At 43.7% G+C, this 288,358-nt stretch overlaps 2 protein-coding genes across 9 annotated transcripts; both read right to left on the reverse strand.

Annotated features, from left to right (window-relative positions):
- Positions 1-730: 730 nt before the first annotated feature.
- On the reverse strand, positions 731-145,988 carry MTCL1 (microtubule crosslinking factor 1). 8 transcript variants are annotated; one of them, XM_087438892.1, is made up of 16 exons: positions 144,793-145,987; positions 134,698-134,922; positions 133,186-133,344; positions 62,937-62,996; positions 61,722-61,799; positions 57,475-58,776; positions 56,189-56,344; positions 44,461-44,691; positions 43,006-43,203; positions 27,589-27,756; positions 24,025-24,279; positions 18,724-19,020; positions 16,720-16,751; positions 11,584-13,123; positions 10,048-10,081; positions 733-6,099 (listed from the first exon to the last, which is right to left on the reverse strand). In XM_087438892.1, the coding sequence occupies exons 1-16, from the start codon at positions 145,861-145,863 to the stop codon at positions 5,900-5,902; spliced, it is 6,006 nt and encodes a 2,001-aa protein (XP_087295018.1). In that variant the 5' UTR covers positions 145,864-145,987; the 3' UTR covers positions 733-5,899. The 8 variants fall into 8 exon arrangements, with proteins under 8 accessions (XP_087295021.1, XP_087295022.1, XP_087295018.1 ...); XM_087438897.1 differs by lacking the exon at positions 10,048-10,081 and adding an exon at positions 47,397-47,519; XM_087438894.1 differs by lacking the exon at positions 733-6,099 and adding an exon at positions 6,106-9,300.
- Positions 145,989-192,882: 46,894 nt separating this feature from the next.
- On the reverse strand, positions 192,883-218,798 carry RAB12 (RAB12, member RAS oncogene family). Its single transcript, XM_087438898.1, has 7 exons — positions 218,585-218,798; positions 218,304-218,543; positions 205,553-205,613; positions 198,322-198,460; positions 196,175-196,264; positions 195,104-195,208; positions 192,883-194,084 (listed from the first exon to the last, which is right to left on the reverse strand). Exons 1-7 carry the CDS (start codon positions 218,796-218,798, stop codon positions 193,971-193,973), a joined length of 963 nt encoding a protein of 320 aa, XP_087295024.1. The 3' UTR covers positions 192,883-193,970.
- Between the last annotated feature and the right edge of the window lie 69,560 nt (positions 218,799-288,358).

Below are 288,358 nucleotides of genomic sequence, written 5' to 3' on the forward strand. Positions count from 1 at the left end.
TCCGCTGTGGCAGCCTGGGGTTCAGCGGTTCGGATCCCGGGTGTGCACCGACGCACCGCTTGTCAAGCCGTGCTGTGGCGGCGTCCCACATAAAGTGGAGGAAGATGGGCACGGATATTAGCCCAGGGCCAGTCTTCCTCAGCAAAAAGAGGAGGATTGGCAGCTGTTAGGTCAGGGCTGATCTTCCTCACACACACACACACACACACACACACACACAAAATAAGAACCTTGCTCTGTGATTCTGCACCCTGAAGCAAGGCGGGTAAGAGGGGAGATGGTTCTCCCTGGCCCAAGGCCATGGACAAGCCTGCTGGCCCAGACTGAGAGACAGCAGAAGAATAAAGAAGGGCTTCCTTCAGCTTTTATCTGAACAAGTGGGACAGACTCGAGAGTTTGGCAGCAAGGTCTGCAGAATCCTCAGCAGCAGATTCTAAAGCCCAGTTCTTGACGAGCAGCACGTGGCAAGCCTGGTGGTGGCAATGCTAATAATAACAGCAGCAGACAAACTGTCCAAGCCACCAGCAAGGCTTCTCTCCATCAGCACAAGAGTCTTCCGTTGGGAAGCCTTCCAGTCTTGCCCCTGCATATCCTTACAGCACAGTAGTCTTCTAAAGAGTAACTCCCTTGCTTAATATCTTTCCATGGAATTTTTTCCCATCTAGCATAAAATTCAAACTCTTTCCAGGGGGCCTCTCCCAAGCTCCCAGTTCTCTCCCCCTACCCTACTCCCCCATGCTCAGGCCACAATGGCCCTCTTCCGCTTCCTGGAACACACCAGGCTCATGCCCACCTCCTCCTCCCAACTTTGCACCAGCTATTCCCTCTGCCCAGCTGACAGCTGCTTCTTGTCCAGGCCTCAGTGCAAATGGCCTCTTCTCAGGGAAGCCTTTAAGTTACTCTCCATCCACTTACACCTGTTTACTACATGTTTCTCATCACTACATTATAAGCTCTGTGAAAGCAGGGAGCTCATCTTTTCTGTTCATCTCTGGTGTTCACAACTCTTAGCATTTTGTACACAGTAGGTACACAGTAAACCTTAATCCTTGCAAACCTGGGAAATAGGTATTATTGTTGCTATTTTTCAAATAAGTCTTAAAGCGATGACCCAAGGTTGTATTACTTTAAGTGTTCAAACCAGGATTCAAATCCAGATTTTTCCACTCTCAGTGCCACACTGATTCTAGTCACCCACAGTGTATTAAAGACCCAATGTCATCAAATTCATTCTAACAGCTAACTTGCTTTTGACTCAGCCTGATTTCTTGCTGTACTGGTTTCCAATGCACTTTGCATTCAAAGAACGATGCTGAAAGCACTAAATGCAAATCAAAGAAAAACACGGCAAGTATGATATGTACCGGTGGCCTCGTGAAACTGCTGTGTGTAAGAGTTAAACACGCCAGAGTGCCTCAGTTACGTAAACTGACTGATGAGTGTCCTAATTGTGCGTTGTGAATTGCCTCCCTTTGGAGAATGCTCAAGGTTGTTTAAGGTAACCAACACATTTTCTTCTGTTTTAAAAATAGACACATTGCCATCAACTGATGAATGGATAAACAAGACGTAGTACCTCCACACAATGGAATATTATTCACCCATAAAAGGAATGCAGTGCTGACACACACTACAACATGGATGAACCTCGAAAACACCGTGCCAAGTGAAAGAAGCCCGTCACAAAAGGCCACATATTGTGTGATTCCATTTATATGAAATATCCTGGATAGGCGAATCCACAGAGACAGAAAACAGATTTGTGGTGCCAGGGGCGGGGAGAGTGGCTGCCTGACGTGTACTTCCTTTTAGGGTGATGAAAATGTTCTGGGACTAGACTGTGGTGATGACTGCACAACACTGGGAATGTACTAAAAGCCACTGAATTGCACACTTTAAAATGGTTAAAATGGTAAGTTTTATGTTACGTGGATTTTGCCACATTTTTTTAAAAAAAATCAATGAAGTAGGAAATAGAAAATAATAGTTGTACTCTGTTACTTTTTGAACAAAATAAATATACATAACTCTGGCAAGCTTGATAAGCAAAGAGTGAGACACAAACGTACTAAATAAGAACTATGATATGCAGAGATAATACCGAAAACCTTAACGGGACACGCTACCCTCTCATCTGGAGAAGAAAGGAGGGTACAATATGCAGCCACCGCCCGAGGGCGGCTGGTGCTGGCTGTGACCAGGGGGCAGGGTGGCCCAGGGGGCAGGGCGGCCCTCGGGCAGGGCTGTTGGCTCTGTTTGAGGAATCTGCTTCTGCCTCTTTCTTTAGGACATGAAAGCAAATGGCACATTAGCGACGACAGCTCCTGGAGACAGAAACAGACACTTCCCGGGGCCGTCCTCTCAGGCAGCTGCCGCCTCTTGGAGCCCGGCGTGACTCACATAGCTGCCTCGGCATCCTTTGGACAGGAATGTAGAAATGATTTCATCCTACTGTCTTGCCTTTGCAAAAGCTGGAGTGGTTCCACAGTAAATGGACTCAAGAACACAAATGCCCAACCATTAGAAAATGGGATGGTCAGAGAAGTTCCAAACTGGCTTTCACGGCCCTGACGCCCATGACGTGGCCTTGCTCACTGCGGGCTCTGCTGGCGGCCCAGCTGCCGTGTCACCGCCCTGGTGAGATGTATTTATTACCACCTCCTCACACCCTGCTCCTCCTGTACCCCTACCCAACCACCTCTCCCTCCTTCACATTTAAATCCTGCTCTTCCTTCGAGGGCCAACTCAAGTCCCACTTTACTTAGAATTTAAACCACATCATATTTGCATTCCATTGTCTTTGTGCCTGGAAAATTTATCTCCCCTGTCCAGATGGCAAGTTCTCTGCTGACAGAAACCTCTCCTTGTAATTCTAGGGTGCCCCCAGTCGCACACAGCCTTCACTGCCTTCCAGGCCCCTTTCCCTCTATTCCAACTGCTGGCTGGTTTTCCTCTGCTGGTCAGTCTGTCAGTGATTGGTTCTGAGCGAGAGGTGAATTAAAGCAGACCCATGAGATTCACCGTCCTGGGGCTTTTGCTGCAGCTACTGGTAAGACACCTTTTTCCTCTAGGAGTTGCTAAACTAATAGACGCTGCTGGGGACCACTATTGCCAACTCTTGGGATGCTTGTCTGAGAATAAAGCCAGAGGAGAGCAGAGCAGGGTCCTGACAGCCTTGTTGGAGGCTCTGGATTGTAACCACGCTAGATGCCAGCGCTTTTCCAGGGATGAGGGCCAACTACTTCCCTTCTTGCTGCTAGCTGGCTGCTTCTAACTGAAAGAATGCTAATGCCCCTCCCAGCATTTACTGTGGGCACAGGGTAGGCACAAAAGAAGTATCTGCTGACTTGCTGATAGTTTATTTACAGCTATGTCTAGGGTGGTTAAGCAGAATATTTTTTGAATTAAAAAATTGTTATTGGGGGGCCAGCTCGGTGGCATAACGGTTAAGTGCATGTGCTCCGCTTTGGCGGCCCAGGGTTCGCAGGTTCAGATCCCGGGCGCGCACCAACGCATCGCGCGTCCAGCCATGTTTTGGCGGCGTCCCATACAAAGTAGAGGAAGATGGGCACGGATGTTAGCCCAGGGCCAGTCTTCCTCAGCAAAAAGAGGAGGATTGGCAACAGATGTTAACTCAGGGCTAATCTTCCTCACACACACACAAAATTGTTATTGAGGTAAAATATGCATAACGTTCACCATTTTAATCATTTTTAAATGTATGTAGAGTTCTGTGGCATTACATACATTCATATTGTTGTGCCACCATCATCACTATCTGTTTCCAGAACTTTTCCATCAACCCAAACAGAAACTCTGTCCCCATTAAACACTAACTCCCAATTTTTTCCTCTCCCCAACCCCTGGTAACCACTTTCTGTCTCTATGAATTTGACTACTCTAGGTACCTCGTATAAGTGGAATCATACAATATTTGTTATTTTTGTGACTGGCTCATTTCACTTAGCATAATGTCCTCAAGAATAATCCATGTTGTACAATGTGTCAGAATTCTCTTCCCTTGTTAAAGCTGAATAGTATTCCACTGTATGTACATAGCACATTTTGTTTATCCCTTCACTAGGGTTGTTGCCACATTTTGGCTGTGGTGAATAATGCTGCTGTGAAAATGGGTGTACAAATATCTGTTCAAGTCCCAGCTTTCAATTCCTCCAGACCTATACCCAGAAGTAGAATTGCTGGATCATATGATAATTCTGTTTAACTTTTTAAGGAACTGTCACAGTTTCCATAGCGGCTGCACCGTTCTACATTCCCACCAACAGTGCTCCATATCCTCGCCAACAGTTGTTGTTTTCCACTTTTTGGAAAGTATTTAGTTTACAGGTGCGACGGTGGCAATGCTGGGAAGAGAACTTACGTCATTACCTGTCTCGATAAGAAGGAAGCTGTAAGTTGGGGCAACACAGAGCTAGAAGCTCCGCCTGCGCCGCTCTTCTCGTGCTCTCGTGGCAGCTCCGCTTCCCCTTGAACTCCTCCTCTACCAAGTGCCCACAGGCGGGGCCACACCTCACCATCAGGGATGGAGATGCCTGTTCTGGAGGTACTGGCCACTCTCGCTTTCCCAAGAAGGGGAAGGGGGAGAGCCAGGCACATTTTGACCTGTGGATAACCAGTTTCCTCACAGCCCCATGTCCACCCGTGTTGGCTTTTCCAACAAGAATGGAGTCGCCTCTTTTATCTATCCCAGGACGCTCTTACAAGCACAGCAGCCCTGCAACGCCATCCCGCACGCGCAGTGCGTTCCCAGTTGGGTAAGTCAGCAGCTGTTGCCTCTTTACATGATCCCCTCTTTCCCTGGTTCCCCTGGCTATGGAAAACTTTCCACTTGACTCCTTAGGAAAAGATGGAGGGCATGTGAAACATGAGATCCAGGACAGGCTGCCATCTTGTAAAGGCTTTATTTCTACTTCATCATCGTCTCATACAGACTCCGAGGCACCATCCCTTGTTTCCATTTGGTATCTTCATGACTTTTTGTAGTGTTTTTCCTTAAACAAGAAAATTTTGAGTAAACACTGTATATTGCCAGTTAATCTTTTAACAATAATTTAAAAATGCAGTTGCTGTTGTATCATCAATGCAAGAGGACAATAAAAGTACAGTACGAGGGAATTCACAACGTATTACAGTGTGACAGACGACTCACACGTAGGCGATGGTGAGACCACAGCAGCAGGATGTACATGCACCAAGTGCTTCGAACCTGAAGACGTGCGGGTCAAGTAGAGCATGTGGATTATACAGCGCATTTGGTCAGCCCAGCTGAGGACTTGGTACCTTTTCAAAAATGCTGACACGAGTCCCCTCCAGGATATAGGATATCTGTCTTGTCTACTGGCTTCATGGCTTTTTCACTACAAAAAGTTCACTGAATCAGACAGTCTGAAGCACTTCAAAAATTCTTAAAAAAATAAGTACACTGACAAAATAAAATTAACTTAAAACAGTCAAACTCAACGTGGAAATAAACCAAACCCATATGTAACAGTGCAAATTTGACAGAGGCAGTCAGTATTGAGAGTGCGAGTGTTCATAATCTCTTAAAACGTACACCTTTAAAACTTTTATTTTTTAAATTTATTCATCTCTTATTTACCTTTTTTTGTTTAATATACTGTGTAAAAAAGATGGAGACAAAAATAGTTTTCTGAGCTATGAAAAAAATTAAGTTATTACAGGCACATTTACTGTTTCATTCTAGAAACATCTCAGGGTCACAGGTTGAACATTCAGCAGCTGTTTTTTTTTAAAAAAAAAACATTCTTTGACCTTGGGAAAACTAGATCTCTCCTTTTGGGTGGAGTTTGGTTGATGACAATGGTGTGGTTATGCAAATTACAGTGAATTATTCCACGATAATCCATGCAAACTTGCATCACGTCACAGGTGGAGCTTCTCCCCGGGTGCCTCCTCGTCGCCGAGCTCCTCCACGGAGGTCAGGTCTCCCGGTGACTGAGCCGGGCAGGCCATGGGGGAATGTGGGGCCCAGCGGGATGGAGGGCGCCGGTTTGCTGGTCTCTCGGGCCTGGAGAAGCAGGGTTCTAGGGATGGAGCTAGTGCGGAACAAGGTAGTTCCTTCAGAGCCGAGAAAGAGAAAGACAGGGTTACTCAGATGGACAGTTCCTCCAGGGGGTGATCTCCCCCACACACACTTCTCAACAGACTCAAGTTAAATATAATAGACCAGGGGCAACTTCTGAACGTTAATTTATATTTTGGTCATGGAGAATAACTTAAAATGATGTAAAGGGTTCACCCTGAATAATCAGTGACGATGGTAATGGGAAGATATCAAATTATAATGAAAAGATGGCAATGCCATGAGATGGTGTGTTGACAGACACCCTCAGACTTGGGCTGGAGCACAGGCCACGTGTCATACTCCCAGCGTACCCCACCACCTTGGCCCTCTTGAAAGATCTATTTAGCTACAATGACCGGTCCTAGGAGGCCAGCCTCCCTGTGCCTTGGTGTGGTGGGGGCCCATGAAGAGACCCATGATTTCATCCAGCTGTATTAGCAACGCGACTCACCTTAAAACAAACTCTGCTACTGTTTATTTTAAATTGACTGGCAGTGGTTAAACAAACTCCCACAACAAGGAACAAAGGCTGCAGGCAGGAATTTTAATTTAGGTCTCCTCTTGTTTAATGACTCTTCCTTGCAGCAGCATTTTAAAAAGTGGAGTGCAAGTGCACTTGTGCTTTTGTGGCGCAGGCATCCCACACCTTCTAAGAGCAGACCATGCAAGACACACTCAACCGTGGTGCAAGTCACCTCTAACACTTACTCAAGGGCCACTGCTACTGTTTTGGTTTTACAGAAGGCTGAGCTACTTGTCCTGAGTCTGCACAGAAGGAAACAAGGACGCCCAAAGTTGGAATTTGCTGGCACACACAAACGTGACAGGCTGTGGCATGGGGAAACAGTGAGTTCTACAGGGTGGAGCCCGTCTGCCCAAATGATAGCCAACAATGAAAGGGTGAGATGGTAAACCACACAATGAGGAATGACACGGAACAAAGCCCTCTGAGTGTCAGGAAGCAAGTTGGAGGATTTAAAGAGACGTGACAAGCAGCTGCAAGACCAGAAGGAGGAATGTGTCGTCAGCGTAGCAGAGAGACAAAGGCGGGAAGAGACAGTGACTGTGTTGATGGGCAACATGACGAGGGAGGGAGAAGATGGCAGGCGGAACACGCTGGAGCGCGCACAGACGCAGCGCTTCGGGAAGAATGACGGAGTGGGGTGGTTTCCCCGCCTCCCTGGGGGTCAGCAGAAAAGGAGCATTAGCCCTGGAGACTACTTCTTAAGGTTCCCTGCCTCCTTTGTGGCTGGCACTTTATGGCAAGGGGGAGCCTTGATCAGCAAAGCACTTACACTAATGGGAACCATGACAAGCAGCAACAGCTCACCTGTGAAAACATGTCAGCACTGAAATAGCTGAAATGCAAACTAACTAACCTGGGGTGAGCTGTCCTCACCTCATCTCAGCCCAGCTCGAGGGGACCCACGGGCTGGGAAATCTGCTCCTGTTTTGTGTCTTTTTGTGTTTCTGCTCCTGGTAGTATAAGAGTTGTGTGTGTGCATGTGTGTGCTGCACATGTGTGTATTGTTTGTGCTGTGTATGAGTGTGTTGTATGTGCGGTGGATGTCATGTGTTGGTAAGGTTGCTGCTCTAGGTTTTCTCGACGCCACCGCAGCCTGGTTCCACCTGGATGACGCTGAACCAGAATGGGTTTTTCATTAGACAGTTTTGTGCCACCTCTTCACTGGCATCTATTCGTGAACTCCAACAGGAAGAAATGTCGTACGACCACCAGTTCAAGGGAATGAACTTTTTCTTTAGTAATACACCAGCACATATAAGCAAACAACGCTGTCCTTTCCCGAGATAGTGGGTGATGTGGGCCTCTTATCCTGGGAGCAAGCACCACTGGAGCCTTTGAGAGCCCACTGTACTTTGCATTTAGCCCTTGGAGTTAAGGCCAGTGGATGAGTGGGTGGGTGACTGTATCCTTGATCAAAAACAAAGTGGGTATTTTCTCCTGCGCCTCCATTCAGGCTCTGAAGGCAATTCTGCGAGAATATTTTTTGGAGCAGGGATAGCTTTGTTGTTTATTCAATTAACAAATGTTTATTGAGCACTTACTATGTCACACCCCTGGTGATGGCCTGGGAGGACAAGACACATTTGGGTTTACTCCTTCTGGTGTGGTTATTGAGAAAAGGAGAGAAGCCTGTCCGTTATGGTCACACCTCACTGCAGCAGACGGCAGCGCACACGTGCCCTCAGCACACCCGTGAGCAGGTGCAGGCCAACTGGGAAACGCTGGGCTCAGAGACCCCCAGGCTAGGCCTCCGTGCAGGAGACACTCCCCTCTCCAGCCAACATCCCTCTAATCCTCTGAAAGCATCCTGGCTGCACACTGCCCAGGAGAGCGGAATCTCAGCAGTGTCTCTACAACATAAGAGCCCTTTGCACTGAGCGGTCCACACTCAGGTGAGACAAAAGGGAAGGTCCAGCCTGCCAACCTGTCCCTGCAGGTGGACCCCGGCCAGCATGGGTGTCTGCCTCTACGGAGCACATCTACCTGGATGATTTGGCCTTATTCCTGAGTGTCAGGTGCCAACCCTGATGACACAAACGATCTCTCCAGACAGCTTGGAAAGAAGGAAGAAAGCACTTACGGCGTGAGGCAGGCAGGGCTAGAGTCCCCAGGGGGCAGTTAGTAAGACAGTTTGGTTCTGGACAGAACAGACAGAGAAAGAGAAGAAAAACAAGGAGGTTGGAAAGTACTTTTAAAAAGAAGAACAGTAAAGGTTTAACCTCAACCAGCCCAGCAGCAGCTCAGGGAGAGCCATCAGGAGAAACTCGAGGTCCCGCAGAAACAGGCGCGTGCACGCCGGGCACACTGGCCTGTCCTCCGTGTAGGTCCGGAGCCAGCAGGGACCCTCACCACGGACCGGCAGGAGACCTCTCCCTTCCGCCCGCTATTTTTCCCAGAGCTGCCCTTTGGCATTTAACATTTCAAACACCCTCTGGCACACAGAGAGACAGGAGTCACAAGACTGTTGTATTTGAAACAGAGCCCACTAAACAGCCTGTTTGTTTTAGTCACAATGATCTAGCAACCGCTGCTCATACTAAAAATTTCCTCTCGCATTTTCCACTTAGACACAGGAGGGAAGAAGAGCATTACATTTCCAGATTATTCTTTCTCTTCACACCAGAACTCCTTCTCACAGCTTCTTTGCATCGCCGAATTGGTGCTATGGCTTCAGGAGAAAAAGAGGAATGAGTAGCTTGTGGGGTGGGAGTGAGGGTAGAAAGGGAGACCTCCTGTTGTGCACGTTCCTAGCGCAGGAATGCCCACGTCACCCGTGTCTAGATGCCCAAGTGAACTTCAGGGAGCGAGTCCACCACAGGGAGCACAGAGCAGGGTGGGAAATCAGAATCAGTTCTGGTGATCTGGATGAAAACCCAGAACTACATCATCTATGCAGTGACAGGAAGGGGTCTCCAATGGGCCTAACACAGTAAGTCAATTCAGACAAGGAATATTCCACTGGAATCCAGAACAAGCAAAATTCCAACAAAAAGGAACAAAGGGCCCACGACATTTAAATATAGCCAGTGAGTGCTCCATGCAGGTTCTGAATCCCTGAAACTACGCTGTGCTCCCTACAAACTGGTCAATCATCTCTTTGGTAGCAGACACACCAAGTGAGAAGAAAATCTAAATAGACTCTTTGCAGAGGATAGGAGTGGGGGGTGGGCATAGCTTTGTACTGATAAAAGCATTGTCATGCCTTACAACTGTGATTCAGTCATTAAACCATTTTCTTTACATTTTTTGGTTCCTAAAAATTAATTTCTATTTAGTGTCTAATATAAATGGACATCACAGACACAGCCAGTTAATGCTTTGGGACAAAGCCCTAATTTCAACTGATTCCTCCAGAGCCCTAAGAAGGCAAAGCATTCACAGAAATAAGACCCTCTGCAGCCAGTGAGTCACTTACCTGAGGGCCCTGGAGGGGTGGGGGTAACAGAAGCCTGCAGAAAACAACATTTGTCACCTGATAACCCTGAACCAGCAGCATGTGTCCTCTCAGAGCATGTCAACAACTTTATCACAGACTCGTAGCTTCGGAACGTGTAGGCCACATACCATCTATATTAGGTGGAACCTTGCCATTTCTGTAGGTCACTGGCCATTTCACATGGTTGAACCTATTGCAGATTTAAACTCTATGTTTTGAGTTAAACACTGGGAACTCGAACATCATTTTGCTCCAGTGGGAAATGGGGGGCAGAAGGAGGATCAGCTCATACAGGAAATACACCTTCCTCCCTCCTCATCCGAGAAGAGAAGCGAGGGCTCCCGGGGCCATGGCAAGAAAGCAGCCAGGCAGCCCAGGGAACGTATTTCTCTCCTCCTCCCCCAACCCTTGCCACCTGCTGGAGCTGCCCAGCCTGGAGAATGCTTATGGGTGTCTGGATCCCACTGCTGCGGAGCTGGTCCATCTGGGCTACCAGTAGGTCAGGCCTCACCCTCAAGTCTATACACGGGATCACTCACTGAGCAGTGTCTTGATGGAGCACTGGGAAACGTGTCCTTCCCACCCCGTGAACTGTGAGGCCACGGTCACCACCGTTTTCACCTTTAGCATTATCATCAGGCTTTGTTTATTTTGCACATTCTTGAAGTGGAAACAGGAATTGTCTTTTAAAGTGGTGTGACACAAATATACTACATGTAGATATGCATCAGAACAGAATTCAAGGTTGCCTGATTTGTGAGTGGTAAAGGGGATATAATAATCATATAATAATAATACGTGATAATAAGTGTGGTCATGTGTAATGTGATAACATGTGATGTATAAGGGGGATAATGATAACCGTCACATCATTTGCAGGCAGGATTTTGCTCTCATCCATTTGTCTCAGCTGGTTTCACTGCTAGGGAGACTCATGGACACGGAGCAGGTATGTGATTTTGAGAGGTAAGACTACTATTCCATACTGAAGCCAATACTGGAATCCAGGTGTTGTAATTCCTGATGAGATGTTCTAGTGTCCACGCTGTCAAAATCCTCTCCAGCACACCTCTTGTGTGTCATCATGTATAAAGATGTGGAGCATGCAGAAAGCCCTGACATGACTCTCCATACTTCACATACATACACACACACACACACACACATTCATAGAACACAAATTCATACAGAAAGAGGGCAAATTACAACCCCAAGTGAAAAGCCCAGCTAAAAAGATAAGCATCGATCACTTAGACCAGAGAAGAGAACCTCAATCAAATTTAAAATTGTTGTGAACAGTAAAATGAAATTTTCTTTAAGCAGCAGCTCAGGGTTTGTGTTTCTGCCTATTCCATTCTCCCATAAACCCTGTATCTCCCCAGCTCACAAGAACCTATACGGACCAGGATTCTTGAACTCAAATGACCTGATACAATCCCAGGTTCAAACGTGTTCTCTCAACATTTAAATGGAAGAACTGGGAGGGTGAGGGTGTGGATACTCAGCCTGCATTACCTCAATGGACCCTGGTTCGGCTTTGACTGCTTCTCCCACATGGCTGTCACTGTTGAGACTTGAGGGGCCGTGGGGGGACTGCCTCCTCTCCTCCTTTAAGGCATGCTCCAACAGCTTCTTGTTGAGGATCCGAGCTACATTCTCAGTGAGTGTGTAGCCAGGGGGAGCAGATAAGTCCTGCCTCACAGGTGTGCCCTCTCCCCCTTCCTCCCTACATGTCTCCGAGCCAACCCCGATGGGGCTGGGTGACTGTCCCCGGGAACTGGGGCTGGTTTCCTGGCCTAGGCCCAGCTCTGGCCGGGGTTCTGCAGAGCAAGACCGACTCCCAGCCCGCATCCCCTTCTGGAAGGGGTCCTGCACCACGGGGCTGTGGTCGATGATGTTGAAGAGGCTGGAGAGGCCGTCGTTGATGGCGGTGTGCACGGGGCTTTCCCTTGTGGTGGTGGAGCGGGCCCAGGCCGACTCGCTGCACCCCTTCTGGGCCAGCCCTGGGGAGGTCCTATTATTTGGCTGGTCAGCTTTGGGGAAGGGCTTCCTCTGCAGCTTGGGAGACCCGTACTTGGGGGAGCAGCACGTGCGTTCAAACTTGGCCTGTACCTTCTCGATGGCAGGCGCCACCTGCCTGCTCCTAAGGCCGCGGGAAGGAGATGATGCGGGCGTGGCACCACCCCCTGCCTTTGGTGTGAGACACTTGTGGGGGCTGCTGGTGATGGCGCTGCCACGCAGGGCTTCGGTCTGCAGGCTCACGCTGATGGTCTGGACGGTCTGTGTCCCCGTCGTCCGGGACCCATTGGTCTGACAGGCCATATCCTTGACTGGAGGCTCGGTGGGACCAGAGCACATGGCATTCCTGACAGAGAAGGCCACCTCCTTCATGTCATCACTCATGTTCTTGGACATCTCCAGGCTGTGCAGTGGGGAGGCAAAACCCAAGGGGGTGCAGAGGGTGCCATCGAGGGGGCGGAGCCCTCCCTCCACGTAGTCTCGGGGGTGTCTGGAGGGGGCCCCAGGCCACCTGCCAAGCATGTGTTCTGAGGAGCCCCCCTTTGTGTCTCCCATGCCCCCTCTGGCTCTGCTTGTGGAAAATGGGCACTCGGGCTCCGGCCGGCCCCTGCCCTCACCGCCCGCCACGACGATGCTATCCATCCTGCGGACGGCAGGCGGGCTGTGCAGCACCCGCACCCCGGGCGGCTCGGCCCGGACGTGGCTCCGCAGGGGCTGCTTCAGGCAGTGCTCTGGGCTGGTCATGGTGTCCGTGGTCATGGTGACGCTCGTGGTGAGGTACCAGGAGGAGTCAGGGAAAGGCTCGGTGCCGGCCTCGTGCCCCACCTGCCCCCCCTCGGTCCTGTCTGCCCAGGGGTCTGGGGGCCTCTCGTCCCAGCTCTTGCTGTTGAACTCCTCGATGTACTTCAGGTCGTCAGGAGACAGGGGCGGAGTGACATCCTCCCTGCTGCTCCCGGCGGGCAGGCCTTTCTCGGGCAGGAAGGGAGAGACGTCCATCAGGCGCTGGAACTCAGACATGGAGGACACGGACACCGCCCTGGGAAGAGTGGAGAGAGGACGGCATCAGCGGCCCATGTGCCAGCCAGGGAGCCCGCTGACCCGTGCCCCCACCCCGGCGCAGCTCACGAGTCCTGCCTGCACCAGCAGCGCCTGCTGCGCGACGGGCTCCACCTGAATGACCAGCACGCTCGCTGTCCAGCTGCCTGATGTTGTCCAGCTCTGACCCTGTGGATGTTTAACGGATCTTTACGATGGCTCTGGAAGTGTTCCAGGAGCCTTGTACTGGTCAGAACTCAATACAGCCAACCCTTAGATACTGTGGGAACAAGCGGAAGGTGGGCAGGGCAGTCAGAGCCAAGCTCCAAACCCACTTTGAAATGGTTCATTTTAGCCTGTGGACACTCCGCAGGAAGAGGGGAAACTACAGGAACCCTGGCTGTGGCCTGGGCTCTCCATCTATTGACAAGTGCCTTCAATTCCAAACCTACTGGGAGACTCCTGGGTTCCAGGCATCATGGCAGGTGCTCAGGCTACAGACATGACCGCACCACAGTCCCAACCCAAAACCAGCCACTGGTACTGGAGGAGTGAAATACCCCAACAATATAACTACCATCTGAAGTCCTTCTTACTCTCAGCCTCATCCTCCACTGGCCTGAAGTACTAACAACGTCCAAAGGCCAAACAAAAGACGTAGAAGAGAGAGAGGAGGGGAAGATGTAATCAGGTTGGCAAACAATTCCCAAACACCATTTCAAACAGAAACTCCACCCGGCCCTGCCAAACCCACCACCAGGGCTCAGTGCCCTCAGTTCCCTCTCTGCTTCCTCCTTGATAGCCGAGCTACTTTTTGTTCTTGCTCCTTCTATACTCCTGGCCAAGATGCACAAACACAACGGGAGAGTGAAGACAGGAGAGCTAAAGCAACAGCCAGTTTGGGGTGAGCTACTGCCTGATGGACGTGGATTTGGATGTAGATGGCTCAGTGTATTGGCACTTAACTCAATATATTTCGATTTGACATGAATTTACTGACTGCCTCCTGTAGGCCCAGGTGGCACGGTATGAGGGGCTGGGGACTCCAACATGCTGAGACAGGAAGTTGCTGCAGGGCTTGGGCAGCTTGTCAACCCAGCCAGGGCAAAGAAGTGGTGGCCAGGAAGGAGGCTTGGGGCTGGCCATGCGTGCCGACTCAGGTCCTGGACCCTCTGGTCTGGAATCTCTCCTGATGTGGTGGTGGAGGTGAAGTGTGTGCAGACTCACTGTCTCTATAAGTAGACCACTTTATCATAGGACATATTAATAACCATGCACCCCCAAACTCTAAATACCTAGGGTTCTAGACCAGCCCAGGCCCTGCTGAAGGGGTCCCAGACTGAGTGCATGGCCACTCCTCTGCAGGACCCATTAACAATGGCGAGGCCAGAACTGGGTCCTGCTCTGAGCAAGTCTGTGGACCACAAGGACTGGTCCACAGAATGGGCAAAGTTCTAGGTGGCTTGGCTGACAATGCCCTTACCCTAGGGGCATGTGCTGGTGGTCATTACCATGGGGTAAAACAGCAGGCTACAAATGACACCACTGGGCATTTCATCTTGTTATTTCTCACTAGAGGCACAAGTCAGTGGTATTTTTGTTATAAATAACCTATAAACTGTCCAATGGCCCTCTGAATAACAGAAAGCTGGCTATGGAAATAAAAGGAAATAGAAAGGATAAGGATGGTCCATTTGTCACTAGGTCCTAAACTTTCCAGCAAGCACGATTTTCCTCTTGTTGCCTCTGATCAAGGAGCTGCTGAATTAACAATGAGCTTCAGAACACTGTTCACCGGGAGCTGGAAGTGCTCTACAGGTAGCCAAACCCTAATCCCTTCCCGTTTCTTGGATGTAGCTCATCTAACCCTGCTTCTGCCCACAGAAACTGCTCTCAGAGTCAAAGCAGCAGCAGCACCTCTGTGGGGACTTTTTGCCTCTAGGTCTTGGATGGATATCGTGGAACAGAGATGATGTGGACAGAGAAAGGAGAGGCGTTAACCTTAACAGTGGCCAAAGCAAAACAAAACCATACCTACAAAAACCAGACACATGTGCAACAAGGAGAAAGTACGAAGGGAACACAGGAAAGCACTAGAAGGGAAGGGGGTGGAGGGGAGGACAGCACCTTCTTACTTTGCACATTTTGATACTGTTTCAATTTTACAAGCATGGATTACTTTTGAAATTAACAGAAGCAATTAAGATAAAAAATAATAACTAGCTACAGTGCAGGGAGGAGCTCTGCTAAGAAAGGCAGAAAGCGGGAGGGTGTAATGATAGTAAACTTCGTTCACTGCTATTCTGCGCCGGACATCGCTTCATCTTATGTGTATTAACACATTTAAGCTGCAAACAAATCTAATACCTCCTGTTTCCAGATGAGGAAAGGGAGGCACAAAGCAGTCAGATAACTCACCCAAGGTTGCATGGCTAGTGAGAGGTGGATGTGGATCTGAACCCAGGATGTTTGGCTCTGGGGCCGAGCTCTCAAGTGCTGCCCTGTGCTGTCCAAGAGCAACCGGACGAGACAGAGCTCGAACGACAGAAATGTGCCACAGGCACTTCCCGGCGTTGGATGAATCCCACAAAGGGCGGAACGGGAAGGAGACATACTTCATGGACTCCAAGTTCACAGGAAAGTTAGGGATGAAGACCAAATTGCCCTGAGAAGCTGCTGCATGCAGGGCAATGGTGTGTACCATCTACAAAGAAAAGTACGTGTGTGCGTGTGGGGAGGGCGAGGGATGGGTAAAGGAAACCGCCGCACTTTCTGCTCAGCTGAAGCTGTGTGTTTTTTTTTTTTTTTGATGAGGGAGATCAGCCCTGAGCTAACATCTGATGCCAATCCTCCTCTTTTTGCTGAGGAAGATTGGCCCTGGGCTAACATCCATGCCCATCTTCCTCTACTTTATATGGGACGCCAGCACAGCATGGCCTGACAAGCACTGTGTAGGTCTGCACCCGGGATCCGAACCTGCGAACTCTGGGCCGCCAAAGTGGAGCACACGAACTTAACCACTACGCCACTGGGCCAGCCCTCAGCTGTGTGTTCTTAATGTTTCCATTTAAACAAATTTGCTTATACATGCCTTTTCAGACATGTCTCATCATACATATGACCTAAAATACATGATTACTAACATCAACAACATCAACTACTTTATATTTACTTCAAGGATTACTGATGGGAAATATTTTATAAACCCTCCTAGTAGAGCTTTTCAATGTACAGTATATAAAATGTCTCATAGCACAGCAAGAGGGACTTTTTCCAGACTTTAAATTAGAAGACAGAGGTTTCCATAGACTTTTCAAAACCCATTTAACACAATCATTCCTTTATATACACAACACACAACTATATCTGCAAAGTTCTTACCATAACACTAATACACGTGGCTTGTCTCTTAGTTGTTACTACTAATAAAAAATACAATATTTATAAAATTAATAATAATAAAGCAACCACTTATTCAGAAGTCTTATCTTAAGTCATTCTGAAGATAGCGTTACAACAGACTACAGAGACAAGATGGAATCTCAGGACCAAGGGGTTTTTACTTCAGTAGTCTACTACTGTTTTCATCAATCTTACCTTTGAAGATTTCCCTTGGGATTTTCTTCTTCCTATAAAGAAGAGATAAGTTTGTCTGAATCAGTTAATTTTGGTTGCCTAGGAGCCTTCAGAGGGCTGAGTGACTTGTTTTGCTCTTCTGCTCTAGGAAAACACCACTTCAAATATACACTGAGGCCAAGTTCTGGCGGGGAGTGCTGCTGCCCTCAGCCCTTTGAAGTAACAATAAACCTGAATCCACAGCGTGATGAGGGGTTGGAGCTTCTGCAGTCCAGGGAGGAGCCCACGTGAAGGAGAGACACCAGCTGTAAACTTTGTCATGGAGGAAGTGCTTCCTCAAAAGACTTCGATAACTACATGCATTTCAAAGCCAGCTTTTGAAATGACCTGAATACGGCTGAATGTGTGCGTGTGTGTGTGCGTGTGTGTGTGTGTGTGTGTGAGAGGGAGAGTGAGAGTGAGAGAGAGAGAGAGAGAGAGAGAGAGAGAGAGAGAAGAGGATGAGAGAGAGAGGGGAGGTGGGGAGAAGGGAAGACGAGGGTAAGGGTTAGGAGACTGAAGTCCGTTGGTCCGAGCCTCACTTGGAAGTTGGTGTGACAGCCTTAGGCTGGAGCGCTTTCTTGGTTTTAAACATTGCCATTTAGAATCAGAGGTAAAATTACAGTGACTTCCCTTTAGAAAGAAGAATGATAGCTGTGCTGGCAGAGAACCACATGAACACAGGCTGTCTCTGGAGAGAACACCCTCATGCTGACATGGTCCTGAAGAAGGAGCAAGGATCCTAGCAAGCCTTCGACAGTAATGGAATTTCATTCCCCAGCACAGTAAACAGCTGGGTGTGCTTCCCTTTAGCAAGCATGGCCCTGGTCTCTGTCGTGCAGATCAGCATGGGGTCCAGGGCTCCCAGCATGCAGAGCCAGAACCAGACAGTCTCCCAACCCTGGTCTGCTTTCTCTCTGCTGTGAAATTGGACCATGAGAAATGCCAATAGATCAAACAGGGAGGCATACTGGCACTGTCATGTCATCCGGGTACCTACTGCTGAGAAGAAGGCACTCGACTTCACAGACATGTGACCGAAGCGTAACTTCCCCACATTTCAACACTATTTGACATGAACTCTTCTGAGTCTATTTAGTGTTAGGGATGGGTTAAATGACAGGTATAACCTTCACTCATTTCACCCACCTCCACCCTCTTGAAAGTGGCTAAGAAAGATCTTACAAGTTCTCATCATAAGATAAAAAAATTGTCACCATGTTTGGTGACGGATGTTAACTAGATGTACCGTGGTGATCACTTCACAATATATACGTATGTTGAATCATTATGTTGTACATCTGAAACTAATATAATGTTATATGTCAATTATATGTCAGTAAAAAAAAATAAATGATAGGTATAATTGTTAAAATGACTCACAAGTAATGATCCCTAAAATCAATTTTTAAAACCTGGCCTTAACAAGGAGAGAAAACCTCCTGCCTCGAGGTGGAAATTTTCAGTGTACATGCAGCTCACCTATTTGCTGACCTAATTTACATAAGGTTTCTCAGTGTAGGATTTTTTTCCCTTTGCACAGAATAAGATATTTATAGTATGTCATTGATTAGTAACATTTGCTATTTCTAACTGTGAGGTACTTTCTTTAAAACAGAATCTTTTTGGTTATTAATAAGTTTTCTAGAATCAGAAGACTGTGCTATGATTTTAAGGAAAGTTGAAGATCCACACTTCCCAGAGTGATCTACTTCCTCCCGAGTTTTGTTGGGCATACTCACTTGTGAGACGGCTCCTTTTACACAGGACATGAGCCCAGTATTTCCAAACCCAAGACAAGGTGGTAAAGTGAACAGGACCACAGCACACGCTAGGAACCTGGGGTTAGGACCACCATGCACAGCCCTTGGATTATGAAGGTTTCACTTTTACTCAACCCACAGGCTGCGCTATGTGAAGCCCTGGAGCCTGCTAGCCACATGGCCAGTTTCCCAGCAACCCCTGGACCCAAAACCCCAGGCCGACCTCGGGCAGGCAGTTCCTGAACTCCCTCTGGGGCCCATGGGCTGGAGGCTCCTCGGGCTCGTCGTCCAGGGACAGGGCGTCTAAGTAGAGGTTCTCCCGGGCCGAGCACCTGTCCGACTCCTTCAGCTTGGATAGTGGCCGGTCTTCGAATGGGGTGGAGTCGGTGTCCGCACAGGGCCACATCCCCAGGGTACGGGGCACGTGGGGGCTCCCGGGGTGGGCACAGGGGCGGATGTTGCCTTCTTTCTGATCACAGAGGAAAATGCCACCTCTCCGGGGACTGTTTTCTTTCTGCAACTTGAGGGTTTTAAAAATGAAAACAATTAGCCTCACTTTTCTGTATGTTGTTCTCCCTGAGACCATGGTTTCTCCACAATTTAGAATTACATATGGGTCCATCTGAAAGACTGTAAGAAGTAAATGTTCTTAGAAAAGCCTAACCCAATTTCAAAATGTAACACAACATTACAAATGCTTTTAAAAAGAAAAATCACAATTTTATCTGGACTGGAAAATCTGCATAAACCACACCCAAGCCAACTCCTTCTGACGAGAATATATATGTTATTGCATATAACTTTGAGTACCATGCTCAAAGTACATTTATTCTTTAAAAATCTCACATTGTTAAATGACATATTTAGAGCTCTCTTTTGTAATTACCTTCAGAACTTAAGGCACACTCAATGGAAAACCATCCATGACAGCAAACTTCTGAGGGTGACTTTGATTTTCCTAACTAGCACAGTTTCCTAACAGTAACAGAGTATTATTTATAAATTATTTGGAACGGGTCCTACACATAATCCGAGTGATCAAACTGGGTTATAACCAGTGGGTGTCAAAAACAACTTATACTTTGCTTGAGAGGATTAAAACTCAGCCATAAAGGTAATTAAAGACCTGGCATGACTGGAAAAAAACAAACAAACATAAGCCACATCCTTCAGAGTCCCTTCTTTCCCCTGTCGTGGTAAACTCAAGACGCAGTAGTGGGGGAAACACAGGACCACGTGGAGTGAGGAAGACCTGAGTCACAGCCACTGTTTCATGGCTTGCTGGTTTGCTCACAGGTGTAAGGTTCCCAACTCTTCTCAGCTCAGTTTGCTCACCTGTAAAATGGGGATAGCACACTCCCTCCCTCCCAGGTTGAGGGGAGGACCAGGGCTGCAGGCAAGGTCAGCCCAGCAGGGGCCGGCCCACTGTAGAGGTCACTGTTTTTCCCTCAGGCTTGAGCCCACAGGTAAGTGCCTTGCCTACTTACAGCACTAGAGCTAGACCAAGCAGAGGCCCTTCGGGAAGGGAGCCAACGTGAACCCACAGGAACAGGCCGGAAATGGCGTGCAGGGCAGACGTTCTTGCTCCTCAGAGCAGCCCTAATACACTGCTTTCCCTCAAAACATGCACAGAAAGCACAGTTGAGAGCTGAGGATATTTCCACCTATGAACCTTCAACGGGGTCCTTATTGGATGACATGCTCACACACTCTACTCCGTTGGCTGATCTTCTGAATAAATAAATTATCTGAATGACTAAAATGACATCGGATTTGACCTGAAGGGAAGGCAGAAGAAAGATTTTCAGTCCTCAAGTGCTGAGACAGTGCCAGCAAGTTCCGAAACTCTCTTGGAAGCATATTAATTTATTCTTTAACAAAGCATCTTTCACAAATGATACCCTTGTGTCCTAATTTAAGCCTTCATCTACAAGTTGGATATGTGTGGCCTGTGTATCATCAAGAACAAAGCCACGTGAAATAATGGAGACAAAGGACTTTTACTCATTTTTACTAACTTCTGAGGTGGTGGAACAAAAGTCTCAGACTATGATCTTCATTTTGTAAGAGAGATGGAGATTCAAGTAGCCAGATCTTAAATGTTCCAGTCTGAGGCAGGATCACACACGACTTAGGGAAGAAGCTCAGCCTCCTCTGCTCTCCACGCCCCCTCCCCAATGACACGGTTCTTCCCAGTGCTCTAAACGATGCTCAATGCTTTCTTTAAAAAAATAAAAAGGAAAGCTTTTTATTAGGTTCATCTAATGCATGTCAGTGCAATTTAGTTTCAACACATGATCATCTTCAAGCTATTTTGGGTGAGGAATTAAAATGCAAGAACCACATCTGAAGCTGTAAATGCGCACTGAGGGTGTGCATGAAGAGGGGGAAGGAGTGACTAAGAGGGAGCTGTGAACAAGCACCTTCTAACTCAGTAAAGAGGGATTTCAAAAATAAACCCAGGCAGCCAGAAGCAACGTGAGCTAAAGCTGGTAAGTGTTAGGTTTCCTAAAACTGAGCTGGAATGGTTTTAGCTGGAGGTGTCTGCTGCTAAGATGCCTCTGCAGTGTCGTAACAGAATAATGGGGCCTTAAAAGGATAGGGTTTCCTAGGACAGTCATTTCAAACCCAGCACCAGCACCCACTGTACTTAGAATCTTGCAGTAGAACAACTTTTAATGCAAATAGAAAATTTAAAAGATTTGCATTTCAAATAATACAGGAAACAATAAACCCTCAAGAGTGTCACTTTACCTGGATTGGTGAAAAGAAAAAAGGTCACTTCGCGAACAGGTTTTAAAAGAATGGCTTTTCATGTTGTAAAGGCAACTGATTTAAGGAAGTCACTGGAAGGAGAATGGCATGACAGGCAAGCTCTCCTGCAGGGCCGCAAGTCCGACATCTTCTGCATGTTAACTGGAAGCTGAAGAGTTCTAAGGAGAAATGGACTGTGACTCCATAAATGTTTACCACCCCATCAAGTCTGGATTGAGACAAGAGATGCTGATAAGATAGATGATATGTGTTATCTGACCTTGACCACACTCTCAGTCATTCATCAGTTAAAATGCCTCATGTGGCATAAAAATTATGTAGGAATTTAACGACACCGACAAGTATGAAGCACGTCTTCTGAAAGTGGAAAATGGATTTAGTGTTACGTCTTTCACCATCTGTATGAGGTTATCATAGTCAAGGTTATACGGCTCAACAAACAGTCAAATATCTAGAGCATACATTGTGAAGAAGGTTCACTTGTGTTGTTTCTTGTTTGTTTATGGAATGTGTGGCTGGAAGTTCAGCAAACAAGCAACCTGATAACTGAGAAACAAATACTATCTACACACACACACACTTCAGCCAATTTCCTCTTTTACAGAGAATGCCTATAACTGCTTTACCTAATTTTCAGAATTGGGCACCAAAATTTATAAAATCTTCTTTTAAAATGTCCAATATTTGAGGGAGAAGGCCAGGTTTATTTTTGAAAGCCACAATTGCATAGCTGAAGCATCATTCACTGGCAACGAATCCTCTTCTAAAAACAGCAGTGAAATCATTGTACAAAGCCTGTGAGATCTACCACACAGATTTCAGGAACAGATGAATACCTGGAACCCATGTGTCTCGAATCCATTATGCTCAGAGATGTTACCCCTGAGGCTTAAGTTCTAGGGCTGTCAGCTGGTGAACGGTTACAGGACTGACTATTTGGAAATGGGGTTCAGCTCCTGCCCACTCTTATCTTTCCAAAATATAGCCTTAAAATGAGGTGACTGTTCATCCCTAGGTCATTAACTCTTTGAAAGTTGAGTATCATCAGATGTCTTGCTATTTTTCCTTTACTAGAAATTCTTCATTCCCAAAAGCAAAATAAAACCCTAAAAGACTTGCTTAACTCATGTCCAAGGTGTGACCTCCAAAATGAAGCCATGACAAGACCAATAAGCCCACAGCTGACAGAGGGGACCCTAGCAGGGCCACAGCAGGGTTATGATGGCCTTGCTGGGGTATGGGAGGGACAGACAAAGTGAATGATCCTGGAGGGAATGCCAAGAGGGAACCTCCCTGGTGACCAGGGGTCTGGAGTTACTGTGGTTAACTCAACTCGGACATGATAAACCTGTGAGCATTCTGTAGGAATACACATTACTTCTGTCCCAACAAGTGCCACCTAAGAGCTGATCCATTTGACAGTGCACGGAGCCACAGGGGACTTAACACAGAAGATTCTTTTCAAGGGCTGCATTTCTAGACCGAAAACGAAGTAGCCAACTTTCCTTTGATAGAATTTGGGGAATTGTGAAATGAGCCACATCAAATACCAACACGGCGACTCAGTGTGTGACTAATCAAATCTAGGAAGAAACTTCAGCTCCTTTCCATCCGTAGTGCGCACTCTTCTCCTCAACAGCTTCTCAGCCAAAGGCTCCCTTCTAAGCTTACTTCCCAACAGCATGCAGGAACTAACCTATGCACCGCACCTCCGTAACACAAGTACCACGGCTGGGGATAACAGAGCACATTTTTCAAAAGGCTCCCACATAAATGTAGGCAGTACGGGTATTTATAATAGAGCAATGAGGTTATGTTTTCCTGAACTCAGTTTCTTATTGATTAACACATTTCCTTGAGGCCTCATGAATTTTTAAGTGTGACAGGCTGAAAGAAATAAAATGTATGCTATATAAAAATCCGGCCAGGGAGGAATTCCAAACCTTCATCAATTTAATGTGAAAATTTAATTTTCCCTCTGGCACGACCCCAACAGTGCAGACTGTCCTAAGTCTGACGTAACGTAGAGAATGATTATCTGGGCAGTAGAAAAACAACTCCCCCTCACCCCGTGAATTCATCTGAGTTCTTGAATTGTTTGTTTAGCTGAAGACACTGAGCTCCCAGCTACCTCCCCTGGTAGGGTCTTATCTAATTACAGCTCAGCAATATCCACAGCAGGTGCAAACAGCCTGACTTCCAACTTAATTCAGCACTTTTTTTACTCCTGGACAACAATTCCATTCAAGCTGAAGCAGTCACTGTGACAACATCTTTAGTGCCAAACTTAAAAGTTAGTTTGATTTTTGGCAGAAATCACTTTATAAGACATGAAATAACTTAATCTTTCAAGTTTAGTCTTTAAATTCCTTTAAAAAGTTACCCCCCACCCCCACCCCTGACCATACACACACCACATGCAGACACACACAGTGAAGTCACCTACAAACTTTGCAATGGAAAGATTTGTGTAATAGGAGGGCTGAGCCTAGGTCTCCAATACTAGAAATCCCAGTATTTCCTCCTCTTCCTCTGAAGCCCTTAAGACATCCTGATGCAGCAAGGACCTCCCGTGCAGCCTGTTTCCTGTAAGTCAGGTCACTGTCCTGTCCCCGGGGCGGGGGCTCCTCACCTGCTCTCTTCTCTCTGACTCCAGGTCACTGTCCTGCCCCCGGGCCTGGGCTCCTCACCTGCTCTCTTCTCTCTGACTCCAGGTCACTGTCCTGCCCCTGGGGCGGGGGCTCCTCACCTGCTCTAGTCTCCACAAGAGCTCCTTCTTCTGCCGCTCCCACTCCTGCCGCTCTCTGTCCAGGCAGTCGAGAAGTTCTACCTTCTCCCGATTCCAGTTCTTCTCGCTGTGGTGGATCTGCCAGCGCAGGTCCATGACCAGGCTGTGGCTGTCAGCAAGCAGCTTCTGGTGTGTCTCCCTCTCCTTCTTGAATGCCCCTTTGCTGTCAGCGGAGATGCCTGGTTCTCCCAGGTTTTTCTCAGTCTTCTCTTCCAGCTGTCAAGAAAAAAGACTTAGAACTCAGTCCCTGACAAGTCTTCATTAGTAGGTGAAGAAAATCTCAGCACACTTACACATTATCCCTGGAAACATGTATAAACCAAGGTTTGACCAATCCCATGGAAAAAACAATTTTCATTATTAAAGTCCTAATGATGCACATTTGACACAGAGAGTCACACAGAAAGTTAAGCTGCCCATAGCCTGCTTCTCAGCTCCACTTCATTACTCTGAGTTACTGCCACCTCTTGCCATCCTTCTGTGGAGTTCCTTCAGGGCTGGCACATCTGTCCCTATATCCTGAGTATGGAACCTAGTGACAGGGCAGTGATGGAACCTAGATGTCTAGTGATGGGGTAGTGATGGAACCTAGATGTCTACAATCAATGTTTGTCAAACACTCAGGAGGTTAAATACCAAAAACAAACAAACAAGCAAAAAACCCCCATCTAGACATATATTCAAACTGCTGAAAACATAAGAGAAAATCTCTGAGGCAGACAGAGTAAAAAGATACATTATGCACAGAGGCACACAGATGACAGTGACAGCAGACTTCTCCTCAGAAACCAGGCGAATCTGCAGACAATGGAGTGACATCTTTAAACGGCTGAAGGGAAAAAATGTCAACCTCAATAGAATGCTATACTCAGCAACAATAACTTTCAAAAATGAAAGAAAATTTTCAACAAATGAAAATTGAATAAAACCATTGCCAGCAGACCTACATTTCAAGAAATAACACAGGAAGTTCTTAGGCCGAAGGAATATTATACCAACAGACACTCTGATCTACACCAAAAATGAAAACACTGGAAATGGCATAAATAGATATAGATATAACTAAACTCACTTTTCTCTATTCCTGATTGCTTTAAAATATCACTGAGCATCTAAAGCAAAAAATAGTTGCAATGATGGTGTGTTTACAGAACATGTAGAAGTAAACTGTGATAACAATAGCATAGAGGACAGAATCAGGAGTATACTGTAGATGGAGAACGTGATAAATTTTAATGAAAGGTTAGTGAACACAAAGATGTATCTTTTTCCTATTCTAGTTCAGCAGGTCCCTGAATTCTACCCATGGACCTATGTTCATCTGTTGAATTCTAATGGTTTCTAATCCGTTCTCTACCTGGAATCCAAAAGAACCTTTTTAAAATGCAAATCAAAATGCTTTACTTCCATGATAAAATCAGGATTAACATTTCAATTCTTTAACATTCTTCTTTTTCCTCATCCCTGACTAGGTGCAGCTCCTCAGATGTGCCCTGCTCCTTTCTTCTTGACATTCCTTGCTGTCTGAAACACCCTTCTCTCCTTCTCCATGTTCCCACTCCTAGTCATGCTCTGAGATTCATTCTAAGTAGCACTTTCACAAACAACCTTCCCTGAGCCCTGAAGCCAAGGTGTGTGTTCTGCACACCCCCATTCCCGACGGCACTGTGTACAGGCCTGGCAGGGCACTTAACACACAATTAGAAATTATAACCCTTGTCTGGGTCTCCCACCACACTGAGGGCCCCTTCAAGAAATATCTTATTTGTTGCTGGATCCTTGGCATTTAGAGCAAGGTCTGACTTAGAAGGCAATTAAAGGAATCATAGATTTTGAACTGATACAACATGGCCTCCACTGAGAGAAAATACTTAACTTTTGATAGAATTCAACTGTTTTGCATTTAAGTAGAAGAGGGTAAAGATGGGACTATTATAAATGAACTAGCATCAACCCATATTCCTTGCTTCCTGGGCTGCAAATGTTTAAGAAACTTTCTAAACAATTAGGGCAAAAGATGAATCTTTGCCTACTACCACTCGGCTTCTAGGCCTGAAGTCCTAGCTTTATTTCTCAGCGCTTAGTGACTCTCCCTGAGGCTTTATTTGTAGCAAATGTGTGGGTGGATACCAGGTTCCTCTAAAACAAAGACAAAACGTTTTGAAACTGGCTCGCATCAAAGATTATGCCTCCTTTCTTTGGCTATACTTACATCTTTGAAAATATTTAGCTTTCTCCTCCATAAACATATTTTTAAGTAGGTTTAAAGGCAGATCATCAGAGTGTCCTTACTCATTTCTCCTCCTCAGCTGACTCTTCAGGTTGCGCACAAAGATAAACAGAGCATCTGGTAGGAATCTCCTACCAGGCAGTAGGCAGGATTCATAACTGGGTTAGTGGCTCCGTCATTTGACAGGCCTGGCTTGGACTTTGGTTTTGCTATGCTTTGCTTCTTCCTCTGCAGAGAAGGCTGTCTCTCAGCTCTATCCAGAGCTGTGAGCCTGACACCACTGTTCCCTTGGGCCAGGCTGCAATGCAAGTGAACTTGTGGCCACCAGGGGAGCTGTTTTCTTTTGACATGACAGGCCCTTTCATCTTTTATCAAGGCCATTTGGAAGATGTCTCCTTTCTGGGCAGTTTTTTTGGTTCATGACTGAGCCGATTCATACAAAATTTTAATTGCTTTATGGTTAGCCTCAAAATAGGGCCTAAAAAATAGATTATCAAAGATGCACAGACCTCTCCTCCCTCATCAGGATCAAGGGGCTGGAAGAAACCTAGAGAAACGACCTAAGCAAGCAGACATGGTGTAGGAAGTGACATTGCTTTTAAGGCTTTCCAGGGAGTAAACACTCAGAAAAGAACGCTTCTGGTTGTCTGAACTTAACAACCATGGTCACAGTCTACAACCTCTGAGGAGGGTCTGCTCTGTTGGGAGGGGGGAGGCAAGAGCCCACTGTCCTCTCCACTGGAGCACTAACGACTGTGACCTGAGATCAGCCCCTCCTTCTGGGCCTCGCTTTCCTTCGGTGTAAAAAGGACACCAAAACCGATCGGACTTCTTGGGCATGTAGTGAAAGGTCTACAATTTCTTTCCAGTATTTTGAGAAATCTAAAGGAAAGCATGCGTTTACCTCTTTCAGAGATAACTAAACCAGTTTGCTTTTTCTCTGCTCCTGTTTGCATTGTGTCAGCACACTCTGATCACCACTTCCTGCAGCCGTGCTTCGACGGGGCTAAACACAACCTTGTTCCACGCAGAATGGGAAATACACGCTACTTGAAAATGCTGCTTGGCAGGGACCGTGCTTCACACTTGGGAGAGGGAATATGAGGGAAAAGAAAGTGTCTGGGGAAGGTTGGGAACTTTAGGAAGACACAGCAGGCAGCCACTCCTGCTCTCTCCTCGGAGCCCTTGCTCTTGGATGAGGGCCACTGTGGATCTGAGTAAGTGTGCCTCCTCCCCACCTGTCCTGGACCACAGAGACCCCGCAGGCAGCACGGAGGGACTGGGCGGGCAGGTACCTGCTCTAGGCGGCACTTGAGCATGGCCCACTCCACGTCCCAGGCAGCCTTGTCGCTGGCGTATTGCTGCTGCAGCCGCAGCCGGGCATGCTCGTCCTCCTGCAGCTCCAAGCGCAAGTCCTCCAGCAAGGTCTTGAGCGCGCCAAAGAGCTGCTGGTTTTCCACCACCTGTGGGAACACGGGAGTCGGCTCTGCCCCCTCATGTAAGGGTACTCTTTAGGTCAGAAGAGGAAGGAGGCTGGCAATCAAGCCGGTACTTGGCTGTTTCCAAGGTGCCATTGCAACGGGCGCCAAGCAGTGGGCAGCTAGCTACACAGTTGGTGTGAGAGAGCCAGAAGATCCCCATGCCCGCCACCAGGCTCCTGGAGCTGAGACTGCAAAGGGCCCGTTGGATTAGGAGGGAGGCCAGAACTCAGGCTGGCGCTATGGGAACCTGGAGCAGAGGTGCTCCGGCTGGAGAAGCAGAAGGGAGCAAGGTGCAGGAGGCCACAGGGAGCCCCAGAGGCCAGGGCTGCCAGGACACACTGTAGGACTTCAGACGTCTGGAGCTCTGGTTGGGGGTGCAGAAATGACAAGATATAGACACTCACCTTTGTATGCTGTCATTTCAGTGCCAGCTGTTGAGCCAGAAGGGAATTAATAAAAGCCTCATGTCTCTTATAAACATAGGGTGGTCATGCGCTGACCCGTAGTTACTAACGGGTCATATACATGACAAGCATGGCCCTGGTGGGGAGGAAGGGGATTTCTGAGGCTTCATAACTTAAAGCCAAAGGTCAAGTGCTTAACCCGTTCATAGAAGGCTTCCTCACGGTCCCCTGAGACAGAGTCACTGCCCCTGCCTTTCCACTGCACCACTCACACGAACCACCACCGCAGCATCTTATTTATCTTGTGTCCCCCCCACTGTAAGTGCCCAGAGAGACAAAGCCCGACCCACCCCGCCGTCCCAGTGCTTCACACAATGCGCAGCTCATGGGAAGCATGCCAACAGGTCTCATAAATGAAGAATGGATTTTATTACTAATCTGCTTATACCTAACTTAAAAGATTTCATATTTTCTAAAACCTGTCCAGCCCTTTGAAGGCACATTCAAAACCATGACTGCCATCTCAGTACGTTTCAGCATGGGCATTCTATCAGAAAGGTCTGTCCAAATGAAGTAAACACACTGAATCAACTATAGTACCTGGATCATAAAAGCCACATGAGCCCATCTCCTCCAATCAGACAGAAAACACTAAAAGTGCATCGCGAGCGCTCAGACTGGTCTCGGGGCAATCTTGTTTGGTACATTTATGAAGCAAGACGAATAAAAGCTCTCTCAGTCCTGCTGGATGCAGACGGTCAGATAGAATCCCCCTACTTGGTAAGGGTCTCACGCCAGGGGCAGCAAGGAGTACGCTCTCTGGCCTCTGAGCGTGGGCTCTGCACTCACATCAGCCTTCTCTCTTCCACCTGCGGAGAGCCAGTCATGCTTTTCAAACTGTCCAGTCGATCCACTAAACACACACTCATACATATACAAAACTGCTTAGCCACACTCGGGAAGAACTTAAGATATTCTGGATACATGTTTTGATTTAAATGAAGTTAAATTAGAAAAGAAAAAAGAAACTCTTTAACATAAGAAGATTTATTACTGAAAATGCCATAGTTTTTCCACATAATTTATCTGAAGAGTTGCAATATTAGATACAGTAGACTTTCCATCGAGTAGAAAGGCCAATTTATTAGCATTTATTGCTCCTTGATTTTTCTCACCTCCAACACCAATTTTTTACTTTAATAACTCTGAGACAAAAGGCATTAAGAGTACAATTCAGTTAACATTTGCAAAACTCAGCAGATAGAGAACTTTCTGGAAATCCTACACATTCTTTCCAACCATCTGAATGTAAAAAAATTACCACTATCGTCAAAGAGATGCTCATAAAACGTGTGAAACTGTAATAAATGCAGAACAGTTTCCTTAAACTCTACACCAAAAGTATGTATTTTAAAAAACTGTAAGTGCAGGTGAGTGAGAAGGGGTGTTGCAACAATCTTTTCAGAAATACACATTCTCCTAAGTATAGAATTTGCTGAAAAATTATGTATATTTTATGGTAGATTTATCTGGTATTTTCATCTTTGGATTTTAAATTTTAAAAATCACTACTTTTTGAGTTATAGTCTTTAAAGCATAAAATAACAGTAATGATTTTGATCCAGTCTTTGGAGTAGCCATCTAATTTTCACTGAGGAGAAAGCAGAAAACCATATAATCAATTCTTGTATGTAATCAATAGCTCTCTACGAGCCCCGAGTTGCATATGTGAGCAGCGTGTGGGGTTCTTAGCCCTACACCAAACAGCTCTGATAACATTAGGACCAGAACTTTGTGCTCCTCGAGAGCAGGGGTTCACATGACAGCCCTTGTGCAGACTGAAAATCTGGTTCCTCTAGAAGTAATTACTTCGGGGCATTAGCAGATATCATATTAAATAAACTTAAGCCTTAATGTTTTCACGCACATTTGGGTCACAGTAATCCAAAAAATGTCCTATTATACCTGTATAATATCAATCATCACGGAATGAGCTCAAAAATCGTTTTGGGGTGAAGGTGGCCAAAGGGAGCCAGAAAGCCTCAAGAATCAATGCTCCTGGGACTTGCTACCACAATCGCCCGGGAGCAGCAGGCAGCATGGCACACAGCCAGACTAGGTCTCCACCACTGGAGCACACCAGCAAGAATCCACTTCAGAGTAAAAACTCCTGAAGACCCAGACTGAGCCCTAGATGGGCATGATTCTTTTAAACAACTTTTTCACATATAAAAGAACATAATAGTAATTGTCTCCAATGGGCCAGGGGGTATGCTAAATAATTCACCTACATGACCTTACTTGCATTTCGCATTAATCCTGGGTGTGTGCTGTCACGTTCCTAGTGTTACAGAGGAGGAATTACAGCTTGGAGCAGCTGAGGTCTCGCTGCTAGGAAGTGCAGAGCCTGGATCACAACCCAGGTCTGTCCAAAGCCGGACAAACCAAGCCAGGATATTTGAATTCGCACATCATACCCTGCCCAGGCCTTTATTTAAACTTTGCCTTAGAGAAGCCATCTAATCTCCGTGAAACAATTCCATCCCTCATACCAAGGGAAATAACAAGTCAGCCATCCAGCAAGAATGCCTGGAAGTCACTTCTCTCACTTTTTCTCCTAGGGGTGCCTCCTGCACTATGTTTTGGGTAAAAAGATGACCCAAATCAAGAATGGAATCAAGACTCTGGTCCATTTAGAGGTCTTTAGGTGAAAGTCTTCTTGGATACAGAGCTTTCTGAACCTTTTTGTGTCGGTGGCCTAGCTATGTAACCTGTTAGCTTATACATAATTTGTTAAGTATAGGTCAATTTTAGTTAAAAACAACTTTTCAGGGGCTGGCCCGGTGGTGCAGCGGTTAAGTTTGCATGTTTCGCTTTGGCGGCCTAGGGTTCGCCAGTTCGGATCCTGGGCACGGACCTACTCACCGTTCAACAAGCCATGCGGAGGTGGCGTCCCATATAGAAAAGCTACAACTCTAAAACTATGATACACAACTAGGTACTGGGGCTTTGGGGAGACAAAAGAGGAAGACTGACAACAGATGTTAGCGCAGGGCCAATCTTCCTCAAAAAAACAAAAACCTTTTCAATCTCTTCAGGATCGGCTGGTTGGTTTTCTCCCAAAGAAGCAGGATAAAATGGCTCTTCTATTTCCTTCTCCTCAGTCTAAGGGTATTTCATCCCTTCCAAACTCATCTCTCTTGGGTAAGGCTTAAAATAATCCCAAAAGTTGAATCAGGAACTTGATGGTGCTATAAAGTATTAAACTTTATAACAGGTTCAAGGTTGGGCTTCAGCCAACAGGACTGCTATCCAAATATATACTAAATATTATTACTAGAAAGTGAAAAGTGAGCTTTTGGAAAAGGTAACACATCCAGACATTTGTGATGCAATGCCAGCTATTTTACAAAATCATTCTTATCTAAGATGACTTCTAAGACGTGCATCAAAACTTTGTGAAAGAGCTCAACTATCATCAACGACTTTGCTTACATCAGAGCCATTGACTTTGGAGGTGGGTTTAATCTCAATTTGGAACAGAGACTTTGACCTGCTGCTATGGGCTGACCCACAAAAAGCCAGTCACCAACTAGAGGTGATGCCTCCACCTCCTATTCATTTAGGCTATTAGACATAGGCAGTGAGTTCCAGAATGCTGCGGTAGGTAGCTGCCCTCATCCCCAACACACACATGCACAGTTCCTATTTGATACTGAAGGAAGTAAATTATATTAAAAATTTAAAAGTTACTACCTTAGAGACAGGCACCTCCACGCCCTAAGGATTCCTGGTATAGAAGGGAACGTTTATCGATCCTGACTGACTCTATTCATGAAAGACCCACCCTAAACTGTTCGGGGAAGAATTGAGAACAAGAGAGTGCTCCAGAGGGATAAGTTTGGGAGGGTCGGGGTGGAGGGGGTCCAGATGGGGACGCGTGTGTGTAACCTGATAATCGCTTCGCGCCATAGCAATTCGCGCCATAAAATGTAACTGTTTAAATGTTTTAAATTAGCCAATCATGTAAGACCGCGCCAACCTTTTCCCGCTTTATGCTTCCGAATCCTATAAAAGAGCTTGCCCTTTAAGGTTCGGGGTCGACTCCTCTGTCTCCTGCGAGAGACACGTGTCGGCCCGGAGCTCCGCTTAATAAAACTCTTACCTCTTGCGTTTGCATCAAGCTCGGTCTTCTGGGTCTGTGGGTCCGCGCCTTCCCGAGGGTGGAGTTGGGGTTCCCTTTTTGGGATCCTACATTTGGGGGCTCGTCCGGGATCTGCGCGGTCACCCCAGACTCCGAAGACCCCTTGGAGGTAAGCCTGAGTGACTGGGTGTGTGAGTGTGTGCGGCGCCGCGAAGCATTGTTTTGATTCGGTATCTGGGCAGCTGCCGCTTCGGCCGTAAAGACCGAGCGGCTGCAGTGGCAGACGTGCTGGGAGCTGCAGGCTGCAACCCTGGGGGACGCCCCAAGGGACAAGGGGAGTCAGAAATGTTTTGGTGTGTCTTTGGTGTTTGTTGTTCTGTTTTTGTTCATCACGTGGACCTCATTTGACGAGATGAGATCCTACAGCTGGAAGACCTGCCTTCTCCCTGGACTACTGCAGATGGTGAGATACGGGAACGCCTGACAAAAGCCGGCAAAAAGGTAAGATTTCTTACCACGTCAGCCTCCCGGAATCTCTATCTGCGGAGTCCGGCGGAAGGAAATGGTGAGAATTTTTTCTCTTTCTAAATTTAGATTGGCAGGAGAAAATATTTGGGAAACTAGTTTCTTGGGCTTTTAGTGACTCTTGGTTTAAATTTGGTAGAGTACTCTTGGTTTTTGATCTTGATCCCTTTTCCTCCCAAAGGTAGTCTCTGTTTTCTCTTTTTGTCTGTGTCTTTTGTCATAAGAAGGAAATACCATAGGGTAGGACGCAGGCATAGGCCCTATTAGCCTGCTGTCCGGGGCGGCCCCACAGACTGGTGAGTTTGCAAGTCTCACCAGACCGGCGTCTACAAACTTTGCTGTGGGTTATTAAGTGAAGGTCATTGCCGAGGGCATCTTGGAAGCCAAAAAGGCCGCAAATTTAAGTGGGCGCGGGTCGAGCAGTTAAGAGCCATTAGGGCGCTCGCCACTTTCAGAAGACCCCCGTGACAGGATAAGTTGGGTCACGGAACGGGGTAGATGACACAGGTCCCCCGCCAACTGCAAGAAAATGTCCGTGCAACGACGAGGTACTCTGTAAAAGCACACAGTCCCCAACCCTGCAGCACCTCCCCCCCAGGTATTATTCTGGCTCCAAGAGACCTAAGGCATGGCGTGGTTAAAGCTGTCATTGTGCACATAAGAAAAAAAAAAAAAAAAAAAAAAACCAGATGAGGTTTTTCCTTCTGTCTTGTTCTGTGTCCTGAGAAAACTTGGCTTTGTGACCAGTGAGAATATTCTCCTTGGTCTCCACCATACGGAAGGTGCATTTACCGGGGTGCACCTTGATGGCCAGTCGAGTACACTGGGGTTCCGAACTGTCTCTGTCCGGCTGTGCCAAGCTCTCAGGGGAGTCTAAATATCTTTGAGAGTGAATTCTGTGGATCATGGGGGCTACATCATCTGCGCCCTCACCAGGGACGCCTCTTGCGTCCATGGGAAAGATTTATTCTAAGCGTGAAAAGTTACCTCCGGGTCTTTCCTTAAAAAGGCTTATTGGTTCAAGTCACTATTAGAATAAATATACAAGTGAAGATCCTACTCGTCAATGGCCAGACGACGGATCCTTTAAATTGAAAAAACTTCTAAATTGGGGAAAAAAAAATGTTTTGAAAGCTCTCACATAATTGCTTAATTGGTACCTAAGAATTAAGGCTAGAAAAAGGAAGGAAAAAATTTGACTAGTCTTGAGACCTTGACTCAGGTTGCAGTTGAGTTAAAAACATGTAAAAATCTAAGTGTTGATAAGATTATAAAGGTTGGAATGTTTGAGCTGATTTTGTATAGAGAGGTTGCATCAGCCTTGCCTGAGTATGTTTTAAAATATCTGACTGGGAATGCTCCCCTGGTCCAAGATTATAAGACCAAGACCTATTGATAAAAATCTTAGTGATAACTATGTTTAAAGGTATAAGAAGTGATGAAAACTGCATGAAATTTTGTAGGAAAAAAACTGATGTTATTTCTATTACAGAACTGGTTAACAAAAATAGTAATTTAAATGATGGCTAATTTTATCTGAAGTCTTATGAAGTCTTGTAGGCAATCTAAATAACTATTGGGAATAAGTAACTAAATAGTTGTGAAAAAGATGAACGTTGGATGAACTTTATACAATAATTATGTGTTATGGTGGTTACAGCTTCCAAACTCTTTCTGGTAACTTAAAACTTTAGAGTTTTGCTAAATTTTATGATGGAAATTCTCTGAGTATCATCATTTCCAAATAAAATAAGATATTAGACATTGATTGCTAAATGTACATTTGTCTACTTTTGGCTTTTCATTACAGGAAAACTAAAAGGTGTTTTAGGTCTATTGGTAAACATGTGTTTTATTAAAAGATTGTACTATAAAGTAACATATTTCTGGAGGTTATGAAGTGTTCATAGATTTTCCAATCCACAAAATGCTAATGTAAAAAAGTTTATAACTGCTTACTTAGTTTTTACTTAAAAGTCAAAGTCTATAAGGGTTAAAATTTCTAATTAATATATGTGATTGAAGCTACTAAAAAATTAAGAAAAATATGTCTGTGTACAAGGAAAGTAAGATGTATAAAGAAAGAACAAAAAATGGAAATGTTTTGTTTGGTCGATTAAGAAAGATAAATTTGTCCTCAAGTACTAAAAGGGAAAAGAAAGACATGGGACAGATTCTAAATGTAAAAAGAAAGTTATAAGTTTGTGAAAGAGGAATTCTGGAAAAAGAGTTTTTACATGGTCAAGTTGGCTAAGATTAAAATAAATTTAATTAAGTAAATGAGTTTTAATATCAAAAATAAGCTGGTACAAAATTATAATTTGGTCTTATTTCTCTTAAAAGGATAATTTTCTTAAACTTGATAAAGAGGGTACAAAAGATTTTTCTTTACCTTTGAGTAAGTCTACCTAAAAGACAAAAAATCTATGTTTTGTTAAAATAATTTCCTGTGTTCAAAAGACTGAGGTCTCTCTATTAAGGCTTTTTAGACTGTTAATGCTATGTTTGCTTTGACTGTTTATATTTTTGACAAGCTCCCCCAAAATTCATATCGTAAAGTCTTTTTACTTTTTCTTTGAGAATTTTCAAAGGGCCCTGGAACTTCTCAAAGAAATTTGCTCTCTTCCTATAAGGGAAAAATACTAAACTTATTAGGCTGATTCAGTATGTTAAATTACATGGAAAGGATTGTCAGACAAGTGATGATAAGTCTGCTTAGGTGCTATTATGTGGGTAAATGTTATTGATATAGGTGTTTTAAAATTGTACAACATTACTGAAATGCTGATCTGTCCTGATTATCAGTCATAATTCTGGTTATTATTATTTTAAAATGTTGTATGTCACAAAATTAACCAAATTTCTCTGTCAATTGCCATTTTGAGGTCTTGTTCTTTACAGACTTATTTCTTTGCTCTAATGCTTTTGCAAAATGTTTCAACTTCAGAAAAATTCATAGAAAGGACTCTGACATTTACACTGAAGTACAGGCTTCTGATAAACTTTCTGATCATAAAACTGAACTTGATAAGAAATTACAGAAATCTGTTGGAGAGACTGATAACTTCGTGAAGCTGCTAACAAAAAGATTGGGATCAAGAATGGATTATACAGGACTGAATGAACTGATTATAATTTTTATGATTTTTCATTTGAAGTATTGCTGAATTTTTAATGTTTTGTTTTTTCAGATTTAAGGAAAACTTTTTCTCTTTTCTCCTGAGCTAGCTATGACTTATAGCAATTTGGTAAATAATACTTTTGTAAGTAAAATTAAAATGTTTATCTTTTTCTCTCTATCTGATCCCTCGAATTTGGAAACTCTTAGTGAGTATTATTGTTTTCATGGCAATATAGTTATTTGCATAAGTTCAATAAGAATCTGTTCTCCTTGTAACAGGACACAATTGGAAACACTGGTTATATTACCAAGGTTATGACTGGAACATCATATTTGCGATATAACCATACAGCTTTTGAGGAATAAAGATTGGACTTTATGGAATAAAGCCACATGGAAATATTGGCCTGGTACCTTGTGTTCCAAGCAGCACTTACCAGGATAAGTAAAGAATGTCACTTATCTGGCAGGTACAAGGAACCTTGAAATATTTTGGGGAAACCTCAGAATAGAGGAATTCACCCAAATTTATAGGTATTGCAGGCAAAGTCTGATGACAAAATCCTTGGCTTGGCTTTCCTGGCCTCGAGAGGCCTTTGAAGTTCAATGTGAGATTCCTTATAAAAAGTTCCAGCAAAGCAGATTTAAAAGAGCCTATGTGATCAATTGCTATTCTTGCTGTACTTATGTTAATAATTGGGCCAACTCTATCTTAATAAAAATGAGGGTAATTTTAGAGAGAAAAAAATTATATTTCAGTAAAAACTATAAAACTATAGTATACATTTGCAGATATTAGATAATTGTCTTTTGAAGTTTTTATTTTTTATATCTGTTGACTAGACTGGATCCTGATTTCTTCCAGTCTCCTGAAATATCTGGCTACAGATCTCCAAACTAACGTTTTTGATTTTTTCCATCATTTTCATTTGGAATCACTGAGAACTGAACCTGCCCTTTTTCCTGAAGCCTTACAAACTGAAGCTGATGGACTTGATACCATAATATAGGCGTAACCTTGAGAGCCCACCTGCATCACCACCTTCCAAAAGGAACTCAATTGAACTGATCTATCATCAGGACTATGAAATGTGATCAGTGAGATGAAACAATCTACCAACTCAGCTTCTGGACTATGAAACTTCTTTAAGTTTCAAAAGGACTGTGAAACTTTTAGTTTCAAAGGCGGGACTGTGGGAGATCAAGATTTGGCCACCCTGAAATATATCTCTTTACCTTGATTGTTTTCTCTGAAGGACATTTGACCTTCCGCAGTACCTACCGGGCAAAGATGGCACAGACTGTTTAACTTAGTACGGGGAGCTTACTACGCCTTAAATGGCTCCAACCCTGAAATGACTGAAGCATGCTGGCTATGCCTAACGGTCAGCCCCCCCTTATTATAAAGAAATTGCCACCATGGGGGTCTATAATAACACCACGGACCACACGACTTGTCTTTGGGGCAAAGAAGGGCGTATAACCCTAACGGATGTGTCGGGGACCGGTTCAGGACTATGCTTAAGAAAAATTCCCCCGGGCTACCAGGCTCTATGTAATAAGACTGAAGTCAGCCTTCCGACCACTCCTGGTTATTTTTTGATACCAGGGCCCAATAGGTGATGGGTTTGCTCCACAGGCCTGACCCCCTGCATCTCAACTGGCGTATTCAATTCGTCACAAGATTTTTGCGTGCTTGTGCAGTTGGTGCCTAGAATTTATTATCTTACTGCCAATAGTTTCGAGGATGAATTTGACCAGAGATCCAGATTATGGAAAAAAAAACCAGTATCCCTCACCCTGGCTGTACTCCTGGGACTGGGAGCTGCCACGGGCGTAGGGACTGGCACTACGGCCTTAGTCACAGGAGAAAGGGGATTAACTGCCTTGAGCAATGCTATAGATGAAGACCTCAGGACTTTAGAACAGTCCATCTCTAAATTAGAGGAGTCCCTCACCTCCCTGTCTGAAGTAGTGCTCCAGAATAAAAAAAGATTAGACATGAGGCAGCAAGGCAGGGAGGCGCAACAAGGCTGGTTTGAATCCTGGTTCACTAAGTCCCCCTGGATGACGACCTTACTATCCTCCCTAGCAGGACCCTTGCTGATTCTTTGTCTACTTTTAGTTTTCGGACCGTGTGTTTTCAATAGAATTACTGCTTTCATAAGAAAAAGGGTCAATGCAGTGCATGCTATGATGCTCCAACGCCATTACCAAGCTCTCCCACGCAATGAGCCACTAATAGTAGACACCGAAAACTAAGTTCTAAGATTAGAACTAGGGACAAAAGAAGAAGTGGGGAATGAAGGAAGTAAATTATATTAAAAATTTAAAAGTTACTACCTTAGAGACAGGCACCTCCACGCCCTAAGGATTCCTGGTATAGAAGGGAACGTTTATCGATCCTGACTGACTCTATTCATGAAAGACCCACCCTAAACTGTTCGGGGAAGAATTGAGAACAAGAGAGTGCTCCAGAGGGATAAGTTTGGGAGGGTCGGGGTGGAGGGGGTCCAGATGGGGACGCGTGTGTGTAACCTGATAATCGCTTCGCGCCATAGCAATTCGCGCCATAAAATGTAACTGTTTAAATGTTTTAAATTAGCCAATCATGTAAGACCGCGCCAACCTTTTCCCGCTTTATGCTTCCGAATCCTATAAAAGAGCTTGCCCTTTAAGGTTCGGGGTCGACTCCTCTGTCTCCTGCGAGAGACACGTGTCGGCCCGGAGCTCCGCTTAATAAAACTCTTACCTCTTGCGTTTGCATCAAGCTCGGTCTTCTGGGTCTGTGGGTCCGCGCCTTCCCGAGGGTGGAGTTGGGGTTCCCTTTTTGGGATCCTACAATACTTTTAAAGAGGGGGAGCTCCCGCAGTGTTCAGTAACAGTAACTCCTCTACCAGCAGGAGTCCCAAAACAAGTCCTTTACTGAGTGATCAGCCAGAAAGGATACATCTGCACCTCCAGCAACATTTTAGTAAATAAACTATTTGTTGTTCTTACCTTAATTGTTACATTCAGATTAACTTTAAGATTCTTTTCTAAAACCATTATCCCCCCACAGATAAAAGAGAATGGGTCATGGAAGGCTGGCCGTGAAAATATAATCTATGATGGACGTTTACAGAGATGAGTGATTCATTTATGTACAGAAATCATTTGTCCTCTGGCTGAGAATGTGCCAGGTGACCCGGGCCACGAGGGCTCTGTGCCTGCAGGTCACCATAATTTTCAAAGACAGCTTCCCAAGGATAAATGTGGGTGTATGAAAGAACTAATGGGCATATATTTGGTATGTTATAAATCCAGAGTTATCAGTCAAAGGCTTCAAAGAAACCAGGACAGGTGTGCAGCCAGATGGAAAGAAACCACTTACTAGCGAGGTTTAGAGCTTGTCGCACACTTTGACAGTTATGTTGCCAACGGCCGACCGTGGTTAACCTGCAAAGGTGAGACTGGAGCGCAGCACGTCCTTTCCTTAGTACTTGTGACTTTTCACCTCCTGCATTGCTATTTCACAGTAACAGAAACAAGCAAAAATATGCAGCAAAAATAACGTTTCCTAATCATAAGCTCTGGTCTGGTTCTTTACACAGAGCTGGACGTCTCCTAGGGGAGGTGATAAAGTTGTGCAGTCTGAAGAATAAACCGTGGCACAACACACAAAATCGAAACGTAAAAGCTATCTAGGCTCAAGAGGAAAGCTTTCTTATTTAGAAAAAAAATAAGTCAGGGCAGATCACAGTTCTGACACACAGGCCTCATCTGGCAGAGGTGCTCTTTCAGGAAGTTTCTGCATCTTGGGCAAAATAGAAAGGTGGGCAGCCAGAAAGTGGGCTTCTGGGCACCCAGGTGAGTCTACGTCCAGGAGGCCAGGGAGCCAAAGGCACCTTGTCTTCAAGAGAAAGGCTGACTGTTACTTAGAGCAGCCCCTGAAGGCCCCAAGCTTCAGATGAGTCCTAGATCAGTGACAAAGGGCCAGAGAAGCAGATTCTGCTCGGTCCTAAGGCTGGATCCTGAGTAGGACTCTCCAGTGACCAGTAGCAGTTGAAGACTTGATGACTAATATAAAACATAATTTCATTAGATCTTGCTCTGAATTTTAAATTATGTTCTTTATATTCACACTTAGATGCTTTAATAAAGAGTATTATGTCACATCCCTGAATGAAAAAAAAACTTTTCAGGGCCGGCCCCATGGCCTAGTGGTTAAGTTCGGTGCTGTCTACTTCGGTCTAGGTTTGGTTCCCAGGCGTGGACCTACACCACTCATTAGCGGCCATGCTGTGGTGGCGACCCACATATAATATAAAGTAGAGGAAGAATGGCAACAGATGTTAGCTCAGGGTGAATCTTCCTCAGCAAAAAATAAATAAATAAATAAATAACTTCTCTTTTAATAAATTAATCCAATTCTGGTAAGATTAGCTGTTGGAACCACAGGATCATAATTCTGGCACTATTAATCACTTTGTGTTAAAAAACTTGATTTTAGGAATCACTAAGTATAAAATGCATACACAGCCTTAGGAGTCTGTTCAAAAGCTTAACGAAGTAGCAAGCGCCATGGAGCTCAATGAGAACTATACAACATGTTCTTGCATATTTCCAGCCTCTGCTCTTCCAGAAGGCCGGGCAAACTGAAAGTGCTTACTATTCTCAAGGACAATCAGGTTGCTGCCTCTAGATCGCGTGACTAAAGATTAGTCAGCAGGGAACATTCGCAGAGCCAAACGTTTTCCAACCTGATGATTTTTTATGAGCTATTTCCAAGGTTGACTCGACACCTGTGTGTTTCTTTTTTTTAACCTCTTTGGACATGATAAATGTTGCCATTTACTGTGTTCAACTGTGAGAATGTTCAATATGACACAAAGCAAGGACCAAGGCCTGGGAAATTTTGTTACTCATAAATTCATCCTTGGGAAAGAAGTTAGCCACATTTCCCATTGTGCTTATCACCTTGGGAGGTTCTCAGAGTTTCTGAAAAGAGGGTGGCTCTGGACGGCAGCTCTGAGCAAGAACACGTGTTCCTGCTCTTGCATCCAGGCTGCCTAGCTGATACTTATGCCACTAAAGGGCAAGCAAACCTTCCAACCGAGAATGCTCACTCCCAGGGAGCCAGCTGCCGCTTACAGTAGAACTCATTAATCTTCTGTCACTGGATGGATGGCATTATGCACTTAACTACTATGGACAGATGGGTCCATCATAGGCAGACCTGATTCTGCCCGTCTGGGCCCTACCCTATTAGCCCATCCACATGCCTCTACTGCACACTGTACAAAGTACAAACTCACGAGTCTGTCTCCATTTTCAAGAGGAATAGATACAAAATTAGCGTTGGAAGGAGGAGGAGGCAAAGAGAGATGACATTAAAATACACTGAATGTGAGGTTCCAGCTGAGTGACTTTACATTATTTTCCACTTCAAGGGTAAAATTTTCCATGACTATTATTTAGAAAACCAGATGTGTTGTATTTTTTTTGCTTCTCCAAAGCATTTGGATGCACTCGTGGGAAACACCCAGCACGTGATCTGCGATGCAGCAGGTTGATGGCCAAGCAGCAGTCAAGGAATGCTATTCGAGTGAATCACAGAAACTTTATAGGACAGATTGACAACACAGCTTTTAAAAATTATAAAACTGGTAGATTTTAAAGGATTATTTGCAAAGCAGCATTTTATTTTCTAACTAGATCATCGCTGGGAAACTCATTCCATGAGCTAAATCTCCCCATGGACACTGACATAATGATGAACTTCCTAATCACTGTGATTAAAAGTTCCTTTGAAAGTATAACCTCTTTCTTGAGTCATATTATTCAGGAAAAATGAAAGATGGATGGGTGTGCACAGAAAACAGCTCTTCAGTTGTGAAAACCTGATGTGTATGTGCAGAGAAAGCAGTAAGGGGAAACCTACATTTCCCCAGGCCCGTGCTCAGACGTGACCACGTTTCCTCCTTCAGATCTGAGCCAAAGTTCTGATGACAGTCTCTCCCACCTGACCCTCCGAGGCTCTGGGCTGAGGGAGGAGCCGCAGCTGTGGAGGCCAGTGCAGAGGGAGTGCTCAAAAATGCTTGCGGCTGAGCGGCTGCAGCCGCGCCCAGGCGACTGCTGCACCAGGGTCCACCCGGCCCTGCCCTCACCCCAGAGCCAGGGGTCCGGGCTTGGGGCCTCAGGCTCTGCCCTGCAGAACCCGAAAAGAAGCAATATGGTGTCAGTAGGGACTCAGACCAGGAAGCAGAGGAGCAGGAAAGCTTTAACATCGGGTGCCTCCCAGGGGCTCAACACTCCAGACCCACCACAGCTGCTGTTTTGTAGGAAAGTGCAAAAACTCTGGGTGGCACCAACAGTGTCTTTTGTCTATTAAGCAGGGTCTATCTGCTTAATAATTAATAAATGTGGCATTCGGCAACACTAATAATAGTATACACTGAAATCCCACCTCTCTTTATACATGCTTTAATTTTTTTTTAAGTGTCATCAAATATTTTTATTTGGGGCATTATGTTTTAAGTGGCCCAAAGAGAAGCTGAAACACTTTACATGTATGGGGATTTTTAAAAATACTTGTTCTTTCCTCCTTACGCATTATGGTGCCACATCAGCGATGTTGCTGATGCTCATTTGACTAAACATCAATAAAAGCCCGGACTGGCCGTGATGAGAGCACTGCACTCCGCACTCTCCTCCTTGGGAGGATGGGCAGAGCCAAAGGCCACAGACCACTCTGTAGAACACTTTTTCCTTCTGCTTCTGAGGTACATTTTTTGGCCTTGAGGGGAAACAATTCATCTAATCTTACTATGATCCTTATTTATATGTGTAAACTAATGAACTAATGGGCTGCCATTACAATGAAAGCCTTAATGATGTGATTTCTAGCAAAGATACAGCATCAGGCCACCACAGACAGCAAGAGAAGTTGTCTGCTCCCTGGAACACCGCATGTGAAATAAGATGACACAGACTTAGATTAGGAGCCTCCTCCTCCAGGTGTGGGTAGAACAAGGGGCTGGGACCTCAGCACCCACCTGCCTGTGGAACTGTCCTCCATTTGCAGGCTGCAGCCGTGATCCGTGATCACCGATCTGCACAGGGGAGTGTGAAGAATGCTCCCCCATAGCAAAGCTGCAGCCTGGCCCGTCGTCATCTTGGTCTGGGCCGCCTCCTGTTGGATCCTCCAGGACTCCAAGCTCACCAAGCCTGGGGAGGGTCTCTGGATGCTCGCTCTGAAAATAGCAGGAGACGATGATCACAGCTCCACCTGAATCATCTGCTGTGTAGCCTGATTTTTATTGTTGGAAGAGGATTATCCACTTTGTGGGTTATCAACTCGTCACTTCTCAGCCCTCTTCCCTAATACGCTCATATGGGCCATTTCACCCAGTGGCCACTTTGTCCATTTAAATAGCACAGAGTGGGTGCCCAACTTATCAGAAAGATTAGAAATTTTACTATTTATAAATTATTTTGATAATGAAAAATTTTACTATTTATAAATTATTATTGCTTAGTTATGGTTTTATAATTTAGAGGAGGAGGAACTCCAAAGTATTAATCAATAGGAAACTTTACAACTATTTCTAGGTTTTACTTAACGATAGTTTTCTACGTTACGGATATTTGGAAGTAAGTTGAATTAATTTTTGAAGGCTTTCTTCACCCTGAGGAAAGAGAATCACCGTATCTTCCCATTTATAGGATGACTTAAAATTACACACACTGTTCACTAGAGTGAAAAGCACACAAAAGGTCTTTGGGGGCTAAAAGGAAACCAACATTCACAATGCCTTGAAGCAGCTGACAAAGTGGCCAATGGTGTGAACATCCAGAACACATCGAACACGGGTGGTTTCAGCCCTGCACTCACCAGAAAGCATGGCCAGGAAAGAGCCTGCAGAGCTAGAGATCACTCTGACTTATTCAATAAAAATGAATCAGAAAGCAAATAACTCTATTCTGCTTCTGTTATGAATCTGGGAATTGAGGCAGAAGAAGGAGAACATACACCAATTTCAGAGGTGGCAAAAAAGTGACCCATCTGGAGCTGAGAAGAGACCTTATAAAACTGCATGGGGCAGAATGGGCTCTAGCATTTAGGAACAAAAACTGAAATGGAGAGAAAACAGAAAGATTTAGAACTGGGTTTTACAAACTGGCAAGGTAGAATGAGACAGCCAAGGATCTCAGGCTGATAACTTTAACGAATTTGTAAATCAGCAATGAAAGGGATGGCAGCAAAACTTTGCTGAAGAATGGACTTACAGACCAGTCTATTCTCAAAACAAGGTCAAAGGACAGCAGCGAATTCTTGGTCTAATATACCATTGGAAAACCCACTGCATTTCCACTGCCTGGACTGGACTTGACAAAATATCCTGAAATAACAGAACATGACTGTGTGTGTAGCGGGGAGGGGGACAGCAGGGTCTGGGGGTCAAGAACAAAATCGACACAAATAAAATGAACTCTCCAGGGAGAGGTACCTTGGTGAAGTCCTCCCCTTCTTCCTCCGCCTGTTTTCCTTGCCGCCAGTGTTTCAGCAGCCACCTGAGTCTGATGTAGAAAAGGAAAATGTTCTGCTTCAAGGACCGGAGCTCCTGCTGCATCAGATTCCTCTCATCACTCCAGGTCCGCTCATGGAGGGTGTTTTGCAAAGCTAGGCTGTGCATTTCCAGTTCTTTCCACCTCAAAGCATAGAGGTGCTCCTCCTCCATCTTGGACAGAAGAACAGAGAGAGTGTGACAAGCAGCGATTCCAAATCGCCATCAAACCAAACCAAGAGTCTTTGTAACCTGCCATTCAGTCTATACCATTTTGCACATGGGACTTGAAACACAGAAGCCCCCCCAAAATTAGTAAATTCCTTGAGATGTCTACTATTGATAAAACCTCATGAGTTTTCTGATTCAGAAGCAAGTGCTATTTCAAGGTAACACATTATAATCATTTTTCATTGTCAAGTTTCTTGTGGTGTTTTTAGATATCTCCAAAGTCCTTCAGGAAAATCGTTGCTTGGATGCATGGCTTACAGCTGACTTAAATGCAGACTCCACCTGCCCTCTGCGTGTGAGCTTGCACACAAAGGCACACTGCCTTTGGTAAGAGGAAGTAAGTGGAAACCCTTCCCCCTGGCTTTCTGAGCGCTCTGGTGCTCACAGGCCCCATGGAAAGAGACCACCACGCTGACAGAGAGGCCCACAGAGAGCAGCACAGTGAGTGCCGGGGCCAGCAGGAACTCTGCTCAAACGTGCAGTGTTCTACTGATGCACAGCGGGGAGTGAACAGGAAGGTGAGTTGATCACCCACTTCCACGCTTAGGACTTCACATTCCCCCTAGATACAGGCAACTCTTAGGGAATAAAAGTATTGCTGAAAAAGAAGTGTTCTCCACCTCTCTGTTAAGGTCCTGCTTTTCCAACATAGGTATAGGCACTCTTCCAAGCAATAAACAATTATTATGTGTCAATAATGACTAAGCAAAAGGTTGTGAACAAAATCTTACTTTACAGGTAAGGGCAAAAGGATAATATCTATAGTAGCTAAAGTGATCTACGGGATGACAGCTTTCTGTTCTACAGACCAAGAAAAGGGTTAGAATCCAGCCTTATCGTTGTCAGCTGCCCTCTCCTAAGTTAACACTCCCTCTTGTGCCAAAAACCAAGGCAGTGGGTTTTGTTTTGTTTTTTCTAAAGCTCTAGGTTAATGTTCAGAAACCATGCGGATATGACTATGGCAGTCTGAGGCTGACACCAATATGACCCACGTGCCAAAGGCTAGTGAAGAGCGAGAGGCAGCTCTGGAAAGGTCCTTGGGTCTGCACGGCCACTGTTGTAATGCCAGATCTTTTTTGCATTTCAAACTGAAATAACATAAAATAGCACCATTCAATTCACCATCTCAGCAGCCCTCAGAGTCCCACCACTGGCTCTCTCCCTGTGGACACAAGCATAGGACAGAGTGTGAAAAGGGGGCAGCCTCGCGTACTGGAAATCCAGTGTTTGCAAATGACGTGCAGTGTCATCTTAGGCCACCGTCTGACTCTGGTAAGGCTTCAGCCTCCTCAGCTGCAAAATGACGCTAACACGAGATGCTGTGCGGAGCGCCTGGCTCATGGCAGAACTCCAGAGGCACCAGAGTATTAGCAGTGGGGTGCGGCGCTGGGGAAGGGCGATGTTCCTTCCAGACTCGCTCTGACTTCTCCACTGCCCTTGCTGCCTCCTTCTGTTCCAGGACTCCAAGCACTTCCCAAGGCTCAGTGGGTCCTCTGGCTTCGGGGTGCATTAGGGGACACCATCCCTTCCCCTTTGAACAAGCTTGCATGACATCTCACCACCTGTGGGAGACTCTTCCTCGGCACACTCCTGTATCTTGAATCCAAGCACTAGACACACCTGGCACCCTGCCATTTTTCTATCAGCATCTCCAGGGACAAACTCACTTTTCAAATGATTTTTGGTACAGTGAAAAAAAAAGGAAAGAAAATTAAACTACTTAGGAATCTACCTTTCGAGTAATATGAAATTATTTTCCTTTCCCTTATCAGTTGTTGACCTATTCAGATGAGCACAACCACGGACTATGTGGGGCTTATGTGTAACACACATTCCTTGCCAAAATAAGTTCTCGGATACATCAGGTACCTTATTTTGCACAGGATATGCATTTTAAAACACCACGGTGCCCTATTCAAGATCAACTGGTTTTTGTTTTTCATTTTTAAAGATACGGGCATCTTCCAAAAACAAATACAAGGGGAGAAAAGCAGCAATAGCAATTCTGAGCCTGGACATCTGTTTACGACTTAATTAGATCTGAGCTGGGAGGGACTGGACAGTCCTCAGGGAGGGCTGCAGGCCTGTGTCTGTGACTCCTTTCCACCAGGAACCCTGGGAAGGATGTAATGGACAAAAGATAATCAGCCAGTAACAGGTTCCTCTAAAATAGCTAGAAGAGTTAATAAAGCCACAGCTCAATTCATGGTAGTTTTTTGAAGACAACTGTTCAGGGTGAGTTCTTGATGTTTCTATCAGAAAATTTACCTAACTCTGACAAACTTACAAATCTGCAGGACAACAAGAGTTAGGACACACTTTTGTGTCCAGTTGCATTGAAGGCCTTTATTTTATCTTACTTTGCTGGTTATGGCTGCAGAAATTTAGATTAGGTATTAGAAAGAACTTCCTGAGGCCTCCCTGTAAATATGGAAAAGCATGTGAGAGAGCAGAAAGGTAGACAGTTATCTTCATTAGACGTCTGAGGGGCAGCTCGACTGGATGACCGCTCCACACACCCTCCAGCCCTGTGAGTCCACGAGCCTGTGAGCAACAGGCGGCATCTTTTACAATACATCTTGTCATCTCTCTTGGGGAGCTCTACTGTCAGAGAAGTGGTTGTGCTGAAATCCATGTTACATATTTACCTTGTGGATCCTGTTAGTAAATTTCTCTGTCTCCTCTTGATGCAGGCTGGTCGCCTGTGCAAGATGACCCTGTAGCTCCTCTATTGATACACTCTGTTCAGGTAAAACAGGGGGGCCCCTGAGCTGATTGGTGGGATAAAGGAAGGGGTTTAGTGGAAGCAAGAACTCTGCCTGAGGTGAAGACGCAGGACAGACATCTGCACAAACCAGGGACACACACGGAGCAACACGGCCCATGCGGGCGCTATAGCAGTGGAGTGACTCCACAGCGACCCCCTGAACCCTCGCGCTGTGCTGGGAGGGACAGCTCACCTGCCCGTTCTATCTTACCTGGGGCACAGGCGGTAAGTGGGGCCTATCACCTGACTCCCACCAGAGGAACCACAAACTAGGCTGAAGGAGGGAGCCTGGGTACACGAGAGCATCTTGGCCACCACAGCAGCTTCTAGACAGTTTTGTAAAGTGCTGGGTCAGAGCTGGCAATTATGACTGAGTCAAGCACGACTGCCTCACACACCGTCAGCCTCTGAGATTCACTGTCCGGTCCATATGTGTCCTTCTAAGTTGCACGGTTAACTTGCTCACGTGCTTTCTTATTAGAGCTTTTCCTGCTCAATCGCACGCCCTTCTTCTCTCCTGCCCTCCTACCCCAGACGTGCAGTGTGACTGGGGTGAGGCTCCTTCAATTACCAGAAACATCAGCTCAGGCCTCTCAACTGCACACACAGCCTGGGAAGAACTGCACAAAGATCTGCTTACTACATTTTAGGTTAAAAATACGTAAAGGAATATTTGTGTATTGTTTTTATTGGTCAAGTCTATCTTTTATGCCTTTTTGGTCCAAACAGCAATGATAGAGAAGTCAGAGTTACTACTTGTGAAATAAAATGTGTTTTTTTAGAGATGGAAACACCAAAAATCTCAGGCATCGTTAAAACGGAAGCATGACATTTTACCCACTTGTTTATGCTACTTGAAGAGAAGGGATTTATAAAGGTGGGAATTAGAGTAGATTGTTGCGATAAAAATAGGTGTCCTTTTACTGGTTCATTCTGATTACCTTTAACCAATCTGTTACTTCTCACTGAAGATAGTGTTTACTCTTCCCCATCTGATGCTACCTGGGTTGTCATGAAGGAAAATCCCGCCAAAGAACAGAAATGCAGAAAATAAAAGAGCAGATCACTTCCCTCAGCACAGGGATGACCAAGAGACAGTTTACAGAAAGAAGGATGGAGACAAAAACTTAGAGACACTGCAGATTTGCCAGCTTTAGGATAAAATTTTTGAAAGCTATAAATTTAAGCTCATCCTACTTTCAAGAAACTCAAGAACTACTGAGAATATTAATGCTCCTTTGATTTGCTGGTTATTAAAGATTATTATCATAGCATTTTATACCTACCAGGCAGGATTTCGGGTTCTCTTTGAAGAGGCATTTCTCTACACATTGAATTTACTCTAATGGCTAATTCCTCATTTCTAAAAGTACTATTTTATTGTTTTTTAACAAGTATGGTCTTTTATTGTAATGACTTAATCTTTTCTCCTGTTTGCTTGCCTTTTCATAGTCTTGAACACACTTATTTTGTAGTCTCTATCTGATCATTCTAGAACCTGAAGGTCTTAGAGTTGGATCCTGCTGTTGGCCATCAGCTGACTCTTGTTCCAGGTGTGTGTTTGTGGCTTGTGTTTGCAGTTTTGCATTCTGAGTTCATCTTCAATGGGGAGTTAGCTATGATCTCGTATGTGACCTGGCTTTGTGTTTTCAGAAGCCAGCAACAGAACATAAACTTTCCTTTCCTTGGGCATTCCTAAGCCACTGGGTGACATCAGTTCAAAGTCAGGTCCTGGTGAGGCCGACCGTCCTTACAGTTACTCAGGGGAGACTTCATGATGGTGGACAAGCTCCCCTGTTGCCTCCCTCTCCTCAGAGACAGATTCTCTCCAGTTCTGCCTTTCACACCATGCAGCCCTTTGGGGGTCTTGATTCATTTCTTTCCCTGCCCCTATTGGGCCTAAGGCCCTGTCTCATGTCCCCAGGGAGCTATTAAAACCTAAGGCTCTGGGTTACCAATTCCGGCAACTATCCCCCTAACCCATCTACCTAGAGGCCACAGATAGTGCTCTGGTTTTCAATTCTGAAATCCATTCCAACTCTTGAAGATTTTCCTAACTTTCTTGGGAATTCAGCTATATATTTAAAGGACACTTTGTATTTTATGCAGCATTTTATTCCACAAGTATTATTGGGCACCTATAGTGCTAGGCACTACACTGGGGATACAGCAGCAAAGGAAGCTGCCCCAGAGGCCCTGGGGCGCCACTTCTGGCAGTTTTGATGTTGTACACAGGAGTGCTGTCACCGTGACCCAGGCTGCTCTACTGTGAGCATCAGTTCTCAGTTACACATGACTCTGTACCTCTGAACTGTAAAAACCCTCCACATTTTAACACATCTGGTACTAGCCCAAAGCTCTACATTATTAGATGTTAAATCGGGCATCCTAATCAAGCTCATCTTTTAGGAAAAGCGAAGATCTATTAATTTAGTTTCTATATATTACACCAAATAATTTAGTTTGGTTTTACTCTTAATAAATAATGTATATAAGCCATTTTTATTTTATTGAATATATGAGCCTCATACTTCAGCATCATTTGATTAAAAATGTGTTCCTCTGTTTGAGCCACATCTTTGAAGGGTCACAGAAAAGGCCGCCTGCAGTCCTATGAGGCTGCTCCTCTGGGGCATTTGATTGACTGTAGCGGCTTCGTGTCATCTGTGGAGACTGGTCAACAAGAGAAACTTTTAGATCCTCCTCATCTATTAGATGTTTTACTTTCTTTTATTGTCCATTCTTGCTAATGGAATATTAAAACTCCTACGAGTAACTAACTGTTCCTAGTGGGGATGCCGTTACTCCAATGTTACAAAAAACAAAATACACACACACTATGACAGAAGTTTCAGCCCAGAATTATTCTACTGCCACACATCCACATACGACCACATACCTTTGGAGAAAATTTTCACATAACACACAGATTTCCTCTAGAAAAAAATAACTTCCCTTCATCACCAAATTCCCAAAGGTTTGATTCTAAAAACCACCCTTTGCCCATCTACCTAAGATTCTGATTATACATCAAATTCATCTTGACCTCTCTATGAAGACAGTTTATTTAAACAAATACCATCCTCACCTGATTCCGAGGCTATGGAGATGCATAAATCCTGACATCACAACCACCCTCCCTGTCTTAGTGTTCTGGACCCCCCACCAGGCTTCCCCCCATGGATGCATCCCACACTGATTCACATTGCTAATCTCATGGATGACTTCAGAGAAAGTGGCTTATAAATTACTTTCTACACTTAAGAAGATAACTTCACTATCTCAAGAAAGAAGAAAAGGGATGCTTTTCATCATAGCCACTCTGGTCCCTAGCAATGCTACTTACATGTTAGGACTCTATTCTACCTCCATCACCATGACTTCATTTTCTGGTGAGTTCCATTTTGTTCTGGCCAGCTTTTCTATTGCTTCTTCCAAAGGTGGAATATGAGGTCAACACATGTGTACACATACTTGGCATGAAACCCTGTGTCATTTCATTGTGGCTGGTATTTCACAGCTGAGGCATAAGTGATCGCAAATGCTTCATGGGCTTCACTGATTAAAGGATAAAAGGAGGAGCTGGGGAAGAGAGCTCTTTGAGATTTCTGACCCAGAAACTCAATCCTCCGGGCACAGGCTTGGTTTCATTTATATTTGAAATCTGACCAGTGCCCGTGCTTGGCTACTTCTCATTCAGAACTATTTTTAAGGCGCCCTGCACATTCCAAACCACATATTCCATACACCACTCTGTCTTAACAAATGGGAATCTCTCAGATTTGTCAGGAGCCACAGGGAGCAAAGTCAGGGAAGAATCCGGCGCATGGTATGAGAATCTTGCTAACATCTATTAAGATGAATAGGCAACAGGAATATCTATCCTTCTGAAGTCTGGTTGTTCTTTTCTGAACAGTTCACTTTTGTGTGGTTGCATTAATGGGTTAGTGGGTGTTAGTGGGTTCAGACTTCAGCTGTCTCTGCCTGTGACTGTTTTAAGAGTGTGGGTGTGGATATACCATTCCCTTCCTAAGCTTAGTGTATGCACCTCCCAGTGGCAGGCCCCTACTATTCAGATTTGTTATCTCCTGAAGTGCACAGTGTAAGAATGTCATTTCCCTTTTTCTCCTTCTTGTTAGTACTTCTGCTACTGGTACTATGAGAGGTAGTTTAACCTGGCCAAAATATCCAAATCTTCCAAAATAAGAACTTATCTTCTTTCTCCTTTCCCCAAATATGAAAATCTATAAGGCGAAAATCACAGAAGGCATTTAACAAATGGAACTTGAGAAACTGATCCCTTTTTACAACTTCAGCTTAAATTCAGAAGTCATTGCTCCTTTTAAGCTGCCAGTACTAGGTGTCCTATCAGCTCTGACCCAAGGAACGAAGGGCAAAGAGCTACAGGAAATGCACACGCAAAGAGCAGGAGCTGGCTGAGCGCACACTCAGTGGTCACTTCAGGGCAAGGTGAGAGGGAGTCGAGAGAACTGCTGGGGGTACATCGGCTTCAGTGTCGGCCTCGCTCCAGGCGACAGTGTCCGGGCTCGCCTCTCCCTCAATGACCGCGGCGCTCTGCAGCGTCTGTGCCTCGCGGGGGCCTCAGCAGGGCGGCTTCTCAGGGTGGCTGCCTGCTGACTACAGGATTGTTCCCATTATAGCCTCAGAGGAAAGCAGCTGCTGGCAATGAATTCGCTGGTGTTTTCACTAAAAGGCTTTCAAGAGTTCTGCTCCCTAGAACTGTCCATTGTACAATTCTTTAACCGAATGTAATATTCAAAGACCACACTAAGCCGTCTGTCAGGGTGACATCCACCCCAGGGACAGAGCAGCGTCCCCAGACCCAGATTCCGCAAGGATCTACTTGAATAAAAGGAAGGCCTATGGAGCCATCAAAGTGGTCCTAGGATGTGTTTCATAACGTGTTTGCACACATATTTGAGTTTTCTCTTCTGTGTGAAATGCCTTAGTGAATCGAAAAGTCAGAGCAAGGATGTTTCTCTCCTGATTCATACTATTTCCCCTTCTAGGAAATGATGCTTCCCAGACCCTGCTTCTCACTGTGAGCTTTTTATACTCACTAAACTATACAAAATTAAAGGAAACCAGACAGATGTTTAAAAGAAGAAACACCCGTGGCAAGACAGCTGGCTGCACAATTAGTCTCCTGAGTGATCTGTGCTTAGAAACATCTAGAGGAGACAGAGCTCTTGTTGGGGTGTCCAGGCCCAGTGGGGGGTCAGTGCTGATCATTCCCTGCTGCTACAAGGCAGCGCTCCTCGTGGGAAGTCAGGGAGAGAACTGAACCAGGCCTGGGGAGACCATTCTAGACCCAGTCCTACCACCAGCCACTCAGGGCCTCACTGGTAAGCCGCTTGCTCTCGGGCCTCACTTTGCTCCTTCGCAGAAGGAGGGAATCAGTCCAAAGATCCGACATTCCCTTCTCAGCGATACTGTTCAGTAATCCTCAATCACCATACGGCACCAACCACCTCTGCTAATCTACCTCTGATATAAAGAGGTTTATTTCCCCACAACGTTCAGCTTGATTCAACAAAGTCTTTTTCTCTCTTTAAAATCACTGCCGGTTTCTGAAGCAGTGCAACGCACACACGTACGCAGCAAGTGAGGGGAAGGCTCTTCCCGGCCCCAGCGTTAAACAACACCATCAGAGTTTAACTAAACAAGGTCGTGTGTGACATGCTTTGAATGATGGAGCGCATGGGAAGAGAGCTGCAGTTCTCTTCAGATGGTCTATCAAAGAGAATAGGGCCGCGACATTCAGCCACAGTTGTGCTTCTGGCACAGGACCAGGAAGCGGCCGGTGGAAATGAGACAGCCACAGTGGGGAGAGAAAACTGGTAGCAGGCCCAGCTTCTCACCATCGGTTTCGGTGCCAGCAGTCGGTTTGAAGGACGGGACACAGACTGGCCTGTCTGGGACTTACACGTGCTATCATCTGATCTACCCTGGGTAGCTTTTGTTTCTTTTTACCATATATTTATAGTAATAAAATCATGCAGCAAAAATAAAAAGAAAATTGGTACCATGACCACGGGAGCTGTGACATCCCTTTCTACCTAGCAGTGTCCAAGGCAGGACGTATTTCTCTCTATTATCAATCATACTCGGCATTTACAAAGCATTTAGCACTTTTTAGGGTACTTTCTCAGTCAAGAGCTCTTTGGTTCTGAAGACCATCCACGTATAACCATATGAGGCAGCAGGGCAGTATTTTTACTCCCATTTTACAGATGAAAAAACAGAGGCCCAGAGACTTGCCTGAGAAACAGAGCTAGTAATGGGCACAGCTGGGCTAGAGCCCAGGTGCCTGATGCCCCCGCCAGGGTTGATTCCAGCCCGGCACGATGTCCCGGCTAGAAAGAGCTGGTGGTGCAGCGGTAACCAAAGGCTGGGAAACGTGTCTTCCTGAGCCTTCCATCCTGGTTTCCATCCTTGAGATGGATCCTTCAGTTCATCTGACATGTCCATAACTGTGAGCTTCTACTGTCCAAGCAAACAGCATTCTCAGATGAGGCCCTGTGTGAGTCCCGGGCTCATCAGAGGGGCTTTCTGAGAAAGGTCCAGAGTTGTAAGACACACCAATCACAGTCCAAGGGGAAAATGGGAGTGCCCCAAACATGTAGAGTTTTGCTCACCTCTGGTATAAAACCTTAGAATGTCGTTTTTTGTTTTTGTAGTTTTTTTTTTTTTTTTGATGAGGAAGATTGGCCCTGAGCTAACATCTGTGCCAGTCTTCCTCTATCTTCTATGTGGGATGCTGCCACAGCTTGGCTTGATGAGTGGTGTGTAAGTCCGCGCCCGGCATCTGAAGCCGTGAACCCCAGGCTGCCAAAATGAAGTGCACGAACTTAACTACTACGCCACCAGGCCGGCCCTAGGAACGTCTTAACTGCAACTATGGAATGAGAAACACACTAAAGTTGGTATGCTGTAATACATGTCTAACTCCATGTCCAAAGATAGCGCTCAGAAAACATTTAAAAAAAAAAATTACAGGGCCGGCCCCGTGGCTTAGTAGTTAAGTGCACGCGCTCCGCTGCTGGCGGCCCGGGTTCGGATCCCGGGTGCGCACCAACACACTGCTTCTCCAGCCATGCTGAGGCCACGTCCCACATACAGCAACTAGAAGGATGTGCAGCTATGACACACAACTATCAACTGGGGCTTAGGGGGAAAAGTAAATAAATAAATAAAATTATTTAAAAAAAAAATTACAAATGCTTATTCTGGGCAATGTAAGCTTCTAACTGGGAGGGCCCCAGGCACCCTGCTGCTCCATGGACCACCATAGCAGCCCCAGACAGACACTGGGCTCTGCTTGCTTTCTGGAGCTTGGTGCTGGCGTGCATGGCCGTCAGCATGCACAATGTCTTCTGTCACATCTTGTGTGGTCCAGTTACTTCCCTCTGGGGCTCGGACCTGGATGCCACCTTCTCGGGCGAGCCTGGCCTCTGCCCAGGTAATCGGAGGACAGTGGGACTGCACAGGATGTTTCTGAAAACCGTTCTTGTCTTTATTTAAGCTTTTGGAGGTTGTTTTCATGTTACTTCTTGCCTAACCGAGGGTGGAGATGTGACATGCCCTATACAGGACAAGGGAAAAGTCCCAGACTGGAGATCTTTGACCTCACATCTGGGTAAGCCAGCAGCCGCGTGCGCCCACCTCTGACAGCAGGACCGGCGGCCTACCCAAGGCAATGGCTGCAAGCTGAGCCAGAGGCGCAAGCGCCACTCTGCCCCTGTGACTCTGGGCGCTTCATTTCCGTCAGACGCTTGACTATTTTGCCGAGCGTGCTTCTGTTTGCTTCCAGGTGTGAGAGTCCCCCCTCTTCCTCGTCGCTGCCCTTTGGGAACCACTAGGATGCCTGGAGCTGAGCAGTAACATCCCCATTGGGCCGGATAAATTAAGAATCTTCATCCAGACCTTTCCTAACGGAGAGTACGTTGATTCAGCCTTGTAATAACCTGCCGTGACCAACAGTATCAGAGCCAGACTCACTCCTCAGGAATGCCTCTTTCTGCCCTGGGTGGAATTACTGGCATGGGAGAGCTTTTACCGACAGGACTGCTGACAACTGTTTCATACAACGGCGTATCTGCGGTGGCTGGGACCTCTGTTGACATGGGGTTACTATGGTGACAGAGACCACTGAAGAGCCCCCAGGTCAGGAGTGCACTCCCTGATTCTGCCCACCAGCTGGAGTACTGCCACCAGAACCTGTGGGACAGGCCACGTGAGACACAGGGAAGGACAGTTTCCTCCAAACCAGCAAAAACAGCGCTTGGTTTCCATCCCTGCTGCTGTCACTGCTTGACAAGAAGCCACGTAATGCTCACAAATCAGTCTCGTGTGCCTCGCTCCATTTCCATGCATTCACGCCCCTAGCGAAACAGGTCTGTGGATGGAACAAAGGCTGTCTGATAAGGAGTGTTGGCCGCTCGCCTGCATTCACTGTGTGGACCCTCCAGTTCCAGCTGCATGCCATGGACTTTGATTCCAGTTAAGTCCCACCCGGTTCCACATCCGCCCGCTGTATTCCCTGTGGGCCTTGCACCCAGGTAGGAAACGTCACACAGCCAGCCACACAACACAAGGAGGGGCGGGAGGGAGAGAGGGGGTTTGGCCAGTTGGACCAGTCAGTTTGCTGACCTCTAGATTGACGCAGCTCTGGCCTCCCGGCCGGCAGCTCCCCACGTCCCCATCGGCTCGGCGGTGCAGCTCCCATGCGGCTCGGAGGCGCAGGTGCTCCGGCTCGTCCCCTCGCTCCTGCCCCAGCTGCCACTCCATCTGATCTCTCAGTTTGGACTGTTAGGTGCATGGGAGGGATTTGGTTTTGTTTGTTTTTTAATTTTAAATAAAAAACAAAGGACAAGAGGGTAGGGGTTGGCATGGGGGTGGAGAGAAGGGATAAAGAAAACAAAAATGGGTAAGGTAGACGACTGAAAAACTACCAGACGAAGAAAAGCATGACTAGAAAAACCAACTTAAACACAGTGGCGTAAGAGAGTGAAAAGAACAGAACCAAAATGAGGATGAGCAAAATGATGGGCTGAAAGATCTGAAAAGCAAAAAGAGAAAAAGAGGAAAGAATGCAAAACACTGGTTATGAGGCGCATGCAATGAGGATGCATGAATCAAAGAGGCAACCGCAAGCACACTACCCATGAAGGATACGGAAACAAGGCTCTTCCTTCCTTACTTGTGGTCGAGCAGCAAAAGGCATGATCCAGGATGGCCGCTGGGTCATGCACCCCAGGGCGATGCATAGGAAAGCAGTCCTCAGAAGGCTACTCCATTCTGCCCTCACCTCGGCTCAAGGAGGGCAGCGGGCAAGCTGGCAGCGAGATTTTGCATCAAAATCATCCTTCTCTCAGAACCACGCTCCTCTCCCCCATCCTGGCTCATCTTCCAGTGGGAGCGGGTGGGCCTGGCTGCCTAGGACCTTTCAGGATTGTACTGTGTCCCTCTGGCAATAAACCCAAGCAGGTGTGCACACGCTCCTGAGCAAGTCTGCTAATCATCCTGACTGTGAAATGAGTTTGTACTTTGTTTTAAACTCCTCTTTGCTTCTTCATCGGGAAAGCTGGTCGTTTGAGACACAAAAAAGGAGAAAGGACGGACTGCGTCGATCCCTACAGCTTCCATTGGGATTAGCCTTGTGTCATGAGGGAGGGCTCTAAGCCAGGAGCAGCGGCGCAGTTAAAAATAAGAGGAAAAAGGAAAAAGAAGCAAGGAAACAAAAGAGAACTAAAAAAACAACAAAAAAGGAACCCAACCAATAGAAAGGATTTGGTTGACACTTGAGGCTTTAGTACAATGCAGGCTTGAAATCATAACCAAGCAGCCGTGAGCAGAGCGAGCTGGAGGGCAGCAATGCCAGCGAGAAGGAAGAGTAGCACGACGGAGCAGGGAGGCAGAGCCCGGGGCCCCCTTACCTGCAAGTCCGGGACCAGCTCCTTCCCCAGGTTCCCGACGGGGGAGTCCCGGGACACGGAGGTCACGGTGGAGAGGAAGCTGGAAGACTCCGTGAGGTGGGGCAAGGGGGACAGGCCTTCCAGGCGCTCCCTCAGGCCGTCCCCGAGGCGGTGCAGCTGCTCCAGGAAGGCCTGGAGCTCCTTCCTGAAAGCTTTCATCCTCGTGTTGATGGTGCCCAGCAGCTGGGGCTCGTTCTGGCCCCCCTGCCCCGTGTCCCCGTGCCCCTGGCCGCCCTGCAGCCCCGCGCCGGCCGCGAAGCCCTCGGTGTCGCTGATGAGGCGCTCCACGGTGCGCTCCAGCCGCTCGGCCTCGCGCCGCATGCTCACCAGGCACTCCGAGTCCTCCCGGGCCCGCAGCAGCGCCGCGGCGCACGGCTCGCTCGCCTCCGACGGCTTCCCGCTGCAGAAGCCCGACGACTTCTCGAACATCTCCTCCGAGTCGCTCTCGCCGCCGATGGGGCCTTCCCGCCTGGGCTGGGGCGGGCGGCCCTCCTCCCCGTCGCTCTCCTTCTTGCCCGCGTCGCTGTCGGCGTCGCTGTCCCGGGGGCTCGGGGCGCGCAGGCCCAGGTGGGCGGCCAGGTCGTAGCGCTGGACGTTGGACAGCAGCACCCGGTTCTCATACTGCAGCTTCAGCACCTTTCCGCTCAGCTCGTTGATCTGCAGCCGGGCGGACTTCAGCTCCTCCTGCAGGGGGGCCCCGCCCCCCGCGCCCTTCTCCACCAGCCAGCCGGGCTCCGGCCGCGGCTCAAACTTGAGCTTGCTCAGCTCGTGGGTCAACTGCCGGTTGTGGTCCTCGATCTCGGATATGGACCTCCGGAGCAGCTCCGCTTCCTCCTCCACGAACTGCAGGTGTCGGCGGAGCTCGGCGGAGGACTCCAGGGAGTCGCCGAAGGGTGAGGTAGGAATGCTGGGGATGTGGTCCCGGCCGGGCCCCTCTCGCTCACACTGGCCCCGCAGGTCCTCCATCTCGGCTTTGAGGCCTCGGTTCTCCACCTCCAGCTCCACAATCTTCCGGCCCAAGATGTTGGCTTCTTCCTCCACCAACTTCAGCCGCAGCTTCAGCTCAGCCTCCCTGGTGCTGGGCGGCCCGCCGGCTTCCCCCGTGGGGAGGGGGCTGTCCACGTCGCCATAGAGGGCCTTGTACTTCTGCAACTCCTGTTCCAGCTCGTCCTTCTCCCTCCCCAGCTTGGCCATCTTTTTGCACATCAGGGAGCCTTCCTCTTTCGCAAACTGAAGCTGGCACTTCAAATCGGCACTGTCATCCTGCCAGGAAAGAACAGCCCGAGAAAGGGTTATTTGAAAATACCAAATGTTCCTGTTTTCGATGATTTCCCTAGCACCTCGCCCCCAACACACACACAAACACAAAACATCAATCTCTGTCAGTGCCTCGAGATACACGTGGAAGGGGCCAAGACCAAGGCGAGGGGACCCTGGGGCCTCCGCAGAGGGACGTGGCAGAGGCCTACAGTCTGTTGCTTTGCCACAGAAACAAAAGAAACCAAAAAACTAATTTAGAAAATACATGCACATGAAAACCGTCATACAGGTGATGAGTGAAGAGAAATAAATGAAATGAGCCCAGCACACGTCAGTAATGCAGCGATCCCTCCTCACTCTGTAGATCCAGTCTAACCAATCACTAGCACCCATGAGAGACACCAGAGCCCCTCACTCAGCCTGCTGCCAGCAGACAGGCTTCAGCAGCCACTTCCAGCTGTTGGCACTCACTTCCTGCCCAGTGCAGACCTCCCTCATCCAAAGTGGTCAGCAACCCACAGGTATGACCAGGATGCGGAGGCCCGGTAACCCCAAATTAGATCCCAACTTGCCACTGATTTGCTGAGAACCAGAGACACAGCCTCTCCTCTCCGAGTCTCCCCATCCACAACATATCACAAGGACGACATGAGGACAAAAACATGAGATGATGGGCATGAAGGTGCTTTGGAAGTTGAGGTGCAGAGTAAGTACCAAGTTCTGAAGGTTAGTATGAATTGGTTACTGCAAACCTAAACACCTGGTTACTCACAACCTCTCACTATGCAAGTGCAACTTCAGAGCCTTTGGTTATGATCCGCTCCCTTTAGTTGCTGTAACACAGCAGGAAATTAAACTCAGAAACCCAAGGCAAGGAGCTAAGTGCTTCAAAACCTGCGAAGTGGTTCTCGCTGGGATACCAGAGCATTCTAGAGGGTCACGAAAGCGGACTCTCTGTGCTAAAAGCCAACACTGTTTGGCTGAGGTCAAGAAGGCACTTGCTGGGCCAACTGGAAAGTCAACTCCGCCTTTCCAGCACAAGTCTCAATGCTTTGAAGCTACATGAACTCTGATTTGGGCTTGCACAAATGTTTCACTATTCACATTCAGTGAATGGGAAAAATGACCAGTTTCATGAATCATTCCTCTTGACTGGCTATCACAAGTTGCAAAAGCCTGTCATGGGGACAAAGACTTAGGCAAAGGCTTCCCCATCACACAAAGAAACTCAACAACATGCTTGATAGCAGTCATACCCCAACAGCCCAAGGGAGGGAGAGTCATCCAACCAATCTTTGGAACAAGTCAACCCTCTGGGAGAGAATAAATTCTTTCAGATCACCGTCTGTGCGCAAATGGTCTAGTAGAGTTGATGCAGTGTTCGCACTCAGAGAACATGCCTCACTCTCTGCCATGCTCTTGCTGCACTCACCACTGGGCAAAAAGATGTAGAGAGAACTCCCTTGGTGCCCCTCAACTTTCCTCCTTCTATCCCCGCTAGACCCCTCCTCCCTGTACCACAAATCCATGGAAGAAAAAAAAAGTGATGTGACAGGGAAGACTCAAGGAAAAACCTAAGGCCAACTGTGAGTCAGTGCCACGTGGAAAGCAGGCCCTGGCGCTATCTGTGTGCCCTCTGAGAGACAACACTCCCACTGCCATGCTCTTAGCAGAGGATAAACCAGTCCTGCTGGGCTTGGAGTCAAACATGCTGCCCTGAGTCCCAGTTCTCCTCTTCTGTCCATGGCACCATAGCTGATCACAGAGCCCTGGTGACCCTGTCTCCTTATGTCTAAAGCAGGATTCTCACTCAATCACAAGGTCATTGTGAAGGTCAGATGAAATAATGTACAGCAAAGTGGTTTGTACATGGTAAATCTCCAGATTCTGGCACCCTAAAATTAACTTTTTGCTTTCTGAGGGTCTTTGCGCAGAAAGGAGCAGGATCTCTGAGAGGCACACAGAACCTGGGCCTTCCTCAAGGGTTCTGAAACTCTTGGTTGTAAGTACTCAGGGTAGAAAATCTCAAAGAGCCCTCAAATCACCTTGATTTCTGGAAACCTTGAACCTCACACCGTCCCCCCCATCTGCCATTCCCCACAAGTCTAACTATAAACCAGAACCATTCTCCTCCATCTCCTTAAACCTCCTTAAACACACATCAGTTAACTTAGAAGCAAGATTCTATGACATACCCTAACGAGTGTCTCATATGTAGATTACCTGAGGACTGATAAAATATCCAAAAGTCTTCTTGTTCCTTAAAAAGAGAAACTATCCACACACCAGGAATTCTAACATATGATTAAAGCATGCCGTCATATCTACTCAACACCCATGCACTACGAGGCCTGCCACCAACACTAAAGCAGTTTTTGAAAGAAAGACAATCTCTGAAGCCAAGGGAGGGAGTGTGCGCATTTAACAGAGTGCCCAGACCCATCGCCTCACTCTGGTCAAGGCGGCTGCAGCAGGCCGGTGTGTGGGAGAGGGGCGGCCCAGGGGAGCAGGGGTGAGCCGTCCTGGAGCGGGATGTCCACTCACTCTCATAAGAGGGAGAATCTCAGCCTCCACTAAAGCAGTGGGAGGCTGGGTACTTGTAACGCAGACTTTCTAAAACTCTGCCAAACTCCAGGGGAGGAGTCTAGGCAAAGCCTAAAGTGAAGGATATCAAGCTCTGGTTTCAAGAGATCATCAGACAGAGAGCTCAGGAATGCAGTATGAAAGCAGAAGTTGAGCCCAACTTTCCACCCACCACTCCTGCTGCAGGCAGACTAGGCAAGCACAGCATGGAGTGGAGGGCACACACAGGACCCCCGCCCCCCCCTCCCCACCAGCCGGAAAGGCCTTGTCAAGCAACAGAAATATATCGCGATGGGTATATATTCTTTGGCTTGCAAGTTGGTTGTCTAGCCAGCACCCCAAGCGCTGACTTCTCGAATTCCTACCTTGCGCCGGGGCGCCAGTTTCCTTTGAGTTTTGGTCGCAGACCTGCAGTTCCCAAGGTGCTCCGTTCCACCACTCTGCTGAACAGAAACTCCTTTCTCAATGACACTGCAGGCTGAGGGGAACCTAGCACATACTCTGGAGGGGCAGCCGCGGCTGTTCTCAGCCTGATTTACCCACAGGTGAATGCAATGTTATGCTGCTCATTCCATAACGGGGCAGCGGTCACCCTTTTAAGGAAAAGATCTTCCCTGGTCAAGAGCCAGGAAGCTGAGACATACTCGAAGCCCAGGAGGGTCAAAGCACCCAGCAGTGGGATGACAGCTTTTAATTTCTCTGTGATTAGTAGATTCCAAAATGAGATTTGGGGAGTAGAGATTTGGGTTAGAAGAGAAAAGTTCATCTTTGGCATTCCCCCTGTTCACATGCCCTAGCCGCCCTGAAGGATACTCTGGGGACCAGTGAGTTTGTAGAATGGAGGAACCAAAGGGAATCAAGTGTAGAATACACAGGGGCAGGCCAGCACTGAGGTCTTAGAGCTCTTAGTTACCCAGACTCATTGCGTCTCTCGAATTACTACTTGCTCCAAGCTCAGGGAGCTGATATCCCAATAATGCCTTTGTTCTCTCCAACACCTAATACCAGCAGCAATTAAAAAAAAAAAAGAAGAAAGGAATCCAGTAAAGCAAGTGCTCAGAAAATCTAAGAAAGTTCTGGAGAACACATACCATGTACATAGAAAGGGCTACACTTTTATCATCTTTTGGCGAGAACACTTCACTTTCAATTAGGCCAATTTAAGATACTGTTCAGCTCGCGTGTTTAAAAAAACTTAAGTCAAAATAATGCCTTACGAATGACCCAACACCACAGTAGCTGTACTATTCTACGTGGATGACTTTGAAGGCCAAAACACATGACCAGTTGTGAGCACCGCCATGGCCTTGAACTATGCCCGAGGACACGTTACACACAGCCCATGTGTTCTTCTCTTTCTTGAAGAAATCACAGCTCCTCAGTGTGAGAAACAAAACGGAGGAGCTGATGGTTTGCAAAGACAATTTTCACCCCATAAAGGTTTTGAACGAGTCCAAATTTTAGGGCAAGTAATGTTTCTTTGAATATTTTAAAGGCAACACTAACACTTTTTGAGAAAATTCAAAATGAAGTGATTGCCTCTTGAGGAGATGTAACATTAGAATGAAACCTCTGCTTACCTGGTTCAAGGTTTTCTTTTCTTTGTACGTTTCCCGACTGCCTCTTCTTTTCAGGGAACTCTGAAATAGATCCAAGTGACATTCTGTTATGGAAGGGTCACATGCAGGAGCTAGCACCAGGTAGACACCATCCCCACTTGTAGGGGACACACACAATGGACAGAGGCTCCTTTTTTCACTGGAATCCAGAAACCACTTAGAGTCAGTGTTTAAATGCAGTTGAGGGCCGGCCCCGTGGCTTGGTGGTTAAGTGAGCGCGCTCCACTGCTGGCGACCCGGGTTCGGATCCTGGGCGCGCACCGACGCGCTGCTTGTCCGGCCATGCTGAGGCCGCGTCCCGCATACAGCAACTAGAAGGATGTGCAGCTGTGACACACAACTGTCTACTGGGGCTTTGGGGGGAAAAAATAAATAAATAAAATCTTTAAATGCAGTTGAATAAGCTTGCTGACGTCTTTGAATCCTAAGATGCTTTAAATCCTAATTACTGTATTTGCGGTATTCCTCAATTATTCAGTTTAATGAAAAATGAGGGTGGTTTGGATCGTTTGTAACAGTAGAAGAAAGACAAGAAGAAGAGGAGAAAGGACGTTTTGGAAATAGATACGTAATATTTCTGGAGCTGCCTTACCTTCCTAATTATGCTTTGTTTGGGCTAATGCTAAAATTAATTGATGTTTCCTGAGTGCCTATGGGTAAACGCCCAGACAAAAAAGGGGTAGGAAGGAAGAGAAGGGCGGCCCTTGTTTATGGAAAACCCAATCTAGGCTGCAACATTCTCTATGAACAACCCACACCAATTCCTGATTAAACCTACATCTCCAAGGTCTTAGAATTCATAACTGATTCCTATGTGCACTGGCCTTGCCTGCGTCCCTCAGGCGGGCTGGGTCCTGCCTGTGTTACTACATTGCAGTGCACCTTTGCCTACTACAGGCAAGAAATGTGTCTGAAATAAATAGATAAGGGACCCAAGATAGTTCTTGCTAAAGTAAAGTGTGAAGACAGAAAGGAGTGAGAAGCATCCTAGGGGAAGATAAATGAATCTGAAGCCTGAAAGGATTAATATAATCCTGAGACAAGTTGGAAGAAAGCAGTTTGGAAAGTTAAGACTTGCTGGCTATCATTCAGACCTTGGAAGCCTGAGAATGGGAAGAGATTCTCCCTGATGGCTGCCCCCTCCCCTTGGTAGTTTCGTCCTGAGGCATGCAACAGGAGCTCATCTTGAGATGGGTTCAGAGCCCTGACCCTCTGCTTCATTCCTTGGCTGCTACCAACTTCCCACCTCCCCCCACCCCCAACAAAACAGCTTGGGAAGGAGACTCTTTTACAAGTGACTTATAGCACAGTCAGACCTTATGTTAATATCCTCAGTACTGTTTACATTTTAAGTGTTTCACTCTCAGAAGGCTAGGCCAGGCCATTTATTGGAGGAATTTCAAGGTTAAGAAATAATTAAAATTCTAGCTGCCCCTTAGCCTCTAGGAGGCTGGAGGCCTGGGGAAAAAATGGTAATTGAGAGATGGGATGAGAAGGGTTATAGAACCAGCACAGACTGTGGGCCTCCCTGGTCAATCAATGCACTCGGTGAGGGGTGGGGGGTGGGGGGCGGTGCTGGCAGTGCGCTCTCTCTCTACCCCCGCCGCAGAAGTGGCTTTATCTCCTAGAGCCTTTCCTGTAAAAGCAGGGTCAAACTTCAAAGAGAACCTGTCTCCTCCAACAGGTTGGGTCAAGCCTGTCTTAAGAAGGGTTTGAGTGTTTCCACCCATAATAAGTAGGTTTTCCAGGATTCTTCACACTGCAGTTAAGGAGTCTCTTTGATTTGAATGAGCTAAGTGAGATGAACACTTCTGACGACCCCCTAGAGAGAAGAGTTAGAATAAAGCAGCGAGGAGAGAGACTGTTCCCAAGTCTTCGACCTGAGGAATTTCATTCTGGGACTGTGGCAGCCATCTAGGCCCGTGGGGAATCTGCAAGCCACCCAGCATTGCGGCACACTCTCCTAGTGACCGGAAAGCAGATTCTACACGCGCTGAAAGAAAACTAAACATCTAGATGAAAGCTAGAAGTAGAGACAAGGTTTCTTAAAATCTATGCCGAATCACGGGTTGCTGCATTGTGGTACTGGAGGAAGGAGCACATTCTGAGTCCTCCTGCTGGGCAGGAAAGGGTAGAGAGCCAATGCATGGATTCCTCCCACCCGCCAGTGGGTCTTTGCCCCTTGCTGAGCCCTGAATACAACTGCCTCTGAGTCCTGTGATCTTTCTAGTGACTCATGAATAGGTGGGGGGGTCACGGGACGACCCCTCTGCCGCAGATCCCAGTCACAATGGCAACTACAATAAAAAACATTGCAAGGATTAAAGTTAACCAGAAATTTGCAGAACCTATATGAGAGAAACCATAAAACTTTGGTGACGGACATAAAAAAATGCTTGATGCTGCCTGATGGGAAGACCCATTTCTCCCAAATCACTTTATAAGTATGATGTCATTTTAAGCAAATTCCTCCCTCTCTCCTCCCTATATATATAATGTAATATGCACATATATATACAAAAAGTATGTGTGTGTGGATACATATACACAGACTTGGTGTGTATATGTGAGACTGGTGAGTGGATGGAAGGACTTGACAAAATGATTCAAAAATTCATCTAGAACAGGGGTTGGCAAACTACGGCCCTCAGGAGCATTTTAAAACAGTGGGGGAAAAGAATGGGCTATTTGGTATATGTTGGGGAACAACTGGCTAACACAGGAAAAAAAATTGTGAGGTCCATATCATGTATCCATACCACATATAAAAAAAAATTCCAGATGAATTAAAAATCTAGATGCAAAAAATCATAAAGGAACTAGAAAGAAAGAGATAAATTTCTAGTTATTCTTAGAGCATGGCCTTTATAAACACGGAAACAAAAGCAGAAACATCCAAGGAAAAGACTGATCAAGTGGACTGGTAAAATTTTTAACTTTTCTATATATCAAAAGAAACCATTTACAGTTTAAAAACTAAATGACAAAATGGAAAAAAATTTTTCTAACATGATAGACAAAACAGTAATATTTTGCAAGTAATGGGAAAACTATCTTAATAAGAAAATAAACAAATGGCCAATAAGCACATGATTACTAGTAATTAAAACAACAAGTTACCATTTTTTCACTTAGAGATTTACAGACCACAAGAGGTGTGACACCCGGGGTGAGTGAGTGTCCAGAGGTGGGCACTTCCACGCAGATCCATGAGAGTGGGGAGTGCTGTGGCATTTCACAGGGCGACTCAGCCTGACAAATGCTCTATCGTGACCCGTAATTCCACCTCTGGGAACATACCCTTAGGAAAAATGCAAAGACATGTGTGAAGATTTATGGGTAAGAATGCTCATCACAGTGCCTTTTATAATAGTAAATGAATACTGTGGAGGTTATTAAAATGATGTTTTTAAAGAATACTTAAAGATTCAGGAAATACATTAAAAGAAAAATGCAGGTTACAACAGCATGTATTTTGTGATTTCAATTGATATCTAATAAATTATAACTATACATATGTATTACATGTATATGTTAGAAAAACAGATTGGAGAATTATATCGAAATAATAAATGATCATCTTTAGGTGACAGAATTATGGATAATTTTAATTTTCTTTATTGTGGCTTTTCATGCACTCCAAATTATCTACAGTGAATACTATTTCCTTTACAGTTAAAAAAAAAAAATGGGGGGCTGGCCCGGTGACATAGTGGTTAAGTTTGTGTGCTCGGCTTCGGTGGCCTGGGGTTTGAAGGTTTGAATCCTGGGCCTGGACTGATGCACAGCTCATCAAGCCATGCTTTGACGGCATCCCACATACAAAATAGAGGAAGATGGGCACGGATGTTAGCTCAGAGCCAATCTTCCTCAGCAAAAAGAGGAGGATTGGCAACAGACATTAGCTCAGGGCAATCTTCCTCACCAAGAAAAAAAAAATGGGAAATGAAAATCTGTACTTGAAAGAGGTGAGAGGAAAGAGGCTATCACTGATCTCCCATGCAGGACTGCAGCAGTGCCTCATCAGAAGTTATTCACCAATTTCTTAGGTCTCCTTCCATAAGCTGATATTGTTTCTATTAGCCTAGTCCTTGAGGTATAACCTATACATATATGGTTGGTTAAAAAGACCAGGAAGCCCCTGAGGGTCGGAGGAACTGGCCTGGTACCCCACTGCACTGCAGATCACAGACACTTGGCTCCCTCACACCAAGTGCCAAGCAGTCACGAGGCCCCCAGCCTCACCTGCTGGGAGTATCATCCAGGGCAGCGCTGAGTGCTTTGGCTGCCAAGGGGGTCTGCGTGTAGGGCGATTTGTATGAGCTTTATTCATGGCCAGTTCATTCCACTGGATGACTCAGAGATCCAGTGGAGAATATCTGCCAAGAGACAATTAAGGGAAAGGGGGAAATGTAGACTGTCAAGTAAACGGAACCCAGGAGGGGGGACTTGCCTGCTGACTCATTCTGCTCTTTTAAGTCTGGCCAACTGCCAGCAAATCAACTCTAAACTTCCTACTGAAAAGGAAAAAAATTGAGTTTGTGAATCCAAATTGACTCCATCTAAGGCTGACGCATTTGCTGAGTACTGAATATGATAGAACAAAATATGAAGTTAGGCAATTATTTGGACTTTCATGTCAATTCTTAATGTTTCCTATTTTAAGTTAGCCAGTTTCTTCCAAGCAATTTCACAGAAACTAACAAGCTCTCAATGGCTGAAGTGTTTCAGAGACAGACTGGGCTTAAAATTTAGGTTGCTAATAAAAGGAGACAAATAAAAATTAGGATGCTATAAATTATGAGTCAGCATGGGAAAGAGGGCATAGCTGTAGGCAGATGATTTTCAGAATTCTTACAGATTCTTATTATTTAGAAAGTTGCTTGGGTTTTTGAGGCTGATTTACAGCCCACACAGTTATAAAATCAGAATAAGAAAACGAAGGTGCATAGGCCTTCTTTTGCCTCTTAGGAGGATGTCATCAAGATTCTTTACCTATACTGAAGTTATCACGTCAGTGTTATGGGATGTAGAGGAGAAGAACTGTTAGCTTCTCCTTCAGCTAGAAGCACCAGTCCTGGCTGGGAGACACTGCCCTTTCCTCCTCTCCACTCGACTGTCAGCCCAGCCCCAGGGAGACTGGTTCCCTTCAGGCCACGGATCGCTGCACTCTGCTGACGTCAGTTGCCCCACAGTCCACTGCAGGACCCAATACACATACAGCCCCTTGGATTCAGGAGAAACCGTCATGGCCACGATGGGAAGGAAACCCCTTCTCCTCGGCCCTGCCTGGGAGGATAACGATGACATTAACAACGGCCCTTTCCCGGGCACTTACTCAGGCACAGTGCTAACCTCCTTCTTTACAAATCTCGTCTAATCTAACTCTCACGAGAGCCCTGAGAGGCATATATTATTATCACTGATTAACAGACAAGAGGACCCAGTCAGCAGTTAGGTCATGTTTCAAGGTCCTCCAAACTTGGAGATGGGGCACCAACCTGACCCTGACTCCAAGTCCTCGCTCACAGCCACAGACCCCCGCCCCTCAGAGCTGCCTTCCAGGCCTCTGACAGCCCAATCTCCCAATTTGGGCTGTTTATCTTTTTGTTTTCTTGAGGTTTCTGAGCCCCAAATTGCTCAATTTTCTCATCCAAAGAGTCTCTCCTTTCTTCAGCAAAAGAGCACAAAGAACTATTATAGGAATGGTTGCAAATTGCTCTGCTCACAAGGTACCCCAAGGTCGTGAAATATTTGTTGGCACTCGACTTCTGAAAGGATCTGAGGCTGCAGACAGCAAAAGTCCTTATTTGGAAAAGACAGAAAACTGGTATCAGAGGATAAAATACCACAAAGTAAATGAGAAGAGGAGGAAAATTATACGGAGACATTTCAGCTGAAGAAAGGTACAGCCATCACAATCAGAGCTGGTTCCAGACCCCAGCAGCCAAGGCTAAGAGAGGGACAGCCAGGAGGGCAACAGCTCGGCCACAGGCCGCACTGTCCAGGCCCCAAGGGCCCTGGAGTGGACAGAGACCACCAGCACACCCAACCTATCAAACACCACTTTCTCCTGGGAAAAGAACATGATGATAAAAATGACAGGTCGCGGCACATACAAATTTGGGGAACATGACACATATGGCTTTGCACAAGGGCTGGTTGATTTATTCAAACCTTAGAAACGTATCTTGAGGCCTAGTAATCAAAAAATTGCTGGCTACAACACGGCAGCCTCAAACATTACAAAATAAGCTAAACTGAAGGTGATAAAGTAAAACTGAAAATTATTATTAATATGCAAAAAGAAAAATGGAAAATCATGACCACTACAAGAACAAAATGATGACTACACCAAAAACAAAGTGTCCTTCTCAAAATTGTAGGAACCCCCAGCTCTCAATGTGTGCATACATGTAGGCACTCAGCAACACCACCAAGCATTATATAAATACTGAATTAGAATCCACACTTCATACGCCTCTACCGACTCAGTAGGTGACCAAGAAGTGGCCCTTGGGCATTCACGTTGAAAATCTATAGAAATGGATGCCATTTTCCTGTTAGAACTATAGATAAGGCTTGTGTCTTTTTAAAAATAATCTGTTCCTGGATCCCCCTGGCCTACTGGAAAGAAATATAACAATCCATCAAGAGAGGCAAATTACTTCCTAGTCTAATGAAATAATACAAGAGTAAGAAGTACTTTGGAAAAAAAAAAAAAAGCCAAAAATTACAAATAAATGATAAATTAAAACGTTGCCCCCTTTTTAGAGAAAACTCATCACTCATTTTTTTTCAAGTGCATGTAACATGAGAAAATATTTAGTGCTTTCCTCTGTTTAGCTTGCAAACAAAAGAGCATACGGAAAAGTTCTGAATTACTTGTGATACTATTTCATAGTAATCTGCCATCACATCCTTTGGACTTTCTCACTAGTCCTAAATAACAGAGTACACTGTTATACTATTAAAATTTATGCACACATTTGTCAAAACTCAGTGAATATAAACTTAAGATTTATGCATTTCAGTATATGTAAATTAACTCAAAAAAATGTAAGCAAAAATTAAGCTCTAGTTAACAATGTGTATTTAGGAAAAAGTGAATTGGTGTCTACAATTTATTTTCAAATGCATCAAAAAATAAGATGGGTTAAGAGATCAATAGATGGATAGATGTGTGATAAATCAAGTATACTAAAATGTTAATGTAGAAGGTAGGTGGTGAGGATTCAGGTGTTCACTATAAAATTCTTTAAGCTTTACTATTGAAAATTTTCATAATGTTGGGAAGAAAAACATTATGCAGATAAGTCTCCAATTTCACTGAAAGCAGTTAATATAGTAATATTGTATAGCTATTAAAATTATGATTACTAAAAATTTTTAATGACGGTAAATTTTTCATAAAATGCCAATTTTTGAAATGCAGAATAAAAAACATAAATTTAATATAATCACACTAAGATTAAATATTTTCGTCTTTGAAATGTTTGGAAACAAATACACTAAAATGCTAACAGGTTTTACCAATAATGGGCAATAGAACTATGGGTGACTTCACGTTTTTCTTTATAGATTTTGTTTTTTTATTTCTCTAAGAGTCAAAACTAATATACAAGTATTTTTTAAATTTCAAAAGATGTTATATTTTGAGGGCAATAGAATTAACTCATAATGCAAACACACCCACTAAACCTAATACTGTGGTGCCTTTGTCTGGCCTTCCCTCGAAGCAATTGACAAGACTGATGGGCATGGGCCCCTCAAGTAAGACAGACATGAACAGGAAATTAAGCTGGAGGATTAGCCCCAGGCAGGATTAGCTCTGTACTGCTGGGGATCATCAAATACATCTTCGCACAGGGGACAAAGAAGGGCTTAATGGACATGTGGGGACAGAAAATGGATCTGAGATTCTAATCGTCTTCCCAGGCTGATGGCTTCCTCTTAGAGAGGCTCCCCCTCGAGATGGAGGCCGACTTGCTGACCCGTGTCTGCCGAGAAGCCCTGTATCTGGAGCCACCACTCAGGTCCATTAATCATCCACCAAAAGGTCTGAAATCTCAGAACTGTCCCTGGCTAGCATTCTGCATAAAGCCATTCCTGTCCCTTGAGTACATCTTCAGCAATTCTCATCTCCAGGCCATGGCAATTCAGATTCCCACCTCTAACACCAAGGCACACCTTAAGTGATGGAAGGAGAGAGTGAGGATGCTCACCCCATGGTTTCATGATTCTCCATTAGCCTCCACTATTGCTCAGGAACTGCAGATGACTCAATTAGACAAGCCCAGTAACTGAGCTGCAGGGCGAAGAGCAAGATGTGACTTGCCCTTGCATCATGAGAAACCCCTGGAAGCCCAAGAGCTGGAAGGGGCCAGCCAGTGAGCAATGGGAAATAAACATGCTTCCAGTAGAATATACCCTGGTAGGAAAAAACATCATGGCAGGAACAATACCAGCCATGGGCTAAGGACGGGCACAGAGCAGAGAGAAGGGAGGGGCTTCCCTGCTCCGACCAGGCAGGGCTGCAGCTGGGAGCGGGCGTTCTGTGGAAGAATGAAAACAGCCCTGGGTTCAGGTGATTAAATGCAAAGGAAGCCAGTTTTATCCTCTGTGGTGGTAAACCTTCTTTTCTTTTGTGAACACACGGGCTAAGAAGCTTGATGCCCCAAACCATCCATATTTGTGCTAGCATATTATATTGATGAGACAGAACATCCCAGATACTGTTTAAAAAGCATAATCAGCTGCCAGACCGGGTATTCCCACTGCAGGCCCTCAACAGCTAAAGCAGAGCTGTCACCATGCGAGCTGCTATCGCCTGCAAGTCTCCACTCAGCCCACCAGGCCACGGGCTCTGATGTGGACAGCAGCCGTGCCACAGAGCCCATGGGGTTTCCCCAAGCAGCCCTGTGGCATACTCCCCAACGAAGCTGTTCTGCTCCCCCAAAGAGCTCCGACAACTTATGCCTTGCTGAGGATGGAGCATCGTGGCTGGAGCTCGCAGGACAGAACTAGGCTGAGAATGATGGAGGTGGTCCCATCAGGCCTCACTCCTCAGCGTGGCCCTGCAGAGATGCAAGACTGCAGTGCTCAGCCAGCACACCTTTCCTGTGTGCGTAACAGCCTTCATGCTCTTATAACCACATCAGTCTATTTCTTTGTCTTCTAAACGACACCAAATCTATTACCAGTTTCTCACAGGAAATGCTGGTCTGAAAAAATCTAAATGTTGTCAGATCTTTATGTGCAAGCTGTAAAAATTTAGAAGACCTCATCTAGGTATGGAAGGGCAAGAGTGTTCTTTATTCAGATGCGCAGCAGCGTTTTATTAGGATGGCTCTTTCCAGGGCTGTGTGTAAATCCATTTGTATAATCAAGCCAGATTCTAATGGTTTCCGAGTTGACAGAGGAAAGGGGCTTAATTAGGAAGTACTGTCTGCCTGAAAGCTTCCTCCTGCTTCCTTCCCGACGCAGCTTCCGTGGCCTCTCCCGCTGAGACAGATGGCTCATCTCTGCATGTAGGCCTACTCCTGACCCATAGTCTGTCCAAGGATGAAACCAGATGTCCCAACCTTTAGATTATCTGATTCTACTGTTCCACAAAAGCACTCTCACCCAAGGCAGCCTGGGCTGGGGCAGTGACACATCCCGGGGAGGCTCTGTGGGAGGAGGAAAGGGTAGTGCACATGCATAGGGCGCCTCAGCACTCGCACTTTCTAGGAGGGGCAGTAGGAATCGTCGTCCCTCACTGCCCAGGAGAAAACTGAGGCCTGCAAAGATTACTGGATGCGCTCACGGCCGTGCAGGGAGAGTCGCCTCATTTGGAGTGTTCTGCTCAACCACACCTCAGCTGCCCCTGAAGCACAGCCATGAGGCCCCCGAGAGCACAGCGACTTGGGGTTGAGGAGTCTTTATTTTGTGCATCAGCCGTCTGTTTCATCAGAGCGCTGTACGTGTCCTTGTGTGGCTGGTTCCATCCTTCTCGTGCCTCCACCCCTTTCGCAGGTTTCCAGAAGGAAAGTCGGCAGCCAGGGGCTGGCCCCCTCCACTCCCACCTCTTCGGCCTCAACCTTACTCAGGTGCATAAGCTTGGCCACTGCAAACATTCACGTGTGGATGCAAAAGTGCTTTGGAAAATTAACTGGTGTTCAAAGAAAGAGTCCTTTGGAGATTTAAGTAGCAACCAGCCCGCCAAGAGGAAAAGGCCAGTAGAAAGGTTTTTTCCATCCCACTCGATGTCCACCGACGTTTTCTGCTTGCCACATAGCTCACGCTTCATGCCAGCACTACTGCGTTCTGGTCACACACCTCTGTACTCCACCACTTTGCTTTGACTCTTCTTTTAGGCATTTTATTTTTTCTCTTTTTCTTGTCTGGAGAAATAGCACCCGAGATCTCTCAAAGTTGAATTTGTAATTTCAACTGATTTTTAAAAGCTTTCACAGTATGGCTCTGGGGAAACTCTTAAAATTCAAATTATAACTTTTCTTTTGCATTAGACAATAAACTTTATTCTAAAACTGGCCCAACATCTTCATGAATTTTTCAGTTTTCCAGCAAGCATGTGAAAGCATGTAAGCCACATGTGTTTTCAAAAGGGAAAGGCGAATTAGGAACATGGGAATTCATGTCCAAATCCAGGCACATCACTCACAGCCTGTGACCTTGGACTAGTTCCTTGAGCTCCTCGTGCCTCCATTTCCTTATTTAAAAGGGGTAATAATATTAATACCATTTTATATAAAGGGTTCTTGTAAGGACTAAATGAAGTAATATGCTCAATAAGTGACAGCCATAAAATGAAAAGGTTAGCCTGCTAACCAATTATGACTCTTTTCTTGGTTAATATTTTCACACACTAATCATTTTTTTTTCAAAGTAGAGAGTAAGAGCCATTATTAATCACACCAGCTTTCTTCTCTCTCTAGGAAAAAAACCACTGTTTACAGAAATGTCTTTTTTACTCTGCATGGAAAATGTGTTTGGAGTATAAACTTCATCTTCTGTGTGGTTTCTGTATATTCTTTTCTGCATATGCAATGGAATTTGCATAATTTAGAACTCTACATTCATGTCACAGATCACATAAAATCTACTGTGAAAATATCTTATTACTGTCTGTTAATAATTCACAGAAGAAATTTTAACTTAAAACAATTTCTCTCTCACATTAAGTGGGCATTATTTATATCATTTCAGGGAGATAAGTAGGTCAGATTTTCCACAACACAATTAAGTATGCCAAGAGCCAATGGCAAAAATGGCCTCACACACAACGTTGTGGATGAATCAAATGACTAGGAGAAAACCGATGACAAGGCATGCTCCCCACCCCACCCCGGCTTAGATGCTATCAGGGCCCAACTCGCAAAGGTGAGGCACTCCTCTTTGTGACTGACAAGGTTTGTCTTCAACATAGTAACATAAAGTGAATAAGAATAATATTAACAAAAAGTTGTAGGAGGTCTGGCTGAACCAAAGGATAAGTAAGAGGATGAAGCCGAGGAAAAGGAAACAAAGAGAAGAGAGATTATGAAACCTCTTCCATAACACAACTCCTGCCTGGTTTTAGATGGAAACTGAGACGCACCCAGCGTGTGAAACGAAATGGGCTGGCAAGACCTCCTATTTGGTCATGGTGTCAGCCAGATGTGCAAATACATGCAATCTCATCTGGATATAAACCAACATCCAGCTGGAAAAAATGAGAGAAGAGTTAGATTATGCACTTTCCAGGCCTTTCCGACAAGTTGGACCTGCCTGTCCTGGGCTGGCCCCACGTGGGAGCCCCCCAGCCGACCTCCTGTCTGTGCTGGAAGGACCCTCTATGGTGTGGTTCTCTTCTTGGACATTGCTTTCCTCTCCCTTTATTTCTAAGCCCTCTGATAATTTCTGGGTTTCAGTTCTCTGTTTTCTTCCACACGACTGAAAACGGACATAAGATCTTGTCACAAGGTCTCCTTCACTCTGGGCAGATATTGCACGTTTTGTTATAAATTAGGACATTTTGAATGGGCTTAATTGTGAATTAATGTTCTAGGGTGGAGAAGTTCTTTGTGTAGTTAGCAGGTTATTTCAGGCTATAAAATGTATAAAAGACTTTCTAGCTACCAAAAATAACTAAGAATGAAATTGATAAAGAGAGGAAAGTATCACAGAAACTGAAACGTACAGCAGCACAAAAGCAGCCGTTGTGATGACAGGTGGGCACAGACACATCCTTCCAAGCCCTGAGAATGGGCGGGATGCAGGGGAAGGGCCGCTTTCCGGGCACATCCCACCTGACCTCCTGTGCCATCCGGTCTTCTCATGTGTATCTCCTACTTCTCACCTGTCTCTTGTACAGCCTCAGATCTCACTGTCTGTTACCACACAGAGAGTCCCCACTTGTTAGTCTTCTTGCCACACTCTGTACCCCATGTGCTGATATCTTCTCATTCCTCGGTTTCAGCTGCCATCAATATTGCTCCTCTCTCCACCCCTGGGAGGGGTTCCTGGGAGTGCCCTCATCTGTCCTCAAGAATAGAAGCCATGCAGTTTTCATCAACTCTTCTGTCCTCACTCCACATCTGTAACACGCCATCCACTGAACATAATCTTTTGTATTCATCCTCCTCCTCTCCTGCAGCCAAGGGAAGACTTATCGCCTGGGCCATACTGTTGGAAGCCTCCCTGGTGGTGATGCCCCCATCTTCAATCAGTGCTAAACTATTTAGTAACGTTTTCTTTGGGGGAGGATCCACGGTGGCATCTCTATCTTGTTTACATATTACTGGTGCATTTGCCAGGTGGCTGCCTCTGGCTGACGGACAATGTGTTTTGTGTTTGCAGTGTCCATAGGCACGTGGTCAGCTTTAACTATGGAGACAGACAATATAGTGCCAGGAGCTGGTTTTCATAATAGCAAGTGTATGCCATTCATTGATGTACCCTTGCACCTTCTCTTTGAGAAGCTCAACCTACAGAATGTTACCATTTTAAAACACTAATTAGCAGAGACTCAAACAGATAACTAAACAATAATGTTCACTGCATCATTGTTCACAATAGCCAAAAGGTGGAAACAATCTAAGTGCCCATCAACAGATGAATGGATAAACAAAATATGGTATAAATGCACAGTGGAATATTATTCTGCCATAAAAAGGAAGGAAATTCTGATACATGGATGAACCTTGAAAACATGCTAGGTGAAATAAGCCAGACAAATATTACATGATTCCACTTACATGAAATACCTACATTAGGCAAATTCAGAGACAGAAAGTAAAATAGAGGTTACCAGGGGCTGGGGGGCAGTGGCCAAGGGGAATGAGGAGTTACCATTTAATGGATGCAGAGTTTCTGTTTGGGATGATGGAAAAGTTCTGGAAATAGATAGTGGTGATGGTTGCACAACATTGTGAATTATCTAATGTCACTCAATTATACACTTAAAAAGGATTAAAATGGTAAGTTTTATGTTATGTATATTTCACTACATAAAAAAAACTATATCCAAGATAGTCTATTTTAAGAGCCATAACAAAGCACCCCAAACAAAACCTTATGGATTGCTATAGCTTATTTTTACGGTGTCACTGTAAGACCCATGATTTATTTCTCTTTCCATGTGTACAATACTATACATTCTCTCTCTCCTTTTATGGCCAGGAAGCTAAGATTAGCTGGTACTGTTTTTAATCTGTAAAATACACATTCAGATGGATTCAAACTGTTTATAAATGTTTTGAAGGCAGCTTTTAAACAGTGACCAAAGCTTTAGCAAGTTTTTTCTCCAAAGGCCTTACATTTTTTTAACAATGGCATACATTTTTAAATTTTATTTTATTATACCTCTAAAGGAGTTTCTCCTCTTTTGATGTTTCAAGTCAGTACATTTTAACCAACTATTACATGCATGGTGTCTTCATAAGAAGTAAATAATTTCTCTCAGCAATCATAACTGATTTGTGGAAAAAAATTTCTAAAATTTACCAGAAAATACTAGAGGGAGAAATTTTGATTTTTTCATAAGGTATAAAATCTTAAAACTTGTTGGAAGCAATGCAGGAGTGCATTCTACGAGATTTTATATTTGCTTTTTGTACATACACACACAAATACATTGCTTCTTATGGAAATGTGGGAAGAAAAAAGAACAGGAGTAAAGGCAGTTGGAGAGAATGGAGGTAAGACCAGGGAAGTGGAGAAGGCGAGGCCCCAGTCATTACGTTCTCTTCCTAGACAGAGCCCTCGCTGACCGTGCAGTCGTTACGTTCTCTTCCTAGACAGAGCCCTCGCTGACCGTGCAGTCCTTACGTTCTCTTCCTAGACAGAGCCCTCGCTGACCATCCACCCTAGCCTCTGAGTCAACGGAGAAGTCAAGATCATAACGCTTGCTTTCTGATGGGTTAGGAGGACACCCTGATGAGAAGACAACCCACTCGCCAAAAGACAGCCATTAAGAACATCAGCTATGGGCCGCCCCGTGGCTTAGCGGTTAAGTGCGTGTGCTCTGCTACTGGCGGCCTGGGTTCGGATGCCGGATGCGCACCAACGCACCGCTTCTCCGGCCATGCTGAGGCCGCGTCCCACATACAGCAACTAGAAGGATGTGCAGCTATGACATACAACTATCTACTAGGGCTTTGGGGGAAAAATAAATAAATAAAATTATAAAAAAAAAAAAAAGAACATCAGCTAAGTCAGCAAACACACTGCTTGCATTTCGTATCCAATGACTCATTCCATCATAGTCAAACACTATATACTCAAGATCTCTCCTCCTCACAACACCTTTATGAGAAGGGTATTATTATTCTCATTTCATATGTGAGGGAACAGGCTCAGAGAAAGTAACTTGCCCTCCATCACAGGCAGAATTTGAACTCAGGCTCTCCCCTCATAGCTTGAGTCGCTCCCCAGAGCTGTGCTTTCTCTCTGATGAGGGAGCCTGGGAGAAAACAGGTCAGAGGCACTGCTGGGCCATTCACCTCCGTGCTGACTGCTCTCGGATTCCAAGTGGACCTGTGAGGTTGGCCCATGTCCCAGAAGAGTATGTGACAAGGAATAGTGCAGGGCCCTTGATATTTTGGGTGCTCCAAAGCAGGCAAAGCACTCATCCGACTAGAGTCATTTCACATTTATGCATCTTTTAAAATGGGAGAACGACTCCAGTCTACAACGTACTAAGGTGCAGCAGACCCAATCCTCCAGGACTGAGGCCCTACAAGCATAAGCCCTTTGGGGGCTCCTGGAGAAATGTGGAATCCCAAACCATGCCACCATCCTCTCAGTCAGGACACCCACAGCTCACCGATGTGTCTCCCACTCTACCCTCTTCAAGCATGGAGACCCTGGAGGCCCAGGTCTAGTGTTTCCTGGGTTACTGGTGGGCACAGAGAACCTATTATAATAATAGTTTGTCATTTATGGACATTACACTTTTCTCTAGAAACTTATGCCAATTACACGCTTCTATAAAAATCCTGGGCTTGAGAGGACAACCTCCTTTTAATAAGGTCTCATTATGGCATTCTGCTTTTTAAATATCTTTTTTTCCCAGGATTTGTTTTCATATGGTTTGTGACAAATGAGAACCTCAACTCCCTGGTTAGAAGGGTCTCAGAATGTCCTTGCAGGGAAGCAGTCTCACAATGAATTAAGAACAGAGAAAGAACAGGAGAAAGAAACCTTTCTCCTGGGTAGCCCTGGCTGTATGGAAGAAATCGTAAGCAACTCCTTAACCTCAAGGAGACAGCGTTCCAGCAGTCTTTGAAAACAACAGGATTCTTTCAGAGTCCCTCCTGAATTCGGCTCCTCTGTGCAGCTAGAGACTAGTGAAGGTCTAAGGATGGAAAAAAGCACTGAGCTCCAGGAAGAATCTTAAAAGCACATCACAATTTTCCTCTGCTTTGAGAAGCAGCAGCACTCACATTTAGACCTAAAGCCACACAGATGCACTCTATAGCAAGGCACGCTCAGCAGCCTGTAAAACGGCATCAGTTGAGTTTAAAAGCACTCGGCATAATTTGTGTGTTATCTGCTACTTAAGTCTTTCCACTCAAAGGCAGTTTTCCTCCAAAAGTGATCCCGAATGCAGAATTAAACAACAATAACAATTCCCTTGCCCTCAACACACCTCTCATCACTTTTTGTCCTGTTATTCTCTGTTCCTCTGTTACTACTGTCCTGGACTGATATTCTGGAGGAGGTATTTCAACTATATTTTACTGTCTGCAATAAGGGGAGGAAAAAAGGGGGAAACTTTGAGAGAAATTCCCAATGTTGGCGTATTCAGCCCTTTTCATCTCTATTTTAAAAACACTGCATCTGGTTTCCCTAGGTATCAACACAATTTGCAATAATAGTTTTATTTCCTTGCACCACTTATTATTGTCTGTCTACTGTCTGATCCAAACACCTGATAACCAAGAATTCCTAATTCACTGACGTCCCCTGACCCTTGAGAGATGAGAGAGTGCCTGAATATGTAATAAGTGTTAACAATTTTCAGGAAAACTTCAACAGCACAAAATAACACAATCATAGCTTGTGCAAGACTAGGCTTTTCTAGATTTATCAAGTTGTATGAGCTTAACTAGTATCCTAAGGCAGAAGTGCCAAGCTCATCATAGATAAGATTAATCAACCTGAAAAACTCATCCATTGTTTTTAATTACCCCAAATCCTACAGATTAAGGAAAACCCAGGTGATAGGCCTTGCTGTAATCTATAGAAGAAAACATCCCATGAAATTATCTCCACCTAGGAAATGTGAATGAGCCACAGTTAGATAATTGGAAAAATCTCAGTGTTGTCTGGCATAATTCCTGAGGGAAGGATTAGCAGAGTGGGTGCTACCCTATGAGTCATTAGTGAAAACATTTCTTTTTATCTTTCTTGAATAAAAAGCTGACAAACCAGTCTTTAAAACCTTATTTAGCCAAATCCAGTTATAAAACCAGTTAAAGGAAGAGTATCTCTATCAAAAGAACATGCACATTTTTTAACATCAACAATAAAAGAAGACAATAGTATTTAATACAGTAAAAACATATTGCTTTTAAAGAACTATAAAACTTTATCAGACCACCTTTATTAGAAGACAATATTCCTCAAAAACCATATCAGAAGTGCAAATGACCTCCTTTTTCTATACGTGTATCTCCAAATAGACCTTTGCGTCTGTCATTTGTGTTTCTGCACCACAACGTGGGTCCAAATGTGGGTCCGAATGCAGCTGTGTGACTCCCTCCTGTCACCCGGCCCCGCTGTGGACTCCAAGAGCTCTCGCATCACTTCTGACTGAGCTTCGATGGGCGGTAATACTTGCACTTCACCTGTCCACAGGTCTCCCTGCTCCCTGGCCTTCTCTAGTTTGTTACTGACCTGCAGTTCATGTGACTCGCCTATTACAAAGTCTGCTGGGGGTTTTCTTGGCTGCCAGGACACACATCTTTAGTTCCTACAGTGACTCTTTGCCGATCGGGCATCCTCAAGGAAAGAGGGGTTCCACATAAAATTACAGGGAAATAAAATAGGAGCTAAAACTTAAAACAATAAATAAACGGAGTTAACCATTATAGACGACTATGAAGTGGTAGACTCCTGGAAGTTTGGAACCTAATAGGAGAGCGTCATGGTGACCCATGGGACTCACCAGAGAGAAAGCCAGTATTTCTGATTCCCAGTTACTCTTTTAGAAAATATATTGTGCTTTTTCCTGCCTTCTTAAATGGAATTTACAGAATACAGGCCAACCCTGTCCTCGTGTCTGGGGCTCCTATTACCAACCTCCGGGGGACTCTGCCATGGGCTCTCTGGCTGACCACGCTCCAGGGCTAACACTGTCCCCTCACTCATCATTAGGGCGTCAGTGGAGCCTCTCCTTCGCCCTGCTCCAGCTGACCCTGCTGGTGGTGTCAAATCAATTGGGGCCAGGGTAAAGGATGACCGCAGCCATTAGAAAGAAATATAAATCCAGCTAATTTCATGGGGTAGGGCCCTAAGAGGAAACCTCACCCATTAAATACATCACTTGGGATTCACGACAGCTCCTTTAGGGATTCAGGGCCTTTCTTTAAGCACTCTGGGATTTGTGACCATGTTCCAGTTGCTTAAAGCTGACAATACGTGAATTCCAGACAAAGATACACTTTCTCATCTTTCACACTTTATCTTCTCTTTCTCCCTCCCTTGTAAAAGTCTCCAAATTTTTCTTTTCTCCAAAAAGTTTGCCTCTATTCTTCAGTATTCATGAAACTCTAAGTGAGAACCTGAATCTCTTGCCTTTGATATGTACAATTCTTTCTCACAGCTAGCTAAGGCTGAAATTTCACGCTGTTCTATAATGGAAATGTGACCAGGGCCAGAAGTCACCAACCAGGGCAGTAAGTCACTGCCTTACGATCTCCAGAAAGGCCTGGGACCCTGCAAGGGACCACAGCACTCACAAGCTGAAGCACAAGCACTCTGCTCCTGGGACAGAACCTTCTGCCCTCACTCCGTGCCTCCTAATTCTAATTCTGAATACAAGCCTAACAAAACAGATGAAACTAATCATATCTGTGCAAGGTTTTATAACGTGCTGTAGAACCTCCATATCAAGCCCTGCTCCACACACAACTGCCTGTGACGAAACTTTCCGTGGACTTTACAGGTCTGTATTATATCACAGAGGTGAGAGTTTGTCTTTCAAAGGTGGCTTAGACATAAAAAATAGTCATGACCCATCACAAAATAGGTCAGGTTATCCTGGGGGCCCCCGAGACATGTCCTTGAATTCTAAGAAGCTGCATTGGCTTCAGGAGGATTTTCTGGGACAGAGCTGGTCCCTGGGAAGCGAGGAGAAGGGTGTAAGATGCCCTCGAAGTCCCTGGTAGAAATGAAGCCTTGCTCGGGGATCTTTCATCAAGAGGAACAATCGCACATGCTACAAGTGTCAGGGCTGGAGATTTCCTCGCTATGGTCCCGCCACCACTAATTAAACTTGAGCTTGATGAGGGGAGATAATCAAGGACTAAACACTAGTTTTTTACGCTGATATAGTAGTTTTTACCTCAAATAAATCCTGGTTTACAAAACAACAACAACAAAAACCAAAAAAGCACTTATAACCTTGGCATCAAAAAACCTGCGTCCCGGACCTTGCCCTGTCACTTGTTGAGTGAGCCACTCCCTCCCATGGGTGGACCAGTTATCTCCTAACTCACAGAGTGGAGGTGAGAGAGACAGAGGTACAGAAGCACTGGCATTACTCAAACGTGCTCTATCATTACGTAGCCGTCTCAACATACAAGTTACCTAGAGACTTGAAAGTAATCTTTTCAGTGATTTTAAGTTAACTGTGTTCCCTCCACCACCACCCCAAACAGGAGCAAACATGAACTGTTAAGCAGCCAGGTTGCTCACAGCTAGGGGGCTCTTTGATACTACCACGTAGAAAAGATCCAAGAGCCCGGGCAGCACTGGGGAGACTTTTTCAGGTGAGCTCCACCTGCAAGCTATTTTCTTCCCACTAAAAAGCCTGAAGAACTAAACCCCCTTTCCACCAATACTCCTACATTTCACATTCAGAGAGATACAGGCAGAGAAATGGAGAACACGCAAGGCACAGAGAATTGGAAAAAAATTTTTTTTCCATTTTGCAGAACTGCAGCTTCTGTACCATAGCTATTGGGAGCCAGGGTGGCTACACTATGGGACTACAGACCAATTAAAAAATATGTAACCATACTTGATAGAAACGTGACAAAATGATCTGGTTCACTTTTCCCTCTGACATCACATGATCAAGCACTGGATGGATTTCCTTTGGTTGTTTCACGTAAGCCTATCTCATTACTCTAATATGTTATAAAGCTGAGGGCCAGGACTGAATCATCTCCCCTTCCATACGCCCAACAGCACCTGGTAGAATGTTATGCACATAGGGGATATTTCATAGATGACTGCTTAAAAATAAGGGTGAGAGGAAGGAAGGGGGGAGAAAATTTTTCAAGCAGTTGCTTATCACATAGTCTGTAGGAAAAATAATAGGATTTTCAAATAGCTTGAAATAAGAATATATATTTTAAATTTTAAATATATAACCAAATTATATGCTGTGAAATGGTCCTTTATTAAATAGACACAAATTTAAACACTTCTCAAATTTTCACCTGTAACATTGTGATATTTATTTTTTTAATCATGAGGAGAAAGTCTGCGTGGGTCTCTCACAGTCCTACACATCTTGCTCAGTGTGCCAAGGCTGCAAGGCTCCAACCAATCCTTACCTGGACCATTTCTCAGGACTGTGTTTGCAGCGAGCAACCTTGAAGGATGAGGGAACATCTCTCTCTGCACCAAAGAGCAAGCTTGCCTACCATCTGCTATAGGATGGTGGGTTCCCCCAGCTCAGTGTTCCGCAGCTGCAACACAAGTCCACAATGTGTGCAACGTCTATCTGGGCCATTGGGTCCTGCTCCTCGGACCTGGGAACAAGGGGAACTGACTGTGTTGATGCTGCCTGCTGTACCCTGAGTAATAAAGTCCTTTGTCTCTGACCCAGGAGTCTCACATCTTTGGTAACAGGCCAGCTTATTAGCCTGCAAGCAGGGTAAAATCAATCCTGGACCTGTCCATATCTATTCAAATAATGACTGAGTGTCTCCAACTGACTTTATAGTTGAGTCAAAGGAAAACACTGGATTCAAAGGTCATGCCTATAACAATAGAATTTAGCATTTGATACTTTAAGAAGTGATTTTAACTTTTTGTGAAAACCATCTTGCCCACCTTGGGCTCTTCTACGTCTACTTCTGAGTGTGCACGAAGCCTCCCGTCTGTGATGTGCATCAAGCCAGCCAGGCAACCCCACTGCCTGACCAGGATCTGGCGTGTTTGCTTCTCCTCTCATCCTTTTACGAGGGCTCCCATGACTCTGCTGAAGGCAACTGGTTTTATAGCCTAGGGATCAACAGTAAAAATTCAAGTGCAACCAGCCTCTGCCCTTGGCCCGCTCCACCCTTTCCCCCTGCAGGAGTAAGTCAGAATGGCCACGCTGGGTGTACAGATGTTTCACTGTTTGCCCTCCGTCTTCTCTGAGGCTTCTCACATCCCAGTCGTCCACAGCCCAAGGCTTATGCCTCACTATGGCGTACCGTGCACTACATGAAGCCCGGGGCCTCCTCAACTCATCCCTCTCAGAGGGCAGGGGCTATGTAGTTTCTGGGAGAGCCTATGTATCCAGCAAGAGGGCACCTGCACCCCAATATCAACTCCACAATACTTGATGAGTGAGCGAATCAATTTATCATCATTGCTAGATCTCATTTGCAACAATATTTTTCAAGATCATTCTACTGGGTTTAAAAAGTGGGAAAGTAGCAAGCAGGATCTTTAAACAGTTCCCCCAGGAACCTTAGAACTGCTCTGTGTGTCTGGCATAAAAAGTACAACGCACCTAAGACTGGAAAGTTTTCACCGTTTGTTTAATTTAGTATTCCATGGGGTTTTCTCTGAGACAGAGCCAGGCCAGGCCTTTCTTAAACTTTCCTCCAAATCAAACCTGGAAAAACAAGTAACAGTTGCTAAAGAGAGTCAAAAAATTTCAAATTATTTTTCTAATTAAAAGTTATCAACTATCAGTTCTCTTTCAGTTATTATGCAACTAGTATGTGGAAGCTTAAATATTAAAAAAGAAAAATTTAACAAAGTTTACAAAACTACTATTCAGTACTTCTAATATGCATATAATTTTCATAAACATGATATTTATACATCTTACTCAAAATAACACCATTTAGGTGTTCTCACTTAAAATATTACATGATGTTTAATTCTATCTCATTCTGCAAGTCAACCCTGACCTCATCATCCTCTCCCCAAATCAGCTCTCTCCATTTCTGTCATTAAGATGTCCCAGATTCAGGGGGCCGGCCCGGTGATGCAAGCAGTTAAGCGCGTGCACTCCGCTGCGGCGGCCTGGGGTTCGCCAGTTCGGATCCTGGGTGCGCACCGACGCACCGCTTGGCAAGCCATGCTGTGGCGGCGTCCCATATGAAGTGGAGGAAGAGGGGCATGGCTGTTAGCCCAGGGCCAGTCTTCCTCAGCAAAAAGAGGAGGATTGGCAGATGTTAGCACAGGGCCGATCTTCCTCACCAAAAAAAAAAAAAAAACAAGATGTCCCAGATTCAAAGCCCTGAAGTTCCCTCCATCTCTCCCCTTCCCTTCTTTTTGGTCTCAGAGATTTATCAACAAAACTCCTTCCAAGACACCTCCACATTTATTGTCCCTCCTCATTTCCAGCATCACTACCCTAATCTAGTTCTTGAATACCTCATGTCCAGGTTAACAAAACAACTTTCCAAAGACAATCACACTGATTCCATCTGTCCCAACTCAAGCATTTCTGATCTAATCCAGTCTTCAACATGATCATGAAAAAACTTTTTTTATTGTGATGTCCCCTCTTCCAAAAAGCCAGCAGCTCTCTTGGAGCCAGCAGCCAATCTCACTTGCACTGAGCCTCCCCATATCTCACCCCAACACCTACCCCAGCCTGCACTGGATCTGTGGGGTTCAGAACAATGAGAAAGTTCGCCCCATGTTTCCTTGACCATTGAAGGGCATGCAGCAAAAATCCCCAAGAACAAAAAGCGATCATTTTTAGTGTTCTTATATGGGAAATGCATGTCAAAAACAGCATCCCAGTGAGAAATCGTAGCACAAAATTTAAGTTATCTTGTTCCAAAACACCAACCCATCTGGAAAGACTAAGACGGCCAACTTCTGAGCACAGGCCAGGACAGTAGTAGCAGCATTACTCACAGCCCCAGAAGCACAGATAAAATATCATGTTACACTCCGGGGTGGTCACTGAAAGAGATGTGTTTAATGTCTCTGCATACAAAACTTAGAGAACCAAGTGCCTGGTGGGATACCCTTCTGAAGCCTTCTTTTGACAGAACACACACAAGCTATGTCCAAACAAGTTCAAAATTCCTTATAAATAGTCAAGTCAAAGTGCAGAGTGAGCAGCAGCTTGACATTTACAAATCTCTTTTTTGTATAAACATTTTCTTCTCAACGGAATCCAGGCACACACAATCCACGTACTGAGAGATATGCACATGGAGCATGAAAACATGCAGTCATACGTCCACAACCACTTGTCCTGCTTTGCGTCTGGTGCCCGGAGCATCTGCCCCTCCAATCCTCAGAGCACTAGGTGGTGGCTGTGGAGGCCCACAGGACAGACCTGGCCAAGGTGCATGCTGTGCAGTGATGTGGCATACCTGCCCCCACAGCTGCTCACTACACTCCCAGTAACCTTCTCCCAATGCATGTCTAATCTATCCACATATAAATAGAAGGTAGCTCTGCAGGCCTCAACCCCAGCAACGCCAAAGGTGACTATCTTGTGACTCCCTGAAATAAATTAAGTCTTCCTGGCAAGTCACTTCACTATAATGAAAATAAAGCACTCTAATCAGCCAAGAACTCCCTCACGTCAGATGGAAAATCGGATTATACCTGCAATGCATTCAAAAAGCATGCTAATAATCTTGTTACAACTCCTCCCCCACCCAGGAAAGGTGTTTTCAAGCCTTTTGCAGAGCAGTGTTCTCTGGATTTATGCATTTGGGGTCCAAGTTTGTAACCCCAAGGAAGAGGTGGTGGCATTCTATAGTTTCCCTCTGCTCTCCATCTGATTAAAAGATAGAAACTTCCCTCCTTCACCTATGCAGCCAGCCAGGTGAGAAGCACAGGCTGCGCTCGCACTGGGTGCCCCGACCTCCAGGGGATGGCAGGGACACGAAGAGCAGCGGGTGTGGCCGCGCCCTGGAGGAGGGCACACCCTGGGTCTGGGCCCTCTCCAGGCTGGTCCGGACTTGGCAGTCACACACATGGCCAACCAGCTGACAACAACTTTAATATTCCCTACGGACTAACAAACAATTTCAAAATATGTTTTTATGTTAGTCTGTACCTCCTCTTAAAGCAAAGCTTTATCTCATTTAACAAAAGAACAAGCTTCTAAGGTAGGTACTAATATCCCCATTTTACAGTTGCAGACACTGCAGTTCAAGTAATTAAGCAACGTGACCAAGTCACATGGTTACGAAGTTTGACAGAAGAGGATCTGATGTCTGAATGATGCTCGACTCAGGCTGTACAGAACTATACACAGAGTTCTGGTGTCCCTACAAGTGGAAGATACAATTCTCACAGGTGTTGAACAGGTGGCTAAATCTCTGACTGGCTCACAGCCCTATCACCACCGCCTCTGCCTTAGGTCAGGCTTAGATGACTGCAAGAGCCTCCTGACTGGCCTCCTCTCTCTTCTCGTTTCAGTCCACTGCCAGTTATCTTCCAAAGACACAGTTCTGACTGTGTCACTCTCCATTTAAAGTCCTCCTGCGGTGCCCCACTGCCTGCAGAATAACACCCAACACTCCGAGCCCGGACAGTAGGTTCACGTGGTCTGTCCTTGGCCAGCCTGACCCGTCCAGTCTCACTTCTACTGCCCCACACTCTGAGCCCCTTGTGGCAGTCACACTGCGTGGCTGTGGTCCCGGGAGGTCTGGCTCTTCACCTCTTGCTCCAGCGCTTCCTAATCTGATATGATTTAATTACTGCTAAGGCTGAGGCTTGGCCAGCTGCACTCGGGTGTGCTGTGGCACATCTGTGATTTTCTAATTGCTCTTCGATGCCTTTATGAGATGAGTCTGAAGACACCGCACAGGGAAGAACGTTCCAGAAACTGAAAATGCTGCTGGTTGATCAAAAGCTCCACCTTTTACTGCTGCTAAACAAATAAGGTAAGTGACCAAATATCTCATAAGGTCATCTGAGGCAAGTTCAGGGTCTCCATTTATAACAGAACTAAAAGTAGCGATGAGGCATGACATTGTAAGGGTGGCATCATGTCCTAGTGGTGCTAACAGAGGACACTTCCTGGTGTGTGGGAAAGTGCTTTGAAAGGACTGAACCTCTTAGGTGATTGTGACAACCTGAGAAGGAGCCATGATCACCTATGACTTTTGGCTGTAGATGCAAGGATGTCCTGTCAGTCCCAGGGTACAAACCACATGGCTTCCCTCATCAAAGCCTGGCACTCCGTCCAGTGATTACACCCCAAAAGACAGAAGGGCCTGACCCTGAACTAATGTCAGAAAAAAATTCTGAAGAATCTATATTAATACATCAATAAATTTCCCTAGCTCTAACAGAAATACGTATCTGTTATATATACTATCTGTATATTAAATATATATATAAGGTATATATCTCATATCTTAGCATCTGAAAATGTCAATCAGTGCTGTTTTTCTGTAGTTCTGAATTTTCATTCATCCTCAGTTATAAGTTTCCACCAACTATTTTCATTTTCTTTCTCTTGGTTATAAATGTTTGGTTTCATCAAGTTTATTAAGATTCTTTAATATTTTCTCCAAATGGGGGTTTACCTCACTCATTATATGTATTGTACCAAAGTCACAAAATATTTCACTAATTGTCAATAAAAAGTAACCAGAAACCACGGGGAATTTTAAGGGACTTGAGTAGAAATGTGTATAGTTCCAAAAAATTATTTTTTATCAATTCAGTGTGTTCCATCCAACAGCTGATCTACTGGTGATGCCATGAAGGTTCTGCATTCTCAGCCAGGACGAAAAGGGGCCAAGACCTGGCTGCTGGTGGGTGCACGTGCCAAGGGCCCTCATCTTGCACATGATTGGTCTCAGCTGCTCAGCTTTAGTTTGCATGCAGCTAGTCATTCACTCATTCATGCGTTCAGCAAATACTCATTAGAGTTTTACTATGTGTTAAATGATACTCCACCGTGATGGAGATAGAAATGAATAAGAAAGTGCCTGCCTTCAAGGAGCTTAGGGTCTAGCAGAGGTGTTGAGACCGATACCCAAATAAGAACAAAACAGGGCAGAATGTGGTGAGTGCTTGAGCTCCCAACGGAGAGCACCTTCCCAGCTGAGTTCTTCAGTGGGTCTGGGAGCCTCAGCAGGAGGGACTAGAGGGGAGATGACTGCAGAGATTGCCGACCATGTGAGCTGCAGCCCTGAAGCACCAGTGTGCAGGGTGTGTGTGGCACGTGGCCGAGGGCAGTCACAAGGGCTCTGGGAAACAGGGTGGAAGACAAGGGTGGAAAGAGCTTAGGCCAATGGAGCCTAATGCCAGGCTAAGAAGTTTACTGCATTTACCAGAAAGCGAGTCCCAGTGATTTCTGGGCCTGGGAGTAACTACCGTGGGGCCTCTTTAAGAAGACTCACCTGGCACCTTTGGACAGAACTGACTGGAGGGGCGGGACCCAGGCAGGGGTCACCTACGGGAACACTGCAACAGTTCCCATGTGAGGCCCAGTGGAGACAGAGAGACCGGAACAAAAGGGGCAGAACCAGGAGACACTGCAGTGGAGGACGCTGACGGGATGTGTGGGGCCCAGGGAGAGGGCAGCCAAGGGCAGTTCCGAGGTTTTACTTTGGGAATTAAAGACCAGAGGTACCAGCGCCATGATATGGAAGCGAGGAAGAGGAGCGGGTGCGTGCATGCGTGCGTAAGTGATGTGCAACCAGCTCTCCTCACAACCCGCAGGAGGTCTCTCTCTCGGGGGCACTTCATCGTGGGCCACATGAGGGAGCAGCAGCGAGGAGCGGAGCCCCAGGGCAGTGCTGCTCAAGCTATCTCTCCAGGAATAGTTTAAGAAAAATGCAAGAGGGGCGGCCCAGCGGCACGGTGGTTAAGAGCACTTCGGCAGCCCGGGGTTCACAGGTTCGGATCCCGGGTGCAGGCCTACACACTGCTCATCAAGCCATGCTGTGGCAGCATCCCATATAAAATAGAAGAAGATGGGCACAGATGTTAGCCCAGGGCCAATCTTCCTCAGCACAAAGGGGAGGATTGGCAACAGATGATAGCTCAGGGCTAATCTTCCTCACAAAAAAAAAAAAAGAAGAAGAAAAGAAAAATGCAACAAAATGAATTACTAAAAAAAAGAAATAGAAAATATAAGCCCACTGATCCTGTGCTTGGATGTCACGGCAGTGTCAAATTCCAGCTTTCTCTCATTTTCTGTGGCTGTCCCAGCGTTGGGGTTGGATTGTGTCCCCCAAAGAGATATGCTTAAGTCCCAACCCCTAGTGCTCGTGCGTGTGCCCTTATTTGGAAATACGGTCTCTACAAGTGTAATGGAGTTAAGACGTGGTCACCGGGAGTAGGGTGGGCCCTAATCCAACATGACTGGTATCCTCAGAAGGGGAGAAGAGACATGGAGACAGACACACAGAGGGAAGACGACCTTGTGACAATGGAGGCAGAGACTGTAGCAGGCAGCTGCAAGCCCAGGGACGCCCAGGAACCCCAGAAGTGAAGAGAGAGGCATGGAACAGACCTTGCCCAGAGCCTGCAGAGAGAGCATGGCCCTGCCGACACCCTGATTTCAGACTTCTAAACTCCAGGACTGTGAGAGAATAGAGTTCTGTTTTTTAAGCCACCCAGTTTGTGGCACTTTGTGACGGCAGCCCAAGGATCCCTGGTCCCCATGTGGATGGGCAGTGCCCAGCAACCTGCTGGGGAGGTCCGGGGCTCTGCACCTAGTCACTCCAAAAAGCTGACCATCCTCTCGGATTTCCCAGGGAAGAGCCAGGCCATTACGGGGACGCTCAGGAAGAAAGACTGCTGTGATTATAAACAGGCCCCATGCAACAAGGCCCAGTGTGAGTAGAGAGATGGAAACCGGCAAGTCCAGATTCTCAAGCTAAATCTTAAACTGGCACCCATGGCCATTCAGCTTTAGTCTCCTTTTTCTGAGAACAGAAAAATCCCCCGTTTTGCATTTACAGTGAACCCTGCATATTAAGTCTATAGGACAGAGTTTTCCCATGGGAAGCCCAGAGTAGTCATCTTAATTTAAAAAAAAAAAAAAATGGGCCAGCCCATGGCTTAGCGGTTAAGTGCACGTGCTCTGCTACTGGCGGCCCAGGTTCGGATTCCGGGCCCGCACCGACGCACTGCTTGTCCGGCCATGCTGAGGCCGTGTCTCACATACAGCAACTAGAAGGATGTGCAACTATGACGTACAACTATCTACTGGGGCTTTGGGGAGAAAAAGAGAAAAAAAAAAGTCCCATTGTAGGTACACCCAATCCCGGGGTATTTATTCATTACTCTTAGATATAATGAGATAATTTTCTGTTTAATCATCCCACATCAATAACCCACACCCATCACTCCAGGGGCTCTGGGCTCGGCCACAGTGAAGACTCAACTCTCCGGGCAGTGAGCGAGCACAGGGGAGCCTGCCAGCAGGGTCTGCAGACCCCTAAACACAGCTGAGAGAAAATCTTCCCCACGAGAAACAAAACTACCAATTTATCCCCAACTTTATTTTTACTCTAAAGAGAACAAGGAACTGGGCAGGAGAGCACCCACTTGAACATCTCCAGGGTTTTCTGGATTGAAATTGCATAGGACTCTCCCCTCCCCGGATAACAGCTCTGATAACAGCAGTGACAGCCCTTGGTATATATTGTAGGTAACCTAGATATGAACCTTGAGTCCCCACAACAATATGGCCAGGTAGGCATGAGTGACCCCAATTAGAGAAGAAAATGCAGGCCTCCTAGAAAACATCATCTCCAATGAGGTCATGGGGCAAACAGGTCAAGAAAACACCTGCCAGGTGGGAAAATCAGTGCTGTCCCCACTTCAGTTACACACAGCATGCTGCTTCATGACACCTACCTCAAATTACTTCTGATAAACCTGCCAACCACCTCTCTTTACTTCTTCAGAACAAACACATGGAGAAGCATATAATACAAGATAGGGTTGCCAGATCCGACCCTGAGAGGGCTGCCAGTTTGCTGCAAACAGAGAGCTAAAGAACAGTTTTGACTAACAGAATGGTAACCTAGCATCCCTCGGCAACCTGTAAACATATAAAATGACCCCCATCCATGGCAGTGGTTCTCAGAGAAGAGCAGAGGGCTAAGTGTCTGCTGGGGTGTTTTTTCACAAACATTCACACACGTACACATCCATTCAGGATTCACTTGTCAGAAGGGAGAGTGGCGGGTGGGGGCGGGGGGGGCAGAGTTTGCAAAAGTTCCCTGATAACTGTGAATCACGTCCCACTCCAAGTAGAGAGTGACTACGCTATGAAACGACACAATGAAAGGTGCCAGAACAACAGGTCACCCACATGGGGGGAAATGGAAAAGGCTCTCCATTCATACCCTACCATAAAGATAAATCCCATTTGGCTCAAGAACTTGTGAAAGTTGGCAATCCTATAAAATTATAGGAGAATATGCTCATGACTTTGGCATATGTACCATAAAGGAAAAGACTGATAAATTTAACCACTTTAAAATTTATATTTCTGTTCATCAAAAAGCATTACCCGGGGCCGGCCCAGTAGCGTAGTGGTTAAGTTCACGTACTCCGCTTCAGCGGCCTGGGGTTCACTGGTTCGGATCCTGGGCGCGGACCTACTCACTGCTCATCAAGCCATGCTGAGGCAGCGTCCCACATAGAACAACTAGAAGGATGTACAACTATGACATACAACTATCTACCAGGGCTTTGGGGAGAAAAAAGGAAAAAAAGGAAGAAGATTGGCAACAGATGTTAGCTCAGGGCCACTCTTCCTCAAAAAAAAAAGTATTACCCAAAAAAATGAAAAAGATATGCCACAAAACAAGACATTCTGCAGCATGTGCAAACTAAAACCATCAGGATATATCATTTCATTCAGCAGACTGGCAAATTTTAAAAATTTGACCACATAAGAGTTAGCACAGACACAGAACAAACGGAATTTTCATAAACTGCTGTGTACATATAAGCAGTTACAACCACTCTGACAAGTGATTTGGCATTACCTAGTTAACACTGAACATATGCAAAGGACTTGAACAGACATTTGTCCAAAGATATACAAATGGCCAATAGGCACATGAAGAGATGCCCAACATCACCAGTCATTAGGGAAATACAAGTCAAAACCACAATGAAATACCTCTTCACACCCATTAGGATGGCTACCATCAAAAAAAAGAAAGGATGTGTAGAAATTATGCACCTTATGCAATGTAGACAGGAATGTAAAATGGTGCAGCGCTGTGGAAAAGAACAGTGGTTTCTCAAAACATTAAAAATAGAATTACCATATGACCCAGCAATTCTACTTCTGGGTATATATTCAAAAGAATTAAAAGTGGGACTTGAACCAATATTTGTACTCTCGTGTTCACAGCCACATTATTCACAATAGCCAAGAGGTGGAAACAACGCAAGTGTCTGATGGACGAATGGATAAACAAAATGTGGTCTATACATACGATGGAACATTATTCAGCCTTAACAAGGAGGGAAATTCTGAAACATGCTACAACACGGATGAACCTTGAAGACATTATGCTAAGTGAAACAAGCCAGACACAAAGGGACAAACATTTTATGATTCCACTCAAATGAGGTAATTAGAGTAATCAAATTCATGGAGACAGAAAGCAGAATGGTGTTGCTGGGGGCTAGGAGGAGGGATGAGTGGGGAAGTATTGTTTAATGGGTACAGAGTTTCAGTTTGGGAAGATGAAAAATGTTCTGTAGATGGATAGTAGTGATGGTTGCACAACAATGTGAATGAGCTTAATGCCACTGAACTGTACACCTAAAAATGGTTAAAATGGTCAGTTTTATATTATGTATATTTTACCATAATTTTAAAAAATTAAAATTTAGAAAATAAAATTGAACATGTGCACCACCCTATGGCCCAGCACACCTACTCCTAGGAATATACATTAGAGAAATTACGGCACATGGCACCAGGAGGTGGCAAGGTATGTGCACAGAAACGTGGTTTGTAGCAACAATAACCAAATAGACAAGAGGAGAGATCCAGACAATGCAATAATAAATAGGAGTAACAATGAATGAACTACAGCTACATGCACCAGCATAGATGAGTATAAAAACACTCTGTCAAGGGTATGTCACAGAAAATACCTACAGTATGACTCCATGTCATTCCTTATTCAAAAATAAGCAAAACTAAACAATATACTTCTTCAGGATACATACATAGTTGGCAAACTATAAAGAAAAGTGAGAAAAAAATTAACATAATTCAAGACAATGTTGACTTGAGTCTGGGAGATAGACATACATGGATTTGCAAACTAACTGGTAACGTTCTATTGCCCAAGATGGGTATTCTTTTTACTAGTCTTCTTTAACTCTTATATATAGTTCTATATATATATGGTTCTATATATATAGTTCTATATATATATAGTACTACATATATAGTTCTATATACATATAGTACTACATATATAGTTCTATATACATAGTTCTATATATATAGTTATATATACACATATATTTAAAATATACTATTTTTATATATAATGTAGTTCATAATTTTTTTTAATCACTCAAAAAATTAAGGACAGGAACTTGGTTTGTACCTGAGAATCTCTAAATCTCAAAACTTCTCAAATATTAGGAGGCAGGAGGGGAATTTGTCCTCTCCTCCTACATTTGCAGCCCAGGCCACTCCCCAGCTGTCATCTCCTTGTGGATCATGGGACTAGTGGAGACCACAGGAGACCACTGGTAGACAACCTCAGCGGGGTTGGCTGCCCTGTTCTGGGCCACCAACTCCCAGATGTTCCCTGCATGGGCCTCTAGTTATCATCAGAACAAGGGAACCCATGGGGCTGGGTGGGGGGATGGGGGACTCTTTCACAGAATTTCAGTGCATTCCAGATCCTTGCAACAAATAGAAGGAACAGAAAACAAGACAGGAGTGCCCTAGACTTTAACAAGGGAGGCTGTTGCAGCTCCTGTGAACCTGACCGCTATCACACCATGGTTAGATGGGACGGACATATACATGTCAAAGTTCATACACTCTAAAGAAAGTATCCAAACTTGTGAAAGGAAAAAATAAAACAGACAGAAGGAATGTGTCCAAGACAAAAAGAAAAAGAAATATGGGATTCAGTCCTAAGAAGCAGCAGGAGCAGGGTGAGAAATGGAAACCAGGTGAAGTTTCTATCTTAGAATTTCCACACAAATCTTCTCATGTGTTTGAACTGGGTAGTTTACAATAAAAACCATGTTCCAAGAGGATTAAAAAAATACGATGTCCTTTAGAGAAGGAAATTAGGAGCTACAAAAATTTTAAAAGTTTGAGAATACAATGATACTTAAATCTTCTTTCAAAAAGGATCTTCTGGAAAATGCATTATCACTCATGTCACTGGAGGAAAATGTGAGCTGGCAGAATGGTATAACAGAAAAAGAATACTAGACAGGAAACTGGAGATCTGATAGGTAACCACATGCACCCAGCACATGGTAGAAAGAGTACGGGTCGGCTAGGGCATCCAACAACTCTGGGTGTGATTTCTCACGTAGCTGCCGCTTACCAGCTACGTGACAAAGGGCAGGTATGTTAGCCACTCTGAGCCTCAGTTTTCTTATCATTAAAGTAGGAATATAAAAATGCCTACTTCAAAGGGTTGTCATAAAGATTAAACAGCATTTGGAAGAATTTAATACCCAGTGGTGCATAATAAATGTTATGCTGCAGGCCTCAGTTTCCCAACTATGCAAATGAAAGAAGGAATAAATGAGCTCTAATTTCACTTGCTCTAAAATTTTGTTTCCCTACTGTGGTAGGTAGAATAATTCCCCTCTTCCTCCCAAATGTCCACGTCCTTAATCCACAGAGTCTGTGACTGTATTATGCCATATGGTGAAGGGTAATTAAGGTTGCTAATCAGCTGACCTTAAAATAGGGAGATTATTCTGAATTATCCAGGTGTGCCCAGTGTAATCACAGGGTCCTTAAAAATGGAAGAGGGAGGCAGGAGAGAGAATCAGAGAGAATATGTCAGCCCACCATTGCTGGATTTGAAGATGGAGGAAGAGGACTTGAGCCAAGAAATGCAAATGCATCTAGAAGCTGGAAAGGGCAAGGAAATGAATTCTCCTCCAGAGCCTCCAGAAAGGAATGCAGCTCTGCTGATACTTTCATTTTAAGCAGGGAGGCCCAGTTCAGACTTCTGAACTACAGTACTGTGAGACAATAAACTTGCATTGTTTTAAGCCACTAAGTTTGTGGTAATCTGGTACAGCAGCAATAAGAAACTAATACACCTGTCTGTGGTACTAAGACCTATTATGCTTAGGACCGGCCCTATACTGCACCAGGGAGGACAGAACGATGCAAAAAAAGGAAAAGAAAAATTACTCTAAAACACTAACACATTAGTAACGTAATATGTGATGATACTTATCAATTCATTTATGTAGGTCTATATCTGCATGTGGATATATAACTTTAAAAAACTGTTTAAAGGGCCACCCCAGTGGTGTAGCAGTTAAGTTCGAGCACTCTGCTTCAGCGGCCCGGGGTTCACCAGTTCAGATCCTGGGCTCAGACCTACGCACCACTCATCAAGCCATGCTGAGGTGGTGTCCCACACAGAGCAACTAGAAGGATATACAACTATGACATACAACTATCTACTGGGGCTTTGGGGAGAAAAAAGGAAAAAAAGGAGGAAGATTGGCAACAGATGTTAGCTCAAGGCCAATCTTCCTCAAAAAAAAAAAAACTGTTTAAGAGTCACTAAACTGCTAGAACAATGTTCTGTAAAAGAACAGGAAGACATCAACGAATCCATGTTACAGTATCTTCTCCAGCTTCTCCATCCTGGACTTGTCCAGCTCTGGGATCCCAAAGCAGTCTAAAGCAACTCATTCAAATATCCCAACTGCTTTTAAGTTAATAAAATGATATAGTTTTAATTGTGATAACAATTAAAATAACACTAATAATTCCTATTACCAATCCCAAGGGAAATGCCTGAGCTATGTAGGTGAATGATTAGTGTACACATCTAGAAAATCCATAGCATTATTGTTGTTATCCTTGCTCCCTGTAAATCAAGGTTTTGTGGGCTTTGTTAAGGGAAACTGCATAAATTATAGACTCCTTCAGTTTATTACATGGTCTACATTTTCCATTTGAAAAATAAGGAATTTAGAAGTACTAAATATCATGTGTATAGATATTTAGGATTTGCTTTAAAATACTCAACATAAAGGAAGGGAGGGAGAACAAGAGAAGGAATAGATAAAACAAGACTGGCAACATGCAGATACTGGTTGAAGCCGGGTGATGAGTATTTGGAGGGTCATTATACTATTCTCTCTAATGCTGTATATGTTTGAAATTCCTCATAATTAAAAAAAAATTTAAATCGAGTATGCTTCCTACCTGCCAATATACTCCCACCAAACTGGGGCTGGTGTCCTGTTGAGGTGACATTTTGCCTCTGAAAACGATCAGGTTTGGTCCAGTGGCAGAGCAGTGTCCTGCACTGCATTAGAGATCCTGAGAAAACACAGGCTCAGCCCTATGCAGGGTGAGCCGGACTGGGGAAATGAAAGCAGCTCAGAGTATGGTCAAGGAAAGCCGGCGCCTCCTTGAAGACACGGCCTAACCGCTTTTCAACAGCTTCCCCTCAGACCTAAGTCTCCGCCTGAAAGACTGTGGCCAAGTCACAGGAACACAGGCCTGGGCTCCCAGCTGCCTCAAGCCAGCTTGTTTCAAGAGCCATTTAACTCTCCATTAACTTGATTTGATGCGTTGCTGGATGGCCACCAAGTGCACTGAGAAATAAACTCTCGAACATCAAGCACATCACAATTTACCACATCCATTAACTGACATATGAGCCTGTACTGCTTGGGACAAAAGTAAATCACTTCTGTTTTCTTATTTCTCTCACATCCGTCCTCCCTGGTTTGTGTGCATTTAGTTGGCTCTTCTCATCTTTTGTAGTTTCCTATTGAGCTGTTATTCCATTTATTTTTCCCATCTCATAATCTTTTACTGAGTTGTGCAGTTTGCTATCGCCATCCATACAATTTTTTCAGAATTGATCAAGGTTTCAAGGCAAAATCCCACAACCCTCAAACTCTCCACTCACCCAACTTCAAAACGTTTGCCACGACCAAGTATCTTCACGCAGGAGGCCGTGTGATGAGAAGAGCATTCAATTGGGACTCAAGGAAACCTTGGTCGTGTCATTTAACCTGGGCCCTGGCACTGTTCCGGGCAAGAGGAAACGGTCTGGGGTTGTTTAGTGGAGAGAACACCGCATCGTGGGGAGAAGACCTGAGATACAAAACATCTGGTTGGATGTTTAATTTTCACTCCTTTCACCAAATATAAGAGCAACCACTGTCCCAGATACCACCTCAGGCACTACAGATACGACAGTCACCCCAGTCCCTGCCCCAAGGAAGCCTCTAGCCCAGCAGCTACACAGCTTTCTCAGTGAATTATCTAAGATGCCATTCCTTCACGTCCTCAGGGTACCTGTCCGACAGGGGTGATAAAACAACGAATCAGCCTGCCTCACAGAGCTATAAAGTGCAAATAAAACCAAAGCATGAAGCACTATCCTGGAAGTGGCCGTTATCTTGTTTCTCGAGGATTTTTCATGCTTGAACAGGTTCTTGCATCCCTGAATGCATATGAATAACAGAGCTATAAGATTGGATTTTGGTTAGTAGAAGAACAACCTGGATAAAGGTAAGTGAGTAAACAGAGCAGCATACAAGTATTTCTTCACTAACCAATTAATAAGACACATCTGCCCCCAAACTCACTCAGCAGAACAGGCTCTAGGAGAATTAACATGTTTTCCAAGGAAAGAGCAGTTGTTTTAATAACCTTGAGAAAAGAAATGTTACTCTCATCTGCTCTTTACAATCTCCTTAACATAGATATTTGTGGCCCCCCTTTGTGCAGCACTTAAACTCGCACACAGACCTCCCTCCAACCAGAGACTTGTGATCAGACGGTGCTCTTTCACCAAGTCGCTGTTCTTCCTGAACCTGTCAGCGACCTCTCTGAATAAGACAGATGCTGATGTTGATCTCTGGAAAATGTACCCTTAATAACATGGGAAAACCATCCAGGGTAGGGGAGGATCTCTTATAAATGCCACAGACATGCACAGGGGTTTCTAGGGGAAAGCACACTCATGTTTGTAGCAGAATACCTTTCTGTCATCGCCTCTCCCCCACCATGCACACACGTGCGCACACACACACACACGCACACCCCAATCATGCTGGAGCACGTGCTTCCTGGTGGAACAGTCCCCGCCTGCCCCTTATCGTTGCCCCCTGTTTAGGTCCCCACATTTCATGTGTTTTGAATGAACATATGATATGCTCCGAAACCCACCAGATCCAGACTCCTGTGATGTCTTCTGCGAGTTAAGTGGACTCACACTCCAATACCGTATCTGCTGCTCGAGGTTCTAACTGGTGGTTTCTCACTCTGCTGAGACTAGCTGCTGATGTATTATAGCTGCTACAGAATCATTCCGAGTGGAATTGGCCAAGGAGTCTGTGAGCCTCCCTTCCGACTCTCAAAGCAGTGTACTCTACCTTCCACACAGGCCAGGTCGGTCTAACCTGACCTTAAGAGGCAGTTCTTGGGCAAAACTGTGTACTATGTGGAGGGTCGGGAGGGCAATCTCAAAAGAAAGGGCTCTATTTCCTCTTCTGCAAGAAAAAGAAACGCCATGCCTTCATTCCCAACAGATCATATGAGGTTGACTGACCTGGAAAATCTCTCCCAAAGTAGTTTTCTAATTATTTATGTTTATTAGCCAACATGTCTCAAAATAATAAAGACCAACACCTTAAAAACTGTTCTATAAACCCACAGGGTTTCACGTTAAGAGACCTATAAAAATATTTTTGCAAGAGAAGACAAAAATCACCTACCTACTCACTCATTCAGTGTTTCCTACTATATGTAACACTAAGGATAAAACTATATCTGTAGCACCTATACGTGCAAAGATTCATTAGAATATAGTAACCTAACTAGAATGACAAAATCACCTTACAGCCAGTGGTTAACACATAAAACTATCTTTTAAAAACTGCACTAGTAAGCTCAGAGCAGTGGTGGAAAATGGGCTCCTCAGCATTTCAGTCAGATGGCAGCCACTCCACTGCACGGCTACAGAAGAGGAAGGAAAAGTCCTCTAGTATGGAAACGTGAGACCAGACAAAACACTTCTGGAGGTAAATGTTGTTAGCCATGAAGTTATTGGCTAAAATGTTATTTCTTGAATAGTATCGAAGAGAAAATAAGAAAAATGAAAAATATGTTTATTCTTTTAGACCAACGCATTCTAGTAAGATTTACATGATGGCCACCTCAGAGAGCCTGTATTTACTGGACATAGATTTAACTTCTAAAAGCTCTGAGATCTTTTGCTATTGGTCTCTGCATCATCACACATGCCTGACAGACACTGCCAGGCAACTGGACCTTCAATAAACCTGCACCAGGCAGGCTGGGCTGATGTACTCAAAGTGATCCTAAACATAAGAAATGAAGAACACACTGCAAGCCCCAAGAGGGATAAATAAAAAGAAATCCACCTCGAGAGGCATCATAGTAAAACTGCAATGGTAACAAGGAAAACTTAAAAGGAATAGAGAGAAAAGTCAGATTACGGACAAAGAATGAGAATTAGGCTCACAGCCGCCGCAATGACAACAGGTACCAAAAAATATTAGAATTGTACCTTTAGAAGTGCTGAGGCAAAATAATTATTAACCTAAAAACTCTACCAAATTAAATTTCCATTTGAGAGTAAGGGCAAAACAAGGATACTTTTTAAATATACAAAGGCCTCTCTTAAAAGATCACCTCCTACTTACACTTACTGAAATAACACTAAAAGATGCATTCTAGCAAGAAGGAAACAGAATCTGGAAAGAAAAGTGGTAACCGAAGTTGGTAAATTTAGATCTAAACAGTGACTCAATGTAAGTAGTTACAATTTAAAGAGAAACAAATGGAAGCTTAAGATGGGGTGGAGTGTTTGACATTTACCTAATGTCAGCAAGTCAGCGCCAGAAGGAGCTTATCTCATTTAGGAGAATGGAAAATATAAATTAAGTGTGTTTGTTAAAATTTGCAAAAGCAATCAGTAAAAGAAGAGAGAGATAACTTCTAAACCCATAGACGGAATTTTTAAAAAAGCCCAATATTTTGACAGAAGGCAGGAAGGTGAAACAAAAAGAAGAAAAAAACATGATAGCAAGAAATGGAAAATAAAATAGTAGAACAAGTCCCACTATAAGTGCAATCACAATAACTGTAAATGGAATAAACTCACTGATAAAGATAGGCTCAGATTATCACACACACACACTCACTCAGCCATAAGCTGCTTAAAACATGACACAGAAAAGTTGAAAACAAAGGAGTAGAAAAATTAAACCAGCAAAAAAATACCTCAAAGAAAACCGATGTAGCAATATTGATGCAATATAATACTAATAGCAATATCAGACAAACTGCAATATAAGGCAAAGGACTAAGAGGGATAAAGAATATATTTAATAACAGAAAAAGAGCCATCTACCATGTATAACAATCATGAATTTTTATGCACCTAATAATAAAGCAGCAAACACTTTCCTAAACCAAATTCGCTTTCTTTATTTTGCTCAAACGACCCAAAAAAGCAACAGACAAGAAAGCCAGCCCACTGGTCAGAGGGGTCACTGGCTGGATGGGCCGTGGTCTTGATTTAGCAGCAGTTTCTGTCCTGCAGCTGGTTAGGGAGCCCTGTGAGGTCCCATTCCTTGAGCAGTTCTGAACGTAGTCAAGGGCTGTTTTCCTCCTGTGTGTGTCATAGGACTCAAATCCAATGCTCAATGTTTAGCTTGAATCATTTAGTATCTGAATCCCTTGAGTTGTCCTCTCAGCTCTGAAGAAATTGAGAGAGATACCCCAGAAGCCCAGCTGCCCTTCAGTTAGTCATCTGCTTGGTGTCTTCAATCGTTTCTGCTCACTTCGCCTGCTGTCAATTAGGTTCTCAAGATACTCCAAGAACACCCACGCTGACAGCCAGCCCAGGCCACCACAGCCATGATGTCTCCCTCAAGCTGCTGGGCACCGTCCTTTGTTTACATTCCACACGTCATTTACACCAGCCCCAGTCATGAAATATAGGCGAGAGGTGACATGACCATAGGACACTACTTATCGCTTTCTCAAAACTTATCCTTAAAACTCTTTAAACTTTAAACTTCCCTGTCTCTGTTTAAATTCTTTATGACTAAATGTTGAAACAGACCCGAGTGTAAGAACTAAACAAAACTCCTATATTATAGTGAATGTCAACCACTCTACTAAGTTGAGTTCCATTTGTTTGCTAGTTTTAAGATGAAAGTAAAGGACAGCCCTGGGAACCTTGACGTGAATGTCCTGCCTTCCAGGACTTTACTACCTCATAGAAGAGAACATGAAGAGTTACAACACAGGCAATGTCCAGAAAAGGCTACAGGAATACTCTGAAAAGGTGCTACAGAAAGTCCTCCTTAGTCTACACAGCAACAGACAGCTCCAGGAAAGTTTTAAAATCCCCTCACGCTTCCTTAGGTGCCTAACTCAGGTGGGAAGTAATCTGGGCAAAGGATATAATAGAGCTTACCCCAGGGAATCTTTAGAATGTGTACATGCCATATTTCACTGATTTTAAGATACACGTGGAGTTGCATGCTATGATCTACGGCATGTCATAATTGGCAGCATGTTTTTATTTTCTCTTAAAATAAAGAGATGACAGTCACTTTTCATTGATGACAGTCGGTGGAATATGCTTCACCCATGGAAACAGCTATACCCAGATTGAGTATGTGACACAGGATTAAAAAACGAAGGAAAGGATGCAATTCTTTATCTTCTTTTTTTCTTTATTTTGCATACATGCAGCCTTAATATATAATAGTAGGTACACTTGTACATTTCACACATAAGTCCCCAAATTTCCCCCACATCTCTTAGAAAAGTTTGGAAAGGCATTTTGATTAAAAAAAATAAAGTATGTGCTCTGTCTCTTACAGTCTATGTTACCCACTGATGTGAGGTCCTGTCTGCCAGATACAAGTTGTGTGATCTGGCAAGTCACTTAACATCACAGAGGCTCCATGTGCTCACTGAAAATGGGTCTGCCCCACCCAGCTCAGCTGGTTGCTTGAAGGATGAAACACGTGAGGTTCTTAGAGCACTGAGCACCCTGCTGGCCCCCAGGAACCCTCAGGCACCGCTGTGAGAGGGCCTCTCACTCAGGCTGTTCCCAGGGCTCCACCCTCTGCTTCTCTCCCAAACCCATCACCACCACTCCCAAGCCCACCCCCACCAGAGGGATCCTCAGAAACAGAGGAAGTGAGACCACCCAGGCTAGCAAACCACCCTTCCCCTCCCCACCCTTGTCCTGACAGTGTGTCCTGCTATCACAAGAGCAACTGAACAAAACAAAATCCTGGCACTCGAGTGGGTGGATTCAAAGCCCGTGAGAGGCTGGCAGGCCACTCGGAGGCCAGCAGGAGGGACTGACCAAATGGCCACCATTGCATTCTAATGCAGTTCCTGTCCCACTGGTGACCTGGAGTACCAGAGCTACACACAACCAGCACAACCCACAACGGCTAGAAGGGTACGCTCTTTAGGTGAGTAAAAGGGGAAAAGGAGAGAAGAGAAAAAAAACTAAAATGGCAGAGAGGAGTGGAGTGAATTTGATTAGTGGCAGGTTCAAATGAACCTTACACAGGTGAAGGCCGTCATGCACATGTTAGAAAATGGCCTCTGATGTGTTTTAGGAAATCTATAATTAACAGACAGGAAACCACAGTCATTGCCCTTTACAACTTCTATGGTCAAAAATACACAACTCAAAACTGTGATTTGACAAACTCACTAGAGCAATTACACATTGTAGCTCAATCGTCTAGGGCCTCTGTTGTGATGGAAAGAGGTCATCCCAAGGCCTCATCTTCCCCAAATGCCTGATCTGGAGACTCCTATTTTACCCTTTTAATCTAACCAACCTGCAGCACCACCCCTGGGTAAGAAATATTTAATTATAATTACAGAGATGTTTCAGACACACCATCTCACGACAGTGACCACTGCTGACCTAAAATCACTGGAAGGTTTTAAAAAACACGGATGCCTGGGTCCCATCCCAAGAAGTTCTGACGTAACTGGCCTGGTGTGGCATGGACATCATGATTCTTAAAAGCCCCCCAGGGACGTTAATGTGCAACCAGGGTGGAGCATCACTGGGCTCTAAGGGTTCAGGCCTTGACATGCATTTATACAATCCCTTTCGCCACCTAGTAAAAGCAGTGGTGTAAGACGCGCCTTGTCAAAACCTGCTCTGAGCACTGCTGTTCTCTAATCGTCCTGCAAAGAAAGACCCAAACGTCTACACAATCATTTCAAAGGATACCGCTGAAGATGTTCTGCAAGAGGTTGAGAGCAAAGGCAACCATGTAGTACCCACCTTCCACCCACTTCTTTGTCGAGTTAGAAAACGCAGGCGAGCCCACCTTTCAGAAAATAAAACAATTAACCAAGCTCTAGACTTCACTGGGATGACTCAGAAGTAGGATTTGAATCCAGATATAGTAACATGGGAGACAAGAGAGCTTTCCTAAGGTACTAGAACAAACCTGTGCAGCTGCCTCACAATCATGTCAAACAAATCCTCCCTCAAGAAGAAAAGAACCTGACACTGTTGCCCAAGCCAAATGCATGTGGACACCACCATGTACTCATCTAGGCCAACCAGGATTCTCTCCTCCGAAGCTCCAGAGGGGTTGGAGGAAAGAGATGTCCTGCTAGACTTCGCATTGGCTTGTCTCTCTAAGCCAGTGGTGCTCAACTGGGGGCGATCTGAGCCCCTCCTAAGGGCACCTGGCACTGCCCATAGACATTGTCACAAATCAGGGGGTAGGGTGGAGTACTTGCATTTAGTGAGTAGAGGCCAGATATACTGTTATGCATCCTGCAAAACACAGGACAGCCCCCTACTACAAAGAATTATCAAGCCCAATATGTCCATAGTGCCGAGACTAAGAAACCCCACTCTTAGCAGATTACTTAAAAGGGAATCCTCAAGCAATTCCAACAGGTGATGTTTCCATGAAGGTTATAGGACATCTGGGCCACATCACTTAGGGTGACTCCATGAGGAACCTTGTTTAAAAATAAATCCAAACTCAAACCAAAAATCCTACACAAGAGAACCCCTGGAAACAAATGAAAAACTTCCAGTGTTACTTCAAAATTGAAAAGTAAAAGAGCGGCCTGGCCAAGCCCTACATAGAATCAGTTAGCCAGAGGAAAAATCACCTTCAGTTACCATGAGAACGCCGCTGCAACTCTCTTCTAGTAGAAATGTTTAAAGCTCTTGATCATTAAAAGAGTTTTGAACACATGTTATTAGACCAAAACAGACAGGCACTTGTTACATAAAATTATATCATCTTTAAACTGTACTGTTTCCTATGATTAACAAATTTAATAAATGGAGAATTTTTCAGAAATGATTTTGTTTCACTTCTTTATGGAAAAAATTGTTGCTAATCCCTGTGAATAAACACAGATGGTCAAACATTTCACAAGCCTCTTCGCATCCGCACTCTCAGTGCGGCTGTTTGACAGTCCCACAAGGAATGCTCGGTGCCCTGACGTCCCCCCACTGGCTCCCCCAGACTGCCCTTTGCAGCTTCCAGTCCTGCTCAGACTCCAGCAAGACCTCCAGCCAGAAGACACGAAGCCACGTGAAACGGGAAACAGCTGACAAGGGTCTACTCCAACTGTTCAGAATTAATAATAAACACAAATACATGTTTGATAAATATTGTTTTGCCTGGGCAACCAGCTCATGTCAGCATCTGAAGATGAATAGCATCTATATTCCAATGCCAACTGTCTGATGAATGTGCCCGACATTTTCTACATTCCCTTCTTCCAGTAAAACTGCTATGGGTCACAAGAAAGAGCGTCTGCGATGTCGGGGAACAAATGAGCACCCAACCATCTCACACACACATTCTTTCAGTAAAAGTTAACGACCTGCACAAATAAATCACACGGGAAAGCACCCTGGGACCACTCAGGGTCTCCTCTCCTTTCTCTGAGGCTCATCCTTAGGTCAGAAATTCAAACGCTGCTTGTTTCTATATGGTTGTGTAACTACATCTATAATTTGGTGTCTTTTCAATGCTGAATAATTTTTGATTACTAGGGAAAAAAATGAAAACAGCTTATTTGGCTCATAATCATAATACCACTCAATGTATGATGGCTCTCACTTGAGTCAGAGAAATAGCAAGTACACTCAGGAAGAGATAATACCATGTAGTGTTTTCTAAGCGTTGCTATTTCTCTGACTCCTGATTCTGCATTGCAGGATAAAACTTACATAAATTATAGTACATCAATAACACCACTTATAACATATACATTTGACAGACCCCCAGTATCAAATGTAAATTTTGACAAGATAAGTATTTTTTATTTATTTCCATAACACAAACTTAATGTAGTTAACTGTCTAGTGAAGTCTAAATTATTCAGAAATATGTGCTGTCTACATTTTAATTATTTTTTAAGGAAAGCGACGTGAACATAATGTCCATCTCACTAAAATTCACAAGTTCCATTCTAATGCTTAAAGAGTAGTGGACGACATGTTGAAGCACTGTCCTCCACATTATAAGATCCCCATCTGCCAAGAAAGGATGTATTGGGGGGGAGGGGAGAAATGACTGGATCTTAAATCTCTAGGGAAAGAGACTGCATGTGGCCTGCAAACCAACAGGCTGCTCACTGCATCACTGCTTCTGATGTGGCTGTCTAAAAGGGTCCATCCTCTGCCTAAAAGCCCACCTGAGCAGCCACAGTGCCTGTGGGTGAGATGCCATGGGAAACAGGCAAAAAGGAGGAGGCTGCCCAGCTCACAGGAGACAACTTGGTATGGCACGACACCAGCAATGGACACAGCCTGGCTGAATCTTCAGGAAGTCAATGGACAAAAGCAGCTTTGCTCATCACTAACCTAACAGGGTGATTTATGACCCACGGTCATTGTCAAAAAACTTGACCTAGAGTGGAATTACTGGTTTATATTAACTGTCCTAAGGTAATCATTTACAGAATCAGAAATTCCTCACCAAGAGATCTTTAAATAATGTTATGGCTCTTTCTCAGGGAAAAATAAAGATGGTAAGACCTTCACTCACTCAACAAATATTTGCTGAGTGCTTCATAAAGGCAGGGATGTGTAAACGCACATATATATCCAAAGGGCAGAAACATGAGTGTTCTGAAATGCCACTGAGGGATCAAGCAAGACTCCCAAACTGCTGGGGAGAGTAAACACCATCCCAGGAAAGCACTCTAAGCCTTACACAGCTAAGCAATCCAGGCTGTACTAGCAGAGATCAATGGAACAGAACAGAAAACCCAGAAACAGACACACACAAACATGTCCAACTGATTTTTGACAAAAGTGTTAAAGTAATTCAATGGAGGAAAGACATCCTTTTCAACAAATGGTGCTGGAACAACTGGCATCCACAAACAAAAAAAATGAACTTTAACCTAAGTCTCATACCTTACAGAAAATGAATTCAAAATGGACCATGGATTTGTAAAATGTAAAACTATAAAACTTTTCAAAAAAAATAGAGAGAAAATATTCAGAATTTAGGGCTAGGCAAAGAGCTCTTAGAATTGATACCATAAAAGGAAATATTTATAAACCTAACATCAAAATTAAAAACATTTGCCCTGAGAAAGACCCTGTTGAAAGGATGAAAGACAAGCTACAGAGTGGAAGAAAATATTTGTAAACCATATATCTGGCAAAAGACTAGTATCTAGAATGTAGAAAGAACTCTCAAAACTCAACAGGGAAAAAAAAAAAAAGTAAAAGAAACAAGCAATCTAATTAGAAAACGGGCAAAAGACATAAAGAGACATTTCACCAAAGAGGATATACAGATGGCAAAGGGCACATGAAAAGATGTCCAATATCATTAGCCATTAGGGAAATGCAAATTAAAACCACAATAAGATATCACCTATCAGAATGGCTAAAATAAAAAACAATGACAATACCAAATGCTGGTGAGGGTGCAGAATAAAAAGGAGTTAACATGGCCAGTTGGAATGGCAGCTTCAATGAGGCTTTTCAAGTTCACAGTCATCATTGTTCATTCAATACATACATACTTGAGAGTCTACCATGAGTAAAGATATCTTATTATATCCCTCTCCGCACTCCCTGCACACACACACACACACACACACACACACACAGTAGGGCAGCTATAAACAGGAGCACTCAGATATTACTTGTGGCAATGTTAAACTATACAGCCACTCTGGAAAACAGTTTGGCACTTTCTTAAGAAAACTAAATATGCAACTACTATATGATCCAGGAACTGAGCTCCTGGGCAGTTATCCCAGAGAAATGAAGACTTAGGTTCCCACAAAACCTGCACACGAACGTTCACAGAAACTTTCTTAGTAACAGCCCCAAACTGGAAACAATTCAGATGTCCTTCAACCAGGGAACAGTTAAACACATTACGGTGCATCCTTATCATGTCACACTACTCAGCAATAAAAAGGCATTAACTATGGATGTGTACAACAATCTGGATGAATCTCCGGAGAATGCTGCTAAGTGAGAAAAACCAATCCCAACAGGTTGCACACTGCATGATTCCATTTATATAACATTCTTGAAGAAATGACAAAATTATCAAAATGGAGAACACAGCAGTGGTTGCCAGGGGTGAGGGATGGGATGGGTTTGGCCATAAAAGGTCACTGTGAGGGATCCTGTGGTGATGGAACTGCTCTACAGCCTGAGGAACTGCTCTACAGCCTGACTGAACAATGTCAATATCCCGGCTGTGATATGATCATACTAGAGTGTTACAAGATGTAACCACTGGGGGAAAACTAGGGTACATGGGATCTCTGCTATTTCTTACAACTGCACGCAAATCTACAAGTATGTATCTCCAAACAAAGAGTTTAACTAAAAATAAAAATAGTACATATGGTATATTTCCAATTTCATGTGAAAAGCAGATATATCTCTGGGATGTCAGCATGATGGGAACTTTCTCCCTCTACAATTTTCTTTACCTTTCAAATTTTCTACAATGACCACGTAATGGCTTAATCACATGAAAACGTTTGTTCAGAGTTCAGAAAAGAGTGCTGTGGAAGGCTTCAATGAGGAGGCAGCATTTCCAGGAGCATCTTAAAGAATGGGCAGGATTTCAGTAGGAAGAGGTGGCAGTCTAGGTATGATCCTGGGGAAAGAATGGCAGGACCAATGAGCTGGATAGGAGGGAGAAGGAGCATGGAGGCTTCCCTGGGGAGCACGGTAGGAAGGCAGGCTGGGAGGACCCACGCTCACTCTCCTCAAAGGTAAATCCTGCCCTCCTTCTTCCTATGATTTTCTCAGTAGAGATGAAAGAAGGAGCTTAATATATACTTCTAAAAGTAGAAATTAATTTTCTAGAGAAGCATTAATGGGTCAGAGAAAGATACAGGTGCCCTTCCTGGCCAACCCGTCGAACAAGGAACCCAGAGCTGCTCCTCCTCCAGCAGCTCCTCCTCAGGGATGCTCCCTTCAGGCTGGCTCCACAGGCCACCACTCCAGTCCTGACCTGCTAACCAGCCTCCTCCTTCTGGGTTTACAAAGAAAGGAGGAGGTGGGACTGGAGCTAAGGTCTGGAGGAAAGGAAGGAGGAAGAGGGTTGCTGGGAGTTAGGGTCCTGGGGCAGGGTCCCAGCTCTGTTGCCAATGGGCCACCCGACTTAAGGCCATTCACCACCCAGGCAGATCCCTTTCCTCATGTAGGTAAGGAGAAGGTCGGCTAACTCCCCTCAAGGATTCTTCTGGCTCTCACGCTCAGTGACCCTGAGGTCCTCGGGCCTGGTCTGGCCACTGTCCTACACATTGATGGGAAGGGAGCTGTCACACACTATTCCTCCTGCCCACAACCTCCCTCTGTCCTCACCACCACTTAACTTTTTCCCAACATAAAAGCCACACAAAGTGGAGGAAAAATACTCCTTTGACAACAGCACTTAATGAAATAGCATAACCTAAGAAACGAAAGCATTTCAGAAACGTGAACCTGGGCAAGCCCTTACCCCCTCTCGCCTGGCCACAGCTCACCCGGGAGAAGCACAGAAGCAGCCTGCGCCTCCCCGAGGCCTGCCGAGGCTGAAGGAGCCAGCGCCCAGGGGGCACAGTACTCGGACTCCCTGTAAAGCGGGCGGCAGGACTCTTATCAGCCTCGTGGAAGATCTTCACATGGTTTTGTCTTGGTTTTGACAAGAAATGTCAAAGGGGCACAGGTTCCGAGTGACCAGAACAGACTGTGACAGGCTCTCACTCATCCTTTCCAGCAACAGCGTGAATCAGTCATTAGTGCAATTTATGGTTTTTTAACTGAACACACACCCCCTTTCTTCCCAGCCACCAAAACTGTTCCATCTACAGCTTACACATTCAAAAATATTTATGGCAAATCTTCCTGCAGTTGCTGCCTGTTCCAAATCCTCCCGGCCTCTGAACTCTGGATTTCCCAGCCTGGTGTTTGTCTCCTTGGTTGACACAGCTCTAGTCCAATCCCATCCCTGCCCTCCTGATCTGGGCAGAACACACAAAAGGCCATTTTCCTCCAGATCCCTGTGCAGACACTGCACGCACACACACGTGCACATGCAGGCAAACACACAAACCAGACTCTTCTCATGTCTCCGTGTTTAGGGAAAAAAGACTTAAACCAGACACTCCTGATTCTTCCTGCTCCCACTCTGATGCCATTTTATCTCATTATTAACTTAGCAGGCCCACAACTGGGGTATTATTCAGGGTACTGGATTTCCTCCCCTTCCTGTTCTCTGGCTATAGGCACCACGCCCTCCTCAAACTCATGACTAGCAAATGAAACCAGGTGCTGGTTATTCCCTCCGAGGTGTCCTAGAGAGCCCACCAAGCTAATACATACAATGGCTGCCTTTATCCACGTGGCCTGCGGGTCCAACAGTCCACTGTTAATTGGGCCAGGGGTAAGGCCCTATCTAACTCCACGGCAACCACCAACAACCTGGTCTGTGTCCGATGAGATGCCCTGGCATGAACACTCTGCCCAAAGACGCTTTACACCGGCTCACCCACGCAAATCCCTTTCTTAAGGAGGACCATAAACTCTGGAAACAGATACAGGAGGAAGACCATAAAGTCTGGAAACATAGATAATACTATTTTAATAAAATAGTATAATAGTATAGTAGCTAATAGCAATAAACCATTTATTATGTTTGAACACCTATATTTCTAGAATTTATGGCTGTCTGAGAGTTTGAAAGTAATGACATACAGAGAAAAGTCATCACCCACTGGTTGAGAAAATAGTAGAAAGACTCTCTTAGTCCATTTGGGCTGCTATAAAAAAAATATCACAGACTGGGTGGCCTAAAGAACAAGCACTAGTTTCTCACAGTTCTGGAGGCTGGGAAATCTAAGATCAAGGTGCTGGCAGATTCGGTGTCTGGTGAGGATCCACTTCATGGTCCATAGGTGGCCATGTTTTCACTGTGTCCTCACAAGGCAGAAGGGGGCAAGGGAGCTCTCTGGGGCCTCTTTTATAAGGGCACTAATCCCATACTTGAGGGCTCCACCCTCATGACCTAATCACCCCAAAGGCTCCACCTCCAAATACCATCTCACTGGGGATTAGGATTTAATGTATGAATTTTGGCGAGACACAAACATTCAGTCTATAGCAGCTGCCCAGAAACAAGACAGTGAGTAGAAACCTTGAATGGTAGAGAAGCCATGAGTAAAAAATGGCCCAGAGGTAAATGGGAGCTGCTGAGTGGCAGGGTAGAAGGAAAGGAAGAGAGAGAGAGGAAGGGACAAAAGTGCTGAGTCAGGAACTGGAAGACAACTGGGCTTACTGGTGACACTCCAGAGCTGCTACTGGGGAGCTTCTGCTGAGCCCTGAAGGGTCACCCAGTTTTGGCAACATAGTACACACTCACAGTCATGAGCCCTCCCCCAACAGACAGTTAGAAATGCTAGAGAAAACATAACAAACAAAAATTTATACACAGCTAAACTCATACACACAAAAAAGGAAAACATCCTGGAGTCAGAAATGAGTAAGGACTGAAAACCAGCAGTTAGCAGGAGGGTTTGCGTTAAGGGTTAGGGGATAGGAGGAAATGGTAGAAGTTACCAGACCCAAAAATACACCCTTATGGCCAGGGGTATGAGAAAAGGCTTCAATTAGTGTAGCCAGGAAACCCACTGAAGAGATGCACCCCAGTGAAAGTAAACTAAAAATAACTCAAGGAAGGGAAAAGTTGGCTTCTGCTCAGGACACTGGGTAGTGGGGAAAAAAATCTCCTCTGGCATATAAAAATATCCTAGGCCTATGCCACATGCAAGTTTGATGTCCAACTGACACAACCCATTTGGTACACAACTCCACAAGCCAAAAATTAAGAACTGTATTTGGACTAATGATACTTCTGAGGCCTCTGGAAAAGACTAATGCAAAATGTCACCAGGGGGACATTTCAACAAACTTCATGGAATTCCCACTAAGAAGAGCTCAGCATCTCCTGAGCGGAGCTTTTGCATGTGCCTTGTGCCCCAATTTCTGTTGCTGCTGCCTAGGGGATGCCTCTTGATTGCCTGACTCTGAAGGCCAAGAGAGCTTGCATTCCTGGTCCCATATGACTGTAATAGTTGGTGTCACCCAGAAGGGAATTCATACCCCTGCTGCCACCCTGATTTTTCGGACTGCTGCCAGGGGACACTACCAGATCACTTGGCTCTGGTGGCCAGTGGGGCTTACGCTCACAGTCCCACAGAACTATATATGTTTGTATACTTTTAAAAGCTGCTGCCTGAGGGTCTGGCTTCCAATTAGCCTGAATCTAGATGCTGACAGAGATCCTCCCCTTTGGGATACTGACAGTTCTTCACACATCTTCTACTGGCAGCTATTAAAAATATAATAGGCTGCTTGGACAAGCATAAAGGCTTGAGAGACAACCAAGAGCTGATGCGGGGTTGAATCACAAGGCTCATCTCCTACAAGAGGCCACTCTTTCAAGACTGGGAGAGGTGGTTGTTTCATCTACTATATAGAAACCAACACAGACAGTCAAGCGAAATGAAGAAACACAGGAATATGTTCCAAATGAAAGAACAAGTTAAAACCTCAGGTGAAGAAAAAAAAGAAAAACCTTAATGAAATGAAGATAAGGAATTTACCTGATAAAGAGTTCAAAGTAGTGGTCATAAAGATGCACACCGAACTGGGACAAAGAATGGATGAACACAGAAAGAACTTCAACAAAGAGACAGAAAATATAAGAAAGTACCAAATAGAAGTCACAGAGCTGAAGAATACAACAAATGAAAGAAAAATACACTAGAGGAGTTCAACAGCAGACTAGATAAGCAGAAGAAAGAATCAGTCAACTCAGAGACAAGGCAGTGAAACTCAACCAATCAGAGTAGCAAAAAGAAAAAAGAATGGAAAAAAGTGAAGATAGCTTAAGGGACTTATGGGACAACATCAAATGGACTAACATTCATATCACAGGAGTCCCAGAAGGAGAAGAGAAAGAGAAAGGGGCAGAAATTTTATTAGAAGAAATAATGGCTGAAAACTTCCCTAACCTGGAGAAAGAAACAAACATCCAGATCCAGGAAGCCGAAAGAGTTCCAAACAAGAGGAACCCAAAGAGACTTACACCAAGACACATTATAATTAAAATGTCAAAAGTTAAAGACAAGGAGAGAATATTAAAAGCACCAAGAGAAAAACAACTTGTTATGTACAAGGGAACCCCCGTTAAACTAGCTGCAGATTTTTCAGCAGAAATTTTGCAGACCAGAAGGGAGTGGAACAATATATTCAAAGTGCTGAAAGAAAAAAGTGCCAACCAAGAATACTCTACCTGGCAGTGTTATCACTCAGCAGTGAATGAGAGATAAAGAGTTTTCCAGACAAGCAAAGGCTAAATGAGTTCATCACCATTAAACCAGCCTTACAAGAAATGTTAAAGGGACTTCTTTAAACTGAAAACAAGGGCACCAATTAGTAACAAGAACACATATTAAAGAATAAACCTCACTGGAAAGGTAAATATATAGTAAAGGTAGTGGATTAATCACTTATAAAGCTAGTATGTAGGATAAAAGACAAAAGCAGTAAAAATAACCATGATTATAATAATTAGTCAAGGAATACACAAGATAAAAAGATGTAAAATGTGACATCAAAAACATAAAATGTGGGGGGCCAGCCCCGTGGCGTAGCAGTTAAGTGCGCGTGCTCCGCTGCTGGCGGCCCAGGTTTGGATCCCGGGTGCACACAGATGCACCGCTTGTCAGGCCATGCTGTGGCGGCATCCCATATACAATGGAGAAAGATAGGCACAGATGTTAGCTCAGGGCCAGTCTTTCTCACAAAATATATATATATATATATAAAATGTGGGTGAGGGAGTACTAATGTTGAGCTTTACCATGGGATCAAACAAGTTGTTATCAACTTAAAACAGACTGTTATGGATGTAAGTTAATATATGTAAGCCTCTTGGTCACAACAAAGCAAAAACCTATAGTAAATACACAAAAGATAAAGAGAAAGAAATATAAGCATACCACTAAAGAAAGTCATCAAACCACAAAGGAAGAGAGTAAGAGAAGAAGAAAGGAACCAACAAGGACTATAAAAACATCCAGAAAATAATTTAAAAAATGGCAATAAGCACATACCTATCAATAATTATTTTAAATGTAAATGGACTAAATTCTCTAATCAAAAGACACAGAGTGGCTGGATGGATAAAAAAGAAGACCCATCTATATAATGCCTACAAGAGACTCACTCACTTTAGATGTAAGGATACATACAGACTGAAAATGAAGGGATGGAAAAAGATCTTCCATGCAAATGAAAACCAAACGAAAGCTAGAGTAGCTACACTTATATCAGATAAAACAGACTTTAAAGCAAAGACGGTAACAAGAGACTAAGAAGGGTGTCACATAATGACAGAGGGGTCGATCCAACACGAAGATATAACATTTGTAAATATTTATGCACCCAACATAGGAGCACCTAAACATATAAGGCAAATATTAACACACCTGAAGGAAGAAACAGCAATACAATAATAAGAGGGGACTTTAATACCCTACTCACATCAACAGATAAATTGTCCAGACAGAAAATCAATAAGGAAACATCGGCCACAAACAACACATTAGACCAAATGGACTTAACAGATATATACAGAACATACCATTCAAAAGCAACAGAATACGCATGCTTCTCAAGTGCACATTGAACCTATTCCAAGACAAAATTCATATGTTAGCCCACAAAATAAGTTTTAATATATTTAAGAGGACTGAAATAATATCAAGCAACTTTTCTGACCACAATGGTATGAAACTAGATATTAATTACATGAAGAAAACTGAAAAATTCACAAGTACATGGAGATTAAACAACACGTTATTGAACAACCAATGGGTCAAAACAAAAGAATCAAGAGAGAAATCAAAAAATATCTTGAGACAAATGAAAATGGAAATGGAACATACCAAAATTTATGGGATTCAGCAAAAGCAGTTCTAAGAGGGTAATTCATAGCAACAAATGTCTACCTCAAGAAACAAGAAAAGGCTCAAATAGCCTCAAGGAACTAGGAAAAAAAGAACAAACGAAGTCCAAAGTTAGGAGAAGGACAGAAATAGCAAAGATTAGAGCGGAAATAATGAAATACAGACTGAAAAGACAATAAAAAAGATCAACGAAACTAAAACCCAGTTCTTTGAAAAGATAAATAAGCAAACCTTTAGCTAGACTCACCGAGAAAAAATGAGAGAGGACTCAAAGTCAGAACTGAAAAAGGAGATGTTACGACTGATACCACAGAAATGCAAAGGATCCTAAGAGACTACTATGAACAATTATAAACTAACAAATTGGAATAACCTAGAAGAAATGGATAAATTCCTAGAAACATACAACCTGCCAAGGCTAAATCAAGATGAAATAAAAATCTGAACAGATCAATTACTAGAAAGGAGATTGAATCAGTAATCAAAAACCTCCAAACAAACAAAAGTGCAGGACCAGACAGCTTCACTGGTGAACTCTACCAAACAGTGAAAGAAGAATTAATACCAATACTTTCCAAACTCTTCCACAAAAGAGAAAAGAGGGGAAGAAAACTTCCAAATCATTTTAAGAGGCCAGCATTACCCAGATACCAAAACCAGACAAGGATGCCACAAGAAAAGAAAATTAGAGGCTAATATCTTTGATGAACGTAGATGCAAAAATCCTCAACAAAATATTAGCAAATCGAATTTAACAGTACATTAAAAGGATCATACACCACAATCAAGTGGGATTTATTCCAGGGATGCAAGGATGGTTCAACATCCACAAATCAGTCAATGCACTACACCACTTTAACAGAATGAAGGATAAAAATCATATAATCATCTCAATAGATATAGAAAAAGCATTCGACAAAATGCAACATCCATTTATGATAAAAACTCTCAACAAAGCAGGTATAGGGGGAACGTACATCAACATAATGAAGGCCGTATGTGACAAGCCGACAGCTAACATCGTACTCAACAGTGAAAAGCTGAAAGCTTTTCCTCTAAGATCAGCAACAAGACAAGGATGCCCACTCTCACCACTTTTATTCAACATAGTATTGGAAGTCCTAGCCAGCGCAATTAGGCTCCCAAAAAATAAAAGGCACCCAAATCGAAGAAAAAGAAGTAAAACTGTCACTACTTGCAGATGATATTACATAATATTATATATAGAAAACCTTAAAGACTCCATCAAAAAACTGTTAGAACTAACAAAGGAATTCAGTAAAGTTGCAGGATACAAAATCAATACACAAAAAATCTGTTGCATTTCTATACACTAATCATGAATTATCAGAAACAGAAATTAATAAATCAATCCCATTTATAATGGCATCAAAAAGGATAAAATACCTGGAAATAAATTTAACCAAGGAAGTGAAAGACCTGTATATTGAAAACTACAAGACATTAATGAAAAAAACTGAAGAAGACACAAATGAATGGAAAGATATTCTGTGATCCTGGACTGGAAGAATTAATATTGTTAAAATGTCCATACTACCCAAACAAATATACAGATTCAATGCAATCCCTATGAAAATTCCAATGGTATTTTTCACAGAAATAGAACAAAAAAGTCCTAAAATTTGTATGGAACCATAAAAGACGCCAAATAGCCAAAGCAATCTTGAGACAGAAGAACAAAGCTGGAGGCATCAAGTTCCCTGATTTCAAACTATATTACAGAGCTATAGTAATTGAAACAGTATGGTATTAGCATAAAAAAAGACACAGAAATCAATGGAACAGAATAGAGAGCCCAGAATTTAACCCACACATATATGGTCAATTAATTTACAACAAAGGAGCAAAAAATATACAATGGGGAAAGGACAGTCTCTTCAATAAATGGTGTTGGGAAAATTGGACAGCCAATTACAAAAGAATGAAACTAGACCACTATCTTACACCATACACAAAAATTGACTCAAAATGGATTAAAGACTTGAACATAATGCCTGAAACCATAAAACTCTAGAAGAAAATACAAGCAGTAAGCTCCTTGACATGGCCGCTGATTTTTAAAATCTGACACCAAAAGCAAAAGCAACAAAAGCAAAAATAAAAAAGTGGAACTACATCAAACTAAAAAGCTTCTGCGCAGCAAAAGAAACCATCAACAAAATGAAAAGGCAAAGCACGAAATGGGAGAAAGTATTTGCATATCATATATCTGATAAGGGGCTAATACTAAAAACACATAAAGAACTCATACAACTCAATAGGAAAAAAACAAATAATCCAATTAAAAAATGGGCAGAAGACCTGAAGACACATTTTTCTAAAAAAGACAGACAGATGGCCAACAGGGACATGAAAAGATGCTCTACATCATTAATCATTAGAGAAATGCAAATCAAAACCACAGTGAGATATCACCTCATACCTGTTACAATGGCCATTATCAAAAAGACTAGAAATAACAAGCGTTGGCAAGGATGTGGAGAAAAGGGAACCCTTATGTGCTGTTGGTGGGAATGCAAAGTGGTACAGCCACTAAGAAAGCAGTATAGGGGCCAGCCCAGTGGCACAGTGGTTAAGTTCTCACGCTCCACTTTGGCGGCCTGGGGTTCGCCGGTTTGGATCCTGGGCATGGACCTATGCACCACTCATCAAGCCATGCTAAGGCAGTGTCCCACATAGAGCAAGTAGAAGGATGTACAACTATGACATAAAACTATCTACTGGGGCTTTGGGGAGAAAAAAGGAGGAAGATTGGCAATAGATGTTAGCTCAGGGCCAATCTTCCTCAGAAAAAAGAAAACAGCATGGAGGTTGCTCAAAAAATTAAATATATAACTACCATATGACCCAGTAATTTCACTTCTGGGTATTTATCTGAAGAAAACAAAACATATAACTCAAAAAGATATATGCACCCCATGCTCACTGCAGCATTATTTACAATAACCAAGATATGGAAACAACCTAAGTGTTCATCGATGGATGAATAGATAAAGAAATTGTGCTATGTATGTATGTATGTGTACACACACACACACACACAGACACACACACACACAGAGGAATATTATTCAGCCATAAAAAAGAATAAAATCTTGCCATTTGCAACAACATGGATGGACCTTGAGGGCATTATGCTAAGTGAAATAAGTCAGACAGACAAAGACACACACTGTATAATCTCTCTTTTGTGTGGAATATAGAAAATAAAATATAAGATTAAAAAACTAAACTCATAGATACAGAGAACAGATTGGTGGTTGCCAGAGGAGGAGAGTGGGAGGTGGGAGAAATGGGTGAACTGTTTTGGGGTTTTTTCAGTTTAAATAAATTGAATTATTAAAAAAAGAAGAGCTCAAAATAAAATCCACTTTGAGTGAGTCAGCAGATCTGACAGAAGGATTAGTAACACCAAGAACTCAAGATAACAGAACAAACTGAAAGAGACTATAACTTTAAAATGTTTAAAGATTTAAAAGAAGAAATAAGAGATGATGAGGAAAGAAGAAGCTCTAAGAAAAAGAACAAGCAAATTTTTAAAACTTCTAGAAATGAAAAGTCAACTCATTGAAATGAAAACTTAGTGAATGAATAAAACAGTAATTCTTTTGTAAAGAAGAGAATTAGTAGAGCCAGCCCCTCGTGTGTAAGCTCAGCATGCTCCACTCTGGCGGCCCACATTCGGTTCCCAGGCGCAGACCTACAACGCTCTATTAGCAGCCATGCTGTACTGGCAGCCCACGTACTAAAAAACAGAGGAAGACTGGCACAAATGTTAGCTCAGGGTTAATCTTCCTCAGCAAAAAAAAAAAAAAAGGGAAGAATAAGAATTAGTAACTTGGACAAGAAAGGAAGAAATTATCCAAAATGTAGCATAGAGAAATAAAAAGATTTTTAAAAAGAACAGTTAGGTGAGATGGAGGATGGAATAAGAATGCCCAACATAAGAAGGTCCCACAGAAGAGTAACAGGAATTCTAGAAGAAATAGAGAATGGGGAAGAAACACTATTCAAAGTGAGAATTTCACCACTGAATACTATTCAAAGAGTGAGAATTTTCCAGATTTCACGACAGACATAAATACTAAGATTGACAATGAGTGTTGAGTAAAACAAAAATAAATCTATATTCATTTGACTGAAACTACAGAATACCAAACACAAAGAGAAAAGTATAAAAGTAACCAGGAAGTAAAGACAGACCATCTACAAAAATGAGAATTATCTGACAGCAGAACTCTTGATAGCAAAATAGAGCCAAAGATAATAAAAATATTATCTTCAAAGGGTTAGAATTCTATGCCCAACTAAATATCTCTCAAGACTGAGTATAAAATAAAAGCATTTCACACATCATCATTTACTGAAAAAAAAAATACTAAAGGATATATTAATAGATCAGTGAGAAGAAAACTGAACTCAGAAGGAAGGAGTAACACTCAAGAAGCAATGTTAACAGACTGGAAATTGTGTAAATGAATCTAAATAAGCATTAACTATTAAATTAGTCAACTTGGGTGGATGATTTCAAAAAGATGAAACAATGATACTAGATAACAATTATATGAAAGACCGGAGTTGACTGCAGTTGAAGCTTTCTAAGATGCATATATTATTCAGGAGAAGAATAGAGCTAACGATCAGTTTTAGATGTTAACTCAAACATGCATGTTAAATATGTAAGAGTAATCATCAGAATAACAGTAATAGAATATATAACTTCCTAACCAAGAGAGAGAACATGAGAATTAGAAACTCAATCAATCAAAGAGAAATCAACATAGAAAAAGGAAACAAAGAAAAGTCACGGAATATAAAGAACATAAAATACAATGATAGAAATAAATTAAAACACATATATAAATATAAGTATAATAATGGAATATAAAACACATAAAATAAATAACCACGATAAAGGTAAATTCGCAAGTTTAAAAAAAACAGATTCTCAGATTTCATTTTTAAAAAGGTAGCTATAGTCCATTCACAACAAAGATACCTAAACCATAATGACATAGAAAAATAGAAACTAAAGGAATCACAGAAAAGCTATACCAGGCAAATACTAACCAAAACAAATTTGGTATAATAAAAGCAGACAGAGTAAACTTGACAGCAAAAAAGCAATACATTAGAATAAAGAGGTCATTATCAAATAATAAAGGGAACAATTCACAAAGAATAGTTCTAAATACGTATGCATTTATATTCAAAATATGTAAAGAAAAATGAGACAGATTACAAGTAGAAAAATTAAATACAAAAATTATAATGGGTGATTTTAACATAACTTTATCCTAAATAGATATACTTACCAGACAAAACAAAACTATAAAGGGTACAGAAAATCTGAACAACACAATTTCCAAATGGCAGCAAAATCCACTAATGGACTAGAAATCAAACTTATAACCACCATTAAAAACAGAACAGAATAGAATTGAAAATATCAGAATGTATCCCATATGGCAAAGATAAGCATTATTTTGTGAAATCTTTATGTTTGTATATTGAGTGATGACATAAAATGTACTTCTTGCTGTGGGTTATAGTTAAAGTTTGAAAGTCTTCAACCCAATCAATTTATATTAAAGTCTTCACCCCAAAATTGGAGCACAGACATTCTTCTTAAGCACTCAAGAAATATTTACAAAATCTGACCATTTACTAGGCACAAAAGAAGTTTCAACCAAGGGCCAGCCCAGTGGCATAGCGGTTAAGTTCATGTGCTCTGCTTCAGCGGTCGGTGCTTTGCAGGTTCGGATCCCTGGTGAGGCCTACACACCACTTATCAAGCCATGCTGTGGCAGCGTCCCACATAGAAAATAGAGGAAGATGGGCACAGGTGTTAGCTCAGGCCAATCTTCCTCAGCAAAAAAGAGGAGGATTGGCAACAGATGTTAGCTCAGGGCTAATCTTTGTCACCAAAAAAAAAAAAAAAGAGAAAAAAAAAGTTATAAATAAAACATATATCTAAAAAAAAAAGTTTCAACCAAACCCAGAGAATCAATATCATATCCTGAATGGTGATGAAAGATGTCCCACAAGGGCTATCTGACTGCTAGTCGGTTCCTGTGGTTCCATTCAACAGTCCAGGGGTGGGGGTGGGGATGGTGTGGGGGGTGGTGAAATAGGTGAAAAGGATCAAAAGATACTGTGGAAATTAATAAACAGAAAACTCATTAAATTGGAGTTGGGAAGCCAAAAGGAAGAGCTCTCATACCCCATGTCCATAGCAGAGCCCAACAGGAAGAAGAAAGACTCTCTTCTTGACGAGCAAGAAGCTCAGCCAATGAGAGACTGTCACGACTCAGCCAATGAAAAGCCACTACACCTGGAACTTTTGGTATACCACAGCCCTCCCAACTTCCTCCGCCCTCCATAAAAGAGTTTGTCCTCTCTTGCCGCTGTGGGACTTGCACGTGGCTCGCCATGGTTGCAGATCCCAAACTGCAGTTCTTTGCTAACCTCAAATACACCCATTTTTGCTAGAGAAATAACTGGCTGTCTATTTGTTTAAGGTCAACATTATGGTGGCCCGTACAGGGACCCAGAGAAGACCCCCAATGACTCCAAGGCTGGTGAGCAAACAGGTGTGGTACCCACAACAGAGCCCACTGAGCTCCTTGCTTTTCTCATCCACCCTGGAGTTTGAGAGTAAGTCTTTCTTTTGGATCCGAGCTTCAGCACTCTGCATTTGAGGCTCTCCAGGCTTATGTGAGATCTGTTCTGAGCCTTCGTTCTTTTCTGGTTAAGCCCTTGTTTGTCGCAAGGACTCGGGAAGCAGTTTGGCCTGACTCTTTGACTCAGGCCGTTTCTTTGAAGTGCGCTACCTTTTTGTCCAATTCCTTTTGGAACTGGAATGTTCCCATACTTGGAACTGGTTAGCCTTCAGTCCGACTTCTGGACTATTCGTTGGAACCATAGTGGTCCAGCCTTTGGCCTGACTCTGTTGGGAGCAGACTGTCCCCTGGAACTGCGTTGATCAACCTTGGAACTAAACTATTCTTTGGAATTGCATTGTTCTTTGGAACTGCCTTGATTTGACCTTCGGTCTGTCTTAGTGAAATTAGACTGTTCTATTGGGACTGGCTGGTATTAAGCCTGTAGGCTATTAGAGCTGTTCAAGCTGTTTGAGCTGTTTAGGCTGTTTGAGAATTATTCCTTTGCTCTAGAGAAAAACCTCTAAGAAATGAGATCTCAGTATTCTAAATATTTTGAGGGTGCCCCCTCTACGGGGACCCTGGCCAATTTTACGTTTAAAAACCGCGGTAATCCCTCATGCTCATTTCTAACTAAATGGACCGATTTAACCAGAAGTAATTTAGAAAATCAATGGCCATTATGGGGAATTACTGACCTCCCCAAACTTACTTTTCTTAAACCAAATTGGACAACCATAGCCCTGTAATTTCCAAAACTGAATGGAACGCCTATTTTGATTGGTATTTTGAGACTTTCAAATGTTATCAAGAGTCTAAAATGGCCTCTTTGCAAAATAAAATTTTAAGATTAACTGAGGCAAATAAACGATTAAAGAAAGATAAAATGGCTTCCGAAGCTTCATGTTCCTCTCCTCCGGCTCCTCGTGCTCAGGCCCCTTCTTCAGCACTATGTTCCTTGTCCCCTTCCATACCGTCTACCCCTTCTGTATATTCTCAGTGCCCCCATTCTAACTCTCACCTAACTTCCCCTTTTTCCTGAACCTCTCCCCACTCCCTCTTCCTCTGAACCTATCAGAACCTGTGCTTTTAGAATTAAGCCTTCTGAGGATACAAAGGTTAAACCCTTAATTTCTTATCTCCCCGGACTAAAGCTGAACTTCAAGCCACAGTCAAAGATTTTCCCAAAGTAACCAAAGATCCTTACGAATTTGCTGAGGAATTTACTATAGTCATTCAAATGCATCAACCTTGTTCCCCTGACTTATATCAGCTAGTCCATTGTGCTCGTCGGTGAAGGCCAGGCCCAGCATTGGATGAAAACTGCTAAGTGGCAAAATCCCATAAGTCCCTAGAATTACAACCAGGAGACCAGCCCGCTGACCTGTTGTATGATCAGGCTCAGGCAATCACTAGACAACTTCATCAGGCAATTTCTAGGGCTTTCCCAAAGCCTGTTGATTGGAACAAAATTCAGGCTTGTGCACAAAAACCTGATGAACCTGTTCATGACTACAATCGACTTCACGTTGTTTTTAAATAAAATTCTGGTCTCCCTTCAGATGTTGATTCCCCCCAAGTAGCTTCTAACTCTATGTTTATTAATGAGCTGACCTGACCTTCCCCTTCTAGGAAGAAGGGCCAGGATGGAATGGGAAACTATGTCCAGTCCAGATTTAGTTAATCTGGCAAACCTCTGAAACTCTAGATGAGTCACCTAAAAGAAAGACCACTAACATTCTTTTTTTTTTTTTTTTTAAATACTTGACCCTTTTTTTTTTTTTCCAGTGAGGAAGATTGGCCCTGAGCTAACATCTGTGCCAATCTGCCTCTATTTTATATGTGGGACACCGCCACAGCATGACTTGATGAGCAGGGTGTAGGTCCACGCCTGGGATCCAAACCCATGAACTCTGGGCCGCCGAAGCAGAGTGTGTGAACTTAACCACTATGCCACTGGGCTGGCCCAAAGACCACTAAAATTCTTAATCTTCAACTCCAGCAAATGAAAGCCCCTAAACGAACCAATAAACCTCCTAGTTTCTGTTACTATCGCAAAGAGCTAGGACATTGGAAAAGAGATTGTTACAAATTTAAGCACTTCAAGTGCCTTCAGCCTTCTAATCAGCCTTTCCACTGTCCTCCAAATTCCCAACAACGGGGCTCCGAGGAACTACTGGAGCTCTTCCCAATCCTCCCTTTTAATTGGCTTGGAGAAGCATTTCTCGAGACTGGCGATGAATCTCCTTTTGTCCTAACTGACACCAGAGCCACACCCTTGATGCTCAACCCCACTACTATAAAGCAGCCCCTGCTTCGGAGTACTAAAACAGTTCAAATAGTGGGAATTTCTAATAAACCTCAACAGGGTCCTGCTCTGAACCTATTCCCACTTTTGTTTAGGCCCTTTGTGAGACACACACTCTTTTCTCTTTAGTCCCTCCACCCCTATTCAGTTACTAGGCCAAGACTTCTTGGAAAAGTATCTTGCTGGAATTTCTTTCTCCCAAAAAGGGGAAATAATTCTAGAATTAGACAGTAGCCATCCAAACAGCCAACCAGATGAGTTAAATGACCCTTTGACATCTTTTATTTGCTCTATCTCTGACAGTACTAGAGTTGATTCCAGAAATATTGATTCAGCTACCACCCTCCTTATGGGCAAAATCTCCAATTCATATTGATAAAATTCACACCAAGATTCAAATAGATCCCTTGAAATCTCTTGCCAGAATTAATCAATAACCTATAAGTAAAGAAGCCCTTCAAGGTATAAAGCCCATAATAGAGGACTACAAGGCTTAAGTCCTCATTGTCCCTTGTACTAGTCCCTGTAATACTCCTATTTTACCTGCGAGAAAACCCAAAGGCTGAGGGTGGAGGTTTGCCCAGGACCTCCAACCAATAAACAACATTGCTATTCCTTGACACCCTGTTGTTCCTAACCCTCATACACTACTAACATCCATACCCACTGGAAGCAAACTTTTTATGGTAATTGATTTATGCAGTACCCTCTTTAGTATTCCAGTTGATGAAGGTAGTCAATACACTTTTGCCTTCACCTGGGAAGGAAAACAATTCACCTGGACAGTAATGCCTCAGGGTTTTACTGAGAGTCCTTCTTATTTCTCACAAATCCTGAAGGCTGACCTGGATGATATAAAGTTCCCTAAGGAGTGGCTCTACTTTGATCCAATAAGTGGATGATTTGCTTCTTTGCTCTCCCTCCCAAGCCTCCTCACAGGAAGTCAGCATCCACTTGCTAAAGCTTTTAGCCTAAAGGGACATAAGGTGACCAAGGAGAAACTGCAGTTTGCCCAAACTCAGATTTGATATTTAGGGCATCTTATATCAGAACAAGGGCTACACCTAGATCCAGTTAGGCTTCATGGTGTTCTAAGTTTCCCAAAACCCAAAACTAAGTGCCAAATGTAAGGTTTTCTTCGGCTAGTTGGCTATTGCCTAAATTGGATTCCCAATTTCTCTCTTAACGGCCAAACCTTTGTATGTTTTAATAAAGAACAACAACCCCAATCCAATTTTATGGGAATAACTGGACAACAGCCTTTAAGGCCTTAAAGGAGAGTTTGATGAACCCACCTGCCCTTGGACAACCCAATTATCAGATTCTCCTTTTCCTATTTGTATATGAAAGGTAAGGGAATGCCCTTGGGTTACTTCCCCAAAATCAGGGGGACTACCATTGACCCACAGGGTATTATAGTAAGCAACTGGATGCTGTGGCACAGGGATACCCCCTTGCCTTAGAGCCATTATTGCCAGTGCCCTTTTGGTTAAGGCGACTGAGAAAATTGCTGTGGGATCCCCTTTACCCATTTTTGTACCTCACGTAGTAGAAGCCCTCCTGAATTCTCATCACACCCAACATATTTCAGCCAGCCACCTCCTTTGAAATCCTTTTGTTAACTGCTCCTCACAGTAATAACCTGAACCCTGCTACTCTTCTCCCCTCCACTACTGACAAAGTCCCTCATGACTGCTTAATACTGAGAGACCACTTCCTAACTCCTCGTGATGATCTGCAGGAAACTCCTTTGGGTAACGCCGATTTCTCATGGTTCACCGATGGTTCTTATTTAAAAGGTGACAATGGCAAATATTGTGCTGGATATGCTATTGCAACTCCTTTTGATATTGCTGAGGCAGCACCTTTACCTACGGCTACTTCAGCCCAACAGGCTGAATCATATGCTCTTACACAGGCTTGTACTTTAGCCAAGGGCAAAACTGCCAACACTGATACTGATAGTAGACGTGGTTTTGAAGTAGCTCATGATTTTGGAATGTTGCAGAAGCAACATGGCTTCTTTACTTGCAAGGGAAATAAAATTAAAAATGGTCCCGATGTCCAGGAATTATTAGACGCTATACTTTTACCTGCTGCTTTAGCTATCACTAAGACCGCAGGACATTCTAAACTTTACTCTCTGGAAACTAAAGGAAATCACCTTGCTGACATTTCCACAAGGAATGCAGCCCTTAAAGGAACCTACAACAGCCAAACCTCTTCATGGTCCAAGGGATACTTCCCCAGATAACTTAGAAAAACTAGCTAGAGAAGCCCAACAACTTGCCTCAATAAAGGAAAAACAGTTTGGAAATTCAATAATTATTGGTTTTATAAAAAAGAGAAGGCTCTGGTTTGGACCAAATAACAACCCAGTCCTACTGGAGACTCTAACATTCCCAATCCTAACCACTGTACATGCATTAAACCATTGGTCTCCTGACAAAATGATAGCATTCATGAGTCAATACTGGTGGGGAAATATCAACAAAGCCACAAAAAGTGCCTACTTCACTTGTCCCATTTGTCTAAAATCAGGGAAGCCTGTTCACACCGTTCCCAGACATTTTAAACTGCCTAATGGATCACCTGAGGTTTGGCAAATGGATTTCATACAACTTCCCCCGTCAAATAGACATAAATATGTTTTAGTCATGGTTTGTATGTTTTCTCACTGTACTGAAGCGTTTCCTTGCAGACAGGCTACTGCCTCTTCTGTGGCTAAAGTCCATTAGGAAAGGATTATCCCTACCTGGGAACTCCTCTCAAGCTTCATAGTGAACGAGGAACCTATTTTACTGGTCAGATACTTTGACGAGTCTGCACTGTTTGGCCAGTTTTACACCACTTGCACTGCGCTTACCACCCTCAATCCTCTGGTTTAGTCAAATGCACTAACGGCATTATTAACACTCAAGTGGCAAAATTTATAGAGACCCTCCAAATACTTTGGCCAAAAGCATTGCCATCGGTCCTTCTAAGTCTCAGATCCACTCCCTTTGGAACTCATAAACTCTCACCCTTTGAAATATTCAGAGGATGCCCAATGCACTTGGCTCCTGCTCTTTTGACACATAGTTTATTAAAAAAAACTAATATTCCAAAGGCCTAATTGTTTCTATTAAAAATAACCATGTTTTGTAGAGCAATCTTTTCACAGTGCACTCTAGGGAGACGAAGATGTTAAGCATCATACTTTGCAATCTTGAGATTTCATCTATTGGAAAAGACACTTCCAGAAGGACTTTCTTCAACTTCGCTGGAAAGGCCCCATCAGGTGCTGCTAACTGACCCTGGTGCCGCAAAACTCCAGGGAACAGACTCTTGGAGTTTTGAAAGTTAAGATTTGAAAGTAAAGATTTCCCGGAATTGAAGCAGACGACATCTGATGAGACAGCTTTCCCAAGATGTCCAGACCACTCCTTGGAAGTTGATCTGCCAAACTTCTGCTGATGACATAATGCTTCGGATAATCTCCAATGCTTATGATCTTGATAACGTATGGACTTTAGATAAGAAAAATGCCTGAGAGTTCTCCCTCCTGCCCCTCCTTGTTATTCAAATGTGGCCTCAGTAGGTTTACAGTCTGTGCCCTTTCCCTCCTACCTGGGACATGACACCCAGGAAAGGTCCTTCCTGGCATCAAGAGATAAAAGGTGATGAAACCAGAAAAACCTGATGCTTGATCAGCAATGCTTTCAGAGAAAGATCTCGATCAAAACAGGAAATTGTCAAACTAATAAACAGCAACCTCTTTAAATTGGAATTGGGAAGCCAAAATGGAGAGCCCTCACACCCCATGTCCATAGCAGAGCCCAACAGGAAGAAGAAAGACTCTCTTTTTGATGAGGAAGAAGCTCAGCCAATGAGAGACTGTCACAACTCAGCCAATGAAAAGCCACTACAACTCAAACTCTGGGTTTACAATAGCCCTCCCAACTTCCTCTTTCCCTCTATAAAAGAGTTTCTTCTCCCTTGCTGCTGGGGGACTTGCATATGGCTTGTCATGGTTGCAAACCCAAAATTGCAGTTCTTTGCTGATCCTGAATAAACCTGCTTTTGCTGGAGAAATAACTAGCTGTCTATTTGTTTAAGGTCAACAGTACAAACTTTCAGTTATAAAATACATAAGTCGGGGCCGGCCCCATGGCGTAGTGGTTAAGTCTGGCATGCCCCACCTCGGCAGCCCAGCTTCACGGGTTCAGATCCTGGGTGCAGACCTACACCACTTGTCAACCATGCTGAGGTGGCAACCCAAATACGAAATAGAAAAAGACTGGCACAGATGTTAGCTCAGGGCAAATCTTCCTCACCAAATAGATAAATAAATAAATAAGTCATGGGACATAATGTACAGCATAATGATATAGTTAACAATACTGTATTACGTATTTGAAAGTTGCTAAAAGAATAGATCTTAAAAGTTCTCATCAAAAGAAAAAGAATTTTTGTAACTATGTACAGTGACGAACGTTAACCAGACTTACTGTGGTGATCATTTTGCAATATATACAAATATTAAATCATTATGTCATACACCTGAAATTAACGTAATGTTATATGTCAACTATACCTCAATAAGAAAAGAAAAGACAATCCTAGTTCCCTGGAGTACTTTAGAATATGTCTCTGTTCCTTGCAAGTGCCAACTAACTTGGCAAGTTATTATTTGTGTCTAGCATATAATAAGTACTCAAAAAATTTTTGGTAGAATGAAATACTATTGAGTGGAAACACTTGGGCAATCTTCAAGAAGTTGAAACTAAGCTAAGGTTAACCATTTTCAACCTTTTGAGATATTCTACCATAGAGACAATTGAGTGTTAAAGGAAATATACTCCCCCCAAAAAGGAAAAAAATTCTGAGTTTGCACAACTGAAGGGGTATATGGGAGATTGGGTGCATGGACCATGGCGTGAACAGGCACAGGAAGCAAGCAAGCTGGCTAACCAGAAGGGACAGTTCCAGTGGCTTAATTATTGCCAGCCCTCTTTAATCGTCTCATCTATCAATGCAGAAAGTGACTTTGCTAAGACACACCTTTATTAGTTCAAACAGGACCAGAAGGCATAGTCTCTTCTCATCCTGCTCAATTGCATTTCATGTCACACCAGGGTTTACTGCCATGGGGTGGGAAACCCAGCTGGGAAACAGGGATGGGCCAGGCAGGAAAGGTTCTTTGTGTCATGCTGAAGAGTTAGACAACTGGGAACCCAAGCAAGTTTGTTTAAGTGGAGAGTAACACGGTCAGATTTTGGGGATGTAGAAGACAATCCCGAAAAGGGAGAGACTAGAAGTGGTGCATGCCTTCAATGTAGTGATGGCATAGTATCAGCCTTCAAATCTTCATTCTAGAGGAGACTGGTGAAAGGATGGATAGAATAGAGAAAGTAAACATCCATAATTGAGGTTAAATTAACCATTTTTAAAGTGTACAATTAGGTGGCATTTAGTACATTCAGACTGGACTTGTGAAGTGTACCTGCACAACCATCACCTCTATCTAGTTACAAAACATTTTCATCACCCCAAAGGAAACCCCCTGCCCATTGCAGTTGGTCTCCCTTCTACCCAGCCCCTGGAAACCACTAATCTGTTTTCTGTCTCTATGGATTGACCTATCCTGAATATTTCCTATAAATGGAGTCATATAATATGTCTGGCTTCTTTCTACTTGGTATATTTTCAAAGTTCCTCCAATGCTGCAGCATGTACCAGTGAGAAAGAAAATTCTAAGACTGCAAAAGCAGAACAGCAGAACCTAAAGCACAGAGCAGGCAACTGAGGGTGGGGAGCAAGAGAGGTAAGGGTAATGGCCATCACTTAAGCCTCAGGACTGAAGAGGACAGTGGCACCATTAACACAGATGGGAAAGACAGAAGGAAGTGTGGGTGGAGACAAGGGTGATGAGTCTGTTTCTGGACACACTGAGTGTGAAGCGCTAGGAGAAATCCATCTTGGAGAAGTCCACCAGGCAGCTGAAAATACAGTCTGCAGCTTAAGAGAGAAGCCCAGCAGCAGCCACAGGGCTACAGAGATGCGCCGATTTACCCTCCTCTGAGGCCGAGGGGTACATACACATCCGCAACTCCTTCTGTCATTTGAGGATACGCACAACGAACGCACCAATTGTCCTTGCCTTTTTCAGAACGTGACACGTCCATTTACAAAACTTCAGAGGTGAACGATAATGAGCAAGGCTCAGCATAGAGAAAATATCATCTTCACCCTAGAGCAAAACGGCGCATTTTGTTCTGGCTTTGGTAAGAAGAACCCATTCACGGAGACCGCAGCTGGCATTTTCCAATAAATATCTCCTCCACCACCTTTGAACCTTGTATCGCTTCCTATCATTCTCTGCTTCCAGCACAGTCTATCAGCGTCTAACCCTCCTCAGACTCCTGACAGTTTCAAGATTCACCTAGAAGTTTGGTGTAAATATGCAGCCCCACCAGTCTGACTGCAACTCTGGAGGTAACTCAGTTGTATCCCAACTGAGCAATCCCTTTCTGAGTAATTCTAAGCCACAAAGGAAGGGAGGGGCTGAGCCCTCCACCTCTCTCCTCACATCCAGCCTGAGCCAACATCACAGCTCTCTGAGGATCCCCGCCTCCCACTTGCCCAGCTCTGTTAAGAGCAACAGTGACCACTGCTTTCCCCAAAGAGCTAGTCATGACCTGACACAAAGGTCTACACAAATCCATTTACATGTGTGCAAAAGAACCTTTGCTTGCTTAAAATAGATTTACTTATGTTTATACATAATTTATATATTTATACATAAACATGCACACATATAAAATTTATAAGATACACTTCTAAGTTGTTTTCTATAGCCCCAAGGTCAGGCTCAAACTGGAAATTTTAAGAAAAGAAACCATTATGGCACACCTTCTAGCAAACTTAGACCAAAGGAAAAAGAGAGAAGTAAATTACCAGGACCTGTAAGTGTAGAGGGAAGGGATCCACAATCATAGGAGAGATTCCTCCAGTCCTGGTGGTAAGCAGGTTTGTAAGTTAAGGGACAGTCCCATGAAGAAAGAAGGTTCTCAGAATCTACCTCTTCCTCTGTGGAGCAAACTGAGTCCCCCAGGCGAGCTGTGGTCAACACAGCTCCACATTCTCACCCTGCATCCCCCCCTCACCCAGCAAGTCCCTGACAATGCCTATGTGCCGGCACTGTTCTAGGCACAGGGACCCCACAGTGAACCAGAGAGACAAAACCCCCATCCCATGGAGCTTGAGTTCCAGAGAGACATTAGTGAAGGGGGGACCGTGGAAAGACAAAGAAATAAGACACATAGCATTTTCAGATAAGTGGTGACAATATACACATAATTTACCAAAATCCACGTGTCAGATTGGGATGGCCAGGGTGGAGACAGGGACAACTTTAATGTGTAAGTATTGAGGGGACACGGCTAAGGTGAGATGTCAGCAGAGACCTGGCGATGAGGGAGTGAGCCACGGCGGTGTGGGGGTGTGGAAAAAGTACGCTTCAGGGGGAGGGCAAGCTCTAGCAACGGCAGGGAGGCCAGCATGGTTGTGAGGAGAGGGAGCGGGGGAGGAACCAGAGAGGCTACAGCACTGGCTCCTTTGCTGTAATTTACTTGTCTTGCTATCAGTGTGCCAAGTGGATCTGTAAACACCTTGAGGGCAGGGCCTGTGCTGCCATATTCACATCTGCATCCCCAGGGCCTAGTCCAGTGCCTGAATTAAAGTGTGGGCGGATGGACGAGGAATGACTGAGTGAATCAAGAAACTTATGTGGAGGAAAAATGAACTGCCAAGTGAGGCTTTTAGCAGGTAATATGCTGGCTTTAGCCATCATCTTAAAGCTTTAACCAACAGTCTTTAACTTCATCAATATGCAGGATATTTTCCAAGAAAATACTCAGTTTTAATCTTATAATGGAAGTCAACAACAAAACAGGATTTGCATTGCTGTATGCAAATGAAAAAATATATATACATATATATACATACATACATTCATTTTCTAGACCACTTTGCTAGGACACGTTCACTCCCTAAAAATAAAAAAATCTGCATTTAAATCATATTGGCTGAACAACAGACATAGGTAGCACACACACATTATCTGTTCACGTAGCTTTAATAGACAACCATAACGTATTTTCCAGCTCATTGGAAGAGCAGACTCTTGAGAAAAAAGATACTGCTTAACTTCGTATACTAGTATTAATATACCCACTTGGACACATAAAAGGAATTAATGGCCAGTCATCTGAACGGAAATTATAAAAAATAGCTTTAGACCAGGGTCCAACAAGCCTTTTCTGTACAGGGCCAGAGAGCATATACTTCAGGCTTTGCAAGCAACATACAGTCTGTCACATAGTTTTCTTTGCTTTTTTAGGTTCATTTTGTGTGGTTGGGTTTTTTTCTTGATTTTTTTTTTTTTTTAACAATGCTATAAAAAAATGTAAAAACCATTCTTAGTTCCCAGGCCATACAAACAGGCCTAGTTTGCCCATCCCTGATGTAGACCACAATAAGAATGGGACGCTTGGAGTCCCAAGTTCCTAACAATTAAACCCAAGGGGGAATCCCCGTACGTGTCTGGATTACCTCTTTCAGTCTCTCCAGCTCATTTTGGAGGGCCTGTTTGGATATTTCCACTTCGATCATCTGCTGTCGGAGAACTTCATTTTCATCCTCAGCTTTAGCACGCTTTTCCTCCACAGTTTCAAGTTCATGGTGCAATCTGACAGATACGTCTTTGGCTACCTGCATTGACCCGCAGAGATAGTCATCAGGATGTGAAGCTTTCTGTGTGCTAAGGGTACACTCGAACAACTTCAGAGGCAGAATCATTAAGTAACATGGTATTACAACAAAGAGCAAAGACCCTGGCAAGATTAAGCAAACTTATTTTTAAAGGAGGAGGGTATTAGTTCAAAACATGAAAATCCACATTATGAGAAAGAATACGACTTTTATCTGGATTAAAGGGCCACTTTGGATAGCCCCACCTCCTTACAGAATATCACCAAGAACGCCAATTCTGCCCAAGCACACACATTTTCAATGGTAAATTACAAATAATAATAATAGTAAACAGATAAACATTTCTGTTTCCTAAGGTAATATTAAATCTACCTGCTAAAAAGCAAATAAAATAATTCTGTATGCAGTAGATGTTTAATAATCTATTGTGGTAAAATATTTGAATGTTTACAGCAGTTAAACATTTTCACTTTTTAAAAGGAAATGATGAAAGAGATTTTGCAAGAGAAATATAAATCACCTTTATATCACATTGAATGACACTTTGTTAATGGTTTATAAATTTGGTAGAATTACAAAGATTCTTTTCCTGTTATCATAATGAAAAGCTAAATGAGATTTCCTAAGTACTCCCATAATAAGAAGGACATTATACATAATGCATGTCTAGATAAATGATTTGATAATTGGGGCATGAGAGAACCTATGCTGCCCATGGAGAGAGTGAATGGTATAAAGTCTGGGGTTTCTTCACCTCATTCTCATTTCTGCCAATGGTTCTGAAATACACTTTAGACAATTAGTTATGATCCTAGTTCTCCTTCAGTTAAATCTCCGCTGCACAAGTCTCACTTGGGTTATGGTAATTGAGGTTTTCTGCATCTTAGAAACTTACGTAAGAATAAAAATGTTAAGTGATTACGGTCAACATTTCAGGGTGGTCTTTGACTATAACTGAATTGATAATCAATAGATTTTTTTTTTCAGATCTTTAGAAGGAGTTTCTCTACAATTTCTACACAACTGTCAGACCAATTGGTAGCTATTATTTCTTTTTTTATTGTAGATTCATTACTATGATTTCTTTTCTTTTCTTTCTTTTTATAGGTTTTAAGATTCCAGTTCATATCACATTTAAATCTTGGGCCGTCAAAGCCATATGAGTACACACACCCTATAAGCCATAAAGTGAAAGAAGAATGTTTATGCAGCAATCCGCTGAGAGAGACAGAAACACTAAGAGAACATGAAGACCACGGGTAGGTGGGGTCTGCCAGCTGCATTTTCAGGTCTGGGATCCCACCCACAGCAGACCCTTCCGGGAATGCGCATCCCATCAAGGCGCTCACTCACCTTTAAGTCCTGCTCCAGACTCCGGATCAGCTCACCATCCACTTGACCAGTCTCAGCCACTTTCAGACTTTTCTGCTCGGCTTTCCTGAGGCGGTACTGCAGGATTCGGCAGTTTTTATTAGCACGGTCCAGTTCTCGCCGAAGCTCCTGCAGCTGGTAAACATCTTCCTCTAAGTAACTGTCTCTCATCTCTTCCATTTCAGCACGGAGTTCATCCAACTCATCCTACCCAAGCCAGACAGAGTAGATTTATAAGCCAAGTCCATCAAAAAAGGGCGGTGTCTCCTCTCCACCCCTGCTCCGCAATACTAAATATTCACTACCTGCACACCTACCCACCGGCCTATGGCCACACCTGTGTGACATGGCACAGGGACCTCTGGAAATTCTCCCATGAGACAATATCACCAGATATCTGTTCAAATCTTATAGATCCAGAAACTAGAAACCAGCATCAATTATTCATTGCCACCTCTCAGCATTTATTCCACTCCCAATATTTCCCGACATAATCATAACCATAAATGAAATAACTGCAGATAATTAAACCTTTAGATTCAAACCAAGCACTTACCTGAACTTATATCTCTAAGACACAATCTAGGTATGAAGATGAGTCAGACAGACCCTGCCTTCAAAGAACGGAAACTTTAGTGGGATTTAACTAGGAACTGCCCTGGAATTACACCTGCAAATGTCCCTAAAACTCTGTTCCACAATACAAATCTCAGCATTGACTACGTGACTCACAATTCTAAAGATAAAACCTTCTGCATTATTTCAAACACACATGGGTTTGTTTTTTTCCATTGACCTATCCTTTATTTCTCATCTCCATTCTACTCTGGTGCCAACATGAAAACATTGGACAGTTGTTCCTGGCTCCCCTCCTTCCTCCCATTTCACAGCCAGTCCAGTGCTGTCAGCTCAACATCCAAACACCCTCGGGGGTTCTCCTCCCAGCAGCTCCATGTCACTGCACTAGTCCCTGCCTCTGTCCCTCTCAAGGGAGTAGCTGCATACACAGGCAAGGCCATCACATGGGGCTCCCTGCTTCCCCTCCAGCTTCTCCTCCTTCATAGCCCCTTCTCCACCCAGAGAGTTCTGTTTTTAATATGTAACTCAGACCACCTCCCCCTACTCAAACCCGTCAGGGGCTTCCCATCAAACTGAGAAAATTCTTTAAAGTCCTTCCCAGGGCCTCTCGGCTGCCAGCTCCCTCCCTGCCACACTGCTGGTCCCACAGGGTCTAGGACTGCTCCCCGACTTTCACGTGTTATGCCCTCTGCTTAAAACGGTCCTCCTCGCCCTTTGCTGAGCTCATTGTCACAAAATTGGAAGGAATACAATGCCTTCTCTGACCACCCTTCCCCCCAACCCCATTGTCTCTAGCCACCCCCGTGCTCTATTTTCTTCCCATCTCTTTTTATTTGTTTCTTCCTCTTCATCGTCTGTCGCCCACACTGACAGGTAGGCTCCACATGGGGAGACACCTTGAGTGTCTGCTCCTGCTTGCATTCACGGCACCCAGAGCAGTGCGAGCCACACAGTAGGTCCTCAATAAATACTTGTGGAATGAATACACATGAACATCGGTCAACACCTAGAAGGACCAACTCATAAAGACAACCAAAATAGGACATAACTGCACCTCTGCTTTGTTCCAGTCTTGTTACCTAATCATGAAAAATTCTCCCCAAACCCACAGACTGCAGTATATGAGATATAAATTCTACTGAAGTCTTATAAGAGATCTTAAAGAGGAGCAATGTGGAAGGAGGAGATTAAAGAAAGCATTCAGGAATTTTCTGATTAATTTGATAATTGATGGTTTAAAAGCCTTCAGTCTAGGATACCCTCAATCATTCCCATGTATTTTGTTCAATTAATATTGAGGCTCAAAAAAAAACTCTCCCAAACTTCACCCTAAGTGGTCAGCTCTCATACTGCTATTTAGTTTGTTCCTGGATTCTCGCCACTCTTGCTAATCTTGCAAGATTTAATTCTTAAAACTGGGGATTTACTTAGAATAAACAAGAGTTTCCCAACATCAGAGCCTCAGGTAGACAAAAAATTGAACAGAAAGAAATCTCCTGAAGAGTATTTTGTCCTGGATAAGATTAAGTACAACAAGTGTTTAACAAATAAACTGGGAATCCTTATGGAAAAATGCAGATTGGCACAAACCGGCTAAAGACAGCCTCACCAGCCTCACCTGTATGCACTGGTCTACTGGAAAGAGCACAGGTGTGGCATCTCATTCCCCCAATCCCCAGCCTGTAGATTCTCCCCACTCTGTCCACACTACTATAATCAAGAGAATGGCCTACTCAATTGACCATAACTCCAAATAGATTCAATGGACTACCAAAGAGAATGGAAACCTTTACCAACTTCCTAGTGGTCAAATGAATAAAATGTTTGTCCTCTTGGCTTCTAAGTGTTCTTACAGAATTTCTGTACCAGTGACGACAACCTCATTAAAAATATAAGAGGTTTTAATGTGTCTTAAGAAAGGTAAATCTTAATTGAAAATGTTGGGAGGTATACGCAAATTTCATTTCTCTTGTTTTTCCCTTCACCAACGTCTCTTCCTATAAATCTCGTTCCTGGCAGGAACATTTGCTGGGACTGGGAGTTACTGGACCAAGCACAGAAGCTGGTCAGTTGAACACACATGAACAGAATGGACAGGCGGGGTTTTTCAGGGGACTGGAGAACACAGCTATTGCACAAAGGTCCTTGCCAACCGTCAGCAAAGAAGAGGTTGTTGCTGATGCGATCCCCAAACTGAGGCTTTGGTGACGCCACGTAGGAGCTGTGCCCCCGACCCAACCCATGCTGGAGGAGACCAAGGGCAGACCACAAGCTTTAAAATGGGCCTCGTGGATGTCAGTCTTCTGACGAAGAGTAGAGTTAGTCCTGAATCTCCAAAATCAAGGTCAAGTTTCACTCAGGTCCCATCCATTAATCTGATGGATCTGACTTGGAGAAAGAGCCTAATCTCCACGCTTGTGTCTGATTACAGTTAAAAGGCAACGGTTGCGTTGGCCTGGTGGTGTAGTGGTTAAGTTCTCGCCCTCCACTTTGGCGGCCTGAGGTTCGTGGGTTTGGATCCCTGGCGCAGACCTACACACCACTCATCAAGCCATGCTGTGGTGGCATCCCATATACAAAATAGAGGAAGACTGGCACAGATGTTGGTGCAGGGACAATCTGCCTCACCAAAAAAAAAAAAAAGGCAATGGTTTCATTGGGTAACTAATAAAAAACAGTTCAATACAGGCAATAATCACTGTATGTATACATATACATACAAATATACAGTGACTTTGGCCATTCTGTTCCTGGAAGGAATTTTTTGTGATTGCTTTTCCTTCTAGAAAGCTTATCATAAAAGCCAAAATCATTAATGCCTGAAATTACCTGTTACTCAAACAAAAATTTTTAAAATGTGATATAGCCATAAGAAGATAGAAGATACCACTTTCAGGCATAAAAATGTTCTCTAGTATTCAGACTTTGTAACAAGAGAGCCCTCATCGACCCTAATGTTAAATGCTGGATATGTTATATGATGTGTAAACCACCACTGCAGGCTAAAAAAATTGTTGAAGGGCTAGATGAACCCACACCTCCAAATCATTGAGTAGGCCAGATGTAAACCGCTAATATTTTTTGGCATAAATAAACACCAACATTAGTTACTCTGAAAAGAAAATTAGGGAGAGACCATAATCGCATATATTTGAATCACTGCTTTTATAACTCATATTTTATCTAAATTTGTAGAACAGAAGATTTCCTTTATTAAGCACTTTACCTTCATTACTAACCCTATAATAACCCTGCCAGGAACATATTAGCCTAATTTTACAGACAAGGAAACCAAACCCATGCGGGTTAACGTGTCCCAAGTCCCATCGCTAATAAATGGAAGCTAGACTGCAAACCCAGGCTGTCTGGTTCCAAACTCACACTCTTTCCAGCAAATACCAGAAATTATTTGCAACAACCAGGACACATGAAACAATAACAGGCCTTAAATTGTACTTTTAAAAGCCCAACATCAGTGTAAGATAATAAAACAGGCTAACATTTAGAGCTTGACATTGCCAATGTACAAGTACATCCATTATTGCAACTGGTCCTCAGAAAAACACTGCAATGTGCAGCAAAGCTATATTAATACCCTCATTTTAAAATGAGGAAATTGAAGGGCCGGCCCCGTGGCTTAGCGGTTAAGTGCTTGCGCTCTGCTGCTGGCGGCCCGGGTTCGGATCCCGGGCGAGCACCGACGCACCGCTTCTCCGGCCATGCTGAGGCCGCGTCCCACATACAGCAACTAGAATGGATGTGCAACTACGACATACAACTATCTACTGGGGCTTTGGGGGAAAAATAAATAAATAAAATCTTAAAAAAATAAATAAATAAAATACTACACCCTCATCTTTGGGCCAGCCCTGTGGCTTGGTGGTTAAGTGCGCGCGCTGCGATGCTGGTGGCCCGGGTTCGGATCCCGGGTGCGCATCAAGGCACCACTTCTCCGTTCATCCTGGGGCCGAGTCCCGCATACAGCAACTAGAAGGATGTGCAGCTACAACATACAACTATCCACTGGGGCTTTGGGGGGAAAAAAATAAAATAAATAAAATCTTAAAAAAAAATAAATAAATAAAATAAAATAAAATAAAATGAGGAAATTGAGATTCTGAAATTTTAAATGGCTTTCCAACACTAGTCTGTTGTGGAGATGGGAGGAGGCCAGTGTTTCAACTCTTTTCATAGAGCCTTGAAAAAAGCAATTTTCAGGTTCAGTGAAAAGAAGTTACAAGAAAAGCAAATTATAAACCATGTGAGCTGGCAGCAGACGTTTGAAAAGCAAAAACTGTGATTATTCAGATCAGGGTCATGATGAATAGTGTTTTCAAACTAACATAATAATTTTCTGACAGCATGCTCTAATTTAGAAAACATTATATTAAAGAACCTTAAAGATGTCTGCCATTTAAATGTTTAAGACCAAATCAAGCAGAACACATTATGTTTCTGGCAGATATAATTTAAACATAGTAAGTAAAAGTGAAAAATTCCTGTTGTTTTTTTATACACAGAAATTAATAAGAAAAAAAATTGCCCTTAATCAAGTTTTATATTGAATTAACATCAGATCTGTCAGATACTTAAATGTTAGATCATTATCTCATTGAAAAGCTAATCTAGTTTTAATTAAATATACTTTTCTAATTTAGCATATAAAATGAAATCTTGAAGTAGCGTGAAGCTCTCCTATTCCCCTCTCCCTGCAGATAACCAATCAACCTTACTACATATGCCAAATTAGAGAAATAATGAGGGACCATGTGTGCGCCAGAGTAAACCAAGATTCAAATGAAATGTTACGATGAAAACCTTTATGAGAATAGTTTTATCCACAAACATAAAATAAAAACTGAATCCATGCTCTCATAGTATGTATAAGTGATGAAAACTCTTTATCAGACTGACAATTGTATTCAAATCTTAATCTCCTTTTAAAAACCCAAAGTTAATAACTACTTCTATTTTAATAACCCCTCCTTAAATAGACCCAATTTGGACAGTAGGAGCAGTCATCTGGCCACTGATGCGATAATTCCATCTTCTGGGAATTACAAACAGGAACTATTGTCTGTTGTAATAATACAAATAATCCACCTTACTTCCCACCGGACAATGGAAGTGTTCTCTGCAGAGTCCCAGCTGTAGCTAAGAAGACACAGGGGCTGCTGCCATTGTTTACCAGGGGACAGTTCACCCAGCAGCTGAAGGGCGCCGTGGGCCCTGGTCTCCATTATCTTGCCACCTAAGATTATTACAGCCACTCTTCCACCGGCTGAATAAAGAATGGGTGTGGAACGTGAGATGTCAGGAAAGAACAGTTCACTCTAACCCTTCCAACAGAAAGGGAGGAGGGGCAGGGGGCAGGGGAGGCAGGGAGGAGCTGAAGCCCTTCAGCTGCTGACAACTGCTTAGTCTTGCCTCAGAGTGTCCCCTCCTCCAGGTGACGCTGACCGCCTGGAATCTAGGCAGCCAAATTTAACAAAACCATTTCAGAGCTTGAAACTCCAAAGACAATCTCGGGGGAGAAACAGGATGGTAAGGTTGGACCAGTGGTGATGCACTGCACCTAGAAAACCAAAACGACCTCACCAATGATCTCCCTTAGGAAATCATTCCTCACAAAGAATCCAACATTATCTGCTTATCTGCTCTTACAGCTAGCACCGACTTCTTTTGTTTTAACCAAAAGTAATTTTTATGAAATAACTGATAAACCAGAGCAAAAATAAGCAGCCTTTCCCCACACCAACCCTCGCCCGGCCTGCAGGATGTCAGCACTTTGCAGGACACTCTTTGGGGGCAGGCAGGCGGGTCTTGTGAGTGCATCACCAGTAACGTGAAAAGCATTTTCAAAATAGGCCAACAAACTCAAAGTGAGTAAATCCTCTTGGAAAGCCTGTGGAAACAAAGAACATAATTAATATGTTCACAATGAGCACTACGGCTTGTCTGATTGTCTCAGAGCACTCAAGCAAAGCACAGTGCTGGCAGGCGGGCAGGGAGCAAACTCACAAGCAGCATCTAGTACGAGTCCTCATCATTAAGAAACGGGCCTGGGTTTGGTTTAAGAAAGAAGCAAAGGCCTTTGGATAACTGAACTCAACTGCTCACCTTAATTTCTGAATACTTCCAAATATGTTCGATTCATCAGAGGTAAAGGGACAAGAGTGCTTTTCTGACTGTGTTTTCATGCAAAAAGCCAGCTTCCTGGGTTGAGTAATTTGGCATTTTTCATCTAGTCACTTGGTGCCCTTTGATGAAGGCAGAGAAGGAAGACAAAGCAGGGTCAGGGAGGGCCCCATACGGCTCCACACAGCACAACAGAAGGCATGCACTTCTCTGTTGACATTTGCTATTTTAGAAAAATACAGCAGTCTGGCTAAAAACCACGAGAATTCCACTTGAATTTCCTGATCAATAAGACATCCTCCTATGGTTTTGAGGCCTTATTTTTCTGTTTGATTACTTTTAGGTCATTCTAGCTCAGAAATTGTGACAGTCTTGTACAGTAATGGTGAGAGAACTAACTCAGGAAAGAAAGTAATAGTTAATGTGGTCACAATCCTCCAGAATATATCAAAGTAAAATTTCTGGGTGTCTTCTTGTTAGATAACATTTGACTGGAGGGATGCTCTTTCTAATCACCAGGGCTCTGTGCAACAGCCCCTGAGAAAGCAGCAGGTCAAGGATGCACTGTTATCCACCATCTAAAAAAGTACCCTGAGCAGCAAGAGCAACACAAAGAGAAGTCTCGATGTATAATGTGCACCTAAACACCACCTGCAAAGGCCTACCTACTGCCTCTGCCCCAGGAAGTCATGGAGGCTCCCAGCCCAATTCTGCACAAGTGGGCAGGCTCGCTGACCTTAGAAAAGTCTACCAGGATTGTTGTATTTCTTTCCCAAATCGAACTATTGTAATTTAAGCTTTTGAACAACAAAATGTGTAACTCACACATACATTTGCAATTGTTCTTCTGGTCTCCTAGCCTTCTTCAGAACTCTACCCACTTCTCTCTCCTGCTTTCAGAGGAAAGGCTGGAGATGGACTCAGGCACAGTAAACAGCTGGCTGTAACACTTTCTCCACAGGAAATGGCAACTGAACATTTCCCACAAATTAAAGATTGCCAGTGGGATTTCTATGACCATTTGTACACAGGCTAGTGGAGAGGCGTCCATTATGGCCCTTTCACCTAAAAAGAAAAGAGGTCCTCTAGGAAAGCCAAACATTGGGAACATTTTGAGCTAATAAAACAACTCTAAAGCAAGCAGTGTACTCTGAGAAAAGTAGCCTTGATGGAAATAGGGACACAGCCTGGCACAGTGAAAAGAGCAAAGGCTCTGGAGGCCGTGAAAACAGAAGCTGCCACACCTACTAGCTGTAAGACCTTGGGCAAGTCATTAAGTTTTCTGAGTTCTCAGCATCCTTGTCTGTGAAACTGGGGTCATAATAAATATAACAACAATTATACCCCAAGTAGTTGTGAAAATTCACTGAAATATCAAATACACCAGATCAGACTCTTATCTCATCCACTGAGAATTTAAAAATGTGAAAGATAGGGGCCGGCCGGGTGGCGTAGTGGTTAAGTTCACGTGCTCACCTAGGTAGCCCAGGGTTCACAGGTTCAGATCCCAGGCGCGGATGTATGTACCACTCATCAAGCCATGCTGTGGCAGGCGTCCCACATAAAATAGAGGAAGATGGGCACGGATGTTAGCCTAGGGCCAATCTTCCTCAGTGAAAAGAGGAGGACTGGCAACAGCTGTTAGCTCAGGGCCAGTCTTCTTCACCAACAACAACAACAACAACAAAAAAGTGAAAAGATTAAAGCAAATAACCAGTTACCCAGAAATGAATCCTGAAATGATGTCAGACTGGCTACCTTAACATCTTTTCTTTAAAAAAAAAAATTCCATTTTCTGTTGCTTCACAGTCATGATTTGGATAAACATCATTCAACCAAAAACACTGTGAGTCAGTGATTATGCTGAGTTGCGGCTACAAGAGTGAACAAGACCATCTTTCTGGCCCTCAGGGAGCTTACATTTGTTGAAGATTTACAAAAGTGCTGGTCTCTCAATAGAGTCACGCAACACAGTTGCTTGCCCTTTCTCTCCAACACCTTTGAATTTCACTCTGTGGTCTGCTACATTAAAGAGTAGGTGACAGGAGAGCAGTATCTGAAACATCTCACTCCAGTCCCAACCTGCCCTCTTTTCTCACCTCTCTCCCTCTCTGCCTCAGTTACCTCTCTGCACCAATAAATAACTCCTGGGCTCAGCTGGTCAGAGCTGCTCCTGACCAGAGGTTTAGGATTAGGAATACTCGGCAGCTAACTGACTCCAGTTGGAACTGCACACTTCACCACCATTCACCTTAAAAGCCCACACCCTAGGTCCCACTGGCCAAAAACTAGGCCTCACTTGGGTAGGTTCAGCATTTGCTGAGAAAACAGCACAAATCACTAAACCCACTGATAAAGGAGGCCCAGTGCACTGGTTTGGGGGGATATATATTACCATCTCAACAGAAACACGAATAGATTTATACCAACTAACCTAACCTGTGAATTACAATAAATTAAAACAATTGCCCTCAATACAATCCCCCTTATTTTCTCTCATGTCACCTCGATTGTCTAGACACCTCAACACTGTCTAAAGCCTCTGTTCTGCAGCATCAGCCCTCCTCCTCAGAGAAAAGATGGAGTCAGACTGAGTGCCCCAAAGCTAACAAGACCAAGAGGCCACTGACTGCAGGTCCTGCGGGAAAATACTCCGAGAGAGGGTGGCAGAGGCTGCGATTCCCTCGAAAGTGCTGGCGCGTGGAGGGAACCAAGTGGCCTCTCCTGACACGAAAAAGCGGCTCACAGAAGCTTACAGAGGACTGACCAGCAAAACACTGTTGTCCTTCAACCCAGGCCACACTCAAGGGACGCCTGAACTTAGGTTTATCACCGAAAACAGCGGAGCCCCCTCTGCCTGTCCTGTCCGAGCCTCTGAGGGAGACACTGAGGGCGCTGGATAAGCAGCAGACGCGTCCGCAGCCTGGGCCACCGCACCCTCTGGAACCGACCGACACACACACACACACCCCACCCCCCCTCCGTGGCCCGGACCAGAGCTCCTTGGCTAGGTATAACCCACTCCCACAGGTGAGGGTGGGCAGATATGTGGGAGTCAACTGTGTATCCAAAATGTGATTATAACCACCCCTTCCCCAGCACATCGACAGGGGCAAAGGCATCAGCTGAGAAAAGCAAGACTTCTAGAAACAAGAAAAGCTAATTGGGTTGAGAACTGGCCCGGACTCACAGATCTTGGTGCTCCTTCTAGAAGTTTTGACTTAAGTTCCCAATGCCCAGCGTGTGCGGCGGCAGTAAAGTGAAGGGCAGAAGGGAGAAAGTCCTTGTCAGGACCCCAAAGGCGGGCCCCTGCGCGCACCCAGACCCTCCGGGACACCTGCGGCAGAGCCGACTGCTCACCTTGAGATAGTCGTTCTCCGAGCGCAGCTCCTCCATCTCTCGAAGCAGCTCCTCCTCCTCCACCGCCGGTACTAGCCGGGGCTGCTCGCCCGCGCCGGCCTCCTTGGGGGTCCCGGGGACCGTTCGCTCCAGCGGCAGGCGTCCCCCGGCATCCTCCGCCACGCCGGGCCCCGGGGACCCCGCGGGGACCCCGCCCGGGCTGCCCCGACCCCCGAGGCAGACGCCGGCGGCGGGGGGCGCGGCGAGGAGGGCGGGGGGCTCGGGGCTGCCCGGAGGCGCCCCCCGAGCTGCGGGACTCGTCGTGGGGGCTCCTCGCAGGGGTTCCCGGTCGCTGGAGCCAGTGCCAGACTCGGCGTCGCTGCTGGCGGCGGGGAGCAGGCGCTGCTCGTCCGACAGGGGTTCGGAGGGGCAGTCCGAGAGATCGGAGCTGCTGTCGGTGTGGCTGATGCGCGAGCCGGGGGCCGGGGAGCCGGCCGCCGAGGTCACGGCGAGGATCACCGCGGCGACCGGGGCGGCCGGGGTGGGGAGCCCGGCGGCGCGAGCGGGGGGCGCCCCGGAGCCACGTCTGGCTTTGCGGCCCTTCGCTGTGGCGGGCGGCGGCTCGACCCCGAGCGGCGGCGGCGGCGGCTTCCCGGCCCGGGGCAGAGGCTCGGCGGGCGCCGCGCGCGCTGCCCTCCTGGGGCCCGGAGCGGCCTTGGCGCCGCCCGCTGCCCTGGCCCCGGCGCCCGGCGGCGGCTTGTCCTTCGCGCCCGGGGCGCCGCCGCTGAGCCGGGAGAGGCGGCCAGGCGCGGCCAGGGGCCCCGGCGAGGGCGGCGCCTTGCCCGCGAGGCTGGGCGAGCGCGGGGCGGCGGGCGCCGGGGCTCGGCCCGAGGACGGGGCGGCCGGGGCTGGGCCGGGCGCCGCGGGCCGGCCGTGCAGGTCCTTGAGGAATGGTCTGGCGGGCGAAGGTGCGCGGTGCAGCCGCCTCCGCTCGGCCAGCGGGTGCAGGTGGTGGTGGCGGTGGTGCTGGCCGGGCGGCTGCGGCTTCGCGTCCGGCGCACCGCCGCCCGCGGGGCCATTCAGCGTCTCCATGGCCGGCGCCCGGGCCGCGAGCAGCAGCTCGGGCGGCAGATGCTCCGGGCGGCGGCGGCGGCTGCGTGCAGCCTCCCGGCGCGCTCGCTCATCACTGTCCGCCAGCCCCGCCCGGTCTGCGCCCCGCGCTCCCGCGCCGCCGCCGGCCCCCCCGCACCCCCGGCCCCAAAGATCCCGGCGGGGCTCGCAGCCGCCGTCGCCGCGCTCTCCCCGCGCTGAGGTCACTGCCGCTCGAGTTCTCCCGGCGCAGCAGCGCGGCGGCTCCCTGCCGCTCGCATCCCCTGGACGCCGCGCTCCCGGCTCGCGGGGCCGCCGCCGCAGCCTCGCACACCAGCTCTCGTCCGGCAGCGGCGCGGTCGGCGCGCTCCCCGCCCACGGCGGCCCGCGCCCCGCAGCGTCCGCCCGCCGGCTCCGGCCCGCGCCCGTCCCCGCCCCCGCCGCTCCCGACGGAGAGAAACTGCACGCGCGCTCCCCCGCCTGCCGGCGCCCTGTGCGCATGTCCTGCCGGCGGCCAGCCGGCGCTGGGGGTGGGGCGGAGGCGGGGGGGCGGGGCCTGCGCTCCCCCGGGGCTCGGGCGCGCGCCGTGTCCCCAGCCCTCTCTGCCCTGGGTCCCTCCTTGCTTTTTGAGGCCCCAGAGTCAGTGCCAGGAGCTGGGGAGTGAGGGAAGTAGCAGAAGCGAAGTGGGGGTAAGGTGGCGGGCACTGGCCGCTTGTGGGAGACTGGAGGTCCGGGAGGCGTGGGTGGGCCCCTCTGGGTGGGGCGCCAGCTTTCCCTGAGTTGACCAACCCCCCCCCCAAAGGCCCCTCCATCCAACCCCTGCCTCCCAGGACCCGGTAGTTCCCCCTCCCCCACTGTCCTATCCAAGTGTGCCGAGAGTCTCCACTCTCCTTTAAGGCTTGCTGGTACCCGATGCAGCTGTCGCGTCAAAACGGGCACAGCACTCCACAGTTGGCACCCCCAGTGGCCTCTGTAGCTCTGACAAGGAGAAGCTGCTGTAGAAATAGGAAAAGCAGCTCGCCAAGCTTGGAGTCAGAAAAGGAACTCACATTTATAGTTCCGGCTGCCAGCCAGGCACTGTTAGACACTTCATAGGCATTGTTTTATTTAATCCTCATAACAAGTCCGAATTGGAATTAGTCTTCTTTAAGGACGGGGACATGGGTGCAGGGAGGTGAAGTCGGTGCCTTAGCCAGTCCATGGCTGGGCCCGGAGTCGCAGCCAAGTCTGTGGAATTCTCAATCCTACACGCTATCCTCTCAGAGAACTTGCGAGTCTGACGTGGGCCACTGACGTTTTTGAGCCTCAGTTCCCTCGCCTGTATAATTAGAAAATACTGCCACCTGACTTTGGAGATTAAATGAGCAAATACGAGAAAACACTGTGTAAACTGTAAAGTGCTTTTCAAATATTCTTGAGCGCAGCTTTTGTGTCACGCGTTGGATGTTGGGCAGTACTCAAAGGAATAAGGCCCAGTCTGTCGTCTAGACAGCTTTGGGGAAGGCAGTCATTACAAGTTGCTGGGTGGGCACTTACCCAGCTGGGGGAGGTTGGAGTTTCCCAAGAAGGATGAGTTGGTCTCCTGGGTGAATGCCCAGGACTTGCCAGAGCAGAGGCTGTAGGTGAGATGACGCTGGAGGGGTGGTGGGCCCAAATATCCTTCGGCGGAATTGGGACGTTATCCTAGAGGCTGGGGGAGCCGTCCGAGGATTCTGAGCAGGACTGATCTTATTTGCTTACAAATATACCACCGGCGGCAGCAGCAGGAGAGGGAGGCCGATGAGGGGGAGCTGTGGCAACGAGCACAGACGACGGGGCAGTGGGAGTAGGGGTAGAGAAAGGGGGACAGACTTGTGAAGATAAAAGGAAAACTAGACTCCCAAGTCTGATCTTAAGTACGAATTACCCTACTTAGCCACCTCCTTCAAAAAAACGCGGGATAAAGTGATTTTTTTTAATCCTGTAAATCAGCAGGGCCGTACTCCCAGAAGACATCCTGTCTGCTTCTCCTCACATCCCCGCGGAGATGCCTGCCACGCCCTGTGACCGAGCTCTGAGGACGCTGGAACCTAGTCTGCTCTACTGCTCTCTTGTTTCATGTGAGTCCTTTCCCTGGCAATTCCTCTGAATGTGTAACAGCACACACGGAATATAATCGGTACTGAATCTCCTTTGACTCAGTATCTAACAAGAGCACAGCCATGTTTCATGGAGTATTTGGAGAAAAAGGGCACTGGTGGTGACAACACTGCAGAGAGGCTTGAGAGGTGCCGAGCCACCACGCCCGGCCAGCTCTCCCCTAGAGGGCGCCCTAGCTCCCCCCTTCCGGAGCCGGCCAGTTAATCAGCGTGTGGCCGCTGTCAGTCCCCGGAGCACAACTGACTGGAACGCGGGGTCCAGAAGCTTCACTTAGAACTTCTTCCAGAGACCCAGAGTCTCCATCACCCTCACTTTTCTCAAGAATTATGTCCAGGACTCTTAGCACAAGCATGCCATTCCTCATACCACAGATATCATGCAAAAGACCACCTTAAAAGTGTTTCAAGGGGCCGGCCCGTGGCTTAGCGGGTAAGTGCGCGCTCTCCGCTGCTGGTGCCCCAGGCTCGGAATCCCGGGCGCGCACCGACGCACCGCTTCTCCGGCCATGCTGAGGCCGCGTCCCACATACAGCAACTAGAAGGATGTGCAGCTATGACATACAACTATCTACTGGGGCTTTGGGGGAAAAAATAAATTTAAAAAAAAAAAGTGTTTCAGTAAGTTAGTCTTCCAAAAAAATTAGCCAGGTGACCATACTGTTTGTGGCCAGCGTCCCTTTCCCTCCCGTAGTAAGTCAAACAAAACCCCTACTCTGGATTATTAGCCTGGCATTTGCTTCTGCTGGCCTTGGCAGCAAGGTGTTCAACAACGCTTTCTTTGTTTTCCAATATTCAGTGAGTTACAGGTGTAAAGAGATATCTGCTTGCATAATAAATATTTTTAATGTCACATGTGATTTTTAAACATTTTTTGTTGTTAAATCAAGTTAGTCTAAAGGCAGTAGGGGGTTTACTATTTAAAGGAGCCTTGAAGAGCTTTATTCTGGAAAACAATAAAATCTAGTGGGCGTGTGCCTGTTTGGGTTTGTCTGCCCTCACACTCAGTCTTTGCCCTTCCCCAACTCACTCTGTATAGAGGGGAAATAACCCATAAAGGTTGGTTTTCCAACTTCCTGGGTTTGCTGATTGCGTTTGGCCAGTGGGAGGCGCTGTGGGAGATTGGCGTGTAACAGCAAGCGAGAAACCAGCGTAGCATGTCTTACCTTCTCTCTCTGCCTTAAGTGGCTTCTTCAGAGTGGCCAGCTCTCCTCTGTGGACTGGCTTATTGGGGTTCCAGCTTTCACTGGACGACCTGCTCCCTCTAGTAACTTCACCTCCTCCCATTGCCTCTCAGTCGAGGGTGGTAGTGGCTGCCTGTGGTTGCAAATCTCTGGTTACTTCACTGTCCCCTGTTTGGCTCTTGATTCCTCCCCCACCTCTGTGACCAATTCCCTGCAGTGTAATCCCTGTGTTGTAAATCCTTGCACTACACTCCGGGGTTCCGATTTTCTCATTCTTCTGCAGAGGCCTAATTACAAGCCTAGGGAACTGCACGCAGCAGCTTTGATGTAATAAGTAGTTTAGTATAACTGTGTCCATGACCTCCTTGTCAAAGAGCAATGAGGTATGGTGACAAGAGGTATTGGCACCAGGTAAATCTGGGTTCAAATCCTGTCTAAGTCACTTGCATTCTGTGTGCCCTAGGGTAAGATATTATTATCAATATCACCATCATCTTTATTATTTAACACCAGTGGAATAATCTTCAGTACTCTTTAAAATGTGAGCAAACCAAACTTGGAGAGTTAGAAATCTAGTCTACGTCTGTACAGTTATATAAAGAGAAACAATTTTTCACTTTGTTTGACTCATAGAGGAAAAAATACAAGTTAGGACTGCATGTCCCTTGCTACTCTGTATTCACAGACAGAATTATATGCAGAATTTCTGCACCCTCAAAACCTTGTCCAAACCTACGGACATATCTATTTTCCAGTGTTTTCCCTTATTTTAACACAAAAGCACATTTAGAATATGAAATAATTTCTTGTTTAAATAATAAGAAATCATCCTCTTTGAAAAGAGTGGAAAGCAGAGATTTTTAACAGAGTGGGCAATTTTTTGGGTGCTTCAGGAAAGTTAGGGTTAAAAAGGGACAACGTGAGGTCAGGTGACCCTCCTGCGTTTGAAGCTGATGTGTCCACCCCAGAAGGGGGCGGGGTGCCTCCCAGCTCCTCTTGGAGGGTTACTGCCAAGATGCCATAAGGGGCCTGAAGCACAAGGACCACTGACCCCTTCTCATGACCAGATTGGCAGCTGTGCGTGCTGGTGACGGTGGTGATGAGGATGGCTTCAGAGGCTCTTAAACCTTGAGTACATTAAAATCACCTGGTGAGCTTGTTAAACTTGCAGATACCGTGGCCACATCCCCCCCTGATTTCAAAGGTATGGAGTGGAGCGCTGGAATCTGTGTTTTTAGTAAACAGTTTTGATGCAGGTAACCACCTGACCACACTCTGAGAAACACTGTGTTAGTATTTGTAACACAGCTCCAAGTGTCGTATGCTTGTCATTTGCATTTCCTCATGGTTCTTTTTGAAACCTCATTCAGTGCTGTGTAAAAATCTGGATGATCAAGATGAAGAGATATTGATAAAGATTTACTCAGTTAAAACCGAACTGATCACATGTCCCACCGAAGGCCTCTCGAAGCACCAGTCTCGGGGAAGTGGTGAGTCTCCCTCTGACTTGAGAACCTAGAGGAAGGATATCGATGACAGTAGAAGGAGGGCCTTTTGCTCTGGAACAGTGCTTCTTAATGAGGGTGGAAGCACCCTCTAGGAGCACTGTGGCAGTTTGTGGAAGTATTTTTTGTTGTCACTACAAAGGATTGGGGAGACTAGTGGAATTTAGAAGGGGAGTCAGAGATGCGAGATGTCGTCAATAGGCCCAGAGAAGAATTGTTGGCCCACATGCTGCACAACTTCCAGACCTCCTTCTGAAACATTCACGTAGGTTAAAAAATGTATATATGTTTATCATTATCTGAGCCTGGAATGTAACTGTTTGTCTTAGTCTGTTCTGGCTGCTATAACAGAACACCACAGACTGGGTGGCTTATAAACAGTAGAAACTTATTTCTCACAGTTCTGGAGGCTAGAAGCCTGAGCTCAGGGTGCCAGCATGGTTGGGTTCTGGTGAGAGCCCTCTCCTGGGTTGCATACTGCCTGCCATCTTCTCGTGTCCTCATGTGGTGGAAGGGGCAAGGAGTCTCTTTGCAAGAGCACTGCTACCATCCATGAGGGCTCCACCATGGTAAGCTACTCACCTCCCAGAGCTCCACCTCCTAATGTCATTAGGATTTAACATGAAATTGCGGGGGAGGGGTACAGACATTTGGTCTATAGCACTGTTTTACACATAAACACAATATTTTACATATAAAGCAGTATTTTAAGGGTTATTTTAATATATACTGGATTTTTTTAGGAATGCAGCAGCAATAGGAATCAAGAGTGGACTTCATTTTATTTGGAAATTTACAATGAGTTTTTTATCTTTCATCATTTTGTCATTGATGGCAGCGCCACTCAGTGTTTGAGTCATCAATATAACACACCTGTATTTGTCTGCATTTTAACTGTTGCCTCTATGTATAGAATCTGACTACTTCATTATGTGTATTTCTAGTATATTTGTACCTAAGCTTTATATGTTGAAATACATATTATTTTGTTATAAATTATGTTTTTTTATTATTTCTCTTTTGTATTACCAGTAGAGCATTATGTTGATTTTTCAAAATATATGTTAAGGGGAGTGATACACACACATATAATGATTCTCATTTCGTGAAAGTAAAGGGCACTTGTAAGAAAAGGGGGCTATGGGGACCAGCTGGTGGCACAAGCGGTTAAGTGTGCGCGCTTGGCTTCTGCGGCCCGGGGTTCGCAGGTTCGGATCCCAGGCGCGCACCAACACACCACTTGGTAAGCCATGCTGTGCCGGCGTCCCATATAAAGTAGAGGAAGGTGGGCACGGATGTTAGCCCAGGGCCAGTCTTCCTCGAGAAAAAAGGGGAGGATTGGCATCAGATGTTAGCATCGGATGTTAGCTCATGGCTAGTCCTCCTCACAAAAAAAATTTTAAGAAAAGGGGGCTCTGCACTGCCCTAGTTGAGAACCAGCACTCCTGCTGCGCTTGGCTGGAGAGAGCTGAGATGTCTTGGAGGGTGCCCCAGTGGTTGGTGTTGGGATAGCATCCCTTCCCCAGGCGCGCTGAGAAAATAGCAGACTCTACGTGTGTCAGCCCAGGGTGGGTGGGAGTGGGGATTGGTGATTCATAGAGACTTCCTTTCATTAAGGGAGGCAGTGTTCCCTTATAGAAGCTTTTGGCATGTTTGCTAAACTTGAACTTAAAAATTCGGGCTCCTTTCCTCTTACAACATAACTGCTCAAATTCTTTAAATTATTTTTTTTAACTATTTTGAGATTCTAAGCTTGATGCACAGAGAAAATATGTTGTTAAATAAGGAAAACTAATCCAAGTTCTCTACATTTCCTGGTCAGCAGCATGTATACTCTGAAAACTTCAGGGAAATTAATGGGTTATGTTGTGGCTCCTCCCATTTAGAGCATTACACACTTCACCATGCAGATTCTGAAATGCACAGCATGTCTCGCTCGTATGTATTTTCATTGTAATTCATCATTGTTTATTTCTCTACCGACAGAGTTACCAGCGTTCAAATCAGAAATGGAGAGTTGAAACAGAAGATGCCAATATCCACTTCTTCCTGCCAGTTCCAGCTTTCCTGCCCAACTTTAATGCTTACCTTTACCTACAAAATAAGAGCAGGTTTACATGAAAGGCAAAAGTAGAGCCACAGATTTATAGAAGGTTCCATAGCAGATGGTACTTATGAAATGAGTCTCCTGAATAATTCAGGAGATAGGACACGGATAAGATTACACAAAAAACACAGTTTAATTATTATTTCTGCATAAAATTACTGTCAAGCAAATTTTACCAGTGAGGAGATAGAGCAATGTGAGTTCTATGCCTGGTCACAGTGATTTGTTCAGTTACCTTGGACAAAATGGCTTAGTCTTCCTGTGCCCTTGAGGCCTAATCTACAAAATTAGGGAGTTGAACTTAAATAAGCCTTTTTTCTTTTTTTTTTTTTGAGGAAGATTGGCCCTGTGCTAATATCTGTTGCCAATCTTCCTCCTTTTCTTTTTTATTCCCAAAGCCCCAGTACATAGTTGTGTATCATAGTTGTAGAGCTGTAGCTCTTCTATGTGGGACATGGCCTTAGCATGGCTTGATGAGTGGTGAGTAGGTCCGTGCCCAGGATCCAAACCTGTGAACCCCGGGCCGCCGAAGCAGAACACATGAACCCAAGCGCTACGCCACCAGGCTGGCCCCAAATAAGCTTTAATGTATGTCCCTGTTTAATGGATCTGAAGGTTGAGGTGAACTTGTGCTGTTTTAACACTTAATCAACATGGGATTATCCGTAGTAAATTGCAGGTTACCTCTGTTCATTCTCAGACAAAATGTACCCAAAGAATATAAACTAATTTTAATAGAAGAATGGTATAGTTAGGAAGGCTAATATTATAGAACAAATGAGACAAATGTTAGTTATACATATACCTGATTACCCTATTGGGGCCGACTATTGGGAGTTCATCATGTTTTTAAGTAATTCTCAGTATTATTAGTTAGAATAAGTTCATTTCATATTTGCCTCTTTAAATATTGCCCACAGGATCTAAGAATTTGACAGCAGAAAGAGGCCCTAGAAAGCATTTGTGGTCCTCTCATTTGTCAGCCCCTATTGAGGAAACCCCATGACTGGTATCACCACTGGTTGTTATTCTGAAGCTGTCCTCCCTTCTTTAATTAGGGTGAGCGTATAATTTATCATCCAGACCATAGACTGTTTGCGAATGGAAGGGGCACTATTAATGACTGCACCAGACAGCGGGCATGAACTGGACCTGGCAGCAGCTCAGGCAGTGTGGTCACCCTATGAGTAATGTACACCCCTCAAGGTAAGAATGTCTCCAAGCTGGATCAGACTGATTCATCTTTATATCCACCTACACTAAGAAGACATGAATACTTTTCATTTTGGTTAACTCTTTCAAATATAATTGAGATAGAAGACTGCTAAAAAAATCCTCATAGCCCGTTCATCCACTTAACCGTTTATACACTCATTCATTTGAAGATTATTTATTGAACACCTTCTAAACTTCTAGACTATATACAGATGTTGAGAATGGCAGGGATGAAAAAAACATGGCATCTGCCTTTATGGGGCTCATAATCTCATATAGAAAGGATTATGAGAAAGAGAAAAGCTACCCCTGACGGTGGAGCTGGCCTCCACCGTCACTCGTGCCTCCTTGTTCCTAGGATCTGGATTAACTCTCCAAGCTAGGCCCTGGCATTCTCCTGTTAAACATAAACAATGTTACAGAACCTCAACATTAGACAAGGCCACTCTGGGACCATGATGGATCAAGACAAAAACAAGACCACTCCGTAGTCATGTCTGAACACAGACAAAACACAAGCATTTTCTAAACCACAGAAATGACCCAACATCCCTCTCTCCCAGCTTGTTTGAGTGACTGCTGCTTCTTACCAGTTACAGCTTTCGCCTCGCTCCACGTGCGCCTCCTTCTAGACGAGATTTATTAAGATACCCAATCGCAGAGTTACCCCCACTCCCTGACAGCAGCCAGTCTATAGCAAAGCCCCACTTCATTGAACCCTCCCCAAAATTATCCAATGCAAGTCCAAATCCATGTCTTTTCTAACACCCTCTTACTGAGGGCCCCCCTGGTGTCCATTCGCCCTCACTGCTGTGAGCAGTAAACTCAGCTTACTCAACCACAGGTGTGTGTGTGCCTGGTGAGTTGATAATTGTGACTGTCAGCATAAGGCGAGGAATCAAATGAAACTGAACATAGCAACCATTCTCTGTTTTACAGATATATGAATATGCAAAACATAGTTTTTGTGCTTTAATGGGTCTTGTTTCTCCTTGAAAAAGACTGCATAAATATTGAAAAAAATCCAGAAGTGGAATAGCTAGATCATATGGTATTTCTATTTTTAATTTTTTGAGTAGTTAGATGGAGAAAGACAATTATCGTATGACTTCACTCGTATGTGGAAGATAAACAAGCAAAAAACACATAGATACGGAGAATCAGATTGCTGGTTACCAGAGGAGAAGGGAGTGGGTGGAGGGCGAAAGGAGTAAAGGGGCACATGTATATAGTGTCAGATGGAAACTAGACTTTTGGTGGTGAATGCAATGCAGTCAATACAAAAGTCGAAATATAATGATGTACAACTGAAATGTATGTAATCTTATAAACCAATGTGACCTCAAGAAAATAAAAATAATAATATTGAAAAAACATTATCAATATATTTAAAGGCTCTAAGTCTCTGAGCAGCTAAACCTGCTCAATAGTTGCCCAGATCAAAGCCTACTTTGGAGATGATGCTGAACAGAAGGTCTTTCAGCTCCACAAATTTCTTTTTTTCTACAGTGAAGCAAGGATCTCATCTTTTGCACCAATGTAGTGCCATTTTATAATCTAGGATACAGCATTCAGTGATTTCATGAACTCCCAAATCCGCTCTGCTGTGCAACTGACCTTGTGTTTATTTACTTCTATTTTCTCTGTACGATGCTTGTCAAATACAGTCAAGGAGCTGCTAATGTAAGTTTGGAAATTTATTAAGTAATGAAATATAAAATATCTTAGAAGCATAGAAAGAGGAGATAAAGAAAATAAAAATTCGGGCCCAGCCCGGTAGCATAGCGGTTAAGTGCACGTGCTCCGTTGCTGGCGGCCCGGGTTCAGATCCCAGGCACGCACCGATGCACCGCTTATCAGGCCATGCTGTGGTGGTGTCCCATATAAAAGTGGAGGAAGATAGGCACAGATGTTAGCCCAGGGCCAGTCTTCCTTAGCAAAAAAGAGGAGGATTGGTATGGATGTTAGCTCAGGGCTGATCTTCCTCACAAAAATAAAAGAAAAATTCATTGCTTATTCAGCATTCCGAAGGAGTGGAACACAGTATTTAAAGGATATAATTCTTTTCATCTCTAAAAAGATAAGTGAAATAGAATGGAATGGGCTGTCTCCAAAAGTACAATGGCAGGTTCTCTGGGAGGGTGTTGCCCAGGCTGATGGTAGAGACGTTTCTTAGCCGGGAAAGGGGCTGTGTCTCAGCTCTGCAGTTATCTTCTTGCTCTCTTCTGTAGCGCAGCCTGCTCAAGTGCAGAGCCACAGGGCAGTACAGAAGCCTGCACACAGTAAGTAGGTAGTGTATCTGCCGGTAATATAACTAAGATAACTCTCCAGTGGAGCGAGTTGGTGTCAGGAAGGAAGACAGCCAGGAACTGACACAGTAGGAAAGCTGCAAAAGCTGTCATTGTCATTATATTTTCCTCTGGTCTTTATTCTTAAAGATGACAAGAGTATATCTTGTCATTGTCTGGCATCTTGGAGAACATTCCACACATGTTATGATTTTATGTAATCATAAAGTTGTCTTTCTCTTTCTTTTCTTGCTCCCACTCTTAAAAGCATCTATGAATGTGTCATCAAGTTCAAGGGAGCCATTACTTAGGACAACCTAGAACCACAGTCTGCTTAAAGCCCTTTTTCGGGGTTGAGGCCCTTCCAGCTATTCACTCTGCGGAAGTCTAGAACCTTAGACAACATTCTATCAAGGAGAACACTCTGGAGTTCATGTTTGCTTTATTCACTGAAAGTTATGAAGACCAAAGCTTTCCTTTATACGACTTCTACATATCATTCCAGGGGGAGAAGATGGACCAGGAGTATAGTTATCTTGTAGCTTTTTCAAATAGAAACTCATTTTATTCTCAATTAATGAAGTGTAAAGAAATCAAAATCAAGAGCATCAGCAGTTACTACCTCCTAGATGCTGGAACTTTTCAAAGTGAACGACAAAGCAGATTCATATCCTTTGAAGAATTTGTAAATTCAGGAAATGCTGAGACAGGTAAGTGCTCCTGCGAATTTTGAGGTGTGAAAAGTGCAAAGAATCACAATGTGCAACTTTTATATGAGTTTTGTGTCTTGTACCTCTTGGAATGGACTTAAAGTGGATTGAAAGATGCAGTTGAGAAATAACTTTCTTAACTAAACCACAGTTGGTATTTTCACTACCAGTTGGCCCTTTCTGTGAAAATTCGAGATGCCCAGAACACCTGCATTTCAAATGGGAATCCACCAATCCCTGTTTTCTTCCTGGGGAAAACAACAAGAACAAATGTAGAGAAACAAACAAAAACAAAAATTCAGCCAAGTTAAGACAACCAAACCATTTAAAACTGACAAAAACTGACTAGAGTGGAAAATACAAATACTGAAGAAATCACTCTGCTTTATGAACGTAATTAGTAGTCAATTACTGTATTGAGAGTATTGAATATTGAGACTCGCTGATATATTTTTGGCTCTGAGGAATGCTGACTGGGAAAACAACTCAGGGGTGCTCTGTGACCCGTTCTTTCAATGTTTGTTACCTCTCATTCATTTATATTCACTTTTCATTTATTCTTCAAAAGACTTTGTTGTGACAGGCACCGAATATAAAGAATGAAAAGGCCTGGGCCCTGCCCTTGAAAAGTTTATGAGGAGACAGATATCAAAAGAAATTAAAATACTGAAAGAAAGTTGCTATACTAGCAGTACCCAGGGCCAGCCACAAAATTTGTGGGGCTCAGTGCAAAACAAAAATGCAGGATCCCTCATTCAAAAAGCAGGGGGAAAAGTGCCATTAAGTGTTCTCAAATATAAAGCTTCTCTTTTCTTCCATGGTCTCTCCCTCAACTTGTCACGCTGCTTTCATTTGTTATTTAATGTTGCTCTAAGTAAAGAAAAATTAAGATTTTAAATTATTAGCAAGAATTTTACTGTAAATCTTTATATTGTGCAATGCCACTTTTTAAATGCAAAAACATGAGCATTTAGCTCATATGTTGAATCACAGAAATTACACAATTTGTATTTTGAATCTCATACATTTATATGTATCTTGTTCTTACCAGAACAGTGGAGATGCTGCCCAAAGCTAACTCAACTGTTTTTATTTTGCTTCTCGACATTTGCACATTTTCCCAACACTGTCTACCTTCGGCTCATGGGGAGTAAGGAAGGACTGACAGGAGAAGGGGCTGTGGGTTGTTCTTCTCTCTCTTTCCTTTTATGTCATCATTTTCAGCAGAAGTGCTAATACAGGGAAGTATAATGAGTAAGAAATAATATGATAGAGCTCCTTGGCCATTCATGTTTCTTTGAACACCATTGCTTTCTTTCTGCGTTCAAAGCAAGTTCTGGTCAAAGCAGTTTCTGATTCGAGAGGAAAGTGTGGCCTCTCAGAGCTGCCAGCTCCCTTGCTTACTAAGTCATTGACGAAACACACTTACCTTGTGTTTGCTTTGAGTCTCGCTAAACTCCATGCACTGTGGGTCCACCAGAATGCGGTGCTCAGGGGGTCATGAATGCAGTATGCAAATGAGGTGGCCAGGAAAAACAGAAATGCATATTGCGTGTATCTGCTCTGCTCATCCACCTGCTCTATTGTCCCACTGGACTTCCCTTTAGAAACGCACCAAAGTATGTTCAAAGATAAATGTAGTAAGAATTTCAAGTTTAATGCAACAGGAGAGCATTAAGCCAAGGATGGAGCCCTTCTAAGCATGGATCCCGTGCTACTGCAGAGGTTGCGTGCCGGGGAAGCCAGCCTAGCAGCATGAATGTACATAGTAAAAGATGCGGGGATCAGAAGTCCACGCGGCAGGCTTCTCTCTATGGAGATAGTACGGTGGCTGAGAGCTTGGGCTCTGGGGTCAGACCCCAGCATCGCCAATTTGTATCCTTGGATAAGTTACTTACTCTTTCTGTGCCTCTGTTTTCTTGCTTGTCAAATGGGGATAATAATGGTATCTAATTCATACGGTTATTGTGAGGATTAGATTTTAATACATATAGATGTTTAGAATCATATTACTTGGTGTATAGCAAGACCTGAATAAAGATTAGCTATTGCTAGTGGAGATGAACGTATGAGGCAACGTGTCACTCCTTCATAATACTGGTATCTCTGAGACCATGCTCGCCAATCAACTTTCTGACAGTAATTTAGCTTTCTATATAAATCTGCTTACAGGCAAAGAATGTGCTTCATAGTTCTATTTCTCATTGGAAAATGATAAATAGGTATTCTGGTTTACAAATTAAAAACAAAAAAACAAGAACAAAAGCACAGAGAGGGACGTAATTAGGTCTGGCAAGACTTTATGGTGGAGGTAGCAAATGAGCCTTATCAGATGGAGTAACGGGTCCTAGATATGCTTGTCCTCTCAGTTTTACAGATGAAGAAACCAAGGCACAAGGAAAAGAAGTAATTCACGAAACACCACCACACTGTTAAGTGCCAGGGCCAGGCTTTGCACTCAGAAGTGCTATGTGAATGTACACTCCGCTAGCACATTCTGAACCACCATCCAGCGTATACTGCTACCCTCCCACTGGGGTGTCAGGCAACCATCAGAGCTGCTGTGGACCTTTCCTAGGGGTGAAATGCAGCCAACTTTGCAAGATGCATGGAAAAGAGAGATGCTAGAGAGGCAGCTGGAAGGGAAGAACTAATGGTCATCAGGCAGGCGATCCCCGTAAATGTCTTGCTTCTTTATGGGAAATTTAATGCTAAATATCTGATCTCTGGGTTCAAAAAGCCAGGAGCATATCTGGAATTTCCATTTGTAAGTGAGATGATGGTGAAAGGAAGGTTTTATATTTATCAAGAATCATAGGCCTTTGGGAGTACTTGGAGTCCATACAGGAAGGATGAGTTGTGTTCAAACTAATTCTATATAAGTTAACATTTGAAAAGGTGGGGAAGTGGGGCCAGCCCGGTGGCATAGTGGTTAAGTTCGTGCACTCCGCTTGGGCAGCCTGGGGTTTGTGGGTTCGGATCCCAGGTCACAGAACTACACTGCTTGTCAAGCCACGCTGTGGCAGCGTCCCATATAAAGTGGAGGAAAATGGGCACGGATGTCAGCCCAGGGTCAATCTTTCTCAGCAAAAAGAGGAGGATTGGCAGATGTTAGCACAGGGCTAATCTTCCTCACACACACACAAAAAAAGGTGGGGAAGTAATTTTTTAATTAAAAATTTGAATAGGGCCATTGAGTGTGGAGCAACACAACCCCTGTATGGTGATCTGAGGAAAGGCTGGCCTCGAGCCCCTGAAATAATTGTTTGTCTTTAGATCCTTTCAGTAGTTTAAATGTGGTCCTGGGGGAATATTATTTGAGAGGATCAAAGGAGGAAGCAATTAGATTCTTTGAGACTTGGGGAAACAGAGACCACTAGGCACAAGGGAATCTACTTGTGATTTTCCAGTGTGCATTCAATGATAGTAGTGTGTTTGGACTGGTTTCCCTTGGTGCTACACGATGAAATAATCAGTGGACAAGGGCCAGCCCACCAAGAATGCTCTTGGGTTGTGCTTACGTGCTATAGGGTGAATAAGAAGCATGACTTTGATCCATGCTTCCAAAACTGTATCTCAATCTCGGACGTTCATTTGAGCACAGAGCCAGTGTGATCAGATCAAATGCTGATTTAACAAGATGTTTTAGGAAGGCCCTTGATAATAATAATAGCATCATAGATGCAAAAATCATGTCATCAGAATGCATGAGGTTATTGATGATTTTGCATGTGTGTGGGCTTGGAATTGACTTAACTTATTAGGTCACAGATTTAGCTCAGTTCCTTGTCTCCCGTGGCAGTTTTTCCACATTAATGATTAGGGAGAGAGTTGCCACAATCTCATTCTTCCTGTCTGTTTTGGAGGATATTGAGGTTTCACTGGAGCTGTATTCTGTACAAGGGTTGATCTAAAGAGGAAGAAAAAGGATGGCCAGGAGTATGCCCCTGAAATTCTGATAGGAAGGCACTTTCAGAGGACAGAGGAGCAGGCAGATGCATCGAAGAGAAGCCCCTTCTCTGTGCTGCTTTCTTGCTCCTTTAAGTTAGTACACGCTCCAGAAGGTTCATCTTTCTCCTTATCTTTCTCCTTTCCCAAAGACTTCCAAGCCATCCACTCAGAAAGTACATTTTTGTTGAGCATCTACTATCTGCAAGGCATAGCCATCACCCATCTCCTTCACAGAACCCCTCCCTCAGCCCCTCAGCTCTACCCTGCGCACCATCCAAGCTCTCTGAAGGCCTCTGGGTAATGACTGACTCCCAATTTCCTGTCATTGCATGCTTGGCCAGCCTCAGCATAGCATGGAGGAGAATGCCTAACCAGGGCTTGTGGCGTATGAATTGTAACATTTCCATGTTTACCCTGCACGAACAACCAGGAGCAGAGTATGTACAAATTTCAGGCTAAGTCTGAGAGAAGCCCTGCCCATTGCTGAGAAATTTCCTAAATAAAGGAGAAATTTATCTATCTATAACTTTATTTTGCTGTGCAAAAGTATAAGTACTCTTCTCCAAATATGTAAAGCTGAATGTTTTGGGGATTTTTTGTTTTTCTTTTTTTTGCTGAGGAAGATTTGCCCTGAGCTAACATCTGTGCCAATCTTCCTCTACTTTATATGTGAGTCGCTGCCACAGCATGGCTGAGGAGTGGCGTAGGTCTGCACCTGGGATCTGAACTCCAGAACTGGGCCACCAAAGCAGAACGTGCCAAACTTAACCACTACTCGTGGGGCTGGCCCTGGAATGTTTACTTTTTTGTTTTTTAAATTAAGAACAGAGAATATCAACATCAGTTGCTGCTAGATACTCTGCAAATCTCAAATGAGGGGACATGGAAAAAACACACTGAGACGTTTTTTGGTCCTGATTTGCAATGTTAGTAAAACCTTTGTTGCTGTTTGAACAGCTTGCTAATGGAGTGAAATGTAAATATCTTCATAATAGTAAATTTGTTTTGAAACTACCTGGAAGGCTAACTTGAATTTATAGAAAATCTATAGTTTTTTTCTGATTTGAGAAACCAGCCTTTTATGTATAATAATAATGGGAACTAGACAGCATATGTTCTTTGCTGATTAAGAACTGGGACACCCAGTTTCAGCTCTGTCCCTGGTAAACAAAGCATGACCTGCAAACATCTGGCTTTGGGACCAGACTGACCTCAGCTGAAATTTCAGTGGGCCTCAGTGAGTCTCTCACTTGCTGGCAGAGTGAATCCAGGCACAACGTGGCTTAACTTCTCTCCATGTGGTTTCCCTTCTCCACCAACAGCATGACGATAGTAGTAATAAAATGCTCACCCAAGAGTTGTTGCAAGAATTAAATGAGACATATATATATATAAGACCTTTTGCACATTGGAAACACACAGAAAAATTCCAATTAATTAGCCACGTGGCCTTTGAGCCAGTCACTTAGCCTCACCGGTTTCAATCCTCTCCAACTCTAAATTCCCTTTCCAAACAGCCCACATAGATTATAGAAAATTGTAATTAGCATATCCAGCACCAGCCTAATTCACACCAGCTCCTGCGATCACTGCAATGACACCGTTTATATGTAAATGGCACTCCAAGTCCCTGAATGGGGCCAGTGCACTCAACTAAGAAAATAGTGTCTGACCTTATTGCCACTCCTCCTGTCCTTAGCAAACTCTTGTTCACGGAGAACACAAAGGTGCACTTCTGACCAGGCCCAAGGAACTGACAAAGTCAACAAAATGCAGTTTGAATTTTCAAGATTTTTCTTTGGTTCAGTGATGGGAACAGAAATGACCCTACAGCTGAGTAGTACCCACCTTCCTTTAAGAGATGTGTGTTGTCTGGAGGTAAAGCCATGCCAGCTAATTCTATTTGGGTGGACTGTTGCAATTAGCTATGATAGCTGCTTGGAGATTCTTTTAAACTCAAAGGGAGTTTTGACTGACCTGAAATCACCATCAAGACGTGTGTGTGTGGGTGTGTGCATGCGTGCACACGTGTGTCCAACAGAAATCTGTGTAGTCAGGAAGGTTTGACTGAATGGGTCTTAGCATCTGCTGGCTGACTCCATTTCCCACCAAACATCTGAATCAGCCCTAGTTAAGGCTTATTCATTCAGCAAATAAATTTTGCTGTACACAGAGAACACAAAGATGACTGATCATTGCTTTGGCCCTCAAAGAGTCTTGTTAAGGAGCCAGTATATGAGAAAGATAATGTATCCCAGTGTTGTGAGAGGCGAGTGCTGCAGTGGGGCACAAAGGAAAGAGTAACAGCTTTCCCTTGAAGGTGGGAGGGAGCTGGTGAGGAATGGTCTAGAACGGAGGTGACCATTTTTGTCTGTTCCAAATTTGTGTTCCCCCAACTCTTAAGGCTCCTTCCGTGCTCCTTATTCTAAAGAAATAGGCTAGCTCTTGCCATCTGTCAAGTTTGAGGCCTCCTGTTTGGGGACATGATGTTATCCCCAAGCTAAATGTGTCAGTGGGAAATCATTGTGGCAGATAACTGCAAGCAAATCAGAGTTTTGCTGAGTTGCTTGGGCATGTTCCCTGTGAGGAGAGCTCAGCAGGTCCTGCTCATTAACCTTCTCCCGAGTGAGGAAACGAGGGCCAGCCAAGATCTGGGGATTACAGGGGGCCAGCAGTTAGTCCTGTTCCCTAAACAAAGCTCCCGTCTACAGTGTAAACAGTAGGTGGACTGTTCACTGGGTCGCAATCTAAGCCCCTGTCATCAGGACAATTTATTCACTGGAATGAAGCCACTTTGAGCCAAGAAGAGTATGGAAAGGTGGTTTGTGGATAGTTCCTCTCCACTTCTGTACAACCCAACCCAAAGGCGGTCCTTAAAGGTACCCAACAGCCACCTTTAGGAGCTTTGGAGCCCTCAGGGCAGTGTTCCTTAGAGTTACCAAGTATCAGCACCACCTGGAGCTCCATTGCTGAGCCCTGTCCCCAGAGTTTCCTATTCAGTAGGTCTGGTGGGACTTGAGAGTTTGCATTTCTAGCACATTCCCAGGTGAGACCACATTTTAACCAGCATTGCCTCAAAACATGACTGATTGTGATACCAAGCCTCTTAATCTCAAATTCGTGTGCCGGATGTGCAGTAAGCCAATCACTGAGACATCAGTGCTTGGAGATGGAGAAAAGTTTATTCAAATTGGCCAAAACAAGAAGGCAGGAGGATAGGTTCTCTCAAATCCACCTAAACAAGAGAAGAAAGCAGGGGCTTTTGTAGAGCTAAGGGGCTTGGTAGGAGGAGTTTTGGCGAAACAAAGGGGGAATCGGTGTTTCTTTCACTCCAGATAAGCCCTTGGGCAGTCTGACTTCTGGGCATCATTGGCAGCTGATTATCTGGTGATCCTTGAAAGCATTCTTTTTCTTCTGCAAAACAAGCTCATAAATCCTTGTCACCCTTGAGTCATCCCTTAGGTTAAACAAGAAAACAGCAAATTGACAAGATTAACTTCTTTTCATCTATGTTTGTGTTTGGAACAAGTTTGAAAGGTAGTCTTATTGAATATTTACAGTGACCCTCAGGTACCCAGCATCAATTGCTCTTGCTAAAACAAACTTGTCAATTTAGGTATGAGATTTAGTGCAATCTTGCATGCAAAGGCAAAGGCCCCTAGAAGAGCAATACTATTTACTCTTGGTAGGGACATTTTATAGGAAAAGAAAAAGGTTACTAGATGATCATTGTTAGACCAGTTACGATAAGAAAAAGATGTTTGATTAAAGATCACTTTTGTCTCACTTGACTCAGTGGCTGGGTGACAGGTTCCTCAGAACAAGTCTTAATTTCATGAGAGTTTATCATTAAATTGTTTTTATTTATTTATTTATTGGTGAGGAGATCAGCCCTGTGCTAACATCTGCCAATCCTCCTCTTTTTTTTTTTTTTTTTTTTTTTTGCTGAGGAAGACTGGCCCTGGGCTAACATCCGTGCCCATCTTCCTCCACTTTATATGGGACACCGCCACAGCATGGCTTGCCAAGCAGTGCGTCGGTGCGCGCCCGGGATCCGAACTGGCAGACCCCGGGCCACTGCAGCAGAACACGCACACTTAACCGCTTGCACCACTGGGCCGGCCCCTGTTTTAATTTTTTTTAAATCAAGAATGCTAATTTCTTCCAGATGAAGATTGGGGATTATATCACACAAAATTAGGTTCCTTCCCAGACTGGATTGGGGCATATATTCTTTTATACCAGGAACACAATCCCACTCAAATTAACATAAGTAAAAGGACACAACAGCTACTCCTTCCGGCCTCTGAGAAAGAAAATGGTGTCCGGTCACATTACACTAGGAAATCAGAGTCCTTTTGTCTTCCGCACAGCAATGGAGTTCTTTGTCTCCACTTCTCTCTGCAAGCTATCTGTCTTGGCTAGCTTGTGGGTTTTCTTCTCACTAGTAGTTTCTCTGCCTGGGGGTTTGGTCTCCTGCAATGATGGCTTGTGCTGTTGACCACACATGATGTTGCAGCTGTGCTCCCACAGCTAACCAACTCCTTTTCTCAGTACCTGTGTTCTAGAACTCCTTGGAGAGAAAATCTGATTGACCCAGCTTGGTCCAAGTATTTGCCCCTGGTCCAATAGGGGGCAGCTGCCAGCTCCAGGGGCGATGGCCAGCCCAGCATCCCTGAAAGAAGAGTCTGGGTGGGGAGGCAATGACAGACGCATGTCATTGAGCTGTAAGCACAGTGGACCACATACGTTCCACCTCAGAGCTTTGTCATACATAGGACTACGTGTATAAAACACCTCGCCAGACACACAGTAGACGCTCAGTAAAGATTAGTTTCTTCTCTACCTCATTCTTCTTCCCGCAAATTCTTCAGCATTTGGGATTCTGGTTAACCGTGTCTTGCAGGATAGCATAGATGGGGTGGTCTTCTGAACCCTTGATCCATCCCCTTACAAGTTGCACAGCTAGTGCTGTTTCAAGGCTCAGGCACATTCTCAGCCCCTGGCTCCATGGGAGAGGCGGAATCTTTAGGTCTGCCAGCTCAGAGAATAGTCACACGCCTCTCCTTCACACTCTGGAGAAGTATGACCATTTGTCAAAGATTTTTTTTTGCAGAAAAGGCGACAGAAATTATGGATGTGTAAAATTGTACCTTGCTCTCACGTGTCTAAATTGTAATCCAGATGCTTGATTGAATGCATGGGTTTCATGGCACATGTGTTCTTTTATGCCAATTTATGGGGGGAGAAAACTTTGTAATCCCAACAGAGACAATGGCTTTTTTTTTTAATTTTATTTATTTATGTATTTTCCCCCAAAGCCCCAGTAGATAGTTGTATGTCATAGTTGCACATCCTTCTAGTTGCTGTATGTGGGACACAGCCTCAGCATGGCTGGAGAAGCGGTGCGTTGGTGCGCGCCCGGGATCCGAACCCCGGGCCGCCAGCAGCAGAGCGCGCACACTTAACCGCTAAGCCATGGGGCTGGCCCTAATGGCTTTTAAAAATTAGCATCACGGGGCTGGCCAGGTTGCACAAGCGGTTAAGTGCACGCGCTCTGCTTCAGTGGTCCAGGGTTCGCAGGTTCGGATCCCGGGCGCGGACCGATGCACTGCTTGTCAAGCCATGCTGTGGTGGCATCCCATATAAAGTAGAGGAAGATGGGCACGGAAGTTAGCCCAGGGCCAGTCTTCCTCAGCAAAAAAGAGGAGGATTGGCATCAGATGTTAGCTCAGGGCTGATCTTCCTCACCCAAAAAAAAAAAAATTAGCATCTGGCCAGCCCAGCGGCATAGTGGTTGAGTTGGTGTGCTCCGCATCAGTGGCACGGGGTTCACAGTTTGGATCCCGGGCACTGACCTACGCACTGCTTACAAAGCCATGCTGTGGCAGGCATCCCACATATAAAGTAGAGGAAGATGGGCATGAATGTTAGCCCAGGGCCTATCTTCCTCAGCAAAAAGAGGAGGATTGGCAATGGATGTTAGCTCATGACTAATCTTCCTCACCAAAAAAAAAATGGCATGAAGGGTTTATAAAGACGTGACGTTTAATTCAGTCCTTGTTTGGGCATGTTCACTTCAGGGAGGTTTCTTTCCTTCTCTCCCCTTCCCTCTGCTCCCCTCTCCTCCCCTCCTTCCTTCCTTCCTTTTTTTTAATTTAAATTTTATCAATATTTCTAGGACTTTCTGTCAGTAGAAGTCACATTTTTATTGGTAGTGTTTTGACCCATCACAACGTTACAGCAAAAGGCAAGATGGGAACCCAGTGCCACACGAAAAGGTCACGGAGGACAATCTCATCCCACTGCATGTGCTCGCAGCCCCTCATCTGGCGTCTGCAGTAACAGTGGCCGGGGCAGTGACAACACCTGGAAGGTTCCAGTCAGCACTGTGCGCCTCGGCCCTCGGGAGTCTGTTCACCGCAGCAAGGGGCAGGCTCTGTGGGAGGGGCTGCCTGGTGTATTTTAATGTCAAAGTGCTTGTGTTTCTACCTGTAGTGCAGTAAACCATATATTGGTCTAGCGTTTATTATTTCCTGAAGGTAAAAAACAAAATTCTTTTTCCTCAGGTTTTTTAGCTATGAGTAAACTGCTGTTATCTGCCGCATGTCAAATCGACCATTGACTAACTAGGCACCGTAAGATCATACTGAAGTTATCGCCTTTGGGAATTCTGACTGTTATTTTTAATCACTTTCATGTTGGGAGGAAGGAGAATCTTGAAGATATATTTCCCTGTGTTTACACTGAATAGAGAGTTTCGTGTATTTACACCAGTGATTCCTAGAAGATTTTAGACAAGGAAACTGCAAAGTGAAAAGTTCTAACTAAAATTAGTACCACTTTCTCTTTCGGATTAGCTGTAATTTTACAAATCGTTTGACCAAGTTATGGAAAATAATGTTCTATCCACCAGCTATAATGAACATTTGTGCACTTGTGGGGACCTCCCTTCCCCTTTTATCTTCTCATATATTTCAGAAGAAAAGCTGTCATCCAGCATTATTCCCTATCATGTTTTGTTTTGTTTTCCTGCTTTGAACTGGCATCTGAAGATGCTCGGAGACACTTCTTAATTTGAAAATAATCTTTTCTTTAGAACTATGGGGCAGTGGCTCTCAAAGCTTAGCATCAGAAATTAGAATCTCAAAGTCAGAAACACCAGGAGGGTTTGTTTAAACTCTAATTGCTGAGGTCCCTCCCCAGAGTTTCTGACTCAGTAGTCTGGGGAGAACCTGCCTTTCCAGCAAGATCACAGGCACTCCTGCTGCTGCTGGTCCAGAGGCCGCACTTTGAGAACCGCTGGTCTAGACGCCCAGCAGGCAGCCGCTGAGCCAGCATTCTCTTCCGACTCCTGCCTAACTGCCTGCCTTCCACCCCGAGCCCCGTCCCACTTCTAGGACTTGGCACCGTGGGGCCCTGGAGAGGACGGACAGGAGCCTCCAATGTGACATCTTAAATGGGAAATAAATCTCACTTGTAAATAGACCTTTCAATAATTTACAAACACTCTCATTAAACTGTAGAAAAATGTAAAAATTTTATACATCATACTGTGCTCCCTACAGTTTAAAGATGAAAGAGTTTTAGCCATTCAAAAACCTCACCACAAGTCTCCTCTCTGTGCGGTTTTCTTTTCACCTCGCTGTCACTCATTTATTTATAAATACAAGTGCAGCCTCACATTAAGGAGTCCTCTTTTCTAAGCATTAAGAAATTCCTGAAGAAAAAAGGGAACGTTAGCTATTGAGTCCCACCGACGGTGCCACTTATGGTCATGTAACATTGGGCGAGAATTTCGAAGGACAATGAAAACTATAGGTTTGGCCTCCAGAATTGAGATACTTTTTGTGAATTTCTCCTCTCCTTTTATAAAGGGAAAATGGCAATTGTGCAAATGAAAGACTAAAAAATTTCATAAGTTAAATATTTCCTTAGCCAGATGAAGTTTAGTCAACTACTGATTTAAGTAAACATTTCACATCTTATATCAGCTGGCGAAACTGACAACATGCATATTTTTCACTTATAAGTGCAAAAATTCACCCTTCTTTTCTCAACCTTATTAAAGTTGAGAACTTTATCGTTAACACCTTCTGGATTAAAACTGTAACTACCCAAAGATGAGACAATTAATTAACCAGTAAAAATTTACAGCATTACAAATTTCTTTAGCTCAGAAATGGGAGACAGAACAGTGTGAGGGAGGTAATCTTTTTCTACCATGGACTACAAATGTATACAATAAAAGTCAGGTGAGGGATATGTAGGTTAAAATGCCTTTATTTAGTTTGATTAGACAAAAATAAATAAATAAAAATTTGTAATTTATTTTTGAATTAAAAATAGAGAACAAAAATTCTCCCCAGAGATTTGCTTACATTTCAGGGTAATAAAGAAAATGTCTGGGCCAGCCCGGTGGCACAAGCAGTTAAGTGTGTGTGCTCCGCTGCGGCGGCCCAGGGTTTGCAGGTTCAGATCCCAGGCACCCACCGATGCACTGATTGTCAAGCCATGCTGTTGCAGTGTCCCATATAAAGTAGAGGAAGATGGGCACGGATGTTAGCTCAGGGCCGATCTTCCTCAGCAAAAAAAAGAGGAGGATTGGCATCAGATGTTAGCTCAGGGTTGATCTTCCTCACCAAAAAAAAAAGAAAATGTCTCTCTCTCTAGGGGGACAATGTGTAGGTTTGCCAGCAGCCCCCTCTAAGATTGGGGGTCGCCTAAGCTCACCGTTCCTCAGCTGTAACACAGATCCCAGGTGTGTTCTGCATCCCTGGGCTGCCACACAGCCCCCGTGGGACTTGGAGGGTAAGAGGGACCAGTTTCAAGGCGAAGCTCTTGCTGTCTCATTTATTTGCAATTTTCTGTGTTTTATGTTTGTAGCAATTCTTTACATATTGTGCATACAAGATCTTTGTCATCTGAATGTAATGCAATGTATATGTGTTTGCATATATACAGGCAGAAATCTTTTTTTTTTTTTTTTTAGGGAAAGAGTTGCCCTGAGCTAACATCTGTTGCCAATCTTCCTCTTTTTTTTTTTTTTTCCTCCCCAGAGCTCCAGTGCATGGTTGTATATCCTAGTTGTAGGTCGTTCTAGTTCTTCTGTGTGAGCCACCACCACAGCATGGCAACTGACAGACGGGTGGTGTGGTTCTGCGATGGGGAAATGAACCCAGGCTGCTGAAGCTGTGAGTGCTGAACTTTAACCACTAGGCCACCAGGGCTACCTCCAGAAATCTTTTTTTAATTAGAGTATAATATTTAAAGGTAAAAGAACACAAACCATAAATGTACATCTTGATGAATTATATCCTTTTCTCAGCACTCTTCGGGTTGGCCCTTGACTGTAGTCCACAAATGGGCCACATGACACTGTGCTCCTCATTCACCGTACATCTTTTTATATCAAACTGGAACACCCACCAGACTAACTGACCTAAAGTTTAGGTTCTGCCATGTACTAAAGGTGTAACTCTGGGGAAGTAACATCCCTGTCAGGCCTCAAGTATAAAAGAGAGGAATAGATAAGATCAATCGCATATATGGGAATGATTTTATCAAGTTCAATGCAAATTCAAAAATAGCACTCTTCAAATCATTCACATTTGATCTACCACCCTTAGCAATGCCTGGCCCATGGGGAATGGTCAGCAGATGCTAACTGCTCTCACAGTGCACCGGATGAAGCAGCTAGGGTGGGGCAGAGGAGACCACTGACTGCTGTCTGGGCCTGCATACCTTCCCATTTTCGAGCCCAGCACACAGTGCAAGGGGCTGAGCCGCCTCAGAGGGGAGATGCAGTAAGGTCCTAACCCACAGGAAGCACTATTTTTTTAATCTACTGCTGTGCGTCAGCAAATGTATGTGCACGATCTCATCTAATCTGTACAAGACAGCGCCCAGGCTGCCTTTCTTTCTCTTAGGTGGACAGCTGCAGTCAGAATGAAGCGCAGATCCCTCTCCCAGGCCTGCGGGGCCCTGCATGAGCCATTTCCCTCGCCTCCTGCCACTGTCCTCCGCTTCCCTAGCACATCTGGTCATTGCTGCTCCAGAGCCCTTCCCAGGACCTGTCGCCAGGTCTTCTGGAGGCTGCTCCTAACCCTGGTCTCAGCTGGCCGGTCCTCCTCTGAGAGGCGCTCGGCGCCTCCTGTCGAAGTCATCCCTCACCTCCACTTCACTCTGTCCTGTGACCGCCCTGGCTTCTCCTCGTGCCTTTGTTTGCTTCCTGCCCTGACAAGGTCAGCCCACAGGGCAGGGGCCTGGCTGCCTCCTTGGTCAAGCATCTCCGCGCTCAGAGCAGGCCTGGGCACTTCGCAGGCGCTTAGAAAACACCGAGTAAACGTTAACGCGTTCATGGTTTTCCTGGGTGTAAGACACACGTACAGCCTTTCCGGAGACGAGTGAGAAGTCTCTTTCCCCTGGATTCCGACTGTCCTGCAGGAGCACTAGGCGTCGGTGCTGCCCTTGGCGTCGCAGCCCGGCTGTGCTTGGGAGGGGACAACTGAGGACCTGGAGGCCGGGTGGGGAGGGGGCGGCGGTTCTGCGTCCAGGCCCTGGCGGGTCCCGCCAGACTTCAGGGGACAGCAGGGGAGCTCTCTGGGCTCTCTGCGTGACAACGAGTGACACTGGGAAGAGCCAGCCTGGCAGGTCGCAGCCTGGGCCCCCGCAGCTGCAATCCAGAGCCTTCCATGTCCCCCTTCTGGGCGAAGCTGCCGCACGCGCTGCGTGTGCGGGGAGCCGGCGCCGGGCGCTGAGGGTCTCGGCAGGCTGCGCGCTCGCCCACCATTCGCCCCGGGGCTGGGCAGATCCGGAGACCTCCGCCCTAGAATAGGAATACAAACAGTGCCCATCGCCTAGGCTGCTACAGGAATCAAGTCATTTCATACACACGAAACGCTTAGAAGAGCACCTGGTAGCTAAAGGTGGTCATAGCTGCTGTTGCTACACCAGGGGAAGGAGGGGAGCGGGAACCGCGAGAGAACGAAGGGCAGGGCGCCCCTCTCCGCGCGCGCACCCGAACCGCGCTCTGCACGCAGCTGCTCTACGGGGGCGCCGGGCCACCCGGCGCACAATGGGGTAGAGAAAGGAGCCGCTGTCGCCAAGGCCGCAGGATAAAGACAGCCTGCGGACAAATGCGTGGGATCGCCGTTGTCCAGGCGCGCTCAGCCCATCTCTCTTTTTTTTTAATTAACGTAACTAAACTGGGAATCAAAGGTCTTTGTCCTCGCTTCATCCAATCTCGAGTTCAGTGCTAACCTGCAGGCTCTCTGGGAACACGGCGAGAAGAGAGGCGGTCACAGTGAGAAACCACAGGATCTTGCGCAGTTAAATCCAGAGAGCACTAGTATTATTGTTTATCATTTTCAAAACAAAAACACTTCGCAGCCTCCTTAAGGGAAGAAATGGGCGTGTTTAACGGCTTAAACAGGCCCCGGCAGAGGCAGACGGGCGGTGTCAGCTCTGTCCTTGGAAGGTCAGGTGGCTGTGCAGGGCCCCGCACCCTCATTCGCCAGCGTCACCGGATTAGCCTTCCGTCCTCCGGCGAGGTCATCCGAACCCAGCTGCACATGCAAATCTGTAACGAGACAGGGTGCGTCTCCAGTCTCTGCCCGCCAGGGTGAGAGCCGTCTCCCAGGTGACCGCAGTGCTGTTTCCTGGATAAAACCACAGGGAGGAGGGGGAAGTAAAAATAAAATGAGCCTGAGCAATGAACCAACACTCTTAACCAGGAGTGGCCGGCTCCGCAATCACTGAGAACTGTAGACCATATTCTCACCAGTTCTCCCGCCCTCATCCTTCTTGCAATCAACACCATCAACGGCAAGTTGATCGTTCACCATTTATTATTCAATTTGTAGTAACAGGCAAAAAAAAAAAACAAAAAAAAACCGCAGCAGTGCAATTCGTGTTTTCACAAGTGAGTCACATTTGATTTCTGTGTAGCAATTAATGCTAAATCCTCACATTACAAATGGCAGTGAAACTTGTATGAGGGTAAAGACTTGTCTGTTTCTGTCTCAAAATTATAGACAAGTAGCGTTTCTTCATAACTTTGTAAGGTTGTGGATTAAATGTGTCTAGGTACGCATCCATGCACCTGCACGGAAACACCACAGCTACAATTACATTGCTTGCTTTTCCTCCTTCCCTCCTCTCCTCCCGCCCTCCTGCCTTTCTCTCTCTCTCTCTCTCCTCCTCCCTCCCTGTCTCCCTCCCTCTCTCTCTCTTTCTTGCCAGGTATATTTATTGCCAGCATATGTTTACTGAATGTTTGCTCTGGGTCAGAGACTCGTTCACAAGGACTGCAATGTCCCCTGTCCTCCCCCTCACAGTCTGGAGAGACAGACACAAGAAGTGATTATAACTCAAATATCAATCAGCCTTCGCCAGCCTGTGGAGTCCAGAAAGTCACTTAACAGTCACAGTTGTTCTTCCCCCACCTCCACCCACGGAGTCTCCCTCCCTGAGCTCCCTCCCTCCCATGAGGCTGACAGCTAAAGCCCAATGGGCAAATAGAGGAACAAACAAATAAATGAATGAAAACATAAATATGGTCCAATCAGCTGTCTTGATATATGTATGAAAATGTTCCTGAAAATTGGTTCAAGTCATTTTATTTATTTATTTTTTTAAATTTTTGTGAGGAAGATCAGCCCTGAGCTAACATCTGATGCCAATCCTCCTCTTTTTTTGCTGAGGAAGATTTGCTCTGAGCTAACATCTGTGCCCATCTTCCTCCACTTTACATGGGACGCCGCCAAAGCATGGCCTGACAAGCAGTGCGTCGGTGCACGCCTGGGATCCGAACCTGCGAACCCCGGGCCACTGCAGCGGAGCGTGTGCACTTAACTGCTACACCACCAGGCGGGCCCTGGGTCAAGTCATTTTAGATGACTTATTTTAAAATGCAGAGAGGGAACTTACTACTTAAAGCAACCTCACAGTGAATCATTTTGTAAAGCAAGGAAATTACCATTACCATTTTTTACCAAAAATTACCATTTTGTAATGACCCTGATTAACCAACTTTGTTTGGTTTGGATTTTCACATGTGGATTTTTCTTGAGGTGCACAGGTCTCATAATATTCAAGAGAACCAGGCAGGAAGCCATGTAGAATCGGAGACAGCCAGAGGCCAAGGTCAGAGGCCCACCTGAGTATGCTACAGTTCCCATCAGGCATCTGGTAGGAAAGCTTTTCTTTTTCAAGGCTTCTCTTCCCAGAAGTTGGTCCTGACTGTGCCTGCGGGCAGGTAAAGCTCCGTGAGTGGGGAGCTCACTGGCCTCTAATACCAGAGCTGGTAGAAACGGCCAGTTTTGTGAAAGTCCAACAAAATGAAATTCAAAGCCTGCAAAACTGTCTGTGGAGGTAGAAGTCAGGTGGTATCTTCAGAAGGGAGGGAAGAGCTATCCAAGGTAGAACACGACCAATGCTTTCACGGAATTGCTAAGTGCTGCAACCAGCCCAAGGATGGGAAATATCAGGTGAGATGAGTGCGTGAGGAAGGCATGGTAGAGGATGTTCACCTGAGCCAGGACTCAAAGGGGCGGCAAGCCCTCCGCCAGCTGTGGCAAGGAGAAGACTCTGGGTCTCTGTCCCCACGTGGCCCTGGAGAGGCCCACGAGCGACTCCGAGTGTCCTCCTCTGTGAGGCGGGCTATACCTACCTGCAGGGCTCTCGAGGACTCCATGACAGCAAGCGTAGCAGAAGGGCCAGGAAGGCACTGAGAGCACTCACAGCTGGGCTGGAGGCTCCAGGTCCAGCTCCAACAAAGTCACATATCGTTCCTCTTCTGACACTTCAAAGTCATCTTTAAAAACCTCCAAATGGCCAACAATAAATCCTTGAAAGTCAAAGGCCGACTTCCAATTTCTCCTTGAGGAGAGGCTGTTGGTCACCTGAGGAGGGTGGGGAAGATGCTGAAGAACCTGGGGGCGTGAGGAAGAGGCTTTGTGAGGCAGCTGGACAGCGGGAAGGAAACCCGGCTGCTCCGCGGGTCTGCCCGGCTCTCAGGACACAGGCCCTTCTCTGCAGGCACCAAATGAGGGAAACTGGAACACTCCCAGCCAGCATTTGTCTCGGAACATTTACATATATGCTTTATCCTCCTCACAATCTCATTTTATAGATGAGAGGAAATTGAGGCTGCAGGAAATCCAGTGATTTTCCAAATTCATAGCTAGTAAGTGGCAGACTCAAAACTAAAATCAAAATCTGCTCAAGTTCAGGGCCTTTTCCTAGTTACAGTCAGTGGATGCCACGGGCTGTGCTGGCTTTACCCGTCCCCAGGCAGACGAGCGGTGATGCCAGCCATCTTCTCTCCGGTCGCTGCTTCGCCTGTCATTTACGGCCTGTGAGGAAACTGAGTCTCAGTTTGAGCACGGTTCTTAATATCAGCATCATTAGTAGCAACAACTACTAATCAGCGACATTGGTAGCAATGTCACGTGAGGCAATGAATAAGCCCATTTTTACTTCATGATCTCTAAGTGCCCAGACAACTGTTGATCAATAGGGATTTTATCTTAAGATCAGACTGTCAGCTGCTTCTGCAATGAAGGCCACACAGGACCAATACAGCTGTGGCTGCTCCGGCAGCCTCCGCTCCCCCAGCTCTCCCTCGTCCTCCCCTCCTGCCTCTGGGAGTTGGCTCTCCTGGTGACTAGCGCCTGAGATCTTATGCTACAAAGTGGTTTATAAATGACTGTGGATCCATCCATGTTATGTTCAAGCTAGTTTATAAAGAAACATTCAAGAGATAAATTCCACTGGGATCCATAGGAACCCTTCCCTAGGAGGAGCTACTCACATCGTTTAAGAACGGCGAAATGTTAAAAATACAATATAAACTACCTCTGCCAATGAGACACAAAATCTGTCTGATTTTTGCACCTCCAATTTCTTAGAGTCCTTCTCTCTTCCCTGTCCCCAGCTGAATTCCCTATGAAGATACCAAGACCAAGTGGGGACCGTCATTTCAGCTTAAGACATTCGCTCTTGACTTTTGAATAAATGACTGATTTTCCTGCAGAGAAAATGCTTATAGCTTTCTGTGGACCCTCACCTGGGCATGAGCTTCATGCCCACAAGTGACTGCCGGGACAAGTGAGCACAGAGAACTGGCAGATCCTGCCAGTACTTAGAGGATCCTGGACAGGGTTGTTACCCTATAATGCTGAGAGAGGCTGGCTGGCTGGGCCCGCACCCAAGGCCTCAGCAAGCACACCCTGAACTAGCAGGTTGCCACTTGCCATGGCAACATGACAGCCCCCAGAGATAGGCAAGGTGGGGTTCTGAGAGCAGGAAAGCCAGGCAGCTGCTAAGCTTGCACTGGGGGGAGGGGGTGCAAGGTGGGCTCAGCAGCTTGGGAAAGAGCTTCAAGTATATGTAAGACTTACAGCAGTTTTTTCCTGATGAATGGAAAAAATCATAAAATGGTGATGATGAAGGATATTGCACAAGTGGTGGAGAAAAGGAAAGGGAACAGTAAAAACTTGAAAGGGATCAGCTACTGGGCATTAAAAATGAAGGTGTGGGATAGTGAGAAAACAATATCGTGGTGGAGTTTAAAATCCTGCCCAAGGGAAAAGGCAAAGGAAAAAAGGAACAACCTGGATCTTTTGAGCCAAAGAAGAAAAGAAATGAAGGAGTCTGAGGCAGCTCCCTCAGCCTGCAGCCTGGGGCAGTGAGTGGCCTGGCCGGGCTGGGAGTGACCTTGGCTACGACAAAGTTGCACTGGTGCTAGAAGTGGGATAGCTGCAGCAGCCCTTGGCACCCAGGAGCACACCCACGGTTTTATGTCAGTGCTGGCGAGGGCTAGAGACTGCGCACTGCTTTGAATTTAAAGTATTTCTTCCTCTGAAATCAGGCCTTTCTTGTAATGTCAAAATGGATTTAATTTAAATGGCAGTTTCAAGTAGTCATCACAAATTATGCCAGGCACAAAATGCAAAAAAGTGTCTGGCTGGTTTTGAGCAGGCTTGCTTTATTGTTAGGTTAGGCCAAATCAGAAGGTGCTCATGGCTGTTATCAAATCTGTTCTCTAAGTGACCACTCTGGAGCCAGCCCGGTGCCATAGTGGTTAAGTTCACGTGCTCTACTCTGGCACACCGGGGTTCGGATCTCAGGCACGGACCTACACACCACCCATCAAGCCATGCTGTGGTGGCGTCCCACATATAAAGTGGAGGAAGATGGGCACAGATGTTAGCTCAGGGCCGATCTTCTTCACCAAAAACAAACAAACAAACAAACAAAGTGACCACTCTTATCCACCCCGTGAGAGATAAGATATTCTAGGGGGCCAGTCGGGGTGAGTCATTGGCTCTCACTGTTGAAGTAAGGGGACTTGTGGGACAGCCTGCCAGGGGCTGCAAACATGAGCATGGTAACCTGAGTCTCCAGCCACCCTGACTCTCTCCCACAGGCTAACCTGAAGAGGCCTAACTCTTGAGTCACAATGGCCAATGTTTTCTTTATAAATTCATCTGAATTTATAAATGACTGAATTCATTCAGTTATTAGCCATACAGGAACATTTCTTGCTTTGCCAATAAATCATATGGACAACAGTTTGATGGAATGCCTCATTCCAGAACTTGCTCTCAAACACTTTGTGACTTTCTTGGGAAGATGCAACAAAAAAGTTGTCCAGCAAAACAGAGTCATATGTTCTTTGGATTGAGTTTAACCTATGCTCTTGTTTCCTGGAATTGATCCATGCAATAGTGTTGGCATCTACTGCTTTCTGAACTACAGCCCTGGGAAGCCCAGCTGCCACCGAGTAAGGACTCACCATCAATGATTTTCTCCCTGAGGCTCTGTTTGCTCAAAGACATTGGTCCCTCTAGTATCATGAGTTAGCATTTATATCTCTATAAGAATACTGGATACTTCAGGAGAGTATCTAGTATATGTAAAGAGCTCCTACAAATCAAATAGTAAAAGGCAGATAACTCAATAGAAAAATGGGCAAAAGATGGAAATAAGACTAAAACCACAATGAAATAACACTATATACCTATCAGAGTGCATAAAATAAAAAAAGGTAGGCAATTTCAAGTTGTTAAGAAATTATATTAATATAATTATTAATTATTGAATTATTGAATTATTGAATTCAAATATAATTATTTGAATAATTATAGTATTTTGTTATAAAATAGATTATTTTAGTAATATTAAATATCAGCAGCTTAATTATAGAGCTACTGGTATACACATATGCTGTAAATTGGTACCAATACTGTGGGAAGCTTCTTTGTCAGTATCTATTAAAGCTGACTATACATACCCTATGACCCGGCAATTCCACTCCTAGGTATACCCAACAGAAATGCATACCTATGTTCACCAAAGGAAAGAACGAGAATGTTTATGTCAGCCCTATTTTTAATGACCCCAAGCTATCTAAATATCCATCTACACAGAAAGGATAAATTATGGCATATTCACACAACGGATTATCATACACAATAAGAATGAACGTTCTACGACTCACTGCAACAACATAGATAAATCTCACCTGTGTAATGATGAGTGGAAGAAGCTGGCATGAAAGAGCACCTTATGAATGATTCATTTGTACAAAGTTCAAAACCCAGCAAACCAGTCTATGGAATTAGAAGGTAGGATAGGATGTGAGAGGGAAGTTCTGAGGTTTTGATGCTACTCTTTCTTGTCCACATTGAGAAAGATCTATCAGCTGTACAACTTATGACTTGTGGTCTTTTCTTCATGTATGTTATACTGCAATAAAAATGACCAAAAACAGAACAGAACAGAACCAAACCAAAAAAACCTCCAAGACAGCCTGGCCTGAGAAGCCCTGTCTGTCCAATCCACAGGACCCTTGTCCCTCTGGTAGCCACAGCCAGCCACCTGTTGATGATCCCCTGCCTTCCAAGAGGCCAGGAGAGAATTCCCTTTTTCTCATCACCTCCTATTTCTCCTGTTCACCTCACAGTGGCCTCCCAAGCACTCTCTCTGCCTAACCCCATCTGCCAAGGAGAGAAACGGGCGGAAAGTTAGTATCCTTTTCTTACATCTTAGACTGAATTTATGTAACACAATCATATAGCAACAGAAAACACACTTGACTTCTAGCTGTGTAAGTTAGATCATAACCCTTCAAGGTATCCTTGCCAAGGTTCCACACTTACAAAATTCATTATACATCCACTCGAATTCTCCCTCTCTTTTCTCCTTCTCAGAGGTGTGTTTATACTTGCAGCCTCTTTGTTCCTTGTGCTGTGCCTGATGCTGCTGTGTCCTCTTTACACTCCTTTCCCAGTCTCACAGGGACTGTGCCCCTCTGGAAATTGGTCCCTTGTTTACCTCCCCTCCATGCTTCTTTGGATTCCTTACTCAGCATCCTTCTCCTTGCGTCACCAACAGCCCCCATGCCTTTCCTCAACTGGTCGTGCGATATATGCCCACAGCCGTGAGTCACAATCTCTGAGTGTGGTCCATGGCTACAATTTAAAAAGCAAATGCCAAGTAGGTTTAGTGAATAAAATAAGGAAGTGTTGTCTTCCCTAAATGACACCTAGATAAAACGCAAACAATAAATTTTAGCCAAAGAATTATTTTTATTTATTTATTTATTTTTAAGGAAGATTGGCCCTGAGCTAACATCTGTTGCCAATCTCCCTCCTTTTTTCCCTCCAAAGCCCCAGTAGATAGTTGTGTGTCATAGTTCTACATCTGTCTAGTTGCTCTACGTGGGACGCCACCTCAGCATCGCTTGATGAGCAGTGAGTGGGTCCACGCCCAGGATCTGAACTGGCAAACCTCAGGCCACTGAAATGGAGTGCGCAAACTTAACTGCTACGCCACCGGGCCGGCCCCAAAAGAATTATTTTTAAAACTATTATTGTATTCTTTCCATCTCTAACACTTCTTTATGCTTAAAAACCTTCAGCCTTTGATTTAGGAAAAGTCCCCTGAGTTCAAACTGAATTCATTAGGTTTGTTCAAATTACTGCTAAAATGTAGGGCATAATTTTTAAGATTTACATTCCTCTTCTAAATTATACCATATATTGAAATGATACCTTTTAATTATGTATACCTTTTATATATAGTGGAAAACATTAAAATAATAAAGACTCTAGCTTTACGTACATTAATTGTACAATTCTAGAATGTACAATTATTTAGCTTAGAAATAATTGTACATTCGTAAACGATGACATTTTAACCTGTGGTGTTTTTATCATTAGTGCTCTGGCTCCTCCTAATGTACAGCTGGCATCACTGCAGAAGCATTTTAGAGATTATTCCAAGACCACTAAGAAATTTCATTGTGTTATAACTATAGTCCATATAGTTTGAAACTATAGTCCATATAGTATGAAACTATAGTCCATATAGTTTCCCAAGGGCTTTGAGGTGGCTTTATGAGTATACCCACTACAATAAAGCAAAAAATAAATAAATAGAAATTCAGGCTTACAATGTACTCAATAACATCTCTTCACTAAAGGTAATAATTGATTCCACGAGAGGTTTCCTAGGGTCTCCATGTTGGTTGAAGACATGACATCACGGCACAGTAAAGACAATTCCCAGAAGTCAAGACCACTGGTTTCTTTACCCAGCTTTTGTATGAGTGTCTTGACCTGGGGAATAAGATTAAAGAAAGGAACAGAGAGTGAGACTTCTGAACTATGAGCCACAGAATTTTTGATAAAGTTGAGCAGCAGATATTTGAAGCTTGTGTTCAATTTTAACAGCTTGGAGTGTGGGTAATTTGTAGAGCTGATTAAGAGCAACCCATATGTTTTAAAAGCACCAAGCAGATGGTAGGGCTGCCTTCATTTTTGGTAGAAAATAAAAAGCCTAATGAAAATGCTAGACTGAATGGATGGCCACCCAGGTTGTCCCATCCAACATCATTCTCGGTATTCAATCTATGCACCATTACTTAACACTTCTCTTGGCTTTTCTAAAATAGGCTGTAGTAAGTTATTTTTGGATCAGTCACGGGGGAGATGGAGAAGGGAAGTGACAAAGGAACCAATATTTAAAGAGCAGGGAGGTGTTAGCCACCTTCATTTTGCTATCTCCTTTACTCTTCACAACAATCCTCTCAACCTACTTCAGGAGACTGAGGGGGTTAGAACCTTGCTGAAAGAGTTCCCCCTATGTTTTCTTCTAGAAGATTTGTAGTTTTACGTCTCATATTTAGGTCTGTGGTCTGTTTTTGAGTTAGGTTTTGTATAGGGTAAAGGTATAGATTGAGGTTCATTTTTTTGCATGGATATCCAATGTCTCAGCACCATTCATTAAAAAAAAAACTATCTTTTTTCCAATGTATTGCTTTTCACATTTGTTGAAAACCAATTCACCAAATACGTGTGTCTATTTCTTGATTCTGTTCTGCTCTACTCATCTATATGTCTATCCTTTCTTCTCCACCATGTCTAGATTACTATAGATTTATGGTTGTCTTGAAATCAGGTAGTGTGAGTCTTCTCAGTTTGTTGTCCTTCTTCAAAATTGCTTTGGCTACTCTAGTTCATTTGCTTTTGGATATAAAGTTTAGAATTAGCTTGTTGGTTTCTACAAAAAGTCCTATAGAGATTTTGATTGGATTAGTGTTGCATCTATAGATAAGTCTGGGGAGAGTGGACACCTTAACAATAGCGAGTCTTCAAATCCATGAAAAGAGTATATCTCTCCATGTATTTAGGCCTTTCTTGGTGTTTTTCATCAGCATTTTGTAGTTTTCAGCATACAGATCTTGTATATATTTTGTTAGATTTGTACCTAAGAATTCCTCGTGGGTTTTTTTTTGGTGCTATTTAAATGGTGTAATAAAAATTCAATCTCCAAATGTTTATTGCTAGTAAAAAAAAATACAATTGATTTTGGTATATTTTATATTTTGTGACCTAGCTAAACTCATTTATTAGTTCTAAAAGTTTTGTTGTTAATTCTTTGTGAATTTCTATGTAGACAGCCTTGCCATCTGCCAATATAAACGGTTTTATTTGATTTATGTATTTATTTCCCTTCATTTCTTTTTCTTGCCTTATTGCAGGCAAGGACCTTCTAGTATGGTGTTAATTAAAGAGCAAATGTCCTTGCCTTGTTCCTAATTTTAGGGGAACAGCAGTCTTTCACCATTAAGTATGGGTTAGCTGTTGATTTTTTTCTTTTCTTTTTTTTTTTTTTTTTGCAGGGGAAGATTCGCCCCAAGCTAACATCTGTTGCCAATCTTCCTCCTTTTTTTCCTTTCTCCTCGCAAAGCTCCAGTACATAGTTGTGTATAGTTGTAAGTTCTTCTGATTCTTCTGTGTAAGCCGCTGCCACAGCATGGCCACTGACAGACAAGTGGTGTAGGTCTGCACCCAGAAACTGAACCTGGGCTGCCAAAGCAGAGCACACGGGACTTCAACCGCCAGGCCATCAGGGCTGGCTCAGCTGTTGATTTTTTATAGGTGACCTTTAGCAGGTTGAGAAAGTTCCCTATTTCTTTCTTTTTGAGTGAGCTTTTTGAATGGCAGTTTGTATTTTTCAAGAAATTTGTTCATTTTATCTAAATTTTTAAATTTATAGGCATCAGATAGTTTATGGTGTTTCATGATTACTTTTTTTGATGCCGTTAAGTGTCTGTAATGATGTCCTCTCTTTCATTCCAGATAGGGTAACTTGTGTCTTCTCTCTCTGTTTCTTGATGAGTTTGGCTAGAAGTTTACCAATTTTGTTGATCTTTTCAAAGGTAACTTTTTTTTCCCCATTTCTTCTTAATTTTTTTCATGGTAAAATATACATGACATAAAATTTACCATTTTAACAATTTCTAAGCATACAGTTCTGTGGCATCAAGTACATTCACATTGTTGTGCAACCATCACCACCATTCATTTCCAGAAGTTTTTCATCTTCTCCATCTGAAACTCTGTCCCCATTAGACAAGAACTCTCCATTCCCTTACCCCCAGCCCCTGGCCACTGCCATTTTACTTTCTGTCTCTGTAAATCTGACTACTCTAGGTACCTCGTATAGGTGGAATCATTCGGTATTTGTCCTTTTGTGTCTGGCTTATTTCACTCAGCATAATGTCCTCAAGGTTCACCCATGCTGTAGCATGTGTCAGAATTTCCTTCCTTTTTAAGCCTGAATGATATTCCATTGTATGTATATAGCACATAACACATTTTCTTCACTCAAGCATCCATCAATGGGCACATGGGTTACTTCCACTTTTTGATTGTTTTAAATAATGCTGCTATGAACGTGGATGTACAAATATCTGAGTCCCTGCTTTCACTTCTTTGGGGCATATACTCAGAAGTAGAATTGCTGGATCATATGGTAATTCTATGTTTACTATTTTGAGTCACTGCCATACCATTTTCCACAGTGGCTGTACCATTTTACATTCCCACTAGCAGTGTGTGAATGTTGCAATTTCTCCACATCTTCGCCAACACTTGTTAGTTTTTTTTGATAATAGCCATCCTAATGAGTGTGAAGGTATCTCATTGTGGTTTTGAGTTGCATTTCTCTAATGACTATTTTTTTGCCCATTTTTTAATTGGGTTGTTTGTTTTTTTGTTGTTGAGTCATATGGATACAGTTTTTGGTTTGTTGATGTTTCTCTATTATTTTTATGTTCTTAATTTCACTTATTTTACTTCATCTTTATTGTTTCCTTCCTTCTGCTTGCATTGGGGTTAATTCACTCTTTTTTCCCCTAGTTTCTTAAAGTGAAAATTTAGATAAGTTATCCAAGACCTTCTTTCTTTTCTAACATAAGCCCTTAATGCTATAAATATTCCTCTGTGCACTACTTCAGCTACATCTCACAAATTTTGATATGTCGTATTTTCATTTTCATTCAATTTAAAATGTTTGTAAATTTCCCTTTTTACTTTTTTTTTTTTTGTGAGGAAGATTAGCCCTGAGCTAACATCTGTTGCCAATCTTCCTCTTTTTTGCTGAGGAAGACTGGCCCTGGGCTAACATCCGTGCCCATCTTCCTCTACTTTATATGGGACACCACCACAGCATGGCCTGACAAGCGATGCATCAGTGCGTGCCCGGGATCCAAACCTGCGACCCCCGGGCCGCCAGAAGCGGAGCGCGCGCACTTAACCGCTATGCCAGCGGGCCAGCCTCCTTGACTTCTTTTTGATACATGGGTTATTTTAAAGTATATTGTTTATATTCCAAATATTTGGAGATTTTCCAGATGTTTTTCTGTTATTGTTCTAGTTTAATTCAGTTGTGGTCAAAGAACATGGTTTATATGATTTCCTTTCTTTTAAATTTGTTAAAAGTTTGTTTTATGGCCCAGAATATGATCTATCTTGGTGACTCTTTCACGTGTACTTGAAAATGATGTATATTCTGCTTTTGATGGCTAGGTTAAGTTGTTGTTCAGATCTTTGATAGCCTCACTGATTTTCTGTATGCTTGTTCTATTGATTACACAGAAAAGAGCATTGAAATCTCCAACTATAGTTGTGCCTGTCTCTTTCTCCTTTTAGTTTTATCACTTTTTGCTTCACATATTTTGAAGCTCCGTTGTTGTGTGCATGCACATTGAAGATTGTTGCCTTCTTGGTGAACTGACTCTTTTATCATTATATAATGCTCCTCTTTGTTCCCATTTAATTATAGGAATTCCTAATTAATTAATATAACCACTCCAGCTTTCTTTTGATTAGTGTTTTCATGTTATATCTTTTTCCATCTTTTTACTTTTAACTTATCTTTGTCCTTATATTTAAAGTGGGTGTGTTGTAGACAGCATATAGTTAGGTCTTGCTTTTTTATACAATATGACAATCTCTGTCTTATAATTTGTATGTTTACACTGTTTATAGTTAATATAATTATTAATATGCTTGCATTAAATCCACCATCTCACTAGTTGTTTTCTATTTACGTCTGCTTTTAAAAGATTTTAAAGGCAGTGTTTGTGCTGTAATCACACTAGTGATTTTTAGCAAATTAAAATGACTATAAGAACACAAGCTTTTTGGGCCATCTTCCAGTTGGCAGGAAGTCAATAGCCTATTGAGTGGTTATTACAAATAAATAAGGAACATGTTACTATATATTTAACCCAAAGAGTTAGTAAATCTTTTCAAAGACTGTGAGAGAAGTCAGCAAAGAGTCTAAGGACTTGGGGTTATGTCCTAGCTCTACCCCTTGCTAGCTCTGCACATTTAGACAAGTTCCTCATCTCTCCAAGACTCAATTAAATAGATAAAATAATACCTACTACAAGTGATTGGAGGAGCTATCTATGAACCTTGGGTAGAGTTAGGAGAAAAATCTCTTGATTTGGGGAAAATGCTCTAGAGAAGATAGGATTTCTGAATGTGTTTGGATGATAAAGGAGGATTTAATAAATAGTCACAGTCAACTTGAGAGTATGTTTTTAGAAGGGAGAATAATCAGAACATATACACAAATCAGTGGCTGTTGCAAGAATGCAAATGAGGAACTATGATGCTTCAACTAATGCACAGGACTGGAGAGAAGAAGATTCAATTCAAGGGAGCTTCAAGACCAATTGGACATAGAGGACAGAAAAGGAGGAAGTCTAGGATCACTTTCAAGTTTCAGAAGTGGGAAACTAGGTGGGTGGCAGTTTCTTCCACTGACATGGACTACAGGAGGAAGTGGAGAGGGCTGGCTCACAAATCGAAGGGAACATCAGTTTCAAATTAATGTCAGTTGATTTTGAGGTGTGTGTAGTAGGCCAAGGTGGAAGTGCCAGTAGGTAGCTTGATCTATGTATTTGGGACTTCTGAGTGATCTGGGCTGCAGACTTGGAAGACATTGCCCTATGAGTGAAGCCATAGGTATGGATGAGTGTATACACTGAAAAGTGGGCTGAGGATAGAACCCCAAGATGTTAGTGAGGATGCTTTCAGCTATTAGCAAGGAAAATCCCAACTAACAGTGGGGTAAACTGTTATCATCTCACATAGCAAGATGATATAGTTAACTGATTCCTTCTAAAATCGAAGGACTTGGATCCTTTCCATTTTTCTCATCTTTGATATTTTGACTACCCTTTTAAGCAGAATTCCTTTATAGTTACAAGACGGCTGCTGCAGTTCCAAGCATCCCATGAAGATGACGAATTCCAGAGGCACCAGAGTACCTGCGTATGAGTCACTTTTTGGAGTAAAACTCTTTCCCAGAAACCACCTAGTGGACTTGAACTCATGTTTGTTGGCAAGACTGTGGTCACATGCCCATCCCCAAAAAATCACTGGCAAAGGGATGGAATTATCATGGTGGGTATAGGCCAGTCAGGATTCGCCCCCAAGGCTGCAGAAAGGTGCAGCCTCCCTGGAAGCACATGGTCATTCGATACCTGACCAAAATGAAAGAAATGAGGAAATGACTGTTGGATAGAAGCCTGCTCTTCCCTAGGTAACATAACACCTAAAAGGCAAGCAGAGAAAGAGATACTTAGAAATGTTCTGAGAACACTGACATTAGGGGCCACAGAAGCCAAGGAAGAAGAAGAGATTCTGGGAAGAGAACACGATTGTTCAAAAAAAAAAAAAATTAGCCAGTGAAATTGGAATAAGGTCTGTAAGTTAGTTAATTGTGTTGCACTAACGTCAATTTCCTGGTTTTGATAATTGTACTATAGTTATATAAGATGCTATCAATAGGGGAAACTAGGAAAAGGGTACATGGTGACTCTGTGCTATTTTTGCAATTTCCTGTCAGTCTAAAATTATTTAAAAATAAAATGCTTTAGGGGTCGGCCCCGTGGCTTAGCGGTTAAGTGCGCGCGCTCCGCTACGGGCGGCCCGGGTTTGGATCCCAGGTGCACACCAACACACCGCTTGTCTGGCCATGCTGTGGCGGTGTCCCACGTATAGCAACTAGAAGGATGTGCAACTATGGCATACAACTATCTACTGGGGCTTTGGGGAGAAAAAGGGAAAAAGGAGGAGGAGGATTGGCAATAGAGTTAGCTCAGGGCCGGTCTTCCTCAGCAAAAAGAGGAGGATTGGCATCGATGTTAGCTCAGGGCTGATCTTCCTCACAAAAAAAATAAATAAAATAAAATGCTTTAAAAATATACAACAGTACTAGCTAATTACTGAGTATTGGCTGTGTGCCTGGATTGTTATAGGGAGTTTACAGATATTCACTCAGTTAATCCTCATGACAACCCTGTGAGGTAGCTAGCATCTAATATTATCCTTATTTCTCAAATGAGGAAACTGAGGCACACTGAAGTTAAATAATCTACCAAATAATTACACAGCTGGCAAACGGTCAGGTCAAGATTTGAACCCACACAATTTGGCTTCAGAGACCACATTCCTGACCACTAGGCTGCACTGTTGCTCATGAAATAGTCTTATTATGACTTATTATGAGCTCTCAAGTGCTCAGTGCTATGGAGGCATCAAGTATGTCAGTGCTCAGCCACTGGGTTTAATACAAACAGGTTGTTGGTGACTTTGACAGGGAGAGATCTTTTTTTAAAATTATTTTATTGAGGTCATATTGGCTTATAACATTGTGTAGATTTCAGGGGTACATTATAATATTTCAGTTTCTGTGTAGCCTGCATCGTGTTCACCACCAACAGTCCAGTTTTTATCCATCACCATATGCATGTGCCCCTTTACCCTTTTTGCCGTCCCCCCACTGCTTTTCCCTCTGGTAACCACTAATCTGTTCTCCTTATCTATGTGTTTATCTTCCACATGTGAGTGAAATCCTATGGTCTTTGTCTTTCTCTGTCTGACTTATTTCGCTTAGCATAATACCCTCAAGGTACATCCATGTTGTCACAAATGGCAAGATTTTGTCTTTTTTATGGCTGAGTAGTATCCCATGGCATATATATATATACCACATCTTCTTTATCCATTCATCTGTTGACGGGCACTTGGGTTGCTTCCACGTCTTGGCTATTGTGAATAATGCTGCAATGACCATAGGGGTGTATATATCTTTTTGAATTATTGATTTCATGTTCATGTGCGAGGAGAGTTTTTGTGGAGAGCTGTGGTTGGGAACTAGGCAGCTGTGAACTGAGTAATGAACCTGAGGTGTGAGAGCAGAGATAGCAAGCATGAATGGCTCCTTCAAGAAGACTAGCTGCAGAGGAGAGGGGTAGGCTCCAGCTGGGGACAGAGGAGAGCCTTCCCAACATGTGGAAATCAGCTCATTTAGGTCCAGGGGAACCAGCTAGTCAAAGGGGCAAGCTTGAACATATGGAGGGAGAGTCGAGACACTGGATGGACCATGCCCCAGGCGCCACTGGGTGCCCCATGTTCTGTGCGGTAGGAGGCGGGCCACCTGAGAGTGACGAGCAGCAGAGCCTGGAGACTTCGGCTTGGTGAACGCCAGTTAGTTCTGTCTAGCCTGCCTGAAGGCAGACAGAGCCAAATGCAAGTTGGCCCAGTTGTCTTTGGGCTCAGTTTCTTTCTAAACCATTTTCCTACCTGATGTTCATGATTCTCCTTCTGGTACCCAGTGCCCTCCTGCTCCCAGCTCTCCCTTGCTCAGTTCAAGGCAAGATCTAATATCTAGCTATGTGGACTTGTGAACGACAGATTACACTTGGATGGGAATCCAAACTAACAAGTTACTGACACTAAAATCTTTGCTTCCAATTATGGAATGAAAAGCTGTTTTCTGAGTTAAAGAGCATTTCAACAAGTTGGGGTAGAGATCCTGAATGGGCCCCTGAGGTAATGGTGGGCTTAACTAGCTGACCCCAAAGGTAAAGCTGATTGGTAATCAGGACTGACTGCTCTGAGTCACACTTGGAGACCACAGTCTCCTCCCAGAGAGCTTCAGAACTAGAAAGGGCCTGCCCAGGATAGCATCCCTTATTCCTGTTTTTTAAAAAACACATACTTCAGGGGCGGCCCGGTGGTGCAGCGGTTAAATGCGTGCACTCTGCGTTGGCGGCCCAGGGTTTGCGGGTTCGGATCCCAGGAGCGGACAGACGCACCGCTTGTCAAGCCATGCTGTGGCGGCGTCCCATATAAAATGGAGGAAGATGGGCACGGATGTTAGCCCAGGGCCAATCTTCCTCAGCAAAAAGAGGAGGATTGGCAACGGACGTTAGCTCAGAGCTTATCTTCCTCACACACACATACACACAAAAAACACATACTTCTTTGAGGTAATGAAAGGCACCCCACTTTAATTACAAGCATTTGTTGAACTGTATTTGGACTAGCATCAGAAAGGTCTGCAATTCTTTAAAGAAAGAAATCTAGTAAAATTTAGGGATTCTATTGTTAGTCCTGCCCATCAAGATTTAAACGCCCAGCCCCTGCCATTGGTTAACAGTGGTGATGAAGTTCTCAGGGCTTTGAGAACACCTGCTGTCCTTGCTGGGTGATGGCACTGTGAGGAAATTTCCATCTCACTGGGCCTGTGCGGTGAGTTGTTTTTGCCAATAGCAAATGGATTTGGGTTCATTTACCCTCTTCTCAGTTTGTCAAACAGGGTTATGATTTAAACCTGCAGAACAGAGCTGACTGGTTCATAAATGAATCAAGCTCATCAGCTCACCCTTGCTAAAAATACAAAGGCAGATTTTAGAACCCTTTTCAGAAATAATTGTAAATTTATTGGAATGAGACCTGCTTTAGGTTTCGTATGTGCGTGCACAGTGCAACTACATTTCCAGTAATTACTTCGTCTCTATCATGAGAACAGGCCTAATCAAACATTTACAAGAGGCAGCAAAGCGTTTTAGAAAGCTAGAACCAATTGGGAGAGCTAGCAGCGCATGCTTTACTATGTACAGTCCTACCTTTTCCAGGGGTCCTTTTGGTTCCAAATTAACAGACAGCTTGTGAATACACCGTCCCTCCACCACTCCATAGTCTACTCATTCCTGAAGGCCCGAGAATGCTCCCCCTCCCCACCGTTCCTTACACCCGCACAGCTTCCCCTCCTCTGCTTCCCAGGATTCTGTCCTCGTCCTTAATGATGGAAGCTCTGCCTGAGCTCCAGGTATGGGTCTGTCTCTGTACTTGAGGAACTCCTTAAGGGCAGGGACTGTCCTATTTATCTCGGTCGTATCCCCTACAGCACTCAAGCACAGGGCCTTGCATATCGCAACCACACAATAAATCTCAACTCTGTTGGCTACAGCATTGCAACATAAATAATAGGCCCGTACATCACGTCCTGACCCACCCTTCACTGCACTGTGTGGGCTAGTTACGGCTTCTAGGCCATCAATAATCTATATGACAAGTACTTTCTCTCTCCCTGTAATGTAAGCCACTCATGGAAAAAGAAAACTAGTTTTAGGTGGTTTGTTTTACAGCTAGAGAGAGGCAAGATTAATCTCCTGTTCTGTTGTGTCATCAGCTAATATTCGCCCCTCAGTTTCAAAATTCAGAACTTGAATCCATTAAGTAAAACTGCCTACCAACTTGAAATAGCACTTCACAGATCCAGGAGGTAGAGGAAGGAAAGGATGTAGATTTGTACATGCAAAATAATCCTGCTGTTTCCCAACAGCATTCAAAGTAATTCAACCCACTGTTAATTCTGCGTGAAGGTGAACTCCAATGAAGTTTAATACGTAGTCCACAGACTAAAAATATGATTTTGCAGCCATAAAATCTACAGCTCTTGTGGTCTTAGGTGATTTTTATTTGTACTTTCTTGGATTTTGTTCCTCTCCATCTAAATGGATGACTAAATATTTATTTTACACCTGTCTCTACTCATCTCAGTTTCTGTGAGAATCAAACGAAACACTTTAATTTAGGACAATGAGCTATAAAAAGGTAATGTTTTATTTACAATTTTTTTTTTTTTTTTGGTGGGGAAGATTGTCCCTGAGCTAACATCTTGTGCCAATCTTCCATTTTGTATGTGGGACCCCACCAATGCATGGCTTGATGAGCGGTGTGTAGGTCCATGCCTGGGATCTGAACCCATGAACCCCCGGCCGCTGAAGCAGAGCACGTGAACTTAACCACCGAGCCGGCCCCCTACAACTGTTTTTTAAAAGGAGAGTTCCCCTTAAAAATAACGAGAGACTAAATTGCATTTCATCTTATCACACAAGGGCCTATCGGGCCAAGACATGGGCAAGGGAGGCCACTAGTCATGAGGACCACTTGCAAAATGGATATCGAACAACCAGCCCCTGAAAAATTGTGGAAGATAGTAGTATAGAAAATTAAAAGTCCTAGTCCTACTGTCACAAAATCCTATTTATTCGAGAAAAAATCTAGTGGGAAACCAGAAGACAAAAACAATAATTCAAGAGCCATGAACCACCACACAGAGACCTCTGGCAAAGTCTTCCCTTTAACCCCAAACAACTCAAGTGAACAAGAATGGGGCTACCGCCGACAGGCACAAATGCAGAACCAAGATGGAGTCGTAAATACGAAAGGCGACAGATTACTGAATTAGCCACAGATGCCCACGGCAAACAAAAATTTTTTTCTCAAACTCATCTTTGAGGATCTGTTTCCTGAGACCACTCCTAATACCCAGTACTCTAGTCTAGTGCTCAGTCAGGAAAAGAGACACAAATGAGGGATTTTTAAACAGGGATTTAATATAGGGAACTAACCACATAGTTGTTAAAATGCCAAACCAACCAAGAGGGAATGCTAAGGTGACTCAGTGATTAACAACTGAAGGAGGCAACCACTACCCCCAGGGCTGGGGGTGCAAAAAGGAAGAGGGGGTGTTGCCAAAACTTCTAGGCTCAAAGGAAGGATCCCAAAAGGCTGGCCTGAGCTTCTGAGGGGTGTGTCACAGCAGGCGCTCAGACGCTGAGCAGAGGCAGGACCCAGGGGGTACGCGGATTTAGGAGGGCAGTGCAGCAGGTGCTGGGATGGCCTGGGGGTGTGGCCCAGTGGGCAGGACGGTGACCAGCCCCAATTGTCCAGGACCTCCGGTGGGGTCCAGCGAGGCTGGAGCTGGGGGTCCCACAGAAGCTAGAAGCTAGAGCCGACTGAATGTTACGGCAGGGGGCTGAGAGGAATGGAAAAATGGCAAGCAAATCCCTTCTCTTCTCTCCCAAGTTCCTCAGTTTCTCCCATCAGCAGGTTTAAGAGGAAGAGCAGGAGGTTCTGGCCAAGGTCCTTTAGAGTCTCGGCCCCACATTACAGAGCAGGGCACAGGAGGGAGGCGTGGAGGTGAGACGACAGGTGCCCAACTGGCACAATCCATGATGAATCGTTGGATGGTAAAAGGTACACGTATTAAAAATTTGAGGACAGTATATATTATATATTTAACCATTTTTAAGGGTACAGTTCAGAGGCATTAAGTACATTCACATTGTTGTGCAACCATCACCACCATCCATCTCTAGAACTTTTTCACCTTCCCAAACTGAAACTCTGTACCCATTAAATAATAACTCTGCATTCCTCCTCCCCTCAGCCCCTGGCACCCACCATTCTAACTTTCTGTCTCTACGAGTCTGCTACTCTAGGGACCTCATATAAGTGGGATCATTCATCCTTTTGTGTCTGGCTTATTTCACTCAACATAACATCCTCCAGGTTCATCCATGCTGTGGCATGTATCAGAACTTCCTTTCTTTTTAAGGCTGAATCACAGTCCACTGTTTGTACATATCACTTTCGTTTATCCATTGATCTGTTGATGGACATTTGGTGTGTTTCCATATTTTGGCTAATGTGAATAATGCTGTTATAAACATTGGTGTGTAAGTATCTGTTTGTGTTCTTGCTTTCAATTTTTTCCTGGTGTGTACCTAGAAGCGGAATTGCTGGGTCATACCGTAGTTCTATGTTTGACCTGTTGAGAAACTGTGAAACTGCTTTCCACAGCAGAAGACACTGTATTTTTCTAATCTAAAACACTCAAAAGATGAAGATTTGGAGTTTTTGAAGAATACTGTCAGATATACAATTTATAAGTGTACACATAAATGTGGCAACTCAACTGTCATTCATAAATACAAAATTTTATTTGCACTTCATTAGTGTAGAAAGACCACAATGCTTTTCATATCACAACACTCAAGACACGCCAAGTTATTCAAATACATAATTACTTATTTACCTTGACTAAACAAAACAGTGCAGTTTAATAAAAGATATACCAAAGATAGAGTTCACAAATTCATTATCAGACCAAAAGAAATTTCTGAACACAGGTCTAGGCTTAATAGGAGTCAGCTTCACCATAAAGGGGAGAAGTTTTATCATTACAAAGGTATAGAATGTTTAGGCAAATACATGTATTTCTTTGATATAGTAAAATGTATCTCTTTAAAATTCCTTTAAACAGGATTTCTTTAGGACAGCAGCGTTGTTTTAAAATCTTCTCTAGTTTCAAAAACACTTCTTTCTTTATTGAATCTTTGTAGTTCTTAAAAGCATAGGGTATGTTCTCTAGGAAACCATGAGAGAGATTCTGCGGCCTCAGGACCAAGCCAAATCCTACCTTCTAACTAGTAACACTCTAACATTACATACGTTAATAAGTAACCTTCAATGACGGCTATGAATGGGGCTTTGCTTTGTGGCAGAAACACTCCACTACTTCAAAGACGCCACAGCTGGGAGAAATGCCTTGTAAATAGAGAAAAAGCACTTAAGATAGCGTTCTTCCCCCAAAGAGTCTTTAGTTTTACAAATTTTCTTTAAAACAGTAAGCAAAGCACCACGTTCTTTCTTCTTATCAGAATATCTTCTGTCCTCATAATATAATTAACAAGGACAATTATATTATTTATTTCAAGAAACATTATACCTTTCATTTCTCCCATTCTTCATATTAGAAGTACTATGTTTCCCAGTGTATGCACACTAGACACGGGCATAATAAATGAACTATAATAATTTGGAGGGAAATATGTAACTTATAACCAAAACTTACCCAGGATTGCATATTTGCATATTTACAAGTTAGTGTATAGCTTTGACTTGGATTACAAAGTGCGAAGGAAATCGTCAAAATGATTGTAGTGCAGAAGAGAACATTTTCCCCTTTCCAGGAATCATTTCCACTTTGTCTCCAAAGTAGCAATCAACAGCACCGAACATGCGGTCTGGGGGGAGGCAGTTCCGGGGGAATCTCAGGCTCTGGTTGTAATGAGAGGATACTATTGGACAACTCATTCCTTAAAATATCCAGAGGCATCTTAAGGATAAAGAAAAAAGACCAACACATTTTAACCATACAATGTATATGTAAATGCTTTGCAAATTGTACAATTATATAAGAACAAAGTATTTTTATATAAAGCTCTCCAATCATCAAAGTTTAATTAGACATACAAATATTACACCAAAGAATAAACACCAAGTTCAGGGTGTTTCATGTCACAACACGATGCTGCCCAGCCTACTTCATACTCTATGGCAGAAGAGCCCAGATGGACCTCAGAAACATGTATTTTTCATAGAACCCAGTATAATGGAAATTTAATGCATTAATAAATGAAAAAATGGTTCTGCATTTTCAGGAGTTATATCATCACTAAAGAAAGAAAGAAGGAATCTCTCTTGACAATTACATAAACAACCATTTTATTAGAAGCTTCTGAATTATGTTTGAACTGAGCAGATTATATGTAATAATAATACAAACAAACTTAAAGTTGTTACTAAAAAATATTTGAAGGTAAGCCTAAATGTTCCTAAAGAAACTGCTGCTGTTCAGTGAAGCTGTCTAGCAATTTTCCTGAACTTAGCATCCCGGAAAGGCCTCAGTAATGGCACCAGCCTGCTGCTCGAGAGCAGAGCACCGAGCAAGGCAGGTGCTCTCTTCTCAGCTGAGAACCCCGCACCCTCTGCTAGGTCCCCACTGTCCCCACTGTCTGTGTCTAACTTACTTCCTGTGGGAAAACAGGAAAAAAGAAAAGCAGATGTCAAATAAACATGGCACATTGTTACACTGCTCCAGTCTCTCTACCAAACCATACTTCAGGCTAAACAAGCACACTGGACCTCAACACTGAGGACCCTGCAAACCCACACGGGAAGCAGCTGCTGCTACGGTACACTGGGTGCCGCGGGCTGAGTTAACTTGACCTGATTCTTGAGTCTGAGGAAAACCACCGAACCTCCCTTTCTAAACAAAAAATTCTCAATCAAAAAACAATGAAGGAAACTACAGGCTTCAGGTGAAATACTTTCATTAATAGATTACTATGTTACCTTTTTCAGAATGTCATCAACAAGTTTCAGAAATATTTCATCCACATTGAAGTTATCCTTGGCACTTGCTTCACAGAACCGCATCCCAGTTATTTGCTGTGCAAACTAAGAAAAAAAACTTATTTTTTCTGTGTAGGGTGCAACCCAGTCTAATGTCCGAGCATGAGGCCTACGACTGGGCAGCCTGCTGTGCTTCAACTTGAAGGGAGGGGAGAAACTAAGGGTTTATAAAGTTCTCAAGTGCAGCAAATTCTCACATAAGTAAGTAACAAACAAAACAAAATCCCTAAGGTGATACCAGGACCTTCAAGTCAAAGTACTTGCCCAAGTTTCTAAAATTGTAATGTATCTGACATTTAAAACATGAATATCATTGATTCTCCAAGGAAGGTTAAAATACATTCGAGTAAAAGAAAATCATAAAGGCAATTTTATGGCTTAAAAACATGTTTCTCTGGGGGCTGGCCCCGTGGCCTAGTGGTTCAGTTCGGCACACTGCACTTCAGCGGTGCGGGTTCAGTTCCTGGGTGCGGACCTACACCACTCATCAGCAGCTGTGCTGTGGCAGCATCCCACATACAAAATACAGGCAGACTAGCATAGTTGTTAGCTCAGGGCGAATCTTCCTCAGCAAAAAAATAAATAAAAACCAGGTTTCTCTGTATAAAATGTCACGTTAGATAATAATGCAGTATATATTAATGTGGTTTTTGTTTCTCCATTTCAAAATGAATTTAAAGAAGCAGGAAGTTTACTGGGGCCAGTCCAGGGGCATAGCGGTTAAGTTCACATGCTCCGCTTCGGCAGCCCAGGGTTCACGGGTTCAGATCCTGGGCACAGACCAACGCACGACTTATCAAGCCATGCTGTGGGGGCGTCCCATAAAAAGCAGAGGAAGATGGGCACGGATGTTAGCTCTGGGCCAATCTTTCTCAGCAAAAAGAGGAGACTGGCAATAGATGTTAGCTTAGGGCTAATCTTCCTCACAAAAAAAATGAGTAATTTATTAAAAGAAAAAGTATACCAACTGCTAAGGATGGAGCATGGGAACTGCCTCCATAGTTCTCTCACCTTTTCACCTTGCTGTCGGGTGATTTCTCTGTCCGTTTCACAGTCCAACTTATTTCCAACTAAGAGAAGTTCTGCATCTTCTGAAGCATACTGTGGAATTTTAAAAGAAGCTGCATTTCAAAGATGGGCATTGTCATATACTGCCAGGAAATGTAAACCAATCCGGTATCTTGCTCTCATTTGTTCATTAGCTCCACAGACCTTTGAGCTCTACTCCGCCAGGCAGGACTGGTTCCAGGACTGTGAAAGATGGTTCTTCCAGGGCTCATGCGCTTTAGAAAGCAACGTGGTCACAGGCCTTATGAACCACAATGTTCTTAGCCTTTGACCAATAACTCCTAAGAATCTATCCTAAGGAAATGATTCAACATACAGGCAAAGCCCTATACTCAAAATGATCATCAATCAAAAAATACCTAATAGTCCAACAAAATACATGAAGAATGAAATAAGTTAAGGTACAAAAAAGAATGCAGCCATAAACAATGCTTTGGAAGAACATTAATATTACACAGGAAGGCCCTCAAGATAGAATATTTAGTGAAATAAGCAGGATGTAAAGTTAAATGGAGTATGGGTCCAATTTGGTTTTTAGCAGAACTATAGATTTTTTAATTTACTTTCGTGCTTTTCTTGATTTTCCAAATTTTCTATAATGACAAGGTATCATTAGTTTTATAATCAGGAAAAAAGTTAAAAGTTCCATTTCTAAGTTTTTAAAAAATACAGGCACAACAGAATTTCTCTAGAAAGGTTAAAATCTCTTGAATAACTCATTTAATTTTGTATATTCTAAAAAACTGTTTGAGACAGACTGCAGCAAAAGGCACCTGATGGCGTGACCTTGGCCGAGCTACTCAGGGTCTCAGTCTCTGTATCAGCAAAGTGCGGGTGACAGTACAGGTGCCCACCGGACAGGGCTGGTACCCGGTAAGCACTCAAGAAATGACAGCATTTGCTCACAAAAAGCTAAAAGCAAGAGTCAAGTATCAGAGGAGAGCATCAGACCGCAGGACCTCGGCAGACCCACAAATTCAAGGACCTCAGAGGGCCCTTAGGGTTGAGGCCATTGCCTTTAGTTTTGAATTCATTACATTGGTTCTGAAAGTTTTAGCCAGCAATGAGGACTGCCCCTCTCTAACTGCCTTAGGAGCATTCCCTGTGGCTTCAGCATGGCAGGAAATCAGCACCCAGAGACCTGCCATTGCAGAGCACAGAGCCCAGGGATGACCGACAGCAAAGTTAGAGCAGGCTGAAGGCAGGGCCCACCCCAGGGCCAATCATCTCAGTTACTGTGGTCACTCTAGTCCCTACATTTGAAAGAGGTGCACACTGATAACATGCTTGTAAGACTGGCAAACGAACATTCTCCCACATCATCTTAAATAGAGGGGTTTAATACAACTTGTAACAAAACCCAATTTATAATATATTAACTGTGCTTGTTATGCAAAGGAACTAAACATCAAATTACTGAATAAGGGGAAGAAAACTCTCCAAATGTGATCCCTGTTTATCACATCACACCCTAACTGCTCTGTCCTTTAAGTGTATTTTGGGTATACATTTCTTAGAGGGGGGCCCACAGTTTACACTACGCTCATAGACACAGGTGATCTCTGGATAGTCAATCTCGAGCCAAAGGATAAAATTTCTTTTGTTCAAACTGAGGAAGTAAAGGACATGAATAATTTTGAGGGCAGATGTCCAGCGGATGATCAAGGCCCCTGAACTGTCCATAGGCACCGTGGTGAAGCCCATCTCCTTGAGGTCCCTACTCTGTGGACACTCAGAAAATGAGCATCCAAGTGAACTTTCTGCAGAAATGAGAATGGCCCATATCTAATTCCACAGAAGCAGCCTGACATAGTGGAATTACCATGTTTGGGCTTTGAAGTCAGAGTCCGGGGTACCAGAATAAAAATCCTGGCTTTATTATTTATAAGGTGATTCTGGATAAATCTTAATTCTTTCACCTCATCTACAACACATGAATATATATCTACTTTGAATGTTGTAATATGGATTAAATGACCTTTAGTATGTAAAAGTATCTCCATAAATGTTTCCCCTTTCATCCTTCCTTTTATAAGGATTAACACCCACAAGAAAAGAGGCTACATCTAAGAGAAAAACGCAACACCTACCTTATCAATCATCTTCATCCATTTTGGCAAATCATCAAATGTCTCCTTCTTAGTGATATCATACACTAATATGATCCCCTTGGCACTTCTGTAATAAGCTGAGGTAATGCTGTTGAATCTCTCCTGACCTGCCGTGTCCCTAAGAAATAGCAGCAAAAATCAGTTCGCTGACAGTAACCAGAATAATCAACTCTACATTCCAGTGGAAACGCGGAGAGCACCGCCCACCACACTGCAGGCTGGTTTCCTTCTAGTCACCAGGCAACTCCTCATGTCTGGGCATGTTCATTATTATTAGTGGGGGTAGCTCTTCTGAGCTAGTTACATTCAAACAAAAACATAAAGAAGATCTAATTTCTTTCAAACTAAGATTCTGAAAATAAGAAAATGAGAATTTTTATGGCAAAAAGACAGTCATAATGAAAGGGGAGAGAAAAGGTAGATCCCATAATAATTTAACTAAAGATGCTAAAGTCTTGTACACAGCAAAATCTTAATTTTTTCAAATGAAATGTCTTTCCAATGAGAAAATTCATTCAGAAATATCATTAAGCATAAAAGTAATTTTTGATTTCTTAACTCACACCTAAGGGGCTAACTTAAGCTAACGTTAGCTTTATAATAAATTTTTTGACATTCTAGAATAAAATCATGAAAGTATAAGGTAATTTACATAAATGCACTTGACCACACTCCTCCCCCACCCCCCAAAATCATAAACTTGCCTCTAGAAGGATCTAAGCCCCCCATCTACTACAGTCTGAAGGAGAGTGGTATGGAGGGAATAAGAGGAAAAGCAAAGATGCACAAGGAGTTGGGCAGTGGGCTGATATGAAACTGTTTTATCCTGAAGTCACAAAGTATTATGCTCAAGTCAGTCTTTCTAGGTATCCTGTTTCTATAAATTGGCATATTTACAGGTATATGTGTTATCATTCCCTCAATAGCACTGATGCAACAGCGGACAATAGCCGTTTTCTGGTGAGAGCCGCCGCCAGCAGGTGACTGGCGTGGTGCACCGCAGAGAGCAGCGGGCAGTCCAGGGCACCCAGGCAATCCTCTTGGCTTCTCCGGATAACTTGACCTTCTCACCTGAGCTCAGTCTCCTGACGTGTAAAATGACAGAAAGCGTAACACCCTCCATGGCAGGCAGTTATCAACAATGCGAAAATGCATGGACAATAGTTCAAAGTATTTAAGCCTCCGTTAACTCTCTTTTAACTAACATAGATGATTAATGTCTGATTTTGTTGATAACATGACCAAGAGTCCCCCACTAATGAAAAATGCTGGAGAATCAGTCTTGCTATTTTCTTAGTCCTTCTAAACAGAACACGTGGTCAAAGAGACAGCGGAGAGACACCAAACAGGCTTGAAACACAGTTGAGTTCATTCTTCTCTGACTGCTGCTCTGAAACCTAAAAACAACTCATTCTTCAGGCTTAAGCGGACCATTTCAACATGAAGGATGACAGAAGCACACCAGAGCACACACAGGCTGGCGGAGACTGACTTTCTCCATCTAATAAGCCAAGAAACTGTTTGAGAACCATCATGTATTTATTTACAAATGAGGCTCAACAGAGCAGGGCTTCTGATCAGGAAAACAATTTCTTTAAAGATGATCTCTTAATTTAGCTTTTCCCAAGGAACCCTAACTCATGGCCTGCTCCCAGGGGCCAGAGAGACAGATGGGTCACAGTGGAGGAAGGCAGGAGGGCACTGGAGGAGGCAAAAAATAAGGTTCTTCACTGCAACGCTGTTCAAAGCCTCCCACACAATAGAGCATGTGAGTTTCCGGAAGGGGGAGATAGGGTGCAACACTTTCCAAGCGCCTCTGATGAAAGAATGTTTCTCTTGAGCTGTACCTTATGGGACCACGTTCCTGAACACATATGGCAATGGGGCTATAATTTATGGCTTCATTCAAAATAGACTTGCTACCAAATTAGTTCACATTAGCGATGCGTTATTACGCCAAACAAACAAAAAAGCTCATTGGAAAATTCATTTTCCCATCAAGCAGGCCATTTGCTTTGTTCCAGAGGATGTTAAGAATCCCCTGCTGCCCTTGACTGGAAGGCCCAAGAAGGTTGTAGCTGGTTGTCTTTGTCCACCAGGGCCGAGCTGCATGCCTGGCCCACAGCGGGTCGTCAATAAACATGTGCTGAACGAAAGCTTCCATGCTTAAAATGTGGAAAGCTGATGCCACTTCAAGGCAAAATAAACTTTATTTTTTGACCTAGAAATGCCAAAAAATTGGAAAACTGAATATGATGGGGACTGAATTATTCAGGATTTCTAAAACCAACTTAAAGACCACATAAACAGGCACTTTCAAAGTAGGTAAGAAGGAACTGATTCACACACCATTTACAAAAGGAATCAATGAATAGAAGTACTTCTGAAATCCTAGGCACTTTGGGGCATAATTAATAGTTTCAAATCCATAAAGAGTTAAATCTTTCAAAGCATGGTTTCCCATCCTGTCACAAGAGGTGGCTTGTTCAAATTAGGATTTGATCAAATATTTTTAATGTTTTAAAAAATATTCTGTGCTCTTTGAATACTGTTAAGAAACAACATCTCACTCATTTCTTTAAAAAGCAAAATTAACACACATTTTTCTACTCTGAAATCTGTGGTTAGCACAATATAGTGGCATCATAAATTTAAATAGCAATCAGATATAAGATCTTCACTGAGCATTTTGGGAATTACATACTTTAATAAATCTTTATTCTAAGTAATTTTAAGCTTTTAGTGTAAACCAACTTCCCATTTATTTCTATACACATTCAATGAATTAGAATCCAGAAACTGGGGACTTAAGAATAGAGAAATTAGAGATATTAGAGGTTTTTGAAAAATTATTTTTATTTTATTGTGGTAAGAACTACTTAATGTGAGATCTACCCTTTTAACAGATATCTATAGGCATAATGTTGTACAGCAGATCTCTGGAAGTTTTAATAAAAACCCAACAATCAAAGAATAGGGATAGTAAAAGGCAGTTTTTGATATAGTTAAAAAACCGTGTTGTATGAGGAGCAAACTCAAGAACCTTAGAAACATGAAGAAGTCAGCTGTCTCTCTCGGCTTTGAGTCAGACATCCAACAAGAGGATAGACCTCAAAACACAAAATCTGAGGCAATCATTCTAACACAAATAAATGAGTAAAAAAGTTTAGCTTATAAAAATCCCAATGAGGAAACATTTACCAGCTCACCACTCCCCATTTAAAGCCATTCCTTAAATTCCATCCTTTTGTGCCTGGTTCTGAATGCTTGAGGTAGGAAAGCATCTCTCTTTGAGAGACTATTCCACATTCCCAAAATATTTGAGTTGCAAAAATTTTTATTTTCTATTCCTTTCAAAAGCTCCTTTGCTTGATTTATTTCCCCTACTCAATTACTGTTATCATAACATGGTCAAAGAACAAGGGAAACAAAATGCCAATTCAGTTCAACAAGTATTTATTAAATACCTACTCTGTGCCAGTACCATAAAATTCCCACACAACTTTCCACTCTCCAAAAAACTAGATGATAATAAAATACCAATGCATTGATCTTGCTTTTACACCTATCTATGAAGATGCAGAATCCTAATATTTCCCCTCTTTATCTCCATGAACCTGAATTTTCCCTGTAATGATAAAAGAACTGATTTCTAGAGATTTGCAGTTTATTAATGTCAGCTAAATCATCATTTACTACAGCTGGAATATGATATTATTATTATTTCTCTATTTTGGTGTAAATTGAAAAATTCCTGCAATTCTGTTTTCCCAGTTTGGTAATACGGCCATGCTTTGAAAATTCAAAGATTCTTATTTGTTGTATTTAATATATCCACTTAAATGATAACAATTATTAATTTGCAGGGCAGGAACCAATATCAGTGTATGAAATGTTCCACCTCTTCCAAGCAAAGGAAAGGAAACCAGCTTGATATCAACGTAAGAACGCTGATTAAAATTCCCCAACAGTGAACACTGGCGCGATGGACAGAATGAGGGGTCTTACGTGAAGCATTTTAATTCTCTTTGCCTAAAGGTAGGAGACAAATTTCTTGGCTTCAAGCCCATTTCAACCCAATGACTCTAAGTCACCATGTATAATTTCCAAGACAGCATTTGGATGTAAATTCATGAAACTATATGCTAGCTGACATATTTTATTTTAGCTATGCTTACATAAAGTTCTTATATATATACATGTAGAAACATCTTAATACAGAGACAAGAAAATGGTTCTTTTTCTGACCACAGATAATCAAGAAACTGGAAAATGAGGCAAGGACATAAAATGTCATGACAACACCTGTAGCTTTTGGTACCTTAAACTTTTAGGAATCTATAGTAAATAATATTTTCTTAGATTGGCCATATTCAGAATAATCAAGAAAAAAAGCATTTCTTCTAACAAAACCTTTCTGAAAACCGACTAGCAATGCCCCCACAGGCTGACAGTCCAGAAACCCAGAGCACAGCTATTATTAGCAGAGCAGTCCACTGAGCCTCTCTGAAGAGCTCCTTCCAACCACACTGGCTCCTCGTCTGCTCTCAACTGTGACAGAGTAAAGTGAGGCCAATACGCCCACTTGTGAACAAAGCAGATCACAACAGCAACAGCATAAGGACTGCTCCCAACTCCACAACGAGGCATGCACTGCTTTAAACAACGGACCTGACGCCAGTACTTCCTTTCTACCTGCTGGGTAACAATATCGAAGAAAGTTTTTATCCTTTAAATAAAATACTTCTGAAGATAAGAATCTTACTTTGAGTGTTGCGTGATTAACAAGTAGCTGGCAACGTGGATACATTATGTACTCACTGTCCAAAATCCCTTTAGGAAAGATGAGTCTTACTTCTTAACTGAGTCACTAGGATACTCCCTGTATTCGACTTGCAATCAACCTTTCAAACCCCTTCAGTGAATCTCCTTTTCCTCCTTCAGTCACGTCCTTCACCAATGCTGTGCAACGTAAACATTTCAGACATGAAGCCTGAGCAGTGGCGAGTCAAGCAGAAGCAGAGCAGTTACTCTGGAGCACGCTTTCACACCCAAGAGAAAGGCGGTTCCAGAGCGTCCTGCGCATTTCCCGGAACTGCACTATCACACGCTTCCCCGTGGAGCGGGAGTCACAGGCAGAGGCCTCTTAGATCAGACGCAAAGGTATTGTAGTGAGATTCCAGAAGTATCCAATGTCATCAGCACAGACAGTCTTAGGGGGCAGAGTTCCAAGGAGACACAGGACATTTGGACATATTTATTTTTAAGGCATTTTATTTTCCTCTGTTCTTCTTTTTTGTGAGGAAGATTAGCCCTGAGCTGACATCCATGCCAGTCCTCCTCTTTTTGCTGAGGAAGACTGGCCCTGGGCTAACATCCATGCCCATCTTCCTCCACTTTATGTGGGACACCGCCACAGCATGGCCTGACAAGCGGTGTGTCGGTGCGCGCCCGGGATCCGAACCCGGGCCACCAGCAGCGGAGCGCACACACTTAACTGCTACGCCACGGGGCCGGCCCCTGGACATACTTTTACAGATCAGATTACTACTGCCTGCGATGAAAACCAAAGTATTAATACATTAATTAAGTCTTTTTTGACAAGCCACAATGCCATCATTTAGACATTGCTGTCATCCACAAAGCAAGTTGCACAAACATTCAATATTAGCTTTATAATCCTTTGTGGGGCAATCTCCATCAAAAAGCATCCACCCACAGGTGCTAAGTACAGAGAGGTACCCAGATTCCTTTTAAAGATGGTCTTTACCTTAAAGAGCTTAAATTAGAAACAGTAGCTCATGCGAGAGATACTTGGTTGTCATTTCCAGCATTCAAACAATGGGCAGCAATGTACAGTCAAAGGTCACTTAACGACAGGGACACATTCTGAGAAATGTGTCATTAGGCAATTTCGTCAAGGTGGGAACATCACAGAGTATACTTACACACACCTAGGCTATGTGCTGCTAATCTTATGAGACCATCATTTTATATGCGATCTGTCGTTGACTGAAATGTCATTATGCAGCACATGACTGTACAAGACAAAGTTTGCTGCCTTTCCAATCATGGGCTAATATAAGAAGTAGCCATTTTTTGTTATCAAGTATTTAGGCAAGAATGTTAATGTTTCAGAATCAAGCGAAAAACAAAAATAGGAAAAACAAACAAAAAAACAACAAAAACCAAAAGATCCTTAAAATGGGTGACATAGTCACAGATGACCAAACAAAGATATTACCTCAGACACCTCCGGCAGGCAAGCAATGCTGGTTCGGCTGCAGCTGCGCCCCAGACAGGGACACGGATGAAGAATGAAGGCATGGCACTAACACTCAAGCATTAGGGAACCGATGAAGCCACAGGTGAGGCAGAATTAACGCAGATGAAAGCAAACACACACACCGTGGACAAACACTCAGAGCTGAGGGTGACCTGCCAAGAGGAGTTAGTAAGCTGAGTACACTGCAGCCGTGTCGTTAAAACAAGGGCATTCTTAGAATACCCCAGCGGTGCCACTTTCAAGCCACCACCAGACCTGATCCTTTCTCCATAGATGGGTTTCCTAAGGCCACCTGTAGGCTGCTGAGAGCCAACAGAAGGTTCTTAGACTAAACATGGTTATAACACAGCTGGTTGAGACTCTCCTACAATCAAGATGTGAGAAAGGGGCGTCTCTTCAGAAAGCGGCTCTGGACTCATTTCCAGTTGGCACTAATGGGGGCTCGTGCCACATGACATCAGCAACCCGGCCAGAAGGGGCATGCCCGTCCCACAGCGATATTCCCACTGTGCCACCTGGGACAGCCACTGAACTGTCTATGGGTGATGTGCCTTGAAACCGTGCAAATCTGGCTAGGAACATACTATCAAAATCACTTTAAAAACACGAAGACAAGCATTTGACAATCATTTTAGTGATGATGGTTTTGATATTATGTCAAATGATTTTAAAATAGAGGCATAAGGGATCCAAATTAGCTATCATTATTAAAGTAATGTCTTCTTTTCATAACCCCCTATGTGTAGATGGAGTATGAAATAAATGGACTCTTTTCTAAATTCTCTCTCTCAATGTTTATTTAAAAATGAGCAAAGAAGAAGAAAAGTAGGAGAGGCAAACCAGTTCAAACAGTTAATTTTCTAAGACAAGCGTATGGATTGTTAAACACATATGGCAATTCTGGGCGCAGACTCTCCCACTTACCAGATCTGTAACCTGATTTTCTTTCCTCTTAGCTCTACAGTTTTGATTTTAAAGTCAACACCTGTAAATAAACAAATGAAGATGAAGCAAAAACAATAAAGACGCAATTTGTCATAAAAAATAATTCTATTTGTATATCATTCTATTTTTATATCATTATCAGAAAAACAAAAAACCCCACTATTGCTAAATCTCAAAAGGAAAAAGCAGAATATCAATGTCTGTAACTACCCAGTCATACTATGCTTCATACCCAACTGTGAAAGTCAACCTCTCCTGTATTTCACCCTCAACTATCTACGCAGCATCTGCTATTCACAATATAATTTATTACTACCACAAGCTTATCATTAAAGCCATTTAAAAATTAAATTATTGCATTAACAAATGAATGGCTTTAAAAGAACGTTATCTTGGGGAAATTTCTCATATGGAACACTAGAAACTTAATCTCGATTTCAAACAGCCTTAGTCTGAATCTAGAAATTACTGTATTAAGTTTTTTAGCGTTCACAAAAAATTTAGTTAATATGTAAACATGACTTCTTTATTATATTGTCAATAATGTGGAAGAGGAATTATTTTTTAAAAATTTACTCATACAAATTAACATACTCATTTTTAATTTTTATTTAATATTAACAAGCAAACCATCATGTATCACTGTCCCTTTCCAATTCAGCCCTTCGAACTTCAGATAATTTTTTAAACCAGATTTTCATTTGTGTATGTTACCTCATATCCATCTCAGTTATAGAAAACTTAAACATTTCAAAACAATATTTTTTACACAACTTTCACAACTAACAAAAAAATAAGCCAAAGGGATGCTGGCTAAATTTGAGAACTAGAAACATATTCTCTACAGGAACTACTTCCGGACTGCTTCGAAGGACCCACGTTCTCAGGCTGTTGGGCCTCTAAGGGGCAGCGGCCCCCATCCGCCAGTGCACCGTGGCTGCACAGTGCACAAGGACCCCGCTCCCAGGCTCTCCACCTCAAGGCACTGATGCAGCCCTTCCAAGTCAGATGATGTTCTTGAGGTGAGGCGAGAGACATGTGACTGACTTTTATAATTAGTAACACACTGTAACACCAAAGCAATACCAAAGACACGTTACAACCCTGGGCCAGGGCGAGGGCAGCAACCCTCCTTCTGTACAATAAAGAGAAGGTGTATGAATATAAAATGCCACAAGGAAACAAAGCTAGAGAATGCTCCATTTCAATTCTTACTCTCAAACAGGCGTATTTTTCAAATGTCACTGGGCGAAAGCTGGTTAATTTAATTTCACTTTCAGTTCTGAAACTGATTTGCTTTTCAGAAAAAGTCAAATGACACTCTAAATCAGCTTTGAAACAGGAAGTATGTTTCAAATATCCTTAGAGTTCCTTAATGACTCAACCACAGGGAAAAGGATAACTTAAAGCAATATTCTACAGGCACAAAAAACAGCCTGGAGATATTTGCTATGTTCTGATTTTAAAAAGGCACAGCTTAATGACAAAACACTGTCTTCCTGATATTAGCATAAAGTTAGGACCTCACCGCGTTACTTCATAAAGGCAAATTACAAATCAAATTCATATTTTGTCATTACTATTCTATTTTACTTTTATTTCCAGTTACATTTGGGGTTTTTTTTTAGTTTTAGTTAAGGAAGCTGTAACTTTTGTAAAACTTGTCACAGTGGCTGCTACTTTATTGAAAAGAATTGCAGACGATACTTCTCTTGTAAGCTCTGCTTCAAATCAACTAAAATAATCCCTTGAAACAGCCAGAGCAAATAATTTGTGTTTTGATTAGGCTGTTTTCTCTGCTAAGAATTGTTCTGAGGCCTAAACATGTCAGACACTTTTTCAACCAACTTGAACAACTTATGCAACTTTAGCAGTCCTACACTAGGACTATTTGGTAACCAGAGTTTAACCAATAAAACAAAAGGAAAGGGCATTAATATTCAAAATCAGGAAATAAGTGGTAATGTTATCACCATGTGATTATAAATACATTACTAGTTTTAACAGGAAAACAAAACAAAGATTAACTGACAGTGAATAGGATTAAGAATCTGTTGAACCAGGGGCCGGCCCTGTGGCTTAGCGGTTAAGTGCGTGCTCTCTGATGCTGGCGGCCCGGTTTCGGATCCCGGGCGCACACCGACGCACCGCTTCTCCGGCCACGCTGAGGTCGCGTCCCACATACGGCAACTAGAAAGCTGTGCAACTATGACATACAACTATCTACTGGGGCTTTGGGGCGAAAATAAATAAATAAATCTTTAAAAAAAAAAAAAGAATCTGTTGAACCAAAAGAAGACTATCTAGTTTTAGGGAGTAGATTAATGACAACATCACTAACAACAACAGAAAAATACCCAGTGGCTAGATCTGAAATTCCATAAAAGAGCTTATTAAAATAGTCCTCTCTCAAAACACCCTTTACCACATTTAACAGCCACGAAGTAGCTTGTAACAACTGGAATCTTACTCCAATTTATGGCTTGGAAACATATACTTGTATCAAAGTATAAAACTAAACATTTCTAAAAACCTTCTTACGTCAAGTCAAAGATATCTCTTAATGTTGTCTATTTTTAATATTCTCATGTCACAGAAATTATAATAATCCTTAATAAAAGGTAATAAGTCATCAACAGCCTCAAATATTCAGTGGGTTAGTTTTAGGAAAAGTTAGCACAGAGCTGGTCCTCACTGCGAAGGAACTCCTGGGACCAATGTTTACAAGCAAGGGATGAAAAGGGTGGCAACTTCATTTCCATCTACAGCCCTTGTTGAAAACCCAGTTTCCAACAGGTATCTTGACCAATAGAAGCAATCTACTACTCCATCAGTTGATGGGGACAGTCCCTGCCCTCTAAGAGCTTAGTCATACCGACCTAAATCAAGACCCTGAACACTTGGCAAAGAAGTGCCTTTCTTTATGTTCTCTTCTTTAGAGAGCCTCCTTGTCTGCCCAGAAACCTTTTAAGTCCTAAGTGATTTCTCCCTGAACCCTTCTGACTGCCCCACCCTCACCCTCATTCCTCGTCTGTGTTCCCAGTTCTTGGATCTGAACTCTCTTCTAGCCCTTATCACATCGTCCCTTCTTTGTTGTTTGGTGTCCCCTCTGAGGACACAGTCATCTTTGATTCCCTAAAGCCTAGGACACTGCCTGGCATACAACAGCAACACAATAAATCTGATGAATGGAATCCCGCCTAATCTTCTCCATCAAATGTTGGCTATTTTTGGAATAATTAGGGAAATTCAGGACTTACTAGTAAAAAAAAGAAAAAACAAAACAAAAAACCTAACCAAACACTTAAGTAGTAGAAAGAAAGGGCAGATGTTCCAAGTGTGTCTGGTGTGCAGAGCAACGGAATGGGAGCAGTGAAATGCAGGGGTACCCAGCACACATACATCACCCCAGAAACGGAGTACTTCATTTCTCCTACTATTCCTATTATTGATGGTAAATCCTTGGAGGGTGGGGTAGTCTTAATATGCTCATCTCCTCTCCCTAGACACATACATCCCAGAGGATTCTTCAGTCCCTTGGAAAGTGGTCCACTAAGTGAATTATTCTGGCAACAGAAGCTTACCTTTCTCTAAGCTTACCAACATTACAGAAGTCTTCCTAAAAATATTTTAATCAGAAAGGACACAGGTCACAGGGCTATGATCAGTGTCCCAATGGGTACAGATTGCTCTATTTGAGTCCCCATGTCATCTTCTTGATGTTAGTCTCCTTTAATAATCATGATAGCGGACATCTGTCAAACGCTCAGTGCCTGACATCCAACACATGGAACCCTATAGCAGCCCAAAGAGATAGGCTCTATTGTTCTCAATTTACAGAGGAAGACACCAGAGCAGAGAGAGAACAAGGTAATTTGCTTCAAGGTCATATCACATGCTAGGTGAGTGGCAGAACTTAGATTCAAATTTATAACACTGCCCACAATGAAAAGTTGTGACAATAAAAGTCAGATGCATGAAAAAAGGAAAAGTGTGAAATGTTCTCAAATGACCCAGAATCACCATAATCAAGCTGTTAGAGAACAATGCTTAACTTTGCACTCAGTCTTCTTTGTATCTGTCTTCCATAAATCTTAGCAATAGCACAAAGAATTGGGTACTCACTGCTAAGATTTCCAAGTTCCCCTTAAGGCAAAACATTTCCAAAACATTACTCTATTTCTTTTTGCTGGGCCATAAGAAGTTACAAAAATGAAAACAGCAAAAATAAACAGAAGCTTCTTTCTTCACATTCCTTTCCAGCAAAAAGCTAAATAAAAGCAAAAAGGATACCATGGTCCACGCCTACGATTAAGCTGAATGGACTTCCTTTTTCTTCTCTGCCCATCTCCCCTCCCCCACCACCAAAGATCTGATTTTATTTTACTTAACACTTTTAGGAAGTTGAAGGATTTCATCGACTTTGAAATAAATCTCAATCCAAACAGTGGTTGTGATGTTACTGCTGCTGCTTTATAATAACTATCTTAAGTTTGTACAGTGGCTTTTCTTCCAAGGATATATATCTAATAGTGTCATCCAATTACGCACATAATATTTCTACTAAGGGAGAGGATTTCCAGCATCTTCACTGAGTTGAGAGTGAGAAAATAAATTAAGAAATGCATCAAGGTCACATAGAGAGACGTAAATGCAACATCAGAAAATGAGTCACCTGAACACAAGGCCAGCTTCTGCCTCAACACCACCAACCAGAGAAGAGCACAACGCAAACAGGCAAGCACCACGCAAAGGAAAAGGCAACACAAACTGGCTGTCAGGAGACTACCTCTCAACTCCTGTACTAGAAGCACCCGAACTTGTGAAATCTTATTTAATATTATCTGGCTTTTCCTGCTTAAACTGTGTTAGGAGGAGTCAATGAAACAGAAATATAACTGTGAAGTATCCTGATCATCTCAGAAGTAGGTACTATTAAAATAGCAAAATCATTATATGTCATCAAAAAATGTGTAACAGGCCTGAGGATATCAAATGTCTATCCTAAGTTTAATATGACCTGCCTCTCTTTCATTCCAGGCGGGACACACCTCCACTCCAGCAAATAAAGACCACCTGTGTCTCTGTCCCTGCCATATGCAGGAGAACAAGGAGACAGCCTTGCACTTGACTGGAACACACACATGGCGATACCAGGAACTTCACTAGGCAGGGAGAGAAGAGAGTCCAAGGTCACAGACTTCAGAGAGGCATGGAAGGAACCGAGGGCACGTGACACCTCAGGGCGGTCAGGACAGGCAGACAGTTCCATTTTCAGGACGTATACACACATGCAAGAATTTCACACAAAGGGGTTTATTCCCTTCATAATAAAAATAAGATTAAGAACTCTTTCATGGTGTTTACTGTGCTTCAGGTACTATTCTAAGGGCTTTATGTGCTTTAACTCATTGCAATGTATCCTCAACAATTTTATAAGGTAGATAATACTACTCGCCCCATCCTACAGATGAAAAAACTGAAGTCAGAGAGGTCAGTGGCTTGCCCACGGTCACCATGCTGCTAAGTGTTAGAGCACAGATTTGACCCGGGCTGAAGGGCTCCAGGCTGTGCTCCTCCCAACTCACCGCAGCAGCCTCACCTGACGAGTAAGTGGAGGAGGGAATGGCTGGAAGGGAGCTATCAACACATACTTCATGTCAAAACAGAATTCTGCACTGCTAGGGAATTACGATAAAAGTAAGCATGAGGTACGTGGCTGCTCCTGCACCAGGAGGCCCTCCCGCTCTCCGGTTACAGACAGACCCCGATCTGAAAAGCCAATAATTTCAACCTCTACGTCACAAGAGGAAGAGAACATTGATGGGGGAGGACGAGCTGGAAAATAAAAAAACCCAGATGATCAAATGGTGGGTCACTAATATTTTCTTCATATGCAAAAAGTACTAACTTTACTACTACTCAGATGGGGTCCATAAAAACGCAGGGACTGTCCAAGAATTCTGCCCTTTCCCAGGTCACGTGTTCACTTTGTGATATTTCATATTCACCTATACATATCTCAGTCAGCATCTCTAACGGATAAGGATCCTTGTTTGGAGCGTTTCAGAGTTTCTGCATCTGTAGGATAAACTAGGAGGAAAAGTGAACATAACTGACATGTATAATTTGCCTTTTCTAGGCCAGGTATGTAAGATATTTTATCCTCATTTATTCTTGTACCACGAGAAAGGAAGAGTGCAAGTCCTACTTATTTTTCTTTTTATGAATGAGGAAACTAAAGTGACTCACCCAAAGACACTCTGACAGGTTGCGGCAGAGCTGGGATTGAAATCCAGGACTGTGCGCCCACCTCTGAAATCCACACTCTCCCCACATATCACAACCCCTGCGGGAGCATCTAGAAGGAGAGTAGCGGCTAAGGAAAAGGTGGAGTGTTTTTTTTTTTTAAGTGAAAAATTAAAAGGAAAAATGTGACTGTAGGTGTGTGATTCTTTAGCCACCAACAAGAGTGCCGAGGTTCTGCCATGTAGCAGGCCTGAAGAGGACAGCACGTGAAGAGTAACAGAGCTCCTCACTTAGAGGGGACTGTTCCTCCACCTGGGTCCTGAAGCTTCTGCGTTCAACTAAGCTGGGAAACCAGGCGAGTTTTATTCATCAGCTACTTCACCATAGGCTTGCCTGAGGTGGAACTATAGGTTGCTGTTTTGTTTTGTAAACTAAGAAAGCATTATGTAAGCACCAGAAACCAAACAGCGGAGGCTGTCAGATTTGGGAGGCGAAGGTTTGCTATGGAATACAGTGGTCTATTAAGCCTATGTTGTGTTTTCTGGTTTTAAAGGATAAGGATATTTTTTTAAAACATAATCACATTCAATTAAGGGCACTATTTTAGGTCTGTAGTTTTGGTTTTCCAAATACTTTCCAAATGTCAAAGATGTGCAATAAAAAGACAAAGAAAAACAATCAATTTCTTCCTCTGCTGAAGTACAACAGCACAGCATTTTACCTCTTTCTTAACATTTTATTTCGGCTTCTCATGACTCACTTCCCCTTCTGAAAACGACAAGCCAGGTAAGCAAGCATTAGCTTTGTGCCTGACAAAATGGCTAGCAGAATGTGCTACATAATAATTACATAATAATTACATAAATATAGACAAGCCTCTCAAAAAAGATCTGCCAAGTGACTACGGCACAAAGCCACGTTTTCTTTACAAATTCAGACAAATGCTTAATTAGAACAATGTACCTGGCACCCCTGGCTGGAGAACGACTTGCACCTATCAGTTCTCAAAGGAGCCTCCTCTGCCTTCTCAAGCCAGTCCCAAGGTCTGTTCACAGACGGCTCCTGGCCGAGTCCGCGGGCTGGAGGAAGAGCGGCAATCTCTGAGAATCTGGATCTCCACCACGCAGAAGCAGACCTTTCTTCTCCAGTGAGTGCACAACAGTGAAGAAAGGCTGCATGCACTTACGCCAGGTCTTTAAATAGATTTTTACTCAACCTAAACAACCCGATCGCAACTAAATTTCCATATTTTCTTTGAAAGATAGCTACTTTATTCCACAAAAACAGACGCACTCTGTGCAAGCCTATCAGCTTGCATTAAGTTCATTAAATAAACCTAATCACGCCACACACGGCATATGCTGGCGTAAACACTAAACGTTAACCAAGATGCATCAGCTCCTCTCACACTCCCCTCTGCCTGAGTCATCGTGTTACATCATTTGGCAGGGGAGTGGAACAACACTGGAGAGCTTCGGGGCTGGGCTTTTCGAGTGGGAATTCAGGACGACTTTCCCTAATTCTCTTTTAAATGAAACACTTTGGCAGATGAGCCATGGCTTGGAAGACTGCAAATGAATACAGAAAAGTAAAATAAAATACAGTTTAGAATTCAAATCCAGTATTAGATATTCATTCTGGGTTTTCTAACACAAGTTTCTGACCTAAGTTTCCACAATACAGTATAAGCAGTCAATTTCCCTTGACAGTGGTTCCAATGCTTCTAGGTAAGGCCGACCCAACACTGATGGACTGCATCTCATCTGCCCTGTCACCTAGCGTTCAAGGCCAGCCACACGGACAGCTACTTCTGCAGGGGACTTACCTTCACCTGTTCCTTGGACCCTTCAAGTCGGCTTCCAGCTCTACTGCTGGCCCCGATAAAATGCAGTCACCTGCACCACCAAGCTTCCTCATCCTTGGAACAGCATCCTGAGTGCCACCCTCAGCTCAACACTGGACTCAAAAGAATGTGTTCTCAAAGAGGACACAGGGACTCCAGCCAGTAACTGAGTGAAAACAGGGCTTCAGGAAAGCACCATCATCTTCTAAGAGCAGCTCCTCTCTGGGGCCTGCCTGAAGTTTAACCCACTACTGCTGAATGGGAAAAACGAAGACAGAGTAGTGCGGTTCTCAGAACTAAATTCAAAGAACTTTTTAATTCTGATATTCTGTCTTTCCTAATTTTTTGTGGGTCTACTTTATTTTAAGTCTTTTTTTTTTTTTTTTGAAAAGTTGGTAATAGTGGATTTTTTTCAAATGTCCTTACTCAGCAAAATAAAAGAACTGGCAATCCTATGTCAGCTTCCAGCACTTTGGGGAAAATTTTACTGCCCAAGAAAATCAAAATTCTGGTCTAGACTGCCTTACTCCTACTATTCCTCTATTTAAATATGGCAAATTTGGGAAAATTTTTTATAAATATGTAAAAGGCTTTAAATATCTGAATGACTATTTAGGTAAGAAATGCAATTCTTAGAGCATTATTTTAATATCCAGAAGGCAAGTGACAAGTGATGATAGGGGCATAGTTAGAGAAAGTCATCTTCTCATTGACACCATAGATCAATGACATCACTGTCTTCGTAGGGCTGTAGGGAGGACCAAATTCAGTAAGTAGGAAAGGGCTTCATGATATCTGATTCTGAGCTACCAAAAATTTCACAAAGCATAGTACCTTTAAATCTCCAAGTAAGCTAAGGAACAGATAGTTAGAAAGAACTCATTCTAGCCCTGCCCATGACCACTTGCTGACTGGCTGTGCCCCAGTGCGTAAGTTGTTTACCTCTCTGAGCCTCTGCTTCCTCATCTGTAAAATGGGAATGACTTTCAGGACTGTTGTGAGGACTGGAAAGAGTGTACTTTTGCTGGTACACAGTAAATGCTCAACAAATTACAGCTACTACTAAGAGAATGTTACAATTTACATGCACAAACACCTAAATTACTTATCCAAAGTCACAAACTACTCAGTGGCAGAGCCTAAATCAAGAGCCCAGGCTCCTCAACCTTCCTCTTGTGCTTTTTCTAGAATGCAATGCTGCTGGAGTGGGGGTGGGTACCGCCAGACAAAACATTTCAATCCAAACAAAATTAACAGCTGGTGTCTAATAGTTACAGAGAAATAAAACAAAGGTTGACAAATATATAATTTTATGGGTTTGCTTTTTGTATGTTAGATAGTTGTGAATTCCTACAGCCAACTAATTTTTTTTCCATTTCTCAAACTTCAAAAAGCTGCTCCTGTACTTTTAAAGAACCTGTCAAATGATGTTAGCTATATCAGATTAAGTAACTCAATTGCATGAATACAAAAATCCCATTTGAAAATAATACTCCACCCAATTTCTATTAAATACATCAATTATTACAAAGTCTTTTTAGCTTTTCATGCCATAGTGAATTTTGTGTTGTCTTTTAAACCAAATCAACTCATTTGATTAATAACACACACACACAAAAAATCAACATTTTGCTCATTTATAATTTTACAAAATAGATTCATTACCTCAAATCTCTAGAGACTTCCACTATGGTCTTTTATAGAAAGTGAGTCTGATTCACTTTAAAAAGGCACTTACTGGAAACACTCTTTTCTAGACTCTGAATTACACAAAGCCATCACGTTAGTGACCAACCTCGGTCTTCGCATGCTCAGACACTCTTCCCCGTCATGCCGCAGGGAGCAGGTCTTTTCCAGACTCTGCTGTCATGAGAAGCACCCATCTGCAAGCCTGGACAGAGTAAGGGCAAGTGCCACCGTGGAAGAGAATCCTTCTCTATGTGGAGCTGACTGTACAACAAGGAGATGAAACTTGACAAACTGGCCTCCGAAGGACCGTATGAGCTAACTGCTCAGAAGACAGGCATTCAGGTGAGGCAGCCACAATTCTACACCACACCCAATGCCATATTTAAATAGCATTTTCCTAAACGAACTTGAGGAATGGATTTCTTTACAGCATTCCAATGGGGAGGAAGCCTCCCCTGACCAGTCCTCATCCTACCCTGATTGTAGGGGCTGCGCTTCCACTGTGTTCCCCCAACATTCTGTACACATCTCTACCACTGCCCTTATCAACCTCTATCATCTCATTCCCCACGGGCTCTGAGCCACGTCTGCACAGAGAGTGTCCTGTTCACCCTTGAGTCCCAGTGGGTAGCACAGGACCCAACACACAGTAGGTGCTCAATAAGTGATCCGGTAAGTGGAAGGAAAACACAACTCAGAATCAGACATTGAAGGTGGGTTAGTTAGCTTTCTTAAACCGTTTTCACATTCTAGATCAGACCTGAAATTATCATCTTTCTCTGAACTTCCCCCAGTTTAAATAAACACTTATCGAGCAGAGTACTACAGGCTACATATGGAGGAAATAAAAATCCAGCACATAAGGAACCCTGCAGTGGTGGCGGTGTGGGGAGATACGGGCATGTGTAAGTGTATGCATTTATGTCTGTTTATTAAGGGGACAGAGAAACAAAGTGCTTGGTTTCCTCGCCTCCCAGTTTCTTCTTCATTCCCAAGTATTCTATGTAATCCTGCCCAGTGTGTTTCACTGTCTCCATGCCAATGCCGTTCGCAAAGGCCTTCATGGCTCCAATAGCTATAGAATAAGGTCCACGCTCCTTTCATGGCAGTCAAGGTCTTGAAGCATCCACCCCCAACGTCCCCTAAGAGTCTTTCCCAGAATGTGGGAGTGCTACTCCACTGTGGCCCCGGCTTAGAAAACCCTGCCTCACCTCTCCTCTGCCCCCTTCGAAAGCACACCTTTGCTCACCTCCTACCTCACCACCCATCCCCCAAGTCCTCTCATCCCCCCATTAGTGCCTTTGCTGATCTCTCTTCATCACACAGTACAACTCTATTATCACTCATTTTTATATATTTTTATGTGTGGAGCCATAAAGATCGATAGTTCTGAATTGCTTTTAAGTCTATTTATGTCAGGTACTAAAACAACAATATAAACCCTCATTTGATGGTTTAATAATTCCCTCTACTTTATGATCCAAGATTGGATATTTGAAACAGGTACAGTTATGCTATTGAATTTTAATATCACGGTCCCAAGGCCAATATTTGAAAAGCAAACTGAGTAGAGAGCACAAATATTTCCAAAATGATCTATTCCAAAAAAGCATTAAGAAAACAAATTCTCACAAACAAAACAAAAAGACAATACAAAACTTGGGGGTTTAATTTTCCAATATGACATTTTAAATGCAGTACTGTTTTGTTACATGACAATTTAAAACCACTTCATCCCCAAATTGTACCACCTTGGAACTACCACTGCTTCCAATACTAACTGTATGTACAAGTATACGGAATGATATTTTTACCTCTGAATTTCAACTGAAATATTATTCAATGCTTCTTGGACCTGCCCTGGGGAAATCCCTCACTGCCTATCACTGAAGGTGACTGCCCTTTATTTTGAAGAACCACCTCATCTATGGGGTTCCCCTAGCTCTGACAGCTTTTAAGGGGTTTTCCATAGAAATAACTGTTACAACCCACACTGACCTGAAAAACCTCAACGCCAAGTCCCATACATCTGACTTCATTAAAGAAACTTCCCTGCAGTTTCAGTTTTAGATGCTGAGGACGCTGCACTTCCTGACCTGGAGCCTTACTGTCTTGACTTCAGTGTTGTACTTCATCCCCCTGGGTGGGACTGGAGGACTCCTCCCCACTTTGGGGAGTCCCTGGGTGATTTGAGGTCATGGATAAATACAGCTGAAGTCCCTCTGCCCCCGCATTTATAGTTAAAACAAGAAATTTCGTGTCGCTTTAGTCTTAATATTCTCCAGAGACCTTCCACAGGGAATTTTAAACTTCATTATTCAGTGCATCCTAAAAGCGAGTTCAAATATAGAAAATAAGCCCAGATTTACCGCGCAACTACTCCTCGTAAGGCAAAGCTAAGGCATCAAAATTCGCTGTAGGTGACCCACTGTGGCCACCCAGCTAGTGGCACAGCTTCCACTTCACGACACCGCCTGCTTGCTTCCCACCTCTCTCCCATTTTTCTTGGATGAGTGAGGACAAGGGCGGCGAGTTCCCGAGCAGAGATGCTCACACAGTCCCCGAGACCTGAACGGGACCAATGCATCACCCTGGCCTCATGACGGGCCCCTGAGGGCGCGGGGCGGACGCTGAGACGCCTGTGTTCAACAACCCGCTCCGACCGGGCCCCAAGGACAAGTCTGCGCGGAGACGACGAGGAAATCTCTGCCTGGTTTTGGGAATAGGGTCCAGGGGCTTCAACATGGGCCACCCCCCGCTCCCCTGGCTTTCACCGAGGACCAGCCACCAGATGCAGGGCCACTCCGGCCACACAGCCGGAGCAGGAAAGGCTCGCCTCCGCGCGGAGAAGCCAGGCCACACGGTGAAGGGCGGCAGCCCTGGGGGCCGGGGGAGGGCGGCCGGGCGGGAGGCCCAGCGGGATGGGGCCGGCGGCCGCGGCGCCCTTACCCACGGTGGACTTGCAGGCCTCGCAGAAGGTGTCGTCGGTGAAGCGCTCCATCAGGCTGGTCTTGCCCACGCCGCGGGAGCCGATGATGATGACCTGCAGCTTGAAGTCGGCCGGCCTGGGGGGCTGCTTCCTCCGGCGGGCCTGGCCGCCCGACAGCGCCGGGGAGCCCGCGCCCAGCCCGCCGCCCCCGGCCCGCCTCTGCAGCGCGGCGCCCGGATCCATGCAAGCATACGGCCCCCGCGCGGCCCGCCGCCCGCCGCCCGCCCCCCGGCCGCGCGCCCCGGGCCCCGGTGCCCCCTCGGCCTGCGCCGCGCGCGGGGCTCGGCCTCGGGCTCGGCGTCCGCCCGCTCGACCCGCCCCGGCGGACCGCGGGGGCCGCGCTGTAGCTGCGCCGCCGGCCGGCTCCTAGCGCCCGCGCCCGCGCCCACACCACCGCCGCCGCCGCCGGGAGAGGAGGAAGGGAAGCAGCTACTCCGCAGCAGCGGCAGCAGCATCCCGGACGAGGAGGGGCAGGAAGCGCAGGCGCGGGGCGGGGCGGGGCGGCGGGCGGGAGGCGGGCGCGCGCGCGCCCCCTGCCGGCGGGAGGACCGCCCGCCCCGCGCGCCGCGTCGGCCCGCCGGGTTCGCTCCGCACCTCCTGCCTGCTTTCTGGTACCCCTTCTGCTCGAAGTCCGCTGCCTCCCGCTTCCCAGCCCTGTCTTCCCTCTCTTTTCTTTCGGTCGGCTCCGTTATCTTCCCTTTCTTTTCCGGCCTCCCCCTTTTCCCTTTCGCTCTCCTTTGTCTGCTTTCACTGAGCACAGTCCGAAAACACCGTGCCCGTTTATTAGCCATCTCTCCCAAATCTGTTACGTTCTCAAGATACGCCTCCCAAATCGCTGCGGCAACTCACAGTGTTGCTGAGACGCTCGAAAGTGCCCGTCAGGCCTCCACCGTCACCCTCTGCCAACCGGGGCTCCTGTCCAGACCCGCGCTGGCGCAGACCCCACTTACTGCGCCCAGCGCACCCCCAGTTGGGTGGGAGACGTCTTCATCTTTCCCTATCATGTATGTCTTCCATTTTCCACAGGAAACACAAGAAATCAGTTATTTTTAGCCCTGATTGCAGCCTCATTCAAAGTTCAGAAGTTTTTATTCCATTTAACTTTTAAAATAAATAAATGGCATGCTCCTTTGGGCAAGCGATCGAGTTGAAACTCAGTGGCAAGAGAAACTCCAAGATTGAAAAGCCAGAAGTTTAGGATTATGGACTCGAGTAGTATGTTTTGCGTTTCTGTGTGAAAGGACTTAAGGATACAGAAAATCACTGCGCTGATCCCTTGCCAGGGATTTGTTTAGCAAATTCCTCAGCGTGAACTTGAGCACCTCAGTACACAGGGTTCTAAACATGATAGGAGCTGGCACGTGTGCCGAGAACGATCTCGTTACCCACCAAATTTCAGCTTTATTTAGAACTAGGTTTAGTAATGCATAGTTCAGATGGATGTTACTCTACAAACCTGATTTGTAAAAATCTAGCATCGCCCACAAAGGAAGCTGGAAGAAGTTTATAAGAGAATTCTTGGCTTTCCAAAAGCGATCACGATAGGAGTCTTTTCAGTAGTTCTTAGGCTATTTAAAATATGATTTTAGACACAGCTCCGTCACTTACAGTCAGGGAGCCTCTCTGAGATGTGGACTTCTCTTCTCTTCTGTAGGAAGGAGAGTAGCGACTCTTCTTGCCGGTTTAGCATTGTTAGGAAAAAATCAACTAACAATCTGTGTGAAGTCTGTTGTAAACCATAGCTCATTATATAAATGTAAGGAATCAAAGAAACTGATTTACTTATGACTTTTCGGGAATACTACAATTTCACACAGCAAGACACATCTGCAAAGGCAATCTCAAAAATTTTAATTCAGTCCATTCTGATTTTTATAGCACTGCCTGTCCTAACAGGCAGATGAGGTGGCATGGCTTGTGGGGCTGAAGACTCTCTTGCCCAGAATAGAATATCTTCCCCATAAAGCAGCTCAGTAATTTTCTCCACTAGAATAATTAATGGGTTAAATGGCAGGGGTTTGGGTAGTACCTCCAGAGGGCACAATTCAAATCCATGTGTGCTGCTTTAAACCAACTGTCTGTCATTACCTAGTGTCCCAGCATATAGAACTATACCAGATATATAGTACAATTAAGCAAATACTTGTGAAAGAATGAATGACATTTTCATAGATATTCATATTGATAAAGTTAGTTGGCTTCTTTGGCTCTGTCCTAAATCCAGATTGTGAAATAAAGGGGACACCCCTCTGTCCTAACTTTTTCTCCCCTGAATTTGTCCCTACCATTTTGTAAGGCCCCCCTCCTCACTATCACCTTCACATCATCGTCACTACCTAAGACGAAGAAGTTACAACTTCCACGAAAGCTCTGAACCTGAAGAGTATGTAGAGTGAGCAACAGAGCCAAGGGCAGAATCTGGGAGTCGCCAGTACCCAAAAGACAGGTGAAGAGGGGGAGGCTGGGAAGAAATCCCAGAAGGGAGGTGGGAGGAATCTGGAGACAGGGGGCTATGGAAAAACGGGGGAAGACTGTGGTTTACAAAGGTGGGAATGACTGAAAGAGTCAAATGGTACAGAGCCATCAAGTAAAATAAGTACAGGCACTCCTCACTTTGCACAACATTGTCAAGGGGAAAAATTATGGTGGTTTCATGACCTTTACAAATTTTTGTCAAAACATTGAAAACATTCTGTCAGTTATAAATGCATAAAGAAATGAAAAAAAATAGTAAAACTAGTATTTATTTAGCACACTAATTTAAAACATCAGAAATATTGAGAATTAAAGTGTTTTATGTTCTTGTAAAAAACTCATCAAGAATAACTTGGAGCCAGCCCTGAAGGCATAGATGTTAAAGTTTGGGGCGCTCCTCTTCCGCAGCCCAGGTTCGGTTCCCGGGCACAGAACCACACCACCCATCTGTCAGTAGCCATGCTTAGCAGTGGCTCACATAGAAGGACTAGAAGGACTTACAACTAGAATATGCAACTATGTACTGGGGCTTTGGGGAAGAAAAAGAGTGGAAGATTAGCAACAGATGTTAGCTCAGAGCAAATCTTTCCCAGAAAAAAAAAAATGTAGGTTAACTTCACAAAAAAAGAGAATAAGTTGAACAGTGCTTATCTTCTTCTTGTCTTATAACTTACGACCAGGAGTGGCCATCCTTTCTATGCCATGGTGAATTGTTATACCCCTTTCTAAGTTTGGATCAGCTTCCAACATTTTATTCTTTGCACTTTCAGTGTTATGAGATATCTCCAAAAGTTCATTTCATGTTAAGTTTTTTATTGGCATCGCCTCCTCTGGGTGGCTTCGTCCTTTTCCTCACAACCACTTTGCTCCTTTGTGTCAATAAGCTTTCCTTCACTGAGTGACTCTGCCCACACATCTAAACTCTCTGGAAAGGTGGCAGGGTCACCAGCCCCACAGCCAGCCGTTTCTTCTTTAACTCCGTTTATGTAGATTCAAATTTCACTTCCAGCATTATTACTTCTTGTCTCCTTGCTGTACTTCATCCTCATTGGCCAATTTCCTCTTTTGACTATCCATTTTTGTAAAATGTCATGTGAGTTTACCACTGGGAGACAAGGAGGCAACTCAACAACACACTTCTATGTGGGAGCTGAATAACACACACAGTGACCAGTCACCAACAGACTTGAAAAGAAGTGACGTGGTGGTAGGGAATCTGACTCCGTTTTTCGGTGGTTGACTGTTGACGTCTTTTAAACCTTACACTTCCCTCTTCCCCTTGTGTCCCACGTCTGGGTAAGCTGATAAGAAAGCCCGACTGCTGCCTCGTTTGGTGCTGGTGGAAGATTCAAACCATGCAAGCCCCTGCCTGCACGCAGGGGCTCTCCCCCTAGCACAATAAACCCCTGTGCCAACCTACTTCCCTCTGGTCTCAAGCCATTTTTGAACTAACTTGGGAGACCCACCCTATTCTCCCCAGAAAACTTCAATTAGGTAAGTAAACACACCATCCTGGGGTGTGCCTGGAGTCATCAGCCTTGACCTCCAAACCAACCTTTGGTGGGAGTCCTTTGGAGTGTCCATGACGGACATGATGGTCACTGGTTATGATGTACAGTGTAGCAATCTGTGGACTGAAGAGCTAGCTGCGAAGTTTGTATTTTATGCAATTACTCATAGTTAATATAATGGAAATTTGAGCTGTTAGGAAACTGGTGTTATTTAACTAAATTGTGGTAACTGAAGTTTCTGCTTATCAGAACCATTCAAGAGAGAGCTGTCTGTATTGAAGAGCATTCATTACAATGAGGGTGGGAATCAGATTGCATTATTCTTCTCTACTAACAGAACTCTGAGTTTTTTCCAGACTCACACTGCTCTGTGAAGTCATGCTTGCCCAAGCATCAGGTAAAGCTTGCCCAAGCATGAGGACCAGGGAGAGAATGGTGATTTACCTAAAGCAATTGCTCAGATTCTATTCTCCTTGTCAGTAAGTGGCTTAGGAAATGGCATATGACCAAACTCTGGTCAATGAGACATGCAGGGAAATCTTCGAGAGGATAGAGGCTTCTGGTAAAAGGTTCTTAGCTCTTCAAAAAAGACTCAAGGAAGAGATAGTCCCTTTTCTGACTCTGACTCTTTGTGTGTGTAATGCTTCCAGTTGCTGATGCCATCTTGCAATGTTGAGGAGAGCTGGCCAACAGGTTATAGATGGCAGCGTGGAAAGATGAAAAGACCTGGGACTTTGATGTGGTTGTAAAGTTACTGAATTAACCAAGCATGGAGACCTCTCCCCTGCCTAAGGACATATTATCATGCAGAAGAATGAATTCCCTGTGTAAGCATTTGGAGTTTGGCTTTTTCATATTTGGAGCTGAAAGAATCCTAACAAATATAGGAATGCATCCCTACAAATATGACATTATAGAGGCAAGCTTAAATCAGCCCTACTCTCCTTTAAAGACTATAATTAGCAAACTTTGTTACTTTAATTATCAATAACCAATTACTTATGATGTGCCTGACAACTGATCACAACAAACAAGTGTTTCATGGTGCCGCAGTTGAGAACCGGGCAACATACCAGCTATGAAGGGAAGGCAACAGATAGGAGTCACTAGAGAAGTATACCAAATTCAATGTATTTCCCAGTATTGGAAATCAGAGTAACATTCTACTAGATATAAAAAAGCATCCTCTATAAACTCAGAGTGGATCCAGGTTTTGTGGGGCTTGAAGCTTTTACAATTTTGGGGTCCATCTTTAAGAAAAGAAATTTCAAAATTACAAATGCAAAACCATCAAGAACTGTGAACAGCCTGAGATGTTACCCAATTTGCAAGCTGACAAGTTAGCCTGCCACAGTTTCCTGGATGCCGGCAGAACACACGAGGCTCCTGGCTCACAGGCATAGAGAGGCACTCAGGTCTCAATCTTGATCCTGCCAAGACACTTTTTTTTCCTCCAGTTTTATTGAGATATAATTGACATATAACACTGTATTAGTCCAAGGTGTGCAACATAATAATTTGATAGTTATATATATATTGAGAAATGATCACCATAATAAGTCAGTTAACATCAGTCACCTCACACAGTTATGATTTTTTTCCTTGTGATGAGAACTTTTAAGATTTCATAGCAACTTTCAAATATACAATATGGTATTTTAGCTATAGTCACCATGCTGTATATTACATCCCCAGAACTTATCTTATAACTAGAAGTTTGTACCTTTTGACCCCCTTCACCCACTTTCCTCCCACTCCACCATCTCTGGCAACCATTAATCAATTCTCTGTGTCTATGAGTCCGGGTGTTTTTTTTAGGTTCAACATATAAGTGAGATCATACAATATTTGTCTTTCTCTTTCTGACTTATTTCACTCAGGATAATGCCCTTAAGGTCCATCTATATTGTTGCAAATGGCAGGATTTCCTTCTTTTTTAAGGCTGAATAATATTTCATTGTATATATATACTATATTTTCTTTATCCACTATCCATTGATGGACGCTTAGGTTGTTTCCATGTCTCAGCTATCATAAATAATGCTGCAGTGAACATGGGGCTGCTGATATCTTTTCAAGTTAGTGTTTTCATTACCTTTGGATATATTCCCAGAAGTAGGATTGCTGGATCAGATGGCAGTTCTATTTTTAATTTTTTGAGCATAGTGGCTGCACCAATTTACATTCCCACCCGCAGTGGGACACATTTTATTAGTTCATGTTATTACTTTATTACTCACAGTACAGTGGGCAACATGAGCTTCATAGTTACCTCAGTTTGTCCCCAAGTCCCTCAGGTGCTGTGGGGCTAGGCCCAGGTGGATGTTGCACACACAGTGGGTTTGCATCACCGCTGAGGAACCTCACGTTTAGGAAACCCGAGTCATTCATGGGGCTGCCAGCAAACCTGCCCAACCTTTGCCAGGGGAGAGTCATTGTCTCTATTACACTGGTCAGCAGACAAAACCTCCCTCTGCCCTGAAGGAAGACAGGATCTCCATCTTCCAAGGTTGTTTACTATATAAACATCCCTGAAAAGATTATCCAGAACAAAAGCTGTCGGTCCCCCTGCTCACAAGATGTGTAGAAACATGAGAGACTCATGGGGAATTGTCTCTCGATAAAAATTAGGTAGAAAGTGAAATGTTTATTTCAAATGATAAAATAAATAATAACAATTCATAAATTTAAAAGAGCCAAGAAATGCTCTGAACATAATCTTAAAACTTGGTATTTTTGTTAATTAGTTGCCTGGATCAATTCTGTAATTTTTTTTACTATATTTTTGTTGGCTGCATACATTTGATTATAGGATGATGATTTTATAACAGCATCCTTTACAGAGATTGAAATGCGGTCTTTCCTTTAGCATGGTTGGTTGGGATTTTTTATTTTTTGTTATTGATAGTTGGAATGTGTAAAACATGTGACGTCACATGCAGACATATTCTCTGTTTATAGTTCTGCTGTAGGCTTATGTCCCACAAACCCAGGAATTCTGATGCTTCTTTTTCACACCAAAAAGAAAATAAAATGTATCTTGTGTTTATAGTTGTCTACACTTCACCATTAAGTGCATCCTTTGCTGGAGAGAATTCCACTTTGCTCAGTCGTTGATGAGGACGGAATTCTCCACTTTCCGTTTTTCTGGTGATTGGAAGAATGTTCTGCAGGCAAGCTTCTGACTATACTTGCAATTTCCCCTCTGTTGCCCATATATTTTTGGAGCCAGCCTGTAGGACATGTTATAATTGCAATACGACTTCTGAACGTGAACCTTTGTGTCAGAACCCAGAGTTAGTTGGCACAGTGGGCAGAAAGCTTATTCCTACTTAGAATTATCAGCAGTAATCTGACTATACATACAAGTGACTGCAAACCACATAACATATCCCCTTAAGCCTAAACTAAAAATATTCCCAGTTCAATTTTCCCATAGGTATGGCCGTTGAAACACCACCTGACATACAGGGAAGTGAGGTGGGAGGAGAGAAGGCACTGCAAGAGGCAGCGGCCTTAACAAGTCACAGTAAAGTTGTTCTCTTACAGATTTTACAAACACTATGTCATGTGAACACAGTGCTGGGACCCCTCCCAGGCCTTGGAGGGGCCTCTGCAAACGAGGGATCCTAAAGCTTAAGCTTCATTTCTTACCACAAATATGCAGCCGTGTAAATCCCAACTTCACTATTTTATTTTTTTATTGAAGTATAGTTGATGTACAATATTATGTTAGGTTCAGTTGTACAACTTAGTAATTTGACTTTCATATACATTATGAAATGATCACCATGACAAATCTAGTAATCATCTGTCACCATACAAAGTTATTACAATATTATTGATCACATTCCCTATGCTGTACATTACATCCCTGTGACTAATTTGTTTTATAACCGGAAGATTGTACCTCTTAAACCTGTACCTGTTTCACCTGCCCCCCAACTCCCTTCCCTCTGGCAACCACCAGTTTGTTCTCTGTATCTATGAGTTTGTTTCTATTTTGTTTGTTTTGTTTTTTAGATTCCACATATAAGTGAAATCATACAGTATTTGTCTTTCTCTGTCTGGCTTATTTCACTTAGCATAATACCCTATAGATCCATCCTTGTTGTTGCAAATGGCAAGATTTCATCTTTCTTATGGCTGAGTAGTATTCCATTATATACGTGTACCACATCTTTTTTATCCATTCATCCATTGATGGGCACTTACGTTGTTTCCATGTCCTGGCTATTGTGAATAATGCCACAATGGACATAGTGCATATATCTTTTCAAATTAGTGTTTTTGTTTTCTTTGGATAAATACCCAGAAATGGAATTGCTGGATCATATGATAGTTCTATTTTTAATTTTTTGAGGAATCTCCATACTGTTTTCCATAGTGGCTGCACAAATTTACATTTCCACCAATGGTGCAGAAGGGTTCCCTTTTCTCCATATCCTCACCAACACTTGTTATTTCTTGTGTTTTTGGTGATAGCCATTCTGACCGCTGTGAGGTGATATCTCATTGTGGTTTTGACTTGCATTTCCTTGATGATTAGTGATGTTGAGCATCTTTTCTTGTGTCTGTTGGCCATCTGTATGTCTTCTTTGGAAAAATGTCTTTTCAGATCCTCTGCTTGTTTTTTAATCAGATTGTTTGTTTTTTTGGTATTGAATTGTATGTGTTCTTTATGCATTTTGGATATTAACCCCTTATTGGACATATCATTTGCAAATATCTTCTCCCATTCAGTAGGTTGTCTTTTCATTTTGATAATGGTTTCCTTTGCTATGCAAAAGCTTTTTAGTTTGATGTAGTCCCATTTGTTTATTTTTGCTTTTGTTGCCCTCCCTGTGGAGACAGATCCAAAAAAACATCACTAAGATTGATGTCAAAGAGTTTACTGCCTATTTTTTTTCTAGGATTTTTATGATTTCGGGTCTTACATTTAATCCATTTTGGGTTTATTTTTGTATATGGTGTAAGAAAGTGGTCCAGTTTCATTCTTTTGCATGCGGCTGTCGACACCATTTATTGAAGAGACTATCTTTTCCTCATTGTATATTCTTGTTTCCTTTGTTGTAGATTAATTGTTTCCTTTGTTGTAGATTAATTGACCATATAAGTATGAGTTTATTTCTGGGCTCTACCAACTTCACAATTTTATATTGACCAAAATCAAAATAACCTTTTCCTCTTTATTACTCAATGAAGATGAATACATGTTTCAAATATGAGTGTATAAAATATATTTACACTAAAAAAAAGAAGATTGTTTCATATTTGGGGATTCTAAATAAAAATTTATTGACAAGAAAAAGAGTTAGAAACTTATTGAGGGAATAATTGATAGAGCAAAATCCAGGAAGAAATGAGAGGGCATAGTTCCAGGAGATGGAGGACTCAGCTCTGAGCAGATGGAGCGCTGCCCCCCTCCTCAGAGAAGAGGGGTGGTGGGTGGTGATCAATACATTTGTAAGGAAGAGGGAGGAAAAGCACATCAAGGATGCTCAAAGCCCCTCAACAATCACTATATTGTTATCTCTGTGAAGTCCAAGGCCAGATCAAGACCTTTAGAAGCCCTAAGCCCTGGAGAGAGTAACCACTGCCTTCCCTGTATGTAATTCAAAAGAAAAAGTGAACGAAGTTTAATATAAATCTGAAGGGTTGAATTGTGGGCTCCAAAGAGATAACGTGAAATCCCAACCTCTGGTACCTCAGAATGTGACCTTATTTGAAAATAAGGGCACTGCAGATATAGTTAGTTAAATTAAGATGCGATCGTACTGGAGTAGGGTGGGCCCCTAATCCAAGAAAACTGGTGTCCTCATAAGAAGAGGAGAGGCACAGACACACGGACACAGGAGAGGAGACGCCACATGGCAGCAGAGGCAGACACTGAAGTGCGGCAGCTGCAAGCCAATGAAAAGCCAGCGCTTGCTGGCCAAAACACCAGAGGCTGGCAGCGGCCGGGGAGGATTCTCCCTGCGGGTTGCCCAGAAGCATGGCCCTGCTTGATTTCCCACTTCTGACCTCCAGAGCTGGGAGAGAATCAATTCCCGTTGTTCTCAGCCACCCAGTTTGTGGTCCTTTGCTACAGGAGCCCTAGGAAACTAATACGAAGGTCCAAGGAATTCTGACTTTTGTCATAATAATTATTTCAATGCCTTTTTTGTTTCCTTTAGGAAATATGAAATTCTTTCTTAAAACTCTGCCCCTGTCTATCTTTTTGGGTGCCTCTGGTTTCCTGGTGCTCTAGGTACAAGCATGGTCTGCCCTTTGTGTTAGTCAGAACCAAAGTTCTTTTTTCTCTGCCCCCACAAGGTTCTTGGTGATGGCCTGTTGTCACAAGGATGCTAGTCAATGTTCTACTTTTAGGACCCAGTTCTGGGGTAAAGCCAGTTACCACCTTGGAACCCCAGGAACCAGTTTGGCTGATCCTCTATCTGCCCCTGGGTGAGAGCAGTGCCCTCAACAATGTGAAGCCTCTGCTGATGGACACAGGAGGTCCAGGGAAGGAGACCGACAGTGGTGCAGTAGAGCTGAGGGAGCTTCCAAGGTAACTTGTGAGGGCCAGTGGTGTCCCCCCGTTCCCCAACCCATATTCTCCAGCAGTAACCCACCACCTCTCTACAGTTTTGTGAGGTGGTTATTTGACATTTTCTCAATTTTATGTCAAGTGCTATGCAAATACAGCTTGAGGACAAGTCTCCTAGCTGCCTCTTCCAATTCATGGCCCTTTCCATGTCGAAATTCTGAGTTTCCTCTAGAAAGAACTTTTAGAACGTGGGAAGACTGTCCTCATCTTTCTTTGGCCAGAATGAGGTCACAGGCCTCTGAAGCCAGTTGCTGGCAAGAGAAATCGGCCCATCAGTCAGGGTTACCACTGGTCCTGGGGATATGGTCAGTCTCTATGAACCACTGGGGGAGTGCTGGACACCTGAATGAAATCAGGGCTTGGCTAGCAAGGAGGAAGGGTAGGATGGATGTTGGGGCAGCATCCAACAGTTCCTGCTGAGAGTGTCAACATCAAACATAAAGCGTGCTGGCCACCCTCCTTCCATGCCCATGTGCCCATCTATCTGTGAGGAGGCTGGAAATTTTTGGAAGAGGAGACACACTATCAGTGCAGATTAATTAACTCATTTATTCAAAACACTTAAATTGAGTAGCTGCTATGTGCCTGCTATTGTGCTAGGCCCTGGGGGCGTAATCCTGGACAAGATGGACACGATCTCTGTGCTGGACATTCCCAGAGCCACTCTCTAACCTTTTCCATGCTGCCTGAGCCCAGGATGGGACCTGTCTGGGCTCTGTGACAGCCCTCTCACCCTCCAGCTTCCCGTTGGGTCCGACCCATTTGAGGCAACAGTAGAAGATAAGAGATGGGAAGAGAGTGAGGGTGAGTTTTTGTTCTTCAAGTTCCCTCTCTACTGGATTATTGCAGGTCACCTACACCCCTCTTAATGACATGCCATCTGCACATTTTATTACGCTTTATTAGTATGTTAATTTTTTCCACGTGAAAATATTTTCAGTGAAATTTTTAGATATTCTATTTCATTTGAACTGAATATTTTTACCATGAGCATGAAATGGCTCAACAATATACTTGTCTTCATTTTATTACTTAATAGCATATCATTGCAAGTTATGCTGTTTAATAAAGTGATCCTTAGAATGTGGGTGTGGATGGTTGTCATATTACTTCCTGTCAAAAAGATGTGAAATCTAGACATTCTCTAGTAACTTACGCAATGCAGTCTATATCAAAATGTTGCATTCCGAATTATGGAAAAATTTGTATACACACACATGATGCTTTCTTGAATAAAGCCTAAGTGGGTACCCTAAAAGGGAACCATCTTTTGATCAAGATGTTTTAATGTGAAACTTTTTCTTCAAAGGAAATAAATATGGATGATATTCAAAGTTGGTTGACTAATGCTGCTCAAGTCTGCCTAGGGAGTTTACTGAATCAGAATTCATTTCTTTATTTAATCAGAAGTTCTGTAATAGTCTACTGTTTTTCATTAATTAGTGGTTTTTCTTTTTAAAAGAATTAAATGTGTATTACCTACCTTCTCTTTCTTTTCAACATCTTCTGCCTCCTTGCTATATAAATGAGCCAAAGATGGCCTTGGTATATTGGCCCCTAGGTTGTTCATTTCTTCACACCAGGCTAAGACCTGTTAGCTTAAAAGCCTACTGGCATCAAACTCAAATTTTTATGCATCCAGTTGTTTTAAACACAGCTCCAATAAGCAGATTTTTAGCCATTTAGAGCCTGCCTGTTTTTGTTTTTTGATTTTTTAGAAAGAGATAGATTTATTCTCATATACAAAGCGGTCAGCCCATGGGACTATATTCAACAGTTGCACAGAGTCCTAGAAAAATGCATCTCTCAAAAGGCAACTCAGAATAGTAAGGCATCCCCAAGAAATTGTGCCATTGCTAAGATAAACCTGGGGCTATAAACACCCCAGGCTGCTGCTGCCCTCCAGAGTTCTCTGACCCAGGAACTCCCTGCCATGCTGTTGAACAGCATCACCTAGACACGTCAGTCCCTTCTCCGATTCCCTTATCCCCCCAGGGAGTTCCCTTATCCGCCTCAGTGGTCTCCTGCACAGTAGCCTCTGGATGGTCTCAGGCCGTGAGGGACTTTCCCGCATGCAAACCTGTCAGAGTGGCACCGGATAAATCTTGTGCCTGCTACTGCCACCTGTGATCATATCTTTCTCCTTGATCACTCCTGATATCCTTCAAACCCCCTACACTCCTCCATCCAAAAACTGTCCTCTGTTTTTCCTTGAGAAAGTCAAGCATGTAACCAGGACAGTGCATCTAACATCACAAAATTCAGAAAGTGGGAACCACAGAGTGACTCCCAAATGTCTGTGAGGCTGGCCTTAGTGATGGCAGGAACGCTAACAGCAGCGCTTTGGATTTGGCACATTCCCAGGGAATCTGCAGACAGCTTTCAACTGGACGAGCAGGAAGCAGCTTCAAGAAGCTTGAGCTCAGTTAAAAATCAAAACCCAGAGAGTTACCTGGAAATTGTTGCTGTTTAAAATTCGTGTACAAAGGCAGCGTTAACATTTCTGATCCTCACATTCTGGAAAATCACAGAGCAGTTTTTGATGTAGAGAACTAATTATCTTTGTCAGAAATTATTTGATTGGAAGGAGCAGAAATCTACTCAAATTATCACAAGTCAAAAGTTTGAGTTTGTTATCTTGTACCCCCAGGAGGGGAGGTACAACCAGGCCCCATGAGGAGCTGCACTCAGGAACTGGAGGACCAGAAACAGAGTGTTCTGGGCTGAACTGTGTCTCCTCTCCTCTACTCCCTAAATTCATGTGGTGAGGTTCTAGCTCACACTTGCTCAGCATGTGACTGTATTTGGAGATAGGGTCTTTACAGAGGTAATGAAGGTAAAATGAGGTCATATGGGCAGGCTGTGATCCAATATGACTGGTGTCCTTATAAGAAGAGGAGATTAGGACACAGACACACACAGAGGGAAGACTATGTGGAGAAAGAGGGAGGAGCTGGCCATCTACAAGCCAAGGAGAGAGGCCTCAGGAGAAACCAACCCTGCCAACCCTTTGCTCTTGGACTTCTAGCCTGCAGAACTGTGAGAAATACACTTTGGTTGTTTAAGCCCCTCAGTCTGGATACTTGTTATGGCAGCCCTAGCAAACTCATACAGAGAGGTTGCCAGGTTACGAGCCCCACCTCTGTGGAGCCCATAGTCTCTTTTCTGCTCTTCTCTGCTCGGCTGCCTCACTTACCTGCATCTACAGATGCTTTCTCTGAAGCGGCGCACATGTGACAAAGATGGTTATCCAGCCTTGATGCTAGGTCATTGCTCTCAGCTCCAGTGCCTCAGACCAACTCTCTGGAGTCTCCAAAAGGGAGACCCTGACTAACCCAGTAGGCCAAACGTCCCTCCTATGTGACAGGAGCTGTGGCTTTTGGGAGGGAGAGTCGCGTGTTCCAGCGTGGAGACCTGGACCTCCCGACCCGTGTGAGATGTTCACAATGAACAATGTGCCGTATGCGGGGTTGGGGCGAGGCAGGCACCCCAAGGAGTGGGCTCCTCTAGGTATTTTAAGCAAACCTTAGAGATAAAAGTGTAACCATCAGACAGAGCCAATACAATATAGCCCGTTAGGGCTGGACCAAGCTTCTCTATCCTCTTCCTCTTAGCGAGTGAACGGACAGTGAAATGTGACAGAGGGACGACACGGCCCCAGCAGCTTCTTCCAGAAAGCCTGGAGGCTATCAGACTACAAGAAGTTGTGACAACCTTAACCATAACCAGGGAAAAAGCAGGACTGAGTTTTTCTCTCTCTCTCTCTCACACACACACGCACACACACACTCCTCAGCCATTGTTTTATGATTTTTCTTCCCTCTTTAATACTGTTCTTTTATTTTAAACTCAGACAAAATGCACTCACATGGGGGCAGAATGGAAAAGAAATGTCCAGTGTGCTTTTTCCCATGTCCCCTAAGAGAAGACACAGATCCCACATCTAAATAAGGATAGTCGCAAGTCCTTGCAAAATTTTAGTTAAGTATATATGCTTTTCTTCAAAAAAGGAAAATTAGAAAATGTAAAGATGTTAATTAATGTACTTGGTTTCAGATTACAGAAATGTAACAGTGACAAGCTTTGCAAAAAAGGCAAAGTTATTTTTAGGCTATAGGCACATCACACAGAAACCAGGGAGAAATGCAGGTGGAGCCCGGGGACCAGTCAGAACCCGAGACTCAGCGCCAGCAGGATCTTCTCTCACCCTTCATCTGGGCCTCAGTTTCAGTTTCACTGTCTCTCCTTATTCTCTATCTCTGTTTCCCAGTTCCAGGAAGAGGAAAAGGCTGTTATCTGCACCTCCCAGAAAGAAAGAATATAAACTTACATCTCTTTGCTTTACTGCCAAGTTCACAGAGAAGGCCTCTAACTGTCCTGGCTGGGTCGGTGCTCCATCTTTAGACCAAAGAGGAGTGGCAGGGAAAATGGCGTCCCTTAAGGACACGGCAGCTCTGATGTAACCAGACTCAGGGACAGGGGAGGCCAGTTCCAGAAAAGTGCTGACAGTGGTCAAGAAGGCATGGGGAGACAGAATTAGAACTGTCTGCTTCCACACACAGGCAAAAGAGAGAGAAATCACACCATCTAAAGATAATAGTCGGAACATTTGGACACCATTTTTTTTTTCACTGAGAAAGGACACTTTCTCTTCACACTTTAAGATAGAAATAGTGGTAGAATCATGTGGGTATTTTAAAGTTTTAATATTTTTATGTATTTTTTAAATTCTTATGAGTCCACTTTTCTCATTTGAAAAAATAAAATAACCTATATTCAAAAAGTAATGAGGGGAGGAAGTCAAGATGGTGGCGTAGGCAGACTCTGAACTCACCTCCTCCCGCGGACACAGCCAATTTACAACTACTCGTGGAAAAATTACCCCTGAGACAGAACTGAAAACTGGATAAGAGGAACTCCTGCAACAAACGACAATCCTAATTGAGATAGAAGAGGCAGAAGCGCCCTTCTGGAGAGGAAAAACACCGTCTTCACAAGCCGCAGCACCTCACAGCCGCCCGGGAGCAGCCCAAAGGTCCGAAGCCCTCCCTGGAGGTGCGGGGCCCTGAGCCGGGGAGCGCCCCCGCTGTGGGCATTTCGTGGACCCAGCACAGTTGAGACAAGTGACATAATATCTGACTTTGCCTGCTACTAAAACGTTGGGGAATACCCCCAGAAAAGCTGGTTCACAAAGAAATTAAAACCGGCTCTTAAAGGGCCCATGCGCAAAGTCACCCATTTCAGAAAGCAACCGAAAATCACCAGAAAGAAAGGTGCACAGTGTTTTGGTGAAAAGAGACTCTCCTGATAGGCCCTGAGTGCATCTCAGTGAGAGGTGAGACCTCTCCAGGGGCTGAGACATTGGTGGCGGCCATTGTTGTGGCCTGGTGTGGGCGTGCTGACACAGACGCCATTGGAGTTCTAACGGGGGCCTGCTAGCCCAGGTCTGCCCCACCCACTAGAGCACTGATTTGATCCAGCTCAGCCAGGGCAGGCAGCCCACCCTAGAGACTGGCCCCATTCAACAATAAGCCCTCAGGCAACTTGTGGGCCTGCATAGATTGGTGACTGGATTCGCTGCAGCCTGGCAACTGTGCCCACTTCAGTGGGGCAGGGCATGCACAAGGAGCGGGTGGAGAGTGTGTGGCAGTCGTGGAGTGTGTGGGGCTCCTGCCGTGGAGAGACTGGGTCCACTTCAGGAGGTCGGGGAGTGCACATGGGGCAGGACTGTGTTGACTGTGTGTGGACCTGTGGGTGGTGGGGCTTGTCAGATGCAGAAGACTTGTGTTTCTCAAAGACCCACATAGGGGGTTTGTCCCACCTTCCAAAGCCTGAAACAATTGGGTGCGCCCGTGCCTGAGGCCAGCCCCACTCAGCTGCAATCCTCAGAGAGCTGACAAGTGACCAACAACCTGCCACGCTGGGGGCCTACTCACTTAAAAGAAATACTGCAACACAAATGTGGTATTAGAACTTGCAGCCAACTGAGCTGGGGTTCCCCACACCTGATAAAGAGACTGAAGGGCCCACAACAACTACAAGCAGCTGAGCATTACAACAGCTGGCCAGGAGCATAACTCGGCCTACCTGGGTGCATACAGGGAGAGCAAACAGGCCACAACAGAAGGACACACGTAGCCCACATAGGGGTCACCCCTAGAACATTGAGAACTGAGGGAAGCACACTGCAGGCCTCCTAAGGCATCACTTTTATAAGATCACCTATCCAAGAGCAGGAGACATAGCTGACCTACCTAATACGTAGACACAAGCACAGGGAAAGAGGCAAAATGATGAGGCAAAGGAACGCATTCCAAGTAAGGGAACAAGACAAAACCCCAGAAAAGGAACTAAGTGAAACAGAAACGAGCAACCTACCCGACAGAGAGTTCAAACAAAGAGTGTTAAGGATGCTCACTGATCTGGGGAGAAGAATAGATGAACTCAGTGAGAAAGTCAACAAAGAACTGGAATATATAGAAAAGAACCAGTCAGAAATGAAGAATACAATACTGGAAATGAAAAATTCACTAGAGAGACTCAAAAGCAGAGTAGAGGATACAGAAGAACGGATCTGCGAGCTGGACAAAAGACTAGAAGAAATTACCCAAGCTGAACAGGTAAAAGAGAAAAGAATTAAAAAGAGTGAGGACAGTCTAAGGGACCTCTGGGACAACATCAAGTGCACTAACATCCGTGTTATAGGTGTCCCGGAAGGCGAAGAGTGAGACAAAGGGGCAGAGAATCTATTTCAAGAAATAATAGATGAAAACTTCCATAACCTAAGGAAGGAAACAGACATCCACGTACAGGAAGCACAGAGAGCCCCAAACAAGATACACCCAAAGAGGCCCACACCAAGACACATCATAATCAAAATGTCTAGAATTAAAGACAAAGAGAGAATCCTAAAAGCCTCAAGAGAAAGACAAGTTACATACAAAGGAAACCCCATAAGGCTATCAGCTGACTTCTAAGCAGAAACCTTAGAGGCTAGAAGAGAGTGGCATGATATATTTAAAGTGCTAAAAGGAAAAAACTTACAGCCAAGAATGCTCCACCCAGCAAGGTTATCATTCAAATTGGAGGAGAGATCAAAAATTTCCCAGACAAGCAAAAATTAAAGGAGTTTGTCACCAAGAAACCAGTGCTACAAGAAATGTTAAAGGGACTGATTTAAGGGGAAAAGAGAAGACCACAAATAGGAAAAATTATCTATTTCCATGATAAGAGGGTATTGGATACAAATGCACAAAAAAGAGGTTAGATACGATATCAAAAACATAAAATGAGGGAGGAGGGGAGTTAAAGAGTAGAGCTTTCAGACACAGGTCAAACTAAAGAGACCATCAATTCTGTATAGAAGGAGAAAGGAACAGAGAAGGACTACTAAAACACTGAGGAAAAAAAAACTTAAAAAATGGCAGTAAGTACATACTTATCAATAGCTACTTTAAACATCAATGGACTAAATGCTCCAATTAAAAGGCATAGGGTGGCTGATTGGATAAACAACAAGACCCATATATATGATGCATACAAGAGACACACTTCAGACCTAAAGACACTCACAAACTGAAAGTGAAGGGATGGAAAAAGATACTCCATGCTAATGGCAATGAAAAGAAAGCTCTGGTAGCAGTACTCATATCAGACAAAATAGAATTTAAAACAAAAACTGTAAAAAGAGACAAAGAAGGGCTTTACATAATGATCAAGGGAACAATCCAACAAGAGGATATAACACTTGTAAATATCTACACACTCAATGTAGGTGCACCTAAATATATAAAGCAATTATTAACAGACATAAAAAGAGAAATAGACAGTAACACAATAATAGTAGGGGACTTTAACACTCCACTTACACCAATGGATAGATCATCCAAGCAGAAGATCAATAAGGAAACATTGGCCTTAAATGACACACTAGAACAGATGGACCTAGTAGATATATACAGAGCATTCCATCCAAAAACTGAAGAATACACATTCTTTTCAAATGCACATGGAACATTCTCCAGGATTGATCACATATTAGGCCACAAAACAAGTCTCCATAAATTTAAGAAGATTGAAATAATACCCAGCATCTTTTCTGACCACAATGGTATGAAACTAGAAATCAACTATAGGAAGAAAATCAGAAAAGCCACAAATACGTGGAGATTAAACAAAATGCTACTGAACAACGACGGGGTCAATGAAGAAATCAAAGAAGAAATCAAAAAATACCTGGAGACAAATGAAAATGAAAATACGACATGCTAGAATTTATGGGATACAGCAAAAGCGGTTCTAAGAGGGAAGTTCATAGCAATACAGGCCTATCTCAACAAACAAGAAAAATCTCAAATAAACAATCTGACAATGCACCTAAAGGAACTGGAAAAAGAAGAGCAAACAAAGCCCAAAATTAGTAGAAGAAGGGAAATAATAAAAATCAGAGCAGAAATAAATGAAATAGAGACTAAAAAAAACAATAGAAAAAATTAATAAAACCAAGAGCTGGTTCTTTGAAAAGATAAACAAAATTGACAAACCTTTAGCTAGACTCACCAAGAAAAAAAGAGAGAAGGCACAAATAAGTAAAATCAGAAATGAAAGAGGAGAAATTACAACAGACACCTCAGAGATACAAAAGATTATAAGAGAATACTATGAAAACCTATATGCAAACCAATTTGACAATCTGGAAGATATGGATAAGTTCTTAGAATCATACAACCTTCCAAAACTGGATCAAGAAGAAGTAGAGAATTTGAATAGACCAATCACCAGTAAAGGAGATCAAAACAGTAATCAAAAACCTCCCCAAAAATGATAGTCCAGGACCAGACGGCTTCCCTGGTGAATTCTACCAAACATTCAAAGACTTAATACCTATCCTTCTCAAACTCTTCCAAACAATTGAGGAGGGGGGGAAGCTCCCTAACTCATTCTACGAAGCTGACATTACCCTGATACCAAAACCAGACAAGGACAACACAAAAAAAGAAAATTACAGGCCAATATCACTGATGACATCGATGCAAAAATCCTCAACCAAACACTAGCAAATCGCATACAACAATACGTTAAAAAGATTATACACCATGATCAAGTGGGATTTATTCCAGGTACACAGGGATGGTTCAACATTCGCAAATCAATCAATGTAATACACCACATTAATAAAATGAAGAATAAAAATCACATGATCATCTCAATAGATGCAGAGAAAGCATTTGACAAGATACAGCATCCATTTATGATAAAAAATCTGAATAAAATGGGTATAGAAGGAAAGTACCTCAACATAATAAAGGCCATATATGACAAACCCACAGCTAATATCATCCTCAATGGTGAAAAACTGAAAGCTATCCCTCTAAGAACAGGAACCAGACAAGGATGCCCACTGTCACCACTCCTATTTAACATAGTACTGGAAGTCCTAGCCAGAGCAATCAGGCAAGAAAAAGAAATAAAAGGGATCCAAATTGAAAAGGAAGAAGTGAAACTCTCACTATTTGCAGATGACATGATTTTATATATAGAAAATCCTAAAGAATCCACCAGAAAAGTTTTAGAAGTAATAAATGAATATGGTAAAGTTGCAGGATACAAAATCAACATACAAAACTCAGTTGCATTTCTATACACTAACAATGAAGTAGCAGAAAGAGAAATTAAGAATACAATCCCGTTTACAATTGCAACAAAAAGAATAAAATACCTAGGAATAAACTTAACCAAAGAGGTGAAAGATCTGTACACCGAAAACTATAAAACATTACTGAAAGAAATTGAAGAAGACACAAAGAAATGGAAAGATATTCCGTGCTCTTGGATTGGAAGAATTAACATAGTTAAGATGTCCATACTTCCTAAAGCAATCTATAGATTCAATGCAATCCCTATCAAAGTTCCAATAACACTTTTCACAGAAATAGAACAAAGAATTCTAAAATTTATATGGAACAACAAAAGACCCCGAATAGCTAAAGGAATCCTGAGAAAAAAGAACAAAGCTGGAGGTATCACACTCCCTGATTTCAAAATATACTACAAAGCTATAGGAACCAAAACAGCATGGTACTGGCACAAAAACAGACACACAGATCAATGGAATGGAATTGAAAGCCCAGAAATAAACCCATACATCTATGGACAGCTAATCTTTGACAAAGGAGCCAAGAACATACAATGGAGAAAAGAAAGTCTCTTCAACAAATAGTGTTGGGAAAACTGGATAGCCACACGCAAAAAATGAAAGTAGACCCTTACCTTACATCATACACAAAAATTAACTCCAAATGGATTAAAGACTTGAATGTAAGACCGGGAACTATGAAACTTCTAGAAGAAAACATAGGCAGTACGCTTTTCGACATCGGTCTTAGCAACATATTTTCAAGCACCATGTCTGACCAGGCAAGAGAAACAATAGAAAAAATAAACAAATGGGACTACAACAAACTAAAAACCTTCTGCACAGCAAAGGAAACCATCAACAAAACGAAAAGACAACCTAACAATTGGGAGAAGATATTTGCAAACCATACGTCTGATAAGGGCTTAATCTCCAAAACATATAAAGCACTCATGCATCTCAACAACAAAAAAACTAACAACCCAATTAAAAAATGGGCAAAAGACCTGAACAGATATTTCTCCAAAGAAGATACACAGATGGCCAACAGACACATGAAAAGATGTTCAACATCATTAACTATCAGGGAAATGCAAATCAAAACTACAATGAGATATCACCTCACGCCCATCAGAATGGCTATAATTAACAAGACAAGAAACAACATGTGTTGGAGAGGATGTGGAGAGAAGGGAACTCTCATACACTGCTGGTGGGAGTGCAAACTGGTGCAGCCACTATGGAAAACAGTATGGAGATTCCTCAGAAAATCAAGGATAGAACTACCATATGATCCAGCCATCCCACTGCTGGGTATTTATCCAAAGAACTTGAAAACACCAATGCATAAAGATACATGCACCCCTGTGTTCATTGCAGTGTTATTCACAATAGCCAAGACTTGGAAGCAACCTAAGTGCCCATCAAGGGACGAATGGATAAAGAAGATGTGGTATATATACATAATGGAATACTACTCAGCCATAAGAAATGATGAAATCCAGCCATTTGTGACAACATGGATGGACATTGAGGGTATTATGCAAAGTGAAATAAGTCAGAGGGAGAAGGTAAAATACCGTATGAGTTCCTTCATTAAGTAGTAGATAATAACAACAATAAACAAACACATAGAGACAGAGATTGGATTGGTGGTTACCAACGGTGAAGGGGGGAGGGAGGAAGGCAAAAGGGATAATTCGGCACATGTTTGTAGTGATGGGTTGTAATTAGTATTTGGGTGGTGAACATGATGTAATCTATGCAGAAATAGAAGTATAATGATGTACACCTGAAATTTATACAATGTTATAAACCAATGTTACTGCAATAAACAAAAAATTAAAAATAAAATAAAATAAAAATAAATAAAAAGTAATGAGAAGTATTTCAAGAGACATCAAGTTTTTCAAAGTTTTATTTCTGTTTCCTGAACACTTGTAACCTGTGCATTGAACAGACATGATTCATGGGGTGCCAACATAAAATAATTTTAGTTTATCTGTCACTGCTCTGTTAACCGTATTCAGCGGGACTAGTTTTCTCTGTACCTGGGTAAAAACTCGGGCATTCCACGACTTTTCAGGGCACTCTTAAGTAACACAAATGGTCTCAACACAGAAATGAGCATTTCCAGTCCCTGCAATTTCCTGAACTCGAATTTGACTTCATTGAGGTGTCTCTCCTCTACCCTGTGGGAAGCCTGCAGGTGAGGAAGAGGTCTGTCTCTCTTTCCCCGTCCAATATTCTATTTCTCCCCAAACCCCTCCAGTTTGCTAACCATGGTTTTGGACACCTGCAGGGTTGGGGGTTGCATGGGGAAATGGGGAGACAAGAGAAGGAATGATCAGGATTAAACTGATACTGCCAGCAGTGGGCTTCTTGCTCTCGGTGCTGGGAGACATTTAAGGAGGATTCTTTCTTGCATGAGCATTTGAGTTGTGCCTCCAAGGTCCTCCTGCAGCCACCAGGCGGGTGGGCATCTCCCACTTGCATTCCCTAGTTGGGGGTGCTGACTTCCTTCTGGCTCACTGTGTTTCGCCCAGAGCCAGAGGAAGGCAGCAATACCTGTGGCTCTTTGCCCCTCCAGGTGACTCTCTTCGACAAGTCCTGACCAATAATGGCTTTCTCACAGGTGGGGTCCAAGTCTGGTCCACAGGAAGCATTCATGCCCTGTTGCCACAGCATTCTGGGGGTACAGGCCTCGCACGTGGCCACCTCTGCCTCCCCTTGGCCATCAAGAGAGCTGCTATATCTTTCACCCTTTAGATTTCTCAAGTCGGAATCAGACACCAGTTTCCAGGGCCCCCCACCACATGAAACATAAGCCAGGCTCTCCATGTGATTCCCTTAACGTTTCTCTCAGTAGCTGGAGGTGAGGGCAAGCGCCCCCCACTCCGCCTCCTTGGGGGCTGGGACTTAAAGCACATCAACAGTCCTCTGCACAAATCTCTCCTGTCTCCACATGTTCTGACCTTTGATGCAGGTGGGGGTTAAAGTTTCTCATCACCCACCCTAAAAGTTAGCATTTGTTAACTCCAAATAAGTTAGTTCCTTATTTGGTACCTCAGTTTGGGCCATGATCTTCCTCATCTTGGGGTCTCAGCCCAAACTTGCATTTTTATATCCTGTTACACACTACATAATGCCCCCTTTCCTTGTCTTTAATTTTAAAGAAATAAATATTGATTCGCCTTTGCAAGCTGTTTTTTGTTTGGAAAATTAAAAAATGCAAACTATACTTTGTCCTCAGTCCCTCCATTCTTAAACTTGAGACGTCTGGGGAGTTATGTCATGCTCTGTTTTAGAATGAAAACTGGAAGTGATAATGCCTTTCGCTTGTATAGCGCTTGAGAGCTTAAAAAGGAGTGCTTACCAATTGCTTATTTCTACATTCAATTGCTCAGAATGAGGAGACGTAAAAGAACTGTTAGAAAAAAGATGGAGCTATGAATAAGGGGTCCCTTTGCGTCTACCTCAAGCAAGCAAGGCAGTGAGAAAGTGCGTAAAGGATTTTAAAACTTCAGAAGATTTGTACCTCAATCGAGATTATGGTTTTATTATTTGTTTGAAATATTCTTCTGGATTTACTCATTGATGGTCATGCTGTTGAAAACCAATTTCAGATTTTTCTTGTTCTTCCTTGAAAGGAGGCATTCAAACTTAAAGGCTAAACTCAAGGATGCCTTATTTTAATAGGGAACATGTTCGGTGGTGTTGATGGTGTGAAGTGACAGTTCTCCAGGCGATGCTGTCTCTCAAGGAGTGTTCCACACATGTGGCCACTGGACTAAGTGAGGCTGCCCTGAGCGGGGTGTTTGCACAAAGGTCGGGGCCCAAGCCACTCTGTTCCCCAGACAACATACATTTCTTTTACTGCTGCCTTAATCTCATTTCCAGGGTCTGAAGTTACTGCTCCGCACTGGTACTAGTCATTTTATTTGGAATAACGTCTTGTTAATGATGGAAATGTGGCTTTCTGGTACGCACAATAAAAGCCAATTTAAAAAAAATCTCTCGCCTTCTTTTTCTCCTTCTCCTTTTCCTCTTCCTCCCTCTCCTCTTCCCTCTCCCTCTTCTTCTCTCTTTTTCTATTTTGTTCCCTATGTGAATTATCCACTCCAACTTGAGGCCAGCTAAATATGTCTGTCCTAGCATTTACCTGGCGACCGAGCCTCGCTATTTTCCCCACTGGGGACAAAGGAGGCGAAAAGCATCAGCAGTCAGAAACTAAGGTCTGCCTCCTCTTCCAACTGCCCTTCCCCCTTGTGCCTGGGCAGGAGACACAGACAGTCCCCTGCGGCCCCAGCGGGACACTCCAGCCATGGTCCCTAGCCACAGGAAGCCTTTCTGAGGAAGTGGGCTAACCTTAGTCTTCATCTCCTGATGACCTCTTCAATTTCTTAGCTCTGACTACATATTTAAGAAATCCGATGAGAGGAAAAGGGTTTCTCTATCAGTAATATGGGGCCCATCAAAACACTCTTAGTCCTGGGAGTCACCAGTCAGGGGACTGTGCTGTATTCTCCAGGCTGTGTCACGACAGACATCACCGTTGTCCATCTCCTCCTCCAGTCCATGCCCTGGCACACTCAAGCAAGCCTGACTTAACAGCAGCACTTTTCCTTTTAGGGTTGTTAGGTATGGAAAAGTCCAAATTTGCCACACTTTCTAAAGTGACTGGATCTTCCACCCAATGCTGCTTTATCATTTAATTAATATATTAGTTTATGCAACCAGCAGATGTTACTGAGTAAGTCACCTGACACTCCTGTGTTAGCTGATAAAGAAGGTCTAGAAAAGGATTCCTGCCTTTAAAGAACTCACAGTCCAGTGGGAAATGTGCGTCTCTTTCTGTATCTGCCTACTAGCACACTGAATATTCAGTGTGCTGAACACCTCTGGAGCCCCTTCAAATCCTCCCAGCCCCACATCATGTTCCGACTACAGCTGCAGCCACCTTCATGGTGCCGGCTCTCAATAGCTTTGTGAAGGAGCAACCTGACAGTGTCTTGCATCTCGACAAGCACATGTCAACAGCCTCTCACTTCCTACCCAAGGGCTTCTCAGATGCCCGCTTGGGTCCCTCCATGGGCACTTGCTTAGTGCCTACACCTGTGTAACCTGGACAATGTAGGAGTTAACCCCAGTGGGGCGCCCTTGACCAGTGGATGACTGGAGATTCCTCTTTGCATTGCTCAGCCAAGATAGTAAGCCAGAAGCAATACCACATCTCAGGAGATACTGCAGCAATTAGCTGCAGTATCTGCCAAGGACAAAAGATGTAGGGGTTTGAACCCCATCATATCCTGTTCAATTTCCTGTTTGGTTCCTGCACAACCCAGATGGATCATGGCAGATGCCAATGGGTTACTGCAAATTAAACAAATGGTAGCCGGTTGCAATCATTGTAATAAATAAATAAATACATTTATTGGAGCAGATTAGCTGCTCTTTGGGCACTTGGCATGCAGCTATTGATCTGGCAAATGAATTTTTCTCAATGGCCATCAATAAGAAGAATGAAAAGCAGGTTACTGTTATCGGGAGGTATACCAGTACTTTTTTGAGCTCTCGTATTCTCTATCATAATATAACCTATAGGAACATAGATTATCTTGACATTCCACAAACCATCATGCTGGCCCCACTCTACTGATATCATACTAATTGGATGAGTCATAAACTAGCAAGAACTCTAGATGGTCTAGTAAAACACACGTGTGGCCAAGGATGAGAGAGAAACACCATAAAGATGCAAGAATCTGCCACTTTGGTAAAGATTTGAGGGATCTAATGGTTTGGGGAAAGAAGGAAAATCCCCTCTAAGGGAAAGGGGAAGTGGTTGCACCTTGCATCCTCTAACAGTGAAAAAACCCCAAAAAGGTAAATACTTTGTGAGCCTCTTTGGATTTTGGAGACATGCCACTTGCCGCACTTGGTAATACTACTCTGACCCATTTACTGGGTGACTCAGAAGGCTACCAGATTTAAGTGGGGCTCAGAGCAAGAGACGGCTCTGCAGCAGGTCCAGGCCACCGTTCCATCAGGCCATATTACCCAGCAAACTGATTCTATTAGAGATATCCCCAGAAGATAAGGAGGCTGTATGCTAAGTCCTTACGGTTCTGAAGCAATGCCATTCTGCAGCAGAGAACTACTTGCTATTTGAAGAACAACTGGTATGCCTCCAGGCCCTAGTAGAGACTGACTTCCTAACTAGAAACACCAAATGCCTGTATGACCAGAGCCGACCATCATGAGCTGGTGTTATCAGATCTACTACACTATAAGCTCAGAAGGTAATGGTACATTCAAGATCGGCCCAAGTAGGCACAGAGGACTCAAGTGTTACATAAACAGGTGGCCCAGAATCTCAAGCTAACAATCTTTGTGACCACGATGCATGTGATTCAACTCAAATATGTGTCTTAAGGGGGTGGGTGGGGTGGGGGGAGGTGTTCCTATAATGAGCTGGCAGAGGAGGAAACAATTCAGGTCTGGTTTACAGATGGGTTATCACAATACCTTGGTGCTAGCCATAAATGGACTGCTCCACTGCAGGCCTGCTCAGGAGTGGCCTTAAGGATAGTGGTGAGAGAAAATCCTCCCAGTGGGCAGGGCTACAAGCAATATTCTTTGTTGTTCACTTGTGTGGAGAAGTCACCAGAGGTGTGGGTATGTATAGATTCCTGGGCAATGGCACATGGCTTGGTTGGCAGATTGGGAGCCAGACAGGACCAAGACTTGGACTCCATGTGAATTAGGGAGATTAAATGTCTTCAAGATATATAGATAGGCTAACATATTATGCAGACACCTTTTTCTTGCGTGAACAGGGTATAAGAACTAGGAAGGTCTATGACCTGTACGCTTGGACATGAGATCTAGGACTTGATCCGTAAACAATCCTATGTCATGACCTCCTGTTACTTACTAGAAAATTTGGCTGCCAAATACCTACCGTCAAGGTAACAGACTCCTGTTGCTGAAAAATTGTTGTGTCTGCCTCAAGTGAACTTTTTCCTGTAGGATGGTAGTTGACTTGGAATTTCATAGAGCTTACAGAAGAAGTTTTTTGAACTGCTTTGTGCCTGCTTACTACTAAATGTTTATTTATTCAATATTTACATGTGTGACAGGATCTGTTTTGAGACATGCTTTCATTATAATCTAGCAGCAATGTCGTAGGTAACCTTCACCCACCTCAATCTTTTTGGTGGCTACTATTATTTACTAAAAAGCAACCAAGGGTCCTGTATGACCACATTAGCTTATGAAGTTTGCAACACAAGTAATTGGGCAAGGCTTAGCATCCTGGGCTTGAAATGGCCAAAGGGAGAGTGGATGGGGCTGTCCCTGGCTGATCCAAAATATCCAGGAAAACTGAGGTTCATTAAAATTAGTCAAGATCTGCACAAATACCAAATTTATTATTATAAAATAAAAGTAATTAAAATAGTGTATTACTGGTACAGGGATAGACAAACAAATAGGACAGAAAAAAATATCCCAGAAACATACATATGGACATTTGATTTATGACAGAGGTGCACCATAGGGCAGCGAGAGAAGGATGATGTTTTCAAAAAACAAACCTAGAACAATTGGGCATCCATATGGCCATAACACGAAATTAGACCCCACCTTACACCATCCATCAAAATAAAGTCCAGATGGATTAGAGACTTAAATGGAAAGACAAAACTATAAATAGCTACACAGGTTCATTTGGGAGAAAATCTTCATAACCTCAGAAAGGAAAGATTTCTTATAAAAAACACAAAAGTCTCTATGCATACAGAAAAAGATGGATACTTTGACTACAGTTAAAGTGAAGAGTTTCTGTGCATCCAAAATATCTAAAGAACTATTGTAAATCAATAAAAAAAAGACAGATTACTGAACAGAAATATGGGCAAAAGACTTGAAAAAACATTTTACAGAAGAGGTATTCCAAATGTCAACCACCTTATGAAAAGTTGCTCAACCTCCTTGATAGTCAGTGAAATGCACATTAAAACCGCAATGAAATCCCACCACACACTGATCAGAGGGGCAGAAGTGAACTTGTACTCCAGTGCTTGCTCTGTCGTAAATTCAAATATACACGTCTCTTGTTCTGGACACTTTATTCTGTTCTAGAGACCCTCTGTCTTACCTGCCTAGAGGATAAATCTCCTGTCCTGTGTTGGGATGGGAAAGGGGGAGTTTCCACAGCATAGAATTAGGAAGGGGGTTGGAATATTTTTTTATTCCATCCACTTCTAGCATCCAAATTTTGTTGTTGTCTCTTTTTTCATCCTTGAGGGATTATTCCTTAAAAAAAACAAGAAAAAAACCTTTATTATCATCTTGGTGAGATTTCAGAAGGAAGAGAATGTCTGCATATATATATAAATTAATTCCTTATTTCTGAGTAAATGTTTAGACAAATCTTTTTAAAATGCATTAAGAAAGAATCAAAATATGGTACCTCTGACTCAGTTTCTAATGGTCAACTGAATAACAAGAATTCCACAAGAATAAATTATTTTATCCATTTTTAATCAAATTTTCTGTCATTACTTCTTTTTAGTTTCCCATTTCAGCCATCGCATAGAGGAAAGCTTTAATGAGCACTTGAGTTTTGTGTCAGAAGAACCACACAAGAGTCAGTCATATTTGCTGATTATGGCCCTGAGGGTGAACTGTGGTCAATCTTAGGAGGACTCTCCCTCTAGGCTATTTCCGAGAAAGTAAAGTTTCCCTTTCTGTGTAATTGTAGAGAGGTTGACATTTGTTCAAACTATGACTTGGATGTTCATAATAAAAGTGCAGTTTATGTATTTTGTTTTTACTGATCTGGACTTTCTGCAAAGGGGAGGGATCCAAAACTTTATTCAGTTCCATCCAGTCAACTTCGGAAATGTTTAGTTGTTCTTTGTAATATGTCCACTCTCCGAAGACCTCCCCCACATCAATTTCTCCTCCTGAGAGAGTGTCTTGGTTATTGGAGGGGCTTACAGTGGCTTCTTTGCGAGGGGGTCTTGTATCTCCTGAGGACTCTGATGCAGAAATTCATGGTGAAGAACTCTGGACCATTCTTCTGGCCTACGTGATGCTTCCCAGAGGCATCAACCACCTCTTTTTGCTGGCCAGGACCTACCTTGCCTCTCACTGGTTAATGAAATCTCGGTACAACTCCCAGCAGGCCCCTAACTGTGCATAGTCTGAGCTATGACTCAAAGACAAGGCGAATTCACATGGTGTTCAGGCAGCTTCCCAGGCCAGGCCACGCCAGGCCACATGGTGCCCATGGAAAAGATATCCTTTCCTCAAGTAAAACCCATTAGTATTTTACATATTTCATATTTACATACTTTACGTATTTATTTAACAAATAAAAATAAGAGAAATTATTTCAAAATCATACGAATCAAATAAATGAACATAAAATAAAATTTAAATGATCAATAACAATAATTGAGTACAAGTCATCAGGCTATAATTAGGATTTTCATAGGTGTGACAATCTCTATGGCAATTCCAATGCCCAATTGTTCCAGGATACCATTTTCTAAAAGTGATCATTAGATTTTCTAGTGACATTGTAGATCTTGAGTAATTTTTGTAAATTTAATTTTGAGAAGCTATATTTTCCACAGGTGACTGAAAATGGCAAAATTAAATATATCTTGGGAGACTCAAAAATACTCAGAAATGTGTCTGGTAAATTATTGCTGCAAATACATTGCAATTCCTCAACAGGATCATATTACCTATTAGGCAATCACCCAAGTTCATTAGTTCTCCATGTTGATATCCATTAATTTAACATTACTTGCCATGTTTGTTAGTCAAGTTCAACCATAAATTTAACATAGTTGTAGGAATTTATGTTTATTATATTCTTCAAATTATATAGTCTTCCAAACAATGAAAAGGCTATGATATTTTTTCAACACTATAAAACTTTCTTTAAAGGATATTGTATCTAATATGGGAAAAAGAAAAATTAATTTTGAAATTTAGTTTCATGTCATAAATGATAGGATCTGTAGACAAAATGAGTATTCTTCTTTTTCTAGTATATTCTACATTTGAGAATTTGATTTCAGTGTCAGAAGACTGCAATTTGATTTACCTAAACAGCATTTTTTAAAAAATAAATATCACAGCATTTTTCTTCAGACAACTTCTTAATCCCTTTGACGCTTTTATGGGTATTAGTACATTAAATTTGTGTTACTGCATCACTTCGCTTGTAACATTAATTTTACTTTAAACATGATTCCAAATTAGTACTGAAAAAATACACTTGAAAGTAGCTATTTAAAATATTGTAACTTTGGCTTGCATTCTAGAATGTGAATGTTTATATTTTCAACAATTTCTAAGTGGGTTAATCTGAGGCCTCACGGCATCCACCTGGCTTCTCATTGTAGATTTAACAATGGTTTCAAATTTATGCTTGGCAAATGTGTTCTTAATACCTCCAGTGTTTACGAAGCAGCAAAGTAGTTGTATAGTTCTCAGAGATTAACACAAATTCAGTGTTGTCAAAAGTTTTTGCTGCAACATTCATTGACATATTTGAAAATGTGCAAGAAAAGAAACATAGAATGCCCTAGAATTTTTTTTGTGGTTCTGCTGTTGCAGTCTATTCTATTTTCTAGGCATTCTCATGGCCTGTCAAATATTTCTGCCTAAATTCAATTTCAGTATTAGTCTTTTTAGAATATACATACAGCCTCATCAGCCATGTCATCTGTTGGGTAAAATCACACAAAGTGTTCACATACAGAGTATTTGCATCTTGGAAAGGCAGAAATCAATAATTATCAGCTCTACATCATGCCATACGGGCTTTTATCTAAAACAAATGTGTAATATTTTGCATTTCTTACCTTATTCAAAATTATTTCATTCCCCACATCTATTGTATTTCTATGGGGTTTTGTGTTTCATTCCCTAAATAGTGTGTAATCTTCCTAAGAATAGACAGGATAATCTCCCCACCTCAAGATCCTTAAAACAATCACATTTGCAAAGTCCCTTTTGCCATGGAAGGTCACATAGTCTCAGGTGCTGGGTATTAGAACATGGGCATCTGAGGGAGGGCATTATTCCATCTATCAAACCTATGTTTCCAGACTTAATAGTCACCCCGGTATTTAAATAAAATTGATGCATTTAGGAATTACTAGGCTTGTTGATAGGTGCTGAGCATGCAATAATACAATGATAGGCTTTCTCAGTCTATCAGACATTAGCATGACAGGCATGGGGCCTGACAAACAAAGGGAAGAGAGCCACAGAATAACAATCCACAGTGCACCACAAGCAGCCATGCTCCCACTCCGTGGTGTGTATTGTGCAGACTCTGAGGCTGCAGAGCACTTTTCCTCAAGAAACAGAGTGTGCTTGGCAGTTCCCACTGTCATGGGGGTGAAGTCAGTGCTCCATGCAGACCCAAACTCTCTCTTTTCTCTGTTTATGCCCATCCCCTCCTTGATGGTGCTTTGCTCCTAAAACCCAGCACGCCTCACTCTTCACCAAACTGCCTTGGGCTGATCCCAGAGAGCCTGGGAATTTACGTCACCCCAATCCCTGAACAGCTCTCGACCACTGGCCAGCAGATGGGGGGCTGGGAGCAAGACTACAGAGTAACTCCCTGGAGTGGGGCTGACCCTCTGCTTGCCCTGAGCTCATGCCTTGCTTCGTCATCCTGTTCCTCCTGCTCCCTTACAGTCCCCACAAGCCTGCCCCTAAGACATCACTTGCCGTGAATCCTTCTCTCAGGGTCTGCTTCTGGGAATGCCATCTTGAACACCCTCTGAATGAAACCTTCAAAAACAACACACAACGAGCCAGGACAGAGACATGCATCTTAGAGAGATAGCAAAACTTGGCTGTTGCCCACCTGTGTGCGATAATGCATCCAGAGTTGCACTGTCCAATAGAAATAGAAGGCAAGCCACGGGTGTAATTTTCAATGTTCCAGTAGCCACTTTAAGAAAAGTAAAACACCGGTCCGGTGGCGCAAGCGGTTAAGTGCGCGCGTTCCGCTGCAGCGGTCTGGGGTTCTCCGGTATGGATCCCAGGCATGTACCGATGCACCGCTTGTCAGGCCATGCTGTGGCGGCGTCCCATATAAAGTGGAGGCAGATGGGCACAGATATTAGTCCAGGGCCAGTCTTCCTCAGCAAAAAGAGAGGAGGATTGGCAGATGTTAGCTCAGGGCTGATCTTCCTCACACACACACAAAAAAAGTAGAACAGGTGAAATCTACTTTAATATTTCCTTTAACCCAATATATTCAAAATAGCATCACTTCAGTGTGCCATCAGTATAAAAATTAGTGACTGTTTTACATTTGATTTTTCCTACAAAGTCTGAAACCTGGTCCTTTAGGCTCACAGTGCATCTCACTGCAAACTAAGCACGTTTCAAGTGCTCAGTAGCCACATGTGGCTGTGGATACTGTATTGGACAGCACAGCTCGAGAGAGCAACTATGTCAATTAGAAGAAAATTCATAAAATTAACAAGGAGAGCAGAGTTGTGAGGTGAAGAACTGTGCGTTGTCTGTGGGGGAGGGCATCTTGGCCACGGGCTGCCCCATTCTCTCCCGCTGGGATGTGTGGAGCTCCTCCGGATCCCTGCTCACAGCGCCTTTCCCTTCTCATTGGATTCTCTTTGCAGGTGTGCCCACAGGGAGAGGCCAGCCTGCTCATAACAGCTTCAGATATTAGGTTTCTGGCACTGTTCCTATAACAGTGAATAAATAGAATTTTGGTTTTATACATCAGTCCATATTTGGTTTTATACACGGTTAATTTGAGCCTGTCCTTGAGAGTGCATGTGTACTTGGTGTTCAGATAAAATCAGGTTTCTGATCCTGCAAGGAAGAAAGTTAGAGTCTCACCCAGGAGGGCACGTCAGTGTGCGGGACTGGGCGGATCCTTCCCATCTGTAAACGTGACCGCTCATCCATCCTGCCCTCAGCCTCACTCTGGGCTGTTCTACATGATATTGATTTATTAAATTCCTCCTGTGGCTTCACAGGTTAATGTTCTGGGTTTTCGAGCCCTTCAGCACTGGGCCTCTATTCACTTCTCCAGCCTCGTCTTTTTCCTTCCACTCTCGCCTTTGAACCTTTGCACATGCTAACCCCTTTACTTGGAAAACTCCTCTCTTCCCCCTGCCCCACAACTCCAAGCCTTTTTTTTTTTTTAAGCATAGACACAAGTTGATCTAAATCCCTAAATGTTTTTATTTCTATAATAGAAATAAGTTAAAAATATTATTATTCTTTAAGTTGTGAACAAATGTCCCTAGTTTCCAACAGTTTCTGTAGTGAAGGTGTTTTTGGCAATCCAAAACAGTTTTTGGAAATACAATGAAGGAAACTTTTGGCAACATGCATGTTAATTCTGAAATAGAGAAAAATCTATTGATAGCTGCATTGAGTAGTTAAAGGTCAAAATACGAACAGTATACCATTGAAGTACTCTGACATCAAAAGGCCCATATATAGCCTTTATTAGCAGAGGGCAGTGGGCTCAAGGCCCAGAAGAGATTAGGCCCAAGGAAGCTGTGCTCTGGGAAAGTAAAAACAATTACTACAAACCGGTTATGAGCTCCCACCTGAACCAGAATTAAGGCATTAACCACGCCCCTCCTTTTGGCTGCAGTTTACCCATCCCCCTTTCTTTCCCATTATCACTGTGCACGGAGCTGGCCAGTGCCAGTGACAATTTTGCAATCTACTGACAATGTGACCTGGAGGTTTCATTTTTTAGATTTATTTATAGGCCAGGATGAATTGCTGAGGTCTTTAATATTTTCAGAACTGATGCCAAACTAAAAGGGTGATTCTAGTTTAAAAAAATCAGGAGGTTTGTGTTGGTTGATTTAAATCTGTGAATACCCCACTCTTTTGAGGCAGTCCAATGCTTTGGACGAGGAAGCCTCACAGGACCTTGAATGGCAGCTCGAGGCCCTCTTAGGCAATGCTGAGAAGATGGTGGGAGCTTCACCAATCCGTGGGTGGCCAGACAGCTGTGCTCCTGACAGACACACATTTAAGGACACATGGTTGGCACAGGCCACATATAGAGCTGGTGCAATGCCAAGACTAAGGAAGAATGAAATCCAACCAAGATTGAGATCCTGCAAGTCACGTGGCAGCCAAGAAAATCGCCCACACCCAGCTTTAGCAAAAGTGTGCCCGATAAATTAGAAGTAAAGAGATAAAAGGGGCAGAGACATACATTCTTGAAGGAGCACATTTCCAGGCTATATCAATGGGTAAACAAAGGAAAAATGACCTACCAGAGCCTTTGAAAAGGGGAGATAAATTTGTTGCACAAATGGCCTCAGGATCTCCATTAGCTCCCACGGTCTCCAAGGTGTCAGGCAGCTTCAGCTGTGGGTCAGGCTCTACAGCTGGATGGTTTCCACTCTCCTTTCTTTCTTTTCTCATTCACATAGCTTTATAGTTTTTAACCAATATAACACATATTCGTTGTAACAAATACTCAAAATATATTTTTATTATTCTTAATTAATGGAGCAAATACTCATAGTGACAAATACTCAAAGAGAGAGGGAGAAATGGAGGGGATAGGGATGAGAGAGGGAGAGAGAGAGAAAGGGAGAGGGAGATTGATCTATTATTTAGTGTTTCTGGATGTATCTGCCGTAGACAGTAACTACTGACTCTCAGTCATAGAAGTGAGGGTTTAGTGTTCTAACACCTTCTCTGCTTTACTTCCCCTTTACTCATCCTGTCATTATCCTACATTTTTTGGTTAAAATTATACTAACCAAATTTGGTTAAATTACATTACAATTTTTGGTGTCACTGCCTCTCATGGTTCTGTCTTTTCCTTGATCGGCCCTGAAATCCTTGAACACGTCACACTTGGATAGGATCTTTTTTTCATTCATTTTACTAGTATTCAGTGGACTTTCTCTAAGAGCTATTTCTTCCTCTACTGTTACAGTATTTGGATGTGGTTTGTGAATCCACTCAGTCATAAACCTTCAATTTTTTCTCCTACAATTGAAGAACAACATTAAATATCAGCATATCAAAACACTCTTTGACCAAGCCATTTATGATAAATTTTAGTCTTAAAGAGCCTTCTTTGTTATCCTCCGCATTAGAAATCACACTATCCAGCCCTCAAGTGGTAGCTTCAGACTAGTGAAGAATCTGTGTATATTACCGAGCTGCATCACTTGACTAAACTGCTTGAAATCCTAGACCTGGCCTTACTGGGATTATCAGTTTACCAAGAAACTTTTTTGAAAATCTCATTCCTTTTTTTTATAGGCAGCTGAGTCCAGAGAGGCAAGGGAAGAGAGACACTTGTTTGTTTCAGTGCCTGAGATTTGAATGTACTCCCTGAGGAATAGTGACGGGGCAGACTGTTGACTCCAACTGCTCCCAGGGACTGGGCTCATTCACATGGGAGGGCCCTGCCGGCTACCCCCTGCCCATAGAGCAGAGCCCAGTGGTGTGCCATCAGTCGAGATCTTGGTGCATATTTTCCAGTCTATACCATGATTCACATTACAAGAGTTTCCTAAACAAAGATATCTGCTCTTGCTGCATGAGTTTTCAGAGATAAACAGAATAAAACACCATCAAATAGTTGTCCCTCATGGAAGTAGCACGTCTGTATAGCCAAGAGCTGATTCACCATCTGCTCACAAATTGTTTGCCCAACTGTCAAGTGCAGGATCTTCCAGTAGGGACACGGAATAGCAATTGCTTCATAGAGGGACACCATGTTACCCTCGACTGCATCCTTTGGCAAAGAGGTTTCCCAAGTAGTTTTTCTTTCTCCTTCTGAGTATAACATTTGTCATTAATTTTAGCACTACTTTCCCCATGCTTCTCAGGAATCCTGGGGTTTGCACCTGCTTTTGCTATGGGGAATGCAACTTTGAATGTGGTTTCGGTAGTTTTAGTCTTTTTTCTCTACATAAACAACAGAATTTTTTTTTAGTGGGAATCATTTTTTTGAGCTTTCTCTAGGAGAACTCATTACACTTACCAAAGGGATCACAGGGCCTTAAAAATGATGTGACAGCCTCAGGGATTTCATGCTTTTCCTTGGCAGAGTTGATAACCAACAGCACACTGCCCATTTGCACTTTCCAGTGTTGGCCTCCTAAGCAAAATCGTCCCAGGTGGAGACGTGGGACGTCTCAAAATCGTCCCAGCTAGAACACGTATGTGTTCTAGCACATACAAATTCACTTTTCATATTCTCACTAAAGTCATGCTCAAAATTTGTTTTTGCAACATTATTCTGAGTAGTGTTAGCATTATTATTTTCAATACTAGTTTTATACTTGATGAGCCACTTTTTAACCATTGCTCCACATTTGTGAGTTGTAGATGTAAGATACACAATTGAAAGAACAGAAGGTGCCAGTTCAATGAACAGAAATGACCAAAATAACATCAGACTCTGTTAACAAAGACAAGCCATAAACTGATAGCTGAGATGACCTGACCAATGGTCCTTGTAGCCAAGTAATTTTTTAGAATATGTGGAATTTCTTTGAAAATTATAATTAATTTTACATTCAAAATTTGAATGTATATAAACCAATTCTTTCTTCTGTTTTGTTCTCTAAAACCGCCAAGCTGCCCATGACGTAATTGGCAGACTACTAGGGATTATCAGCAATCAAAGGACCACGTGCTGAGAAATGCTGCTCTGCATCAAAGTGAAAATCTGTCGAGCACTGGGACTCCCTAATTCCTGCTCTGCCGGGAAGCCTGAAGCTCCCTTGGTGATCCCATCCAGCCTTTTTGGCAGGTATGCAAAGGCTCTGACAAGTCCTCTCAAGCATCAGTCAACCAGCAAGAACATACGCTCTCAAAAGAAGCCAGATCTGAGCCAGGGTCAGCAGAGTGGACTGTGAACCAAGAGGACCCCACTCCCTCAGAGACTTAGGACTCTCCGAGCATCAGGTCTCTCATGTATAAAATGGAGATAATAATGTCTCCCTTATGGGATTTTTTGGGAAGAAAACAATGAATTGAAATGTCAAAGACGAAGCCCCTAATACAGAGACTAGCACATAGCAGGGATTCAGTCATTAGCAGTTGTAACCATCTTCTATTTTTTAAACTAGGTTCCCATAGCATTTGAATATTGGAAGCTGAGATACTTAAGCACCACAGTAAATGAATTTAACCTTGGTAATTACAATCCAAGAGGGCAGAGGAAGTATTTAAACAGCCTTCAGTAAAAATACATAAAGGCCTGAGAAACAGCAGTGGCCCGTGGGCCAGACAGAGAGCTCTAAGAAATGGGTTCATTCTCCTTCAGTCTCAGTACGACTCGGAGCGTGAAAGTCAGCATCATGAAAGAGGATGGTCTTGCTAGGCCTTAGAGTCCTCACTATACGTGACAAACCAATATGCACAGTTGTTCACCCTTCCTGACTACTCTTAGGGGTTTTGTGTTTGCACTTCTCCACCCAGGTTATTTGTGGTGCAGATTATGGGCCCCGATGAGTGGAGGGGAGCTATCAATGGGAAAGGAGGGGAAAAAAAGAAAAAGATATGGAAGGCAGGAGGAAGGTTGGAGGTGTGGAGGAGACATGAGGAATTGAAGAGAGTCAGCATGGACTGGAATTCTGTGGGTAAGATAGAAACAAGGCTCTGAAAGTTGCCTTGAAGTTTGGGACTTGAGGGATTTGGATGGGTAAGAAGGATTTCTAGGACATGTTGCTGCTGTGTGTGGTGCAAGTTAATGTCTCTCTTTGAAGGTTAGACTTACATTTCTTGTGGATGTGGCATTGTGCTGAGACAAGCAGCTTCGTAGATTGCACACATTGCCACAAATTCTTCCCATTCATGTCAAAACCCCTTCGCAACATAATTTTGCAAACACAGTATAAGCACAGCTGCTGTCACATGGAGCAGAGAGACTAGCTGTCTCAACTGAGTTTAGCTCAAAATGTTAATCCTCAGAATTGCAAACAAATAAGTGGTGGTTGTTTTAAGCTACTAAGATTTGGAATGGTTTGTTATGCAGCAAAAGCTAACTGATACAGGCAAGAGCAAGAAGATCCAGTACTTCATAAGGTTGTTATGAGATGGTGATGTATGCCTAGTGCACAGTTAGTGCCTTAACAGGTAGTAGCCTGTAGAAGAGCAGCTGCAGTCAATTAAACAGAGCAAACACTAGAAAATTTTAGCAATGTTAGTGCCCCTAGAGCTCATCTACTCCAACCTACCTTTGATATCGTGCCTAGCTGGTCCTGCCTGGCTTCCTGCGGCAGAGACACCCCTCAGCTCTCCCTGGTAGCCCATTCCACTTAGAGGGTTCTGAGTAGTAAGTGGTATGCTCTTTCTTATACTTAGCCAAAAGCAAGAACATTGTGAAGGAGGAAGGTATTTTATTTTTAGAGTAATCCTGAGTTCAGAGAAGATATGAGGGGAAGGAGGGAGAGCTACACTCCTTTGAATGGCCCCCTCCCCTATCCTGTGTCCTCTGCCCTGAGACATCTACTGGGTTCCCGAACTGTGAGAACCTCTTCCCTTGGGATGGCCCCATTAGCTGATCTGCAGTGATTCAGCTAGCACCCATCCAAAAGTGTAAAGCCTGGGAATCTGGGCTGTTAAGGAGCAAAGGGGGCCGAGAAAGGAAAGCCAAGGGCATGGACACAGCACAGGCACGGGAACAGGCACTATGCTGTGTGTACATGATGAGATGTATGTGGTACGGCATGATATGATATGGTATATGGAATACGGTATGATATGGTATATATGTGTGCAGGTGATGGGACTCCATACTCAATAAGTCTGTGTTATGACATGATTTTCTGTGCTCAAAGGACAAGTTGTACAAGCTTTGTGGCTATAGGAAGTTCACCTGGAGTAGAGTCAACTATTGTCCTCAAAATTGAATAGTGGGGAGCCAGCTCTGATGGCCTAGCAGATAAAGTTCAGCACTCCACTTTGGCGGCCTGGGTTTGGTTCCCAGGCGCAGAACCACACCACTCCTCTGTCAGTAGCAATGCTATGGCAGCAGCTCACATAGAAGAAGCAGAACGCCTTACAACTAGAATATACAACTATGTACTGGGGCTTTGGGGAGGGAAAAGAAAAGAGGAATATTGGCAGCAGATGTTAGCTCAGAGCAAATCTTTACAAAAATAAAAATTTGAATAGTGGGATGAGTGGGCTTGTCATCCGTTCATCCATCCATCCATTCATTCATTCATTTATTCATTTGCTCAGCAAACACTTACTGAATATTAGGCTCTGGGGATGCAGTGACCAAAATATGAAAAGTACCTGAACTCATGGTGCTTCTATTTTGGAGGGGGAAATACCCAAAAAACAAGTTATTAGATAACATGATTTTGGGGGTGCAGAAAGCAGGATGAAGGCACAGAGAGTGTTTAGGATGCTTCTTTAGATCAAGTGTGCAGGAAAGGCCTCTCTGAAGAGGTGATGTTTGACAGAATCCTGAACTAAATGGCGGCATGAGCCAGGTGGACTTCTGGAGGAGGAGGACTGCAGGCAGAGAGCATGGAAGTGCAAAGGCCTGAGAGGCAACTGCGGGGTGGAGCTGAAGGGTGGGGTCTGGCAGTGGTGGGGATGGTCAGTGGCTGGAGCTGGGGAGGAAGCCAGCTGCCTGCACATCACATGCAGGGCTTCCCAGCCAGAGGGAGAAATTTTCATTTGACTTATGGCAAGTGGGATGGGAAGTCTTGGCAGACTGAGGGCAGGGGAGTAACTTGATTTGATTTACATCCTTATAGGATCCCTCTGACTGTTCTGACTTTGGCTGTGGGAGCCTTAGAAAGACAGAGCTGGATCTGGGGGCTAGAACAGTGGCTCCACTATGGTGTGAACTTGACATGTACTTAACCTCTCTGAGCCCAGAGTTCTTGTCCATAAATTGGTGATAATAATAATACCACTTACCGCATAGCATTGTTAAACAATTTAACCTATTTTTTGAGCAGCCGCTCTGTGCCAGCCATGCTGTGAGGCGCTCAGCTGTAGCAAGGACTGGATAAGTGACACACATGAGGGTCCAGGCTGCTCCTAACACAGTCAAGTTCAAGAAATGGTGCCTCTGGCTATTATCTTCATGATTATTCAGTTAGTATCCTGGTTCGATGGAGGAAGCAGCTCTGGGTCTCATATCAAGGGCTACAAAGAACCATGCTCTGAGGGCAGGAATCCATCTGGGTGTCTCTCATTCCTGGATGCTCAGGCCAGGTGCTATGAGAACACTGGGGGTTTATCTCCTGCTCCTACTCCCCTGCCATTGTACTTTTTAAATTCTATGATTTTAAAGTGACTTGCATTTATTTGCCTTGTTTTGGTATATCTTATCCTTTGTACTATTAATCTTTCAGTGTTTGACTTTATTTTTTTTTTTTTGGTATATTAATGATTGCATTGAATCAAAATCTGCTTCCCTATAGCTTCCAATGTGCAGAAATGCAGAAATATCAGCTGACCGGCCTTGGTCTCCTCAATCCAAGGGTTACAGGAGCATATTGTGTTGCATTATTGTTTATTGGCTTTATTATTAACACAACCACAGACAAAATCATATTAGGGAACTCTAGTTTAGGAGAAATATAACTTTTTAAATTTTATTTTGTTTTTAATTGTGATGAAATACACATATAAAAATTATCATCTTAACCCTTCTTAAGGGTACGGTTCAATGGCATTAAGTACATTCCCATTGTTGTGCAACCATCACCACCCATCTTCAGAACTCTTTCATCTTGCAAAACTAAACTCTGTCCCCCTTAAACAACAACTCCCCATTCTCCCTCCCCCCAGCCCCTGGCAACCACCATTCCACTTTCTGTCTATGAATTTGATTCCTATAGGGACCTCCTGTAAGTGGAATCATACAGTAGTTGTCCTTTTGTGACTGGCTATTTCACTTAGGATAATGGCCTTGAGGTTCATCCACATTGTAGTATATTACAGAATTTCTTTCCTTTTTATTTTTAATTTTCTAATCTTTATTGAGGTATAATTGACAAATAAAATTGTAAGATATTTAAAGTGTACAATGTGATGATTTGATATATGTATACATTATGAAAGTATTCCCACCATTGAATTAATTAACACATCTATCACCTCACATATTTACCTTTTTTTTTTTTGGTGAGAACGCTTAAGTTCTACTCTCTTAGCAAATTTCAGTTATACAATACAGTGTTATCAACTACAGTCACCATGTTACACATTAGATCTTCAGACCTTATTCATCTTATAGCTGAAAGTTTATACCTCTTACCAACCTCTCTCCATCCTCCCCCACCACCCCAACCCTGGCAACCACCATTCTACTCTTTGTTTCTGGAGTTTGACTTTTTTTTTTAAGATTCCACATATGAGTGATACCACACAGTATTTGTCTTTCTCTGTCTGGCTTATGTCACTTAGTATAATATCCTCCAGGTTCATCCATGTTGTCGCAAATGACAGGATTTCCTTCATTTTTTTAAGGAAATAAAAATTTCCTTCTTTTTTAATGGAACAATATTCCATTGTATATATACCACATTGTCATATTCATTCATCCATTGATGTACACTTGGGTTGTTTCCATACCTTGGCTATTGTGAATAATGCTTCAGTGAACATGGGAGTGCAGGTGTCTCTTCAAGATAATGATTTCATTCCTCTGGATAAATACCCAGAAGTGGAATTTCTGGATCATATAATAGTTCTATTTTTAATTTATTTCTTTTGCAAATTTCCTTTTTTTTTCTTTTTTTTATTGTGAAATTTTTGTTGTACATTATTGTTTATCAGTTACCATATAATTGCATCCCTCCACTCCTTGTGCCCACCTCCCACCCCCCTAACCCCTAGTAACCACCAAACAGATCTATCTGTCCGTGTGTTGGTTTATCTTCCACATGTGAGTGAAATCATGCACTGTTTGTCTTTCTCTTTCCGGCTTATTTCATTTAACATAATACCCTCCAGGTCCATCCATCTTGTTGCAAATGGGACGATTTTGTCTTTTTTTATGGCTGAGTAGTAGTCCATGGTATATATATACCACATCTTCTTTATCCAATCATCGGTCAAGGGACTCTTGGGTTGCTTCCATGTCTTGGCTATAGTGAATAATGCCGCGATGAACATAGGGGTGCATAAGCCTCTTTGGATTGTTGATTTCAGGTTTGTTGGGTAGATACCCCGTAGTGGGATAGCTGGATCATAAGGTATTACTATTTTTAATTTTTTGAGAAATCTCCATACTGTTTTCCATAGAGGCTGCACCAGTTTGCATTCCCACCAGCAGTGGATTAGGGTTCCCATTTCTCCACAGCCTCTCCAGCATTTGTTGCTTTTTGTCTTGGTGATTATAGCCATTCTAACAGGTGTAAGATGATATCTTAGTGTGGTTTTTGTGTGTGTGTGTGAGGAAGATCAGCCCTGTGCTAACATCTGCCAATCCTCCTCTTTTTTTGCTGAGGAAGACTGGCCCTGGGCTAACATCTGTGCCCATCTTCCTCCACTTTATATGGGACGCTGCCACAGCATGGCTTGCCAAGCGGTGTGTCGGTGCGCACCCAGGATCCGAACCAGCGAACCCCAGGCCGCCACAGCAGAAAGCACGCGCTTAACCACTTGTGCCACAGGGCTGGCCCCCTCTAGTGTCGTTTTGATTTGCGTTTCCCTGATGACTAGTGATGTTGAGCATCTTTTCATGTGCCTATTGGCCATCTGTATATCTTCTTTGGAGAAGTGTCTGTTCATGTCCCGTGCCCATTTTTCGATTGGGTTGTTTGTTTTTTTGTTATTCAGTTATGTGAGTTCTTTATATATTATGGAGATTAATCCCTTGTCAGATATATGGTTTGCAAATATTTTTTCCCAGCTGGTGGGTTCCCTATTCATTTTGATCCTGGTTTCATTTGCCTTGTAGAAGCTCTTTAATCTGATGAAGTCCCACTTGTTTATTTTTTCTTTTGTTTCCCTTGTCTGAGTAGACATGGAATTCAAGAAGATCCCTTTATGGCTGATGGCGAGTAGTGTACTACCTATATTTTCCTCCAGGAGTTTTATAGTTTCAGGTCTCACCTTCAGGTCTTTGATCCATTTTGAGTTAATTTTTGTGTATGGTGAAAGAAGATGGTCTACTTCCAGTCTTTTGCAAGTGGCTGTCCAGTTTTCCCAGCACCATTTATTGAAAAGACTTTCCTTTCTCCATTGTATGTTCTGAGCTCCTTTATCAAAGATTAGCTGCCCATAGATAGGAGGTTTTATTTCGGGACTTTCAATTCTGTTCCATTGATCTGTGTGTCTGTTTTTGTATCAGTACCATGCTGTTTTAATTACTATCGCTTTGTAGTATGTTTCAAAGTCAGGGATTGTGATGCCTCCAGCCTTGTTCTTCTTTTTCAGGATTGCTTTAGCTATACGGGGTCTTTTGTTGCCCCATATGAATGCTAGTATTCTTTGTTCTATTTCTGTGAAGAATGTCCTTGGGATTCTGATTGGGACTGCACTGAATGGCTAGATTGCTTTAGGTAGTATGGACATTTTAACTATGTTTATTCTTCCAATCCAAGTGCATGGAATATTTTTCCATTTCTTTATGTCATCATTGATTTTGCTCAATAATGTCTTATAGTTTTCATTGTACAGGTCTTTCACTTCCTTGGTTAAATTTACTCCTAGATATTTTATTCTTTTTGTTGCAATTGTAAATGGGATTGTCTTCTTCAGTTCTCTTTCTGGTAGTTTGTTGTTGGTATATAGAAATGCAACTGATTTTTGTAAGTTGATTTTGTACCCTGCCACTTGGCTGTAGTTGTTGATTATTTCTAATAGTTTTCCAATAGATTCTTTAGGGTTTTCTATATATAAGATCATGTCATCTGCAAACAGCGAGAGTTTCACTTCTTTGTTGCCTATTTGGATTCCTTTTATTCCTTTTTCTTGCCTAATTGCTGTGGCCAGAACCTCCAGTACTATGTTGAATAAGAGTGGTGAGAGTGGGCACCCTTGTCTTGTCCCTGTTTTCAGAGGGATGGCTTTCAGTTTTTCCCCATTGAGTATGACGTTGGCTGTGGGTTTGTCATATATGGCCTTTATTATGTTAAGGTACTTTCTTTCTATACCCATTTTGTTGACAATTTTTATCATAAATGGATGTTGGATCTTGTCAAAAGCCTTCTCTGCATCTATTGAGATGATCATATGGTTTTTATTCCTCATTTTGTTAATGTGGTGTATCACATTGATTGATTTGCGGATGTTGAACCATCCCTGTGTCCCTGGTATAAATCCCACTTGATCAAGGTGTATAATCTTTTTAATGTATTGCTGTATTCGGTTTGCCAATATTTTGTTGAGGATTTTTGCATCTATGTTCATCAGGGATATTGGTCTGTAGTTTTCCTTCTTAGTACTGTCTCTGCCTGGCTTTGGTATCAGGGTGATGTTGGCCTCGTAGAATGTGTTGGGAAGTGTTCCATCTTCCTCTATTTTTTGGAATAGCTTGAGAAGGATAGGTATTAAGTCGTCTTTGAATGTTTGGTAAAATTCTCCAGAGAAGCCATCTGGTCCTGGACTTTTATTTTTTGGGAGGTTTTGATTACTGTTTCAATCTCTTTACTTGTGATTGGTCTATTCAGGTTCTCTATCTCTTCTTGATTCAGTTTTGGGAGGTTGTACGAGTCTAGGAATTTATCCATTTCTTCTAGATTGTCCAATTTGTTGGCGTATAGTTTTTCATGGTATTCTCTTATAATCTTTTGCATTTCTGTGGTAGCTGTTGTAATTTCTCCTTTTTCATTTCTAATTTTATTTATTTGAGCCTTCTCTCTTTTTTCTTTTGTGAGCCTGGCTAAGTGTTTGTCAATTTTGTTTATCTTCTCAAAGAACCAACTCTTTGTTTCATTGATCCTTTCTACAGTTTTTTAAATTTCAATTTCATTGATTTCTGGTCTGATTTTTATTATTTCCCTCCTTCTGCTGACTTTAGGCTTTGTTTGTTCCTCTTTTTCTAATTCTGTTAAGCATAGTTTGAGTTGCTTATTTGGGCTTTTTCTTGTGTGTTAAGGTGGGCCTGTATTGCTATGAGTTTCCCTCTCAGGACCACTTTTGCTGATTCCCATATGAGTTGGTACAGTGTATTTTCATTTTCATTTGTCCCCAGATATGCTTTGATTTCTCCTTTAATTTCATCAATGATCCATTGGTGGTTTAGTAGCATGTTGTTGAGTCTCCACAGCTTTGTCATTTTCCTCATTTTTTCCTTGTGGTTGACTTCTAACTTCATGGCATTATGGTCTGAAAAGATGCTTGTTATGATTTCAGTCTTCTTAAATCTATATAAGCATGCCTTGTTTCCCAACATATGGTCTATTCTTGAGAATGTTCCATGTGTGCTTGAGAAGAATGTGTAATCTGCTGTGTTTGGATGGAGTGCTCTGTATATGTCTTTTAAGTCCACCTCATCTAGTTTTTCATTTAGGTCCATTGTTTCCTTATTTATTTTCTGTCCGGATGATCTGTCCATTGATGAGAGTGGGGTGTTAAGATCCCCTACTACTATTGTGTTGTTGTTAATATCTCCTTTTAAGTTTGTTAATAGTTGCTTTACATACCTTGGTGCTCCTGTATTGGGTGCATATATATTTAAAAGTGATATGTCTTCTTGGTGGAGTGTCCCTTTTATCATTATGTAATGCCCCTCTTTGTCTCTCATTACCTCTTTTATCTTGAAGTCAACTTTGTCTTATATAAGTATGGCAACACCTGCTTTCTTTTGTTTACCATTAACTTGGAGTATTGTCTTCCATCCTTTCACTCTGAGCCTGTGTTTGTGTTTAGAGCTGAAATGTGTTTCCTGGAGGCAGCATATTGTTGGGTATTGTTTTTTAATCCATCCCACCACTCTGTGTCTTTTGATTGGAGAGTTCAGTCCATTTACATTTAGGGTAATTATTGATATATGGGGGCTTGTTTTTGCAATTTTATTGCTCTTTTTCTGGTTCTTTTGCATTTCTTTTGTTTCTCATCCCATGTGTTTCAGACTACCATTTTAGTTTGGTTGTTCTGTATGGAGGTTCTCTTAGTTTTCTCTTTCTTTATCGTGTGTGATTCTGCTCTGATTATTTGGTTAGTGGTTACCATGAGGTTTATATAAAAAATGTCATGGATGTGATAGTCCACTTTTTGATGGCCTCTTATTCCCTTAGACTAAGTCGATTCGATCCCTTTCCTCTTCCCCTTCTAAGTTATTGTTGTCACATCTTATTCCTTCTTGTGTTGTAAGTTCGTGTTTGACATGATGAGGTTATATTTATGCTGGGTGCTTACCTTCCCTTGATCTTTGGTTTTATATCGAAGTGTTTGCTAATCTATTTTGATAGAGGACTGAGTTTTTCTGGTTTTGTAGATCTATTTTCCTCCTTGTTCAAAACTTTGAATCCCCTTTCTCTTTTTTTCCTCAGGGATGAGGGCCTTCTTGAGCACTTCTTGTAGTGGGGGTCTTGTGGTAATGCACTCCATTTGCTTTTGTTTATCTGGGATAGTTATTATTTCTCCATTATATCTGAAGGATATTTTTGCTGGATAGAGTATTCTTGGCTGAAGGTTTTTGTCCTTGAGAATTTTGAATATATCATTCCACTCTCTCCTAGCCTGTAAAGTTTCTGTTGGGAAATCGGCTGAGAGCCTGATAGGAAATCCTTTGTATGTTATTTTTTTTTTTTTTTTTTTGTCTAGCTGCCCTTAATATTTTTTCTTTGTCATTGACTTTTGCCAGCTTTACTACTATATACCTTGGAGAGGGTCTTTTCGTGTTGATATATTTAGGAGATCTATTGATTTCATTCACTGGTATTTCCAGCTCCCCTGGGTTTGGGAAGTTCTCAGATATTATTTCTTTGAACAAGTTCTCTGCTCCTTTTTCCCTCTCTTCTCCCTCTGGAATACCTATAATTCTTATGTTGGATTTCCTAATTGAGTTGGATATTTCTCAGAGAGTTTCTTCATTTCTTTTTAGTCTTAATTCTCTTTCCTCCTCCCTCTGGAGCATTTCTGCATTGCTGTCCTCAATATTGCTAATTCTTTCCTCCATAATGTCAGCTCTGGTGCTTAAGGCTTCCAGATTTGTCTTTATCTCCTCTATTGTGTTTTTCATCTCCAAGATTTCTGATTGGTTTTTTTGTTTATGGTTTCAGTCTCTTTTGTGAAGAAACTCCTGATTTCATTGAATTGTCTGTCTGTGTTTTCTTGTATTTCATTAAGCTTTTTTATGATGGCTATTTTGAGTTCTCGTTAAGGTTATACATTTCTGGGCTTTCCAGGTTGACTTCTGGGTGCTTGTCATTTTCCTTTTGGTCTGGAGATCTAACATATTTTTGCATGGTGCCTGTCAGTGTTGGCTTGCTTTTCCTCATAGTGAAAATATATGGTCGCAGTTTCCTCTTGCTGCTGCTGGTTGGGGGTCAAGGGCTGTGTATTCTGGCCTGCCTCCATCTGTGGGCACTCTCGTCAGCCCCTGGCTGATCTGAGGCGTGGCTGAGTGGAGGCTGCTGGGGGGGGAAGTGTGGGAACAGCTGGCACTGGAGTGTGGGAAAAGCTGAGACTGGAGCGCAGCTAGGCTGAAGCAGCTGGGACTCGGGTGCAGGTGGATTGAAGCAGCTGCAGCTGAAGTGCCACTGGGCCAAAGAAGCAAGAGCTGGAGCGGCACTGGGCCAAAGATGCTGGAACTAGAGTGTGCTGGGCCGAAGAAGGAAGAGCTGGAGTGCCACTGGGCCAAAGAAACTGGAACTGGAGTACGCTGGGCCAAAGAAGCTGGAACTGGAGTGTGCTGGGCCGAAGAAGGAGGAGCTAGGATGCCACTGGGCCAAAGAAGCTGGAACTGGAGTACAGTGGGCCAATGTTTCTGGTGCCAAGTCAGCTGGAGCCTGAGCACAGGCCAAGCCGAAGCCACTAGAGCCAGGGGTGGGGGGGATGGTCAAGCCGAAGGAGATGGGGGTGGGGCACGGTCCAGCTGAAGGAGCTGGGGCCGTGGCACAGGGAAGCCAGGAAATCTGGGACCATGGCTTGGTCCAGCCAGAGCAGCTGGGGTTGTGGCGTGGTGGGGCCCGAGCTGCCACTCCGTCTGGTGCCGGGGCACAGGCTCGCCTTGCTGCTGGTTGGGCCTGGGCACCTGGGGGCCGCTGCCCGTGGGGGAGGGGCAGTCACGCTGCCCCTGCTGGTGGGTCCCAGGCACCTGGGGGCCACTGCCTCTGGGGACTGGGCTGAGCTGAAGCACCGCTGTGCTGAAGCGCCAGTAGGGCAGGCTGGGTCGGGGAGGGGCTCTTACTTTCGCCTCCCCGATCTCAGAGGTGTCTCCCCTTGCTGTCGCTCTCTGCTCTCCTGAGGGGCTAGCTTGTTGAAACTACCCTCACAACAGTTGCACTTCCTCCATAGGGGGATCCCCTCGGGCTGTGAGGGGTCTTGGAGAGCGTCAGTTTTCATGTGGCGAGCCGCCCCTCCCCCTCCTCTGAGAGCCGTGTAGTCTCCGTCTCTGGGTCTCAGTCATTTGGGAAGGAAAGGAGCTCCTCTTACCTCCCTCTGCTTCCTCTGGGGATTCCAGCACCTCCGTCCTCAGGCGTACGGCTGCCTGGGTGCCTCAGATGTCCCCTGTGTTGTGTGAATAGCTTCTGTTGGAATATGAATGCCCTTTTTGTTGTGTCTTAGAGGGGGAGAGTTCAGTGGGGGAAGCTCACTCCACCATGATGCTGATGTCTGCCTATTTTTAATTTCTTGAGGGACCTCCACACTGTTTTCTATAGTGGTTGCACCAGTTTACATTCCCACCCACAGTATACAGGATTCCTTGTTGTTGAAAAGACTGTCTTTTCCCAGTTGAATGGTCTTGGCATCCTTGTCAAAAATCATTTGACCCTATATGTGATGGTTTATTTCTGGGCTTTCTATTCTACTCCATTGGTCTATGTGTCTGTCTTTATTCTAGTACCACACTGTTTTGATTACTGTTGCTTTGTAGTAAGTTTTGAAATCAGGAAGTATGAGACCTCAGCTTTGTTCTTCCTTTTTTAAGATTGTTTTTGCTATTTGGGATCCCTTGAGATTCCATATGAATTTTAGAATGGATTTTTCTATTTCTGCAAAGAACAGCATTGAGATTTTGATAGGATTGTATTGGATATATAAATCGCTTTGGGTAGTATTGACATCTTACCAATATTAAGTCTTCCAATCCATGAGCACAGGATATCTTTCCATTTATTTATGTAGTCTTTAATTTCTTTCAGCACTGTTTTGTAGTTTTCAGTGTACAAATCTTTTGCCTCCTTGGTTAAATTAATTCCCAAGTATTTTATTCTTATTTCATCCTATTATAAATGGAATTTGTTTTTAATATCCTTTTCAACTTGTTCACTGTTAGTGTATAGAGACACAACTGATTTCTGCGTGTTGATTTTGTATCTGGCAACTTTGCTGAATTCATTTATTAGTTCTAGCATGGTGTAGTGTGCTCGTGTGTGTGTGTGTAATGGAATATAACTTCTTGAATGCTTTCAAAACCACCTTCTCCCTATCTACTAGGAGGCTGTGTGTGAATGCTCTTAGCATCTCACACATACTGAATGTGAGTGTGTAGACAATCCTGACCGCTCTATGCTGGCGTCTATGGACAGAGAAAACAGATGACAACAATTGCTGAGCGTGCTTAGAATCTGTCAGTAAATGATATACCAGGTTGAAAACGATGACAGAAGAGAGAAATATTCAAGAGATCTTTTTTAGAAATTTAGTCATATTTATTTTTTTATTGAGGTCACATTGGTATATAACATTGTATAACTATCAAATGTACATCATTATATTTCAAGTTCTGTATAGACTACACTGCGTTCCCCACCAAGAGTCTAGTTTCCATCCATCACCATACAAATGTGCCCCTTTACTTCTTTCATCCTCCCCCACCGCCTTATCCTCTGGTAACCACCAATCTGTTCTCTGTATCTATTAGATGTTTTTAATTTGCTTGGTGTTAAAATATGATCTCTGAATATAAGTTGATAAGCTTATATTGTGACAAGCTTATCCCGGCATGTCACAATTTTCATAGAAAATGGTAAATAATGTTTAGTAGAAAATTACTTTGCTTTGTGGGATCACCTACCACACCATAAATGAGGTATAGTTTTCTAATTTAGGAAAAACAGTGGGAAGATTTTCCTGCTTGAGAAAGGCAGTTTTACCTACTCAAAGTAATTGGAATGCCTGACTGAAAACATCATAATAGGGGAACACAGAGTTCAAAGACTTTCTGGAATGTCAAATTAGAGCTGCAGATAGAGGCTGTGTGTATTGGGCTATACACAGAACTGCAAGGAAAAGGATGTGACCAAGAAAGTGAAATAATTCGCAGCTGCTTCCACTGTTGAGGAGGATGTCCTGGGGCCAACTCTTCCCTCTCCTGGGCCCCGCCCTCCAGGGTGAGGAAAGGCAAGAGAACAACGTAAGTATTGGCTGCCTATATTGCTCTGAACCCAGGACAACTTCACCCGGGCCCCAGGCGTGTGCGCTTTGGCCTTATCCCAGACCAGGCTTCCCTCTAGATGGTGAGGCCAGATATTAGAATAGGTGAGACCAAAGGTATCTGCAACCCTGTAGCTCATCAGAGCCTGCAAAGAGCAGATCAGCAGAACCCAGTAGCTGTCTCAAGCACACAGTTTCAATAAACCAAAGCCTTCCCCCTTCCTCCTTCACCTAAGGGACAAATTACTACTGAGCTCCTCCCCAGACATTACCCTCTGGTGGAGCAACCAGACCTAACATGGCCCTGCCTATAATTATTGTTTACTTCGATTTCTGTGGCTTGCCTCATGACAGTCCATTAACAATGAGAGGGTCCCATAGCCAGGCAACCAGCGTGGACAGGCTCAGTGTAGACTCTGACTCACTGTGTTTCATTGGGTCAAACTCCAGTTGTGTCTGCTCTTGATTTACCTCACTTCTGTGGTCACAAGAATGCAAACCACTCCATAGTCTGCAAGGTTACTCTCCTCGCCTTCGTATGCCCCCACACCACCTCCCTCCACCCCAAACTCTGGCTGACCTATATAGTCCTTCCTGAGAAGTCTGAAATAGCTCTTTTTGTTTCTGCTCATGAATCCTGAGGACTTTTCCCTTCTTAATGCAGTAGATTCCCCCGTCCTATCAATACTGCCTGTTAACACCTACTCCATGTATTTCATGTGCCTTTCTAAATTGTTTTATCCCTCTGCAAAGCAACTGGTTCTCTCATTCTTTGAGCGCTGTCCTACTTTCTGACACAAGAAGAGATTCCATGCTCATCTTGTACTTTCTCTGTCTCAGCCCTGGAATCAGACACTTCTCCAAGGTGCCCTGGTACTTTGTAGTGGAAAATGGTATGTAGAAACCAAGGTGTGGTTACTGAGTGTGCTCATTGCTATTGGCGTGTTTGGTGTTCCCAGCCCTCTCAGTGCACAGAGCTAGGGAATATATATATATATATACACACACACACACACATACACGTACATCTGTATTTATGTTGGTGTCTAGTTGTTTGTATTGAAAACCATGATATCTCCAATTCCAATCAAGCAATACTGCTCGTGCTGGGCTTTCTTTCCACTTCTCCAATGGCGAGAAATCTGGTTCCCACTTTCCTTAGCATATTTACTTATTTGATCAGTTTCCCATGCTGTATCCAATCTTCCATCACTGCCACTGCCCCCACTCACATGCCTGGGTAGATGCCCTCCTCACCCCACAACAGGCTGGCCCCCCACAGGCAGGGCTTTCTCAAACAGAAAGCACCAGGCCCACTGGTGAGTTCTACCAGACATTTAAGAAAGAAATTATACCAGTTCTCTACACTTTCTTCCAGAAAATGGGAGCAGAGGGAATAAATACTTCTTAACTCATTCTATGAGGCCAGCATTACCTTAATACCAATACCAAAGACTTTACAAGGAAGGAAAACTACAGACAAGTATCTCTCATGAACATAGATGCAAAAATCCTCAACAAAATATTAGCAGCAGGATAACCAACCACAAGCATGGCATAACCAGTCACAAGTGTGGAACAACCAACCATAGGCATGGAATAACCAACCACAAGTTTGGAACAATCAACCACAGGCATGCAAGAAAGGAAGGAGAAGATGACCCCCTGTCAATGCCAGTCCAGAGACCATGACTAGATGCAGAAGACAACTGTGAGGGCAAAAAATATCCCTGTAAGCATATACAGGCAAAATATCCTCTGAAGCATCTGCCACCCATTCAAGAAAGTATAAGAGAGAAATAAGGCCAACAATATTTGTTTGTTACCACATGCCAAATAGGAAACAGAATCAGAAACAAGAGATCCTGGAGAACTTTGCTAATCCAAGTACTACCCTCTGTGTAGTGAGGCCCAGAGACCTAGAACTATCTCTCGCTTTTCCAGAGGTAACTGGAAAAGTAATCAACCTTGTAGAGACCAAATCTTATACCTAGAGAGTACACCAACAGTGATGATTAAAATAAAATCAGCTAGTTGTGAAAAGAGAAAAAAATTTTAGCAAATCAAATTCAACGATGTATAAAAAGAACTATACATCATGACCAACTGGTATTTATTTCACTTAGAATGGTGAAAGTGCACAGCAAATAAGTACTAATAATCATAATAATCTCCAGGGTTTGCACAAAATCAAAGATAGTTCACATATCCACCAGCTAGAGTGGAAAAACCTAACACAGAAGGTGTTACCTCAATAGGGAGCCAAATTACCCATCAAATAAGTCTATTTGGTTTTCGCCTAACAGAGCTTAAAATCAAGCTTCAAAGGATCAAACTATTTCCAAGGAAATTGACTTGTCCCAGGTCAAGGCTCAAAAACATTTAAAAGAATACAGAACAGTTAAATTCAGCACCCAACAATATAAAATTGACAATGTCTCTAATGCAATAAAAAATTAGCAAGGATGCAAAAATGCAGTTCAAAAAATGACCCACGATGAAAATAAAAGTCAATCAATAGAAACAGACACAGAAATGACACAGAATTACTAGACAAGGACATTAAAACTACTACTATAAATATATGCCATATGTTCAAGATGGTAGAGAAAAGCATGTACAAAGTAAGAAATACGAGAGATATTTTAAAAACTCAGACTTCTAGATATGAAAAATACAGTGACTAAGATTAAACTACACTGAATGGCAAATAACTTGGATGACTCTCCAGGGAATTATGCTGAGTTTAAAAGCCAGTCCCAAAAGATTACTGTATGATTCCACTGACATAACATTTTGAAATGACAACATTTCAGAAATGGAGGACAGGTTAGTGGTTACCAGGACTTAGGGATAGGAGGGGCAGTAGATGGGTAGGAGAGAGGTGGGTGTGCTTATAAAGGGCAGCATGAAGGATCCTTGTAGTGGCAGAATCATTCAGGAGATTGACTAGGGTGGTGAATACATGAACCCATGCAGGTGATAAAATTGTATAGAATGTAATGCGCGCGCGCACACACACACACACACACACAAAGGGTACAGTAACACTCGGGATAGCTGAATAATACGTCAGTGTCCTGGTTGTGATATCATACTACAGTTTTGAAAAGTGTTACCATTGGTGAAAACTGGGCAAACTGCACAAATGATCTGTATTATTTCTTACAACTGCAGGCGAATCCACAATTATCTCAATAAAATTACCAACTAAAAAAATATACCAGATGGGATTAACAGCAGATTAGGCACTACAGAAAATAAGATTAGTTAACCTGAATACGTAACAATAGAAACTACCCAAAATGGAACACAGAAAGAAAAAAGACTTTAAAAAACTGAACAAAGTACCAGTTAGCTGTTGGTCCACTTCAAGCCACCTAATGGACATAATTGGAGTCCCAAAAAAAGAGCAGAGGTTAGTGAGGGACAGAAAAGAGTCTGTTAGGAAATAACGGCCAAATTTTTTCAAACTTGATGAAAACTATTAACTCACAGTTCTAAGAAGCTCAATGAACTCTCACCCCCCCACACACACACATTATAGTAAAATTGCTTAAAATCGGTAATAAAGAGACAATCTTAAAAGCAGCCAGACCAAAAACATAGGAATGAAGATTTAAATGGCAGCAAACTTCTTGGCAGAAACTATGTAAGCCAGAACACAGCAGAGCAACATCCTCAAAGCACTGTCAGAACAAAAATTGTCAGCCTAGAATTCGACTCCAAGGAAAATATCTTTCAAAAGCAAGGCAAAATTGATACTTTTTTCAGACATGCAAAATATTTTTTCCAAACATACAAAAGCTGAAAGAATTCCTCATCACCACAATGACCTTGTAGGAAAAGGTAAAAGAAGTCCTTCAGGCAGTAGGGAAATGATACCAGATGAAAACCCAGGTCTACTCAAAGAGAATGAAGACCACACTAAACTTAACTATGTGGGCGAATATGACACTATTTCTTATGCTCTTAAATTTCCTTAAGAAATAAATGAATATTTAGAGCAAAAAATAATAATAGTGCATTGTGGAGTTTATCTGGAAGTAAAACGTATGAACTAGCACACAGACTAGGGGAGAAGAACTGAAGGTACACAGTTGTAAGGTTATTGTCTCAGTCTGCTCAGGCTGCCATAACAAAATACTGCAGACTGGGGTGCTTAAAAAACAGAAACTTATTTTCTCACAGTTCTGGAGGCTGGAAGTCCGAGATCAGGTTCTAGTGAGAGCTCTCTTTCGGGCTTGCAGAAGGAGAGGACATCTGTGCTCACATGTCCTTTCCTCAGTGCATGCACGTGGGGAGAGCCAGAGAACACAGCTCCCTGTGTCTCTTCTCATAAGGACACTAATGCCAGCATGAGGTCCCCACTCCCACAACCTCATCTAACCTTAATTACCTCTCATCACATTGGGCATCAGGGCTTCAATATATGAATTTGAGGGGGACACAAACATTCAGTCCATAACAGTTATACTATACACAAAGTTTTATATTATTTGAAGGTAGACTGTTATAAGTTGAAGATGTATATTGTAAACCCTAGAGCAGACACTATAAAGAGTATTGTTAATAAGACAATATTGGAGATAAAATACAATCACAAAACAATTACTCAGTTAAACCAAAGGAAGACAAGAAATGGGGGGTAAAGGAGACAGTGAATAAATGGGACAAATAGAAAACCAAAAACAAGATGATAGGTTTAAACCCAATCAAATCACTCACCACATTAAATGTAAATAGTCTAAACCATTACATGAGGCAAGCTGTGGATCTGGTGAAAAGATAGTTGAGTTTCACAGTTGGAGAGGAAGTGAACCCTTGCAAACAGTAAAGAGCTGAAAAATGGCGACTATTAGATGGGGCAGGAAAATATTCTGCTGAAGACGCTGGTCAGTCCAGAGAACTGTGCAGAGTGTCAAGCTAGACTGCCCACTGCTCCACCTTGCCTCTGTCCTGCTGCCACCCACGTCACCCACCATCAGCGCCACCCCCACACCAGGCTCCTACCTGGGTCAGAGCTCTGTAGACTAAACAGCTCAAAGAGGAGGAGATGCAGTAGGTGGGGTTGCTCCAGAGAAGCTCTCGTTGCCTTTCCTGTTGTAAATGGAATGCAAGACTTTTCCTGGGGAACATTGTGGCTCTCTCCCTGTAAGGAATTCTGCAGTGACCCACCTCCCTCTTCATCGGAATAAGGATATTGAAAGTCTCAAGGGCTCTGGGGTGAAATTACATCCCTCCAATTCATCAAGGCCCACACGTGTCTGCACATGGTGTTCTCTGGCCACATGATTGCTCAGGAAGCAGCACGGCCTGCACTTGTGGTCAGTGAGGCAGGTGGCAAGTTTGGTGGGGCCTCTTGGGAAAGCAATTCTTGCTTGTTCCCACCACATATGCTTCCTGGGTGCCTACAATGTGCCAGGGGTATTATGTACAGAAAACACATCCTTGACCAGACAGGCGATAATCCCTGGCCTCAAAGAGCCCACTCTCTGACATGTCCACAGTAAATAAGAAATATTCTGCTGCTCCTGGAGGCGTGCTGCAGAGGGACGGGTGGCTCAGAACTGCTGCTGCCACTTGAGCACCCTGAGGGAGGCCCTCTGAGGGCACTGCACAGAAGGCAGACAGGGTAGACCACACCAGGCCATGGTGTCATTAGTAACATCACTGAGGCATTGAATTTGAGTGTCAGTTATCTGAGCCAATAAACCATATATATATAGTCTGGGAGGTGGGGGAGGAGCAGGAGAGAGAAGCAACCCAGTAGAAAAATAGGGAAAAGACATGAACTGACATTCAAAAACGAAGATGAAAGAGGAATGAACAAAACCCAAAATACAAAAAGATGATTATCCTCATTATTAACGGAGAAACAGAAATTAAAGAAAACCAAGGATACCGTTTTACACTCATCAGACCAAAAAAAAAAATTAAAGTTAACAATACCAAGATGTTGAGCAAAGAAAACTCTTTAAATGTTAGTGAGAATGTAAATTCCTATGTCCACTTTGAAAAACAGTTTGACGTTACCTTCTAAAATTGAACCCTTACATATTCTGAGATCTAGGTGTTTCTCTGCTAGGTATGTACCTAGAGGAACTCTTGTACAAGTATCCCGGGAGAAATGCATAGATACTTTCATACCAGCATTATTTTAACAGCAGGAAAAAAACTGGGAAGTACATAATGGCCATAGTCAGGAGAAAGTGTAAATAAAATGAGGTATTGTCACATGATAGAACACTAACAGCTGTGAAAATGAACTGCAGCTACATGCTTCAGCATAAATCAATTTCAGAAATATAATAGTAAATGAAAAAAGCAAAAATGTAAAAACATTCAAAACTAAACAACATATTGCTTAGAGATACAAACAACAAGCGTAATATTAGCCAGTACATACTGGTGGAGCTGTGCGAGTGCTTAGGGCCTCATCCCAGCGGTCAGCGCCCATGTCATAGTGGTTGTTAAATATTTTGATATTACCCCTCAAAAAAACTACAAAGAAGGCTAGGTAATATAACCTCAAAATTCAATTCCTTCCCACTTCAGGAAAGGAATGAGATGTGGGAAACAAACGCTTAAAAGTTAAAGTTATTGGTAATGTTCTATTTTTCATACTTGGCTGAGACTACATATTTTTCATTTTATTATTCTTTTACTCTATACATGTTTGTGTGTGTGATGTCTGTGTGTGCTCTTTCATTTTAGGGTGTTTTTTTTGGCATGAATACACGCATGTGTGACAGTATGTTATTTTGTTCACATATTTCATGTGGTAGTCAGCCTCCAGCATAGCCCCCAATGGTCTTCCTTTCTGGCATTCATGTCCTACCACACGTCCCAGCCCACAATAAGCAGAGCAGGCTATGACTGCAGAAATGACGGTGTGCGATTTCCAAGTCTAGGTCATACAAAGCAAGTTCTCGTCCATTCTGAGAGAAGCCAGCTGTCATGTTGTGAGGAACCTCAAGCAGCCCTATGGAAGGGTCCACATGGCAAGGCCTCTTGCCAACAGCCAGTAACAACTTGCTAGCAATGTAAGTGAGACATTCTGCAGTCAGATCCACTGGTCCCAGGAAAGCCTTCAAATGACTGCAGCTCCACCTGAGATTTTAACTGCCGCTTCATGAGAGATCTTGAGGCAGGACCACCAGCCAAGTCATCCCCTAATTCCTGACCCACAGAAAACGGGTGCAATAATAAATGGTTATTGTTGTTTTAAGCATCTAAGTGTTGGGGTAATTTGTTATACAGCAATAGATAACAAATAGATTTGGGAAAGTGGAAGTGGGGTGCTACTATAACAGAAACCTAAAATGTGGAAAAGCTGTGGATTTGGCAGTGGGTAGAAGCTAGAAGGACTTCAAGGAGTGTTAATGAAAGCCTAGAGGGCCTTGAAGGAACTGTTAGCAAAATCTTGGTCACGTTTGAGAAGGCTGGATGTAAAGGCTTCAAGGAAACAGGAGAATGCTGTTGAAACTAGGGGTTACGTAGTGGCAAAAAGTTCATCAACACTGTCATCTATAGAATGTGCAAAGAATAAAAGGGACCTAATGAACTGAGTGATATGGCTGAATTTTGAAGGTGCACTGTTTTTTTTTCTTACTGCTCATACTGAAATGCAACAGGACAGAGATAAGCTAAAGGAAGGGGTATTAAACAGAAAGGAGTCAGGAATTTGGGGTTTGAAAATCCTCAAGCTCTCCAGATGGCAAAGGATGCTAAAATTAAGAAATACCTTCTATGCAAAGATCAAATCCAGGGCCCTCTCAAGAAAACTCGGTCTAAAGATGAAGCTGAGAAAGTAACTGCGGAATCCTTTGTTATGGCCTCAATGAACCGTGCAGGACTTCTGAATATTTTAAGGGCTTTGCCTTTCAGCAGTCTCAGTAGCAGCCTATTATAGAGAAAGGCTTACCTTGAAGAGATCTGTGACTTCTGTCCAATGGAATAAACCCACTAAGGCAGGAGACCCACAAAGATTTTAAGAGAATTGCTTTGGCAGAGACACTACCAGCTTGGACTGAAAGGCCAGAGAGAGTTCAAGATGAAAAGTGACCTTTGAACCTCTCAAATATCTATAGACAAGAAGACTGGGAAACTACTTGGTTATAACACAGGCTGCTTTTGATGAGACAGAAAGGATGATTCAAGGGTAGAAATAAGAGCCAGAGGGCACATCCAAAAGGCAAGGAGACTCATTCCCAGGCAGAAGTAGGACTGAGTCCTATTAAAGTAATTTTTTAAATGTACCCTGATGGATTTCAAAATTGCTATGGACCAATGACTCCCGTATGGCCCCCTTCTCCCTACTTTTTGGACAGGAATGTCTATAGCAGTTATCCTATGCCTATCCAACCATTGAACATTAGATGTGTGAGAGGCTAACAACTTGTCTCTTTAATTCACAGATCTTCAGATTGTGAGAAACTGGACCTTAGTAGCCCCAACCACACTTGGGCCTGATTTAAAATATGAGATCTTAAATTTTTTGAGGAGATGCTCTAATGGGATGAGACCTTTATGGGGCCTTGAGAATAGACGAGTATATTTTTGCATGTGGGAAGTACATGAGTGATTGGGGGCCAGAGGACAGACTGTGGTAGCCAGCCACCAAATTGGCCCCCAGTGCTCCTCACCTCATGGTATTCATGCCCCTGTGTATTCCCATTTCACAATGAGCAGGGCCAATGCATGTAACCAATAGGACGTTACAGAATTCACAGCATATGACTTGCCAGGCTAGGTCATAAAAGACATTTCGGCCTTGTCGTGAGCTCTCGTGGATCAGTCACTTATTCTTGGGGAAGACAACGACCACCCCTTAGGACATGCAAACAGCCCTGTGGAGAGGTCCATGTGGCAAGGAACTAAGGGATCCTGCCAACAGCAAGCCCCAACTTGCCAGTCATGGGAGCAAGATGTCTTGAAATTGTTGTTCTAAGCATCTAAATGTTGGGGTAAGTTGTTATGCAGTGATAGATAACTAGTAGACTTTGGAATGTAGAATTGGGGTGCTACTATAACAAAAACCTAAAGTGTGGGAGAAGTTGTGGATTTGGCAGTGGGCAGAAGCTGGTTCCTCTACCTCCAGTACAAAGATTTCAGAAAACTGCAGTGCTAGCCGATATCTTAACTACAACCTCAAGGGCAATGTCAAGCTAAGACACTCCCAAATTCCTGATCTGCTGAATCAGTGTGAGACAATAGATCGTCACTGTTGTTAAAGCCACTGAGTGTCGGGGTAATTTTTATGCAGCAGTAGATAACATACACTTCCTAATAAAAATTTTACAAAAGAAACAGGTTTACTGAAACACATGGGAAACAGAGAACATATTAAGGAATTTAGAACAGAGGTGATATATGGGGTTGAGACAACTGATTGTTTTACATAAGTGGAATCACACTACACTTTCAATTTTATAGTCCATTTTATGCTTAAAATTTATATAATTTTTCAGAATAATAGGAAATGATATGTCGGTTTTATGTTTTTTAAGAAAGTTTTTTTTAAGTAATGGTTATTGAAATTTCTACATAAAATTTCCAAGTAATTTTATGCGGTTAAAATCAACCACACAAGTTGTATTCTTTGCTCATTTAATATTACATCTTACAGGTTTTTCATGTTGATCCACAGACTTTATCATTATTATGGATGTATATTTTAAAGCATTTTAAAGGTCCCTTCAAGTTTCTCACAAAATTTATGAATTTCACTTTATACTCAAATGTGCAAAGAAAATGCAGGTTTTTTATCCCCTATAACTGCTTGGATATTCTTGTGAACCCGCACCTCCTAAGAATGGGGACAAGTAAACTTTCAACTTAACAATTTGTTACCACAGTCCCTGCCCAATTAAACGAGCTCCTTTGGATGACTTTTTGGGGTAAATAAGATTCCCTGTTCTCTCCCACTCCTCTGCTCTTCTCTGAGAGGGAGTCTGGACTTTAAGGGGTGCTGGTGCCCTCGCAGCCTTGGAGGCCTTGCCATCCTCCTGCACTGGGTCTTGGGTGTGCACTGGCTGGTTTCACTTAGTGAGGTGGTCTGGTCCTGCCCCCAGAATCCAGCTGGAAATGAGACCTTTCCTTCAGCATGGGCATTTCTCCAAAGAGCTTGGCTACCTCTCCTTGCTGATTCATACCGCCTCAGCTTTTGCTGGGGCTGTGAGCCCCTTGGGGTCCCCTTGCCACAACTACAATACAACACCCACCTCAATCCTGGGTCCAGGCAGCTCATCTGGCCACCCTTCACCACTCCTGCCTTGGCAGCCTTCTGGAGCAAGCTCCCAGCAAGGCTCTCAGATGTACCCTGCATGCCCCTGTGGATGTGCACACCTGTCTGCGTCCCTCCCACGCCAGGCTAGAGCTGATGTGGCTAGGCATGCTAACCGGTGCTGTCTCTATGCCTACACACACTGAATTTCCATCTGTAATCTAACGAAGGCCCCTCCAATCTGGGCTTTTTAGCCAACCTGTCTAAGACACCTCTCCACTCTGCTTTTGCTTCACTCCTCTGTTCCCGGAAGTGTGTGGAGCAAAACAGAAAAGCATCTAGGACAGAACCCAAAGGAAAAACACAGGCAGCAGGACCCCTAACGCTGGAAATAAGCAACTGAAGAGAAAGAAGAGAAACCAGAAGCATGTACAGTAACTATAAGTCAAGGGAAGAAAGAGGCTCATGGAGAGAGAGAGGAATGCTCTAGTTGTGAGAAGAAGACCAGAACTGCCATGTGGCCACTGGCTTTAGTAGCATGGAGGTCACTGGTGACACTTCCTGTGGAGTGGAGATGAGGGAAAAAGGCCGACCGAGTGGGGTAGGTAAGGGCAGGAAGACAGTGAATGCAGACACTGCTTTCAAGAAATTTGGCTATGCAAGGGAGGAGAGAGAAGATACAGAATGTGGCCGTGACATCTAGGGAGAGGTTTTTTTTTGGGTGGGGTGGCTGTAAAAGTTAAATACCGACAGGAACCAGCCAGCCTTGAGGGAGAGGTTAACAGTTCAGGGGAGTTCTTATCCGATAGCTTCTGTCTTTCTCTGTGAAGCTGGAGGGAGGCAAAATCCTCCACTAGGAGTGTGATCAGAGGTGGCAGGATCAGAAGACTGGGGAGGGAGGAAGTTTGGAAAGAGCTTCCATGCTCAGTGGAAGGGAAAGCTGAGGAGGGACATACCCGAGAATTGCCAAGTAGTGCTGGATGCCCAGGGACTTCAGCAAATGGGAATTTATTGGGGTAGTGACCTGGAAGGGTGTATGTGTGTGTTTGTGTGTGTGTGTGTGTTTGTGTGTGTGTGTGTGTGTGTCCCAGCAAACCCAGCCGTCCAGGTCCTGTCACAGAGGTGGCAAACAATCCACTGTGTAGATCGCTTCATACAACCAGCCACGCCAGTGTGCTTTACCACAGTGCCTGTGGGCTCAGGTAAACACGCTACCTGGATTATAAGCTCCTAAAAGGCAGGGATGGTGATGTCTACAATAGACACATAGCTGGAAGGGTCCTTAGAAATCATCTAGTCAAACTACCTATTTTTCACAAGGAAAAGCCAAGCTTGGAAAAGGAGCCAGGAGACCAGTGCAGACCTCCTCCAGCTAAGCCCCATGCCCTTTTGCCAGCCCAGGGCCACCTCTGTCTCCCTCAGAGCACACAGCCCCTGCTCTGGCTTCTAGTGTGAATGTGAATTTTCAAAGAACAGCTTCACTGAGGGCCTAAATTTGGTAAAATTTTGGAGCAGAAATACCACTGGATTTTTAAAGCAACACAACCTTCCCCAAGTGATGGTAAGCAATTTACTAAAACAAAACATACAGCTTTGGGGAGGGGTGTCCAAGGGACATTAACATACTATGTCTTCTAATTTCCAAGAGGCTAAATTTCTAGATTTGCACAAAGCTATTTCTTCTTCCCTTAACGTGACGCAGAGGGGATCAATCAAGGCTCTCTGGGATTCTGAATGAAGCCGGCAGCGGGCAGTCTGCACCATTGTATAATATATTCCCATCTCTGTTGTTGGGAATGAAATTCACATGTGATAAATCACACTTTCAGTATCTTCTTTTGCTCATAAGCACCAAACACTTGTTTTCCAAATGGTTTACACGTCCTAGCTCTCCTATTATTAATTCAGTAATAGAGAGGTAACAGAGAGGAAAGAAGAGGAATGGGAGAGCTGGGTCTGGACCACAGGAAAATTTTGAGAATGCTGCTACTGTCTACTAAATAAAGATAAGAAATAGAATTTTTTGATATCACAGCAAAAAGGAAAAGTCCTCAGCTTTAGAATTTTCGACAGTCTTTATAATTGAGCAGCTGTTCTGAAAATTCAAGGAGATAAGTACATCAAAAAAGTACTACTTAGTGTGAAACACCAGTAATGAGAACACATACGCGGCATCGTCCCTGTCTTCGAGGAACTGATGTTGTCGAGGTGAAAGAGGACACTGAGTCAGACGTGCACTGAACACACTTAAGAGTGGTTCATCCTTATGTAATCTGCGTAGCTGGAGTGGAAGTTTCCTGTTGAGAATTAGAGAGGAGATTGGCCAGATTGTGAGGTGTTGGAAGCCAAGAGCAGGTGCGCAGCAGTGGTGTTTAAGAGTAGCTGTTGTCTTTCTAGTACATAAACCTAACTTCAGGGCACAAAGTTTATACTCCTCATAAAAGAATTCACTGGAAATCCTATACCACTAAACCACAACTTCCAGATCAACCCTCCTCCCTCCCACGAGGGGCTCAGGCCCACTACTGGAGCATCTCAGCCGGACACAAGTCAAAATCAGGCTGTTAACAAATATAGCAGTTTGGAACAGATGTTAGCCCAGATTTTTGAATCTCTTGAATCTCTGCAGTGTTCCCATGAAGGATAGTGTCCCCTAAGTAGCTTCTCATTAAAAGTATCTGTCATTTGTTCAGGTGGACAGCAGATTTAGCAAACTCAAGCCTCCAGACGTGGCCCTCAGAACCTGACCATCGTTTCTACAGCAAGGAAAACAAAGATAAAGCCAGACAAGGGATCAGGACAGTTGCCACCTCTGATCTGCGTGTATTTAGGGCCTCCCTGTGACAATGAAATTGACCTCTACCATTCACTCCGTCCCACCCCACCCCAATGAACAACCACAAAAACAAGAACCACCAAAATGTGCTTTGTTCTAAAGTGTATGGGCTTTGTTGCTTCAACTATGAGGTGACAGACATTCCCAGAAAGTGTTTTTAAACCAAATTTCAGATCTCTACACAGGAAGCCCAGAAAACTAGTTGGCAAAACTATTTTGAATGGATAAACTAAAAAGGCAGGAACAGCATCTCAGAGGCTCATTAACAGATTGAGTCGAGAACAACTTTCAAGGGTGAGGCAGAATCGGTGTGCCTCAAAGACCAGCACAAGCACTCAAGGAAGCAACTGCCGCCTGTACCGCCAGGTCAGCTGGCCAACTTCCTGGGGAAATTTTATTACAAATGTTCTGGAGCTGGTTAACTCTCCTGGTTCATCTTCATATCATGGAATTGAATAAATGCCTCCACATGTGTGATCCTACCCCACCCCCTACAATGACAATTTCCTACGGTCTCCATTTTCCCCAAACCTCCAGCTTTTTCTGTGGCCAGATGGCAAATGAACTTATCTCAAATATTTCAAAGAAAATATGAAGCCACCAGTCAGGAATTCTGTCAGATCCTGACACCATTTTATCCAAACCTCTGTGCAGCTATTTCCATTCACTCTACCTTCTTTGCTGTTAGAATGAAGGGTCTTTCTTCCCATCAAACAAAGGGCACAACGTCTATAGATGCCTTAGAGTCCCATCCCCTCCCATCTTCTCAGGCACTTGATTCCATTTTCCTCTCTTTCTCATACACCCTCAGTCTCTCCTTGCGAGATTTCCTTCCCAGCAGCATTCTTGTCTTTCCCCTAGTGAGCCCTCCTCATGCCTCACGCCTCCAGCCCCGTCTCTCCTCCTCTCCGCCTTGTTTTGATGCATCCATGCTCACTGTTTGCATTTCCCCAGCTCCTTTTCAGAGCCTTGAGGCCCCATGAGTCCTTGATCCAGCTCTTCCTGGGCTCTGAGGAGGATGGCCGTATATCCCAGTTTGTCCAGGACAGTCCAAGTTTACACCTGTTGTTCTAGCATAATTATTGTGTCCCCTTTCACTCTTAAAAGGGACCTAGTTTGAACTTTAAAAACCATGGTCAACTGTGCTCCAACCAACTTGATGCAGGCACAGCCTGACAGTGCCACCTACATGCCTCTTATCCCTGATCCTGGAGAGGTCACTGGTTGACACCACCAGGTGTCCACACCCACACATGAGTAGGTGGAGCATTGGAGTGTAGGGGAGCTGCACCCAGTGTGAGACGGGAGCCAGTGTGTGAATTCTCTCCCTTTCTCACTGCCAAAGGGACATCCCAGGGCTTGGCTGATACTGCCTCTCGGAGGCACAGTCCTGTGGACTGGGAAGGCAGTGGTGTTGAGCAACAGTGTGTTCCCTGCTGTGGACTCCCCTGCCTCACTCCTCTTTATCCCTGCCCCTTCTTCCTTCTGCCTCAGCCTTTGATTTCCAGAGAACCCAGCCTAAAACCAGGGTTTACTTCCATGGAGCCCTACAGGAAAGAATTAAAACTAAAGAATGGGAGAGGGTGAGTATGAGAAGACACCATTTGGCTCAGTAAAAGACCTAAGAGCCAGCAAATGCAGGCTTATCTTTCTTGAGAGGTAACGAGTTCTCTGTCATCAGAGATGTTGAGACAGAGGCTATACTGTCCCGGGTGGAACATTGTGAAGAGGATTTCAACATCAAATAGGGCTGGGCAAACTTCTATTGCTTTCCTACCTGAGGATCCCATGGTTCTATATTAGGTAAAAAGTTATTTTATATGTCTATCTGTTTAGAGAAAGTAATTGGAATGTAAATAAATACCTACTTAGTTTGAAATCTTATCCAAAGAGCTCTTTTCCATGAATATTCTGGCTTACCTGTGGCCAAACAAAGGTATAATGGCCAAAAGATCATGACTCAAAAATGATGAAAGACACAAAGACCCCCAAACATTCCTGATTGACATAAATATGCACACTCTGTCTCAAAAAAATGTTGTTGTCCTGAAGACCCCATTGGCTGGTGGGTAGTAACACATTTCTCTGAAATCAAGCAATTTTTTTTCATGTTTCTTTCAATGTATCATTTCTGAAGTCATGGATGTTATTTTTAAGTTAATTTTTTTTAAACTCTGAACATACAAAAATAAAATTCATGTCAACCTCCCACGTAGCAAGGTATAGTTTTGAAGTGTTTTCAAATGTGAGGTAACTTGCTTTCTCAGGGCGATCTCACTATTAAGCACCGTGTGGACTCAAGTGCGAAGTGTGCTGTCGCATCGGCATCCTGAGCCTCGAGCATCCAGAGCCGGCAAGGAGGCCGGCTCTGAGAGCACATCGGCAGCTGCAGAAACTGCCCCCGCTGGCCCAGGCGAGCAGACCTGTCGACCTAAGTCTACAAAGAGGCCCGAACGTTTGGGCAAACCCAGGCTTGTTCACGTTGGAAGTGGTTTGCTGCAGTGGTTAGGTCAAGAACGCAGCTGTGGGAGGCTATGTGGGCGGCAGGATTATGTTTACAGAAACTGTCCATTCGTGGCTGGACTCTGGCCACAGCTGGAGGAAGGGCCAGCATGTTCCTGCCAAGAGGGCCAAGAAGTTAGGCCAGGGGTCAGTGTAGTTGGCACACAAGGTGGAGTTTCAGGGTGCTACTCCAGAGCCAGCAAGGGCCTGTAACACTAGACAGGGAAACTGAGGCAGAAACCCACACAAGCAAACTGCCATGACTTGGCAGAGAAAAGAAAAGAAGGGTGACTGCACACTTCACTGCCTTCAGTGGGCACCTGGGTTCCCATCACACTGGATAGAAGGATCACAGAGCTGTTTCAGGCCCTGCCGGCTGGGGCCAGAGGCTGCTGCCACCCGCTGGGCCCTGGGTAGATTAGCCAAGAGACGAAGTGAAGAGAAATGTGCCAACAGAGAGCAACAGGGACGCCGGTGGAAGCAGCTGAGGAAGGCACACTTCAGCACTTTTTCTTCAAGACGTAATTGGAATGCACCCAAGACTTATTTTTCACGATGTACACATTTGCCATTCCCAGGAATGTGTTCTAAATCCACCCAGAAAGCCCCTACGTCCGAGCCCTTCTGAAGCAGAGAGTTTGCACTTGGGGGCATCAGCTGGGGCACCCGTTGAAACAATTCCTGAACCAGCTCTTCCTTTTTCTCTATGGAGTTGATGTTGAACTTGTACATAACGTGGGCTGGAGTCATTGCAGAATTAAATTTTTACCCACTCCTTGCCCTCTTCACTTCCATCACCAGATTTCTTTCTAAGGGTAACTCTTACAAATGAACAATTTGCCACGTTTCAAGCATTAATATGAGCACCAGGCAGTGAACACGGGGGCTGGGCCCAACATGGCCACTTGCTTCTCCAGCCCCGGAGCCTCTCTTCTCTCTCCTATACCTTTCAACTCAACTTCTCCTCGAAGTCTCCATACCTCTCACCTTTGGACTTCTCTCTCGTGGAAAGAACAATGCTTCTCTAGCATGGGATTAAGCTACCTATATCCACTTACATCTATTCAAAAAGCCAAATGACAGCAATGTGATGATGGTGATAGTGCTGACCTCAAAGGACCCAGGTCAGAATTTAGAGCTGGAAGAGAGCCTTACATACCCTGCTGTCTAATTCTCATCTTCAAAGCTGTGAGAACTGAGAGTGAGAGGGACTAAGTGACTTGCTCCTTCGGAGAATACATAAAAAATACTTGCCCAAGGGCGCACAGCTAGTTAGTGGCATCAACGGAACTAGAATACAAATCAAAGGTTTTCTTACCTCACATGCTCCCAATTTTTACATAGCATGTAAGAGAAAATTCGCAGCACCACATGGAAATTATTACTCCAGATGCCTTCCTTTCCAACTAGTGTCCACTACGTGATAACCAACCATGTGCGACATTCTGTGAATGAGCACTCATCTGGCACTTACTGTGTGCTGGGTGCTTTGGAGAAGACATCAAAGTAAGATTAAGCTGTTCCAGTACTCAAGAGCTTACAATCTAGTTGGAGAAACAAGACATTTGTCCAACAGAGTTTAATGAGTGACTATGTGCCAGGCACCACTGTAGGCACTGGCAAAGCAGTGAACTGAACTAGTCGAGGCCCCTGCTCTTGCCCAGTTTTCAATCCAGTGCGGGAAACAGACAGCACATAAGAAGACAAATAAATAAACAAGAGGAGTTAAGGTGGAAATGATGGAGGGTAATGTCATGGAGTGTGTCTGGACCACTCTTGAAGACTGAGAGCCATACATCATCATATCTTCTCTGAGTCGCGCTATTTGGGTTGATATGTCTCCATAACAAGAAGGGCAGTGGCCTGCGAAGACTTGAGGAAGAGCTTTCCGGGGCAGAGGGACAAGGAAGTGCAGGTTTGCATGTCCCGGGTGTAGGAGAAAGGACAAAGGAGCAGGTCACCTAGGAGAAGAAGAGTTTGAGTTGAGCTCAGTGAGTTAGGCACAAACTGGAACCTGCAGAGTCCTTAAGTCCAGATGCAGAATCTGGATTTTATGCAGGGGAATGGCCTCATCTGACCACAGTCACAAAGCTGACTAAAAGGAAATCGACGTATACACTGTGACCCATGCTGGTGCTGCATCCAGGGCAGGGACGGTCCGCAGGTGAGAGAGACTGGCTGGTGAAGGGGACGTGACTCCAGCCGAAGGGAGAAGAGGTACCAGAAGTAAAGCGCGTGCTTGTTCACCTTTTGAAAAGCAGGGCCACACGTTTGCTAATTGCTCGTCTGGGGAGAGGGAATGGCTGCTTTTCATGATCCCAAGCTAACTTTGTATTTCCCCCAGGACCTAAATATACAGGCAGAATGATTTGTTTAACTTTCCTGCTAGAGGCGGTCGCACATGGAAGAGGTTGCTAGTTGGGGAAGAAGAGGGAAAGCCTTCCAAAGTGTGGGAAGAACATGTGCAAAGGCTCTCAGGCCATTGGCCACGAGAATGGAGAGGCATGACCGGGAGGAAGGGAACAGCCGTGAAGTTCACAGCCAGATGGGGAGTGGGGAGGGAGGGCAGGGGAGGCAGCGAGAGCTCGCTCCAGGCCCTCAGCAACCAGATCGGGTTCTCGCTTTATCCTGGAAAGAAAGTGGGTTTCACTGAAATATCTGCCTGGGCGTGAGGGGTCAGAAGTGCAGGTTCAAATATCACTGCAGCTGTCTTCCGGGAGACAGGCTGCAGAGGAGCCGGGATGGAATCAGGGAGGCTCTCTGGGAGACAGAGCAGTGATTCGGAGTAAGAACTGAGCCTGAACTCAGGCAGATCCCAGGTAGTTCATCACACCCCAAAGCCACATTCTGAAGATCGCACTGCTTGTGTCACGTGGCTCCAACACACAACTATTACACTCTGTTTGCCCAGCCACATGAGACTTTGTTTAAAGTGGCACCTTGCACTTGTATCTCATGTCCTGTTCACAACAATCCTGCAGGGTCGACAGAGTCTGTCATTAGTTCCAGTGTGCAGGCACAGGAGGAGGCCCAGGAAGCACAGCCATCAAGGGCAGAGCCAGGCCCAGGGGCCGGCTCAACAGCTAAGAGCACGGGGCACATTCGGACCATCCTTAACAAAGCACAAGACAGGCAGAATCCCAAATGGTAAGACTGAAATTGCCCTTTTAAACTAGGAGGGAAAGAAGCCTTAAAAAATGCTCGTGTTGCCACAGGGTTTCAGCTATCAGGACGTCAGTGGCGCAGACCCTGGGACCCCCTTTAACTCCTCTGTCCTGCTTCCTCACTCACAACCTCCCTGACATTCTCATGCTTTCAAACCCTGAAAATCCAGAGCACCTGCGAGAGGCATTAAGAAAAGGTGGCTTTTTATGTCTGCAGAGCCCCCCAGCCTCTGAAGCCTGGACCCGACAGAAGAATCTTGAACTTCACACCCCCACCCACGCTACCCCCATGAACCGGAAACCGAAGCTTCCTAACACTTCTGCAGACTTCCAGACACTTCCTTCTACTTGGGAGCTTTTGCTCTCAGTCTCTTGTGCTCCCCACCCTCTAGGTCTCCCCCACTCCCCTCATACCCCAACAACTCGAGTCATGACATTTAACATTTTCTCCAAGTTTCCCCTAAAAAGAACCAACTTGCACAAAAGCATTGGTGAGCAATGTGGACTTTACACATTATTCCGCTGGGAACATGGAA

This window comes from Ceratotherium simum, chromosome 14, assembly GCF_057802395.1.
Source record: "Ceratotherium simum simum isolate JZ-2026a chromosome 14, ASM5780239v1, whole genome shotgun sequence".
NCBI lineage: Eukaryota > Metazoa > Chordata > Mammalia > Perissodactyla > Rhinocerotidae > Ceratotherium > Ceratotherium simum.

Coding starts and splice junctions, on each gene's coding strand:
- MTCL1 (XM_087438897.1), bottom strand. CDS start 145,863: ATGGAGACGCTGAATGGCCCCGCGGGCGGCGGTGCGCCGGACGCGAAG. Junction 61,800..62,936: donor AAAAGAAAACCTTGAACCAG/GTAAGCAGAGGT, acceptor GTTTCTGTTCAG/CAGAGTGGTGGAACGGAGCA. Junction 13,124..16,719: donor CCCAAGGGAAATCTTCAAAG/GTAAGATTGATG, acceptor CACTCTTCCCAG/GGCGGTGTCCGTGTCCTCCA.
- RAB12 (XM_087438898.1), bottom strand. CDS start 218,798: ATGCTGCTGCCGCTGCTGCGGAGTAGCTGCTTCCCTTCCTCCTCTCCC. Junction 195,209..196,174: donor CCCGACAGCAAGGTGAAAAG/GTGAGAGAACTA, acceptor TTTTTTTCTTAG/TTTGCACAGCAAATAACTGG. Junction 194,085..195,103: donor TTGATGACATTCTGAAAAAG/GTAACATAGTAA, acceptor TTTATCCTTAAG/ATGCCTCTGGATATTTTAAG.